Source organism: Pararge aegeria, chromosome 8 (assembly GCF_905163445.1).
Source record: "Pararge aegeria chromosome 8, ilParAegt1.1, whole genome shotgun sequence".
In the NCBI taxonomy this organism is placed as follows: Eukaryota; Metazoa; Arthropoda; class Insecta; order Lepidoptera; family Nymphalidae; genus Pararge; species Pararge aegeria.
Window position 1 is genome coordinate 7013983 of NC_053187.1, and position 222992 is coordinate 7236974.

General features: G+C 35.5%; 12 protein-coding genes and 2 pseudogenes across 12 annotated transcripts; 9 read left to right on the forward strand and 5 right to left on the reverse strand.

The window, feature by feature from the left end:
- Window positions 1–527: 527 nt before the first annotated feature.
- On the reverse strand, window positions 528–2121 carry LOC120625983. Its single transcript, XM_039893264.1, has 4 exons — window positions 2110–2121; window positions 1462–2028; window positions 1132–1298; window positions 528–597 (listed from the first exon to the last, which is right to left on the reverse strand). Exons 1-4 carry the CDS (start codon window positions 2119–2121, stop codon window positions 528–530), a joined length of 816 nt encoding a protein of 271 aa, XP_039749198.1.
- A 7071-nt stretch (window positions 2122–9192) lies between these two features.
- Window positions 9193–22854, forward strand: LOC120625984 (histidine-rich glycoprotein-like). The gene is made up of 7 exons (XM_039893266.1): window positions 9193–9204; window positions 10765–10926; window positions 12418–12581; window positions 15071–15104; window positions 19588–19743; window positions 20935–21101; window positions 22794–22854. The coding sequence occupies exons 1-7, from the start codon at window positions 9193–9195 to the stop codon at window positions 22852–22854; spliced, it is 756 nt and encodes a 251-aa protein (XP_039749200.1).
- Window positions 22855–27070: 4216 nt separating this feature from the next.
- LOC120625985 lies at window positions 27071–96806 on the forward strand. Its single transcript, XM_039893267.1, has 29 exons — window positions 27071–27154; window positions 27912–28078; window positions 28998–29034; window positions 39378–39547; window positions 41169–41274; window positions 43706–43813; window positions 45169–45360; window positions 45869–46035; window positions 47635–47671; window positions 50375–50905; window positions 50989–51225; window positions 60396–60744; window positions 60880–60950; window positions 61036–61258; window positions 65624–65689; window positions 65891–66021; window positions 66106–66325; window positions 70275–70549; window positions 70654–70869; window positions 74288–74331; window positions 74416–74554; window positions 74636–74868; window positions 81607–81745; window positions 81828–82028; window positions 85310–85314; window positions 90926–90981; window positions 91066–91199; window positions 91283–91531; window positions 96396–96806. The coding sequence occupies exons 1-29, from the start codon at window positions 27071–27073 to the stop codon at window positions 96804–96806; spliced, it is 4998 nt and encodes a 1665-aa protein (XP_039749201.1).
- LOC120625572 (cuticle protein 7-like) lies at window positions 32145–33580 on the reverse strand. The gene is made up of 4 exons (XM_039892627.1): window positions 33532–33580; window positions 32871–33017; window positions 32446–32612; window positions 32145–32205 (listed from the first exon to the last, which is right to left on the reverse strand). Exons 1-4 carry the CDS (start codon window positions 33541–33543, stop codon window positions 32145–32147), a joined length of 387 nt encoding a protein of 128 aa, XP_039748561.1. The 5' UTR covers window positions 33544–33580.
- LOC120625571 (cuticle protein 7-like) lies at window positions 38266–39696 on the reverse strand. Its single transcript, XM_039892626.1, has 4 exons — window positions 39647–39696; window positions 39408–39554; window positions 38809–38975; window positions 38266–38326 (listed from the first exon to the last, which is right to left on the reverse strand). The coding sequence occupies exons 1-4, from the start codon at window positions 39656–39658 to the stop codon at window positions 38266–38268; spliced, it is 387 nt and encodes a 128-aa protein (XP_039748560.1). The 5' UTR covers window positions 39659–39696.
- Window positions 96807–100890: 4084 nt separating the features above from the next.
- Window positions 100891–123742, reverse strand: LOC120625563 (annotated as a pseudogene).
- LOC120625565 lies at window positions 108977–110177 on the forward strand. Its single transcript, XM_039892619.1, has 3 exons — window positions 108977–109360; window positions 109608–109726; window positions 109864–110177. The coding sequence occupies exons 1-3, from the start codon at window positions 109286–109288 to the stop codon at window positions 110144–110146; spliced, it is 477 nt and encodes a 158-aa protein (XP_039748553.1). The 5' UTR covers window positions 108977–109285; the 3' UTR covers window positions 110147–110177.
- LOC120625560 lies at window positions 110466–163600 on the forward strand. Its single transcript, XM_039892615.1, has 12 exons — window positions 110466–110618; window positions 112129–112356; window positions 112856–113032; window positions 118047–118412; window positions 127554–127742; window positions 128182–128381; window positions 141291–141489; window positions 142824–142990; window positions 144585–144597; window positions 159703–159978; window positions 161601–161767; window positions 163438–163600. Exons 1-12 carry the CDS (start codon window positions 110607–110609, stop codon window positions 163598–163600), a joined length of 2157 nt encoding a protein of 718 aa, XP_039748549.1. The 5' UTR covers window positions 110466–110606.
- Window positions 163601–172708: 9108 nt separating this feature from the next.
- On the forward strand, window positions 172709–176765 carry LOC120625570 (cuticle protein 19-like). The gene is made up of 4 exons (XM_039892625.1): window positions 172709–172754; window positions 173466–173627; window positions 176134–176300; window positions 176620–176765. The coding sequence occupies exons 1-4, from the start codon at window positions 172743–172745 to the stop codon at window positions 176672–176674; spliced, it is 396 nt and encodes a 131-aa protein (XP_039748559.1). The 5' UTR covers window positions 172709–172742; the 3' UTR covers window positions 176675–176765.
- Window positions 176766–181227: 4462 nt separating this feature from the next.
- Window positions 181228–210586, forward strand: LOC120625986 (annotated as a pseudogene).
- Window positions 187189–189135, forward strand: LOC120625568 (cuticle protein 7-like). Its single transcript, XM_039892623.1, has 4 exons — window positions 187189–187200; window positions 187535–187720; window positions 187826–187992; window positions 189066–189135. The coding sequence occupies exons 1-4, from the start codon at window positions 187189–187191 to the stop codon at window positions 189133–189135; spliced, it is 435 nt and encodes a 144-aa protein (XP_039748557.1).
- On the forward strand, window positions 192926–195196 carry LOC120625566 (cuticle protein 8-like). Its single transcript, XM_039892620.1, has 4 exons — window positions 192926–192983; window positions 193576–193800; window positions 194708–194874; window positions 195127–195196. Exons 1-4 carry the CDS (start codon window positions 192972–192974, stop codon window positions 195194–195196), a joined length of 474 nt encoding a protein of 157 aa, XP_039748554.1. The 5' UTR covers window positions 192926–192971.
- Window positions 197038–199331, reverse strand: LOC120625567 (cuticle protein 7-like). Its single transcript, XM_039892622.1, has 4 exons — window positions 199320–199331; window positions 198365–198568; window positions 197627–197793; window positions 197038–197112 (listed from the first exon to the last, which is right to left on the reverse strand). Exons 1-4 carry the CDS (start codon window positions 199329–199331, stop codon window positions 197046–197048), a joined length of 450 nt encoding a protein of 149 aa, XP_039748556.1. The 3' UTR covers window positions 197038–197045.
- Window positions 210587–215363: 4777 nt separating the features above from the next.
- On the forward strand, window positions 215364–217891 carry LOC120625987 (glycine-rich cell wall structural protein-like). Its single transcript, XM_039893268.1, has 4 exons — window positions 215364–215375; window positions 215448–216203; window positions 216412–216578; window positions 217825–217891. The coding sequence occupies exons 1-4, from the start codon at window positions 215364–215366 to the stop codon at window positions 217889–217891; spliced, it is 1002 nt and encodes a 333-aa protein (XP_039749202.1).
- Window positions 217892–222992: the final 5101 nt, after the last annotated feature.

Here is a 222992-nt window from a genome sequence, read left to right on the forward strand (position 1 = left end):
TCGATACTATAAAAAAGTTGCACTACAAAACCCAAGCATGGAATTTGTTATTGTCTCAGAGAGAACGTTAAGTCATAAACACGTACAATGAACTTTTAACAATAATCGCTGACATTGGAGCAAAGTGAAGTGTATCTATTCTATTTGAAAAAGTCCAGTAGAACACAAATAGGTGGAAGATGATAAATATCAATTCGTGAATGCCGTTAATAGAAGGCCACATTTCGTTCCTAAAAAATTAAGTTAAGCTAACTAAGCTACTTAATAACATAAATCTTTTGACCGATACAAATCTTGAATGCGAAGTAAAGGATCGTGCCATTATACGTTTTTTTTTTAACATATTGCCTTTGTATCAAAAAGTACAGATTGTATTTTAAGGCACGTTAAATAAAAGAAAGAAGAAAATTTAAATGAGCAAAGTTAGTATTTATTTACACATATAGTAACAAACAACAATTAGGGCAACAATAATAATAATTTAAACGCAGTCAGTCTTAATTAATAACAGGTTAAACATGACAAAATTATTTTTCATGGTGGCTTTCGATGTGTACGTGTTGGCCAGGTGCTGAATGCTTGACGATGGCATTGAATCTGAAATTGAAAATCAGGTCATTAAACAATTAAGACTTCTGAATTTAATGCTATACCAACTAAGAATTAAATATTTTTTTAAATAAATTAAGCTTGAATACTATGCTAGTGAACTTCTAAACGCAAAAATAATTAGTTCGACTCTACTAAATATAGATGTATAGATGATGTATATATTGAATTCATCTGCGTATCACTGTCGAGTATACAGGATGAGGATGATGATGAATAAATAATATACAGAAATACTTATAAAATACATATTAACACCCAGACACTGAAAAACATTCCTGTTCATCACACAAGCATTTTCCAGTTGTAGGAATCGAACCCACGGCCTTTGACTCAGGAAGCAGGGTCGCTGCGCCAATCGGCCGTAATTTTTTTAGGTTATGTTGTGTGATTACGTAAACAATACATAATTATGCGTATTTTTTCGAATTTGGTTAAAAATTATAGTAAACAAAGACAATTTAACCCATAATAGGTATGTTAAAGTTATTATTACATGCGACCTGAATTTTATTCAATTACCCATGGTGTTTATCAGCAACGTATTCCACAGTTCTCACGGAGCCATCTGCCTCGTGGAGTGAGTACACTCCTTTCACATTGTCTCCATCACGAATCTCATGCTGGTACTTATTGTCTCCGGTGTGAGGGTCCTCCACTTTATATTCATATTGGTACTTAGGGTACGCCTGAAACAATATTCATTTCATAACACTTTTTACATATAACAAGAATATTTCACTATTTCCTCATTTAAATGGATGAACGGCGATGCGAATACATTACTAGAAAGTTATAGTAAAGTTACGGACATCCGTCTATAAATTAGCGATTTGAATGAGAATAACATACGTAATAGTCGACAGGCTCATCGTGAGAATGGGAATAACTTTCATGGTGAACTGGTGGTTGGTGTTCAGATTCCTGATACTGGTAGCGTTGAGCAGGAACTCGGACGTACTGAGCTTCATCTTGTGATGGAATCCGGACTGAAGGAACTTCGTGAGATACTTCAGGATAACGCAGAGTTTGCATATTGTTATTAGTAGTTTGTTGATGCTGTGGACGTTGGAACCTTATATGATACTCCTGGTTCGGATAATACTGCTTATGAGCTATAGGCTGCTCATTATAATCTCCTTGAGCTTCTTGCGACTGCGATTCTTCGTGAACTAATGGGAAATGTTGAATGCTTTGTGTTGATATCGCTGGATCATGATGCGCAGACAAAGGCACAGATGCTACTTGTTCTGGTGATTGCTCCTCATGTATAGGGGCAGGTTCTGGATTACGATGGTTATAGGCACTTTGTACACTTGGATGTTTGTATTCCTTGGTTTGTTCACGATGCAAAGGTCTATATTTATAAACGTATTCCTGACCGAAGCAGGTCGTCACTGCGACGACAAGAATAACAATCTGAAAAAATGAGTAAAACTTAGATTAGATAAAGATCATTTGGAATATCAGAACTGTTAAACTGTTTATATTTAATCTCACTTTAGCTAGCATGTTGCTCTTTCCTCTGAGACTTCCGCAGTGAAACTGATGACTTAGCATTGGTATACCCTTAATATATACCGGAGACGTTACGAGAAAGAATTGAATCAATCTGCTACCGCTTGGGGCGTCAAATTTGTAACCCAGCGCACGCGCAGTTTGTCTGACGTAATTTACGTAACCAATGTGAAGGTTGTCAGTCTACTTCAGATCAAAGAACTGAAAATTTACGACTTTATGATGCTTCGTTCACGGTATTGTTTTACAATTATAACTTTCCGTTTAATCGTTGGAATAATTAAATCTTTATCGGTTTAAGTAATTCCGGATCGTATAAACTTTTTCGTTTGATTTCATATCCTAATTCAATATACTCATATGAATTTTATTAAACATTTTTTAACATCTATTTCCTATATCCGGTTGACGGATTACAACTTACAAGTGTTTGCAGGATGTGCAATATCAAAACACCTTACAAAAGGTAAACTTTATATATATGAGACTAGCTATTGCCCGCAACTTCGTCGTCGTTTGATTTTGTTTTTGATGTGGCATTAGATTTAAAAATTTAAAGTATTCAGTATCGCTAAGCCTTAAATAAAGGGTTTGCTGCTGTCCGCTGAGGAGTTCTGTCCTCTATATCCAAACACAGTTTGGGCAAAATTAAACACATAACCTCTATAGTACAAAAATAATTATTAAATCGGTTATAATTTGTCGGAGTTATGGTGTAAAACCGTCAAACACTTTCATCCCCTCTCCCAAAGGAACCGAGCTTAATTTCGGAATGAAAAGTATCCTATATTACTTCTAACACTTCCAAGAATAAGTCTACAAAGTTTCATGAGGATCGGTTTATTAGTTTTTGCGTGAAAGCGTAACAAACAAACTTACATTGACATTTATAATATTAGTAGGATAGGATAGGATGGGTAAATTATATTAAGATACCTTTTTCTTACTAATGAAAATGAAATAACAATTTTGTTTTCAAGTAAATAATTACAGCACGAGAACTTCCGGGTTAAATTGTCATTTCATTTTGTCATAGTTTAACTGCGTTAAAATTGGCAGATCAACTAAAAATATTGACTTATAATCTACTAAGTGCCCAGATGACCTGAGAACATGGGCTGAAAGAAGAACCGGCTAATTTAAATCCTCGTAGTTAAAAATTCAGTGTTGTTGAAAAAATTGTGCGTGGGTGTAAGTAAGTGCAATACATTTTTGTTTCTTTGAATAAAAAAAATCATTAACTTTGAGTTTATGCGTTAAGTTTGAGTCTTAACTGTGTACCAAATGTATTTTGTGATCGCAATGTTACTAAGGTATTTTATTCATACCAGTACTGTCAATATATTATAAATATTTTTTAGCTTTAAGGCCCCGCAATGTTGTCTTATCCTGCAAAAAGAAAACGATCTTGGAATCTGATCGCAGTGCAGCCTACCTAGCGAATGTACGAAAACTCAATGCCTAATTCTTTTCGGTCCAACACGGGAGCCAAACCTAGGACCTCGTGATGCTAACCACAAGAACTATTGATGCTAGAACAAAGGCATAAATTCGCCTGTGTGTTATAAATGACTAAGCCAACTGCAAAATGATCGGAAATCTGTAATTTGTCTAAAGATTATTGCAATGACATTAACTCCAACAGATACCATGTACTGGCAGATCGGAATACAAATGACTAAGGCTACATAAATATAATGGCGAATAGGCAGTAGCGTCTTCTGTGCTACTACGAACATCTGCTGCTATCACCAACACGCTTGCACAGAGTGTTGATTATGGGCAGTCCTTCCCGTTGCGAGAAATGAATGAAACTCCAACTAATGATCTGAAACTAAGAGAGAATAAGGAACTAAGAGAGACTGCAGATAAAACTCTTACATTAAATTCACTTCTTGTTAAATACATTAATGTTTGCGCAATGAAGTAAAGAAATACGATACAGCACCCTCTCTGAGATTTCTAAAACTCCTTCTACATTTAAATTCAATAGTACATATTAGTATTCAGATTTAACGCAGATGTTCTTTTGTTGCATCTAATCTTTGTTTTAGAAAGGACTCGCTAAGCGTTTTTAAATAAGCGGTACATGTATGTACATTGAGTATTAGGTAAGTCTACCATTATCTAAACCCGCGATTCTGATCTTTCCCAGCTGATTGAGAAATCATTAAATTTCTATGGGAAAATATTTCCGTAATTATTCATCTTATCAGTTTAAACATATACCTATATACGTTTATCAAAACAAAATAAATAATTTCTGGCAACTAGACAATTCTCCTAATTTTATCCTAGTTTGCAATTTAGATATTGCAATAGTGCGTCATTGGTTTGGACACCTTAGAAAAAAGGCGTAGGAGGTTCTGTCTTTTCTATACTTGTTGCTCTTTAACAATAAAGTTGACAATCCAGATCTACTTCGCAAATGCTCGTTAGTGGTGCGAGTGCCTGGTCAAACAGTACGAACTTGCAGGGAAAGAATACGATTTTTTTCACTCGTTTTTGTACTCAACATTACATACGCACAATGCTCAAAATTTTCCAACATTTTGCGCGCTCTCGTTGCTCAATAATCTGATTGCCCAACACTAACAAATAAACATGTCATAACTAATATATAAAGCTGAGTTTGTTTGTTGGTTTACCTAAACGCGATAATCTCAGAAACTACTGGTCGGATATGAAAAATTATTTCTGTGTTAGATAGCCCATTTGTCGAGAAAGACTATAGCATCACGCTTAGATCAATAGGAGCATAGCATAATAATTGACTTAGTAGACGTTTTGGCTAGCTATAAGTATAATGAGGAAATAAACAAATAAATCAGTTAGAAAATAAATTAACAAATTTGATTGTGTTTAAATATAATTAAATTACTTAAAAAAATATTATAATTTATGAGAACTGCAATGCCATACTTAAGAACACTGAGTTTATATTACAAGTCGAAAGCGACCTCCAAGTGAATCATGACTGCGTTTTTTTTCTCAAATATGTAATAATAAGCCCTGAACTATATTTTTTATTTTAAAATGAATCTTTATCAAATACTAGGTTATTAGCTTTTCTAGATACTATTTATTGTCAGCTCCTAATAATTACCTTATTATAAATCAAGTACAACGTGGCCTTCGGCATATTGGTAAAAAAATATGTACCGATAGTAATATCTACCGTTATAAATGAATTATTTATTTAATTAATTAACAGTTCACATTCTGATTTATATTATTTTCATTTTATACTTAAGGCTATAAATCGCTAAGTGGATCTTATTGTTAAAATATTCTAATACCGATCTCAAGAGTCAATGGTTCGGTTCTTGGGCCGAGACAATTGCTAGTACTGTTTTTCTATTAAAAACCGGGATTAATTAATGAATAAATCCCAACCTTCTATGAGAAAAAAGGTGCAGGCATTATTTTTCTTATAAGGTCTTTATTGGAACATTAACGCTTTAGTTTCAGAATCCAAGTCGACCAGCAATTATCTTTTTTTTTCACTATATGTTAGCCTTTGACTCAATCTGGTATGTCTATGATGGTAACTTCATGCAGTTTAATATGGTTTCTAGCTAAGCTATTAGGGGTAGGCCAGTTTTATTAAACCCATATACTTAATCGGTTTTTACGCAACATAGTACTGGAATACTGAATAGCTGTATATAAACCGATAAAGACGTGCACCTAGCACGTCTTTATCGGTAGGGCAGTAACTAGCCACGGCAGAAGCCTTCAACCAGACCAGATCAGAGAGAATTCAGAAATTATAAATTTCCACAGTGCCGGGAATCGAACCCGGGAACTCCAATTAAAACCACAGGGCGCATCGCTGCGCAAGGGAGGTTCTCTAATCGCTTTAAACGCCAACCGCGAGACAAGGAGCGTAGATGACAACTGTATTCTGATCTGACAAATACAAGTAGCCACTATGAAAAACGATATATCAACATAAATATTATATATAATTAAGAGCTAATAAATAGCTAAGCAATTTTATATCTACAGAACGGAAACATAATAAACCTAATTGTTTAAATGCACGTAACACGTTTGTCTAAGCATTTAGAAATCGCTCATAATATAGACCGTTCGGTAGGCTAAACACCAATAGAATGTATATTACTCATACTTTTAAAAATGCTTTTAATATGAAGTAGGTTTATTTGAAATTGGGTGCTGTGAATTAATCGATCAATTTGTCGCTTGATTTGTTGTAGTTATAAGCAATGGATTACTTAGTAATAAAATAATGCTTCGGAGATCGTACCCAGGAACAGTTCGATATTTTTCCCTCTTCATGCCGCTAAGCGATTAAGCGTTCCGGTACGACATTGCGTAAAAGCCGATTAAGAGGATGGGTTTAATATATACCTGCCACACTCCCTTACAAGTTAGCCCACAAACATCTTAGACTGCATCACGACTTACCACCAGGCGAGTTTGCTATCAAGGACTAACTTGCATGCAATAAAAAATGAAGAACAATATTTCGGAGAGCGGGTGGCAGCATGATCTGTGCTACTATTACCATCATTACCATTACCAATCCGTCTTCCCAAAACCTGTTGGAAGAGGCCTTTAGTCCATCAGTGGACTATTATAGTGGACTGTTGAAGAATACACCGGAGCACTATAGAAGGTTCATACGCACACACATGCATTGAAGTTAATACGCCTGCACTGCGGAGGCGTAAAGGTTATGTCAGACAGTGTTCCTATGCGCCGCCTGACGGCCGAACCACGGGAGAGCTTTCGAAAACATTCGCTATTTTAAGATCTTTAAAAAGGCGATAGCCTAGTGGCTAAAACTTCAGCCTCGATCCTCTAACTTGTCAGAGTTATACGCGTTTTTAATTTTAATATCACTTTAACCGTCAAGAAAAACATCGTGGGGAAACCCGTGTTGTCAAAGGCTAGTAATGATTACGGCCTAAAACTACTCATTCTGAAAAGATACCCATACCCAATTGTAAGCTTGTAATAGATTGATAGTAATGATAAAGGAAAACTGTGGTCGGCATGAATCTAATGAACTCAGATAGAACTATCTGAGTTCGTTAGATTGAAGTTGCCTTCAGTTGCAAGAATCTCTGCTACGCGTAAAACTGTTAATTCTTTTTTTAATCAGTAAACCAAAGCTCCTGCATACTTAAACTTACAACTTTCCTGGGTTACCGTTGAAGCAAGTGATATTTTAATAATTAAAACGCACATAACTTAGAAAAGTTAGAAGTGCGTGCTGGAATTCGAACTCGGCTCCCCGAAAGTGACGCCGAAGTCCTAATCACTGGGCTATCATCGCACACACTCTAAAACCAAAAAAAGTTGCCTCTGAAGAAGTGTTCTACCACTATACCATATTTAGGTAATAGAAAGATATAGTAAAGTGATCTATCTTTATTTTTAACAACTTTCAATGAACGAACGATTGATTGAAAGTTGTTAAAAATCGACTCGTTTATGTGCCCGTATGATTAATATTAAATCTCGAACACTACGTATTATATCAATTTACCTTATTGTTCAAGATTAACGATTACGGAATAAGCGGATGTAGCTATTATAATTATTATTATGTTTATATTTATATTTATTTAACATAATCATTTTCTGAATTAGAAATGTAAATTTTTAAATTCAAAGTTGGGAGTGCCCCTTTATTTAGATATACTTTATAAGAGTACCAAATAGGTTCCTAAATAATTCATTCATAAATCAAATTCAGTCCTAGTTTAGTTATTACATTTTGGCGGAACTAAATTTATCGTCGTATGAGGTGGTGAGCAGATGGTATGGATTAACGGCAATAGGCAAATCCAAATTTGACGGCCAGTTGCCGCAGTCACTGGTAATGCGATTCAAACTCGCGACCCGAACGTTGCGTTTAGCTTTAAAAAAAAAACTATAGGTACTAGTAAGAGGCATTTATTTTTCTTGTAATGTATTATACACACACTATCAACAAGTTATGTTTGTCATTTATCCAGATTACTCAAAAACTGGAAGAATAAAAACGAATGAAATATAACATAAATAAAAAAAATTGTGCTCTTTCTTCATCACACCTCATTCTTATTTATTTTGTCTACCTTTGTTAACTTATGAAGCGTTCATACATATATGTTTACATAATTGTAAGGGGATAGTGATAACTTCGTACGCCAACTTAAACCTAAAGCTACGAGGGTTCCACCCAAGCTTTTTTATCGTTCAAGTAATCCTTAACATTATAATAGGATTTTTCTGTAAGCTTACGTTTTAATTAAACTTTGAAAAAGTAGTTTTAATTCTAGTTAATGATTCTCTACTTACTATTACTATTATTATTAAACTCTTTATTTGTATACCACACAGAAACATAAAGAAAGAAGTAGAAAACAAAAGGTGGCCTTATCGCTTAATAGCGATCTTTGCCAGGCAACCTTTGAATTAGGAAAAAAAGAAGAGGAGAATAGACTGCCGGTGGTACAAATTTTAAAATACATACATGCAAATAACTAAATACTAATACGTAAACTAGTGTGCACAAATAGATCAAAAGGTCATAATAAAATTTATTAATAAATATAAAATAAACTAATATATATACTATCAGGCTGTTTGGTCCTTCAAATATTACTATACCTAACAAAAAATCCCTTGACAACACTCTGAAATGGTGTGTATGGCACGTGAAATTTGGAAAAGATTGGAAGTCATTATCACGCAGAAATTCATCGCAATATCGTTACACAATTGTAAATATTTAAACACACTCCCTACGCAAGAACTTGCATGATTAAAATTAAAATTATTAATCAGCTATCTATCGGTATCACAATACAATGAATGTGGCTGACATTTAAGCTTACGTTTTTTTTTGCGAATCAATTGTGAGCGCAGTATAGTAGTCGATAAATAATTCTAACAACTAAGTACTTAATGTTAGAGTGAAATCAATATTACCTTGGTAAGTTACCCTTGTTATCGATATAAAAGACGAGATTTTTATCTGGAAGATATCAGTTCACATCTGAATTTAGCATCCATAGTATCCTAAACAAAGTTAACCAAATCAAAATGTACTCCAAGGTATATATTTAAAATATTTTGAAAAAAAAGAAACTATTTATTTGTAATAAGTGAAGTGTGTCGGAATATTATTAGTTCTTTCGATAGTTAAAAGTGCCTTTTCATGGATTTTTCTTTCATATAATTTTAATTCTGTTAATTCCTTTAAAAATGCAATAATTAGACATACATTATTTCTTTAGCATTTTTGTTCAAGAAGTTAGCATATTGTCCATCATTTAATGAGATGTTATTATTAATAAGACACAATTTTAAATAAAACGGACAGTCTAAAAATAAAGGTGACTGAAGTTATGGCCATAAATAACTATCAAACAGTGAAATAGTATCGAGGCAATTAAATTAAGAAAACTTTACATTCACATACATATTCTGAATAAGAAACGTAACTTCCTTAAAGTAGAGGTTCTTTAATCTCACTTTTAGAATACCTTTGAAATAAAAGGTTTTAAAAGTGTCGAAATCTCTTTTTTTCATTCTTCTGCATAGAAGCCCGTTGCCGCAAATTTGCCTGGTAGTATATAGGCAATCTAAGATTGTAGTAACCTTATATATACGTACTCGTATATAACGTAAGCAATGTTGCATTTTTTGAAGGCTTAGAAGTCTCTTATATGACACAGGAAAGGCATTATTCGGCGGTAGTAGCAGAGTTTTTTTGTGATAGAACTCGTCTAAGGATGCTTATATCTTATATCTCCATGCTTATATCTGTTTCCAAGCAGCATAGCTGTGTTCCAGTCTGAAGGAAGTGATTGCCGGTGTAGTTACAGGCACATAAGGTTTATGAGGCTAAACACCTACACCATAGGTCGATGAATACATGGCCGCACTGTTGGACGTATTCATTGCATGATTTGCGATGTTTTTCTCGGTTATCGACTTACACTTTTTCGTATATTATAAGTATTTCGGTTATTCATAAAAATATTCAAGAGTCATCTTAATACCCATTACACAAGCTACGCTTTCTTTGGGACTAGTTAGCGATGTGTGTATTGTCATAGTATATTATTTAGTAGAGTTTACTTAAGTGGTCCACTTACTTGGTATGTCAATCCCTATCCCTACTAATATTCTAAATGTCAATGTAAGTTTGTTTGTTACGTTTTCACGCAAAAACTACCTAACTGATCTTCATGAAACTTTGTACACATATTTTTGGAACTGTTAGAAGTAATATGGGATACTTTTTATCCCGACATTAAGCTCGGTTCCTTTGGAAGAGGGGATGAAAGTAATTGTCGATTTTACACCATAACTCCGACAAATTATAACCGATTTAAATAATTATTTTTGTACTATAGAGGTTGTAATATGTGTTTAATTTTGCCCAAACTTTCTGTAGATCTGATGAATGTGGTGTAAGATAGAGGACAGAACTCCTCAGCGGACAGCAGCAAACCCCTCATTTAAGGCTTAGCGATACTGAATACTCTAATTATTTTTAGAACTACAACTAAATTGAATGCCGCATCAAAAAACAAAATCAAACGCAGACGAAGTCGCGGGCAACAGCTAGTTATTACGAAAAAAATGGTTATCAGAGCATGTTAGTAGCGAAACAATTTGTTCTTTCAGGTATTGTGTTTTGCTGCCCTTATTGCCGTGGTTGTTGCGCATGGCCACGCGCCTGCTTACTCCTCTCAGCACATCACCAAACATGATGGAGAGCCTGAGGTGGTAAAGGTCGGACACGACGGCCATGTTGTTGACTATCATGTAAGTATCATGCAAATGTGTGTGTCATTAATCATCAAGAGCCTGTAACGGACCACAGCTGGACTATAGGTCTCTTCCGTCCATAGGGGTTGCATAGGGGTTTGCCACCAATCGTCACCAGTGAGGCGATTGGTCAGGCGGGTTGGTGATCGCAGTACATAGAAGTGGTAGTACAGAGAACTCTGCCTGTTCTCCATTTTATTTTATTAGTGTATATTATTATTTTGACGGCCGATCGGCGCAGTTTGCAGCGACCCTGCTTTCTGAGTCCAAGGCCGTGGGTTCGATTCCTACTACTGAAAAATGTTTGTGTGATGAGCATGAATGTTTTTCAGTGTCTGGGTGTTTATATTTATATTTTAAGTATTTATGTATATTATTCATCAAAATATTCATCAGTCATCTTTGTACCCATAACACAAGCTACGCTTACTTTGGGGCTAGATGGCGATGTGTGTACGTTCATAGTATATTTATATATATACAAGATGTGATAATAAAAGCGGTGATAGCGCATTGGGTAGGAGCTCGACTTCACTTTCGGGGGGCCGAGTTCGAATCCCAGCACGCACCTCTAACTTTTATAATTTATGTGCGTTTCAAATATCACTTGCTGCAACGGTGAATGAAAACACCACGAAGAACCCTGCATGCCTGAGAGTCCTACATAATGTTCTCATAGGTGTGTGGTGTCCACCATTCCGCACTTGGCCAGCGTGGTGGACTACAGCCTTAACCCCTTCTCATTGAGGGACCCCGTGTTCTGTAATGGGCCGGTAATGTGTTGGTGACGTGATGATGATGATGATAGGTAGTGTTCAGAAATTCGGCTTCGTTTTTGCAGGGACCGATTTTAATCCCCGGCAAGCACTTCTAAGTACTTCCCTTTCTTTGACCTGCATGCCTAAGAGTTCCCCATATTATTCTCCAAGGCCACCACTAGGTACTTTATAACGATTATAATATGCTAGCTGTCTGTTGAACGAGATTTCGTCGTTTTCTCCTGTCTATTAATATTAATGCGGGAACAGTTTTAATTGTCGATAAAAAAGGAAAATAATAGAGATGGAATATCTGCGATTAGTTACTTATATCAGGCTGAATTGTTACGTACAGAAAGTAGTATTGTTTATTTATTAGTTTCCAAGCTTCATTATTAATTCACCCGAGATTACAAATATCGATTTAAAGAAAATGTCGACTATCTCAGAAAACTGACCAGCAGAAAGGTTTCTTGTATGCGGTGTGGAATGATCAATGACATTTTGTGACGGTATCTGACAACTCTTTCGATATTTCTGCTTTAATAACTTTTTACTTTTATTTCTAACTTCGTCGAACTGAATGGCATTTGGAAACTCTTACAATTTACAATTCTTACTGTTACAAAAAGTCATTTTTTACTGTTTGTAGTGAACCTACCACCTCTCTTTGTCGCAGTATGCACGGTTAGTTCACATATCATATTTGTTTAATCAATATTATTTACAGACTCATCCTAAGTACGAGTTTGAGTACAAAGTAGAAGACCACCACACTGGTGACATCAAGTCCGAACACCAAAGCCGTGATGGTGATATTGTCAAGGGCCACTACAGCCTTCATCAACCTGACGGCTCCGAAAGGAATGTGCATTACGAGGCTGACAAAACTGGGTAAAGATAATCAATAACCTGCTCTTAATTGATATCCTAAGGACGCGTAGAAATAGTTTTTGCTTCGGCCTAACTGAGCCGATTTTAATGCAAGTTACGCATAACGCAAGTATCAGCTCAAAGCTGCAAATTTTCAGTGCGGCTAGCTTAGGCGGCAGACAAAATTTGTATTCCCCATTTATATCGATCACGGGATAAAATTTACTGATCCACCTGCTAAAGCACGGCGTCGTGGCAAAGGAGACTTTTACTGCCGTGTGCCTCTCCTCGAAGAGACGATAAAACTGTGAGAGAAGGTAAACATTTCTTCCCTTCCCTTAGGATAAAAATCCACCTGCCAAAGCACGGCGTCAGGGTATTGGAGACTTTTACTACCGTCCTAGTAGGCCCCCTACTAGGAGAAAGGATAAAACTGTAGGGGAAGGTAAACATTTCTTCCTTTCCCCTGGGAGAATATGTCTCTATGTGTCTGGGATTTTCAAGTGTGCTGGTCTCTAGAGAGCGCAAGGCAATATTGTTTTCTTCATTGGTATTTAATTGTTAATTTTATCTACTTTTGTCTGATCAATAATTTGTAACTACAAAACTGTGAGTCGGACAACAGAGGAATAACAGGGGTAAATTATCAGTGAAGGCTACCTTCATTTTTTTTGTATGCTTACTGTTATAATATATCTCCTTGCATCTCTGTTTGCGGAAAACTCGCGTCTGGATGCTGGAAGTACCCCCCCACCGCGCCTTCTACCGTGCGACTCAGTCATGTCTGAGATCCATATACACCAGCACGAGGTCTTAAAAGCACTTCGCAACCTTGACGTGAGTAAAGCCAGTGGCCCAGATGGTATATCTGCAGTTGTCCTGCGGAACTGTGCTCCTGAGTTGTCTCCTGTGCTGACACGCTTGTTTCGACTCTCTCTAAATTCTGCTCAAGTCCCAAAATCTTGGAAGATTGCGAATGTGCAGCCAGTACCCAAGAAAGGTAGTCGTGCGGACCCGGCCAATTACAGACCTATTGCCATCACGTCCATACTCTGTAAAACTATGGAACGTGTACTCAATAACAAGCTCCTCTCATACCTAGAAGGAAACGATCTTATATCAGACCGACAGTATGGTTTCCGTAAGAACCGGTCTACTGGTGATCTTCTAGTGTATGCCACTCATACATGGGGCGAAGCCATTGAGAAACACGGTGAGGCACTTGCTGTCTCTCTGGATATCTCCAAGGCTTTTGATCGGGTCTGGCACGGCGGCCTTCTCAGTAAGCTTTCTGCTTACGGAATACCTGCTGGCCTTTGCAGCTGGATATCTGATTTTTTGAGGGAACGGTCTTTTCGAGTGGTTGTCGATGGCCACTCTTCTAACCTCATGGCTGTCAATGCCGGTGTTCCTCAGGGATCTGTCCTCTCCGCTACTCTCTTTCTGCTACACATCAACGATCTTTTGAATCCCAATCTTTTTGGGTACGCTGATGACAGCACCGTTACGGAGAGGTACTTGTCCAGCCCTAGGGCCAGTGCTAATGATATCCTTGAGCATAGAGAGTCCTTGGTGGAGCGTATTAACTTGACTCTAAAAGAGGTGTCTGATTGGGGTGACGCCAATTTGGTTAAGTTCAATGCTGCCAAGACGCAGTCGTGTTTATTTTCCGCAAAAAAGAGCCCTTTCACCTTGGCTCCCACTTTCCGGGGTGTATCCGTACCAATTAGCGACCATATTGAGCTCTTGGGTGTCAACATCTCATCCAATCTCAATTTTGGCAAATGCATCGAGTCCAAAGCCAAAGTGGCAGCTAAAAAATTTGGTATCCTCAATAAGGTTAGGCGGTACTTCACGCCAGGTCAACGCCTCGCACTGTACCAGGCTCAAGTGCGAACCTGCATGGAGTACTGTAGTCACCTGTGGGGTGGCTCTGCCAAGTACCAACTTGAAGCTTTGGATTCGGTGGATCGTCGCGCCAGGAGAATTATAGGCGACAATTCGTTAACGCAGGCGAAACTACATAGTCTCCAGCACCGACGCAATGTTGCCTGTTTATCGGTTTTTTACCGGATATACTTCGGTGAGTGTGCTCAGGAACTTCACAATCTTGTTCCCCCTTCCCCGTTTTACCACAGAACAGCGAGACACCGAGAGCGGTGGCATCCTTATGTGGTTGATATCCCATCAACACGCACGAAACGTTTTTTATCCACGTTTCTGATACGTGCCGCTAAGATGTGGAACGCCCTCCCGGTAACTGTGTTTCCTGCCACGTATAATTTAGGTACCTTCAAGGCTAGAGTGAATAGGCTTTTTCTAGGCAAGCGTGCTCCAACCTAGACCTCATCATTGCTTTCTAACGGGCATGATTGTCGTCAAACGCTGGCCTATCGTTAATAAAAAAAATAAAAATAAAAAAATAAAAATTGGTGGGATTTCCATCAGTTTATACTTGTTTGTGATATAAGTTGCATGGTTTTTAACAATTTTACTTTCTTTTGTTTTAGTTTCCACGCTGACGTGAAATTCAACACGCATCACGTAATTCCCGAACATCATGATTAGACTAAATTATTAGTTTCTCTAATGTATAAAGGTATATGGAAACCGAATCTTTTAAAGCATGTTAGATGTAGTATTTATATTATGTAGTTTTATACGTTTTCTATGAATAAAACATCTTGATACACATATTTTCTTGTTTTTATTTTTTAGAAAAATATAATTTGGTGCATATATTAACACTAACTAAACGAACAAAACCTAAGAATTTACATTCCAGCCAAGCAGAGATCTTTGCGTGACATCAATTGGTGTTAAGGAGCCCAAATCCTATGTCCTATTGACCTAATCTCTCGCTGAAAAGAGGCCCGTGGTAAATATTGCTATCATCATATAAACCGATAGACGTCCGCTGCTGGACATAGGTCTTTTGTAGGGAGTTCCAATTCCACGGTTCTGACCCGCTTGGATCCAGTGGCTTCCTGCGACGCGCTTAATGTCTGTCCACCTCGTTGGGGGTCGACCAACGCTGCGCTTACCAGTTCGGGGCTGCCATTCCAGCACCTTGGAATTGCTATCAAATGTTAGTTAATTTGACCTCAAAGGTAAAAAACTGTTCACAAATCCTTACACGGGTTGGAACAATATACTTTAACCAGCAAGTAATGTATAGCTTACCTACGTAAAATGAAGCAATATTTTTGAAAACATTAGTTCAATAATTAGTAGTACTAGTAGATACCCAGAGCACATTGGAGACGTAAAGCTGATTAAATGAATTTGATTTTAGAAAAGTTGCAGTATTTACCTGTTGTTAACTGTAGTTACCTGTTGTGGGGATGAAATTCCTTTTGTGAAATGTCACAAAAGGAATTTTACCCCCAAATTTTAGCTACTAGAATTAATGGTACACTTTTCAGGCTACGATTCGATAAAAATTTTGAAATAAAATATATGGGATAAAAGTCGTTTGAGAAGTATTTAATTTTTTATAGGTTTCATTTTATTTATTCTATATCATAAAATTTCTTATTTTTATTGCTTTGTGCATGATTATAGAAATAAAATTCAAATGTTATGCCTTCTTGAGACAAGCATAGGAACTGAACAAGGAAACATTCACGATGTTCAGGAATTGTACGTTGCTAAAGTTCCGCTAGGTATATGAAACGCGCATGCGCATGTTTCTGCATCAGAATAGCTGAGGTGTCACATGCTATGTAAAATTTTCTTTAATATTGCATAATAAGCTGATAAGTGTGAAGGGTACTGCGATGTGACGATTTCAGTTAGTTTAATTAGTCAATGTTATTATTATCTCGCTCAATTAAGTCGACTTTTATTTATTTTTCTACTCTAAGTCGTATTTATCGTATGTTGAAGTATGTATTAGTATATTTAATTTTTATATTAATCAATAGTATTGTTGTATTTGTATAGTCTGGTTTATATATTAGTATGTAGTTATTCGTATCTATGTTTAAAACAGTGTTCCACGGACTCATGAATGATTTCCCCTATTCACACTACTTGTGTTTATTTTTCTTATAATGCTTAAAAACGTGACAATGATCTTTATATCTAGAAATAGAATAAAACAGTATCGATTAAATGGCAAATTATTCGTAAAAAGTGGTCCAACCTGACGTAAAAGAACATAATAACGGTATAACGGCATCAAAGAAATAAACTAGGTTGACTGCAACGCAACTTAGTAGCCGACAGCGGTCAATGTCACGGTCATGCGCCTGTCTTTGCTGCACGCTTCTGTTACTAGAACGAGTTCTCCTTTAGTCACTTTTGCTAATAGAATACTAAAGTCCCACAACTGGACATAGACCTCCTATCTAATTAGAGATAGGGTTTTAGAACACATATCCATCACGTTGCTCCAATGTTGATTTACGGGCTTTAACGATTTTGATCGATCGAGTCCCAAACCTTTATCGAACTCCGGACCCAGTAGTTGAACATGCTAACTAACAAGACTATATAGATAGGAATTCAAAATTTCAAAATTCAAAATTCATTTATTTCAAGTTGGCCTGATATAAGCATTTTTGAAACGTCAAGTCTGTCTGTTAGTAGTGACTCTACCACCGGATCGGAAGGCAGATTCGACCGAGAAGAAGACGGCAATAAACTCAGCAGTTGCTCTTTTCCAACATCAATAATTTACATTTTACATTTTAACATTCATTCATTTTAATTTTTTGGCAATATTTGATAAACTTAAATAAACTTTCTCTAATCCATAGTAGTTCCTATTCTAAATACGCCAGTGCATCTGTACTTGCCGCATCCTGTATATGGATGAACATAAGAATTTCTTCAATTCCATCCATTTCTGTGTGCTTTTCCAGAATAAAAAGAAATATACCAGAGAAGCACACAGATTATACCTGGAGGAATGGAATATTTAGGTCACTTTATACGAAATCTGAAATATACACTACTTGAAATGATAAAATCCAAGTGATAGAATTCTTACAAGGTGTCATAGAACGTAAAATATACAAGGTCGCTTGGAAATTGAGTAGCCTTTTCTAAGTGACCTTATATATTTTCTCGTTGAAATACCGACAAACAGGCATTACTGTGACTATGTTCCTAATTTTGGATTATTCGTCCGATACAACATTACAACAATAAATAATTGACCGAGGCAAAACTCGTAGTACGAGACGAAGTCTTGAGATAAAATTATTTATTTGTAAAAAATAATGTTAATTTTTGGTGTAACTACAAGGCGCCATCATATTCTACCGTTTCCAGTGTCAAACTATTTACAATTAAAAATATAATATTTCAAGTAAGCCTAGCTGTTTGTATTGACTCTACAATCGGTTCAAAAGGCAGATTCTAGTGAGAAGAGCTGGCAAGAAACTCAACAGATCGCTCTTTTTCAACATCATTTTACAATTATAACAATCTTTATAATTTTTTTTATCTTGTGAGATATGAGGCGACGTGGCATACTTTAAGCAACCTTGTCATTAAGAAATTCGTCCACCACTTAGTAACCAAGATTTATATGTGCTTTAATGGATTGTTAAAACTGCGGTAAAGGTAGATCTACCTCTACGTTATCTTGAACTAAAACATATAGCAACAGCATATAGTAGTTTCAACATCAACATAAACATAGTATGTAATCTATCATCTGTCAGCATAGATTAGCTCATTTGACAATATAATTTAAACCAATTAACTATTAACTAGATATAGTGAATAACAATTGAAACTAATTTAATACACAATTGCACGCCTCATAAGCGACGCGTTGAGGTTGTGCTCTACTCTCGACATTTCAAAAAAAGCAGTTTTCTCGAAACTGAAATTGATTTTTTGTTATTTATATTGCACTTACAGGTTAATTTGAATACACTAATATCAAGTCAAATAATTTGTCAGGCACATAAAATACATTTCAATAACAATTTTTTTGTTTAACATAGTAAATAATAACATTAAACATAATCTTTTCTGGACGTCCGTGTATGGACGGGTGTATGTGGCATCAAAATTGGTCGAAAAAATGATCGTATCGGAATAATTTTTTTTTAATTATCTAAAGTAACACACGACATATTTTCTTAGTTAATATGAGCGTTCAATTCACTGTCGTTAAATTTCCATGTAATTATTCTAGCTAATATTAATTGTAACTTTCAATGTGAAATCATTATGAAATTCCCGTGTCTTGTTTACAAAAAATGAATTAAATAATATGAAAAAAAAAATTTGTAATGAGCATTGAAAGTTTCAGTTAAAAAAATTTCAATTTTATTGTGAAAAAAATGAGATTATGAGGCGTGCACTTTTGGATTTTCCAAATTTATTTATTATTTTGGTCCACCACTACAAATCTTCTTCTTCAGCCTATTTAGGGCACGGGCCCCTTTTGACGCAACAGGCTGCTCCAGTGTTAGTTGATGAGCTTTAACGATTATTAATATAAATCAAAACCTGGACCAAACGATCTTCACCCTAACCATGCAGCGGACGGAGGACCACGAGGTCTGTAGTTGAACATGCTAACCAAAGAAGTTATTTTCATGGGCATTCATTTTAATTTTTGGCCATTCATATTTGAGAAACTGTAATACCTACTATTGTATACGCTCACGTCAGTTTTATTAGGAAACTATTGCAAACCTTATGCCGGTTAATATAAATTTTTAAAAGGTATTGCGTGAAGTGAAATTTTTATATCGTTACTCTGACTATTAAAAGATATAAAAGACATGAATTTGGTAAGCATTTATCATTCCAGTTCTAATATTAGAAGTTAAAGGGAGTGTTCAAGAAAATATAAAGAAAAGATGTCTTTCAAGGTATTTTGTGTGGAAAAATTTAAAATCGCAAAACATTTTTTTTATCAAAAGTACAATGTATTTTTAGAAATTAAGCCTTATGTAAAAGTTTTGTCTGACTTCATGATGTTAATTGTCTCTGGTTAGAATTATGTGTGATGTTTTGATTAGAAAACCATAAACCCAAAGAATATAAAATTTTACAGGTTCTGTGCTTCGTCTTCGTTACTTTGGTGTCCTTCGCTGAATATGGACATGGACATGGGCACGCGTATTCGTCTCAACACATTTCCCGACATGACGGACATCCTGAAATTGTGCACCTCCATGGACATCATGGGCATAATCACATCGATTACCATGTATGTTAAAAAAAACTGCACATTTTTATCTTTTACGTGCTTTGCTTTTAGAATATCTATTCCTTAGTTAAAATTTCCCACTTTATATTTAACGGTCACGGTAAGTTGCAATATCTTGGTTTTTCCATTACTAGTTATCCTAATATTGAAATTGATTAGTCTAAAATGGTATTGAGCTAATCTGTTAAGGGTATGATAGTTATATTAAACACGTACCTTTACGCGACATCATCGTACCGGAGCCCTGCATCGCATAGCAGCTTGTCGGTCGCATGGCAGACGACTGGGGAAAATTACAAAAAAAAATTAAATTGCCGCAGACAGAGATTTAACCCAGGGCCTCCCACTTATACCCATCAACCCAAGCACAGTCATCCAGCGCTCACAACTGCGTTAGAGAGGTTGACAAAATTACTTATTAAACCTACCCTGCAAGCCATAGGTCTTTTTTAAAGATTTCCTTTGAAATCATTTATCAACCTAGTCGCGGGTATGTCAACGTTTTTAATTCTGGTCCAGGGCTTTCGTTCCAAAACCTGGGATACCCCAACCTCAATTTGCCTTCTCGAATCCTCGCCCCCAGCTCATTGCAACTCTTCTTTGTTAATTAACAGAACTCTTGTTATTCCATGGATCTCCTTATTATTTTTTTTCGTACCCGTATCCCACCTTATGTTCAGTCATGTCTTTTGAGATATGTTTCCAAATTTTTTTAAGAACCTTACGATCAAACCTCTTGAACGTCTCCGTAGTCTCCACGTTGTAAGCGTGTTATTCATTGCGGTCATCAGTAGAATAGTACCATCTCATTATCATTATAATGTCATATCATGACTACTACTACTACTACTACTACTACTAGCAAAAACAGTTAGTTATAATAGTGAAATCTGTATTGGATAGCCGGCTATAATTTGCGGAAATCCATGATATATTATGAAAATTAAGCTTCATTTGCTATAGTCCGCGAAAAGCAGGAGAATCTGTATGGTGTAATTTATAATTTCTTCAATCCTTATACTCCACACCAAACAGAATTTCGGCAATGTACCCTCTACGCACGCTTTGCTCTGATGAATAAAACTCAGGAGATGACAAATTCAACATCTCCTCCGAGATTATATTGGTGCAAGTAATTAATCTAACAGGCATATGGTTTCCTTAATACATAACTATTTTTTCTGTTAACAGACTCATCCCAAATATACATTTGAGTACAAAGTACACGACGACCACACCGGTGACATCAAGTCGCAGCACGAGACACGTGATGGTGACAATGTTAAGGGATACTACTCGTTGCACCAGCCCGATGGCTCCGTAAGATCCGTGCACTACCATGGCGACCATCATACAGGGTGAGGCATATTGGAAATCTTTGAATCCTAACAGCTGAAACACTATTTGTATTCCATATGTATGTATAAGTTATCACTATAATCTCAGCTGGTTGTAAGTTAGGTGAGCTTACCTATTAGAAGTACAGCAGTTAACTTTAACCCTTTTCACTGATCGGATTCGGAACGCTAAATTGCTTGGCAGCCCGTCTTTGTTAGTACGTTAGTAACAAGTCACGGATAAAGCCTCCGTCAAGACCAAACCAGGGATAATTCTGAAATTATTCCCAAATTACCCGTGGTGGCACTACAACTGCAGTCGTAGTTTAGACAACCGCGATACTCCCAATATTAAGGCATAATTTTAAAAGTTTAAGGAAATTGAGTAATATTTTGAATTGTTCAGTTCTTTATTGCCAGCCGACTGGTGCAGTGGGCAGCGACCCTGCTTTCTGAGTCCAAGGCCGTGGGTTCGAATCCCACAAATGTTTGTTTGATGAACATGAATGTTCTTCAATGTCTGGTTGTTTATCTGTATATTATAAGAATTTATGTATATTATTCATAAAACTATTCATTACATATCTTAGAACCCGTAACACAACGCTAAACTTACTTTTTACAAAATATCCCCATTTTTTTAAATCACTGTCACTGTACAGCTCTTTAACGCCACTATGCAAAAATTTATCTCAATCTGTCACTCTGTTATATCTAGGAAACTGGATATATAAAATAAGGGAAACTTGTAAACAAACATTCGCATTTATAATATTAAATAAGTATAATTTACTTTACCTATATTTTATATTTCCTGCCATCACAGTTCACTAAATCTACAACAAATAGAAAGTTTAAAATAGACTATTAAATCCTAAACTAATATTTCAACAGTTTTAATACATAAATTCATTATAATCCTCGTATTAAAGGTAATTAATATTGAGGGCTACCTACCCAATACGTCTGTTGAATCACTGAGTTTAGGACGTCCCTCAAACGTCCAGCACAAAAACACGATTAACTAATCTTTTTTAGTCTAGTTCTTTATACTTATTATAGACAATTACCGCAAATTAGACTTGCGTGATTGGTTCTTGTATTTAAATATATCCGGTATCACTCATATTATACGCAATCAAGCTAATTATTGGGTCATCAAGACTTAAGTTTCATTTTTGCATCTTATAACTAGACTAGCGATTTCCCGCGACTCTCGATAAGAAATATTTTCGTAACTTTCATATCCGTTACCTGAAATGGCCGGTTGACACGGTGCGCGCTAGTAGTACTGTCTCAGCGGGACTGGAACCGTTGCGGCGATCTATTTAGAAAAGTCCATATGGTACATATACTTTGGACCTATAAACTTTGAGGTGGGGATAAGTCCATGCGTTGCGGCGCTCTCAAAGGTAGTCAGAGGTAGTCAGAGGTAGTCAGAGGTTCTGTAGAAGTAGCGTTTTGTGACAGAGCTTGTACGAGGAAATACTACCACTATTCTTGTTTCAGCCGCCAAGCTTTGTAGAACGTATTACGCGCATGCCTTGCGATTTATGCCGTTTACCTATGCCATCAAATGAAAAAAGGTGACGCCGTGTGAACTTGTTGGTGCTGTAGCAACGTTGCAGTGTATTAGCAACGTCAATTCGTGGGCCACCCATCAAGGTTGCTTCGATAAAAATATAGTATACTTAAGTGATACATTTGTTTCAGATTCCACGCTGATGTGAAATACGATACGCATCATATCATCCCTAAGAAGCACTATTACTAACTAAGATAAATAAGTTCTACGTTTATTTGTTCTTTAGTTAGTTAGATTGTTCCTTAATAAGTCCATACAATTTAATAATAAGCTGTTGATGTGTCTTTATTAAATGGTTGTTCTTAAATTTTTTTTTTTTTTTTTGATTATTTATTTTCCACCTACCTTTATCGTATTTTATTAAAAGGCAAAAAAAGATTGCAAAATATATTTTAACGATTTTGGCATTTCTTATTTCAAATATTTAATGTAAATACTTATAACTAAACAAATTTTCAATGACATACAGTATGATACGAGTAAATAGTGTGACTAGACACTTACATATATATACAAACAAGTCATGGGTGTTTGGCTGTTAAAAGAACTATATACTTTTTCGAAAAAGGAGGTTCTGAATATTCCGTATGTTTTTTTTGTGTATTTGTTAAGCGTTTACTCTACCAATTATACACAGATCTTGATAATTCTTTTTATTTTATATGTAATATCTCAGATGTGGTTAATTTGGTAGAGATCTATTTGAAGGATCTAGGAAAAAAAGGAAACTCTTCAAATATTATGGGGCACCGATAAGAGTATTTTTTAATGTAAATTGAAAATTTTCTTTCGAAAAGTACCATTTATTTAAGGTCATTAACAACCTTTAAAGGTCTGGGCTTTGATAATAGTTATTCGATTAAGTACAGTACCTTACTAGTGAAGCTTTAAATTTAATAAATCAGTATACGTAGAGCGGTTTTAGTTCGAAAAGACCTGCACTGCAATCACCAACACGCATGCCAAGCGATGTGATTATTGCCATATCCACAGACATCAAACCAGAGTTTCCTAGGAATTCTTCGAAAATGATGAAAAGTATTGCAAAAATTTGTAAGAACTACCTTTTTTATAAAATTAAAAATTCTTTATGCCTGACTGTCCTTTTTTTATCAATGAATGAAAGTTTTATTTCGGTGGCATCAAAATTTTAAACACAGAAACTCATAAGTTTATTAAGATTCATTTTCAGTATATTATATATAGCATGAACAATATCAAAAAGTGCAATATACTACAGTTAAAATTTTAAAGAAACATAATAATAAGAAAACTCCCCGAAATGAAATGAAAAACAGCTTTGTTGAAGTACGAAAATAACTTATATATTTTGGCCTATGTACGTTATTATCGTAATTTATACAAAAGAATACACGGTTTGAATTAGTATCACTCCTGATTCTCATCTCATCTCTTTTTACATATTTAAAGCCGATATTTTTCAACACTACCGTAAATTGTTTAATATTTCGTTCAATTTTGTTCTCTACTTGTTAAAATTTTACGACACACGCTTTTTTTTGCATATTAGTATGAAATTGACCGAATCAAAATAACTAACGTTAAAAAAACCAGTAAATTACTTTTTTAATGATTTTGTTATTCCGGTTGAATCCCATTTACTGTTAAACATTGTTTACTTTTTGAAACGTAATATGATTAATAAACGCTACCATTTTCTAGTAGTGTCTCGTTTATGTTCACAAAAAGCATTACAAAATACAATAATTATGCAACTATTGTATAATACAATAAAAACCACCACTTTGTATAGTCTAGAGTAGAAGAGTGCCTCATTTCTGGAAAAATGTGAGGGTGTACTTGTAAATCTGAATGATGGACGGTGATAGCCCAGTGGGTGGGACTTTGGCTTCACTTGCAGGGGGCCTTGGGATTTCAGGGAGTTTGAACCCCAGCACGCACCTATAATTATTCTAAGTGATGTGCGTTTTAAGAAATTAAAATATCGCTTGCTTCGAAAGTGAAGGAAAACAACCTGCATGCGTGAGAATAAGGTTTTAATCCCTTTAACTCCTTCTTAATCTTTGTTTTAGGAGACCTGTGCCTGGCAGGGAACTAGTAATGATTTCATACGATGATGATGATGATAAATGATGGAAGATACCAAAATCTCAAATTTGGCTAGTTAGTAGTAATTTTATAATTAAATGCCTATATGCGTTTAAAATATATAATTTATCCATAACATAAGCTGAAGGTTTTTTTTAATTAAAACATTAAGGTTTAGAGAAAAATTTATTCAGACAAGTAGTCTTATTTTTTAAGCACACTTGAAAATACTAATTTTTTTATATTGACTCTACCACCATATTCCAGCAGGCCGCAGGTCGCAGTTAAAAGAAGATATTGACAACCTTGATTAGAATACACTATTAGAATGAAGTACTTATACACTTAATAAGGAGTAAAATATTACACATACTGGAAATTAAAAAAACACTTTTTTCTTTATTTTTTTTAAATGTTGTGCACACATTTCAAGGTCACATTAAAGGCACCGATAATAAATAGTTAAGTAAGTTCAATTTTTTTTTCGGTTTAGGTATCAATCGGTTTTTCTGTTAGTTATCTTTTTTTTGTTAGTTATTTATGAATTTCGACCAACTTGCGATTCCAGAATCTTTTGTATTTAAATTTTTTATAAATGCAAAAAAATCTGTAATGGTCGTTGCCCGTGACTTGATCTGCATAGGATTTCTGTTTTGTTACAAAAAACCATGCCCATTCGCTCACTTGAAAGTAACTTATACTAACTTCGGGATTTCAAACTTGCCTGGAAAACTATCGTCACGTTGTTGCCACTCTGCGTGAAAGAAGGACAAGCGATGTAACAATACAAAAAAAACGCACTTTGGCATTTCTAAAATTACATGGAATAGATATTCTAGAAACAACAACAAGTTCAAAATTAAAATCAATTTAAAAACTTAATTTACAGGTAATCTCGAAGATAGATACCTTATTTCTGATCTGTAGTAGGAGGCGTAGTTAAACGGACTAAGTTACTAGTGCATAAAATTAAACCCGGTAATACTTCATTACATATTATTGTTACCAACACCTAAAAGAATTTGTTTACAAAATTCTTAGAAGAAATTTCATAACATTCAATTATAACCAAGATCAGATAATAATATTACTATAGCTCATTAAAAAGATATTGCTTTTCGTGGATAGTTAAACGTTTTTTAATATAATTTTTTTGCGAAACTATTGAAAAATTTTGCACACATACAGCTTGGTTAATAACTGTAACTAGCAATTAGATTGAGTGAAATCAATAGAACCTCGGTTAATTTACCCTTGTGGCCAATATAAAAGACGCAAGTTTTTGTTCACACATATCAGTTGACTTCTTGACTCAGCAACAAGAACAATACATACCAGACCAAAAATGTTCGCCAAGGTATCATAACTTTCCTTTTATTATTGTAATAAAAAATAATTAGTTTTTTAATATAGCAAATTAAGTTATTTGTTTCGTTCGAAATGTATTCGCTCAGCAAACTACCGAATAGTTTGATGATTGAGTGTTTGCAATTCATCACGCGATCTTCTTTAAAGGATGTGTTGTTTGGAATCATACAGGATGCAGTACAGAACATTGAAGATATGGATTGCTCAAAAGAGTGCTAGAGTCCCGCTAGATGAAGAAACCCTATAATAAACTTATCATGGAAGCGAATTATCTTATCCAACGACCAGATATTTTGAAAGAGCAAGGACAGAAAAATGTAAAAATAGAAAATAGTGTGTGATTCAATTACAAATAGATTGCATATTATTCGATAGCTCTGCTTCATCTCATTTGGTTTCGATCACGTAGGGATACTACGAGAATAATTCTGTCCATCGCTTGCTGAGTGACTCTGACTTTAAGACGGCACAGAAACCGCACCGTCACCGCATCAGTGCCACTTGATTTTCAATCAAGAAAATCAAGTTTATGCTACTACTACTAACTACTAACTTGTTTTTCTAGCAATCAAGATCACATGGTATTTCATGATAAAAATATTGAATCTAACCGAGAAGAAGAAGTAATTGCTTGTATACCATGTGTAGAAAAATGGAAAATCAACGAAATACGTAGAATAGTGAATTTAATTTTTTTCATTTCATGGAAATTCCATACACCAAATGAAGAATGAACTGTACGAAAATAGAAACAAATATGGTACGGTAGCAGCGCGGCGGCGGTTTTTCAGCGGCTTGAAAACGTTGCTTACATACAGCCTAAAGGCAAGATGGCGACGTTAAGACGCAGCGACAGCGTTGTCGCCCTGAGCCCTAACTCTTTTTTATATTACGTAACAGTCAATTTTATTGATTCAGGTACTGTGCTTCGCCACCCTCATCGCTCTAGCGGTTGCCCAATACGGGAATGACCACGGGCACAAAGCGGCGTACTCTTCGCAGCACATCTCTCGCCACGACGGACATCCGGAGGTCGTGCATGTCCATGGGGGTCATGAACATGGCCACGGGCATGAACATGTCGACTACTACGTAAGTGATATTGTCTTTATAATCCGAGGCTATCATCAATAGCCCATAAAACCACGCGTTCTCTGTTATATTTCCTGAGTCGCCTCGTACGACACCAGCTGTGGAAGCGATGTTCTTGAAAAATGTATTCTGATCTGTCGTGACCACACGGCACCGATTTAAGGTTAATATACAAACACTTCTAGTCGAAAGACTAAGTTTTGGGTTTTACACACAGTAACATATGGCAACGAAATTTTCGTATATAGAGATAACAAAAGTTGTCGGCTTAAACGTTTTCCTATAAATAATAAAAATTCCGCTAAACATATGTGTGTATATTTGTTTGTATACACGTATAAAGTTTCTCGTATAATTTATTTCCGAACTACATTACGCGTAATAATACTAAGACTAAACGTTATTTACCTAACACATAGAACTGGCATAAATGCAATTTTATAAATTATATATTACCATTTTTTTAAACCAGCAATTTATCTATGTATTAGGAATATATAATTATTATTAATACAATACGTGGTCTAGGGAGCTTATTTTCTGTGCCCCTAGTGTTACTTATTAACTTTAGACTTTGGTCACTAAAATTTTGATAGTCAAAATAAAATAACAGCAACAACCAACCTGGATGTGTCGTTAGATTACATGAAACCTTACACTCCGGCTATTATTATGCAAATAATGCATTTAACTTTTCCTTAATTTATTTTCACTAGGCACACCCTAAGTACGAATTTGAATACAAAGTGGAGGATCACCATACTGGTGACATCAAGTCTCAGCATGAGACCCGCGATGGTGACGTCGTTAAAGGATATTACGCCCTACACCAGCCTGATGGCTCTGAAAGATCCGTACATTATCACGGCGATCACCATACTGGGTAAGACAATATTATATTATATGTTTTCTAAAAAGCATGTTTGAATTATACTGTGCATAATTATCTTCATCTCAACCAAAGAACGTCTACTCCTGAACATCTAGGTCTTTTATAGGTATTATGTCATTTGTTAAGCTTGTGTAAATCCATCAAAGCCGTCAATGTTCATCGGTCCACCAAGTTATTTGCTTTGCGAATTGCCACTTAAGGTTTGCAACTAGCTGGACTGTGTTACTCCGTTTCTTCTATAAATTTTTAAGTCTCAGATCTTTACTCCACACGTTGAGTGACAGCGGAGAGATATCTCCACTGCTCTATCTAGCTATCCTCTGAGCTTTTTATGAGTGCTATGGGGTGTTAAATATACTGACAAATAGAAGACTGAAAATTACATAACAATTCCGTATTATAGATTTGGCAATTAAAACCATATTCATGGAAATTCTACTGAATCAGGGTAAAGGTTATTGATATGAGAATTGAATTGTTGGTATTTCTCAGTCGATTGCCTGCATACAACTAAGGTTTAAAGCGAACACTTAAACAAATTTCCACAATTACATTGTTCGTCAAAACGATTCATAAATTTAAATTTTGTGTTTGTATCCTCTTTCCTCGATGTGACAGTCATCATCATAAATATAGTTTCAAATTATATTAGGAGCAATTAGAGACGACTAGTCTAAGAATGATGATGACTAGTATAGGGTTAATGTATCGTTGATAGGCGTGCCATTAATTGTGTTTTACATTGTTGTCAAAATTATGGCACTGACTTTGAAAACTAGCTACTCGTCTACAATAGCGTGTCTATGAAAGTAACAAAAGACGAATATTTTTTGGTTGGAATAGATAACACAATCGTAGACTCGAGCTGGTTCTAGACCATTTATTATAATAATGTTTTTCTTTGTTTCAGTTTCCACGCTGACGTGAAAATCGGCACCCATCATCTCGTCCCCAAACACCATCATTAAATCTACTACGTATACTAGGATATAAAAGCGATCTGTGATGTTAAAGCTGATTTGTTACCGTTATCTTGTGTCATATAATTATTATGTATGGTGAACTTCCGTTGTTTCTTCGTTCCTTTTCATTTTATTTTTTTAATTGTACTGTTTCTGAATGATTTTACGACTTTTTCGAAATAATTTGCAAATAAACATGTTTTACTTGATAAAAGTAATTTAATTCACTATATACTCCCACACATACTCCTACTATGGCGTGCAGATTTTATGGAGAATCGCAACAAAACGCATGGTCTCCGTAATATTTTTCTCCGAAATCTTGTGCATGTTTTTACAATCATCGTAATGTGTAACTACTCCAATATTTGTAAAAAATATACAAACCAAACAACATTTTACTTTGGCGTAAATGTTTAAATAATTATTATATTAAAATTTGTTTTTTTGCTTTACAAGCGTTAATCGTCAACTGTCACATTTTTATTAAAGATCGGCGGTTGGCTAGCGACGCTGTGTGGTCGTAAAACCCAGCTCCAATTTTTAAATTCAGCTGTTTACTGAATAGTTTATTTTTGATTACGAACGACTTATATTTAGGGTCGCAGCAGGGTGCAGAATGAAAAGATTTTATGCCTAATATAGTTTTATTAGCCTAGGAGTAACATTATTAATTATTATAAAATTATTAATATTTTATAATTATTATAAACTTATTAACTATGCTCGGGCGATTTGTGGATGCCTAGCCTAGTTCTTACAATTCATTCTCATACGAAGCGTGGTAAAAAGGGTATCGCATGTCGATTCAAAGCTAGCTCTTGGAATTCTCTGCGCCGAGGTAACTTGAAAATGATGCGATACGGCCGCTTCTTGGTTAGCAGGCATACTATGGCTATCCCGTGGGTATGCCTACATAACAATCGCTATATTGATTATGACATATTTATTTCCTCTAATAAGCCATCCATGCAATCATATTTTTTGTACAAAAATAGTTCAGATGTTCACGTCACTCTTAAAGTTGTTTGACGTTTCAAAATAACTTCAGATCGGTGTTTAATATATGAACAATAAAAGATAAAACCAGCGTTCTAGTTATTAATTACTTATGAGGTACAAGTTCCATGGTATATTTCATATTACTCACAAGGATATCGATTTAGACTATATCATATGCGTTATAGTTATTATTGTTAAATTATTTAAAGGTGCTACACCTGTCGCATTAGACAACCTTACCCCGTGATAACAGATGTAAGACTTGGAGAAAATAAATAAATAAATATTTGTTCCAGTTAAAGTATTTGAAGCTTGTTGTTTTCTTGTGTTCGATCATACTGACTATAATATCTTAACATTATTTATCTTTACCATTAAAATAAATGGGTAACGAGACTTGTGAAAATGGCTCAATTTAGTGATTAATTCAATCACGTGAAAAACGTCACAAATAAAATGAATCGTTACAGTAGACCTTTTTCATTTTTTAGATTGTCTAATATTATTCTTTATTTAAATACTTATTGACTACAAATATAAACTAAACTAATCACTTTAGAATTCGTGGAACGGTACCAAGAAATGTAGCTGCACTTTCCTACAACTAACAAATAAAAAACTATGCATATAAGTTTTATGAATAATGTTATTTTTAGCGAACCGACAAAGAAATGCCGCTAAGCGATTTAGCGTTCCAGTACGATATTCCGTAGAAACTAATTAGGAGTATGGGTTTAATATAACTGCCATACTCCCTAACAGGTTAGCCCTTAGCCCTGCATCATCATTGATCATCAAGTGAAATTGCTGTCAAGGGCTAACTAAAAAAAAAGAATTTTTGACTGAGTGTGAGTGCAACGAAAGTTTAAAATTTTGCACTAAATTTCAGTGATTCTCTCGAGTTTTTGTAGTTTAAGTTTTATTTGTATTTAGGATTTATATAACGTGTAAATGAAAACCGAAATAATACTTCACTTGCTTTAGAGGTACGCTAATAGTTTTTGAGTAAACCACTGCCACAGTTTTTACTGAAAGAAATAGAATAAAGCCTTAACATCACATGCAATGGAAAAGAAGCCCGCAACAAACTTAGCCGGGTGTTTTTTTTTCACACTATACAACGTGTAACCGAATTACGAAATACTGTTGAAGGGTGCAAAAGCATATTTAATTTTAATTAATAAAGTGACTCCTGTCACTTTGTTAGCTACGCGTCTGTCACTATGCGCGTGTCGGTCTTTTAACTTCAATAAGATACTTACTAAACAATTAGAATGTTTTGAATTAGTTTTTTTTTTTTTTAAATAAATATGCTTCTTTTGATTTCATGTTTTTAGGATACTTCATAAAGAATCATCCATTCTTTATGAAATATCCTTTTGCACCCTTCAACAGTATTTCGTAATTCGGTTACGCGTTGTATAGTGTGAAATAAAAACACCCGGCTAAGTTTGTTGCAGGCTTCTTCTTCGACCAGGACGCGTTCCCTCGTACGAGAACCCTCGTAGCGTCGTTTTAAGTTTACGAATATGGTTATCGCCATCACCCCACTTCCGTGTTCTCGTTTCTCATTTAATGTCCGCATCGACGGTGCCATCTATGGGCCGGGCCTACTTGAATAAAGATATTTTTGACTTTGACTTTAATACAATACTAAATTTCACCAATTTTTTCAACTTGGTATAGATATTATGGCCATCTTTATCTATTTTATGAATAGTTTCATATTAATGTAGGTAGGTATATACACATTTTGCAAAAAAATACACATAAATTTTTATAGAGTTATTTATTTATTAATATTTTATAACATTATCTTTAGTTTAATATTTGCAAGCACGCAACGGAGTAGTTTTTGCATATCGTAACTTTAATTGACTTACCGCCACTGGTTTACAGTCACAAATTCTATTCTACAGATTTTTATTTTACAAACGGTACCAAAAGCTGCTGGAGTCTAGCAAGCCGGAGAATTGTGAATAAAACTATGCGGATGAGTTCCAGCGTTAAGTATACGCGAAAACGAATCTACGATTGCGAGCGTACTGATCTCATACTAAGAGTTAATAGGTTTAAGGCAACAGTTTTTATCATTAATAATGATGGTGATGAGGAACGATGTGGTGGGTGTCATATTTCACATCAGCGTGGAATCTGGAAAATAAAAGCTTTTTTTATTTTGACACAAATAGTATGAATAACTAATATTTTTACGCTAACTCTCGGTAGGCTAGAGTTAACCTTGATTGCAGGACCATATAAAACACAACGGAGCACCCCTCTCCCTTTACTTCGTTTAGGCAAGGTGCTTCTACAAAATGGTAGAAATACAAGCCATTAGAGTTTAGAATAATGACTCGTATTAGTTTAGATTGAGTATTCTAAAGTCCTTACCCAGTGTGATGGTCGCCGTGGTAGTGGACAGTCCTCTCGGAGCCGTCGGGCTGGTGCAGCGAGTAGACGCCCTTCACAACGTCGCCGTCGCGTGATTCATGCTGCGACTTCATATCGCCAGTGTGGTGATCCTCAACTTTGTAGTCGAATGTATAGTGAGGGTGGGTCTGCGGAAAAACAATAATAAGCTTCTTTCTCTCACATCATCTCATCTTCTTGCTACATTCGAACAGAAGTATATTTCAAATCATCGCAATCTTTAAAATAATGTAAAGTTTATTTCAACATAATGTTGTAAAAGTAATAAAAAAACGAAGTGTATAAGTTCTTATCCGTTAAATGCTCTACTTAGCGGATTAATTTTTGATATTACATAGACAATATTGTTTTGGTGTACATTATGATACGTTGTAATTTGAACTTACGTGGTAGTCGACATGGTGGCCGTGGCCGTGAACAGTTTCCGGGTGACCATCGTGTTTGGAGAAATGAGCGGAGGAGTATGCTACCCCATATCCACTGGCATTGTCGAATTGTGCTATAAAAGCGACAATGACAGCCACGAATAGAATCTGTGAATAAAAAAAAAAATGTTACTGCCGAAAAAACTTTGCGTTCCATCTTGTGAAATTGTTATTTTCTTCCAATTCGAAATAAATTAAAAATTAAATGGCTAAGCGTTCACGATTTATTCTTATTAGATCGATATCTTATAAATTTGGTTTGAACCTGCGACTTTCTGGCAATCGCGGCCTGAGCGTTTTAACCACTAAGCTGCGGCTACCTACCTACTTACATTGCAGTTTCGATCTACTTTTAAACGTAGATAGAAATATAAGCGCTTTTAAAAAAAAAAAAAAAATTACTGGTATTTTCCTTGCTACAACAAGGCTTGCTAAGTATATGATCTATACATAGTAATTTTCTATATTTTACTTGACACTAACTTAAAAATGCTGTACAAAATATATGTCTTGTTTTTTAGTTGGATAACAAAGTCGGTTCTTTTTGGTCAAAAAAGTTTATATGAAAAAATTATCCATTATAAGTTTTAATAAGCCTCCTACAATTAAAGCAACATTTTACCTCAGTATACATGGTTTTGTTGTTGATGTTTTGCGTTGTACTAGTTGAACTGCTCCTAGTTTTTACCAAACTGATAGTTATTTGACAAAATGTACGACTTTTATATGAAAAAAAGTAATTATTTTAATATCGATTTCATACCAAATTATTTGTAACAGTTAAGAATTTTAATACCGTTTACACAATAGTGTGTTTAGTACAGTAACCGCGTCTAACGATTTAATGGCTGCTACATGTCAAACTATGTACTTTTTGAACTGATTGCACATTGCGAGGCGGGTCGTAAGAAAATTCGCTCTCGGATCTTTAGCTCAATCCGCCATGTGCTGCTCTGCTCGACTGTAAAGTGCTATGTGCCTACTAACTCCCAACTAATAGGTGCTATTAAACAAATAGAGTGAAGGAAAGAATCGTGAGCAAACCTTCATGCCTCAGAGTTCTCCATACTGTTCTCAACGGCGTGTGAAGTCCACCAATCTGGACTGGACCAGCATGTTGGACTACGGCCTAAACCCTTCTCATCTTAAGAGGAGGCCCGTACCCTGTAGTGGGTTCATGTGATGAGGTATTATTAATACTGTGCTAATATTATTATTGAGTAAGACTAGATCCCATTATCAACATCATGTCTCCTTCACCGCATCACTCAGTACATCATAGCATCAGCTTTATCTCCCTACTCCAGGCATTCCTATCTCCGTTAAACGGCATAGTGGATTCACTATGTATCAGTCCTTCCTCTTAGTACAGGAAGAAGCCTTTATGGTACTAATTAATATCTCTTATTGAAATAATGGTATTTGAGAGCCCCAACACACGCTGCGCAACAGTGGACTCCTACCCGAGCTCCAGTGGCGTGCATAGAGGGTATGCACAGGGTATGCAGATAATGTAAAATGAAGAAAATCACCAGTACGAGTTATAAATACTCAAGGGTAGACTTTTTATACCTCTTACAATGCCTATCCTTAAGTTTTTTACAACTCGTATTTGAGATTTTGCTTCATTTTATATCATCTGCATACCCTGTGCATACCCTCTATTCAAGCCACTGCCGAGCACGGTTTAAAAACAAGTCAATTATGAGTCCCCCCCCCCCCCCCTCCCCCCTTGTATTAGGTACTATGTATTAATTTGTAAGAAAAATGCAGAGCAATATTTAGCAGCACATGGTCACTAGTGAACCTTATAGCAGTGCGTTCCACGTTTTGCGTCCCTAAAAGCACGAGTCCGTGAGATTACCTACAACTGCGCATGGACACTTTGCTAGAGTGTACCTCTAGCGTTGCGATCCGTGTATTTATGTGCATCCGTGCATTCTGCATTTGGGTATCTGCACGTCAGACGTCCAGGCAGGGCGAGGCTCACCGCGTGGACTAGTATGCCACAGGCCTAAAACCCAGCCTTACATAAAACAACAGATTAGAATTATATGATGTTGACCACTTTATAGAATCATATAAGGTTTACCACGTTAAAGCATCATATCAGGTTTACCACGTTATTGCATCACGTCATAGCATCACAGTGTGATGCAGTACTCTATCTTAACAATTATTTTAAATAACACTCCGTTCACAACACTATGTAAGGAGAAAAATGATTTATGCTTAAATCGTAATTTCCATATTCAACTTCTTTAAAAGTTCAAATTATCTTATTATTAATAATTTACAATTACTTTCATTTCTATATTATGTTCTATATAACCCCCATGCGCCATCTTATTTAAAGAAGCGTTTTTCCTTTTTTGGCTCTAATATTGAACAGCAAAATCTAAGATCGTGTTCTGACAATCGATTACATATCCCAGCGAGTCACACACGATACTATAGTAATTCATTTACCTGAAGTCCGTCAAATTGTGGAATAGCCTTCCCTCTGAAATTCGCAATTTCAAATCCCTACCCATCTTCAAAAGCAGATTGTTTAAGTATTACCTAGCAGATTGTGTTTATGAGTAGGTAGTATTAGTACAAAAGATTGTATTACTATGAGGTACATACATTTGTGTATTGTATGTATATTGTATGTATTGTATATATATGTTTATGTTATTATATATTTATTTTAATTATTCGTATAAGTGTATGTTATATAGTATTTAGTATATAATATATATTTTTAATTTTTTTTTCTCTTGCCTGTGTATGTTTCATTGTTTGCACTGTCCCTCTTGTTTTCTATTATTACTTTCACCAAGGGTTGTCTGTAAGAGATTGCTTTTGCAATAAGGCCGCCTTTGCACACAACTTTATTTAACTTTTTATATTATTATTTTTTTTTTTTTTTTTTAATTTTACTTTTTTTTTTGTTTTCTTGTGTGTTTCTTGCATTGTTTCTAAGTTTGTGCAATAAAGTATTCTAAATAAATAAATAAAAATTATCAGTCGTACGTATTTTATCTCTCAAACGCTTGCTTCCACAATGCCTTTACACATCATCTGCACTACATTTCATATGGACACAATACTAGCACTTCGGCTTCGGTGATAAAAATGATAATGATTGATAAAGTGTTTCGCCAAAGAAGTATAACTTCAAACGCGGTTACATGAGAACACACACGTTTTTTTTTTTATAATTTGACAATCAAAACACGGGTAACATGGTTACGATGGTAATACCTATCAAGATATTAATCCTTATCCTAATAAATAGTTTTATAAATATTAAGTTTGAAGATGAGAAGAAGAAGAATTTGCAGGTATATAAACTGCAAATTCCTTTTTAAATTTTTCAAATTGAACCTATCGCTTAGAAGGTGCGCCTGTCATAGAAATGCAAAAAGCAAGACAAATGCCGCGTGATACCCGGCTGCGAATAATATAGTTTAACTTAAAACTGGACCTGGTAGTTGGACCAATTAGTTTCTAGGTTTTTTTTAAGATATTAAAACCTGTAATAACCGATTTGGTGCAGACGAAGTTGCGCGGGTCAGCTAGTAACAGCAGTTTACATTACAGCTAAACATTAGTTAATAAGACTAAAAAGCTAAAAGTGACATAAAAGAATATATGTTTATTTAAAATATTCCAAAGGAACAATCACATAACCTCATTCTTGCTCCGTATAACCACATTGCCGCAAAATTCCGTAAGAATATCCTTTTGGAATAAGTGTATTCTGGTACGAGTAATCCCAACAAAAATATTAACGTGAAAATGAGAGCCAAGTTCAATATGAAGAATATTGTTGGTTTAATTAGTAAAGAATTGATATCTAAATGGGCGTCAAGTCCTGTATATAATCCTGAAATTTATTTATAAGAACATCTTATATATAGATTCAAAACATTTTGTTTCTTCTGACACCACAATGTTTGCTATTTAAAAACCATCATCATCATTATAACAACCCATTACCGGCCCACTACAGGGCACGGGTCTCCTCCCGCAATGAGAAGGGGTTAAGTCCATCACGCTGGCCCAGGCCTGGATTGGTGGATTCCACACATTTTTGAGCACATTATTGATCTTTTCCTTCACCGTTGAAGCAAATGATATTGCTTAAAGCGCACATAACTTGGAGCGCACATAATTAAAAAAGCGGAGCGGTAATAACACAACACTGGAATATTACCGCTCCGCTTTTTTAAAAAGTTAGTAACCTAGAATAAATTGAAGCTTTATATTTGACTGCTAGTTTTCACATACAAGTTATTTTATTTCATTGTCGAGATGTCTCTTAAAAAGTTCAAAGTTTGTATTAAACGTAAGCTTATAGAAAAGTCCTATTATAGTATAAAGGACAACGTAAACGATAAAAAAGCTTGGGTGTAAATTATTGCTCTAACCAGGTTGCTCTTCTAATAATTTAAAATGACATTGTGAGATGGTGATAACAAAAAAAAAAAACACCCGGCTAAGTTTGTTGTGGGCTTCTTCTTAGACCAGGACGCGTTTGGAACCCTCGTAGCTTTAGTTTTAAGTTTACGAATGTGGTTATCGCCATCATCTCACTACCGTGTGGTTCTTATGTACGCATCAAAAGTGCCACCTGTGGGCCTACTTGAATAAAGATATTTTTGACTTTGACTTTGACTTTGACATTTATCATGTCTATGTTAAACTTTACTATAACCATCGTATATTTAGAGCTCTTTCGAGAACTCGGATCAGGCTTCTGTCTTTATAAATGCCGTCAGTGTTACAGAGAAACCAATAAGTAAAGTATATTTTCCTTAGCTAGGTGAAAAAAAGTAGCTTGTTTTTCAAGTTAAAACGCGTAAATGCGCACGCAACGCTTAAAGGATTTTTCAGACCTGTAAGACGCCTTCTTCTAACAATGAACTTTTTAAAAATGAATATATACACCAAAATCATTGTATAGGTTAATTGGAACAGGTGGTTTAGTATCCACATTTATGAAAACGTCGTTCATTAGGATGGTTGATGTGACCTACTCGTAATGACGTTGGCTTAGCAACTTAGATTGGAAAGGTAGCTGGATAAATGCTAGTCATTCATCCAGTTAACTTTAAACTAAGTTGTGTGATAAATGCTAGTTATGAATCCAGTTACCTTTAAACTTTAATCTCAATTTCATTTAGAGGGCCTTATATCCCGCCCGCCCTACAGTGCATAAATAGTGATATTTTTATTGGTGAGGTGTATAAGATTTTTATAGTGGTTTTCTTCTTAATGCAAAGAAAAATTATATTAAACAGTAGCCATTTATTTATGAAAGTATTTATTTACATTAATTGACAGTTAGACTTCAGCGTTCTTCAAATTAATAATGATGGTGATGAGGAACGATGTGGTGGGTGTCATATTTCACGTCCGCGTGGAATCTGGAAAAAATAAGAACATTAAATTAATTTTGTTCAGGATAGGATCTGCTCAAGAATCCCTCCTACTTTAATAGCATTACTATGACACAGCATTGATCTCCAGAAAAACGTCATTAGCTCATTAGGGCATCTTTCTCTTGGTAACATGGCGCAAAATCTACATCTCCCCAGCAACTCTTCCAGGAATAGTTGAGTATATAAATTTATATTCTTTCTATCTGGCTGTGCAACCACGCCAGAAGGCTGGACGAATCTGGATGAAATTTAGAACAGATATAGATTATACTCTGGACTATGCTAATATTCTTCCGGAAAAATGTAAGTTTCCCGTGCGATATATTTGGTTTAATTTTCCACTCAGCATTTTGTTTGCATACCCGTAGTTCAGTGGTCAGAGAATAATATATACAGTATACAGTATACAAGTCAACTTACAATCCTAAATTAATATGTTAAGGTGAGGATTCTGAACGTGTCCTTACCCAGTGTGATGGTCGCCGTGGTAGTGGACAGTCCTCTCGGAGCCGTCGGGCTGGTGCAGCGAGTAGACGCCCTTCACAACGTCGCCGTCGCGTGATTCATGCTGTGACTTCATATCGCCAGTGTGGTGATCCTCTACTTTGTAGTCGAATGTATAGTGAGGGTGAGTCTGGAAACAGGTAATATGTAAAAACTTAATAACCTATCGTACGGTCAGAGCGGAAATGCAGCCAATATTCTTTCTTGGCAGTGGTACCATGCCACGAAGGAGTTATTTTTACAGTTATTAATTTAGTTATAAGTTTTACTGCAACATTATGAATACAAAAAAGTTAATTGTTTTTCAACAAATAAGTATAGATTGTACTTTTAACTAAGATGTTTGAGCATCTACAACTATTAAGGGCAGTTCGAAAAGAAGTTATGAAACAATCTAGGGCACTTTCCTATTATTATTTTTATGAGAAACTTAGAGGTTCGATTATATTAATTCTCCAATCCACTTTAACGGTTTTATCATAAAATCGTTTTATGAAAACGAGTATGAAAACTGAAGAAATAATAATTATAGATTGTACGGTTAAATGGGCTTCCAACTTACGTGGTAGTCAACATGGTGGCCGTGGCCGTGTACAGTTTCCGGGTGACCATCGTGTTTGGAGAAATGAGCGGAAGAGTATGCTACCCCATAGCTACTGGCATTTTCGAATTGCGCTATAAAAGCGGCAATGACAGCCATGAGTAAAACCTGCGAACGACAAAGAATAATGATCGGAAACCGAGTACCAAGTCTATTTAAAATTAAATTAATTGATCAAAAAAACTTTTAAAAGTTTTTACCTCAGAGTACATGTTTAGTTTTTGATTTTGTTGATACTACTAGTTGGACTGTTTATAGTTGTCAGTAGACTGATACCTGTATGACAAAGTTCGCGAGTTTTATATCACAAATGGAAATCGTTATAATACCGATTTCACATCAAATTATTAGAAACAGTTACAATTTTTAAAACAGTTTACACAATAATAATTGTTGAGCACTTCAACCGCGTCTAACAATTTAATGACTATGACATGTAAAGCCATATATTACACGTAAAGTTAAACATAGTTTATTGCCGTTTCGTTATTTGATGGTAACAATAATGTTAATAATAATTTTGATTGAAATTCGATACGGTACCGATAATAATTTTAGAATATCGAAGAAATATAATTTTGTAAACAAATAAAATTGGATAAAAATAAATTTAATCTAAAAAAATATTTTACTTTTAAATTTGTTGCAAAAAGACACAAGATAAAAGGTATGTTTTTTTTGTATTCTCTGTTCTTACTTTAATCTGTGTATCTGTAAGTATTATAGATCAATTTTATGTTGGAAAATTAAGTTTTTAACTCAGATTTAGTTTACCTTAGTCATTCTTCTTAGTTTTTTATTTAATGTAGTGCACTTTTCTAAACAAAAGCCTTGTCCTTTTCTGAACAAAAACCTACTCCTAAAGGTATAAAGTCTAATAAGTTAAATATTTCTTTATTCAAATAGGCACATAGATGAGTTCATTACACACAATATGTGTATAAAAAAACATATCTTCAAAAATTATCCATTTGTATGCAGTCTGTATTTACTTATTACCTATGTTCTCTCAACCTATGTACTTTTGTTACTTATTTTATTCTAAATCGCCAACTTTATCTTAACACAGTTTGCCACAAGTTAAAATCAGGTGACTCCTGTCACGTCATTAGGTACGCGTCGCATAGCGTAGGCACTATGCGCGTGTCGGTCTTTTATATAAATATATATGTTTTTTTCGATATAATAATTTTAAGAGAAATTCCTACTGAAATATGCATCCTTCAATATTATTATTTCGCAATTCTGTCACACGTTATATAGATTAGTACGCTATACAACGTGTATAGCTAGAGTGCAGTGTTAGCTTAATGAAGTTGTATTTAATGAGGTTGATTACTTAAGGGCCAGAGGAATAACTAGTAAAGTATAAAAAAAAATTAAATTTTCTTATTAATTTATTACAACGAACATTTAACAGTTTAATATTAAGGAGTCATGATAACGATATTGTACAACGATAGGTATGTAAGTTTAATGATGATAGGCGGGGGCAGCATGGTGGGCAGGACCTTCACGATGTACAACAGCGTTAAATCTGAAAAAAAATAAAAAAAATTAATGTAATGATCTTGAATCTGCTCTACATAATAGTCGACTTAGTGCTGGGATTAATAGATTTATTTTATATAATACCTATAGGTAGTATAAGTCAAACTGTGTTTCATAAAAAAAAAACATTTTGAAAGGGCAATATAATGTCTTACCCGCTGTGCGCATCAGCGGTGTATTCCACACGGCGGACGGTACCGTCGGGTTCGTGCAGGCTGTAGAATCCGGTTACATGGTCTCCCTCACGTGCCTCGTGCTGGGACTTGATGTCACCAGTGTGCGAGTCTTGCACGCTGTAGTCGAATGCGTAGTGGGCCGGCGCCTAAAAGCAACAAAAATACAATAAAAATGGTATTAACCCATTAATTTCTTTCAGATTCATAATAAGCCGTAGATCAGGAAAGAATGAATGCGACTTCTGTCAAATATATTCCTCATTCAAGCATTCTCAGGACTGTAAAAAAGCCCTCTTAAATAAAAGTTACGAACCTAAATTAGAATCTAGAATATCAGAATTTAAAAAAAGTTTTGTGTGGAGATCTCAATTAAAGTCAACTAGTTGAACTTAAGAAGTACATTATGCTATATCAAAAGCTATTACATTAAATTATACCTATCAAAAGTCGAAACAACTGATTACATAAGCATAATATAATATAGTCATGATGTTTGGGGTGTAGCTTACATATGAATTAAGAACTAATTTAATGACAATAATGCTTCACTAATATAATTGAATTAACTCACATAATAGTCTTGTGGCGCATGCGCAGAGTAGTGTGTAGGTTGATGGGTGAGAATCTGCGCGGGCGCATGGCTCTGGTGCTGTACTATGCTCTGTGAAGAGACCGCTTGGCCATGACCGTGACCGCCATAGCCATTCAGTTGTGCTGATGCAACGGCGATGAAAGCCGCAATAGCAATAACCTTTAAAATTAATACAAGTTTTATGTAAAATAAACAATATAAGACTTGGATAATAAATTATGTTTCATTTGAACCTGTTAACAATCCTTGAAATCCTGAAAAAATCCTTTATACTAATAAAGGATTACGTAAACGTTAAAATAGCTTGTGTCGATAAATTCAATAAAAAAATCTCTTAACAACACACTAAATAAATTTTCACAAATCATAAAATTATAAAGGGGGCGGCCTTATCCCTGATAGTAATTTCTTTCAGGCTACCAACGTTGCATAGGTGATAATTACTACAATGTGACAATTATAAAGAATAGCTAAGGCTAAGTCTGTCGTTGGCCTTTTTTTTAGCCGAGTATAGCCAACATCGCGAAACACAAGCAATATATGTCTAAAATTTTCTTATCTATGAGATAGGACGAGAAAATGGGTAATTTTTTCTACGAGTTCTGACTTTCATAAAACTTTACCGTCTGGTATCGAAATCATGGATCTTTTAACTAAAAAAGCAGATAAACAAATACTAACGAAGACAAGGGTAAACTAATTAGTAACTTAATTTGTATCAATAATTTCAAATTTATAATACCTTGAAGTACATTTTAATTAATTCGCAGTTGTTTACACTTTGACTTATAATTTGTAATTGATAATAACTTACTTATGGTTCTGTCTTTTATACCGCTATCTATATGCATATGATTATCTCGGTTCAATTTGAAAGGATATCGCAACAGATTAAAACAACAGGTTATTTAACTGATCATTGATCAATATCGAGATCAAAATTAAGTAAGAAATGAGTTCGTAAACAAACGTTTCACACTTAGTTATGTGAGTATCATACCTTACTTCTAATAGAACAAGTAGTTAACTAGTAGTTTGATTATTTAAAATCGAAGACGTGACTACATTAGATTTTTAATTTATTAATAGTAGTTTGTCACGGTTATGTAAGCCAATCTATACTTTATCATCATCGTCATTCAACCCATTAGCGATCAAGTAAGGGCACGGATCTCCTCCCACAATAAGAAGGGGTTAGGGCCATAGTCCACCACACTGGCCCAGTTCGAGTTGGTGCACTTCACACACCTTTGCGAACATTATGTGGAACTCTCAGCCGTACAGGTTTCCTCACGATGATTTCCTTACCGGTGAAGCAATAAATGTCTTAATTACTTAAAACGCACATAACTTAGAAAAATAAGGATAGGATTCGAACTCGGCGCCCCGAAAGTGAAGTCGAGCGCAACAGCTAGTACGATATAACAATACTCAAATTGATGGATACGGGTCTGCATGTTACAAGACGTGTTCCTTGCATGCCCTATGAAGCATTGCTCTGTTTATAGGCGACGGTTTTAAACATACCATCAGGTGGGCCGTGTGCTTTGTCAGTCAATTATTTCTATAAAAAAAAAAAACTTATAGTCGAGTTACAATAGCAGCTTTTATGTTCGTGTATTTGTCTTCGGTAAAAACAGAAGGTGGATATTTTCGTATCGTGCTTTAATTCCTATTCAAATAAATACGTAGTTATGTATGAACTGATTGTGATGATACTTGTTAGGTACATATATTTGTTACTTTTATCCACAGGAATCGAAACTTCATCATCATCAGCCTATCTCAGTCCACTGCTGGACTAAGGCCTTTTCATTTGCACGCCATCTCGGTCTATTGCTGGTTAGCTGCATCCAGTTTTTCCCTACTGCCTTTACGGTATAGTACGAATGTTATACGTAGCCAGGTATATCGTTTTATGACAGCTATTCCTACTCCAGGGATTCTTAGCACCCTTTGCTCTGCTGGTTGTCCGACTGCTGTCGTGGCCGTGCCTGGCAGAGCTGCTGGAGACTAAGGGCCATATCTGTGAATCGTGCTGCATGAAGGTAATTGGCTATAAAACACCACGCTTCCCGAGGTTGGCGAGTCTACTCTTTTAGAGGTTAGTCTTAGCTTGTAGCTACAATTCTGGTGAACCAGATTAGATTATTAGCCACCGCCTTGGTACGGTGAGGTCACTCCTTTAACACCACCCAGGGGACACATGTAGAGTACTGAAAGGTAACTTCTACGAACGCGAGTGACAAGACCCCCCATCGAATCGACACTCGCGGGTGCAACCGCGGACCGCAACTAGTAACTCTGTAATTTCGTATTATATTGTAAACGATATTAATACAAACAATTTGCGTCATGACCTTAGCTTCAGCGTTAGGTGATTGCTCAAAAATATTGCGTATTTTGTAAACTTTCATAGCAATAACGGTAAAATCGGTAAGACACCAATTATTGATTTCCATATATAAATCGCGATTTTTTGACAATATGTATCAGTTTCTAAACACTCTCGGAAACAATAATACATACCCATATACTTCTTACCAAGATGTACGCTAAGGTATGTAAATCAATCATTACTTGTTATTTTTAAAACTTTTATTTTTAAATCTTAACGTCGATTTTTATTTATTAACTTATGGCAAAATATTGTTCGCAACTTGGACCTAGTGATAAACTTTTAAGTTAATTAAATAGATATTTTATACATGTATTTATTTCGCTAATAACTCAACGAAAACTCGACATGAGTCCATCCATGCCTAATATCTCTACTTTATTAAAAACCGCCATTAAAGAAAAAGAGTAAGTGATAGGTGATGATGATTAACAATTATAATTATAGCTCTTATAATTTTTAATCTCAAGCACAAATAGGCGGGACAAGTTTTTCAAAGGACCGAGGTTCCAAGGTGCTAGATAGGTGAGAGATATCGGAAAGATATATTGTGGTAGTAGACACGTAGGTACACCTTGGTGGGTCGTTATCAAACGAATCGCTAGGGCCTCTGGAAACAAGACACTATTGGTCAAGCAGCAAACATTATGAGCGAATAAAAAAAAAAATACATACTCCTAATTCAGTCATTATTGCATGCAGTGCATTGTGTCCAAAAACAGCGAAAACGCGCTGCGCAAGTCTTACTTCACATCCGCGGAATGCTAGCTCAAAAACTTTTTTTCATTTTATGGTAAACCTTTAAAACAATCACAATAAAAGTAAAGGTAACATAATAACTGTCGACTGCTAAATGGTATAATGGCTAACCACTGTTTGAAACACTACTAAAGTGGAGTAGTATTTTATCCTTCAATATAAGTCGTGTACACGGTTTCTGTGTGCTCTTATTTCTGTCAAACAAAATAAAGTGGTAGATACGATGATGAAGAATAAACGAAAATATATAATCCCAATAAAGCCATCATGTCTAAATTTTATCCACAGATATTATGTTTTGCTGCCTGCATTACCGCCGCAGTAGCACAATTCGGATATGAGCATGGGCACGGCTTAGCGTTCTCCTCCAATCACATCTCCAAGCACGACGGTCATCCGGAAATTGTCCACGGGCACGGTCACCATATTGACTATCATGTAAGTTTTAATTTTTTTCTAATAGTCACTCAGTCTCAATTGATGATGATAAATTTTGAATTTGAATTTGACAGCCAATTGACCAATGGGAGTGACCCTGCTTTCTGAGTCTAAGGCTGTGGGTTCAATTCCCACAACTGGAAAAGGTTTGTGTGATGAACACAAATATTTTTCAGTGACGCGGTGTTTATCTGTTATATTATTTACAAATATTCATCAGGTCCCGGGTTCAGCAAAATTTTTTTTTAATTTTCTCTGGTCTGGTCTAGTGGGAGGCTATGGCCGTGGCTAGTTACCACCCTGCCGACAAAGACGTGCCGCTAAGCGTATTACGCGCGCGTAGAAACCGACTAAGTGTATGGGTTTAATATAACTGACAAACTCCTAACAGATTGGCCCTTTACCATTTTAGACTGCATCACTTACCACCAGGTAAGATTGCAGTCAAGGGTTAACTTGTAGAAGAATTAAAAAAAAAGTAAGTTTTTAAATTTTGATTGTTTTTTAGACGCACCCTCATTACACTTTTGAGTACAAAGTGGAGGATCATCACACTGGTGATATGAAGTCCCAGCATGAGACGCGTGATGGCGACGTTGTAAAGGGCGTGTACTCGCTGCACCAACCAGATGGCTCCGAAAGATCCGTGCATTACCACGGCGATCACCACACTGGGTAAGAACATTCCAAATATTATAAATGAGAAAGTGTGTTGGTATCTCGTTCATTCACTCAGCATCCTTACACTCACTCCTTCAATAGCATAGGAGCCACGTAATATTACGTGTCGGGTATATGCTACTTTTTATCCCGAAATAATGCACTGGCCTTATGGCATAGATCTAAATAATAATAATAATCCATTTATAAAAAATAATATTAAATCAAAATAATTATAAATTGTAGTAGTTACAAAAATATCTACGTTAGTATGTTATTTGACATATCTTCAATTTACAGTGCACTGAGATAGCAACGTAAATTAATGTGTCGATACTTCAGTAATAACTCTTGAAGCTAAAGTAGCTGAACGGGGTTTTTAATGAAATTTAGTAATAATTTCATGGCATAATTCGTCGTAGAATAGATACTCTTTTATACCGTTAGAGTTGGTTAGTAATTTTATGAACTAACTTTCATAATAACAAGGATAAAACTTCGGTATTCTGAGGATAAAACATACGCGAGAGCAAACACCTGCGCGAACTTTAAAATATATGCAGTCTTTATACAATGGTACCAATTGAGTCGTCGTCCATTGTCACCACTGAACTTAACTGGACTTAAGAGAGCTATCCTTTTTCACGGATAATTTTTTCAATAGGGCAGCATGACTTTTACACTGACAATTAAGTTTAGTTTTGGTTTAGTTTCATGTTATACAAACAAAAAAGTGCACTGTTATCATCTTATAAAGTATGTATCTTTGCTTATAATGAAGCTGAAGAGTTTATTGGATTTTTTTAACAATTTAAACTCAGGAATTACATGTCAGATTTGAAAGATCGTTTTCGCCTCACATTGTCAAAATGTTTTGTAAAGTATTTAAAAGCAACATATTAAATAAGAGTATTTAACTAAATACTTGTGCCGTGTGGTGACGGTAGATAAGAAAACAGCTATCGCCACCCCTCCTCTTCCCGCAGGTGTCGTACGAGGCGACTAAGTTAATATAACTCGAGAAAAATCCTATTATAATATTAAGGATTACTTAAACTATAAAAAAGCTTGGGTGTGAATTGCTCTAGCTTCGTAGCTAAATATAAATTTACTGTGAGATGGCGATAACAAAATAATAATTTTACCCGGCTAAGTTTGTTGTGGGCTCTTCTTAGACCAAGGCGCGTTTGGAACCCTCCTAGCTTTAGGTTTCAGTTGGCGAACGAAGTTATCACCATCCCCTTACAATTACATAGGCCTACATGAATAAAGAAGTTTTGAATTTAGAATTCAACGGAGAACGGGCACGGCGTCCTCTGTGGTATGACTACCATCTACGTCTGCTACGACTACGTGGTGGTCATGAGCTAACCCTCCCTTTGGGAGAGGCCTTAAGTCCTGCAGTAGACAGTTATGGGGATGATAACTTAACTTAATATCACGCTAAGCGAGCGCAGACTCGACGTGGCTTGCAACAAGGACCTATATTGTGTAGAAAGGTAAAGTAAGAAAGATATCAAGGAAAAAAATAGTCAGAAGTTGTGGGCCAATCTTAATGTAAGTACATTACATTGGTACGGATATTTTCCATTTATACATTACATTTATTTTCAGATTCCATGCCGATGTAAAATACGCAACACACCATATTGTTCCTGAGAAGCATTATTAATTGTTTAGCTCTAAATGTAATGTTTAAATTAAATTAATAAAAACGTAATCTAATAAAGTAAATAATACCATAAGTTTTATTATTACAATAATAACGCCGTCATATAAACGTTGAAAGAAAAATCTAATAATAGAGTTAGCATAATAAAAACCGGCAAATACAAGTCAAACACCAAACTTTTGGCCCCGTTAGTTCTTTGGGACCCTAAAAGTACTTGCATTTATAAGTGCATTACAGTAAGTTTTACGTAAAAAGAGTCTTGCAGGAAGACATTTTTTTTTATCTGCATGTACCTCAAAAATCGGTACAGATTTACAAAAATAGCATACTATGCAGAGTCGGCTTGACTTGTTTTCGATTTAATTCAAACACCCGTAAACGCACTACCCACTGCGTTTACAAGCATATCCTTTTTCACACAACCTACTCAACCATTCATTTTCGCTATAGTAATTTAAATAAAAAACAATTCAAAACAATTTTGTAACGGTTTTACCAAATTTTTTTTTTCGTCTTTATATTTAGTGTTTAAAAATATGCGGATTCATGTTACCTAAATTAATTAATTGAAATCAGTAGTTTATTTAATCACCAATGATTTAAGACATGCCATGCTCTTTTCTCTGACCACATTATGTAGATACTATAAAGAGTCAGGAAATATACGCATTAGGAAAGTGTTCCATATTAAGTTAGCTAACATGAATAATGAATATGATGCCAGAAGATTTAAATTGCGACCTACTTAGGCTTTGTAACTCCGATAAATTCCCAGACCCTTTATTAATTTATGTTAAACACATTTACCGCTATGGACGGAAGTTGGGAAAGTAAAATTTGACACTACACCACAAGGTTAACTGGTTTACTTAATAAAACTTATACGATGCAAAAAATGTAGCGACTATCATGTGAAGTGTGAAGGAATGCTAAAATATCAATAAACTAAGCAACAACAATTGTCAACCACCCTGGCGCAACGGTGAGCGCTGTGAATTTAAGTAGGAGGTACCGGGTTCGATTACCGGCAGGGGCAATTTGGAAATTTATAATTTCTGAATTTTGTCTGGTCTGGTCTGGTAGGAGGCTTTGGCCGTGGCTAGTTAAAACCCCGCCGACAAAGATGTGCCACTAAGCAATTTAGTGTTCCAGTGCGATGTTGAAACTGATTAGGGGTATGACTACCACACTTCCTAATCGGTTAGCCCGATACCATCTTAGACTGCATCTCAGCAGGTGAGATTGCAGTCAAGGGCAAATTTGTAGCGGAATAAAAAAAGTTTGCCGTGTGATGACGGCAGACCAGAATACATCTGTTATCACCGTACATCTTTCACCGTACACCGAACTTCAGGGAATATAACGAACAGGCTGCAGCGTCCTCTGGTCTCCTCCAGTGATTATGGGTAGACCCTCCTGTTAGAGAAGCCATTAGTCAAATTAAGCATAAAACACTAAACAGAAATCCTCACTAGTTTTTGGTTATTTCTGACTATTTTAAGGTGCCATATTAGGACTGACAAAATAAAAACATATCTGGGAAGTTATATATAATATGAATTTCCTTCCAAAGACGATAAATATACTGAAAACACTCAAGTTTACTTCAGTGTTACAATAGCAATAACACCGGTCGAAGTAATACTACTGACTAAAAATATTGTTGCTTGACATTTGACGTTTGGAAGTTATAAAAACTTAAGTTAGCAGCGAAGTCTACGCCTCGACGGTTTAGTCTTCAACACGTCGTTTCCTCTGTGTGAAAAATCCTGCTCGTGCGAGCCGTGCTGGTGGACGAAAAAAGTTTGGAGCAGCTTGAGGGTTCTCTTGAACCTCTCTTTTCTATGAGAGATATTGCTAGTCTGATAATAATTACAACTTACCCTCCCATATTTTGTGTTCCTTTTATCATGATAGCTTTTTTAAAAGCTTTTTACTGCAATTCATTTATTTTCAGGTGCAAGTGAAAAATTTACATTTTCGTAACTATTATTAAGACCATATAAGTTACTTGAATAAAAGACATCATCGCTATATAGCGACAAAGCCTCTAAATCTCAACTATCTTAAAGCGCTTTTATATGTATTTATAAATTCTTAATTTGGTAACCCATCTACACTATTATGTAACAGTATAATTAACATACAGATTATTATTTAGTATATGTATTAGCATTTTTCTCTGTGGTGTACAATAAGTGTATTCATTCCTTCAATATATTTCGACTTCTTAATATTAAAGATAAGGTTTTATTTCACGTTACAAGAGCGCCAAGTGGCTGACACCGGTAGTTTTACATAAAACATATTTCAAAACTGTGATAACTTGTATAGGCCTATATGAAGTTGCTAGGGAAATAATTTGCTAATTTGCAAGTTGAGCTTTTGACCTTGCTCAATAAAAGTACATACATACTATAAAAGCGGCTCTTTGCAAGTATTTTGCATCAGTCGAACGACCACTTTCCCAATATGTACTCGAAAGTAAGTGAGCTTACTTTAATTATATTCATATTCATTTTAAGCTGTCTCATATTATCACATACTAGATTTCTAATCGCTAAGGAGATATTGGTTAAGCGAACTTGTTACAAATTGAGCTATGGAAATTTACGAACTATATTTTCATTGGTATTCAAGTAAAATGTTACAAATTTTGCAGTGTGTTTAATTTACTTGCAGATCATCGCTTTAAGCGCTGTATTGGCGGTCTCATCCGCTGGATTAGTGCCAGCAGCGCACTACTCATCAGCCGCTGCTGTATCTTCCCAAAGCATCGTGCGTCACGACCAGGGCCATGGCATTGCTGCTGCACCCATCGCATACAACGCGGCTCCCTTAGCTTACTCCGCTCCCGTCGCCTACACCTCCCCAGCCCGCATCTCCGGTCACGGTGCTGTTTCCTCTCAAAACATCGTTCGTCACGACCAAGGACATAGGGCTATTGCCGTAGCCACCCCTGTCTCATACGCCGCCGCTCCTGTGGCTTACGCCGCACCTCGTTACTCCGGCCACGGTGCCGTCTCATCCCAAAACATTGTGCGTCACAACCAAGGCTACGGCTCTATCGGTGTCGCTGCTGCCCCTCTCGCATACGCTGCACCAGCGCGCGTTGCTATCTCCCACTCTGCTCCTCTTATCCACGCTGCTCCCATTGTACACGCCGCTCCCGCCCACGGTATCATCGCCGCTCACCAGCCAGAACCCTATGACGTAAGATTTCTTTATTAATTATTAAATAAGTGAGTTAATGAGGTTAATGCTAAGATAATAATTTGGTCAAATTTTGCTAACAGGCACACCCCAGCTACGACTTCTCCTACTCCGTAGCTGACGGTCACACCGGCGACAACAAGTCCCAGCACGAGAGCCGCGACGGTGACGTCGTACATGGCGAGTACTCCCTGGTCGAGGCCGACGGTTCAGTACGCAGAGTCGAGTACTCCGCCGACGCACACAGCGGATTCAACGCCGTGGTCCACCGCTCTGCACCTTCAGTTCACGCTGCACCTGTAGCGCATGCGCCAGCACATGCCCTCTCTCATTATTGAAAAGATGCCAAATATAATTTAAAGTTACCTGTGTATAGCAATGTAAATATTTAATACAAAAAATATAACACAATTCGTTATAAGTATTTCTTTTCTTTAACATAGATTTGTGTTTCCATTTCATTTATTGTTCTGTCTTAAAGCCAAAGTTGTAGAAAAATGCTTACTATAATTTTGTTTAGTTGTTGCATCAACCAGACGAAAATTGAGCCTAAACCCCACTGTATTTAATCTCCCGCAAAATTTAAGCCCAAGAGTTAAGGGCCAAATTTGATAATGAACGCAAAGTTTGGTGATGACTACGAGAATTATACTGGTGTTAGTGTAAAGTATCTAAATCAATGCAATCGATTAATTTTTTTTATTCTATTGTAGTAAAATAAACTAAGTAGGTATATATTGTATCCAGTTGATAATAACAACATAAAACTAGTTTAAAATAATATTTTTAGCAGGTTTGATGTAACGATGAGTTATGAGTTGAACGTTAGTGTCATTTAAAAACGTTAATAGGTTAACTTTTGGCTGGGTTATTTTGATGTGTTCGTTACTGTCAATACAAACATTTTAATCTTACCAGGGCCATTACTACGGCTAAACTCATCTTATTGTGGAAGGAGACCAGTGCCCCGTAGTGGTAATGGGTTTGTTTTGATACCAAAAACATCTTTATCCCGAAAAAAGGGAAATTTTTTGTCGATTTTACTTCAAATAACATTTTTCTAATTAGTAAAAGTGTACCATCATTTTCGTCATCATCACCATCATGATCATCACCTCAACCGATTGTTGTTTACTGCTAGACATAGGTGTTATGTAGAGGGTTCCAAAATCCACGGTCCTGGACCGGTCCTTTCCAGCGGCTCCCCGCGACTCGTTTGATATTTCCTGTCCGCAAAACTGACGGTGCGAGAGTACCTCCACTGCAATCATTAAACCACACGACACGTGGTAATTTTTTTTTTTTTTTTATATATATATTAATAGCGGGCAAACGAGCAAGTGGGTTACCTGATGATAAGTGATCACCGCCGCTCAGAAAGATCTGCAGCACCAGAGTAGCCACCGACGCGTTGCCGGCTTTTAAGGAATTTGTTTATCCGCCCCTTGAATAACCCTAGATTGTATTTTTGAGGAAACACATCAGATGGGAGATTGTTCCATAATTTGCAAGAACGCGGTAGAAATGATCTGGTATTTCGTTCTTTTATTTATTAATGGCATAACTTTGTAGATGATAAGCTAATTAACACAAAGCCCCTACCCAGCGGCCCAGCTATTCTTGGCTCTGACAGCGATGTCAGAAACAGCGGGGTTGGGTGTGTCAAGAATCTTCGGAAGAGATTCCGCTGCCAAACACGATGCAGGTCTCCGAAACTTAATACGTACGTCCATGTGGCAAAGATGTGGGATTCACCCTTTTAAAAATGTAGTACATATCTTGGTTTACCTTCCGCACACAAGTCAACTAAGAGTACAAATTAGACTTTTAACGATTATAATCTACTAGCTGTTGCCCGCGACTTCGTCTGCGTTTGATTTGGTTTTTAAAGTATTCAGTATCGCTAAGCTTTAAATGAGTATAGTAGTATATATATATAACATGTGACTGCCAATTAATTATAGACAAATAATTTGAAATAAAATAAAATTGCGACTATAATTAAAGATCTAAGCTATCCTATCTCTTAAGTTGGACCAGACTGCTCACGGTGTACCAATTTAATTTTAAATCGGTTAAGTAGTTTAGGAGTCCATCGCGGACAAACATCGTGACAGGAGATTTATATATATTAAGATATTTTGTTGTAATTGATAGAAGCTGGAACCGAATACTCCTGCAAAACACCATTGTTAGTCACCAATACATTTCAGTCTTCAGTCTTCAGTCAATGTTGGTTACCCAGCACAATTGACTATTTTGTGTTGCTGCTCTTAGGCTTCACATTACAAGATTGTTAGCAGTCATAATATGTGATGTGAATGAAAAGTATAAAAGATGAGCTGAAACCCTTATAGGTCCTCGGGACGGTAATTTGCGATTGAGATTTATGATTGCGAAAGTATGCTGTCCATTTGTTAGTTATGTATATAATATATAAAAAGACCTTTACCGACCATGATAAAATTTTGCACAAAGATTGCTTGCATCCTGGAGGTGGACTCGGATACTTTGTATCCCTGTAAAGAACAGGGATTCCGGTTCCTCTTATATATTTGAACGGTTCCTTTATAGGGCTTCGCAACAAAACGGATCTAATTAAATAAAACAAACGCGGACGAAGTCGCAACAGAAAATTCTTACTACGTTACTAGGCTGCCTACAGCTTCTTCCACGATTATTTTTTTAAATCAAGCAGGAATCGTTGCCATTCCTGGGGTTAAAGTATCTTAGGACTGTTTCAAGAATGAAAACCCCTATTATTTAACTTAAATTAGCTACAAAACTGTGCGTAGGTAAAAAAGGCTCACCCACAAGTACGTTACCAGGATAATAATTATCCGTTGTCTTTGTCCAGACTGCAAGCTATATTAATTAGGAGATTCCTAATTTTTTATTATTTATATGTTTGGCCAATTTTCGTTTATAATATAGTTAATAAGATAATTGTTATTGTTGTAGCTATGGATTTTTATCTGAAGTAAACGTTAGTATTATTATTATTTGGAAGTGTTTGTATTTCTCAGCTCTTGGCTGGTTTTAACTGCATTTACGGGCCTTAACCAAGTAAATGCAGCGTGTGGTGTGTTTTTATATTGTATTTTTATGTTAAACCTATGCTTTCGTCAACCTGCAAAAACTTTCTTACTATTCTACATGTATTTAAAATGGCAGCTTTTTGCAAACCGATGTAGAGAGATTCTTCCAGACCTAATATTTTTAAGCTGTGTAGAAGGTTATTGGGAGTAACCCCTGTAGTAGAGATAACGATAGGTACCACATACAGTTTGGCTTGTTTCCAGATTCTCGTAATTTCTTCTTTAAGTTCAGTGTATTTGCAAATTTTTTCACTTACTGTTTTCTGTATATTATGGGTATTAGGAACTGCAATATCTATGAGGTAAGTGGTTTTTCTTAATTTATCCTGTAGAATTATATCTGGTCTATTATAGTGTATGGTCTTATCTGTAAGAATAGCGCGGTCATAATAAAGTTTGTATGTGGTATTTTCTAGTATCGTTTGAGGGGTATATTTATATTATTATTATTATTATTATTTGGAAGTGTTTGTATTTCTCAGCTCTTGGCTGGTTTTAACTGCATTTACGGGCCTTAACCAAGTAAATGCAGTGGTGTGTTTTTATGTTAAACCAATGCTTTCGTCAACCTGCAAAAACTTTCTTACTATTCTACACGTATTTAAAATGGCAGCTTTTTGCAAACCGATGTAGAGAGATTCTTCCAGACCTATTATTTTTAAGCTATGTAGAAGACTATTGGGAATAACCCCTGTAGTAGAGATAACAATAGGTACCACATACACTTTGGCTTGTTTCCAGATTCTCGTAATTTCTTCTTTAAGTTCAGTGTATTTGCAAATTTTTTCACTTACTGTTTTCTGTATATTATGGGTATTAGGAACTGCAATATCTATGAGGTAAGTGGTTATTCTTAATTTATCCTGTAGAATTATATCTGGTCTATTATAGTGTATGGTCTTATCTGTAAGAATAGCGCGATCATAATAAATTTTGTATGTTTGAGGGGTATATTTATAGTAAGGTGTGTTAGTGTTTTGTGTAAGCATGTGCTTGAATGCCAGTTTTTGATGAATGATGTTGGCGACTTGGTTATGTCTGTGAGTGTAGTCGGTCTGAGTGAGTGTTGTGCATGCTCCTGTAATGTGTTGAATGGTTTCTGATTGAATGTGGCATCTTCGGCATTTATCGCTTGTAATGGTAGAGTCCTTGATGGTATATTTCCTGTAGTTTTTGGTATTGATGATTTGATCTTGTATGGCTATAATGAATCCTTCGGTTTCTGGAAACAGGTTTCCTATTTTTAACCACTTATTTGAGGCTACTGTGTTTATATGGGGTTGCTCTAAGTCATGGCGATGCCTTCCATGAACAACTTTCTTTTTCCAGTTTTCTAGTTTTTGTTTTTGCGGGTCAGTGATACTTGTGTTCTGGGTATCTATTTTTTCGTTTAAGTTTAGCGGTGTGTAATTGAGATCCATTATAGTAATAGCTTTATGTATGTCACTAGTGAGAGATTTTGAATGAAAGAATGTTCTTAGTCTAGATATTTGTTTCTGCCAAAGGTGATAAATGTCAATGAGGCCTCTCCCTCCATTCTGCCTTTTGATCGTGAGTCTTTCAACTGCCGATTTAGGATGATGGTTGTTGTGTTTTGTTAGTGTAGTGCGTGTAATCCTTTCTATTTGTTCGATGTCTGTTTTAGACCATTTGATTACTCCGAATGAGTAAGTAAGAATTGGTATGGCAAATGTATTAAGTGCTTTTATCAGATGCTTACCTGATAGTTGTGTTTTACAAATAGCGTTTATTCTCCTTCGATATTCTGTATTAAGTGTTTGCTTGACTGCTGTATAGTCGATTCCTTTCAGTTGCTTGTAACCTAAATATTTATATAAATCTGTTGTTTCCATAGAGGAAATTGTATCATTTTCGTTAATTATATAATCACCGGATTTTATTTTACCTTTTATAATATGTACTGCCTTACACTTATCTATTCCAAATTGCATATTTATATCCTGACTAAATTCTGTAGTTATATTTATTAGGTTTTTCATTTCGTTTTCGGATTTTGCATATAATTTGATGTCATCCATGTATATAAGATGTGAAATAATGGTTTCCTTGGAGTTGTGTTTAAAGCTATATCCAGCCCGGCACTTATGCAGCAGGTCTGACAAGGGATTTAGAGCAAGACAAAACCACAAGGGGCTCAGTGAGTCACCCTGGTAGATACCCTTCCTAATATATATTTGTCGAGATACAAGTGTATTGAGGCGGTTACTTAGCTGTAATGTAGTTTTCCAATGTGACATGATACTACGCAAAAAAATGATTATTTTTGGATTAACTTTATAAATTTCTAAAACTTTTATTAACCAAGAATGTGGGATACTATCGAATGCTATTTGGTAATCTATATAGGTACAATGAAGGTTTCTATTTTTTGCTGTTGCATGTTTATGAATAGTTGAATCTATAACTAACTGTTCCTTACATCCCATGTGGCCTCTCCTACATCCTTTCTGTTCTTCTGCTATTATATTGTGGCGTTTGACGTGCAAGTTGATTTTAGTTGTGATTGCTGATGTTAAAATTTTGTAAATAGTGGGTAGGCATGTAATTGGTCTGTATTGGGAAGGTTGTGTTGTGTACTTTGTTTTAGGTAGCATGTATGTTATTCCTGTTGCAATAAATTCAGGTATATTTTGACGTCCTAATACAATATCAGTAAAAACTTTTGCTATAATTTTGTGTAGTGAGGTTAACTTTTTGTACCAAAAATTGTGTATTTTATCTATTCCAGGTGATTTCCAATTGTGTAATCTAGCTGTAATAATTGTGATATCAGATTCCGTAAACTCCTTAAACTCCATTTCATCTATTCCTCTCCATTTAAAATCTTCTTCTGTTATCCAAGCTGCTTCATTGTTATGTTCCACTTGTTGTTCCCATATGCCAGACCAAAAATTTTCTAAATGTTCTATAGTAGGTGTTTCAATTTTTTCATCTGATATTCTGTCGGTGTGTGGTTTATTTAGGTTCCTATAAAACATTTTTTCATTTGTAGCAAATATGGCGTTATCTTTTTTGCGTTGTTGGGCTTTTTTGTATCTTCTGAGCCTATGAACCTTGAGGGCAAGTTTTTGTTTGAATGTATCTAAGAATTCTTCAGGTTTTGTATTACTATTTTCGTGTCTTGTGTGAATAAAATTGCTTTTAAAAATCGCTTCAACTCTTTTAACTACTTTGTTTGATCTGTTATTGTTAATGTATTGTGTAAGTCTACCGCAGTCTGCTCTTAATTTTTCAATGTCTTTTTCTAATCTTTGTTGCCATGGTGGTTTATTATTGTGTCTTGATCTAGAATTTTCAGTGTATTCTGTGATTTTAAAATTGAGCTCTTCAGATATGACTAACGCTGTGCAGTATATAACGGTGTGTATATCTATTAATTGTGTATCGATGGACATAAACTGGTAAAGTATACTTTCGTTGAAGATATTTACTAATCGAAAAAGGTTAGGACTGTGTTTCAGCTTAGGGAGTTTTGGCCTAGCTGCTGGATCCATCCCAGAATATTGTGTGATCGCTGTTTTGAATTTGTTAAGTATTTCTTGTACATATTTTTCTGAAATCGTATTCCTATCTGTGTTATCTAAGTGCTCAACGTCATTTTCTATCGTCAAGAATATAGTTTCAGTTTGTGTAGCTGTGTGTGATGTTTGTGAGTATGGTTGCAGTTGATTGTATGTTTGCTGTTGTGTATTAGGTTGTAAGGGTTGTATTTGTTGAATATTCTGGGATCTGGTTTGTGTTAGTGCAGCAGTGTTAGTGTCTGTATTACTTTTCGATTCTTCTTCTAGTTGTCTACGTATCTCTATCTTAAGTTGGTCTATTATGTCTTGAGGTAGGAGTTTATTTCTTACTATGGCTCTTCTTTGATCTGAAATTCTTTGTTCGGAAACGATAATCGATGGGTATTGTTCTTTAAAGAGTTCATGTAAACGTTGTCTGTAGGTGGTCAAATCTGTTTCTAATTTCGTTATATATAGGTAGTTTCGCATGATGAATATGTTTACTTCTCTGCTCCATTTCATGCGAACTCTTGCTTTCCCAGCCTTGGTGGACGCGGGTAAGAAGGTACTTGCCTCCCGCGCAACATTCAAGGTCTGTATGGATGGATTTGCATTTAAAATAGCTATAGGAGGGGACGATGGTAGTGATGGTGACGATGTGCGTGAAGATGGTGTGTATGATATAGTGCTTGGGCTGTATGGTTCTATAGGGGTGCTTGTCCTGTCTGTCAGTCTGTCATCATCGTCAATGACTTCGGCTGTAGTATTTTTGTCGGTAGGAGCCCGCCTGTTCAGCTCCTCACCGCTGACGGTTCGCATGCTGAGACACCCAGCGTCAGCCCCAGGTGCGCCCCGGCGATTGCCCCCGGGTAGCGGTCCAATACGTTTTCTTTTTGATCGCGTCTCCATGTTAAATGGGTTTCCAGAGCCACGTTAGCCACGCCAGTAATTACTCATCGTGTGTCCGCCCCCCACGAGATTAGATGGTCAATCAGGACGTGTGGTTGTTTAGGGGGCTTATTATTATTATTATTATTATTATTATTATTATTATTATTATTATTATATATACATGTGCCACACTTTTATCAAGATCAGATAAAAAGTTGCCAGCAAAAAAAACATACAAACTTCCGTTAGGAGGATTAATTCAAGCAGATTATGCAGTTTCAAAAAGTACTAATAGAAAAACCTTGAAATTAAAAAGTTTTGGGTTAGGTAACAAAACAGTTGTATCAATAATAAATTACATAATTGAAGGACACATAAATTGTCATTCTAATGCTACTAATGTAATAAACATAAAGCTTTCAATCAGAGCTACGGCCATAGCTCAACGAGTCGCGAAGCTGAAGTGGATGAAGGTTGGGGTCCCAAGGTGCTGGAATGGTAACCGGAAACCCAGCGTTAGTAGACACCCGACAAGGTGGACGGCTGACATCAGGGAGTGATCGTAGGGAGTCGCTAGACTCAACCGGCATAAGACCGTGGTGTTTGGAACCCCCAAAAGCAAAAGGCTTATGTCCATTGTGGACGTCAATCGGTGGATATGATATAATGAAAACTTTCAAACTCAGGGGTAGATTTGCATAAAAAATATTCGTCATTAAAATTTTAACTACATATCGAGCTCTCAAACATTAAGTCATTATGTTAAACAGTCAGATAGGCGAAATAAAACTGCGGTATTTATATCAAAACTTCCCAAGATTACAATGTTTTTAACATAATACATAACTTAATATAATGTAAGACTATTAATATTTATCAGTATTCCTAGATAATTGGTATATTATGAATCAGAAAGTATGTCGGTGCGGATCTTGTCCTAATTTTGCTTGAAATAGGTTGGCTACAGGCGGACTTAACACAATAAATACCTTAGAGGGGTCTAAGAATATATACTACATTACACAGCTTTTTTTTCTTTAATTTATACCAATTTTTATGCCTTGGGTACAATTCTCTTGGGTTCAATCTTATCTACCATATCTTCCTGCTATCTTGTCGTCTATATAGCAATAGTATCTAGCAAGCAGTAGTTAATCATACGACTGGATATAAATCGTTAGTAATCATTATATTTACTTATATAAAAATAAGGGTGTGCGTGTAACTTTTACGCGCGATTGAAGTAAAACTTTTATTGTTATTTATTGATGAAACAGTAAAATGTTCATGGGACTCAATTACATAATAAATAAACAAGTATATTTAGAGATTTTCAAAAAACTTTACAATTAAAAATATTTGTTTTAAAACTGTTGAATTTTTTTTACTTTGCTATTCACAATTGATCCGTTTGAAAATATTGGAAATAAATAATCCTAATTCTGTATGATATTTGCCACTAGCTGGCGTATAAGTCAAGAAGCGTAAGCGTTACTTCCGTCAGAAAAAAAACTGAGCTACTCCCTAGTCGCGCCTAAAAAGTTTTACTTCAACAATTTGTACTATATGAGTAACTGAGATAAGATGGCAAACCAAAAATTTGTGAAAATACAACCACTGTACAATTTTATAATACACGCCAGTAAAGCCGCAGGCAGAGCTTGACTTGAATAATGAAATACCTTACAAATTATGAAAACTCGTAAGGGTTATTTGAACTTGTTAAAGAAAGCAAACAATTCGCTGCTTGAGCTTTCGACCTTGCACATTTAAAGTGACATACTATAAAAGCAGCTCATTGTAAGTTTTAGGCATCAGTCGAACAACTACTTTCCCAATATGTACTCAAAAGTAAGTGGAATTACTGCACTAATATTCACATTCATTACTTTAATAATTAATGTGAACCGTCACATAATATACATTTCTTATTGAAATTTATAACTTATAGTTTTATTTGAAGGTATCGTAGAAATTAAGCTAAAATGGTTGTTTTACTTGCAGATCATCGCTTTAAGCGCTGTATTGGCGGTCACATCCGCTGGACTAGTGCCAGCAGTGCACTATTCATCAGCCGCTGCTGTTTCTTCTCAAAGCATCGTGCGTCACGACCAGAGCCATGGCATTGCTGCAGCACCCATCGCATACAACGCGGCTCCCTTGGCTTATTCCGCACCCGTTGCCTACGCCTCCCCAGCCCGCATCTCCGGTCACGCTGCTGTTTCTTCTCAAAACATCGTTCGTCACGACCAAGGACATAGGGCTATTGCCGTAGCCACTCCTGTCTCATACGCCGCCGCACCTGTGGCGTACGCAGCACCTCGTTACTCCGGCTACGGTGCCGTCTCATCCCAAAACATTGTGCGTCACAACCAAGGCTACGGCTCTATCGGTGTCGCTGCTGCCCCTCTCGCATACGCTGCACCAGCGCGCGCTGCTATCTCCCACTCTGCTCCTCTTATCCACGCTGCTCCCATCGTACACGCCGCTCCCGCCCACGGTATCATCGCCGCTCACCAGCCAGAACCCTATGACGTAAGATTTCTTTATTGATTGTTAAATAAGTGAGTTAATGAGGTTAGTGCTAAGATAATAATTTTTGGTCAACTTTGGTTAACAGGCACACCCCAGCTACGACTTCTCCTACTCCGTAGCTGACGGTCACACCGGCGACAACAAGTCCCAGCACGAGAGCCGCGACGGTGACGTCGTACATGGCGAGTACTCCCTGGTCGAGGCCGACGGTTCAGTACGCAGAGTCGAGTACTCCGCCGACGCTCACAGCGGCTTCAACGCCGTGGTCCACCGCTCAGCACCTTCGGTTCACGCTGCACCTGTTGCGCATGCGCCAGCACATGGTCTCTCACATTACTGAAAAGATACCAAATATAAATCAAAGCTACCTATGCATAGAAATGTAAATATTTAATTAAAATATACCACAATTCGTATAAAGAAATTTCTTTTCCTTTATTTCAAAGAGGCGTCGTACAGGAATGCCTTATCGTTTTTCTCAGGTTTAACTGCACGACCACCTACATTATCCCCTCGAGTGCATGTACTAAATATCAACCAACCATAGATTTCCAAAATAACAAAAAAATATAAATATTAAATGTTGTTACTCGAATGTTACAACAACATTTCAGCACATTATTCTCGTTGGGTTTGCGTTGGATTCAATAAAATGGACCTACGTTTTATAATCAAAACAAAAATAGGGCAACTATTGGTTATTTTCTGCATGACATAAAAAAGTAAATATTAAAACTATCTTTATTAAAACATGCAATTTCTGATATGAACATATATATGTAAGGATGTTCAGTGTCTGTTTATGCATGCATTATTTTACAGCATATTTTACAAGAAATATAACATTAAATTAAGTATCGCAAATGGCTTGAAAATAATCGAGAAAAGTGAGGCCTAGTACCGTACCGAAAAGCATTCAATCTTGCTGGGTAAACAGTATTCACCCAACTTGGTAAACAATGCATCGTTGAGTTTTTGAAGATCACTAGCAACTTATACACATATGCTGTTAAACTATCTTCTTTAACTTGGGCACTTCAAACTAAGGCAGCCCAAAAAGCAGCCGAGATAGCTGGATTGGTAGTGGCAGGGTATCCGGTCATGTGCGTGATGGACCCGTCTTGTATGGCCGCATATGTATTCCGTATCGTGTTCTGAAGTTAAACCCCACTTTGCAAGAGTTGATAAGCCAGCTGAGGTTGTGTCTCGCAGCTTGTTTCACCTTGACGCTGATGTTCGGGTTCGGGCTGATTGTCAGGCTGAGTGTAGGACACTTCTCCTGGAACGCAACCTGGGTTGAGCCGGCTTATAGGTTTGTATGTGTCCAAGTTTAAAATGGCGATAAGCCTCAAGTGAGCTATTTCCTAAGTGTTATTATTGGAAATAGAGAATAGAAGTTATATTCTCTATCTCCTATAATATTCATATGATCTTCTTAAAATGTATGTACTAAAAAACTGATAATACAACATTTAAATGAAAAATCTTTTGTGTTACGATCTCTTGGAACATTTTTGTGAATTTTAAAGAAATTTGCATACCGAAGGAAATCCATCGTTAGATAAAATGTAAATGTTAACACAGAGTAGCGACTGGATATTGCATTTAAATTCAATTTTTATAAAGTGCTATTTAAGCGATTTTAAAGCTTATTTGAGCAAATTTTCATTTGAACTGCCGGTTTCCGCATATTAATGTCTAATTTACAAAATAATCCTAAATTGCAAATACTAATCCGAATAAGTATTATAAAAAACTAGCAATGACAGCAGCTCCGCTCGTTCTAAACACATTTATTTTAATTCTTCTTCTCCATTTATAATATAATAGTTATGTACGTACTAGGTAAAGTAGGTTTAAATAATTATTAATTTGCTGTTTCATAGATTTCTCTTTCAGACTGAAAACCTTTCGACTGCAAAAATTATAAGGAATTAATTTATTACCACATTTATATTTGTTAGAACGTTAAAAATAAAAAATCAAACTGTTTGAGCAACAAAAGCTTCTCATTAAAATGGCTGGCACTTTTTGAATTAGTCAAAATTTTCTTTTAGACTGCCAGTGAGGTATTTAAGTGTTTCTTAATTTAAATAAAGGGTAGAGTTGTTATTTCAGTTTAAGTTTTTATTTATCATTACATCAATCCATTACCAGCCCACTAAACAGCACGGATCTCCTCTCACAACCAGAAGGGGTTAAGGCCGTAGTCCACCACGCTGGCCCAGTGCGGATTGGCGGACTCCACACACCTTTGTGAACATACCGTTGAAGCAAGTGATATTTTAATTTCTTAAAACACACATAACTTAAAAAAGTTAGAGGTCTTGCTTGGATTCGAACTGAGTCCCCCAAAAGTGAAGTCGAGCTCCTACCCCATGCACTGAAGTTTTTAACTATATTATCGCTTAAAAACTAGCACCACCCTGTATAGCTTTTACTGTAACTCAACTTTCCTACGTACATTTTGAATGCAAAATAAATTTTTCTTTCATAATATTAATAAGTTTTCGAAACGATAAGTATCTTGTAATGATATCTTAGAACTAATGCCCGTTTTCACTAACGACGAACAAGGCAATGCCTAAAAAAGTAGCCTTATCTAAGGAGATTCCTAGGCGTACATCAACATTTCAGTAATAGTTACCACCTAAGAGTTGGTAAAACGTTTTTCCAACAGTCATCACCTATCATTAAGCATTCGATTTAGGCGATGCCTAGGTTTAGTGAAAGCCGGAATAACTTCATATAAAATTGTATCGGTCTCGGTAAATTTGTTCTTGTATAGCAGAGATGTAATAACATAATTTTTTTTTTACATTTTTTAGATCCTTTTAGAACCTTGAGTATTTTTTTTGGTAAACATATTGCATGCAAACGAGCAAGCGGCTCACCTGATATAAAGTGATCACCGCCGACAACCTCACATCAACGTCACCATCAAAACCGCTAACGGGTTACCCGCTTTTAAGACATTTGTTAATCAACCCCTGGGTGTACCGTGTATTATCCATATTGAAATTTATGGGACACAAAACAGATGAAAGTCGGTTTACCAATTTGCATGTACGTAGAAAAAATATCTGGTACTAGCTTTTGCCTGCGGCTTCGCTCGCGTTAAGTTCAATTTTTGATTGGATTAATTTTAACTACAAACGGGCAGACAGGCATGCAGGTATGCTGGTAGACAGGTGGGTGGATAGGCGGGTAGGCAGGCGGGTAGACAGGCAGGCAGGCAGGCGGCCAGGTTAGTGAAAGAGTCCCGTTTTATCCCTTGGGTACGGAATCTTAAAAATTACCAGTCGGTGTCAGTTTTAACTTCTACAATTTTCATCAAAACATTTTACAAGTTCAATCAATCTTGGCTAAATCGTAGTCGCCTTATTGGACATAAATTAGTTCCGGACTCCTGGATTGATAGATCAGTCAGTCAGTCACCTTCGCCTATATAGAAATACTAAGTGTAATTGACATTGCTTGAAAAATGATTTCATAAATCAGGAACTTTTAAATAAATTTTCATCCCCTATTTAATGTCCTTGGGATGGATTTTTTAAACACTTATTTCTTTATTTTTATCGAAACCTAAAATCAAAGTTTCATGGATTTAACATGAAAAATAAATTGATAAAAGAAGGATGTCATATAAAGTTTCATCCCCCTTTTACCATTTTAGGGTTAGAATTTTCAGAAATCTTTTCTTAGCGGATGCCTACATTGTAATGACTCTGTGTGCAAAACTTCAGCCCGACCCGTCAAGTGGTTAGAGCTGTGCGTTGATTGATCAGTAAGTCAGTAAGTCAGTTAGTCACCTTTGCCTTTTATATATATAGAAGATAACAGACAGTCGAGGAATACCAGCCATCCACCTGGATTTCATCCCTCACAAATTTCATCCCTACCGTTAAGGAATACCTAGTAAATAATTGTTAAAACAACAATTATTAATTGTAAACTCAAGATCTCCCGAGGATGCTCCGGTGTCGGTGTCAAATTACACCATACAGATACTCCAGCTTTTTGCGGAGTATGACAAATTTTGCTCAATTTTCACACTAAATTTTGGAATTCCGCAAAGTGACGCCTACTCTAACTAATACTTTCATCACTTTTTTAAACTTGGTTTTTTAATAGATATACATAATGTAGAGTAAAAATTTTTTTTTTATTACTGTTACATTTTAAAATTCACGAAAGTTGAAGTCCCTCATATAGATTTGCATAAATCATGAAATACTTTACAGTTATTAATAATTGCAGGGGCTTATTTGAACTTGTTAAGGAAAGCAAATATTTTGCTTGTTGAGCTTTTGACCTTGCACATTTAAAGACACCGAGTATAAAAGCGGCTCATTGTAAGTTTTAGGCATCAGTCGAACAACTACTTTCCCAATATGTACTCAAAAGTAAGCGAACTTACGCAATAATATTCATATTAATTTATCAAAGCCAGCACATAATTTAAACACATATATTTGTTGAGGAAATTTAGAAGTTAAACTTTTAATTTGAATATTTTGAAAAATTGTTGTTTTATTTGCAGATAATCACTTTGAGCGCTGTATTAGCGGTCGCATCCGCTGGAATAGTGCCAGCAGCGCACTACTCATCAGCCGCTGCTGTATCTTCCCAAAGCATCGTGCGTCACGACCAGGGCCATGGCATTGCTGCAACACCCATCGCATACAACGCGGCTCCCTTAGCTTACTCCGCTCCCGTTGCCTATGCCTCTCCTGCCCGCATCTCCGGTCACGCTGCTGTTTCTTCCCAAAACATCGTTCGTCACGACCAAGGACATAGGGCTATTGCCGTTTCTGCCCCTATCTCATACGCCGCCGCCCCTGTGGCCTACGCCGCACCTCGTTACTCCGGCCACGGTGCCGTCTCATCCCAAAACATTGTGCGTCACAACCAAGGCTACGGTTCTATCGGCGTTGCTGCTGTACCTCTCGCATACGCTGCACCTCGCGTTGCCATCTCCCACTCTGCTCCTCTAATCCACGCTGCTCCCATCGTACACGCCGCTCCCGCCCACGGCATCATCGCCGCTCACCAGCCAGAACCCTATGACGTAAGATAACTTTATGAATTATTTAAAAAAAAGCGAGTTGCACAGGTTGGCTAAGATATTAATTTAGACAAATTTTGTTTACAGGCTCACCCCAGCTACGACTTCTCCTACTCCGTAGCTGACGGTCACACCGGCGACAACAAGTCCCAGCACGAGAGCCGCGACGGTGATGTCGTACATGGTGAATACTCTCTAGTCGAGGCTGACGGTTCCGTACGCAGGGTCGAGTACTCCGCCGATGCACACAGCGGCTTCAACGCCGTGGTCCACCGCACCGCTCCCACCGTCCACGCTGCACCAGCACATGGCCTCTCACATTATTGAAAAGATACCAAATATAAATTATAGCTACCTGTTCATAGAAATGTAAATATTTAATTAAATATAACACAATTCGTAAATATAGGTATTTTATTTCTTAAGAATCTCTTTTATCCCAGTCAAAGTCAGAAGAATGTTTTGACTGCTTGCTATAAGCATAGTATATTTGAAAAACAAATGAACTGGACCTCCAATTAATAAGTGTCAAGTACCGGGTGTGTTATGACTGTCATCCAGTAATGAGCACTATCATTACTGGATGAGTCATAACACACCCAGTGACAGTCTTCGTGCAGCAGTACTTGCCTACCATAGCCGATTGACAAGCGGTGTCTTAACTATCATAAGTGGATGTACTACACGAAATAATATAAACAAAGCCAAGAATCAATTTTGTGATAAACCGTTGATCTAAACACACGTAACATAACATTATGTGGCAAACGAAGCTTCCAATTTATTAATCATCATCATCGGCCTATTTTCTCTGCTGGACTAAGGCCTCTTCAATTGCACGCCATCTTGGTCTATTGTTGGTGAGCTGCATCCAGTTCTTCCCTGCAGCCTTTACGATATCAACTTTCCATCGAGCTGGTGGTCGGCCGATTCTTATGTGATCAATTCATTAATCTAAAAATATAACGGATTTTCTTATTCAATTCAAATCCTCGGTCAAGGTTCAACGCTGAAGAGAAAAATTAAATCATAGATTATAAAAGATGCAAATTTTACAAAAAAAAATAAGAAAAGGATTTGAACACTGGTAATTTTTAGAGCATACAAAGACAATACAATCAAAGCGAACAGTCATTATCTTAAAAAGCTATTCTTACCATTGTCAGGGTTAGATAATATCTAGACGTGAAAGCAGAGGCGTGCATAGAGAGTATGCACAGGATATGCAGATGTTATAATCTCCAGTACGAGTTATCAAAAAAAGTTAAGTAAAGGTATTGTAAGAGTTATAGAAAGCCTACCCTCAATTATTTATAACTCGTACTGGAGGTTTTCTCCATTTTATGTCATCTGCATACCATGTGCATACCCTCAATGCACACTACTGCGTCGAAGCCCTCCATTTTATATAACTTTAATGGAATTGAAATACGTTCCAAATCTATAATAATAGTTTAAAGAGAAGTTTTATTTTAAAGCAGATTTCTTTAAGAAAATGTAAGTAATATACCCAAGGTAAATTTCAGTAGTAGTCCTATTCCCGAGACAAAAATGATCCTATCACGGATGCAAGCTAGTTCTATGCACAATTTAACTAAGATTGGATCACCTGTTCAGGATTTAAATTTATTTTACAGGATGGACGGAATTGGATTACGCCTATGCACAAAGTTTTCACGTGGCCAATATAACATTAAGTCACGACCTTTAGTAAAAGCGGGTGAAACCGTGGGAAACAACTAGTCAACTTTAAATACGAAATCTTGGTTGAACTTATAACATTATTAGGGAAGAAAGGGCAAAACTGCATGCAAATAGTTAACAACGATTAAACCGCAACTTTCAAAGGAGCCTATTTATAAAGAGAGGCGATGACCCTGTGTCATTTGTACAACTTAAAGAGAGACATACTTTTATTGAAAAAATACAAATATTTATCCAAATTTTCGGCTGTTCCTTTGAGTTTTTATAATTTTCATTTATTGTAAAACAAAACAAAGAAATGCAAATCGGATCAGCCACTTTAGAGTTTTAGCGAGACATACATTCATTTTTATACATGTAATAAAGATAAAAAAAGATATACAAAGAAGATAGATATAAAATATATAAATAATTAAAATAAGATATATATATCTTATTTTATTTATCTCTTTTAATATTTTATTATATTAGTTATTAGTAGTATGTACTTTAGTGTGTAAATTGATGTATTGTTTATTGCAATTGCGATTTCCCGTCTCTCATGTATTATTTTTAAGTCAATTTGTGACAATTACAATGGCTGTACGTCGCGTCCACTTTCAATTGACTGCAATTTTCATTCAATTTTGGCCTTCCTCAAACATCAACCTATGAGGAAAGCTGAAATTGTTTTGATTTGTTTGCTTTAAAAAGACTTAAAATTATATATTTTCCAAAATTGGTAATTTTATACAATTCCATTTCAACAATGACCCTTTTATAACAAATATGTAGTCAGATTAAGATTAAATATTGTACTAATTACATTTCTCGGCCTCTTCTTAGCAGTTATAGTGACAAAAATCAAAGAGATCAAATATATACAGCAATTTATGGTATTAATATGAATTTAGAACCATATTTTAGTCATCAAACATCATCAGTTAATAATTGCAGATTATTTGTAAAGCACCGTTCAATAACTGAAACTGTCACAACGACATTTGGGCCGTCATATGTAATAAACGATACCTAATAGTATATTTTGCAACAAGTGTGATAAGTTGTCGATTGCCCACGAGAGCGAAGTTGAGTTCCCTCGAGTGAGCAATCGACAACATCGCACGGGTTGCAGATACTATTTTTTATTACAAATGCGGAGATATATGTGGGCAAAAAATCCCAAGTCCTAACAAACGGATGAAAAGTTTAAAAAAAAAGAAACAAATATACTTCAAACAATAAATACAAATTAATTAATATTAATTAACAAAATATAATAAATTTATTTGGAACAATCAATGCGTAGAATTAAACAGCTCAATATTTATTAATTATTTTTACTTTCACAACAATTTGAAAATGTCAAATAGTATCTGCAACCCGTGCGATGTTGTCAACGTCATTTTGCGTGCGACAATTATAGTTTGCGTGTGCTAAGTATAATTTGCGTGCGCCAAGTAAACTTGTCGCACTCAAATAACAGTTTAATTTACGAAAAAACTCACGCCTCATTTTAAAATGGGCAAACAGCTCTTTTTCAACTGCAGCAGCGTGTACTAAGATACTACTTATCCCGCATGAGTAATAAAAAGGATTTAAAAACATATTTTGTTGAACTTATTACTTTCTATTCTAAGTACATACAATTACAATACCTACCATTCTTATAAATGCGTTTACAATTATATTATACAAATTACGGGGGTAATGTCGCGGGCATACATTATTTATACTTGAATAAAATACTTTAATATTAAATAGTAAAATAAAAATAGTATTACTAACTGTTGCACGTGTTTTACGTCCGCGTTTTTTTTTTAAATCCCGTTTATAAAATTCGTTTGTTTTCCTGTGGATAATAAGAAGCCTCTGCTTCTCTCCGTCCTTTCAACGAACTATATGCAAAACATCAAGTCGATTGTTTGCTTAGTTAGGGCGTTAAGTAAGGATAAACGAACACACAAACACACTTTCGTATTTATGATTAAGACCTGTAGAGGTTATTTGAACTTGATAAAAAGGCAACAACTTGCTGGTTGAGCTTTTGACCTTGCTCTGATAAAATCACATACTATATAAGCGGCTCATTGCAAATTTTAGGCATCAGTCGAACGGCTACTTTCTCAATATGTACTCAAAAGTAAGTGTATTTACTGCTTTATTTTTTATCATTTAAGCCGCCTGAGTAACTTTTCAGAACTCTTATGAGAAACTTGAACAAAACTTATTGCTGATTGAGTTTTGGAAGTTAACAGCATCACAGTTATCGGCATCTTTCATTGGTGCTAAGATATTTTACAAATTGTTTTATTTACAGATTATTGCTTTGAGCGCTGTATTGGCGGTTACATCCGCTGGACTTCTGCCGGCAGCGCACTACTCATCAGCCGCTGCTGTATCTTCCCAAAGCATCGTGCGTCACGACCAGGGCCATGGCATTGCTGCAGCACCCATCGCATACAACGCGGCTCCCTTAGCTTACTCCGCACCCGTCGCCTACGCCTCCCCTGCCCGAATCTCCGGTCACGCTGCTGTTTCCTCTCAAAACATCGTTCGTCACGACCAAGGACATAGGGCTATTGCCGTAGCCACCCCTGTCTCATACGCCGCCGCTCCTGTGGCCTACGCCGCATCTAGTTACTCCGGCCACGGTGCCGTCTCATCCCAAAACATTGTGCGTCACAACCAAGGCTACGGCTCTATCGGCGTCGCTGCTGCCCCTCTCGCATATGCTGCACCGCGCGTTGCTATATCCCACTCTGCCCCTCTTATCCACGCTGCTCCCATCGTACACGCCGCTCCCGCTCACGGTATCATCTCCGCCCACCAGCCAGAACCCTTTAACGTAAGAATACATTTTTATACCTACAGAAAAATACAATAAACACTAACAAATTGTTCTATTGTTGTATGATATATGTTCTAATTTATTATTTTTTTTATTTACAGACTCACCCCAGCTACGACTTCTCTTACTCCGTAGCTGACGGTCACACCGGTGACAACAAGTCCCAGCACGAGAGCCGCGACGGTGACGTCGTACATGGCGAGTACTCTCTGGTCGAGGCCGACGGTTCCGTACGCAGAGTCGAGTACTCCGCTGACGCACACAGCGGCTTCAACGCCGTGGTCCACCGCTCCGCACCCTCAGTTCACGCTGCACCTGTAGCGCATGCTCCAGCTCATGTTCTTTCACATTATTAAAACGATGCCAAATATTAATTAAAATAACCTGTGCATAGAAATGTAAATATTTAATAAAAATAATACACAATTTGTTAATAAGTATTTATCAATTTTAACAAAGATCTAGTATTCCCCATTTGTTTTCTATTTATTCTAAACGAAAAGTATGAAAAGTTATTTCGATTGCTTTATGCTTAGGTACATGCTACAGGTTGATTGAAATATAGTTTATCTGCCAGCACGGCTAGCGTTTGATATGATCATTTATATTTTTTACTATTGTTGTTACTTAATTAGGCTTACTTTCAAACAACGATAACTATAATAAAAGTGTTACTGGACGATTCCTGTATATCAAATCTTATTTCAAAATTTAATAGCTTTATTAACGATATAGCCACCAAAACAGATTTTCATATGAGAAAAGATACTTTGTATCCCAGAAAAACGTACACGGGTACCTCTTCCGCATAACTAATATGTCTGCATAGAATAAACATATATTGTTTGCATCTCGGAGATAAATATTGCATAATTTAAAATTAACAAAGAAATCCAACAGCAGCAGTTAATACCTTTTTTTTTCTACAAGAAAAGCACTTTGCTATGATAATATGTTACTATAATTACTAACTGACAAACGATGGATTGGCATTCATTATTTACATAATTTTAACGAACTCTTGTTATATTAATAAAGTTTTTACCGTACTCTCATCGGTACGGACTAGCTATAATATTAAATTCAAAGTGGTCTCATTATTGTTTTCATCTGCTACGATATAAATTGCTTGATATTTTCTCATTTAGTTATTACAACTATATTATGCGGCAGAAGGAGATACGCACAACCCTTGACGAAATTCAAGCAATGCTTGCGTTTCTAATTTTAATAATAATGCAGTCGCATAAACGACTGCATTATTATGTATCTATGAAATTTTTAATCGAAGGCCATATCCAGCATAGGACTTCTATTTATACTTGCGTTTACTTTGCTTTAAAATTGCACGACAATAACAAATCTTCAAATATTTGAATCCGCTTTTTTTTCATCACATACTTGAGACCCCCATCAGAACCGGTTTTATATACTGGCATATTATATAGAAACGGATACAGGTCACCAGGAATATACACACAGTTTCCCTGACCAACTTTAGCCACGGTGGTAAATCTATCCAAAGATAGCGAGATTATATACGCAGAAGTTATTATTGTGCACAAGTGTGTGCGCAAACACGTGGATGCTCTGCATTCCCTCACTCTCATAGTTCGATGAGACGTCTGCTTTGAAGCGACTGGGAGGAGGTCAGGCGAAGTACCGACAGCTTAACAGCTTTCCGAGGCTCGGGCTGAATGCCACCAATTACCAACTTCGGGCCGGTACTAAGAACTTCTTGATAGCAAAACCCAATCCTATTCATTTGCCCAGGATTGAACCCAAGACCTCGTAATCTGCAATCAAACATGCTAACCAAAAGATTAACGAGGCCACCCTGAATAACACAAAAAATGTTTTTTATTTTTTTATTAATTGAACCCTCTTTTTTATCGCAGTGGATAGATAGGGAGATGTTATTATAACATTAAAGGTAGACTACACACTTGTACAGGAAACCCTTTTTTATAAACGATATAGGCAAATTTAGTGTGACATATGTAACAAATGTATTCGTATTTAGATTCTTTTTACCTAATAACTATAAGAAACTCTGTCCCGACTGACTAAAAGACAACCTGCAGCCCAAATAGCAAAACGTAGAAATTGGAAACTATGACAGAATAGTTAGGCTATTATTTACTACTAGGCTGTTTTTCATCCAATCGCAACGAGGGTTGAAATAAGTAAGGCAGTTTGTATGAACATAGTATTATGTAAGTTTTCAAGTTGTATCCAGGAAACTTGGTGTTTGGTTTTTGCTTAAAAGATTCCTTTAACTTGAAAGATAACAGACAGAACAGATCCATACAGGTGAAAAAGGAGGTTTAAATTTTGTATTCACATTTTCAAGTTATACCAATAAATAGGTAGTTATATTATAACGTAGGCCTCCGCTAAAACAATGATCATTGCCATCATTCTTTTTTTTTAGAAATTCACATAAAAACGCCGAGCTGAGATTAGTATTAGCCAATTTAATATATTTCTGTATTTTATTTAATGTGACCGTTTAAGGAGGACAAAATTGGGGATAAAAGTTTCTGGTGATTTTTTTGTCTGCAAACCTACATTTTCAATAATAGGTTCCTGTTAAAGCGATGTTCGCAGGTATTTACGAACGGATGGCATACGAATCTATCTCTAAGGAGGTGGGGGTTGAATAGTTGAATAAAAGTTCTACGTTTTTGAAATTGGCACGAAAATTGTCAACAAGTTTAATAATTTTAAACAAAAACAATAAAACTGGATTCTAATTCTGCTCGATTTTTATGGGAATGCATTTTTATGTGTTTTGACGGCCGAGTGGCGCAGTGGGCAGCGACCCTGCTTTCTGAGTCCAAGGTCGTGGGTTCGATTCCCACAACTGGAAAATGTTTGTGTGATGAACATGAATGTTTTTCAGTGTCTGGGTGTTTATCTGCATATTAGTATTTATGTGTATTATATTCATAACATATATATATGATATAAATATTCATCAGATATCTCAGTACCCATATCACAAGCTACGCTTAATTTAGGGCCAGATGACGATGTGTGTATTGTCGTAGTATATATATTTATTTTATTTATTTATGTATTCTGTATCTATGACATTATTAATTGAAGCGCATATAGGGTATGGGTTTAATATACCTTCTATACCCTTAACTTATCTTAGACTGCATCATCTCTTACCACCAGGTTAGATTGCAGTCAAGAGCTAACTTGTAAGAGAATAAAAAAAACACAAAAGACCGCGCAATGTTGAACTTCCTTTTAAGTATTTACCTATGTCGAAGCTCTTTAAAATGCGATATAAAAGTAAGTAGGTACTCAATTATAGTTTATTTAATATACCAAAGGTTAAAATGTGAAAGAAAGTAATAATACATTGAATATTGAAGTTGACCTTGCCTTAAAACACTTACTATAAAAGCGGCTCCTTGTACGGATTATGTATCAGTCGGACAACAACTTTGTCAACATGTTCTCCAAAGTAAGTCAGGTTTAAAACTCTTTGGAAGGACTCGTTAAGCAATTATTGATTAATGACCTCAAAAGATTTAAATTACAAATAAATCTAGTGTTAAATAAAAATGTGCTGTTTATTTTCAGATCCTTACTTTGAGCGCCATTCTGGCTGTATCAGCTGCTGGACTTTTGCCCACAGCACACTACTCATCAGCCGCCGCTGTATCCTCCCAAAGCATTGTGCGTCATGACCAACCCCACGGTATTGCTGCCGCTCAGGTCGCCTATGCTGCTCCAGTAGCCTACTCTGCCCCCATTTCTTACGCCGCACCTCGTTACTCCAGCCACGGTGCCGTCTCATCCCAAAACATTGTGCGTCACAACCAAGGCTATGGCTCCATTGGCGTCGCCGCTGCCCCTCTCGCATACGCTGCACCAGCACGTGTTGCTATCTCCCACTCTGCTCCTCTTATCCACGCTGCTCCCATCGTACACGCCGCTCCCGCTCACGGTATCATCGCCGCTCACCAGCCAGAACCCTATGACGTAAGATTTCTTTATTGATTATTAAATGTGAGTTAATGAGGTTAGTGCTAAGATAATAATTTGGTCAAATTTTGCTAACAGGCACACCCCAGCTACGACTTCTCCTACTCCGTAGCTGACGGTCACACCGGCGACAACAAGTCCCAGCACGAGAGCCGCGACGGTGACGTCGTACATGGCGAGTACTCCCTGGTGGAGGCCGACGGTTCCGTACGCAGAGTAGAGTACTCCGCCGACGCACACAGCGGCTTCAACGCCGTGGTCCACCGCTCCGCACCCTCAGTTCACGCCGCCCCAGCACCCGTGATTGCTCATGCTCCAGCGCATATTGTAGCCCATCATTGAAACAAAATATAATTACTTCACCCATCTACTTCTAATGATATGTAAATAACTATTTATACACAATAAAAAAAAACAAATCACTCTATCTTTTCATTGGCCTGATACATTCCTAAACATTATATAAACTGTATATAATGTAATAACATATTACATTATATATGTAATATGTTATACTGTGTATATGTAATACTGTAAAATATTTCTTTTGTTCGTCGATCTAGTGTAATCAGGAAATGAATTTCAGGACGTTTAATTTGAAATGTTTGCAGGCAAAAGTTTGTCTTTTTGATTCGACATAAGATTTAATGATTGCCATCTCAAGCCATCTTTGAAAAAAAGGTAAGCGAGACACGGACGCGATACGGACAGCGGCTATAAGCTGACCTTTTTTATTCTTGATAAACGTAAGTTGATGACTATCATGCCTAACGGAAAGCTGTGATTAAGCCTAGATTGAGGCATACCTTCTTATGAAATGTCTTTTCACCTTGAAGGCACTAAAGTTTGAGGCAGAAAACAAAGATGTTGTATGAGCATTCCACACTTTACCCGTGTTTTGATTGACAAATTATAACAAAAAGCGGTTATTGTGCCTCAACAGTCAGACATTTAGCCTCCCGGACATGTCCATCGTTCCATACATACATATATCCATCTATCCATACCTCCATACTCATACTTTCGCATTTATAATATAAGTAAGATGGTACGCATGCATTCGATCGTTGTCCCATATGCCTTACGACTCGCTGTTATCTGTGAAGATTTATGTCCTTTATCTCCGACAATTTTTATCAAATCTTCATTAAAATTACACAACACATGCTTGATAGTATACACTTTCAAATAAAAAAGAATTATCAAAATCAATTCAAATTTAACGGAGGTATCAAGTAAAATTGAGCTAATACAAAACATATTTGAAGCCTGGGAGGAGTCACGTGATGCACTTGGTGTGTTCTGTGACTTATCTAAGGCGTTTGATTGTGTTCAACACGAAACGTTAGTTAGGAAACTACACCACTATGGAATTCAGGGTGTAGCTCTAGACTTAATGAGTAACTATCTACGCGATAGAATTCAGAAAGTCGACGTGAATGGAAAACGGTCTAATGGATCAGTTATGAAAATAGGTGTCCCACAGGGGTCTATATTAGGACCATTTCTGTTCCTTATTTACATTAATGACCTTCCTTACCTTGCCAAGGATAAACAAGGGATAGTTCTGTTTGCCGATGATACATCACTGACTTTTAAAATAAATCGACGTGAACTAGCTTTTGACGACGTAAACAACTCTCTCGCTAAAGTGGTACAGTGGTTTGAAGCTAATAATTTGGTTCTTAACGGAAAAAAAACCAAGTGTATAAAATTCACTTTACCTAATGTTAAACACGTGAAAACCACTGTACTACTTAATAATGAGGAACTGAAACTGGAGGATACGACAGTTTTTCTAGGAATAACGTTAGATTCTAAACTTCAATGGGGCCCTCATGTAAATAATTTATCGAACAGGCTTAGTTCTGCTGCCTATGCGGTAAAGAAGTTACGCCATATGACCGACGTAGAAACTGCTAGACTGGTATATTTTAGTTACTTTCACAGCATTATGTCATATGGAATTTTACTTTGGGGTAATGCTGCTGATATTAGCACTATTTTCGTGCTGCAGAAGAGGGCTGTTCGTTCTATCTACAAAATGGGTCCGAGAGAGTCATTGAGAGATAAATTTAAAGATTTTAAAATAATGATTTTAAAATAAATGAATGAAAGTGTATAGTCAGTACATATTTGAAAATTTAATGTACGTCCATAAAAACATTTCTAAATTTAAGAAAAAATATGACTGCAATAATTTAAACATTAGAAGTAAGAATAAACTTACAGTGCAATATACTAGGTTACATAAAATTCATAATTCGTTTAAAGGAAATTGCATACAATTCTACAATAAACTACCAATTGACATCTTGGAGATGTCTCTTAAAAAGTTCAAAGTTTGTATTAAACGTAAGCTTATAGAAAAGTCCTATTATAGTATAAAGGACTACGTAAACGATAAAAAAGCTTGGGTGTAAATTATTGCTCTAACCAGGTTGCTCTTCTAATAATTTAAAATGACATTGTGAGATGGCGATAACAAAAAAAAAAAAAAACACCCGGCTAAGTTTGTTGTGGGCTTCTTCTTAGACCGGGACGCGTTTGGAACCCTCGTAGCTTTAGTTTTAAGTTTACGAATGTGGTTATCGCCATCATCTCACTACCGTGTAATTCTTATGTACGCATCAAAAGTGCCACCTGTGGGCCTACTTGAATAAAGATATTTTTGACTTTGACTTTGACTTTGAATTGATAAATAATTTCATCATATTTCCCGGGAGAAGCTTATTGTTTATCGAAATAAAAAGTAGCTTATATGTTGACCCTGAATATCGGCTACCACTATACCAAATTTTATTTAAATCCGTTCTGTAGATTTCACGTGATGCCCGGACAGACAGACAGACAGACAGACAAAAATTAAATAAAAATCTGTTTTGGACTCAGTATCGATTATAAAGCGGTCAAAATTTTCAAAATATATCTATTATATGTACAGAAATCTTCCAGTTACAGTTTTATTATAAGCATAGATAAATTGTTTCGATGATCCGATTTCGATCCGGTATTTAACCGAATTTCGGACTATTTAACTGAACAGAGTTGCCTAGGGATAATAAAAATGCGTGTTGAATTATTTTCAACGAGTACCTATCGGATGTATAAGTCTATAATTTTGCTGATGCAGCCTTAGGCCCACCTACCTGTTGAGAATTTGTGATGTTCCTCTTTCTTGTTATGGTCCATTACGACCACCTCATCGTTAAATTTAATTTTAAAAAAAATGCAATAAATAAAACTGCCGTTTGTTCATAGTATTCAGATCTGAGAAAATGACAACTAGAAAATTATATTAATTTCAATAATTTTTACATTTAAAAAAGAAAATCGAACTCAAGCCACAATAAAAAAATTATTATATGTGATTCAAATGCAGTATCTATTGTTAGCGTTGTTATAACATTATTTACGTTTATGATATAATTTAAATATATAAAAATATATTAGTGAAGATCATTATATGGAGGATGTAAAAAACCTATTTAAATAAGATTTACATTATAATTTAGACGATAAATATTGATTATTGAAACAGTTACAACAATAATTAAATAATTGATATTAGTATCCGTATGTTTCTTTCCTCTTTGGTCTATAAGCCGAGAAAAAAAAAACAATGAAAAGAAGAAATAGATGGCGCCAATTATGGATTCAGGCGCGAACGCTCAACGTACTTGGAATGGATATAATTTTAGAAGTATTAAGTTCTAAGCTAAGAGTTATAGTTAAAATAATATTGTATAACAACGAATAAGGAAATAAAAGTGGAAATATTAAGAAAGTTATTTTGAACTATCATTCATTAACCAACACTATTGTGGTAATAAAAAGTTGGTTCAAGCGTTTCCAATTTGGATTGTAACATAAAGAGGGGATGCTATCTACTTAAAAAAATAAAGCGCTAGCTTAAAAATAAGCTAATTCGACATATCACATAGGTACAACACAGCTGATAAAATGGATATTCCCCGTGTTTAAAAATCTAGATATTTACACAAATTATCTCATTATGGTGTCAAAAATCCGGCATAACCTAACCATACAAAAGACAAGATATCGGGGTGGTAAAAGTGCTATTGAAGAGGTATTTCCCTAACTATTCTTTACTACTTGGTTGAAGTATTAATCTAATTTCTGCTGGCAATAGCTGAATATTGCTCCTCAAGAAATGTACTTATGCTTTAATACTGGGACCTGCGGTCAGAGTTATGAAATTTTTATTTTTTATTTTTATTTTATTCATTTATTTGTAATCAACAGCGTTGCATACAATATAATTTTACATTTAGACTTAATGCTAAAATAAGGCCAAATAGGATTACAATCCTTAGCTTGACAATTTACTTAAATGCTATACTTAAACTACTAATTACAACAGGTTTGGAAATTTGAAGAAACTAAACAATTTAAACAAGCTTTACAATTTAACAAGATATTAATAATACAAAAGAGTAGTAAGATAATTACAAAAGTGTGTGTGTGTGTGTTTGTAGTGTGTGTGTGTGTGTGTGTGTGTGAGTGTGTGTATGTATGTGTGTGTGTGTGTGTGTGTGTGTGCGTGTGTGTGCGCGTGTGTGTGAGAGAGAGTATGCATTGATAATATGTATTTATGTACTATTATAGATATTAATATAAATATTATAACTTACACGTTATTAAGTTTCCGATGTAGGCTAGATATTTCTGTTTTTAATTGTATTTTGGATAAGTGAAAAAGATCGATATCTGAGTAAGTTTTATTATAGGTACGTGCCAGGCGTAAAAGCACGGAATTTCGAGCGTAGATTGTATTTGATTTTGGTACACGTAATAGCTGCGGTTTTCGAGGCCTAAAGGAGGAAGCATTGAGTGAAAATGCAGACAGCAGTCTAGGACAGTCAATTCGTCCAGTCAAAATAGCTTGTAGCAGTAGCATGTCACTTTGGTTTCTTCTTAGTTCCAGGGAGTCAATTTTGTAATGAGTACAGGCTTCTTTGTAACTGTTAAATTTTTTGAATTCTTTGAAGGCCAGGTACTTAAGAAATTGTTTTTGTATTGATTCAAGCCTATGAGTATGTATAATATAATAGGGTGACCAAATGTTGCATGCATATTCGAGAATACTACGAACATACGCAAAATACAAGGAAATAGGTTTGGGTCACACAGTTCTAACGCTAATTCATACATCATATTATCTATAATAATAATATAAACCTGCAGAGTTTTTGTTTGTTTGATTACTTGAACGCGATGATCTCAGTAACCGATTAGTTCGAAATTTAAAAAAATCTTCCATTAATCGTGGTAGGCTATAGGCTTTATATCATTACGCTAAGACCAATAGGAGCATAGTACCAATGAAGAATGTTTCAAAATCGGGGGTTTTGGCCGTTTTAGAGCTACCGCTGCGTGCTCTGCATAGACGGTTAAAGTTTGTGCAAACAGTGACAAAGTTGTTTCCATTAAAAGTTCCAAAAAAAGGCTGCGACAACATAGGTCTATATTTTAAGGTTGACTCAAACGCGGACAAAGTTACGAGGGAGCGCTAGTATTATATATAAGGCCACACATAACCCGCAACCAAGCTCAGCTGTGATAAAAAACAATCAAGTTTTCAATAGTTTCGGTCGCTGGTATTTTCTGCGTGAGTTTGACTTGAGGAAAGGCCAAGGAAACCAAGTCTTTGAATTTTTGGCCAAATAATACACAAGCGGTGTCTTGTTACCCTATCAGCGTACAGTCTGTTAATTATCCCATAAAAACTTTTATAAGTTATTCTACACAAAATACCCCACCCGAGCAAACGCATCGCATCTCTCGCCCACATTCTTACTTCGTTTTTAGCTTCGCTCTTCTAATTAGGGTCATTGAACTTTATTAATAGCAGAAATCTGCTAATAGCATTGGCGATGAATCTTTATCATTAGAACAGACGGTAAGCATTTTTTAGATCCTCAACTAGATGATCCATTATATGCTTTTTGTGACGTTGACACAACCGGGAATGTCATTTGTGCATCAAAAATTTTATTTGAAAGTATGCAAAACAGCTTCATAGAACACCTTCGTAGGTCTATGTTTTACGAATGCAAACTTATAAAATCATCTTTAAAATAAACAATGTTAAAATAAAGTGGGTAGGACCTGTTAAAGACGGTAGGACTATATTATACGTAGTACTATTTGGCTCGGGAGGACGGCGGAGAACAACCGCATTCCTTCAACCCCAAAAATGCTGCCCTCGCTTTTGTTTTATCCAATGACGCGACGCATAGTTTTTCACACAAGATGAGCTGCCAAAGAGGCCAGCATCACTCATCGCACACGAAACGCGATGTTGCTAACAGTACATCCAAATAGAAAAAGCAAAAGATCTACTTTTAATTACAAATTTTTTTTATTAAAAAAAAAAGACAAAAATGTGTAAACTTCGAGCACAAGATCGATTTAAAATAAAGGATTGCGAAGGAAAGTAAAATTGACCTTGCTAATTAATAAAATCACCCGAGCAGGTGCTATAAAAACGGCTCGTTGTATAAATTTTGCATCAGTCGAGCAACTGCTTTTACAATATGTTCTGCAAAGTAAGCACTTTTTGTCCTTACATGCGTTAGTAAAAATGAAGTCAATAATGTAACTGAGCGGGAATTTATACTGCGAATATATACTATACAGTATACATGCTTAAATGTAACCGAGTGGGAATTTATATTATACATGCTTAATAATTGTGGTTATTATTTGCAGATTGTAACACTCAGCGCTGTGTTGGCGGTGGCATCCGCTGGCCTTCTGCCAGTAGCTAACTACGCCCCTGCCGCTACCCTGGCCTACTCTTCACCAATTTCCTACGCCGCTCCTGCCGGCATCTCCGGTCACGGTGCTGTTTCTTCACAAAACATTGTACGTCACGACGAAGGACACAGGGCTATTGCCGTAGCCGCCCCTGTCTCATACGCCGCAGCTCCTGTAGCCTACGCCGCACCTCGTTACTCCGGCCACGGTGCCGTTTCATCCCAAAACATTGTACGTCACAACCAAGGCTACGGTTCCATTGGCATCGCTGCTGCCCCTCTGGCATACGCTGCACCAGCGCGTGTTGCTATCTCCCACTCTGCCCCTCTTATCCACGCTGCTCCCATCGTCCACGCCGCTCCCGCCCACGGTCTCATCGCCGCTCACCAGCCAGAACCCTATGACGTAAGATTTTATAAATTGATTTTTTTAAATGAATTGGTTGGTTTAGTGATAAGATAATTATTTGAATAAACTTTGGTTACAGGCTCACCCCAGCTACGACTTCTCCTACTCCGTAGCTGACGGTCACACCGGCGACAACAAGTCGCAGCACGAGAGCCGCGACGGAGACGTCGTACATGGCGAGTACTCCCTGGTTGAAGCCGACGGTTCCGTTCGCAGAGTCGAGTACTCCGCCGACGCACACAGCGGCTTCAACGCAGTGGTCCACCGCTCCGCACCCTCAGTTCACGCCGCCCCAACACCCGTGATTGCTCATGCTCCAGCGCATATTGTAGCTCATCATTAAAGCGTTAAGTTTTAGGTATACCCATCTGTTTTCATAGGCTTATAAATAACTATTTATGAATATTGAAAAATAAAAACATAAAATAATATTTTTCTCTTACTTTTTATTTAAGCCTTATGTATTCCTGATAGATAAGACAGACCACTCATGAATCGGTTTTACATTTTTGTCAATTGATATGTGATTATAGTTAGCATTTCATTTCAACTCTCTTTATCAAGACTAGTTCCTAAGCCTAAGTTATCGGCACACGGACTCTGATTTCTACAGAGATCTTAAACAGTGTTTTTTCATTTGATAATAATAATTAACTATATTGTCGATCGATCAGTGCGCCGTGCAATAATTGTTGACATTACTATTCCACATGATATAATCTGGTGAAACCTGAAAAGGAAAAAGTATCTAAATACTTGGACCTTGCTCACGAGATTACCGCCATGTGGAATGTTGAGTCGACCGTTGTTGTTCCGATCGTCGTTTCAGTCAATGGTCTTCTCGCGAAAAGCTTCGACCAACATCTTAAGAAGCTTTCGCTTGGTTGTTGGATCAAGGGTCGGATACACAAGGCAGTAGTCCTTTAAACGGCACGTATTGTGAGGAGGTTCCTCACTCTGGAGCCCTGACCACCGGTTGCTTGGGCATTCAAAAGCCCCGAAAGCAGAGGGTGGAAGTTTTTTTTACAAATTTTTAATAGTGTTTTTTAATTTATTTTTAAGCATGGTTAATAATTAAAAAAAAAAGAAGAAAAATAATAAATGATAGAACAATTAACTATATTTAATTATTTAATATAGTTAACTAGGTAAAAAAAAAATCTAGAAATATTGTATTTCAGTATTGAACCGGGTTATATTTTATGAATGGTGTACTAAACTTAAATTATTTTGAAAATTGCATAAAGTTACTTTAGATCGGATAGAGAGTCTGTCGACGAAAAACATTGCGTATGAATAAATATTGTATCATTATCATCATAAATTGCTTAAAACGCACATAACTTGGAAAGAGAGAGGTGCGTACTATTCAAACACTCCACTTCCGAATGAACCTGAAGCTTAAGTCCTATCCACTATCAATCACCGCTAAATATTGTATCTATAGCCACACTATATTTATTCCCATAAAACTCAGAACTTGGCTACACTATAAATGAAACTTATTGCACAGTATTTCCAATCTTCATCTATAACAGTCCATTTCTGGACTAAAGACCTTTTGCAATGGGAGGGTTAGTCCATAATCACCATGCTGGTCAGATAGTTTGACGATCACAGTAGATTGTAGTAGTAGCACAGAGGATGTTGCTGTCCTTTCGCCTTTATATTCCTTTAGTCGCATCGAACGACACTCGCGGGAAGAGGAGGGGTGGTGACAACTGTATTCTGATCTGCAGTAACCACACGGCAGTTTTTCAATATTACTAACTTATATTTACTCCAAGTTGCCTACGGTCCAAGGCTGTTTCAAAGTCACTGAAAGGTTCTCCCAATAGTTCTTGCTCTCCTTCAACGTCTTCTCCGATGTTGACCTCCAACGTTCAACTGCCGACCGCCTACTCTTTCTGGGACTTGAGACAGTTGCAACAACGCTTACAAGCCAGGGCAGTACAGTATTTTGTACTCTGCTGTAGAATTATTAGGCATTCTAATTGCGGCCCTCTTACCTACAGCCTTCTGAACTCCGGGCTAGTTCTGACAATTTATATCTATATATGTATATACATCATATAGATCTTTTGTTTTTTTTATTATAAACTCTTGCTCTAAAGAGTTTGATTCAATTAACGAGGTCTTTAGGCATGGTATACATTTAGCTAATATGGCTCGTGAGTAAATTGACCTTTCATCGTTGAGATAGTCATCAAGACAAGTTCAAAGATCTCTGTACTTTATTTTGTTATTTTAATTTATTTTGTGTGTTTTTAGTGCCCAAATCCAATTTAATCGCCTAATTTATATAATAAATAGTAGTATATATTAATAGTTTAAGTGTTAAAAGTGCGTAAGAAAAGTTTTCGTCGATGTAAACAAAGTGACAGTTAGGTTAGTAAAACTTGAATTTTAAACTTCTGTTTTGGTGTTTTTAAAGAGTGCTAGTAGCTGTTTTGGCTTTGAAACAACTATTTAGCGCATAAAAAACACATACGTGTATATGCAATTGCCCGTTATCCAAGTGTAACGCTGCAATTGTTATAACAATACACTGCAATACCGAAACCTACCTGTCATTTCGCATTCTTTGGGTGATTACTCCTTGTTTCATTAATTAATTAATTACAAAATGATGACCCGCAGAGCCTTAGCGCGCCAGGAGCAATCCAAATTACAATTGGCCCTGAAAGAATTAAAGGCAAGCAAGGAGCTATGCACCCAATTGAATAATGAAAGAGACGAAAACGAAAAGGAATTATTAGAAGTCCTTGGGAATAATAATAGACTAAAATTAGAACTATCGGATTTGCACATAAAGTATGTAGACATTGTAGAAGAGCGGGATAGACTTCAGTTATTAGTAAATAGGTTTGATGAGTGCCGTGCTGAGTATGAGGAGGCTCTGAGCCAGATTACTACCCTGCAGCGGGAGCTAAGTGATGCCCACCACCAGATCACCGAACTGGAAGATGCAGCCCATAACACAACAGCAATACACACTCAAAGCCTTTATGAAGAATTAGTTGATAGGGCCCCGCAGTTGGTTACTGCTGCTGCTGACATGTCTACTGCTAATACCAACTTCTCTAATTTATTGAAAGTCAAATCAGATACAGTAGTCAATCCCTGCAGCAGTAGGAAACTAAAAAAGTATATCAAAGTTAACCGATATATTAAAAAAACACAGAAACTGTTAAAAGTACATAAAAATTCTGTTAAATCTCTGAAACCAAAGAAAGAACGTTTAGAATTATTGAATGAAATTAAAATGTATAGTTCACAGTTAGAAAGTAATAGATTAAGTTATGAATCTGACACACAAATCCTAGAAGCACAAATAGCCAGATTACAGACTTCTTTACGTACACTGGCAGTAAAGTTTGATATGTATCAAAGGCAAATGATATCTGAGTACACACAGACTTCAGATGAATGGCATAAGACAGAACAACCCAGTGGTAAATTAACTTCACTATCTACCCATAGTTTTGATAGTATAGGCAGTCATCCCCAGTTTGTGTCATCAGTGTCATCACCCTCTAATGTGAGAAAGGTGTGTGTCAGGTTAAGTAACTCAAAATCACAAAACATAAATATTAATAATAATTCCTTTATTGAAGCAAATGCTCATAGTAGCAGTTCAATAAAAACAATTATGTACAGCGATGAAATTGGATGTAACATGGGCTTATATCTTAACTCTCAGTTGAATGGACACACAGTTTTGAACTACTGTTTACCCAACTCAAATTTAAAAGCTATTGTAGCTGCAATTTGTAGAAATAGGAATATGTTTGACTGTAAAACTAATTTAATTATCATAATGGGAAATAGAGGGAATGTTAACAAACCTGAGCTGATTAAACTTATTGATTCTTTAAATACATTAAATGTAAATAGTATTGTATTATACACATTTCCTTATTTTCATAACTTGCCACACCAAGAAAATACTATTAGGTATAATTTAAATATGACTTTGTACAATTTATGTACATATAATAAGAAATTTCATGTTATAGACTTTAGCAAATGTGCTAATCCTACTTATAATTTGTACCGAGATAGATATTACCTATCACACTATTTTAAACAACAGATAGCTGTTTCGCTATCGTATTTTTTTACCATAACAGCCAAGAACTTGGCTAAACCAGCTGCTTTTATTGAGCAGTGTAATAGTTTTGACATGAAAACCTTGGAAATTATTCCAAGTCATTTTAGTTTAAACTAGTGAGACAACAGAGGCTTTCTCTTGCTTAGAAAAGCAGACAACTGAGTCTCCCTCAGGCATATATGAAAAAAATTATAGTAAGGGGTTGCACAATGTACTATTAAACCAAAAATCTAATTCTAATTATATCAACTTGGTTCACCAAAATATTCAATGTATTAGAGGAAAAGACTTAGAGATTGAATTATTTTTAAATGATTTTAACATTAGCATTTTATGTATAACTGAGCACTGGTTGAAAACCCATGAATATTTGTTTAATTTTGGTAACCACCAGGTTGGTAGTTCGTTCACCAGGGTTACAGCGATTCATGGAGGCTCTTTAATTTTATTAAATAAAAATTTAAAATTTAAAAACAGAAACGATATTGTTAGCCTTTCTGTTGAACGGACAATAGAGCTAGCCTCGGTTGAACTAGAGCAATTTATAATTGTTACTGTTTATAGGCCACCCTTGTCAAACTTTGAACTTTTTGAAAAGGTAATGGATGAAGTGTTATTTAAAATATCAAAGTGTAATAAAAAGTTAATAATATGCGGAGATTTTAATGTAAACATTTTAGAAAATAACTCTTTAAGTATCAAGTTATTGAATTTATTTAAAACTTACAATCTATCAAATATGTTCATGGAGCCCACAAGAATAACTGCTACTAGCGCCACCTGTTTGGATAACATCTTTACAAATATAATTCCTATAAGCAAAAATATTATTAGTAAATTAGACTCTGATCATTGTGGTCAAATTATTCAATTTGAAAATGTGAAGAAAAATGTTTCTAAACGTAAAATAACATTTGTTCCTGTAACATCCAACCGCATAGAGAAAATGAGATATAGCCTAGTAAATGACCTCCCATTCCTACCCTCAGGGGCGACTCCAAATGCAATGTACAGCTCCTTTTTCAATACCTTTAATAGACTATTTCATTCTATATTTACTAGTAAGTCGGTTGTGATTACTGACACATTAAATTTTAGTGAGTGGGCGACAGTTGAACTTCATAAAAATAGGCAAAAGCTGTACGAATTGTATGCTGAACGTCAATTTAACACTGGTGATAAGTTTGGGGATTATGTTAAATTGTTTTCCAAGAATTTTAAACGCGCTTGCCACTTAGAAAAGACGCGATACATCAAAAATAAAATTAAAAATAGCAGCAATGCAATCAAAACTACTTGGAACATAATTAATGAGGAGACGGGAAGAGTAACACCACGAAATATTAACTTTAAACTTAATGTAGATAATAAAGCCTTAACAACAGATTTCGAGGTGGCTACTGCTTTTGAAACCTTCTTTACCAACATTCCCGTCTCCACAACAGAATCATTAAACTCTTCACCAGATATGGCTCTCTCTCTATTAAAGGAAAATGTGCCTGAGTGTAACCATTCTTTTAAATTCACGCATGTTAGTGGCTCTGACGTTATTAAAGCCTTTAAATTATTAATTAATAAAAAAACAAATGATCTGTGGGGCATTTCCGTAAACGTTGTCAAATCATTAATTGATATTGTTGCACCCGATTTAGCCTTAATATTTAATAATTGTATAGATTGTGGTGTGTTTCCTGACTTAATGAAACTTAGTAAAATAGTTCCATTGTTTAAATCGGGTAGTACTTCTGACCCCACTAACTTTAGACCAGTATCCGTACTACCCACTTTCAGTAAAATCTTTGAAAAACTCATTTTAAATCAATTACTTTACCATTTTCATAAGTATAATTTACTTCATATTAAGCAATTTGGTTTCACACGGGGTCGCTCAACAATCGACGCAGGTGTTGAGCTAATACAAAACATATTTGAAGCCTGGGAGGAGTCACGTGATGCACTTGGTGTGTTCTGTGACTTATCTAAGGCGTTTGATTGTGTTCAACACGAAACGTTAGTTAGGAAACTACACCACTATGGAATTCAGGGTGTAGCTCTAGACTTAATGAGTAACTATCTACGCGATAGAATTCAGAAAGTCGACGTGAATGGAAAACGGTCTAATGGATCAGTTATGAAAATAGGTGTCCCACAGGGGTCTATATTAGGACCATTTCTGTTCCTTATTTACATTAATGACCTTCCTTACCTTGCCAAGGATAAACACGGGGTAGTTCTGTTTGCCGATGATACATCACTGACTTTTAAAATAAATCGACGTGAACTAGCTTTTGACGACGTAAACAACTCTCTCGCTAAAGTGGTACAGTGGTTTGAAGCTAATAATTTGGTTCTTAACGGAAAAAAAACCAAGTGTATAAAATTCACTTTACCTAATGTTAAACACGTGAAAACCACTGTACTACTTAATAATGAGGAACTGAAACTGGAGGATACGACAGTTTTTCTAGGAATAACGTTAGATTCTAAACTTCAATGGGGCCCTCATGTAAATAATTTATCGAACAGGCTTAGTTCTGCTGCCTATGCGGTAAAGAAGATACGCCATATGACCGACGTAGAAACTGCTAGACTGGTATATTTTAGTTACTTTCACAGCATTATGTCATATGGAATTTTACTTTGGGGTAATGCTGCTGATATTAGCACTATTTTCGTGCTGCAGAAGAGGGCTGTTCGTTCTATCTACAAAATGGGTCCGAGAGAGTCATTGAGAGATAAATTTAAAGATTTTAAAATAATGACAGTGTATAGTCAGTACATATTTGAAAATTTAATGTACGTCCATAAAAACATTTCTAAATTTAAGAAAAAATGTGACTGCAATAATTTAAACATTAGAAGTAAGAATAAACTTACAGTGCAGTATACTAGGTTACATAAAATTCATAATTCGTTTAAAGGAAATTGCATACAATTCTACAATAAACTACCAATTGACATCTTGGAGATGTCTCTTAAAAAGTTCAAAGTTTGTATTAAACGTAAGCTTATAGAAAAGTCCTATTATAGTATAAAGGACTACGTAAACGATAAAAAAGCTTGGGTGTAAATTATTGCTCTAACCAGGTTGCTCTTCTAATAATTTAAAATGACATTGTGAGATGGCGATAACAAAAAAAAATAAAAACACCCGGCTAAGTTTGTTGTGGGCTTCTTCTTAGACCGGGACGCGTTTGGAACCCTCGTAGCTTTAGTTTTAAGTTTACGAATGTGGTTATCGCCATCATCTCACTACCGTGTAATTTTTATGTACGCATCAAAAGTGCCACCTGTGGGCCTACTTGAATAAAGATATTTTTGACTTTGACTTTGACTTTGACAATTTTTTATTTTATATTATTAAACCCTATTTCAGAGCTTGTGCAAAGTTTAAGAAAAATTTTGGGTGGCATGTTTTTTCGTATCGTTTGCATAGGTATTTTGCGCAGTTTTTGCTTCATTCTCATCCAAAAATTACTTACTAACGCAGAAAAATGTACGGTTCGTATATAATAGTCCTAAAGTGTCATTGTACTCTTGCTCATTCGAAATTGAACGGATTTTCATGAAATTTGGTACTTAGGTACGTACGTATTTTTTATCTTGGAATAATACAAAGGATATTTTTGTCTCAAGAAACCCACCCACCAATACTATAAAAGTGGCTTTGTTGGTTTTTCTTTCTTCATTTGTATTTCAAATTCGGGTAGTCAACTGTCATTTTCTAAAAGTTGTTTGCCCAATCATTCTATAATTTATTATACTTTTCTGGATGAAAAATAGCCTTCATGAAAAAGTTATTTTTTTAAGCACCCTTGAAACCAACAAATATGAAACTAAATCATGGTGATCTTTTAAGTCGTTAAGAAGTCCATCACAAGCAAACAATCTAACATTCGCATTTATAATATTAATTAGGATAACATTCATAGGATACAGTAAAAGCGAAAAGTACACACTATTGTTATTCGTTACGTTTGGAATAACAAACGAGCGTAAAGTCATGTATGTAGAGCGATTCGTCCAGAAACGCCCCTAAGTTAAGATTAAAATAATTTCGATTAAACTGTTTCAGCTAAGTAAAATTATTAATTTGCAACAAAATATTGCTGTACAGTACTGTTTACTGTACAGTGTTTTTTATCGCGACTAGTAGAAAATTAATCCATCGAATTAATGGGAGTTGCCGGACAAATGGCAGTTTTTCAATAGCTATATAATTTATATTTATGGGATTACATTGATTGTAAATCCTTGTGATTATTATTTTCATTAATTATGAGCTGTCAAACTTGACGTTTTAAAAGTGCTTATTTTAGCCTACTGAAATAAATGAATTTTGGATTTGAAAACATATTTATGGGAAAACAAATGGTCGGCTATAGTATTTTCCTTGCAGTTCCATCCAATTCCAATTTTTAGCGTTTAAACTAGAATTCAACGAATATTTCAAGACTAAAGCAGTTAAATTAGTCCAGCCGTTCTCGAGTTTAAGTGAGACTAACGAAAAGCAAATAATTTATATACTTAGATTAATATAAAAAAAGATTACAAAAATGTCTCAAAATAAAATGTCTTTTTGAAAAATGGAAGGTGGAACCAGATTTCAAATATAGATATAAGATTGCGAAGTAAATTAAATCATTGGGATTTTGACCTTGGAATGTATAATAATCAACTGGGTAGGTAGTATAAAAGGGGCTTGTTGCACAAATAATATATCAGTCGAACAACTACTTTTACAACATGTTTTGCAAAGTGAGTCAAGATTAAACATTTTTTTTTTTGAAGTCAGAGAGAGATACTAATACTAACGTTCATTAAAAGTTGAATTAAAATTCATTTGAAAATATTATGATTTTTATTAGAGTGGTGCTTATATTACAGATTCTTGCACTCAGCGCTGTGTTGGCGGTAGCATCTGCTGGGCTTTTGCCAGTAGCCAACTACGCCCCTGCCGCTACCCTGGCCTACTCTTCACCAATTTCCTACTCCTCTCCTGCCCACACTGGTCACGGTGCTGTTTCTTCACAAAATATTGTACGTCACGATGAAGGACACAGAGCTATTGCCGTAGCCGCACCTGTCTCATACGCCGCCGCTCCTGTGGCCTACGCCGCACCTCGTTACTCCGGCCACGGTGCCGTCTCATCCCAAAACATTGTGCGTCACAACCAAGGCTACGGCTCTATCGGCATCGCTTCTGCCCCTCTCGCATACGCTGCACCAGCACGTGTTGCCATTTCCCACTCTGCTCCTCTTATCCACGCTGCTCCCATCGTACACGCCGCTCCCGCCCACGGTATCATCGCCGCTCACCAGCCAGAACCCTATGACGTAAGATTTTTCTATTAGTTGTTGAAAAATAAGTCAGTTTGTGAAGTTAAAGCTGGGATATTAATTTGAAATTTTATTTACAGGCTCACCCCAGCTACGACTTCTCCTACTCCGTAGCTGACGGTCACACCGGCGACAACAAGTCCCAGCACGAGAGCCGCGACGGTGACGTCGTACATGGCGAGTACTCTCTGGTCGAGGCCGACGGTTCCGTACGCAGAGTCGAGTACTCCGCCGACGCACACAGCGGCTTCAACGCCGTAGTCCACCGCTCCGCACCCTCAGTTCACGCCGCACCTGCACCCGTAATTGCTCACGCTCCAGCGCATATTGTAGCTCACCATTAAAATTAACCAACACTGATTACTCTATTTGGGTCTTAATGATTTTTGATCAATGAGACGGTCCTCTTTAAGTAGTTAAATTAATTTATATTAAAAAAATATATCTAAATCTATTCCGCCTTATTATTCTTCTTATCTATACTAATACTATATAGAAAAGTTTTTTTTGGTTGTCGGTTAGTTTGTTTGTATGTACCCAATAGGTCCCGAACCGATATAAGTACAGAACCGATTTCAATCATTTCTTAGACAAAAGAAAGCTAAACTATTACGAAACAAAATTGGCCCAAAAATTAAGAAAATTGCAATATTGTCCACTACAGTGCACGGGTCTCCTTCTACAATGAGAAAGGGTTAAGGCCGTAGTCCATCACGCTGGCCCAGTGCGGATTGGTGGCCTCCACATACCTTTCTTGAGAGCATTATGTAAAACTCTCAGGCATACAGGTTTCTTCACGATGTTTTCCTTCCCTTGAAACGCACATAACTAGAAATTTAGTTGAAAAATCTAAAAGTGCACACCTTATAATCTCATTCATTACAATAAAATTGAGATCATTTGTAAATAATAATTAAACAACATCTAATTATACCGTGAAAAGAAACAGGCTTCTATTCCTCAAAATACTGAAGGCTATAAAAAAAACCAACTCGATAAGTGAAGTATTTCACTCGTTATCGAACAACCACAACGCTTCGCTTATGAGGCGTACAAAAGTTTCAGATGCGTGCTAGGATTCGAACTCGTAAGTAACCGTTGTCGTAACCCCCCGAAAGTGAAGTCGAGCTCCTACCCACTGCGCTATCACCGCTCCCATAATGTAACCTAAAGTAGCATAATTGGGCCTGCTTGGCGTGCGCTGAAAAAACTATTCATGATACATCATAATTACGAGTATGTATAACATGATTAAAGTAACTATCATAGTTAGGACGCAATTAGTATCGCAGTGTTGATTCTTATTCAAATAAATAGTTTTATCCTCCAAGGTAGCAAAATGCTTTTCAATTCATCACAATCAGAAATTCATTGTAAAAGTTATCGCGAGTTTAAAAAAGTGAAGAACTACACCTAAACAAAAATATTTTTAAAGAAACACTAAATTAAAGTTATCTTTAAAAAACAGACCCGATTATTTTTACCAGCATAAACTACTTATAATATGTTTTGAAAACAAAATAAATAAATAAATATAAATAAATATACTACGACAATACACACATCGCCACCTAGCCCCAAAGTAAGCGTAGCTTGTGTAATGGGTACTAAGATGACTGATGAATATTTTTATGAATTATATATACATAAATATTTAGAAAATACATATAAACACCCAGACACTGAAAAACACTTAATGCTCATCACACAAACATTTTCCAGTTGTGGGAACCGAACCCACGGCCTTGGACGCAGAAAGCAGGGTCGCTGCCCACTGCGCCAGTCGGTCGTCTACGTAAAATAATACGCGGACGAAGTCGCGAGGAAACGTCTAGTAATATATAAACTCTGACTCATCTTATAAAAACAAAGGTTTTTTTTAACGTACCGAACATTTATTATTTCTGGATACATTATATTGAATAAGTGTAATAAACATAGAAGACTTGACTGCATGATATTACAGAGCCCTTAGAAAATAAATACATTTAGCTAGCCGTGCAAGCTTTTTTAAATAACGTACAAATTTAAACTTAATTGATATTTTTAGGAATAGGATTCATAATTATAATATTATAAAATTAATAATAAAAAAATAATAAAAGATGCATAAGCGACATTAGAAACCATTCAACAGATGTTTACTTCTGTAAGTAAACATCTGTTTAATGGATATGGTAGATATAACTTTACTATCCCTATCCCTACTAATGTTATAAATGTGAATGTAAGTTTATTTGTTACGCTTTTACGCAAAAACTACTGAACCGATCATCACGAAACTTTGTACACATATTCCTGAAGGTATTAGAAGTAATGTAGGATATAATTTTTATGCCAAAATTAAGCTCAGTTCTTTTGGGAGCGGGGACGAAAGTGATTGACGATTTTACACCATAACGCCGTCAAATGATTACCGATTTAAATAATTACTTTTGTACTTTAGAGGTTATAATATCTGTTTAATTTTGCCCAAATTTCGTGTAGATCTGATGAATGTGATTAGAGATAGAGGACAGAACTCCTCAGCGAACGGCAGCAAACCCGTCATTGAAGGCTTAGCTATCCTAAATACATAAAGTGCTGCCACATTTATGAGGCCCTCAGTGCTAGGACTAATTTAAAGTTGTCATAAATGTTCTTCGTTAACTTTAGCATATGAATCAACTAATAATGCGATTTCGATACTTCCTTTAACGATCACTATTCTTTGTAAGTGATAGGAGGAGCTGAGACTGATTAGACAGTTCTTTTTAGATATTGTTTATTATGTGAATAAAAAAATAACTTTTTAAAAACTACACTAGTTTTTTGTTATAAGAATACCGAATTTTAATTTTTTTCAGAACTACAACAAAATTTAATGCCACATCAAAAAACAAAAACGAACGCAGACGAAGTCACGGGCAACAGCTAGTTATTTATATATTTAATATGAATATTACAACAAAGTCGCCTTCTTAAAGTCGGAAAACTTGAATGTGATCATTCATCACTTATTAAATAAGATTTTACAAGCCACGTGCTGTGAAGGCCGAATTACAGTCTACCACGTGCGAAATAGCCCACGTGTTACATTATACATGCATCTTTAAAGCCACACAGTACTAAATTAGTGGTGGATAGAATTAGGCGTTACTTTTCTTCGTACAGACTACAGATTTTCCTGCTTTACGCGGAGTATAGCAAATTTAATTCCATTCTTAACCATTTATCGTCCAGTTGGACTCCACTTAAACTTTATTAGAATCTGATTAAATACATTTTATATATTAAATACCTACTCTGCAGACAAACATGCTATAAAGGATGAGGTTTATCTACTTAACATTGTTTAAATAATAAACTTCGGAACAATAATCTTTATTGTAAGGATTAATATTTTAAGCCTAAATATATAAAAAGTAGTTGTTTTTTTATTAGACACAGATTCCACGTACCTACTGCATTGAAATCCACTAAAGCTCAGTATTTTTGTACATCATATTGGCAACGGCCAAGAGTTCAAACAACTTTCTTATTATTTATTGACTTTTATTTTCCTTATTAGTTTTACACTTCTATTTTAATTTATCACTCGACACTAATTTAACACAAGTTGCCACTTCGTTGAACGTTCGCGTTCGAATGCCCAAATTTTCGTAGAATGGCCCCCGAGGCGCCATCTTTGTCCCCTCCTAAATTGTTGTTGATCACGTGATATTTAGCAAAAATGCGCGAACCGGAAACGAACTCGCAATCCATGTTAAATCTTATACAATTTACTTAATATTAATATAATTATTCATTTAGTCTATTTTAAATAATTGTTGAATAAACAAATATTACAAATCTACCCTTAACAGTATTTATAATAATAACATTCATAATTAACATCCGGAAATAACAATTCTCTAGTTATACTAGGATCTTGATTATGTTATTTTATACATTTAAACATTTACAGTAGAAGTTTACAGTAAATAATCTTTAATTAATAAATAACCCTAACAATCATGGTATATCTGTATGACTGGCCATTTAGACAACGCACACGGAAAAAACATATCGCAAACGTTTTTTTTTTTGATTGGCATTTCAGGCTGAAATTTTATTATTACTGAAATAAAATATAGCTTTCTAATGGTAAAAAAGTTATAAAAATTAATTCAACGCTTTAAAAGTATTTCGATATTAAATAAAAAACAAACATATAAACAAATCTTTTCTCGTTAGAATATACACAAATAAAAGTATACATTTATTATTCAGAAAAAAACGATTTGACTTCAGAGTAAATTCGAAGACAGCCAGATATTGTAGTGCGAAAGATCTCGGATTCAATTCTCGGTTCGAGCTTATAACCTACTAACTGTTAACCGCGTTCTACGTCCGCGTTTTTTACGCATCAAATAACTCAATATGAATGAAAATATTTGATATGAAAATGAAATTGATTGGTCACTTTTATATTGATAATATAGTGAGGAAGTAAAGTTTTAGTCTTAATTTGGTCTCATCTAGTCCAATAGGAGCGTTCCACTACTTGTGGGAACTAGTATTAGTTTCGGGGATTGAACCACCCCACTGAGACAGATTAGAAGAGATGTTCAATAGACTGCTTTATCCAGATTTCTGAATAAGATCAAATGAGTCTGAACATAAATCCGACAAAAAAATGCTCTTGATAGCTCTTATTCGTGTCGCTATGCCATAATAGTTTTCTGTAAAGTTTGAATGTTGTTATTTCATTATATTAAAACCAGTTCACAAAATATAAAGTGACTTATTGACCGCAAGTACAATTCAAAATGCGAGAGAAAGTAGGTTTTATTGAGATACTACCAAAATCTAGATATACTTACTGACCTTGTTGACCTTATCACACCACTTACTTAACTATATAAGCTGCTTTTGTTTTAAGCAGAACATCAGTTGTACAGTCAACACAGAACAACATGTTTGCTAAGGTAAGTAACAAAATACTTAAATTATAATAATAATATTTATATAAAAAAAAATACTATAGTTAAACCATTGCCATAACATTACCTTTTTTAATAACACTAGTTGTATAACTAAACGAAAACTTGTTTATTTCAGACTTTGATTTTGACCGCCGTAGTGGCTGTTGCCTCCGCAGGCCTCATAGCCCAACCTCACTACTCATCAGCTGCTGCGGTTTCTTCTCAAAACATCGTACGTCACGACCAGCCCCAAGCAGTCCCAGTCGCCTACCGTGCTGCCCCTGTCGCATACCAATCTTCCCCAGTTGCCTACCGTGCTGCCCCAGTCGCCTACGCAGCTCCCGCTCACTACGCCGCTCCCGTAGCGCACTACGCTGCTCCCAGAATTGTGGCTACACAGCAAGAGGAATATGCTCACCCACAGTACGACTTCTCCTACTCCGTAGCTGACGGTCACACCGGTGACAACAAGTCCCAACATGAAAGCCGCGACGGTGACGTCGTACATGGCGAGTACTCTCTTGTCGAAGCCGACGGTTCCGTGCGCAGAGTGCAGTACACAGCTGATGAACACAATGGTTTCAACGCGGTGGTCAGCAACTCTGCTCCCAACGCGCACGCCGCTCCTGCCCCCACTCATGTCCTTGCCCACCATTAATCTATTTGACAGTCACTAATGTTAATATTTATTTGTGTGAAATCCTGTTTGTTGATTGTTGTAAGTGCTTAAGTTATTTAAAACTGATTTAAATACAGCAAAAGTCTTTTAAATTATTGTTTTACTAAGATTTGTATACCTTAAAAATATCCTGCTAAATATAACCGTACTGATATTCCAATGCCGAATACCTACTTATTTAAAAAATGAAAATTACTACCATTTGATGCATTTATTTTAAGTTTGATTCCAACAATCTACAAACAATTGCATCAGTTAAATGAGTACAAAGTCTCACCGTCAGTTCTTTTAAAATAAGGTTTACACATTAATGGCTAAGCGGTGATAGTCTAGTGGGTAAGGCATCGGCTTTCCCTTCGGGATGACCGAGTTCGATCCCCGGCACGCAACTCTAACTTGTAACTTTTCGGAGTTACGAGTTTGTGCGTTTTTAACTTAAGCAATTAAATATTACTTGCTTTAACGATGACGGAAAACATCGTGAGGAAACCTGCATGCCTGAAAGTTCTCCGTAACGTTCTCAGGGGCATGTGAAGTCTATTACACCACACTGTGCCAGCTTGGGTGACTATGGCCTAAACCGTTCTGACTCTGAGAGGAGATCCGTGCTCTGTAGTTCTGTAGTGGGCCGGTAAAGGGTTGTTAATAATGATGATGATAAATAAGCTTTCCTAATTAGCAGAAGAATTAGCAGAAGTATACTAACGTGCCAATAATACAAAGACATATAATTTTTCATTGAAAAAAATATTTAAGCCATTGAAATTGTATTCATATCTATACTTAGATCTAAGTGTATCAACTTTTAATACCGACATAAAACGATTAGTTAGGTAATATATTCGACTTAATATCATAACCAGTTTGTTGCCGTCGCTCTGATTTTAAGTGACACAAAACAAAGCATTATTAATTGACACCTGTTTTTTTGCATGTGGGCATAATATCTTAGCTCTGGCTCTTAACGCAATAATTACTGGACCAGTTTAAATTAGAAAGAATAAAGGTTTGCGAAATAAATTTAGTATCAGCTGCTAAACTAAAGCAACCTTCAAGAAGTTATAGCTTTTATCGACCTCACTGACGGTGAGGTGAACGCTGTGGTGAGGGGTAAATTTTATCTGGTTCAGTTTGGTAGAAGCCTTCCGTCTTGGCTAGTTACCACCCTACCTACAAGGACGTGTAGCCAAGCCAAGGTTTGATGCCGCGTGGAAAACGAGCAAAGGTATGGGGTTTAATATAACTGCCATACTTCTAACAGGTTATGCTGCGAGCATCTTTGACTGCATCATTACGTACCACCAAGTGAGATTGCAGTCTGGAACAAACTTGAACCGGGATACAAAGGCTTCTAATAAAATATATTTCTTTTACAAAGAAGGAAGGAAGGAACTTTGAAGGTTGCATTATTTCTAATTTGATTATTGCGTTAATAGCCAGCGCTAAGATATTATATCCACATGCGAAGAACAGGTGTCAATTAATAATACGTTTTTAGATGACTACCACACGTAACTTATTAAAACCTTTTTGAATAGTAGTCAAACATTTTTTTTTTAACTTCATTATCCACTTACCAACTTTATATCGGCTTCGCACGCTCGGGTTGCCTTTAATAGATCACTTAGTGATAAGGCCAACTTTGTACTCTACCACTTAGTATTATAATACGAGGTTTTCTTTGTGTTTGTTGAATTATTATTTTTTTGAGGTGAGTTTGTGAAAACTATATTCTGATCTATTGTCACCACACAGCAAATCAGAAAACATATTGTAGATACTATATATTTTGATATTGTCTTATGAGTATGATATAGTACTACAGCATAGAGTTTTTATTTAGTTTATTTAATGGAATCATGACTAAATAGCAGTATAACTTTGAAAATGGAATTCCTTACCAAAGAGGATATATTTGAGATCAAAGTGTACATTACGACAAAACACCGATTTTATATGTAACGACCACATAATTAAGAACAAACAGAATCCTCATTATTGTATGTAGTGCATTGTGTCCAAAAACGCCCACGTCTCACTTTACACCCGCTCGGAATATTGTTAGCTCACAAACTTTTTCTAATTTTCCCATTTTATGGTAAACGTTTAGAACACTACATGTGAAGTCATTACTTTCAACAGTTAATTAGTATGAAGTGAGTAACCGTTTGTTCGAGAAACAACTCTAAAGTGGAGTGGTTTTTGATGCTTCAATATTAGTCGTGTACAAGTTTTCTAGTATGTTCTCAATTCTGTGGTAAGGACATATATTTATATGATCTTTAAATACTTGGCAAAAAAATATAACACATGTTCAACGGAAAGGTCGCAAAAGGTCTTGATACCAATTTTTAAGCAATGAGTAACTTTTAACTAACCTCCAAAAATGGCGAAGGTTTTCAACTTTTTTTTAATGTTAAACTCCGTTACGATAATATCATATAACATCAATGTTAATACTGATTTCTCCGCCATTCCTCATTATTATGCGTTTTATTTTTTGAGTTCAGTATTTATGCACTCGAATTAGTTCTAGCATTTTAAAGGAACCGTCAACATCATCATCACCTCAACCAATTGACGTCCACTGCTGGACATAGGTCTTTTGTAGGGAGTTTCACAATACACGGTCCTGGGCCGCTTGCCTCCAGCGGCTCTCAGCGACTCGCCTGATGTCATCTGTCCACCTCGTTGGGGGCAGACTTACGCTGCGTTTACCGGTGCGGGGTCACCATTCCAGCACCTTAAGACCCCACAGTCCATCGGCTCTCTAAGCTATGTGCCCCGCCATTGCCACTTCAGCTTCGCGACTCGCTGATCTATGTCGGTAACTCTATTTCTTCTACGGATCTCCTCATTTCTGATTTGATCACGTAGAGATACTCCTAACATAGCTCCCTCCATCGCCTGCTGAAAGGAACGTTATGTAAATATTTTATCACTTTCATAAAGCATATTACTTAAGTAATGGGCACTTCGTACATAAATCAGTGCTCCTGTAAGAAGTATAAGACTTTTTTTTCTCATTTGACTAATTTTCAATCTACCTTGATTTAAAAACCTGTACCAGCTGTTGTTTGTTTAACTGGATGGATGCAAAAGATTAGTTGAATGCTTTGGCTAATAACACAAAACCATGTGCCACGTTATAAATATGAGCCGAAGCGAAACGTGCCAAGAAGATCCGAACATTTCCGAAGATCTGTTTATAAGAATTGAAGAAATTATAAATAACACAGCTTCTCCTGCCTTTCGCGGAGTATAGCAAATTAAGCTTAATTTTCATAATATATCACGGAATTCAGCAAAGTAACGCCTGCTTCTGTCAAATATATAAGCCACTTAGTTTTTCAGGCAAACTCTCATTCTCCAGAAAGTGCACAGATACATTTGGTGACAAATGCATTGCCATTTATTTATTATACAAAGTGCAGCATCAAAAACATTAATCATAATTGAGTGAGACGAAATATAAATAAAAAAACCAGCCAAGTGCGAGTCAATGAGTGCGAGGTTTTGCACATCTTTAAAAACGGCAAAAAAATATGTCTGGATGGGAGCCTGCCTTAAAAATTCGTTTTATTTTCATTTGTTTTTAAAGTGTATTATATATAAGTAAATATGCGGTTAGTATTTCTTGAAATACGCTTGCGTAACTGTTATCAATATCGAGCCAAAAACTCACGTCTCTTGTATGAGAGCTCCCTTAAATTTTTATTTTATTCTATTATGGCGGTTACAGAAATATAGCATCTGTATAAATTTTATCTATCTAACTATCACGGTACACGAGATGAAGCCTGGTGACAGACGCACATACAGAAAGACAGCAGACACGTACTTTACGACTTTTATTATATAGCCTGAGGAACTTTGTGCGAAAAGCCCACTACACAATAATTATTGAAGTTGAAAAAAAAAATAGTCAATAATAAAAGAAAGAAAGTTTTGTATTATGTTGCTGTAATTTACTTTTAAATCATCTTAATCAACTATTGAAAATTTCATGCAAAGAAATTTTTGCAAAAATAAATAGGAACTTATAGGTAGGTCATTGGTACATTTAGTAGTGCGCGAGGACTTGTGCGGGGGCGGTTGCGGCGTGCGCGTTGGGAGCAGAGTTGCTGACCACCGCGTTGAAACCGTTGTGTGCGTCGGAAGTGTACTGCACTCTGCGTACGGAACCGTCGGCTTCGACAAGAGAGTACTCTCCATGTACGACGTCACCGTCGCGGCTCTCGTGTTGGGACTTGTTGTCGCCGGTGTGACCGTCAGCTACGGAGTAGGAGAAGTCGTATTTAGGGTGGGCGTATTCCTCTTGTTGGGTAGCAACAAGTCTGGGTGCGGCGTAGTGTGCTACGGGAGCGGCGTAGTGAGCGGGAGCTGCGTAAGCGACCGGGGCAGCACGGTAGGCAACTGGGGCAGCACGGTAGGCAACTGGGGCAGCTTGGTACGCGACTGGTGCAGATTGGTATGCGACCGGGGCAGCGTGGTAAGCGACTGGAGCAGCGGCCACGATGCCATGGGGCTGGTCATGGCGCACAATGCTCTGTGAGGAGACTGCAGCAGCAGATGAGTAGTGAGGCTGGGCAATGATACCTGCCGCAGCTACCGACAACACCGCGGTCAAAATCAAAGTCTGAAACCAAAAAGTTTAAAATTAGCAACACTTCAATGACTTTAATGTTCACAAATGGCAGTGATATTAGTATGTGAGTAATTCACAAATCAACCTATTATAACAATTATATTATTGTTGATACTTACTTTAGCGAACATGTTGCTATTGTATGTTATGCACAAGTGATACATTTAAATTCGCAAAAGAGCTTTATATAGCGAATCATATTCTTACTAGTGCAAGGTTAACAAGGTATAAGTTGTTGTATTAGCCACATGTAAAAATTAGATTTGCTAACTTTCTATTCAATTTTGCAAGGTGTTTAGACAAGATTGCCAGAGTGGGCCTTTTTGCTTTTCCTGGTTCATCTATTACTTATTTTTGCTAAAAACCAAAGCTGTCCCTCAGGTTTGAAAAATGTTTTCAATTTTCCATTTTCAAGTTCGCATAGCATTTTATTGCGAATGGATTTAACTCTTTATTAAGTTTTTTTTTAGTCAGCCTCTAGTTCGAAGATATGATTAGCCCCCATCAGATTAAAGGAAAACTTAATATAGGCTATTAAAATTCATCACGAGCATAATACATGGGTTGTATGGAAATATCTTTTTACATGATCTTGTATTTTTCAATAATAAAGGATCATTGAGAATTAAAGTCTTATTATAAAGACATCTAAGTTTACAGCCTTTTTATAACTTATTTAACATTTAGATACTACATAACTGAACAATCAAGACAGATTTCTAAATTATATGGTGATTGAAACCCTCCGTCCTTAAATTGGTTTAAAGCTATGCCTGTAACCCTGTACGGACCCATTGGTGCGAACCTGTGAAGTGACAGTGGAGACACGTGAGGCGTTCAAAAACTATTTTACAGTGTCGTTTGATGTGTCCGAAATAAGCCGTTAGTGCAAAGCAAGTAGGTTATCTACGTATGCGGGCGGTCTATAGAGCAACGATCTGTACCGTTATGTGCCTTCTTGATATCCCCTGGTGCGCTTACCTTCCTCGTTTCTAAAACGCATCATAAATATCTGGAATGCCCATAAAAAAAAATATGGCAAATTCAATCCACCTCAGACTACATTATCACTCACCATCAGGTGTAATTGCATTGCCTAGCGCGAGTTTATATGGTGATACGGTACGTGTGAAAAAATTGCCCTTAAACCAGTCTTAAAGGAAGTAACGAAAGAATGTTAATTATTATACGTTGCATAAAATAATTAAAGGCGAATTATATCCCAGTTTTAAGGTCACGGATATCGGCCGAGTTAGCCGGTTCGAGGCTCATTGCATAATTTTAATATATTCACAATGATAGCAGATATTATGTTTATCAAGTTATAACATTATGCGAATCCTTATCGAAGTGCAGTCACTTCGTTAACTGCAACTTTTTGCACGCAGGACTTCGGTTTTCTTACTTATTTCAAAATCCCCTATAATGTTATCGTTTTTTGCAAGTATTTTTTTTTGCGGACTAACTTAATCGATATTCATCGACTCAAAATAAACAAATAAATAATCATTTAATTCGGACGTAAGAATTAGTGTAAGTTACAATTTTTCCTTAGTGCTGCGTTAGTACTGTTGGTAAAATGTACATTTGCAATCCTATAGTTAAAAAATAATGAAACAAAATCATGACTTCTTATTCTACCTATGGAATCCTGGAGCCAACACTACCCAATGCATAAAAACTGGTTACGTGCCTCCTTACTAGCAAGCCTGTTACAAAATTTGACATAAACATTAAATAAGATGAAAATGATTGCGAATGAATTTTTAGTAGGTTTTTCTTTAATCTTTTTAAGAAAAGAAATAGACAACGTTATTAGGGATAGGACAAGGTGATTAGGGAAAAGCAAAAAGACCTATCTATATAGGCTAACTAATTTTACTAAACACTTTGCAAAATTGAATAGAAAGTTCGCATAGCCTTTATAATTTACTTGTCACTGCGGCTAATATAACGTACCACTTATACCTTGTCGACCTTGCCAAAGTCAGAATAAGATTCGCTATATAAAGCTCTTTTGAAAAATTAAACGTATCACTTGTACATTGCATACAATAGCAACATGTTCGCTAAAGTAAGTATCAACAACAATATAATTGTTAAATAGATTGATTTGTGAATGACTCATATAATTATTTCACTGTCATTTGTGATCATTAAAATCATTGAAGTGTTGTTAATTATAACCTTTTTTGTTTCAGACTTTGATTTTGACCGCCGTGTTGTCGGTAGCTGCGGCAGGCATCATTGCCCAGCCTCACTACTCATCTGCTGCTGCAGTCTCCTCACAGAGCATTGTGCGCCATGACCAGCCCCATGGCATCGTGGCCGCTGCTCCAGTCGCTTATCATGCTGCCCCAGTCGCATACCAGGCTGCACCAGTCGCGTACCAAGCTGCCCCAGTTGCCTACCGTTCTGCCCCAGTCGCTTACGCAGCTCCCGCTCACTACGCCGCTCCCGTAGCGCACTACGCCGCACCCAGACTTGTTGCCACCCAACAGGAGGAATACGCCCACCCTAAATACGACTTCTCCTACTCGGTAGCTGACGGTCACACCGGCGACAACAAGTCCCAACACGAGAGCCGCGACGGTGACGTCGTACATGGCGAGTACTCTCTTGTCGAAGCCGACGGTTCCGTACGCAGAGTGCAGTACACTTCCGACGCACACAACGGTTTCAACGCGGTGGTCAGCAACTCTGCTCCCAACGCGCACGCCGCAACCGCCCCCGCACAAGTCCTCGCTCACTACTAAATGTATCAATGACCATCGATAAGGCTCTATTTATTTTTGTACAAGTTTCGTATGTTGAAATTGTAAATAGTTAATTAAGATGATTTAAGATTTAATAATAGCAACGTAAACAAAATATTCTTTCTTTTATTATCCACTTGTCTTTACCTCACTAGATAAATTGGTGTTTGCTATACTATAAGAGAGAACTGAATCAAATAAAGAATATCATACAAGGGTTATAGCCTATTTTGTAGAGTGCTGAAATTATGCCACTAAAAAAATACTATACTATTTGTGTTTATTATTTTCAATAGTCCTTGAAGCGACAAATATACAAACCTATGATATTAAGTACAGATAGTATTTCAACATATATGTTCTTGCTCTTGAAGCTTTATTGACTTCTATTTAAAACCTTTAATCACGTAAACATTGCCAATCGCAAATGCCTGTCCCGAAAACCTACTAAGATTTTGCCTTATTTAAAATACTTTAAAAAATGACTGTATTATTAATGTGTGGCTTAACAGCAGCACTGCACAAAAGTCGATAGCACTGGGTAAGCAACGTTAACCCAAGTCGGTAAATGGATTGATGCCCGTCTTTGAAATTTCAAAAAATAATTTGGTATCCATCAGTCTCAGCTCCTTACTAACTAAGAATAATGATCGCTAAATGAATAATAGAAAAAGCTTTCTTAGTTGATTTGTAGGTTAAAGGTTAACCAAGAAAAGTTATAACACTTTTTATTTAGTCCTAGCACTAAAGTCCTCATAAAATTTACATAATTACCACATAATTAATGCAGAGGTAGGGAAGGTGAACTGGAGCGAGCGTCTCGGTGACAGGAGTGTGGCAGATGCCGTAGATGAATTCTATTCAATAGTTAATATAACAATTGATAAGTTTATACCGTCCAAGCTTGTCATTAATAATACGAGATATCCAAGTTGGTACTCTCGTCCATTAGTTAAACTTTTGAATAAAAAATTGAAAATACATAAGAAATGGAAAATTTATTGCAGGCAATCTGATTACATATTGTTTTCTCATCTACGGCTTGAATTCAAAATCTTGGAAGCTTCATGTTATAGTTCGTTTATTCAGCGTACAGAAGGTAATATTTCTTTAAACTCAAAATGCTTTTGGTCATTCTTACAGTCAAAATATCACGTTAATAGAATACCTGATAGTGTATATCTAGATAATGAAAATGCATATGATGGGCAACGAATAGCGGATCTTTTCAATAAATTTTTTGAATCGGTCTTCGAAAACCATTCGAATGCTATTTCGAACATCAACATTTTTAACTCTTCACAAGCACTTATTGGAAACGTAAACATAAATACTGAAATAGTTGAAAAGTACTTATCAGGTCTTGATTCGACTAAAGGCAGTGGCCCTGATGGTCTTCATCCCTTATTCCTTAAAAAATGTAGCAAACAATTGTCTAAGCCCATAACACTTTTGTTCCAGAGATCTCTGAATTCAGGAGTTCCAAACACTTGGAAACGTTCTATCGTTGTTCCTATCCATAAAAATGGAGATAAACACAACATACGTAATTATCGCGGTATATCCAAATTATCAGTCATTCCTAAACTCTTCGAAAAGATTATATATGACACGTTATTCCCAGCAGTTCGACCATTATTGACGCCCTTTCAACATGGGTTTATAAATAAACGCTCTACGGAAACCAATCTATGCCAACTTCTTGATGTCACTTTAGAGGCAATGGACAATGGTTTCCAGGTTGATGCCGTGTACACCGATTACTCGAAGGCTTTTGATAAAATATCCCACGATATCTTAATTAGGAAGCTAGAGGCAATCGGTATACATGGTGACCTCCTGAGATGGCTCACATCATATCTCCGTGAACGTACTCAAGCAGTTGCTGTCAAGGGATATACTGCTACTTTTTTACCAATTGCATCTGGAGTACCTCAGGGTTCTCACCTCGGGCCTTTACTTTTTAACATTTTTATCAACGATGTTGTAAATTGTATCAAAAAGTCGAACTTACTTTTATATGCTGACGACACAAAAATCTTTAATATAATTAAAACAGAAAAAGACTGTCAAGATTTGCAGAATGACTTAGACCATGTCAGTCAATACTGTATAAAAAACGGTTTAACTTTGAATGTTGATAAATGTTGTTTCATTACCTTTACGAGGAAAAAGAAAATTATACCTTACAGTTATAATTTACTCGGTACAAAATTACGTAGAGTAGATGAGGTAAGAGACCTGGGAGTCCAGTTGGATAGTCGATTATCGTTTGAACCTCATCTGAATATTATTCGTAATAAAGCTTATAGAATGCTTGGTTTTGTTTTGCGTCAGACCATTGATTTTAAGAACCCAAATACACTCATTTTACTTTTCAACTCACTCGTAAGATCCCACCTACAACATGCTTCCATTGCTTGGAATCCGCATTACGCCATTCACGTGGATATGATAGAGAGCATTCAGCGTAAATTTTTTAAGTGTGTTAGTAAAAGATTTAATTTCTTTGACCCTACAAAATTAAACTCTTTACAACTTAGAAGAGAACACAAAGATCAGATTTTTTTGTACAAAATAATAAACGGCCTAATCGATTGCCAATATCTGACAAATAAAATAAAATTTTGTGTTCCCAAATCCGACAAACGTACTAATCGTAAAATGAATACGTACCTTCTCCCACGTGCTAACACCAATTATAGCCGGAACAGATTTATTTTAAGAACATGTGATATTTACAATAATAAGTATCAACATATAGACCAATTTTATTATAAGTATGGAAAGTTTGTATCTGCTATCAAAAAATGCACTTGAATGTGTGTTTTTTCTTAGATTAACTTTTTGTAAATGAGCAATCATTTTTGCGTTATTAACTTATTGTAACTAGTATTACTTAGTATAAGTTACTTATATATAATTAAACCAAACTCCCGTATCATTATGATAATTTTAATTAATAGTGGAAACTTTATTGGCTTGTGTAAGATCTATAATTAAGTTTATCCATTGTAAAAATTTATTTATAGCTGTTTGTTTTCCAAATAAAAAAAAAAAAAAAAAAAAAAGTGGTAACAGTTTATGTATTCAGTATGGTTAAAGATTAACAGAGGGGTTTGCTGCTGTCCTATGAGGAGATCTTTCGTCTATCGCCAATTATATTGATCAGATCTACAAAAAAATTTGGCAAAACTTAACTGATACGTATTTACTATCCAGTACACAAAGAATTGTAAAATCGTCAAAAACTTTCTTCCTCTGTCCCAAACGAACTAAACTGAATTTCGGGAAAAAAGTATCCTATAGGTAGGACACCTTGTAGTATTACCTCAACTCGTGTGAAGTTCCATTTGAATTCATTGAGTAGCTACAGACAGCGAGACAGACACGAACGAAAAAAATACAGTTTTGGGTTCAGTATCGGTTACAGAATTTCCTTAATTTTTCTTCTTTGTTCTATTCTATCTTAAATAATATATAATAATATATAAATTAATATAAATATCAACCGTTTCACTCACATATATTATTGATTTCAGTTCCTTAAACGTTCTGTTTCTAATGTTTTATATGACTTAGTATACAATTTTAATTTAGGTTTTACAATTACTTTTCATTTATCAAGAAGGTCCATAATAGTCTTTCAGATTACAGTTAAAAGTTTTTAGGACTGATTTCAGCGTTCGCTTTGAACATACAGTTTAATGAAAGCTCATTTAACATTAAAGTTCTTAAACTGCATTTCTGAACCCAGTTTACCGAGTAAACTGAATTGGCCTTGACTGGTCGCGTTAAGATTCAATAGTGAATTTAAACCTTATCAATTTGACCCTAAGAGTACGCAATTTTTTTCTATTATCAAAGTTATTTTAAATGCTTACCATTTATATAATATTGCTAAAAACATACGTGCATTTCTTACCTCAGAAAGAGCATTATGTCATCTATAGTATAGACGGCTGGCGCAATTAAATAGTTCTTTAACAAACAATACACTGAATGTTTTAATAAATAACTGATTCATTACTCATTCATTACGGGGAAATGAAAATATGTGTCAACATCAACGCATTCAGTGTTCAAAGGTACGTAGGAATATACATTATATATGTAACGGTGTCTTGAAAATAAAGGTGAAAGGTTCATTATGAACTATTGTACATTATAAAAGGATAATTTGGTACTCTAAATGTCAAATAAAAAGTACTTATTTATAATAATTACTTAGTGCCCGATAAGATCTGCCTACCAATCTTTGCCAAGATGTTTTTAAATGTAAGTGTTCATACTTAAAACTCTAATCTCTGTAGAATTAAGAAGATAAATACTATGCCTTTATTTTTAAGTAGCTTTTATTTAGCTTCACGTCCTTTAAATTTTTTGGGTTTTCCAAACGTAGGTACAATAAAGTACTTAAGAAAATTATGTCTTTAAGAAATATTCGGAACTGTCGTTTATAGGATTTTATTTAAGTCCTATAAACCAAGACAGTAATTAATGAAGACAATAATTAAATGTGACAGCCTTTAATGATGGTACCGGAAGATGTTAGCAGGATTTTTTTTTATAGTTAAGGTAGACTCTGGGATAATACTCTTTATTAGAATTTCTTGCTTTTAACAGAGGTTTTCAATAATACAAAAATTTCTTTACAGATTGTAATAAGAACATCAATATTCGTCTTTTATTTGGGAGAAACCACAAAATCAGCGGTATCATCTAAGAATGTTGTTAATTTTTTTTATGATTACAGTACTGTCGATTTTGAAAACCATTTAAATGTTTATCGAAATATAAAATAACATCTATCACGTCCAAAACGTCATGCAAATTTACAATACGCTCCGTTGTTATTGAATCCAATAGATGAAGACAACATTAGCAAATTTGACACAAAAACTAAAACACCAGAGATCGAAGATCTACCTGAATCTGAAGTCACTACAAGCAAATATAACATAGAACCATTATTCTATGAACAATATAAAGTCGAAAGTAATAAAATCGAACCGGCAACATCTTTACAGCACTTTGGTGGTCATAATATTAAAATGGTGTATAATAGTGAACTAAGACCTGAGACAGAAAATAGTTATGGCTATGCAGATAGGAACGCACATATTAACGTAAGAGTTATGCATAATTCCTAGAATTTAAAGAAAGAAACTGCATTTGTTGTAAACCCTTTTCAAAAATATTTAAGAACTACAACATAACATTTTATATTGTAAGGTCTTAAAGACTATTAACTGCGTGAGCACTTTTCCGCTACAATGAAAAATAGTTTTAAAAAATCACGTCATATGCAATTTTTTTGTTAAAGGTAAGTTTCATTCAATTTAGGTAAGTTTAAAGGTAAGTTTTTTATTGCAGATTAGAAGTAACATTTTTCAGTGCTCTAACAACATAATATCTAAACAACGCCAAATAATGACGCCTATTCCAAGGAATCTTCCAAATACAGACGTTTACTTTACCCAGAATCCAGTCAAGTAAGTTTTGTACAGTTTCCATTTAAAATCAACTTTACTATAATTGTTGTGCAGGCGTTTTTAAAATTCTTATGAATTCAACCTAAATTTGCATTGTTATTTCAGACATTGAATAAATGTTACTATGGTTATTTCAGACATATTATGCAAGGACTGCAAGCATTGGAAAGTACTAAAATAGAACCCGTCTTGAATCCATATTATGTTAAAATTCCAAGAGTACATCTGAACAATGCGCATAGTCGTCAAATTGCTCATGGCCAGAAAAAGGCGCTAGAAAATGGAAACTTGAAACGTATCCATTTAAATAAACATAAGCATAAATTTGTGCCTGATATTGATGTTCTTTTATATCAAAAGAGTTTCTTGTTTCCAGATAAATCGTTCATAACCAATCGTTCAAAGCCCACAACTCTGTAATTTGCTTATTTTAAGAAATGCTTTAGCTTGTTTTCGTTTGTTTCCGTAAAATATTTAGAGAGTCGTACGTCTCTTTCTTATTAAAAAAAAAATTAATAAGAAGTCTAAAAGTTAACTATATGTTTATTGTTTAGTTTAAAACTTGTGTAAAAATCTTCGTATCACATAAACATATAAATTTACAAGGTTGGTACCTACTATAGGTTAGAATTTTAAAGATACCTACTTGAAAAGGCTTTGTCTGCATAACTTATGAGCATAATTATTCATAATTTATTATTATGCAACAGTAACATGGTGAACGTGAAATAGATTTGTCAAAATTGACCCGGGGCGAGGACGCTTACTGTTCAAGTAACTCTAACGTCTAAGCCGATGACGCTGATAAAGTTGCTATAAAACCGGAGGGCAATCACAAAGAAATCATTCACTGCCTCAACCCGACAGAACCATCAAGAACATGTTGTCAAAAGTAAGTTGTCCATTAGACCACTAAATGAAAAGAAACATTAGCGAAATTTTATTCAATAAATGTTATAATCGTAATTCATGTTATAAAGATAACTGTTTTGTTTAGTTGTAGTCCTTACATTGTTTAAACTCGCGATAACTTCTACATTATTCAAATAATTAAAAATTTTCAGAATTTAAAAAAAAAATTGCTGCTTTATGAATATACCCTTGATGTTAAAACGATTTATTTAAATAAATATTAATTTTGTGATACTAATGTAACCGAATTCAGTTTCATCCGGCAATCTTCTAAAATTTTAGTGCACAAATATTGTGATTTAACTATGATAGATAGAATTACATTTCCTCGTGAACTTTTTGAAGTGTTTAACTTCGAAAAGTTCTTTTGGCGCATTAGGGAAAAATGATGAGAGTAAATTTTTACGATACGCGCGCACACCGTCACGAAAAACCGACACCCTGAAGTTAGCTATAGTCAACATTTTTGTTTTTCAAAAAAGTTTTGACACGGTGCCTACACTTGTCAATTGTCAAAGTCATTTCAAATTGTCAAAGCGGGCTCATTCGAAAATCTCAAATTTAAATGTGATTTAAACTTGGTTGTACGATAATGAGATAACTAGATAATGCGGAATAATAAAACTTTCGATGTATTAAACACTAAATCTATTGTTAGTGTGGTTTTTTCAACAAACGTTAGAATAAGGGGAAAGATAAAATTTTATCATGTTACTCCAAAGAAGAATAACTTTTAACGCGTGTACATAAGTACACACTCGTTTTTTTTTTGTAGGTTATGAGAACTCTAACTATGTAGATATAGTAGATAATTTTTATATATTATGAATAGTTTTCTCGCCCAGTGTATTATTTTATGGGCAAAATTTTGCTACTTTGGGTTACATTATTGCAATTTTCATATGGATCTCCAATGTTTTTGAAAATAAATTATAGCCTTTGTTACTTCGTGATAGCTTAGCTTTCTTAAAGTAAAAATATAGTTATAATTGGACCAGCACTTTTGGAGCCTTTTGGGTACAAACAAATACAAAAATGTTTGCTCTTTATAATATTAGTATTGATAAGCAATATTATTATAATTATATCGCAGCTCGGTGCCAGTTAACTCTGTCATATGTCGTATATCTTGAGCTCGTTGTAGATAAATTTAACGTATCTGGTTGGTACATAATGGTGCAGATTCTTTTGTACATAAATCTCTGAGCTATACTAAATTATGAAATCTAAAGGAAGAGTTTTCCTTTCCACAATTTATTTCCTGGACTATTTTTAGACATGTCAATTTAGTTTTTTTTTTAGTTTAGAGCTTTATTCACTAAACAATTGACACCAGCCTCTATCTTATTATTACCATAATCTTTTATACAAGTTTATGCTTTTATGGACGCATTGTGATTATGAATTTAAAAGTGATGTTATATTTAGTATAAGTTGATCGTTGGGTTAAACACGACGAGCTGACGATCCTTAAACAAGAGTATTTTTAGTTGGTAACCCTCTGCGCTGTCCTTGCGGTATCTTCCGCGGGACTCCTGCCAGCAGCCGTGCACTATTCTTCGGCATCGGCGGTCTCGTCACAGAACATTGTACGTCACGACCAACCTCAAGCTGTTGCCAAGTACGCCGTTGCCGCCCCGGTTGCATACCACTCTGCTCCTGCTCCTATCGCCTACCACGCTCCCATCGCTAAAGTTCTTGCGCAACCAGAAGAAATTGTAAGCAAATTATTAATCTCTAACTCATTTAAAATTTTAATCTATAATTATAACAAATAATGTCTAACTACAGGTTATACGCTTTTTCTGTCATAAGAAAGAGTGCACTGCTAAATCAATTATAGTTGGCAGGTTTTTAATGAATACTATAAAGTATTATGATGTAATAGTACAGTGGGCGATTTCGATCCAAGGCACTCACCTCTAACTTTTTGAAGTTATTTCCGTTTTAAGAAAATTAACAGTACGAAAAAATCGTGGGATGCAATTTGCATGCATGAGTTTTATCCATAATGTTCTCAACGACCTGTGAAGTCTACCAATCTGCGCTGGTCAGAGTGGTCGACTGCCGCCTAAACTTTTTTATGCTGGAATGAGACCATGTCAGTGTAGGACCAAAAATTGCTTCTTAGACACTGAAATTACGACCTGTAAAACTTTGTTGAACGAGACAGTTTTTTATACTCTTTATTATATGTATCTACTTATCTATCCTCAGGCCTACCCCAAATACGAGTTCAACTATTCAGTAGCCGACGGGCACACGGGTGACAACAAGCAGCAGCAGGAGTCTCGCGACGGCGACGTAGTGAAGGGCTCTTACTCCTTCCTCGAGGCCGACGGCTCCGTGCGCAGCGTGCACTACTCCGCCGACGACCACAGCGGCTTCAACGCCGTGGTGCACAACAGCGCGCCCACCGCCGCGCCCGCCTACGTCAAGGCCGCACCCCTCCTCGTCAAGGCGCCCGTGTACGCCTCGGCCCCAGCCTACTACCACTAGTGTTATTTTAATCCGTACCAAATGACTGTCAACTATTTATTATAGCAATATAGAAATGAAATTCAATTACATCTATGTTTTTACACCTTATTATTGACATGTTGCTCCTATTTCATGGGCATATCTGCTTACGGTCAATCAGCGATTTTGATTTCTTTTTTATTATTTCATTGCAAGTTAGCCCTTGGCTGCAAACTTACTTGCTGGTAAGTGATGATGCAGTCTAATATGGTAATGGGCTAACCTATTAGGGGTACGGCCGTTATATCAAACCCATACCCCTAAACGGTTACTACGCGACATCATACCGAAACGCTCAATTTCAAAGCTCAACGGCTAGTGTAGTGTCGATTATTGCAGTGAAACAAAGGTAGTGTTTATGCTAAGTTATAAGTTTACGTGAACAATGTGAACGTAAATCATAGTTAGAGAATGAGTTAAGTCATTATACTATTATATCTTAGTGGTAACTATTTATAAATAGAAGTATAAGTCAATGAAATAGGCTGTAAAATGTAATGTAATCAAGTTATTCGTAAATGATTGTAATAGGCAATAAAGCATCTCACCATGATGCTTTATGGTAGAGAAAAAAAACCTTTTTCGGTAGGGTGGTAATAAGCCATGGCAAAAGTCTCCCACCAGACCAGACCAGACCAGAGCAAATTCAGAAATAATAAATTCCCAAATTTCCCACTTAAATCCACAGCGTTTACTGATGCGCCTGGGAGGCCGTCAAATTTGGTAAAATTTCTTCAGAAATAAAGTTATCTAGGTGTACAACAGTTAACTTACAAAGGTTGCCAACTTGTGTTGCTGAAGCAAGCACTCAGATACAGGAATAGCAACCTTGCTAGGGAGCTGGGTCCGAAGTTAGTTGCAGATGACCTGGTGACAATACAATGTAGGCGAAAGAACTAAATGACTGTCAACTATATATATATATGTATATTATAAGTATTTATTTATACAATTCGTGGAAATATTCGCCAGGCATCTTAGTACCCATAACACAAGCTACGCTTGCTTTGGGGCTGGATGGCGGTGTGTGTATTATCGTAGTATATTTATTTATATATTTATAATTGTTTATTATGGCAATACTGTAATGAAATTCAGCAATAAACAGCTGATTTGTTTTCAATTGATTCTGTTAAGAATTACATATATCTAAAGTTACTAAAAAATTACAGATAATGCAAAAAAGGTATTTTTTACAACACTCAATTTGTGAATATAATTAATCACTAAGTAATGCTTATATAAGATATATAGCGGAGATTTATCACAGAGGTTAAGGGAGTTATATGCCCGTATACATCGTAAATACAATCATTCAGGGCACTTTCGGAGAAATTCCTCTTCACATTTCATACCTATTCAACTTCACATCAACATTGCCAACAAACACATTGGCAACATCAATGTTGTTTTTATTTCAGTTTACATTTTAATGTAATAATTAAAGATAGTCCTTTTTCAGTTATTTAATAGTGTAGTGTAGTTACAAGTGTAAAACTCCTAAATTAATTATAAAATATATAAATAAAAATACTAAATTGAGAATTAAAATAATAAATGCAACATTTTATTTTTATTTTGTTTAAGATGCCTACATTTAAAAGTTAGATAGGTACAGCCCAAACTGCAAAAGCAACCCTTACTCTATGTCTTAAAAAAATATATTCGTGTAAAGTAAAAATTAATAAATCCCCTACAAAACCCTTACTTCAACCAAATAAGTAGGTGCTTATTTCTGTTATCGAAATCTATACTCATGAAAGGAAAAAAATGGTATCTGCCCATGGGGCAATTCAAACATTACTTGAGGTTTGATCTTGCTAAAAAATACATCGCTTGACCTTCCAAGCTGAGCTTAAAACAAAAGGTCAATATGCGAATTCATTGTAATTGCAGATCAATAATTTAATATTTAAAAGGTTAAAACGTTAACAATTACTACCTGCAAAAGAACAAAACATATTTTGCATTATAATAATGATAACCTATCGCGAAATAACGCCTTGTTGACTTGTTGATCTGACCCAAGTAAGTATTCGGGAGAAAAATGTTCGAGAAATGCACACTTCGGTATCGGACGAGTGAAGAATAATAATATAGTCTCTTAACTCTTTGCTCTAGTGGTCAGCACTTAAGATTAGGGACCACAATTTCCTGGGTTTGATTCTCGATACCAGCTCTGAGTAGAGACATTAATTATTTACGTAATCCATCCCCTCGAACAGCATGGCATTAGGCATGACTATTATTTCTAATAAATTTTGATAACTAGCTTACACCCACGTTCTTACGCGTTAATTACGGATTTTCCGTTTGTTTTCCTGAAATAAGGATCAGCCAATGTTACTCTCCGTCCTTTCTACTAACCCTAAGTCAAAAATCAAGTAAATTGGTTTCTTAGTTAGGGCGTAAAGTAAGGACAAACAAAAAACAAAAAAACACACTTTCACATTTATAAGCGTATAGCTTTGAAAACTAGTCCGCATAATAGCAGCGAGGAGGGTCATAGCTCTACATTCTCGAGAAATGAGGCCCGTCATGCATTTTTTTCGCATTTTTTTTAGAGGAGATCGCTATTTACCGATAATGTGCTAGCCATGAGATGTTCGCGTTGCGCAAATTATCACGCGGCGCGACAGGCGATGCGGTTAAAACAAATGAATGGAAATACATACAACAAGCATGCCAAGGGTAGCAGTGACCGGTGGTGTACCTACCCAAATTGCGTATCATCGCGAATAAGCGAAAATTATTTAATCAAAAGTTCCGGCGACGCAATTGTCCCGTGGCCATACGCGTCAGACTCTCAAACTACCTTTGTACAGCTTTATTGTTTTCGCCTTTTTCGTGATTTTTCTCAGTAGTGAATGCATGAATTTTATTGTATAACGTCCCGGCCATGGACTCATCTTACTGGGAAGAAGCTAGTGGCTATAACATATGCAAGGATTTCCTATTATTATTTATATCTATTACGCAAGCGACGAGTAGCGTCGCGATGGGGTTTGGACGCTGCTACAGAAATCGCGTATGATCGTATGATTAAATCAATATCTATTGACATCGCGTAAAAATTCGCGCGAAGCAATAGGTTTCCTGGCCAGCACGTATATTTATTTATTCATTCATCCGTTCGGTATAGATACAGCTAACACCCTGAATTACCACATTTTAAACCGAAAAATGTAAAAGTATCGGTAGGTCTAACGTAGGTCTAACAGCTGTATCATTTATATTATAATTTTCAAATATTTAATTTACCTTTAGATTCAACTCTGAAGTCAACGGAATCGCAGGCAGAAACTAGTAAAATATAAGTTGTGATCAATACAACATCATTGATCTCATTTGATATTAATTGGTCACAAGGTAAAATACATTTAATGGTGTAACTGATCTATTGCATCATTTCAACTAATTCACTTTTACATGTAACATTAAGGTGACCTCCGCGGATTATATACAGAAAAAAGATTTTATTTTTTTCGATTAATTACACTTGAATTTTTGAGCCCTTGCAACTGGTGAACACGTGCTGCACATCCATTTTGCGTGCGTTTTTCTTAAAAGCCAATGTGCGGTCAGACTAAGAAGAAAATGTGCGTGAAAATTTCAAGTCCCCCTTAAGTAAGCATATTTGCTTGATGAAATTTTGTGTTTGATAAAATCAGTTCAAAAAGTAACAACCAAAGTCAAGCCAGCTTTAAAAAGCAATAAACAATACTAAAACCTATTATATATTGAATAGGTTCTTAATCTACATTAGAAATTTACAAAGGACTCGATTATGAAGTCTGTTTTAAATTTTTTGGTGCTTAGTACCACTAACTCTTAATGTTTTACTTGAACGCAATGATCTCAGAAACTGTTCCGATTTGAAAAATTCTTTCAGTGTTGGATAGCTCATTTATTGATCAAGGCTAAAGACTATATATACTCACGCTAAGGCCCATAGGAGCATTGCACGAATGAAAAATGTTTCAAAATCGGGGTTTGTTTCCTTTTGAGAGCTTCTGCTGCGTACGCTGCATAAACGGTTAATGTTTCTATAAAATCGTGTATGACAAAGTGGTTCCCCTTTCAAAGTTCTAAAAAAATCCGCATCAGCATATGTCTATCTTTTAAGATTCACTTATACGCGAAGTCGCGAGACCCCACGAGTTTATTATTAATTAAATCAAAAAAGTTCCAATGAAATGTCAAATTTTAAAAAACTATGTAATTAAAAGCTATCTATGATATTTTTAAGTGGATCGGACGCCCACAATGGTAAAAATGGTTTATGTTGCAATAACCTTAAGTCTAATAGGTACAGTGAATGGATTGATATATGCGTACTTTTATGACCCGGAGCAAGGTTAAACTTTAAGCCCGTTTGACAACCTCCACCACTTGTCATCTGTAGTAATCTAATTCGGGTTCGTGAGTATAAAACCCGCACTACCAACTCCCTAACATCAGTCACATCTTGTATCCAAAATAGGATTCATCAACATGTTCACCCAAGTAAGTTACCGATATGAAAAAGTTTACTACATGAAATAAAAGCAATTATAAAAGTAAAGATAAATAACTGTTTCATTGATGTAGTATTTAGTACTCGTGTGGTTAATTACGGATCATGCAGTTCGTTCGATTCACAAGTCGGGGTGAAAATTCAAAAGTAGATGTATAGTTTTCTATCAAGAACTTCTCAGTACCAACCTGTACTTCGCCTTAGAAATTGGCGACGACCAACCTGCTTCGGAGAGCTTAAATATATAATAATTAAATTTAAGTCAGCCAACATGCAGTGACGTGGCATGTTAATAAGCTGCGGATAATTAGGTAAATAAATAAGAGTAACAATAAGAAAAACTCTCTAATGTAACTCTACTATTTTTTCCAGATCGTAACTCTGTGCGCTGTAGTGGCTGTGTCCTCAGCAGGACTCCTGCCCGCAGCCGTACATTACTCCCCCGCATCTGCTGTCTCCTCTCAAAGCATTGTACGCCATGCTCAACCAGCCTTGGCTACTAAGATCCTGGCCGCTCCAGTAGCATCATACAGCGCACCCTTGGCTTACCACGCGCCAGCTCAGTACTCATCTGCCGGTGCTGTTTCCTCTCAAAACATTGTACGCCACGATGAATCTGCAAGGATCTTAGCCACTGCTCCTAAATTGGCCGTCGCTGCTCCTTTGTCATACGCTGCCCCCGCTCATTTGTCTTACGCCGCCCCTGCCCCATTGGCGTACCATGCCGCTCCTGCCCGTATCGCCTACTCTGCTGCACCAGCCCAACTCGCATACCACGCCGCTCCAGTTACCAAAGTTCTCGCTCAACATGAAGAAATTGTAAGTATATAAAAAAAATATTTACAGTTAGACTTTACTTTGAGTACTCGACAATAAGGATCCAAAGCAATATAGTTGCCATGGGCATGACTATTCTAGGTTCATTATTGGGTTTTACAACAGTTACGTCAAATACGTTTCAATAATGCCTACTTTACAGGCAATTTAGCACCGTCAAGTTTATCTACTTTTCAAAGTCAAAGTCAAATATTTCTTTATTCAAATAGGCACTTTTGATGCGTACATTACATGTAAAATATGACAAAGTGAGTTGATGGTGATAACTAAATTTGTCAACTTAACTAAACTACTAAAGCTAGGAGGGTTACAAAGGCGCCCTGGTCTAAGAAAAAGCCCACAACAAACTTAGCTTTTTGTTATCACTATTTCACATTGTCATTTAAAACTATTTATGAAGCAACCTGATTAGAGCAATATTTAACACTCAAGCATTTATCATTGACTCATTCCTTAATACTATACTCAATAAGACTTTTCTATAAGCTTGAGTTTAATACAAACTTTGAACTTTTTAAAAGACATCTCCAAGATATCAACTGGTAGATTATTGTAAAATTGTATACAATTAATACTTATTTTATGTAGTCATGTTAAAATTATTGCAATCACATTTTCTCTTAAAATTAAGTATATTTTTAGTTTAGAATCAGATTGTACTGAAAACTGGAAAATCCTAATAGAATTACTATCGACTAAAAATCAGATCTCATTGTGCGAACCCATCAATACAATTTCTATCGCTGTTCTGTCTCGTGTTCAATTACTTTCAAAACTGTCATGAAAAGAAGGTTCCTATCAAAATAAACCTACAAGAAAGTTCAGTTAAGTAAAGTAGTTATTCGATATAACTTTTATTTTACTACTTGAGTATTTGATAATCTTAGCCCTTGACTGCAATCACACGTGGTGATAAATGAGTATGCAGTTAAAGGGGTTACCTGTTAGAGAAGTGAAAGTTATCGCTTGGTAGCGCTTCTTTATCGCTAGCTAACCACGGCTGAAGTTCCTACCGGACAAAATGTCATTATTTTGAGTTCTAGCAATTGTATTATACTTGTGATCTTGTTATTAAGAGACTCATCAGTTGTTTTGTTTTATCTCTGCAGGCCTACCCCAAATACGAGTACTCCTACTCAGTTGCTGACGGTCACACCGGCGACAACAAGCAACAGCAAGAGATCCGCGACGGTGACGTCGTGAAGGGCTCATACTCCCTGCACGAGGCTGACGGCTCCATCAGGACCGTTGAGTACACCGCTGATGACCACAACGGTTTCAACGCTGTCGTGCACAACACTGCCCCATCTGCCCCCGCTATCATCAAATCCGCACCCGTGCTCCTCAAGTCAGCGTATGCCGCCCCCGCTCAAGCGTACTACCACTAAGCGATTTATTCACCCCCGACTTACGGAATGATTGTTGACTGTTTATTTATTTAAAATATACCAATAAGTGTAATGAACTTTTGTCTTTTACTTACAATGAACTTACCTAAAACCAGTATTACCGGTAGGTATGTAGTAGGTACTCTAAATTTAGATTTACTAACGATATTAAATATTAATGTTTGCCGTCATAGTATGCATAACCAATTTATTATAACTTTTAAAGATAGCTGTGCACATAAATAATTAAGAACATAAGCAGGTTTGGTGACGTTGTAGATCTATTTACACAAACCAATAAGGCCGCCTTTTGTTTTCTACTACAGTCTTTGTGTTTCTATTCTTCCCTTGTTTTCCTAACTTTATAGTTGTGTCTTAATAGAGAATTAAAAAAAAAATAGCAAAAATATAAAAATAATTACTGATATTGCTATATTTGTATTGTATCGTCACGTGTTAAAAATATTCACCAATAAATAATTAAATTTTTGATTTTATTAATATTATAAACGTTAATTGAATGTAAAATACGTTAAATGTCGTGGCATAACGTATGTTTTCTTCATTTTACAGGGTTTCCATAGATTATAGGTGGTAATATGGTCATATTATAAAGCATTCACGGAGTAGGTAAATATCCATATATCATGGGCGTCACTTATCTATAATAGTAGAATTTATCCAGTATTATTGATATTAAAATAGCATAATATATACATAAATTTGTAAACATTACTTCCGATTAACCAATATGGCGTAACTCGGAGCAATCGTTATAGATTAATGTTCCTTTTGACCTGTTGAACAGACGTCTACGCCCAAGAATTAATATTAAAGTAAAACAGCTTTGACTGACAGCCAAGCAAATTTGATTCCTATCTCTTATTAGATTTCGCTATGTCTGCAGCGTACGAACTTCATGATAAAGGTCAAATAGTGCCGTAGCATCGTGCACAGTATAATAAAAACTACTACCTACTACATGTTGTTATAGATTTCATCTTATCGATACATACATCAGATATGACTAATACCCGTTTTCACTTAACCTAGGGAACGCCTAAATAGGTTGCCTAATAATTTAGGTGATGCCGAAAGAAACGAAACGTTTCACCAACTCTTAGGTGATGGCTAACGAGGTTCGGCGACAGGTTAAGCCACCGATTCGGCGGTGCGTTATGTTAATGGAACAAAATATAAATTCGATATTTAAAAAATCTGCATACTTTATGCTCGGACGCTCGGATACAGTTCACGGTATGACGAGGCGCCTGATTTTTTGTTTACATATAGGGCAAGGAGTTTCTGTACGCAAATTTTTGATTAACTTTTTAATAGTCCAAAAAGCTTTTAGTAATCTTGTGCACACAGAGAATTCTACGACAGGTGCTAAAACGAAAATAAAAATGCCTCTTCAACGTCAAAACAAAGACAAACGTCAGAGTTAAACACAAAATTTGGCAATTTGTGGCCAGTATTCATAGACGACATAAGCTAGTAGTAGAGCTTTTTGTTACAGTGTTCGTCACAAAAAGCCCTACTGAGTCCGCCGCAAAGCAGCATTGCTGCAATGCTGTGTTCCGGTTTGAGGGGCGTGGGTACCCGTGTATTACAGGCATATCAACACATACGCCTCAGGGTGATGGCCATAACGGCAAGTTGCACAACGAGTTCCTTGTATATATGCCCTGCGAAGTTTTGCTCTATTTATAGGCAATGGTTTAACCATCAGTTAGGCTATCTGCTTGTTCAGACAATTATTACTATTAAAAACATAAACTGTGATTGATTTATTTACCTGAAGCAGTGGTGAGTTGAGCAGTGACATTATGTCTCATCTCTGAATATGTCTAAGTCTTATTAGTCTCCAATCTGTTTTTTTCCGCAGTGAAAACTTACTGTTAGGTGTGCGCTTTACTTAATTTACAGGCACTATTTTTTCGGATGTAAAGATTCCACGGTCTCTTGAGTCAACCAGCCGGCGCCGTAAGAATGCTTTGATATAATTTCTTTACCTAGTCGGAAGTCTATCATCGCCGCGTAATCTTCGTAGAGCCGCCAGTTCAACTGAAAACAACTTTGGACACGAATCCATACACCTTCCGAGCTAACCATATTCACCCGACTTAAGAAAAGGTTCTCAATGTTTTTTTTTGACTGTATGTTTTTATTTTGTATATTTATTGCTGGGAGAACTCCTCAACCATTAACACCCCGGCCCCGGGAAAAGCAATATCTTGTAAAGCGTTATGAGCAGACGACATTCGGCATAACTTAGATAATTGCAAAAGAACCGACTTAAAATTAAGAAATAAATATTTGCTATAACATTTTTAAGTCGGTTTCAAGTATAATGTAGAATATTACTAGGTACTTTTGTTTTTAGGTACTATAAAAAAAGGAAACCTTATACAAAGTACGTGTGTGACTTTACTAAGTGCAGACGTACTTTGTATAAGGTTTCCTTTTTTTATAGTACCTAGCTAAGTTAAATGTTAAATTACTATTTAACATTTACAAGTTAAATGTTAAATTACTATTTAACATTTACTTGGCACCGATATTTACTCGTAAATGTAGTTTTTTTCACAAGGTCGGTTCTTTTTTGTTAAAAAAAATTGGTTAGTTACTGTGATACCTGTAGGTCTCTTCATTCAAGTATTTGTCAGATCAATCAAGATCGTTTATTGGCAATTAAATGGGAGGAACTCGTTAATATTAAGGTGTAAAAACCAAGTTGTAATTGAATTTCATTTCTATATTGCTATAATAAATAGTTGACAGTCATTTGGTACGGATTAACATAACACTAGTGGTAGTAGGCTGGGGCCGCGGCGTACACGGGCGCCTTGACGAGGAGGGGTGCGGCCTTGACGTACGCGGGCGCGGCGGTGGGCGCGCTGTTGTGCACCACGGCGTTGAAGCCGCTGTGGTCGTCGGCGGAGTAGTGCACGCTGCGCACGGAGCCGTCGGCCTCGAGGAAGGAGTAAGAGCCCTTCACCACGTCGCCGTCGCGAGATTCCTGCTGCTGCTTGTTGTCACCCGTGTGCCCGTCGGCTACTGAGTAATTGAACTCGTATTTGGGGTAGGCCTGTATAAATTCAATAAAAACGTTAATTTTTTTCTTACCGGCCTATTATTTAACATCATGTGGACACGAGCCTTCTCTTTCATAAAAGAGATAACTAAATCTACGTTGCTATCATGTAGGAAGACGCCCTACTACTATTATTTGAAATTCTTTGAAATTTTATTTGTTTAAATCCCAATTTTTATATAAAATAGAGGTATATTTAGTATTTTTATTTATCCTACAAAAATACTAGTACAAATATGCCACCTGTTTGAAGAAATAGTGCTTTAAAAAATTACTTTTTAGCACTTCGTATTAGGACTGCACCTTAAGAAATACAAGCAAATGATAGTTTATACAACCGAGACAAACGGCGTAACTTACTTGAGGGTGGACAGTACACATTCTCTAATTCAAGGCTGGGACTGTACATTACATTTGCTGGCCCAACCCGGGAATCGGATTACGTGATCCGTGAGAGAAAATTAGATTGTCCATTCCCGTAAAACTAATAAGTTTTTAGGATTACTTACGATCTCCTCTGGTTGAGCGATCACTTTAGCAATGGGGGCGTGGTACGCGATGGTAGCAGGAGCGGCGTGGTAGGCGACGGGGGTTAGGACCTTAGTGGCAAGAGCGTGGGGTTGATCGTGACGCACGATGTTCTGTGACGAGACAGCGGCTGCGGGGGAGTAGTGAACAGCCGCTGGCAGAAGTCCAGCTGAGGCTACGGCCGCAACAGCGCAAAGTGTTATTACCTAAAAATACATATTTTTCATTATCATCAAAAGCTTTTTAAAATCCACTGCTGCACGGCTATCATGGGCAGGAGACAATTATCTCCCCGGGGAACGAATGAAAATGTATCTTCTCCCACAGCTTTATCAACACTCAGAGCACTGGCGCACAAGTGGAAATAGTATCCAAATATGTGTGTTAATAAACGGGAGTAAACTTCTCCTATTCTATGTTCCCGTGATTTTGCAGGGATGGGACGTTAATTATATCCCTTGTCAGGGGATATAATCAGGGGATATAATTTTTAAAACCGCCACAAGCAGATGGGTCAGTTATCGCAGTAGATGGTAGTAGTAGAAAGAGAGCGTTATTGAGCGTTCTCCATTGTATTCCCTTTGTCCCGCCTTTTACGGTACCCGCGAGCGAAGGAGGGGTGGTTATTTTTGTATTATATCTGCCGTCTTATACATAATTCTAGCGGATGACAGAGATTTAGTCTGCGCAGTAATTCTGACATCCCGTAGATTTTAAAAATGTTCCCCTATACCCGTCCCCAGAAAGCAACATACAGCCAAAGAACAAATATAAGACAAAACAGCCAGCCTTTCATACAAACTTTCTTACCCTTTTTGAACCCATATCTCATATAATAAAAAAAAACAATTCTAAGGATCTTTAATCTTTACGGATCTTTTACCTAAAGAATATTTCCTTGAAATTTAAATTTTTACGTTTAACCGTTTGTCTGTTCGTTTTTCAGTCCGTTGGGCTGTAGGTTGTCTGTCAGTCAGTCAGGAGAAAACCTATTTTGATTTGTATAACTTATATGCTAAAGTCAGTGGCGTGCATAGAGGGTATACACAGGGTATGCAGATGATACATAATAAAGAAAATCTCCAGTACGAGTTATAAAAAACAGAAGGATGGGCATTGTAAGAGTTTTAAAAACACCCTTAAGTTTTTATAACTCGTACTGGACATTTTCTTCATTTCATATTATCTGCATACCCTGTGCATACCTTCTATGCACGCCATTGGCTAAAGTGTAGTAATAAGCGGGGTTGTTGACTTTTTTTATCTATGCTGGGCTTAACCACACACCGATGTTGATGCTATATTCAAATGTTTTTTTTAAACTATCCCTAGAACTACGCGATACTACTACGGTAAATAAGTGAGGTTTTAACTGAACTGTTACATTAATACAAACAGTTGCTTAAACACATTTTTTACACAAAAAGCACACACTGATTTGTCAAACCCAAAACGAACTCAAAAATATAGAACCCCTTAGAATTTGATACGAGTTTTTATTTAAAAATTTAAATTTCCGCACACTTTGATCATATAAATTAAAAACTTCAAGCATTCTGAAATCAAGCTACAATACAATATAATATTAAAAATATTATTCTTATATTAATTTCAACTCACTTTAGCGAACATGATTGATTCTAAAACAATAGATGTTTGATAAAATCACGCTATGGTATTTAGTTTATATACTTAGTAGTAGATTCGGTTTATCGCAAAGTGGTGGGGGTACTTGATATGCAAGCTTTAATTATGACCCTGTCTCGGGTCAATGCAATCTAAGACAACCCATTCTCTAATGAAGAATTTCAAATATGTTGTTTCTTTAAAATATGCTGTAGAATCCGCTATATGCTACTTTAATACAGCCTCGGTGGTCTTTTGGTTGGTATATTCAACAACGGTTCATCAGGGCCCGGGTTCGAATTACGAGTAAACACAAAAAAATATTTGTATATTGTTGGGTTTTACAACATATGAGGTGTAGCTTACATTCTGCAGGACATGGGATAATTTTTATCCTGGAATAAAATTAAAACAGCTTTTGTTACCAAAGCACGGTCTCGCAACTGAACCGATCGATAATTACTATACGAGTTGCGTGCATCACGGATAGGTCATCCTCTTTATTCTACAACTAATAAATAGATATATACTACGAAAATACACACATCGCCATCTAGCCCTTAAGTAAGCGAAGCTTGTGATATGGGTACTGGGATAACTGATGAATAATATTATTTATAATATACATTAATACGTATAATATACAAATAAACACCCACACACTGAAAAACATTCATGTTCATCACACAAACATTTTTCTGTTGTGGGAATCGAACCCTCAGCCTTGACTCAGAAAACAGGGTCGCTGCCCACTGCGCCAATCGGCCGTCAAAATTTATTAAATATAAATAATAATAACCTAATGATGATGACCTCGTAGATACTGATGATGCAGTTAGCTATATTATTAATAAGATTTTTAGTTAGCGGTATGGCAGTTATATTAAACCCCTCATCCGTTACGTCTCATCCGTTTCTACGCGGCATCGTAACGGATCGCTAAGTTACTTGGCAGCGCGTGTTTGTCGCTAAAGTTTAAATTTGCGGAATAACATTAATAGTTACTACTATATATGATACACTCTAAAAAAAGAAAGCCAACTAAGAGAGATTTTCTCTTAGTTGACGTTATATAAATTATAACAATTATGATAATAAACATAACAACAAAAGCTGATTAGTTATAGCAGCAAGTTCATTATAGATTGAGCTAACAATGTAGGTATGTTCATTGATTCTAACAAATAAATACGTTGTTTCTATTATTATTTACTTCTTTGTATGATTAGATCATTTTTAATTATTTAGCTTAAACAAGTACGTAAATTGAATCAGTTAAGAATATGCCTTAGTCAAGTAACAATAATAGGAGCAATACAGTTGCCCAGTCCATTGAATTATGATAAACAATCATTATCATCTTATTTGATGTATCTATGTTCTTGTTAGGCTCGTATGGAATCAAGATGCTTGATCACAACAATCACTATCTTGTTAGGAATAACCAATTTTTTTTAGAGTGTAGTAACTAACCACGGACAACTGTACAATAACTATTATTAATTTGTAATACGCCTACTGAAAATTGCCTAAACATATTTCGAGAGAATGGATCAATCATTGAACTTGCTCCGACTAAGGTCGCGTAGCAAGTTTGACAGCTTCCACTACTAATCTCATAACCATATACGAGTATAAAAACTCTCGATCTAGGCCACATACTCACCATTCATACCTCCAGCTTTTTGAGACGAACAAACATGTTCTCCAAAGTGAGTTCTCATATATGTTTTTTTTTTTTAATAATCATTTTTGTCTTCACGCATCAGACAAAAAGTTGTTTATAAATAGCTATTGCCCGCGTCGTTCGTCCTGGTATATTAGGGCTTTTTATAAATACTGTGGAAAACTCTTTCTTTTTCCGGAATAAAAACAATCCATCGTATCAACTCTGTTTTAAAAATAAAGTGGATTAGTTGCTTAGTTAGGTTACTAAGAAAAAATAAACAAAGAAACATTCGCATTTATAATATTAGCTAGGTTTCTATGCAAACTTAAATTTTGGTTTATTTTTAATGGCATTATTGGCGTAATTTTGATTGATATTTCTTAACAAAACGTCCAGTTAGTTCTTCCTCAGTTAAAGTCCATTGAAAGGATATTATTAACATAAATAATATCCTTCCAATAATCATTACAAGCGTTGGTATCGATGGCCAGGAGGATAGTTTATTTATATTTATCATAGATTGACAAAGAATTCCGATGATTAGATATAAACTTAAAACCACCAAACTATTTTCTGTATTTTTTTTCTTCGTGTGCCTCGAAAGTATATTCATTCATTCAAACTTATAAATGTATGAATAAATAAGGTTCAATTATACTTTTATTTTATAGCTCGTCACCCTTTTCGCTGCTGTGGCGGTGGCTTCAGCTGGACTTGTGCCAGCTGCAGTACACTATTCCCCCGCCTCTGCGGTCTCTTCCCAGAGCATCGTTCGTCACGACCAACCCCAAGGCATCGCCACTAAATTAATCGCTCCCGTCACTAAGTTGGCCGTTGCTGCCCCCATCGCTTATCACGCTGCTCCAGCTCCTATCGCATACCATGCTCCTATTGCTAAAGTGATTGCTCAGCCAGAAGAGATCGTAAGTATTAAAACCATTGTTTCCATTCCTACGAATATCCATATTCTGCCTAATGATAAGAATTGACTGACTTTGACTTTACATTGAATTTAATTAACACTCCGAAGTCATACATTAATAACTATAAAATAACTATATGGAAATCCGCATCCTCGCTGTTATCAATTGAATAGCAATAGTTTACTCAAAGGTTTCCAGTCAGGATTATACTTTGAGTAATTTAAGAATTTATAAAACGATTTCATATTATTTTGATATTTTTGACTTGGGATCAATGGGAGCTTTTCAGAGCTTTCACTGTCCATTATAAAAGATATCACGAGATCCTGGTAAAAAAACCTTGAGCAATTCGATGTAGCTTTACTTTTAAGTGTGCCAATAAGGATACAGAAAATGACCCCCTAATAATATCTAAACATTTTACCTTGTGTCTTCACAGGCCTACCCCAAATACGAGTTCAACTACTCAGTAGCCGACGGGCACACGGGTGACAACAAGCAGCAGCAGGAATCGCGGGACGGCGACGTGGTAAAGGGCTCCTACTCCTTCCTCGAGGCCGACGGCTCCGTGCGCAGCGTGCACTACTCCGCCGACGACCACAGCGGCTTCAACGCCGTTGTGCACAACAGCGCGCCCACCGCCGCGCCCGCCTACGTCAAGGCCGCACCCCTCCTCGTCAAGGCGCCCGTGTACGCCTCGGCCCCAGCCTACTACCACTAAACGAAATCCTCATCTCATGCATACCAAATAAATTTTGACTATTTATTTATTATAATTATTACACGAATAAGTTTACAAGTTGTGATTTTTCTAACGCCAATTGACTCCTAACCTAACCTAACCTACCAGCTATAAACTCTTTGCGTAGATAATATTATTCCTACCATAAACTATACATTAAAGTGTTATATGGCTCAGACAGACGAAATGAATATTGCTCGAATGAAAACCATGCAGTGGTCCACATTTTCTATATAATTAATACGTCCTGGAGACAGTAATAGGAACCATTTAATCCCTGAGAAGCATCCAAGGACCCGTTTCCGCGGTATATATAAATTAACTTTCTCCTAGTTAGTAAAATCACGTTGGCTTTCAGGGCATGTAGAAATCATCCTATAATAGCCTGGTCATAACGTGAAACAGCGAACGAAAAATTTCGCTTCGAAAACAAGAACACCGTTATCTGGCTAGAACCACTTTGAATCTTTAGTTAATTCTTTCAACCAAAACAGCTGCTTGGGAGGCGCTAGCTAAAAGTAGTTAACGCTCTTTAGAAATGGAAGAATATAAAAGCGGAGACATTTGTACAATCTAAACTTCAGTACATCTGTTTGATTTTGTCTGTTGTAGAACCCCAACGTCTACTACTAATACGACAACTCTAATTTACATTCGAAACTGCATAAGCTGCGAAAATCTCATTTCTGACACGAACACATACTTGCGTTCTTTCATAGACAGTCTACATTACAAGTCATATTGATCAAGAATACTTATAATTTTGTATTTGAAAGTATGCTGGTAAAGAAAGTATATTTCAAGAAGCCGTCAACAATGGATTCACCGCACCTATTGAATTAAAAAGATATGTAATGATAACGCTCGGGACAAGCGTTCACTCTCTTTTGAACTATTTTATTTTATTGGTAGGTATATCTTTTACTCATAAGATTGAAAACTACATTAGAACAATCTTGAAGAAGTTAGTGGTTTATTGGCAAATAAATATCTATTTTACAAAACTAACCACACAATACACGAAAAAGTGAATAAAAATGGCATAATTCTAAAGTAGCATTGAAGTGAATTTTGTTTCATAGTTTTATTCAAAACTGCCTTATTGGTGTAGCATGTACAACTCCATATCAGCCCGGAAAGTTAGCGCGGTCTACTTCCATGCCTCGCAAAGCACTTATGATATCAATCTTAAAAGTCCAAAAACCATTTAAGCAGCGAGGTGGGCCTATGCTCTAAAATCCTCTCTTCTATAACGGAGGGATATCATAGGAAACTGAAGAACTTCTTATACCCATGTATATTATGTAGATTTATTATGTAGATTAAAATAATATAGAATTGGCGAACAACTTAAACCTTAATGAAAGTAAATCATAAAACTGCAAATTAAGTTAACTTATCGTCAAAATCTTTCTAGCCTAAATAAATAAACCTCAATAGGTAAGTCCTAAACAATCCTATGATCGTGATTGTAAGATTAATTCGAATAATATTCATTTTGTTGCTAGCATAGCATAGATGCGACCAAATTATTTACATTGACTTTGTAATTAACTAGCAGAGGCCCGCAACCTTCGCAATTTCGGACTTACCGTGAGATAAATAAGTGTCTTTTAGAACTGCTAAATCCCAAACTGCTAATCCCAGTTAGGCAATGCAATCCAATTATCTTTGCCTAACTGTAACGGGTTATATCGCGCACGCCAAGATAGCTCTCAGATGACAATTTTTTTCTGATTTACTTGAAACTTTTTGTTGTCTAGCTGATTTCCAACATAGATTTACGAGTTATAGTCTAGGTATGTATTGTTTTAATGTGCAAGCTATATTACTGCACAGTTTTATTAATTCATGCTGTAATTTTTGTGTGAAAGAGTTACATCCATACATTCAGATCTTCATAGATCCTCACAAGTGTTGACGTTTAGAACTTATTAGATAAGATATTATACTCACAAATTAATTAGCCCAAAGCTAGAAGCCAAAGTAGTAAGCTCAGACTTTACAAAAGATACGATTGCACAATTCCAAAACCCAAACCCTAGCGATTAAGACAAAGTCTATAATTTTAAATATCCTGTCATACGAGACGTGTGTATGTAATGACAACAAAACTTAGACAAATATTTTATTACTACAATAACTTAAATTTAGAAAGCATTGATTTTATCAGGAGAATCGGATCCACATTATTCTTACACAATAACCGAATTGATGAAGCCAAGTTGATAAACTTTTGGCGAATTTATATAATAGAAATTAGAAAAGTATAAAACGGTAAAATTTGATTCGATAAATCAACAGTTCGCCGGTATATCCCGATAGCGACGGTTCCTCCTAAATAATCAAAAATGTTCTCAAAGGTATAATTTGTTTTTCTTTCGAGTCATGTTAAATACAAAATTATTCAACTCTTAATATATTTGAATACACAGAACTGGCCAAATTATAAAGCTAATGATCCAGAGTTTCAGTAACTTTTTTATAAGAGATTTCTTTATTCCAGATGTTCACTCTCATTTGCCTCGTTAGCTTCTCCTCCGCTGTTCTGATTGATACAAGTGAAGGACTTAAAGAAGAGTCCTATAGTTCCGATAGCGCCAATGGCTGGCAGACGGTAAAATTGTACCCTTCTAAGCCGCTTTTCAAATACGACACATACGTAAGTGAAAATTCTAAGTAATCTATTAACTGTATAAATGTGAAACTTTAAAACTAATTGAATTTTTTTTTTTATTTGTATGTAAATTAAGTTATGAACAACCACTGCACTGATCTTGATAAAATTTTGCCCATTCATAGCTTGGCTATGCCATATCCTGGAGATAGTCATAAGTTTCCTTTGTCATGGAAAAGCACACGGCAAATTTCGGAAGTTAAAAAATAGACACGGAAATAGGATTTTTATATTTTTTTTTTCCGGGAAAACAAATGGTTCCCGTTAAGTTTCAAAATTTAGAAAATTTTAGTCGCACTATTTCATAATTGTCTTTTACGTTCTTCGTGTATTTATTTATATATTGTGATTATTCCATAATCTTTTATTTATTCGTTAATATTTTACAGGCTTATCCAAAATATGAGTTTGAATATGCAGTATCGGATAAGAAAACTGGTGATCACAAGCAGCATCATGAGACGAGGGATGGACATAGAGTCCGTGGAGCGTATAGTCTCGTGGAACCTGATGGTTCTTTAAGAAAAGTGGAATATGACGCAGATGACCACAACGGGTATGGTTTTGTTTTATAAATATACATTTGTATTTATTCACCAGTATTGCGAGTGTTTGGAAGGAATATTTAAGGAATCAGGGTATCCCGACGTCCCTCGTTATCTTTCAGCATTAATAATAACATTCATCAACATCATCAGCTATAAGAAAGAGAGATTTAGTGGGTTGGCTTAGCAAGCTGCTTCAAAGCTGGTTGGCTGTCTCGATTTCCAACACCGTATAAAATTCGTGCTAATTTTTACGCTATCATAATTAATATTATTCATTATTATGTTAATATTGATTTATGAATTAAAACTTTATTTTATAAATTTTTTTTCAGTTTTAATGCCGTGGTTAGCAAGAGTGTTCATAAACACGGGGATCACGCTTTCTCTATTTTTGGTCACACGAGACATTTCTTACCCATCGGAAGTGGCATTAAGATCAACCAGTTTTTCCCAAGCAAAAACTATCACTATCAAGAATTTAAATCTAACAATGCCAATATTGAAAATAAACCTGTTAATGAACAGCAAGCGGAAGTTACGGAAGATGAACATAATGTACAAAGCGACACTATAGAAACAGGTGACAAATTAGTAGCGGATGTTGAACAAAATGCGGAGGCTGCTGAAGTACCTGTTGCAAGAGAAGAGTCCGTAGAAGAACCAGTTAAAATACTTCAAGCATCTGTACCTGATGTGATTAAGGACGATAACATTAATAAAGATGCAGAACACATTAACCAAATGCCTGTAGTGGAAAAAAGTGTCGCTCACCCAAGCAAACCAATTGATAGCGAAAAAGTACACTACCACCAGAACACAGAAGGCCACCATGACCACGCGGACTCTGAAGTGGCATCGTCATATTACCACTCAAAAATCTATTATGTAGGTTTTTAATTAATGATATTTCATGTAAATTAATTTTCACGTGTCATATTTAAAGCATTCTCAAAATATATTTATGAATTTAAAAGTTAATGTGTAGGTAAAATTGTTATTGTTGAAAACAAAATTTGTTACATAAAATAAAATAAATTTAACTTATATTTTTTATAAATTGACTAACATGTTTACTAATTTCCTAACTTCTTCCTTTTTTATCCAGTGGAAACAATTAAAATTGAAAAAAATATATATTATTTAGGAATATCCAAGGCAACAACATTACAGAAACAATTAAAAAAATAAAAAAGAATCCTGAACTAAACATAAATTACGCAAACTGTTAACGCCTTATGAAGTATCACACTAATCTGCTATTACAAATTGCAACTCCGCAACAAAATTACAGTAAACTTTAACACAGGCGTCATGACAAGTAAACTAGAAGTAACTTAGAAAATCAAGAATCGAACTAAATTATAATTTAGTACATAAATATTTATTAGGTCAATTTAGTATTAAAATAGTGCTATTATTTCTAAGGGATCCTTTTGTGGAGAATAAAGTTGGTACTTATTTTAAATAGGTTTCTTTTTATTTAGATTAGAGATCTCTTTACAACAGAATCGGTAACATTGTATGATTGTTTTTGTTATTTTTATTTAAAATTAATGTAATAAGTTTTAATTGTGGATGTTAATTTCTCTAATAGTTAGAATTTTCAGACACACCATTATATCGTTATTAGGTTTCGTAGCAAAATGGTATTCCTGCTTCTTTTACTTTACCGTGAAGAAATAAACATAAAAATATTTCTTTATATCGCAAATGTGGTTAGCCTAGTGTGTCTAAGACTCGCGGTACGAAGATTCCGTACCTTGCAAGAAAATGTATTGTATTGTAGTTGGTTTGGCTAGTTTAAAGCCTCCAAAATACCGAAATGAAAACACGATGTTGGGGATTATTACTGATTTCTAAAATACTTTGCTAGCTAAAGAATGGTTTGAGTCTGTGTGTTTCTTTAATATTTATATAATCGAAAATACTCTATCCATGTTTTATATTTTGCGCTTTGTAAACTTCGGAGAATGAGTATTTCTTATTTAATTATTCATAATAAGTATTAAGTAATGTTTACCTAATAAAAAATATATATTTAAATAAATCTAGGTGCAGTTTTTTTTATGATGAAAGATGACAACTTGCGAATAAGTTGAACAAGCATTAGTTATTAAATTAGTTCAAATTTCAAGTCAAGTCAATAGGATAAGTAATTACTGACATGTTTGTTTTTACCATTTTTATAAAAGTAGTTTCATGCTGACATAGATAAAAATAAATCCCAATGATACAGTACTCATGGTCTCATAATTATTGCGTTTTACGCGCCTATTAATATTTAGGCATTAAAATAAAACGGTCAAGAGTGTAACTTAATAAACTATTATTAAATCAGTCGAGGAAAAAAATATTGCAGATATGATTGACAGCTATGTAATCTAATGCGCGGAATTAATATCCACAGTAAAAAATTAAATTTTTGTAAAATTAAATTTTTGACTCATTCTCAGACTGCATATATTGATATAGATCTGCTATGCAATTTCAATAAGTGGTTGGAATACCCTTTGCTCTGGAGATTTTGCATTTCACAGATTACTTAATTCGGGTCTTAGAAAAGTTTGACACTACGTCCTATACAATTTTAAACTTGATTATTCATTTTCGACTATCTCCACGGTGCAGTGGTGAGTGTTGCGGACCCAGGTTCAATTCCCAGCAATGCGATTTTGGAATTAATTGCTTCGGATTTTTCTCTTGTCTGATCTGGTGGGATGCTTTTGTGGCTAGTTATCGTATCGACAAAGACGATTGGGTAACTAGCCGTGATTAAACGTTCCGTTACGATGTCGCGTAGGGACCGATTAGGGGTATGAGTTTTATAAAACTGCCATACTCCCTAACAGGTTAGCCTGCTACCATAATCAATATTTCTTATATAGTAATATATGTGTAACTTCCGTGTATGTAGGTATGTTGATTATAACCTATGTATAGTCTCAATATTAATGTTATATTTAGGGTGTACATTACAGTGTATGTAAATTTATGTAAGTTTATTGTATGTTTAAAAATTAATACTGTAAATATCTGTAATAAAAATCTCTGTAATGTAAAAAGATTACAGAGATTTTGTGTCCGCTAAGTCGAAATGATTGATCACTCGTAAAATAGTATTCCTGAAGTAGTCTATTTTTTTGCGACAGCTCTTCCGGTGAAGTACTACTGCCGTGCCGTCAAAAAGCAATGTTTTCTTTCACCATATCAACCAGTAAACTGCTAAACCTGAAATAGAAGTGGACCTGTTTTGGCAGAGCTCTTCCGGGGTTTTCCACCGCCATGCCTATTTCTTCCGTCCAGCATCATTGCTATGTTCCAATTTGAAGGGCGTTGTTATGTGGTACGTCTAAGGTTGAAAGACACACGGTGGCTCTTTTTTTGAACGTGTTTCGTGCATGCCCTTCGGAGTTTTGCTCTGATTATAATTGATAGTTTTCCACTTACCATCAGGTAAGCCAGTCTGCTTAGTCCGTCAATTCTTTAAAAAAAATGCTGTTTCGAAAAAAATAATGCACATATTGGTATTTAAACTCGAACTATCTGATTTATTTAAGGAAACACTATATATGATTAAAATTAAGAGGAAAATATTAGGGATTCTACTATTTATTATACAAAAGTACTTTCTCCTTGGATAATGCATGAAGAGCCATATTTTTTTTTTGTGAAAGAAATGCCTAGAGTACATACGCAAACTTTTTTTGAATACCTAAATAATTTAGATAATCAAATATGTCACTTTTTTCAAAAGACAATGACATATCTCAAAGATGTATATGAAAAAAAATAACAAGAAAGAAAGAATAACCGAGACGCAATCTTTCTTAAAATTTTGATGCTTATAATTGAATCGACTTAGTTTTGAATGAAAAATACTATTGGTATATATATTATTGGTAAAATCGGTCCCTATAGCACTCTACGGGGCAAGACGGGCTCACCGCGACGGCAATAGCTTTTTAAAATACCTATTTATCAAATTTGTCGCTATACCATCTTCATAATAATGATTATAATCTAACGATTACGTATGAGAGACAGTTAAATAAAGAGTAACTACACTTTTCTATAAAAGTCGACAACCAACTTAAAACTCCACAGAAGTACGAAATTGTTATCATACAAGATCGTTAACGGATATAATAGAAAATATTAAGTTGTTGTCCATTGTCGATGCCAGCCTATACAATAAAATCGTTCATCGAAAAATGTTTATCCGAACATGAATCTTTAACTACGTAACCGATACTCGTTAGTTGTGAATTAGATAAATTTTTATTTGTTTTTTCATGGATGACAACTTTACGATATCACATCTTATTGAACTGTGATCGCTCGAGAGGAGGTATTTTATGCTCTTTTCAAACTTAACTAACTCGTTTTTCTTGGTTTCCATACCAAAACATTAAAAGCGACCCGGTGCATGTTGTCTTTCTGTCACAACCTTGTATTAATGATATCGACTTGGGAATCCTTGTTTAATTCGATTGCAAATAAAAAAAATCATAAGTTGGTCTATATTTTAGGAAAAGGCCATAGTTGCTGGTGTATAACCATCATCATTAAAATCGTTTTTATTTTATAATAATCCACTCCCCACCTACCAAAAAAAATGTTGATAAGAGTTTGTGTGTGCATTGAAGGAAAATTAAAACCATATACTTTATTCAAGAAATACCTTTCTTGTTAACAGCATTGACCAAATACTATAAATGCTCTTAGCGATAAAAATAACAGATGCACGTTTGGAGATATTTTACTATCACATGTCAGTGATCTCAAATTGCAAAACAATAGGCAAGACCTAAGATATTCTTACCAAAATCCAGACTCTTAATGAGTCTATCTAGGTCGAGCCCAGGCTTCTAAGCCAATACCAATACTAATAATAGTAATAATAATACCTACTAGGGAAACAGACATAAGAATAGATATATCCAAGAACTTGCAACGCTCTATACATTTTAGACCGTCTCCTAAGTTTTTGTAATTACTTATCACTTGAGATCGTAAACCATTACAGCACGGTTAAATAATAAATTTGCCACAGCTGCTATTTCACTTTTAATATTGCATCGGGATTGATTTACGTAAGGGTAGCATTCTTGACTCTTGAATATATAATTTAGACCGATGACATAACTATTTAGGCTATTGTATCTACTCAGGTAATCTGTAGATAGCTAACATTACTTAATCCATGCACACGGGCTGTCTAGACGGTTCCAAGTTAGTTTTACCGCAGTATATACAAAAGTGGTGTAACAGGATTCTTACTGCCACGTTAATCTAATGGTTACCATGACTACAAATCAATGTCCTGAGTTCAATCGAAAAAAGTAGCTTAGGTTTGATTTGTCTGGGAACAAATTCTAATTAACAGTCTAGAGTTCTGATTGTAACATTGTTTTAACCTTGTGACTGAGAGAGCACTTAAAACCGTCAGTCTTGGTTACAGGACCTAGCGATTACGATGTTCCGGGTTCGATTTCCGAGTTGGGCCAATAATTGTGGAGTTATTGTGTTTTTCTTTAAAGTAGTTCCCAATGCCAGTCCTAATTAATTCCTTTCCTAAGTAATTCCTTTTTTTATGTATATAGACGAGCGCTTAACTGCAATCACACCTGATTGTAAGTGATGATGCAGTCTAAAGTGGAGCAAGCTTGCCTAGAAGATGCTTATTCACTCTTGATTTTAAGATAATCATATTGGAGCACAAAAGATCCTAGAGGGTCGAAGTGCATCCGCTGAAGCGGGCCTCATTACAAGGTACTCATATTGTAGGTACTGGGGAAAATGGAAGGGCATTCCAGATCCTTGCGTTGCGAACAGAAACGAAGATGCAAAGCGCTTCGTACGCGTCCAAGGTATATAAACCACGTAGGGATCTTCATCTTTACAGTGCCTCGCGGTCCGATGGTGAAAAGATTTATTTCAAGTAGGCCTGATATAAGCACATTTAAAACGACAGGTCTGTCTGTTGTATTTTGTAGTGACTCTACGTGGCCCATAGATTACGTTAAGCCTGTGTTAATATTAAATAGCAACATGCTCTGGAGCAGCTTAGAGGTAAAACTCGAAAACACACTATGATCTACTATGACAGAGAGAGATAGGCTATCTTAATATATTTGATATGTATCCTCGGTTAAGTTGCGTTACTAAATCATAATGCTCATCATTCTAATTTGTTATTCCTTGCGGATTCCAGCATGTACGGGTTTAACTTAATGCAATGAATAACAAAAAGGACTGAATGGAACAAATGAAATCAAAGTAAATGGTATAATGATATACATAACTATGCTTTTTAAGAGTTATTTTATTTTAGTAGCAGGGGATCTGAATAAAAATTAAATAAATTATTGTGTTGTTATTTATTAATTATTGCACATAAGAAAAAAAAATTATTAATATTAATTATGTGAAAGTTTTCTTCGACAATTTTTTTGTTTACTGTTCAATCTTTGTTAAAGTTAGATAAAAACGAGAAATAACGTAAGAAAAGAAAAAAAATATATATTAAAAAGTGGAAATTAAGGAAAGCAGATTATAATTTAATATTACATTAAAATTTACGTCTCGTTGGTTAAAATAATTAATTAAATATTATTAAATTTTATACTTTTTCCTCATTTCTATGCATTTAGTTTAATCTCCATCGTATTATGTTTAGGTACCTACGTAGACAGATTCATCTTGTTAGCTTGAGATTTCTTAACACGATTGTTGCCAAAATCGTGTGTATCTAAAACATTTTAATTGCTAATTCTTAATTAGGCGACCATGGAGTTTGGAAACACGAAATACCTTACGAGCATTCATGTACATTTTGTGTGTTTTATATTTATGTGTTTATATAGTAACAATTTTTGAACCTACTATGGAAGAACAAAGCATGAATGAATGAATATACTTTTATTGCACAACACAAAAAGTACATAGCACAAAACAACGTATACAATTTGGCGGCCTTATCGCTACAAAGCGATTTCGCCCAGGCAAAGATAATAAATAGTTACAGAAAAAAGATAGGTGGTGCATATACCCATAAAATACATATTTCATTACTTAAATATAAACATATAATATATAAAAACAATATTTGTAACTTAAAACAAATAAATAAATAAGTAACTACAATTATATATGTTTATAATGTATAAAAATAATATAATAGTTTAAATATGAAAAAAAAAATATAAAATAAATAATTATCCTCAAATAAAAATAACATAAAATGAATATAAGAGAAGAAGGGAGCAGTGAACTATCCCGGGTTATCAGTTGATTGATACATAAAGTGATCTTTCACAAGTTGTTTATGTTGTCGTGAAGTGACAGCAAACGGTTATAATTCAGCTACATCACCTCTCTTCTTCGTGCGGATGTGGAGCGAGGCAACTAAAGGAATATAATGGAAAACGGGCAACAGAGTACTCTGAGCTTCTCCTATCATCTTGGAGATGTCTCTTAAAAAGTTCAAAGTTTGTATTAAACGTAAGCTTATAGAAAAGTCCTATTTTAGTATACAGGACTACGTTATCGATAATAAAGCTTGGGTGTAAATTATTGCTCTAAACAGGTTGCTCTTCTAATTATTTCAAATGACATTGTGAGATGGTGATCACAAAAAAAACACCCGGCTAAGTTTGTTGTGGGCTTCTTCTTAGACCAGGACGCGTTTGGAACCCTCGTAGCTTTAGTTTTAAGTTTACGAATGTGGTTATCGCCATCATCTCACTACCGTGTAATTCTTATGTACGCATCAAAAGCGCCACCTATGGGCCTACTTGAATAAAGATATTTTTGACTTTGACTTTGACTTTGACATCTACTCGTACTGCAAGTACCAACCCGTCTGCCCAGCGTGGTGTGATTATGTCCGAAAATACCCGTTGGAAGAGGCTTATAGTGCAGCAGTGGAGTTTAAAGGTTTTTGATCAGTCATATCGATTGGTTTCTCAGTCTTTAATATAATAATATGCTAGTACAAATTAATTTTAATTATATTTTGTAAAAATAGTATGTGCCAATTAAAGTGCAATATTTTGATTCTATATCGATGATAGAGCATTGGGGAACTCGGATTCACTTTCGGGGGGCCGAGTTCGAATCCTAGCACGCACCTCTTACTTTTTATAAGTTACAAGTGGATCTCAGCGCCATCTGTCGGGCTAATTTGTGAATCTAAACCATCCAGGGTGCCACCCAAACGTATAAAAAATTCATTTAAATCGGTCCAGCCGTTTAAGAGGACTTCAGTGAAATACACACGCACACAAGAAATATATAAAGATGTGCGTTTTAAGTAATTAAAATATCACTTGCTTCAACGGTGAAAGAAAACATCGTGAAGAAGCCTGTATGCCTGAGAGTTCTCCTTAATGTTCTCAACAGGGTTTGGACTCCACCAATATGCACTAGGCCATCGTGGTGGACTACAGCCTTAACCCCATCTCACTGTGGGAGGAGAAAGGTTGATGTGATTATTTTGCTTCTGCATATTATATTAATTAATTAAAAGAAAACTTATTTGTTCTGACTGCAATATTAATAAATGAGTATAATTGGATCGTGACCAAATGACGAAAAAACAATAAACGCATCGAACGCAATTACATAACGTTAAAAAAAATCTTAAGTGTAAGAATTCACGGATTAACTAAAAATTGTAACAATAACATTAGCCTCTCACTTAATTTTTTCTACACATTATATCCATATCAGGTGTCGTAACCTGATAAAGTGAGATTGGCAATGCAGCAATTACAGCTATCCGATCGGATATCGTCAGGAGTAGCCCCTCCACTGATCTGCTTGGTTATGTTTTGTTATTATATATAAAGACTTCGCTAACTAACTAGCATCAGTCGACAAGCTTAGTCAAACCAAAGCAAAATGTTTTCCAAAGTAAGCATATCTTGGATTTAACACAATAATTATATTTACGTAACTGGAACAGTTTTAGCTAAACGTAAACGAGGACGCAATGGTGTCGTTAAGCTTTCATGGCTTAGACAGCTTTGAGTCTACAATTTACAAAGTTTCATAGTTCCTGATTGTGTCAAGATTATTAATAGAGTGCTATTGTAGAGAATAATTATTTTACTGTACATTCTTCCCCATCGTTGGCATTGCAACATCAATTATAAATTATAACACTCTCCGTTGAGAATTGTTTACTAAAGGTAAACGATCTTGACTAACATGTCTAAAAAATAACATTAAAATAAGTAATTTTTTATTGAACTTTATGTTATATTTTGTTTGTGTTTCATATGAATGATTTTAATGGATATATTTTATTAAAAAGACATGCAAAAATTCTTTACATTTTGTAAATTATCTAAAACCCCAAAGAAAAGGAGCTAAACATTGTTAATTTTTTACTATGAAATTGCATATACTCGTAGTTTTGATAAAGATATACTTCTTTTACAATGACTGACACACAAATTAATTCTAAAATGGGTTAGATTGATTTCAATGCATAACCTATTTTAAACCAATTGTGTTCTTTTTTAGATCGTTGTGCTATGTGCTATGGCGGCAGCATGCAGTGCGGGTTACCTGCACCATGCCCCGGCTGTATCCCACAACATCGTCCATCATGATGTACCAGCCCACTACTCCGTTCAGTCTGCCCAATCATACCAGGCCGCACCAGCAATCCACTCCGCTCCCGTATCCCACGGTGCTCCAATTGTCCATGCTGCCCCTGTGGTTCACTCCGCACCCATTTCACATGGTTCCGGTTACGAGGGAGATCATTATGTTGGAGAATTCGTAAGTGTTGACTTCAATCTATTAGTTGGAATGAGTCTGGTTTCTAATTCTCTATGCCATTGTACTCTTAGCTAGGACATCATGAATAGGCTATAACAGTACTCTGCTGAACTCAAGACTCTCCCAATGGGTGGGTTTTCACCACGCTGGGAAGACGGGTTAGTCATCGCACTAGACGGTACTAGCGCATAGGACGCTACTGCCCATCATAGTAAGGTGATAGTACGGGCGGTTAGTCATCTCGCACCAAACACTCGTTTCGGCACAAACTTAATTTTACGTAATCAATTCGGATAACTATTCATTCAAGGACTAACAATACAAAAACAGGTTTTATAATGATTAGGACTGATAATTGTTAACCGTTAAGTGCCATACCTAGTCTAAATTTTTGGGGAGAACCGTTTATATTATCCTATAGTTTCTCTTGATCCGTGATAAATGTAGACCTTGTATGTGACTCGGAATTCCACACTGAGACCAATTTAATAAAGTCGCATCCACCTTTTTATTGAAAAATAATAATAAAGTTACTTTATATAATAAAAATTTCATTAACATCTCCAACAAAATTTCTATTATCTAAATTCTCATTGAAAAATAAATTTAGGTACTTGGGTCATTAAAATGGAACTTTATGGTATTTATTGCGCGAGACTCGGCAATCTAAAATCAAAATGAACGATGAATTATTCAAACAATAATTTAATCATCCTAACGTCGTGATAAGTCGGAACAATACAACTTTGAAATGCTTAATGACTACAGCATGGAAATTAATTACATTCTAAGCCGAAACCAATTGCCTGCTATTTCATTCTAGATTCCATTATACGTTTCTTAATTTTAGACCACCTATAAGAGCGATATCGTGAGATAATATTATGGTTAAATTATAATGGTATTAAAGTAATAGTTTTAATTATATAAGCGATCAGAGTTTTACTGTGAAATTGTTCTTTACTACTATAACTACATGCCTAGTACCATAAAACTAGTTTTCCTGGCTAATCTAGGTGTTTTTTATTTCTTATAGAATAGTGTTCATTAGATGCCATTAAAATCAGACCAATTTGTTGTATTAATTACATACCATGTTTTAAGTTGTATTCTTTATTTTTTGTATGCGATGAAGTGTTGTGTCTATCTATTATCTATCTAATAATTATGAGACAGAGATGTACAATAAAATTTGCAAGAGTTTTATTTAAAATCGACTTACAGTACACGTTATATTTTCAAGTTCGACTAAATTCAGTCAAACAAATTTTTGTACCGGAATGTTAATGCACGCATGGCTTTAATATATTGAATCATTTCAGGCTCACCCTAAGTACGGCTACTCATACTCAGTAGAGGACCCGCACACTGGCGACCACAAGTCCCAGCACGAAACCCGCGATGGTGACGTAGTCAAGGGTGAATACTCCCTGTTGCAACCCGATGGCTCTTTCCGCAAAGTCACATATACTGCTGACCATCATAACGGGTAAGAAAAGAAAACTTTAACCTAAATTAAAGATCCAATATGATATTTATCATAATCAAATTAAAGTTCTCTGAATTTTTATCGCATTGAAGCGTACAAAGGTTATAGGAATAAATGTATCCCTGAAGTATATGTACGTATTGAAAAAGCATACAAGACCTTAAATAAAATCGTAATGATACGATGACTCAATTTCTTAACTCGTATGAAACTTAAAAAGAATATTATAACAAATAGATCGGTTCATATGGTATGTGTGATGAACAAACTGTCTGATGAATTTTGTAATGATGTTTGTAAATAAGGTTAAAAACAGATATATCTAGGTATAATGAGTAATAAAAAATTACACGTAACTGAGTAACAAAATATTTAGGTACCCATAAAATAAATATAGAAATAAAATTTATGATTACAGCAGCGATGAAATAATAAATTATTATATAACAGAAGATAGAATACCCAATAAAACATAATAATGGTAGAAGTTATTCGTATTTACTTAATTTTGTTACTCTAATTACAGAATTTATAAGAAAAATGGAGAAAAAAATTACACAATTTTTATTACATTTTACGTAAACGCTATTAAACAGTTGGCTCACTCGTTCTAATTTACAAAAAGTTTATAACGAGAAGCAATAAGAGTAACCCTGAGATTATAAAGAATCTTATAATTATGTATGTGGTAAAACATTTCGTACAACGTAAGTCAGGTAGGCCTATTATTAGACTGAGAATAAAATTCCGTAATCATATGTTAATGATATTATATTTCAAAAAAAGCCATTCTAAGTTCAAACCAAAATAGTTTTGGTTTTCTAGTGAGTTTGATTAACCAAAATACTTATTTTTCTTTGAACTCGTTTTTTGATTTGAGTTTGTGTTCCCAGCATGCTCTGCAGTGCGCTTTATCATTGATTTTAGTTTAAAAATGTCAACGCCATCAGAGAACTAAAAACACTTATGTGAATATAAGAAATTAGACAGGATTCAGAATCCCTTTAAATGTCTGAGCAAGAAACCTTGTTGTCAAAACAACAAAAGGTTGTATTTCATTCCCAGAACCCGTTATTTATTCGCCAATTTGGAAAATCCTTTTTTATTCAAAAGTTTAAACTTGTTAAATTCCATAGGAATTTAATTGCACTAGTAAACCGTAGTAGTTTCAAGTAGTAGTAGTATGTTATTTTATAGAAAAATAGGTTGCATTAGTTACTACAATTAAGTCAGTATTTTGGTTTTCAAAATTTATACAATCTTCAATGTATCTTTATAAAAAAAATGGATATAAACAAACGAATTACTAGAAACTCATTAACTTACTTGTCTTAGGACAGTACAGAAAACTTGCGTACGGCTGAGTATATGCTAATTTTACCTTCGGTATCATGTTATACTTTTATAAAAACACATTTAATACATCGACGTTGACGACGTACAGTCATTATAGATAGACATACTTGACGTTTCAAAGGTGCTTATATATAAGGCCTACTTGAAATAAATTAATTTGGATTTTTTTTAAATATGGAATAAGTGATGTAAGTCTGTAAATCTAAGTTGCATTTCACAAAGTTTATTTTCTCAACAGATTTAATGCAGTGGTCCACAACACACCGCCCGTCATCCATCATCATTAGAAACCTGTCAACCCAACTGTGATATTAGCGTAGGTAGTTTAGTTAGTCTTCCAATACATTGTACCTTCGATCTACGGCTCTTGTATCTATTGCTTTATTGTTATTAAATGTACATATTGTATTTCGTTATTTCATTAATAAAAAAGTCAAATAAATTACAACTTTTTTTCTTTTACACAAACTTCGTTTGAACCATAATTACGTTTTCTGAGAAATTTACTATACGCATATACTAATAAGCATTTAAGCTATTAAACAAATTGACATGAAGATGGCTTTCTAGTTGTATAAAAAGTCTGGTTTTTTTTTCAAACAAGTTTTCACACTCTTTTTATTGGGTAGGTTTGCATTTAAATAAGTTATAATAGCCAAATACCAACTGCCCATATCCTAATACAAGATGAAAAACTTCTTCAGATTTAGGTATGTTATGTAGGTATTTCCAATCGGCTTCGAACCCGTTCGCGCATCCTAAAAGAAATTTTCACCTAACTCCATTCATTTACGTACAGAAATCGTAAAAAATACCACCACTTCATTTGCTTAAGGGAAAAATTGCCAAGATAAATTACTATAATTTAATAACATCATCTAGTATTACGTATATACACTGTCTCAGGTGAAATACATATAGCTAGAAGTATATATACTCGTAGCTATAAAGCTAATTTAAACCGTTTATTTTTAATTTTTTAAGTTTCTAACATAACTGGCACTATACCGGAACGGTAAATCGCTCAGAGGCACATCGCTGCTGGTAGGTAAAGCAAAACAACAATGCATCCAGCCAGTTTTTCGAAATTCTCAGCTAGTATTCTATTATATTCTCTGATATCTCCAATGATAAACCATTTTTTATCGTCTACAAGCGTTAAAGTACCATTTAATGTGTTAAAATCTAGATTGTAATCTACCGCCTTTTACTTTTAAAGAGAGCTTGTAAAAGATTACTATTACGATGAACGTATTTCCATTTTACATTGAAATTTTAGGATTGTATTATACCTGAGCTCTGTAGACGCGAATGTGTAAATTTAACACAGTCTAAGTAAATTACTGGCGAGATTCACAAACTCATACATGAGCTACGAAGCCCGTGGGCCTATATTTGAATGCGAAGGAAACCTTTAGGTACAGCGTATTAATTAAAGTAGAAAGAAATTATCAAAATTAAGCTTAATTTGCTATACTCCGCGAAAAGCAGGAGAATCTGTGTGGTGTAATTTATAATTTCTTCAATCCTTATACCCCAAACCAAACAGATCTTCGGCAATATACCCTCTACGCACGTTTCGCTCCGAAACCGGAGCATCATCAGGAGATGTTGACTTTACAATGAATAATTGTTAAGAATTATTCATTCACTTATTATAAATTACACCACACAGATTCTCCTGCTTTTCGCGGAGTATAGCAAATTAAGCTTAATTTTGATAATATATCATGGATTTCCGCAAAGTAACGCCTGCTTCTATCCAATAGTAGAAAGAAATATAACTTCAAATATACTTATTCGAATACAACGTAGTAAACTTGTGTAGATTGGTTGGGGCTGAATCTCGAATGGACAAAAAATCCCGGTAATAATGACAGTATTCGCATATCCTCAATAGCGTTGACCATGTTTGGGGTATATTGACGAATTAAAGTATTGGTAAAAATATCATCAACAGGCAGCTAAGATAAGAAAAATTGTATAGTGAATGGTCTGTACACACTACAAACTGCAATGAAATGACATTTCACCAATTATAGTTAATGTGCTAGTACCGTCTTATCTGTAAACATCACAATAAGAGGTACCTACGCTGATAACATATTAAATCAACGTAAGTGAGCTATCCTTGCTCGAGTCAAGCTTGAAATTCGCCTTGTCAAAGCGCCGCCGCACTCATATGTCGACTTACTTGTTAAGAACTTTTAGTAATAAATGAAGTTAGTCCTAGAAAACAATTTTTTCAGCCTTGTGCAAAAAAAGATATCTGCGGTGCAATTGCAATTGTGGTTGCAATTGCCAATAAACTCGATGTTTTTGTGCAGCCATTTTCAAGTTTGAAATTAGGACACACGTGAAAAAAAAATTCAGCCTTGCCCGAAAAACAGGAACTTGCGGTCGAATTATATTTACCGATCGAAATCGAGTTTTTTCTGTAGTAATTTTCAAGTTTGAAATGAGGTCACAAAATATTAAAAGATTTTTCAGCCTTAAACCAAAAGAAAAAATGATATTAAAAAAGCTTTAGATAATCACCTTGTAAGTATTCTTGCATCTTGATCAAGGTACACTTTTCTACAATGCATAATTAATGCCGATACATTACTCAAAATCGTTACGAAATGCCGATAACTTGTCAAGGGAATTTTTTACGACATTCGAAAATACAAAAGAAAATAGAAATTAATAAACTTATCTATTGGTTCACGAAACTTTTCGGTATCCAATCGATGGTATCCAGACATTAAAATGCTTACTGCAACATCGTCTTCGGATTCCGACTTCTGAATTTGGTAAAGAGACAGGTTACGAATAGTAAAAACTAATGATATCAAAAGTTTTATATATGTAGAGATGTAGCTGTATTACATCTTCAAGGACAATGTTTATAGATATTCCTGCAAAATGGAACCCGTAAGTAATCTCAGGACTTAAGCTAGTTACAGTATAACTGAAGAAGAAGATCCAAATTTCAGTCAAATTGATCAGTGTGGCGTGAAGAAGTAACAAACATTCATTCATCCAAAATATCACATTTACAATGTTAGCAAGATAATGCGCGCGAACCACATAATGCTGATAGAGACCAAAATTCAAGCCACTCACATTCCATATTCATTCATTCCACTGTTTTCCATTCGCTTATATCCAATCTATTTTAACCACGAGTTTAAGTTACTGACATGAATGTGTATCGTGTCTTTCTAAATAGGTATATTATTATTCAGTATTTACATAATATGACAGCATGCCTTTTTATGCCTTTTATGGGTACAATACTTTTACCACTCCGTTGTTGCGACTTCTTATAATAAGATAAAGATCAGTTAGTTTTTAAACTTATATGAAATTTTATTTAATTTTTTATTGAGTTAAAAGAAAAAGTAATTTTAGCTACTCGAAAGTTTAATACCTTCTTATGTTAAAATCCCATTCGCGAGATATATATTATGTTATGTAAGAAACGTGCCGTTTTACGTATATTTTTAAATCACCACAACTCACAGCCTAACAATAACCCCACGATAGGCACAGGCCTTCTCTCTCACGGGGATTTAGACCCACCACGTTAAAATAATGCGGGTTGATGGTCTTTAAAAATTATAAAATGTTTATTACATTTCAGTGGCCTATATAGTATATCCTGTAAAAACGCAATTGATTTTAGAACCCAATAACTTTAAGGTTTTAGCCCGCCCCGGGAATCGAACTCAGCCAGAACTTTTACGTCATGATGACTCGAAAAACCAACCAAATTAACCAACTATTGTCTACTTTTACATATTATAGATGTTATATATTTATATATAATGTATATTTTATATTTATATATTACGTATATTTATTTAAATTATCTATGTATTTGTATACAATAACCATTTTTGGTATTAATGTATATATTAAAATTTCTTGGCACTATCCCGTTCTCTTGCTGTACGTCCTTTCTACAAAGGTTCCCTGTAAGAGATTGCTTATAGCAATAAGGCCACCATCGCATGTCTACATTGTTTACTGTGTACTCTTTAATGTTTCTTTTCCTGTGTGTTAACGTGCAATAAAGTGTTTCTTCTTCTTCTCAACCGCGGCTAATAAAGTAAGGTGAGGTTATTATATTAGTGAATTCAAAGCAATTATTTTGCTTATTATTTTAGATGCGTAAGGCCTCAGACTGTCGGATGGGCTAAAATACAGACAAGTGTTATTTTTTACTATAGGCTAATAATTGGCTGCAACCACACTTGATAGTAAGAAACGAGTGACCAAGAGGAAATAGTGGAACAGTCGTAGCTTCAGCTTTAAGTTTACTAATTTAGTTATTGCCATCTCTACTCACTACTATGTGCATATTTTGGATGTAATGAACGCATCAAAAGAGCCATCTTTGTGGCTTTTTAAGTTAATAAATACTAAGGAATAAATCTTTTGCCTGGTGGGAGGCTTTTACCGTGGCTTGTTGGAAACAAGACGACAAAGACGTGCCGCTAAGCGATTTAGTCTTCCGGTGCCATGTCTCTTAGAAACCAATTAGGGTTATGACTACCACACTCCATAACAGGTTAGCAAGCTACCATCTTAGACCGCATCATCACTTACCACCAGGTGAGATTGCAGCTAAGGGGTAACTTGTGGTGGAATAAAAAAAAAATTACGGACTTTGACTAAGTGATGATGTGGCCTAAGGCGGCTAGCAGTTGGCTATGCCCTCTTTATTTGAAGATACACTTCTAATATATATATCACGGAACGGACACGGATCCTAGATCTTTTAGGTACGTATTAGAAGTAAAGAGACAAAATGCTTCTTTGGTATGTATCTATAATACAGAGTTCGGATCCTTACGATGCCTTTCAGTAATTCGCCCAAATTAACTGCAAGACCTCGCTAATAATTTTAACATTTTGTAATCCTATATCTGTTATAATAACCTTAAAATGTATACATAATTGCCCACTAGTGGCTACATAATATCGTATTACATTTGCTTATAGGCCATAAGGTTCCTTATATGGAGATGAAGGCTTGAAGCCCATCTGCCTTTTTGATTAACTGTTCAAAAAAAAGAAACCAGTTCTGACTTAAGTTGTCCTTAAACTATACGGCAGTTTATCGTTTCTGAGAAAGTCATTCTTTTTCTTTTCGTTTGTGTGATTAAAATAAAGTACATCGCGAAATATTTATTGCAGGAAAATTGTGGTAACTAATCGTTTACGTAATAAAAATTAAACTCTATTATTATGGTTGATTCAATTTGACCATAATAAATAAAACCTACACTTACTTGTAAGTTGGTAAATTACGCAAATATCCCGACTTCCATTACAAATAGTATGTTTTAAAAAGATGCACTATATATATTTTAGATTATTAAGAACATTATCCTCCCTGGCGCATCGGTGAGCGCTGTGTGTTTAACTGGGGGTCGCGGGTTCGATGCCGGCAGGGGCAATTTGGGATTTTATTATTTATGAATTTCTGGGAGGCTTCGGCCATGGCTACCATCCTACCGACAATGACGTGCTAAGCGATTTATTAGCCCGCTACCATCTTGGACTTCATCATCACGTACAAGAAATCATTACTACTCTCGTCGTCCTTAACATATTAATATCACAGTGCAGGGCACAGGGATCCCTTCTCATAATAGAAAATCTCCCCAAGCGTCTTCAAAGGTTTGGCGAGTTTGGACGTTAAATATAACGTGTTACGTACTTTCAACGTAACCACGCAGAGTGATCAAAGTTTTATTTTAAAACTACTCAATGGAATGTAGAATGGAAAGTTTCAACATAAATTAAGCTGGCTTTAAACTATTTTTTAGTTAGAAGATAATAAACGGGAGATTTCCGACGCACGGGGTCACATAAAACCAATTCTCTTAACTCCAGGGTCTCCTGAGAAGATCTTGAATATCATCCCGATTTAGGAATAGAATCTGGGTCTCCGAAGTCAAAATTTCAGCTCAAAAATACTATACCGACCTTATTTAAGCCTTTTCATTATTATATGTTATTGTGTTCCTATTTAACTACGTTACAACTACGTATTTATCAAGATATGCTAATAAGTAGTTTAAGTTTTCTTTGTTTTTAGTATTTGCTTATTTATCGCATTAGTTAATAAATTAAGTATAGTAAATAAATAAATACGAGAATAAAGAAGCGATCTGATTTTACTGAATCAGTACAGCAGTAGGCTCATATTCTAATAAATTATTCAAAGTAGAGCTTTGCAGTGAAAGCAATTGCGTTATCGGACCACAGGACAACCTGCAATGAAACTCCGTTACATATTTAATACTTCGAGATGTAGCAATTGGTTTACTTTGAACGTACTGTGACTTACCTACTTCATTCCAACCACAAGTATTACTAACACGACAAATAAAGCCAGTCTTATAACCAATAGAGTAGAGATCCATTATTAATAAACTATTTGAACTTGATTGCTCTTTATGATTTAGATAAAAAAAGGTGTTTTAACATTTTTTTTTTTATTTTTTATTTATATTATTTACTAGCTGTGCGCTACGGTTTCACCCTTGTAAACTACGGGATGCAACATTGTCGACAACCTTCCTCAATTAATCAGCTACTTAATGCAAAGATTGTTCAATCATAATAGTAGTTCTTAATATGCAAACATAGAATAGAATAAAGAATAGAATAGAATAATAATAATAATAATAATATCTTTATTTTATCAAAATAAACGTATACATTTCTTGAGTGTGAAGCCCTGTCTCCTGCGGTAGTTAAAACTGTGTTACAGGAGACAGTGTCTTCCCTATATCTATGGTCTTATTAACAAACGTTTGACAATTTACAGGGAAAATTATATAAAGGAAAGAAAAGAAATAAATAAATAAAAAAAAATAAAAATAAAAGAGAATTATGTAAATTTTTGAGGCGGGTGCTTAGGTAGGTACATTTGATTTGTTTGTGGGTGTGCGCGTGTTTGTATGCGTGTGTGTGAGCATAAAATAGAATAGAATTTTATTTTACAATACGCTTTATAGTAGTAGTAGATAGTGTTGGGTAAGCAACGTTAAACCATTGAATTAACAAAAAACAAGAATCCTCATTCAGCTATTATTGTATGCAGTGCATTGTGTCCCAAAACAGTGAGAACTCCCCGCGCACGTTTCACTTTACACCCGCGGAATGTTGCTAGCTCACAAACTTTTTCCCATTTTCACATTTTATGGTGACCGCTTAGAACATGAGAGGTAAAATAATTACTGTCATCTGCTAATTTGTATCATCACTAACCGTTTGTTCGAGAAACCATTCTAAAGTGGAGTGGTTTTTGTTGCTTCAATATTGGTCGTGTACACGGTTTCTGTATGTTCTTAATTCTGTGCGCTGAACAAAGTCAATCACAGCTTTTATCACTAAAATGAATGGTAATCGTTACAGGAAATAGTAGATATCGCATCGTTACTTGACTCGTTTGCAGAAGGTTAAAAGAGAAAATTTCTTTATTTTAATTTAGTCCTAGAAGTAAATAGTATAATAGAATACTTGGAACTCTCTACAACAGACCTTATGTCCAGCAGTGGTTATATAAAAAAGATGACGATGAAGCCTTAATTGAGGAATTTGCTGCTGCGACCTGAGGAGTTTTTATTGTGTAGCCCTGATCATATTCATCAGTTATACACAATATTTAACTAAAACTGAACTAATTATCCAGTGCAAAAATAACTATCAAAATCGGTGAGCATACGACGAAAATACAAAGAATAAGTACATGTAAAGGGAATTTATTAAAATTTTGGAATGATATAAAAAATATTTGATATATGTTTAATTTTATGCAACTAACTAATTGCAAAAAAATGTTAATAGAAAAAATGTACGGAGTCACGTTGCATAGGTAGCGTTTAGTATGCTTTATTATTACATATTAGTCACTCAAAATCTTCAGAATGATAAAAAGTAAAAACTATATTTATCTCAATATCAAACTCACATTCAGAAACACCTTACAGGCTTTATATCAAATAATCATTTAATTCAAGAATATGTGTGAACATCAATATAATATAATTTAAAAAGGAGTCGAACCTTTTTTAAGTTCGTTAAAATATGCGTACTAAGCAGCTATCACACTCGCAATAATAATAATCATGAGCCGAAAGAGTTTTAAACTTTTTTAAAAACGGACATGACTCACTGATTTGCGTTTTAATTACCGTGCATTAATATCTCACCGCCGTCCTTGAAAAGAATCTAGGGCGTGAAACACTTTTTACGAAAGCCTCCAAAAATCAGTGCAAATATGTAACCGGTTGAATTTTTACGTTTAATTACTTTATTTCCACAAATAAATTCATCTTAAAATTAAGTATTACGTACTTCGTATATGAAACTCATTACCGCATAGGATACACTACACTACACCCGCTACTAATAAGATGTGTTAACTAAAAAATTATAGCGAATTGTCTGTGTTCGTTCTCATAGTTTATAATAGTAATAAACAAGACAACCTTCCTGGCGCAGCGGCAAGCGCTGCAGATTTAAGCTGAAAGCTCTCGGTTCGATCCCCGGCAGGGACAATTTAAAAAATTAAAAATAAAAAAAAAACATGTTTTAAAGTGAACGTGCTAGATCCATTGTTTATTAAAGAAAACACAACGAAGATCCGGACACAAAATGGAGAAAACCTAAGAAAAGAATTCAAGCTGAGCGAAAACAAGTAACACCGAGGGTGGATGATGTGACGACAACTGAAGATATACTGCGTAGAATACCGGATAACATACCTTATGACTAAAATTAATTCCTGAGAAGTGGTATAAAGTCGCGGGCAACCGCTATCTCATAAAAAGGCAGCCTTATATGTTGTTATATAATACTTCTCGATATTTAAATACAAGCTCGAGACATCTGGCGACGGATGTTAAAAGGTTATTTTGGGTTGAATGAATCAAAGTCACAGTAACATCCAATTATATCAGTTCGGTCTCTTTGTAAATCCATCGAGAATTTCGTCCCAACCGCATGATATACAATATGAGATAAAAATCGGCGTAAAAAATAAACGGTGTCGAAGGTTTCATGAAATTGGCCGGTTTGCCAATATCATGTTTAACCGATGACCTTCGTGAAAAGGCATCGACATGTTAAAGGCGTGCTCAGGTTATCAGAGTTGTGTACTATTGAAATTGAGATAAATATAGTTACTTTTAGTTCATCTTCTTCAGGTCAATAACGCCCACTGCTACTCTGTTGGAGAGGGATTAGAGACTTTGACTCGTTACTCTGCTAGACTGTGGAATGGGTCAAATACCTTTAACATTTACTATCAGAAGCTATTGATAATAGTGCCGTGTGCTGACGGCAGATCAGAATATAGTTGTAACCACCCCTCCTCTTCCTACATGTATTCCGAAGCGAATAACGGAATATAACGTTAAAAGTATAACAAAGTCCTCTAGGCAACTCCAACTATCTTGTGCAATCACCAACCTGTGTGCCTAGCTGGGTGATTCTGGGTAAATTGTTCCATGGGGAGAAGCCTTTAGTTTCACAGTGGGCCATTACAGACTATTGGTGATGATTGATAGACATCGAAACAGAAAGATTAACGATCTAACCGAGGCACAGGGGTGGACCAAGGTGGCGGAGCTGTTACTGAAAAAATCTTAACAGAAATACACAATACCTAAGCATTTTTGGCCTTACCCGGGATTCGAAACAGGCCATCGTAACCAACGAAGCAGCTCGTAGTTATTGCAAGATATAGAACGCACTCATTTAGAAATTCCAAATATTCTTTAAATTTTTTAAGGTCCCGCTTCTCCGAGCCTCTATACAATACCATGTAAAGTATATATATTATTATGGTCTAAAAAGCAGAAAAGAAAATCAAAATTTGTGGCGCTCAAAGAAGCCTATGGAGTTCGTAAATGTATCGTAAGTAAACTTAAGCATTCGCTTCGAGAACCTAGTTTTCAAATTCTATCTACATTATTAGTGACGCTTGACACTTCTCTTAGGGACAACATTTCAATATGGACTGCCCTCTGTGACTTAAACTTCGCAACTCGTTGAGATATCCCGGTTACTTAGCTCTTCTACTGAACTCTCATTTTCTTCGGGATTTCAGTTCATCGCTCGTTGAGTAATAGAGGCCCATATTTAAGGTGAGTATTTACAGGTTGAAATAAGAGTTAGTCCGCATATGCGGACTACATTGAATATACACTACATTTTACTAACCCTATATTTTACCCGAGAAAATGAAAGTACATTTTCTGTGCTCATTTACCGTGGAAAACTATTTTCCCGCAATTTAGTTTTAGGCATAGACTAAGTTACGCCTAAAACTAAATTGCAGGAAAAATTGGGCCTTAGTCTGCGCAAGCTCTAAACGGCAACGCGGTGGCAGGGAAGTATGCAGTGCGGTCATTATTGCACCGATGGGCAATGCGATGTCGGGCCGCCCGGTGAATCACACCAAGCATAAAAACCTATAAAAATAGCTGTTTAATTTTTAAAATTGAGTATTAAGTTCACATTAATTGTAACAGTTTTTTAATTATTAATTCACCAAATTGTACCGCTTACCTTATCACTCTGTTGTATTTGCATTTCATAAAAAAAATCTCTGTTGACATTTATTCAAAAAATCTCACGGGCAATCTCATCCAAAAGCAAGCTACAGGCGAAGAATAATTATAAGTCAAAATAACAAATATAACATGGATATAACTTGTGAAAGGAAAAACTGTTCTCCTATTATCTGTACTTCTTTGAGTTGGAATTTATAACACTTTCTTCTCCATTATTACTCAAAAGCCAAAATATATATTTTTTAATTCTTATAGACTCTACTCTATAAACTTCAAACCACCGCTGCATTAACAGACACGGATAACATGCTGAGCAAAGAACCTTTCAAAGTCAGTCATAATCAAATATTTCCTTATTCAAATAGGCACATAAAAGGCACTTTTGATGCGTTCTTTATATAATAACTTGCATTCGTACACTTAAAACTAAAGCAACGAGGGTTCCAAACGCGCCCTGGGCTAAGAAGAAGCCCACAACAAACTTAGCCTGATGATCTTTTTGTTATTCCCATCTCATATTGTAATTTTGGAATCAAGTCGTTTTTCTTTTATTGTACTTCTAGCGTACCCAGCCCGCTACGCGGGGCTAGATTTTGCTTTAATTTATTTAAACAATAAACTTACATCATTAAATTTTTAATGTAAGTCTCATAATATATTAAATCACTTATTTCTCTCCGTATTCATTCTCTTCTAGTCTCTTCTCGAGCGGGTGAAGATCATTATCTACACCCATGTACACTCAACAATAGAATATCGTCATAGTAAATAAAAGCTGTATTTGACAGTTTGACAGTTCAAAAATAGGAGTGGATCTTCACCAAACTTTACAGGATTACTCGCCAGGTAAATCCGGAGATTCCCTGAAAGTTTCATTGAAATCGGTCGAGCCGTTTCGAAGCCTATACGGAACATACCCACACACTTTCTCTTTTATATATATAGATAGATAAATGAGCATTTGTTTGCAATTGTAAGTGGTAAGTGGCTTGGCTGATGGTAAGTGACGATGCAGTCTATGATGGTAGCGTCAGCGGGCTAACCCGTAAGCGGTATGGGAGTTACATTAAGCCCATACTTATGCGGTTCCTACACACAACTTAATCGTACCGGAACGCTAAAATGCTACGCGGCACGTCGTTGCAGGCAAGGTGGTGACTAGTCACGAACCTCTCAACAGAAAATTAAATATTATAATACAATGTAAATGACAGCATGTCCATCTAAAATTGAGAATAAGACTTTTAAAAGTTGTACTTCTTTTGGCGTCATGGAGAAAAGTGAGTGAGTGAATTTTTACAATGCGCGCGCACACCGACACTTGAATTTTACATCGTAAAGTTAGTTCTAGGTGGCATGAAGGCTATGTTCAAGTTGTATATTCTAGTATTTTTATATTTAGAACACGTATTTCGTAACAGTACAAACAGTGTGAATAAATAAATATTATTACGTTGATAAAACCTTATTTATTTAAATAATATATTTTTGATTCATTTTAATATTTATCGTTAATCACTACTGCATTTTAGTTTTTTTTTTTCGCGTTTAACGCGTGTACATAAGTACCCACACTCTTTTTTAAATGTGTGGCGAAAGTCCATCTCGCTAATTAAAATACTAATTAAAAATATTTGCCTTTTTTTTTCTATAATAAATACGCTAAAAACATTTTACTACGCTCAATATATCTACAGCCTTACGATTGCGCAATGGTTTACTAGAGCACACTGCAAACCCACAACGCTACTTTCTTACCGGAGCGTACTTCGGACGCGTTCACACCGGCAACCGGACCAATTAATAACACAGTGTTACAATATGAATTATTTCTCCTTTAATATTATAAATACATCCTATTATAATGTTACGCAAATGCGGCAAAAAGACGTTATACAATAAATACTGAATTTATATATCACTTATATCTTGTTCGAGATCTTTACTGCTTGAGAGGAAAGTATAGGCGCGATTTTCCATACAAATGTATGCCCCGGTTTTCTATCTGAATAGCGCCTGTAATTTTTCGTGAAATAAAGTTCAGTCTAGGCTTCATGTCATTATACTTTTTTTTCTTCAAAAGCTAAATACTTTATATAATCTTAACCTCCAAAATGACCAGTAAAACACCTTTTTTATCGCCATGTTTAAAGGATTCAAAGAGAAAAATTTAAAAAAAAACATGAAAGGAAGAGAGCGAAACCTAGCTAGACTAGTCTTTCTTAAAATTTTCATGCCAAAAATAATTAAATCGGCTCAGTTCTGGATGAAAAAACATCATAATACGAAACGATGTGTTTTGAATTTTTGTTTGTAGAATCGGTGTGAGCTACATCTGTTCCAATCCTAGGTTTAAGCTTTCCATCTTTATCATCTACGAAAGGGAAAGAGAGTTCTGGCCAGTGCCTAGTAAACCATTTATCAGCATTAAGATGTACTAAGCGATCCTAACCTAATCCTAATATATTGCAGATATATACAGCGACTTAAATAGACCCTTAACTTAGAGTAACTTTTGTACAACTTTTATTATCATTTTTAGCTCTCGTCTATTTCATCATCATATTTATCTACTCATTACCGTCTCACTACCGAGCTCGGGTCGCCTCTCAGCACGGCAACGGTTTAGGCGGTAGTTACGCTGACCAACTGTGGATTGGTAAACTTCGCACGCATTTTGTGCAAGTTATGGAGAGGTTCGGGCATGCAGGTTTCCTCAAGATTTTTTCTTTCACCTTTAAGACCGGACCAAGTAGATGGCCTATTGATGGTTAGTGGAAAACCGTCGGCTATAAACAGAGCAACACTTCACAGGGCATGCAAGTAACACGTCCTGCAACATGCCGCCCTGTGTCCCTCAATTTGAGTCGTAGGTAACCCTTCAGACCGGAACACAGCATGTCAGCAATGCTGCTTGGCGGTAAGAAATAAGCATGGCGACAAAAAGGTATACTGCTACTTAAAACGAGTTATATTGAAGGAGTGCCAGAGTTTGAACTTGGTACCCCTGAAAAGGAAGCTGAAGCCCTAACCACTAAGCTATCACCGCTTCGCATTTAATATGTAATTTAGAAAAGCCACATGAATAACTTAATTTTTTTAGAAGTTCTAGAATTCTAACAGACGCGCACGGTCTGACGGGTACATGATATGAAAATTCAACCAACTTGGAGAAAACTAAAAGGAAGCATCTCATTAGACATGGAAGTTTATGTTAGCAATATGATGATGCAGTAAATTAACTTAAACCTTATAAACTCCTACCTAATCACGGTAGGTTAATGTGTAATGCAATAATTATAGGTGTTTTGCCGACCCAGGTGCAGTGTTGAGCATTGTGGTCTTAGAAATGCGAGGTCTTGGATTCAATTCCCGGAACAGGCAATGTAAAAATAATCCTTTTGGACGGCCGTGGGTTCGATTCCCACAGCTGGAAAATGTTTGTGTGATGAGCATGAATGTTTTTCAGTGTTGTTTATATATATTATTCATAAAAATATTCATCAGTCATCTCGGGTACTAATATCACAAATATAACACAAGCTACGCTTACTTTAGGGCCAGATGGCGATGTGTGCGTTGTCGTAGTATATGAATTATATGAATCATGTATTTTCTCTTGCCTGGACTGATGACAGGCATCGGTTTCGGCTAGTGGGCACCCTGCCAATAAAGATTTAGCGTTTTGATACGATAACTCCTTGAAATCGATCACGTGGAGGCCGTGATCGATTTCAACGAGTTATATTTATATTTATTTTAAGTAGTTGAAGGTGAAGTTGAGTTGAGACGATGGTTATGTCGGACTCCTTCAGACTAAAACCTCAACTCTTCGGCAAATGGCTGGCCCACGGGAGTGTTCGCACACATTTGCGATCTAGCCAGGTAACAGAAAAACCATTTCCTATATTAACAATATATGGGTCCACCCGAGAATCAAACCTAGAATGCCGTGATCCGTAGTCAAACATTATAACCACGAATGGGATACATTCGTGGTTATAATGTTCGACTTTCTCATCAAAACTATCGAAAACACGTTCTTCTTTCCATATGGTAAAACTAACTGTATGTTAATTAATGTACACGATTAAAGAATAGTAGAGTATTGTGAATACAATTATGTAAAGGTTCGCGCATCTTATGCTACTAGGTCAAGTTAAGCTTTAAGAAAACTAATTAATAACTCATTAAATCAGGAAAGCTCTCGCAAAGGGTTTATTGTGACCTTGAAGTTGAGATCTGTCAGTGTAGTGACGTAACGTAAATGCAGTGTGTGGTGTTGAATGTTGGGCCGGTTTCGAATCGGGTGACATGGTCAGCCCAGTATAAAAAGTACCAGCCGACCTACAACCTTATCATACAAGTCCAGTCAATCAATACAGCATCACCATGTACTTCAAAGTAAGATTGGGTTGTTTAATTCAGATTTAAAAAATATTTTTTTTATAATCATGTAATAAATTAAAAAATCTGAATAAATATTATGAAATTGTTGCCATTGATTACATACGTGTTCTCTTTGGGTTTTTTTCAAGTCTTTTCTCGGGATAAATTCCTATGACCATCTTTGCTTGGAGCTTCTGTTAAAACTTCCTGATCGGTTTAACTTTGCCGCCGTGCATAAATAAGATGGTTTTCTTTGAGGATATAAGCTATATTTCTTGTCATATTTCGTCAAGATTTTGTACATATTGTCTCTGAATTCCGTTGATTCAGAGACAATACGTCCAATGTGCATTTATCGACAGTATTTTTTTTGTTATATTTCAGATCGCCTTACTCAGCCTCTTAGCGGTAGCCTGCAATGCGGGTTTGATTGAAGAGGGACATGGCCATGCCGTCTCATCTCAAAGCATTGTTAGACACGACCAACCCACCCACGGAGCGACACACTATGCCCCACTTGTTGCCCACGCTGCTCCCGTTTTGACCCACTCTGCCCCAATCGTACAACACGCTGCTCCCCTGATCCACTCCGCACCCCTCGTCCAACACGTAGCCCACGCTCCAATTGCTCTGGCCCGCGCTGAACAAATTGAAGAACACGTGAGTATCATTTGAGAAATTCAAAATAAATTATTCCAACGTAACGTGACATAAATCCGCATCTTTCGTACAAGTACGTACGCGAACGCTCTTACAAATGCTATTTGAAATTTATATCGTAATATATTAATTATACCTTTTTCATTACACCTAAAAGAATTCGTATACAGATGAACATTAAAATGCAGACTTTTTGAAGATTAATGAATATAGGTCGCATACAAATTGCAGTGTTTAACTAACACGTATAACAACTTTCTTGTCCAATCGGGAAGTCCCTTCATTTATTACTATTCTATTTGATAACGTTTGTCCATAAATTTAAACTACTATTAACATTAAAGTAGGGCACTAAATATCCGGAATGCGGTTAAATAACATTTCTTATTGCAGATCGTAGCTAAAATAGATAATTATTTATTTTATATTTTTTACTACACGAAAATTGGTTTAAAAATAAATCTTAAGATTAACATAAAATAAAGAGTTTTTTTTCTGCTTAATTTTGCGAACAATAAAAGTGAAAGGTTTACTAAAGTGATATGATTAAAATAAGCTCAGTCAAATACAGCTCAATTAAATGTTTGTTGAGAAATATTCACGTCGTTAAAAGACTATAGGATGTTTTGTAACTATGGAATCGACAATCTATCATTTTAGATAATTGGCATTAACGTCTGCTAGCTCAATGTATATCATAATTCATAAGAATCGAACATTTTATTATCTGGGTTAGGGTTTACACTTGGTCGTCTTCATAGGAAAGACAATTTGCTATTTTCCTAATATCCATAAGGAAAAATTGAGCCATCTCACATAATAATCGAAATCAGTTACCATAGCCCCAAGGCTTTGTGGTTAAGCTAAGCAAATTTTATCTTTCACGTATGGAAGTGGATATTACATGAGTATTTCAGTGGGCTTTTAACTTGTCCGATTATAATGCTGATGAGTAGTTTATGAAGATATAAAGGCATTAAAACGTAATTATCTATCACTTTAATCACACCCTTTTTACCTAAACATTTTATAAATAAATCCATTCAACCGTATAAAATAATTTACTAAGAAAACTATGTAAGAAACAACTCTTGCGACTTGCGTGACTGTTTCAAATCTGATAAAAATAGCTTAGACATTATTTAACACAATATAAAGGGATACTAGAGAATTTAACTGGTAATTTAACTTGAGAGACTAAAAGCCGATAATCTTTTTTGTGCATTGCATTGCACAGATTAGATTCTTGATTTAAATTATTAAAACTTATATCGTGTTTTAAACTCAACGAGCTCAGGCTTACTTAAACAATACCTATTGAGGAAACTATCTTTTTGTTCTTACTTCTACTGGCATGTTTGACTATGGATCACGAATTCCTTGGCTCAATATCTGCGTTGAGCTAAAAATTGTAACGTTTTGGGTTTTTCTGTAAAGAAATTCTCGGAGCACTTTCTAGCACTGTGCTAGTAAATTGGCGTTAACAACCAACGTGTGTGGGTAAGAATATTAAAAAGGATGATGAGCCGATGATGATGACAAAAAACTAGTACAACCACCAAATTATTTGTAATCACTATCACAGATTTGTAGTGAAGATATCAACTAATTGTATTTTTTAGGCCCCAGCTCACTACGAGTTCTCCTACTCAGTTGAAGACCCCCATACCGGCGATCACAAGTCCCAGCACGAGAGCCGCGAAGGAGATGTCGTCAAGGGCGAATACTCTCTGGTTCAGCCTGATGGTGCCGTGAGAACCGTCGAATACACCGCTGACGCGCACAATGGGTAAAAAAAACTCTACATAACTAAATACACTCATACTCTACATAAATCGTTTTAGCCATATATTTGAAAAAAGTAGCTGGGGGTGTTGCAAGTAGCTTTTCATAACATAACTTTATTCGCAGTGTGATTTTTAAGGCCTTTTCCAAATTAAAATCAATAATACATTTTTCCCCAAGTAAAGTTTATAGTTTTTTTCATAAAACTTACGATCATTGGAACATGGTATCTACTACTAATATATAGATACTTGTAATAAGAAGTTTTTGTATACTAGCCGGTTCTTGCGTTTTTCGTCAACATTTATTAGGTTGTTTTAGAAACATTTCTTTTCCTGCTATAAAAGGAGCTTCTGTTACTCTCTGTCATTTCAACTAACTCAATGCCAAAAATCATGTTGATTGGTTGCTTAGTTAGGGTGTGAAGGAAGGACAAGCCAACAAACAAATACACTTTCGCATTTATAATATAAGTAAGGATTCTTTGCATTTCAAGCCTGATAAATACCGACCAAAATAAATTATGTTTATACATTTAAGTATCTTTTTGAAAGTATTAAAAGGTAATTATAAACTTACGATTTACCCTATACCCATCGTGCAATTTTTTGAGACAAAATATAGTTCATGTCGCTAGGCATATCTCTATATGTGTCCATAAAGCTCAAACTCACTTATGGATTCATAATTTTAGTACGCATTTTGAAACAAGGTAAGTAAGTTATTTTTGAACAATAAAATTAATGCATAAGATATAGTTTCCAAATTAGTGCTTAAAATCTCATCAATGTATGCAGTTAACTGTAACTGGTGTAATACCAAGCAGCGAAACTTGTTCTACATCGAAAACAGTAATGTACTCATGTGGTCTTGATTTGGAGCATGAATGCGTTCCATTATCACATGTCTGAACTTGCCGAGAGTGCGTAACATTGCGTAAGAGCACTCATGTGCGCTGTAGCCTTAGTACCAGTTTGCTCGATCGCAATCAAGGAGTCGTATTCGCATATCAAATTCTGTATCGTCAAAGTAAAATTGACCTGATGTGACTCGTGTTAGAGTCGCAAATCCTGTACTTCCGATATTTGTTTTAAACGTTCTGCCAAAATCCCGAGCTTAACAATTGTAGGCAATTTAGGACTTTAAAGTATACAAATAAGATTCATTTTACTCCGCTGTTCAAGTTTTATCATACTCGAAAACGACACCTCGATTGCTAGCGATCAAGAATTGTACTAAGGTAGTAAATAACACTTAAGCTAGCGAGACTAACAACTAAGCTCGTAGGACGACTTGATTTATCTTTGAATAAGAAAATGCAGTTTTGGTCAATAAATTCGATAAAATCATTGCAGGGATATACCTACAACTAATATAATTTTGCAAGCCACCTATCTCTACGAGGAAAAAAATAGGCATTAAGAAATAAAAATACAAATCGCAACTTTAAAGCTACGTGTACAGTTCGATGGATTGCTTCCTTAAATTATATAAAAGCCCTTTTGAATAATAAATCAAAAATCAAAAATCGAACAAGCTTGCATAATACACAAGCCTGCAGAATGCACAATAATCTTTATTTTCAATATTATGGCATAGTAGAATAAAACCAATCAAAAAATCTTAATCCAAAACTTTTGCAATAGTCCAAATTTTTTTATTTTTTTGTTACAGATTCAACGCCGTCGTACACAACTCTGCCCCATCAGCCCACGCTGCCCCAGCCCCCGCGGTACACGCCGCCCCTGTCGTCCACGCAGCTCCACTGGTACACGCTGCTCCCCTGGTACACTCAGCTCCAGTTATCCACGCAACCCCATATCTGACCCACCATTAAGTCAAAATAATTATGTTACTTGGTAAACTGTAATTTCCTATTAGAAATATATCGTTATTATTTATATTGAATGATTATTTTCATTTATAGCTTATCATTTTATTTATCCTGCATATGTGTGATGTTAGTTTTATTCAACCGAACACTGTAGTAAACCTTGAATCAAACCAACTATAGAAATCTAAAAGGATGTTATTCTTTGGGAGCGTTTGATAAAATATGAAAGTTTGATAAGTTTTATCAAATATCATTGCACTTATTTGAACACAACCTTGTGGGCTTCAGGACCTAATAGAAGCACCTGCCTAGAGAATTTTTTAAACATTATACATAGTTTTATTTTCATCAAATTTACTTTTAAGTCATATTAAGATGTTACAGATAAAAAAAATTACTTACGACACCACCACGGTCCGGTTGGTAGGTAATGTTATCAAACAACTGCTTAAAATAACTTACGTTTTCTTGAACTCTTATTATCTCCCTTGGTAGAAGCGAACAGTAAATAATAAACTAGATTTTATTATGCTTATACATATGTATTGATTGAAAAAAGTGTCATGCTTTTCGTAAATCATTGTTACACTTTAATAACCGAATACATTATACAACCTTATATGTTTGGAACGAATCACTTCGGGCTTTATTGATCTAGTATTGAAACAAACTTTATGTGATGCAACATTTCGTTCGTTACAATAAGATACCTAGATCAAAAGATAAACACATAGGATATTACAAAAGCACATGTTTCCATTATCGAAAACCATACCTAAATCTAGCGTGTTTCAACACAAAGATTCCCTATTGTTTTAGACTTGTATCTAACATAGCTTGCGTAACCTTACGGCAACACAAAAACGCTATTAAGACATAGACTACAGTTCTTAAGACTACAACAAATTGTTCCTAAATTCGTGTTAGAATTTTGATGCCTTATAAAAAATACAATCTAACAGAGTTACGAAGAGACTGAATTCCAATAACGGTCTAGTTTGAGTTGGACACCGCCTAGAAAGGGGTTCCGTGCTGCATTTTTTATATCCAAAATTTAGGACCGGCCTTCTTCCTCTAATGGTGTACGACTAATGGGCCTGGGTTAAATCCTAAGTCCGGAACAAAGTTGTGATAGTTTCTCTCCAGCAATTCCTATGAAAGCACGCTAAGAGCCAGTCCCGGTTTATATCAATAACAAGTGATAATAATAATGACCCACCACGATTGGGTTACCTTGGCTCTAATTTTATGAATGAAGGGACTATTGACCAGCAGTGGGGAAAGGTGCGGATAACAGGCAGTACCGATGTTATACTGGTCTTTAATTATTTTTTATACGCATTTATATTACAGCAAGATAGATTATTACGTAAAATTTAATATTACAATATTACACGAAAAACGGGAAAGTCCGTGGAGCAGTAAAGTATCCTTCAATTGTTTAATTTATTAATGCGATTTTTCAGATGCAGGTTTCCAATCCTTGCATTTCGTGTCCTGCGATTTTTTCTCGGTGCTGTTTATGATGCCTCCTGAGACGTTAGGCCCCAAGCAATTGAAAGACACGTGCGTGATTCTTTACGCGTTTCCCCTAAAATTTGGGGGAACCCTAAAATTTGAGCTGATATAAATATAGGTTTATGAGAACTCCAGTGGGTCGGGTGTTTTATGAAGTAGATATTAAAATCGACTTTAAACTTTTACATACAGTCACGCGATCAGCGATGGCGGTTTGGATACTTTTTGGATTACTACAATAGGTAATTTAAATAGTACAAAATGTTATTTTTTGGCCAAATTATAAAAACAGCAAGGTTTGTCTGTCCGTGTACTGTCATCTAAAGATCTTCTTAAGGGATTTTTATTTGGTTCAAATAACGAAGTAGCCTGATTCAATATTCCTATACAAGTTTAAAGGGTATATCAAGCGGCTTTGTTAAGCCTACAGCCCTAACTGCCCAACTCCCGTTTTTTTGGTAGGCTGATAACTAACCACGACCGAAGCTGACCAAAACCGCAAGAAAACAACAGCACCAGACAAATTGATTGCAATACCTGCGCCATTTACTCAGATAACCTTCTCTGTGCGTACAGATTCAGTCAGCACGCAAACCGGCGAAAACTGGCAAAACCGTTAAATTAATTAGAAAAAGCTGGTATTAGTAGATTCCAGTCAAAGTACTAAAGAAACGGTCCAAGTTATTTTGATAGTGATATAATGTTGCTCAAACTCTCAATAGGGCATAACTTCAAATTGGGCAGAAAAACTATTAGATTGACAATCCGACAAAGACTTGCCGCTAAGCTATTTAGCATTCCGTAAAGATGTCACATAAAAACCGATTAGAGGTTTGCGTTTAATATAACTGCCATACCCCCTTGCAGGTTACCGTTACAATCTAAGACTGCATTATCTTCATCTTACCACCAGGTGGGATTACACTCAAGGGAAGACTTTAGTGGAATAAAAAGAAAAGTTTTAGAGTACAATTTTAACTAGCTATTCAGAAACCGTTTTTATACCGATGATACCCCACTAATGATACCACAAAGTTATCCTTTCACTTTAAACGGTTAAAATTCCTAATTATAATAGCATTTGTTTTAACAATTAATATAGCACATATCCAAACTTTAATTGTAGCTGGAATTACCTTAGCGTCCAATGGTCATTGTATATGCGGATTCCTCACGTCAGGCATTTACACGTAATAATGTTATTATTCGATGTGAACATATCTACGTAAAAAAAAAAAGTCCAAACTATCTCGATTTATGAAATATACTCGGTTTAAAAAACTGACTAGAAATAAGGTTGGATTTTTAAGAATTCGTCCAGGATGAGTAATAAAGAGGAGTTCTATTTTCGCCTTCTAATTACTTTATATATTTCACTTGAATTAATTAAAATTTCAATTGAAGTAGGTTATAATAATCAGACAGAAATTTTTTTTTTAGGATTTACCATAACTCTATCGGGATAGCGATACGTTTTACAGACAAGCATAGGTAAATAAATATTTTACTGTAAATAAATTTCATCTAACTAGTGCTGTGTAGTGCAAAAAATACTAATATTAATTATAAAATACGAATATGAGTTTGTTTGTTTTTTTACGCTTTCACCTACCACTTAACTACCACGCCTTAATTAACTACACAACCGATAATGATGAAATTTGGCTTACTCGTTGTCGGGGGCACAGAAATGCATCATCCAGAACAAAGTACCTACTATTCACATGGAATGGAAAATTCAAATTGAAAATTCATTTATTTCAAGTAGGCCTAGATTATAAGCACTTTTAACAACAGCAAGTCAGTCTGTTTGTAGTGACTCTACCACCGGTTTAGAAGGCAGATTCTACTGGGAAGAGACGGCAAGAATCTCAGCAGATGGCTCTTTTTCAATCATTTTACAGTTTAACCATCTTTAGACTTTTTTTATCTTGTGACAGATAACAATGTAAAGTAACTAAAATAGAAAGACCTGAATTGATTGACAATAATTAATAAATATGTTAGTCACAATATCTATGCTGAACAAAATTGAAATCTGTGGTTTCTTTGTAATACCACAGATTTCAACTACTACCATCGTGGTTTATTAGAAATATTCTAATAAAAATATTTTTTATGTTCATCATCGTCATCATCACTTCAACCGAGAAGTCCACTGCTGGACATAGGTCTTTTGTAGAGAGTTCCAAAAATCCACGGTCCTTGGCCGCTTTTTTCCAGCGGCTCCCTGCGACTCGTTTGATGTCGTCTGTCTACCTCGTTGGGGGCCGACCAACACTGCGTTTTCCTGTGCTGGGTCGCCATTCCAGCACTTTGGAACCCTAACGTCCATCGATTCTCCGTGCTACGTTTAATACATATAATCATTGGTTTATGGTTTTAACCACCAAGATGGTCAACAACTATTTGGTCAGCAACTTGAGTTAATAAAAAAAATAATGAGTGTTTTTGTGACTACGAAGAGCTTGTTTACAAGATTAGAATTTAAAGCTGAGGTATGGAAATATGTTGCAAACACTCATATTTTCGAACTCGAGGCAAGGTTTAATACAATTTTCCTCGCCGTTAATCAAGGTCGTCACACCATCATTATATTGTCTTTTAGGTTATCACGTCGCTCTAACATCAACGCTCTAATTCTCCGCATCTTGTGTGTAATTCACATAAAACAATTTTCAGAGATAATGTTTATACAGGCTTTTTGGTCTGGTTAATATGGTAAAGACTTATAAATGTCGCTCTGCTAAATTAAAACGATTCAACTTATACCTCGTGATTCTCAGCAAAAATCAAACTTGGATGATTCTGAAGCAAATAAATATACTCATCAGGTATTTTGTAGCGAACTTCTTATTCCATGATCTGGTGTCCCCGAGACTTGATAGCTTGTAAGCTAGCCACCCATAGTCCCCTCTAGTGGGGACCTAAATTTATTTTCTGCGAGTCTGAAAACTTTGAGAGATTAGGGCGGAGAAAGATTCCAACAGGCTATTTATTTCACAGATGGCGCTATAGGGGCCTATGTAATTCAAAGACTACTGCTGGACAGTAAAAAAGAAACAACCAGAAGCTAGAAAATCCTAAATCGGATGTTCTAGTTATGATTTATCTTTAGTTGGTCCTTATATTTTGAAATATTGGAATTACATCAGTAAGTAGCTACATTACTATTCCCGACTCATCATCACATCAACCGATAGACGTCCACTGCTGGACATAGGTCTTTTGTAGGGAGTTCCAAGTTCCACGATTCTGAGCCGCTTGGATCCAACGGTTACCTGCGACGCGCTTAATGTCGTCTGTCCACCTCGTTGGGGGTCGACCAACGCTGCGCTTACCAGTACGGGGCTGCCATTCCAGCACCTTGGGACCCCAACGTCCATCCTTTCTCCGAACTATGTGCCCGGCCCATTGCCACTTAAGCTTCGCGACTCGTTGAGCTATGTCGGTAACTTTGGTTCTTCTACGAATCTCCACATTTCTGATTCGATCGCGTAGAGATACTCCGAGCATAGCTCTCTCCATCGCCCGCTGAGTGACTCTAAGCCTTCTTATGAGGCCCATAGTTAACGACCCATGTTTCAGAGCCATAGGTCATCACTGGCAACACGCACTGTTCGAAGACTTTCGCGACTAGAAGGTTATTTTTACTTGCCTATTTTTAATAACAGTCTCACAATAATTAAATAATATACCTAAGTGTAGTACGCGTGGCATCATGACACAGTTCAAATTTTTTTGCCCAGTCAATCAGAGTATACCTGTCTCCATCGCCAGCTGAGTGACTCTGAGCCTGTGAAACATTTATTTAACCAGTGAATAGTATGAACATAGATCAGGTTATTTATCGGTTATAAATAAGAATGAATTATGATGATTTCAAATATTAATATATTGTTATTTTTTTATTCCATTACAAATTATCAAAATTAAGCTTAATTTGCTATACTCCGCGAAAATAGCAAATTAAGCTTAATTTTGATAATATATCATGGATTTCCGCAAAGTAACGCCTGCTTCTATCCAACATCCATTACAAATTACTAACCCTTGATTGCAATTTTATCAGGTGGTATGGATATGGTATAATGCAGAAAAAGATGTACGTAAGCCATGCCAGCTAATCTGTTAGGGCTTAGTCATTTATACCTATAGCCCTAATTAGTTTACGCAGCATCACACCGCAAAGCTTAGCTGCACTTTTCTGGTAAGGTGATAACTAGCCAAGGCGGCACCTCCAACTAGACTAGAACAGATAAAATTCAGAAATTCATAAATTCTGGGTGGTGAACTCGAACCTCCCACTAATAAGACTTCAGTGCGGCGCTCATCTTTGTGCCAAAGCGGTTGATGTCTTATCTATGGCTAATGATTATCTTCAAATCGTTGAAGTAGTGCTAAGAATGCTATCAGAAATCAGTATCCATCTATAATATAAGATAATAGGATCACCAACTAAACCGACCACAGAAACGAATAAACTACTCTAGATGATATCAAATGTCGCTGTCGCCATTTCAAGAAACGAAACACACTGCGGATTTAAATTTCACGGCTGGCCTTAGACAGAATTTCTTAATTACTTTTCATGATTGGGTTTCAAAGCAACACGTATCACTGAACACATGCAATAGTGTCCTTATTCATTTCACTAACTGACTGATTGAATATCGGATTTCCTATTTCCAGATTCGTAAAACATCACGAACTGTTATGACGACACAATATCAAATTATGTGGTGCTTATGAAATTGTAACCAGCTTTTACAATTTCATAAGCTCTTTATGAAATTTGCCATACATGTAACCTGCATCCTGGAAAGATGTAATCCGCATCTTGGCTAATCTTGGTTAAATTTTACACAAAAATACATCTTAGAAACACCCATAGGATACGTTACCTTGGGGTATTTTTAAATACCCAAAATAAAATCGGACGAAGTCGTGGGCATGTATTATTTTATTTTTAACGATTGGAAATCATGATAAATTGTTCTCACTTTACCTTTTCAACTATTTATTTTATTTTACTGAGATAACTTGCATGCTAGATATAATATATGAGTCTTACGGGACCACATCCCGCAATGTGCGTTTTTACGTAAGTATATGTTTTGCCTGATATATTTGGACAGCAGGATACTGATCAATAAAGCTTAGTCGGATATTTTATTTGAGTTTTATATGTTTTTGTGGTGGTTAATCATTTATTTCACCAACGTTACCTGCAGAATAAATGAAGTGCATTCATGAGGCCTTCTTCAATGCTCTATGCTGATTGGTATATTTAATTATGGGGTACATCCTCATCATTGTCATCATCATCAGCCAATTTGTGTCCATTGCAGTACATAGGCCTCCGTCAAGCAGCGCCAACTTTCTCTATTTTCGGCTTTCCTCATCCCGACGATGCCTGCCACTTTTCTGCCACTTTTCTGGAGGTCTGCGCTCCATCTAAGTAAAGGCGCCCGACCCTCCATTTGCCGACACGCGGTCTCCACTCTAGGACTTTTCGACCTATGGGATACAGCTAGTTTATAAACATAATGAGTTGTAAAAAATATCCCCATTCATGATCATTACCAACGGGCACGGGTCTCCTCCCACAATGAGAAGGGGTTAAGGCTGTAATCCACCACGCTGACCCAGTGCTGTTTGGTAGGAAAAATATCCCCATTAATCAGAGATTATTATTTATCAAAGCATGTACAGTGAATAAAACATATTTGACCCTAAGTGAAAACAGTCGTAAAACGTGCTTGAGATAAGTAGTGATGAGCATATTTAATGTTCTTTATAAGGCAATGGACAGATATAAAGATGCAATAAAGATATGAATCGGAAACATGTTCTACCTCATTTCCTCTTTAAAGCTCTGACATAGTAAATACTTAATTTAAAAATCCCAAAGTAATCTCTCATACAACAATAGTTGGATATAAATATTGATTTAGACCAAAGGAAACAGCATAATATTCACGAGGACAAAAAGTTATCTTTAAAAATTATATATCTTCCAGGTATCTCGCTTTCAAGGAAGAATTCAACTTAAAAACCGCAATAGATATTGAGCCATTACTGCTGAGCTCATACACAAAAACATTAAAAAAACCGAAAATTTAAAAAATAGAATTTGTTATTTTCGGTTACGCTAAAACTTATATTATAACTACGAACCACTAACGATTTTAATCTATGATAAATAAAATAATTTCTTTAATTTAATAGTCGTACACTTAAAATAAATAAATAATTTCATCGTTATCACTCTTAGCTTCTTAATGCCACTGTTGGAAACAGGCCTCCTCATTCATAGGTAATAAAAAATTGGAAAAAACTTAGGATATCAAAACATGCCACTTAACCGACGAAGCAGTCAGAAAAATTATTTTATCGAAGATATAGCAGATTATGAACACCGTTTTTTTTCTAATAACAAACGAAAAGCATCTGTTTCATCATCATCATTATATGATTATGATGAAACAGCCATCAGCCTCATTACCAGCCCACTACACGGTCTCCTTCCACAATGGTTAGGCCGTAGACCACCATGCTGGCCCACTGTGGATTGGTGGACTAGCTTATGGTCATCTACGTTTTTTTTTAATTTACTTTTTACTTGAGTATTATCTTATTATTTTGATACAATTAGTTAGAGCTTATTACAGGAATAAGGGAATACGATATGAACAATTTAAATTCTCGAAATCTCTTTATTTCTGATTTGATCACGTAGAGACAGATACTCCTAACATAGCTCTTTCCATCCTTAGTCAACATCCTTAGTCTTTTAGTATTCTAGTTCCGAAATTGCTACTAAGTTTCTCTCTCAAAGAAAAGAGACATTACTGGTTAGTCCCACCAGGCTGTACCAATGTACAACGGTATAATATGAAGATACTACAGAAAGTGTAGAAATAACAATATTTAAACACCGGGTATTTAGAAATGGGAATTTCTTGACCAATTCACCGTACTTCTTAACCATAGTCCAACGTGCAAACCCGTAGACTTACTAAGCACTTCTCCTACCTATTCTTAATTTTTTTTTAAATTTTATTCCAAAGTAGTCCTGAGCTTATTAGAAAAGGTTTTAGAATATAGGCCTACGCGGCTCCAGTACTTGCTGGTGGGCTTTAACGATTAAGTTCATAAATAAGTGATATAAAACGCGACCGACGGCTTAACGTGCTCTCCAAGGGACGATAGTTAATCCCAGAAAACCCCAATATCTAAAAAGAATCGGCCTGACCCGGGATTCGAACCCAGGACCATGTTATCCGAGGTTATACATGCTGACCACTAGACCAACGATGTAGCTACATATAATATGTAGTAGACATATTGTGTCGCACATTCTAAAACGATCTTCATTAGCGAGATTACCCTATTTCTCTATCACCAATTGTTTCAAGACACACATGATTTATTCACCTTGAACTGCGTGAAGTGCTACATAATTTTACGTAATTGCTATATTATTATCAAACTACCGTTTCTTGCGTAGACGCCGCGTACGACTTTGCATCTCGCTGGTTAAACTAATATAAAAGTCGGTGGTTCCAGCAGTTTGTATCAGTTGTGTGTGGTCGGTGAAACGAAGTAAACCTTACACAAAGCAATGATTGCTAAAGTAAGTTTCTGTGATTCTATCCCGTTGCGGAGTATAGTGAAAGGATCAGACGCGAAGCGTTATTTAATACGATAGATTCCTTGTGCTCGGTCGAATTTGTCGGCAGTTTTAACTGACGCTGCGTTTAAAATATCCCAGATTTTATATTCCACTATTTTCTATCAAAATGTGGCTATTTAAGACATCTTGTGTTAACTGCAAATTATAATTATGGTAGGAAAATCCATTACTGTCATCCTTTTATCAAGATAAATTAAACTAGCTTTATTTTTTTTAGACCCTCGCGAATCCATTTTTTTTAAAGTATCGTTGACAACAATCTCAAATAATTCTATTAAAATAAAAATATTATAATTATTATTATCATTTCTAAAAAAATAAAAACTTTTGAAAAAATGGTATGGTCAACAGCACAAAGCTAGGCCAAATATAGTTTATTCGAGTTTCTAGTAGGTCTAGCATCAAATAAATATACTTTTCATAAACCTAACCCCTAAATAAATTTATTAGTCAAAAAAATTTTCTAAAATATTTATTTTATAATAAAAAGGAAAATAATTGGCAATAGGAAGAGTCTATCAACCCTGCTTTACAATGAGTTGGAGAGCTAAGACATGTTAAGACCATAAAATTATTACCTATGAACATTTTATACGTGCCTATTTAAATGCAGAAAATCTTATTTAACTGTTCTTTTTCTTTGTTATCCAGGCTGCAGTAGTCCTGTCCCTGGTGGCGCTGGCAACCGCCGGTGTGGTGCAGTTATCGCACGGATACGGTGGTGGAGAAGCTTACGGCCACGAAGCAGTAGCGTACGCTCCGGTAGCCCAGCTTGCCCACTACGAGGCGCAGGACGAACACGTCGACTATCACGTAAGTTATTACTACACGTAATCACACTCAATCATGATCACCAATCGTCATCATCATAAATCACTATCATACCCTCTATGTAGTATGCAGATAATATAAAATGAAGAAATCTCTAGCTCGTACTGGAGATTTTCTTCATTTTATATCATCTGTATACCCTGTGCATACTTTCTATGCACGCCACTGGTCACAGGTCTCCATCATGAGATAATGGGTTATAAAGTTTCCATAAACCACGCAGTTTTACCTAACGATTATTATCAGATCTCCGGGTGTCACACAGTAAGAATAATGACCAATTTTAAACCTCCGGAATCCACCATACTGTCATCACGTGGCAGCAACATCGAAAACTTCTGAGACCATAAAGAAGACCGGAGATTTTTGACACCGTTTTTAATAAGTTAAATGGAAAACTGTGTCAAACACGCACACCATTAGGTTTCTAATATGCAAAATTTACGGATTTAAAACAGATTTGAGTAATACCTTGATATTCTCTTTTTAATCTAAGAGTATGTTGCTTTAGTAACCTAAAGATACACACTAACTGCTAATAAAACAAGAGCAACGATTTCTCTTTATTTAATTCCCCAAGAAAAAAGGATACATTTGTAACAAATGCAAGTGGACCGTTAACGAAAAGAGATTACCATCTTTGTACGTATTATAAAGCCCGACAAAACAATTTTCATTAAACGTGAAAACAGAAATTGCATACATAATTTGTAGAGAGTAGAGTTTAATTTATGCCAAAACGTAACCGCTTTTGCAATACTCGCGCATATTAAAATTTCCTTGCAATTAAAATCGCTATGCGTAAACAAATATTTGCTTATAATAGTGCACCAGTTCGATCCCATAGGCGATGCTGTAACACAATTGTATCGTACTAATTGATAGCTTGCATAATGTTCAAGTGTTGCCTTTACCGATTGTTTCCGGGATACGGTATCTGTGAAACAATCCAGCTTTACTGTTATTACATCATGACAGTTCACACTAAATAGGTCCTAACTATAAATACGAACTATCAGCACCAGTAACGTAATCACGCGAACGGCTCCTCTGAATTACAGTAATTAGAAGCGTTCGTGTTTAGTTTTTTTAAGTAATAAAATGTAACGGAACGAAGCTAGTTTTTCGGCACTGAATTAAATATGCGAATATGATTTCATTAGTGGTTTATGATTAGCTACGTGAATACTGTAATAGGCAACTAATAATAATGAAACATTATACATAGGGACCAAAATCTAATAGCACATTGTACCTCCAAATACTTGCAGCGATTGCGCAGTCTGTTATCTTTTCGAACGAACTCTTTATCGTAAACTTGCTTTTTAATCCAATACACATGACTGCTTTCATGTAGCACATTAATTGAACACGCTTTTCCGTTCACTTACACTTTAATCGACGGTTAAATTGAGATTTATCTGTTGTAATAAAAATGTTGAGTGTGAATACGATTCTAGTGAGTCGATAAGAAACGCAGTTGCTGAACAATCAAAGTTGATCACTTTCGATAATCAACTATAGCACTTACTTAAAAAGCCTTTCCAATTGTGTCTTAGTAGGTCATAGCTGGTAGGTAATCTCGATCTGATTTGGTCGGATACTTGTTAACATTGTCATAGTCATAGCGAGTGTAATACGCTATAATCTGGTTGCATAACAGCATCCCGTCGTGACTGAAGGGCCGATAAGAGCTCGTTTCCCAGGATATTGTGAAATGGCGGCAACGGTTAGAGGACATAATGACTGTCATGATGCATTCGCGAAATAGTCTGTTTGCATAAACCAACGCGTGCTCTCACGCTCGACTTAATAGCAGATGTGGATTGTTACAGCCGACCCAAATTCAATTGCGTAAATCGTACCTACTGCTGTTAATAGAAATATTTTGATTGCCATTAAGATTACGAAGTGTAAATTAGCCTCGTCTGATTCATCACAATGTAAACTAGAATTAAGGTGTTTTGTTAGAGGTACTTGATCAAATCTTTAAATGCATACAATTATATTTAATTCCATGAACTTTATACTATTTTTAAACGTAAAAAAGCGGCTTTAATTGTACAATCTTATATCACGATAAAAAATATGTCTCTATAATCGCTAAAAGATTTTTTTGAATCTGGCAAACTTAATAAACTCTTCAATTCTTCTTTCTTTACTATTTCATTTAAAAGGCTCTTAACAAAAACCTCCACTCATATATAAAAGAAAATCATTGTGAAAATGTATTTCTTTATAGATCTTTAATAAATAATGAATAATTGATGGAAGGGTCGGTTATTACTTTTTATTGTTTACCAACTTATTATTATTTTCCATCAGTGTAAACCAAGAATATTTTAAGAAAATAACACCTTAGCACATTTATTTAGTAACATAGATTATAAAATTAACATGAAAATGGACAGGACATGCACTAGGACAACTTACCTCAAAAGAGATTTCTTCCAGAAGTATATTATCTAATTAAAAAATTACTTTACAGGCTCATCCCAAATATGACTACTCTTACTCCGTCTCTGACCCTCACACCGGTGACCACAAAGAGCAGCACGAAGCCCGCGACGGTGACGTAGTCAAGGGTGAATACTCCCTCCTCCAACCTGACGGTTCCTTCCGCAAAGTCACCTACACCGCTGATGACCACAATGGGTAATTATGAATATCTTTGAATAACGATGTGAAGTATTTTGACCGAAGATGTATTAACTTAATGACATTAGCTTAAATATTCCAATTACAAAAATATGAGGGTGATCCTCATCCATTGAAAATAGCATTATGTTTTGTATGGAAGGCGTGCTGCCAAGTGATTTTATTTTCCGGCACAACGCCTCCTAGAATTTGGAGTACGTGCTCAGAGAAGTGCTATACCCTTTTCACTACTAACTCTCATTTATTAATTATGATAACAATAAAATGATGACTTTTAAACCAATAAGTAAGTAATAATGGTTTCCTTGTTTTGCAGTTTCAACGCGGTCGTCCACAACACAGCCCCCGTGCACCCTGAATTCCACCACTAATCTTTATCGGCCCATGGCCACTCTCATGTGATATTACTGTACCTTTATACTATAGATAGTCTTTAGTCGACAACGAACTATTAATGTAAGACTGCGGCGAAAATAAACTTTTCGAAAACCTAATTTTAATCTTTTTTTTTGAGATACTTAAATGTCAACCAACATTTTAGTTACTGTAGTACACCTACAATATAATTGCACAGTTTATAATCATCATTCATAATATTGACCCAATACTGGATAGAGGCATGTCTCATTAACAGAGAGGGATCTAGAGTGTAGAAACGCCATGCTTCTATCATGTGGATTAGCGAGATTAGTTAAGAAACTCCAACTCTGTTATTATAATGCTTTGATGGTAATAGGCTATTACCAGCACTGTAAACGTGTTCTCCAAAACATAGAGGAGAGGTAAAAACCTACTCTCCATCGTTGAAAACCTAACTACCCTATTTGCTGACTCTATTCAACTTTGTGCAACTATTGGCCGGTATTCATTGTCACTTTTAATATTTTTTGTCTATATTATTTGGATTAACTTAGTCAATGTTATATTCAGTCAAATTCTCTTATTGTATAGTGATGACAAAAATTAGTCCATAGCTCAACCATATATATTATATGTACATTATACATACAAGTCTACAATTCCGAATACAGAGCTTTAGACTGTTTTCACCTTGCTTATGTTAGTTCTCAAGCCCGCCTGTTGTGAAACGCTGCTGAGGTCGTCGAGCATTGTAATAAGGTCTCACAGAGGTCTGTAAATTATGGTTGATTTCAAAATCTAACAATTCATCACGCATGCGCATACCGCGCTGTTATAGACAATGAACAATGTGCATTTTTTTAATACCTCCTTAGTTGTAGCGCAATGAAAAATGGAGGAAAAACAATATCAAATTCGTTTAGTGACATGAAAGAATTTAAAGGAATAGGCAAACTTTCAGAAACTGCGAAATATTTAAAATAATATTATAAAGACAAAACATAAGTCTTAAAAAGAAAAAAGTTGATATTTAAAAACGAGTAACAAGTAACAGATATAAATTGACGATATATGAGAAAATTACAGAAAACTGTGGACTGAGTATCTGCTTTTTACAACATGATACCGTAGGAAATTTATGATTTACCATTGCATAAGTGTCAACAATATTTTAAATTGCATACATCTACCTGAAATGCATTATTTTGAATTTAAATTATACATAAATTAAATTTATTTCAATATTTTGAATTCACCAACAAGAATAATAAAATAAATCTGAGGCTTAAGATATAAGTGTAAGTATAAAAATATTATAATCCATTGAATGTTCGGGAAGCTTAATCGCTACTACATAATAAATCTGGCTCACGATGCAACACCCAGCTGTGCACAGTATGAAATAATAAATGAATTGATAAAAACTGTAATTTCGCTGTCAAATTTTAATAATAAACGGTGCATCGCATATCAACGCTCGACCCTACTTCATTTGTCAATTCACGCCCTTTTCACTAACTACTTTTGAAAATAAATTTTCGTACAGATCTCCAGTTATTGCACAGTATTGTGTGCTTTATATAAAAGCAATCAATAAATGAATTGCATAGAATTAATATTATCCTTGTGGAAGGAGACCCGTGCCCTTTATTAGGCCGGTAACTAATCGATATTATGATGATGATGATGAATTAATTTTTAGTTAAATTGTATTCACTTCTCTTAAGTTTGATGACCACCGCAGAGTATGTAAGTCCCGGGTTTGATCATCGGGGGAGGGGGCCAATTTGTTTGATACCTACCTACCGACAAAACATGCGGCCGTGCGGATTTAACTTTTCGGTACGATGCTGCGTAGAAACTGATTAGGAGTTTGGGTTTAATATACCTGGCATACTCCTAACAGGATAGCTCGCTATCATCTATATCATCACTTATCATCAGATTAGATTGCATTCAAGCAACTTTTACAAATAAATTTTACCGACAACCTTCGAAAATAATGGAAACGAAACAATGGCATTTCAACATAGCCTTATTAGAAATTGTACTATTAACTTATCAGAAATATACTGCCGAAGAACGAGCACACAATATTAATTCTCTCACGTAGTCTCCAAAATAGTAAAAGACGACCATTTCAACAGAGTAGTTTAAAAATTAATTATTACATTTGTATGAAAACATCATGTTTAGTCCTAATCCTGACATCCATAACATTCATACTAGATATAGCTTTAGCTTTGAGACTTTTTGACGACTGACACCTCAAAGAGTCGTAAAACTAAAGCTATACAAGAGTTTAAACAATTCTTAATAACTATACAAGTCGACGCTAAACAATGATGCCACTATATCACGAAAAGAAAATGAAAAAAAAAATTAAGAGGGAAACTATATACAAAATTACAAATAAGGAAAGACAGCAATCTAATTATATATTAATTATATTAAAAAGAAAGAAAAAACAACTAAACAAATAAAATCTGACTAGCCAAATATTTTTAGTAGCTTATTTTTGAAGTTGGGCAGTTTGACTTTAAATGTATCGATTGAATTATACTTTACTACGGTGAAGGATAATTCAATCGATACATTTATAATTAATATATGTATGAACTGCTTAATCTAGAGATCAAAGAGTGGCGACCAAGATAAGTTTTACAAAATCGGTGAGTGAAAAGTGAAACAGAGAACCGCGGTGTTCGGATGGGAATTCTAAAAGAGACTTGGCCCAACAACTCTGAGTTATTCAATATACCGTTTACAAGCTTGTGCAAAAAGGCCATGTCATGAATTTTATGTCTATCTGAGACTGAGTTTAATTTAAATGTTATGAGTCGAATGCTATAGGGAGGGTAGTCTTATACTATTACACATTGTCATTTTTATTTTTATAAGCATACTATAAGTTGTATGCAATATTTCAAAAGCTCATCAGATAATAACTAAAGGCAACAAAGAAGTCGGACTCTTCTTTCTCCTAGATTTCGTTTAGGACTGCACATCCAGCAGTTAAATTATTTATTTATTAATCGAAGTACATACTACCTATCCGAAAAGATGAAAAAATTCACACGTATTGGTTAACCAGTTGGGTTAAAATTTGTCAACCAATTAAAGTTGATCAACCTCGAAGTACAGTGAGAATCGTGGGTGCCTGTTTTGTACCAAATACAGTCACGTAACGACCAAGGCTGTTAAGGTAGGGGTAGTTAGGTATTTTATTTTACTGGTATTTCTAAAACCCACTTTGATGAACTTAGAAACAGTACTATTATTTTTCTTCAATAATTTTATAGCAAATCGGCTGTAGGTTTTTATTGTTATTATATTTTTACTATAACATGAACTGAGGTAGTAATTTATATAACAATAATATTCTTTATTGTGCATAAAGAAACAAGTACACTTATAATGGTATACAAAAAGACACATTAGTTATCAGTTAAATAATCTAAGCAATTGTTACAACAATCTATAGTTAGATCAAATTTTATCGATATAAGTAGGTGAAAATTTCTGCCCCTATACTAGGATTTAACCTGTATTATATCATACGTTTTGTAGTAATTAATATGTGATCTAAATGGGCAGTCTCCGGAACTGTTAAATGCAAGTATTCTATCCTGGAGAAGTATCGAGCTCAGAAGTTTGAAGATATACTATTAGTTTCTATGGAGTCAGTCATTATGTTTTGCGTCGAAATATAAAATTGCTATTACTTTTTTTAAACCTAAATTATATAAGTTCTTAAAACTCAAGCTATCAATAGTATGTAAATTGACCTTTTGTTTTACTTTAAAATTAAATGGGATAAAATGATTCGGTCCTTTTAATATGTATCTTATTTACTTAAACCTAGTAAAAACACTACTTAGGTATTGATATTCTGATATGTTAGATTAAGTTATATCCTAATTGTAACCTGTTCTAATAAATCACTATAAGTGTTTAACTTATTTTGAATCTGAGTCAATAGAGTGAGTGGGTAGACTGGAATCCAAAATTTACCTAGATTTTAATCCCGACCCTTTTTAAACAATATTAAATCCTAAATTAAAGTGATAGAATAGATTTAGTTAAATTTTATTACAAAATTAGATGTTGGGTCGAGGTTCCATATTATTACGGGCCTTTCACTAGGACACTCATAGGCATTGTACTTAATTCAATACAGACAAGTTACGCCTGCTCTTTTTGCTGCGATATTCTAGTTGATGATATTCTAGTTCTGATATGCTGACAAGTTATTTGGTGCTCAGGGGTTCATACCCTCAGTACCCTAAGCAATACCTCTAATCAGTTTTTTAACAGGCTATTCCGCTACCATCCGCACCATTTACTGACGGGCCGATGGTCGTAGAAGTCCTAAAGTTCTGAAATGCCGAACCCATACCCGTAAATGATGCGTAGGTCGGCCCCCAAAGAGGTTGACAGACGACATCAAGCTAGTCGCTGGGAGCCACTGGACCGTGGATTGTGGAACTCTCTACCAAAGGTTTATGTCCAGCAGTGGACGTGAACCGGTCTATTTGATGATGATGATAATTATGAAGGACTAATGAGGATCGGGATTGAGGTGAGATTCCAATCGAGTAGTAGAATACAATATTGTTGTTATACTCGTACTGATTCAGTAAAAAAAATATATCTGCCTATTAACAAAAAGTCAAAATGTCTCCGGAACAGTTTCCACTTTGATTTAGGTCAAGAAGTTCTAGAAGATTCTTTCTGTTTTAAATTTAGGAGGAAGTAATTTTTTGCATAATTTTATCATACGTTAGTAGGTTTGCCACTGCCTACCTATTATGTTTGATGCTTAGATTTATTTTAATTCAGTCGAAAACTCCTCCGTATATGTACTGATCATAAAAGGATTGAATACCTACATTTTCCTTTTGCTCTAAAATTTGCTATTGGTTTTTTTCGTAATTGCAAAATGGTAGAAATATGTAAAAGCGAATGGTAACTTGGACCTATTTGAAGTTCATGACTTACCAACTTCGTGCAAAGGTGGTTCTATCTGGGTTTGTGTTTTAAGTAAACTGTTGAACTGGTCTTGATATCTGACATTTACGATTATTCTTTATACTGTGATCAACAGGCTTTACAGATCGAAGGGTATTACTTTTAACCCTTACAAAATTTATTACTTTATCGGAAAAATAACACACGAATAAAATCGTTTATTTCTAAAACAATTAACGGGATAAAAATACAATTAATAACGGTATTTCAAGAATATACAAAAATATAGCACCCTGGAATTGCATAAGTGATGAACTAGCCGAGGCTAGAAACAAAACTAATTTTCACGCTATATTATTACTTGCTTTTGTACATATCGTGTTCGGAATACCGGATAGGAAAAATAACTGGTGTCAAATCTACATTAACATAATATTAATTGTTCACCGCTATTCAATTATTCAGCGACATTGATGGTTTGTTTCGGTGTTGCCGAATAGCATATTTTAGGACAAACAAAACATCACTTATAAGACGAGTTAGCATCTGAAAAATGTCAGTTGTCTTCAGTCAATCTACAAGAAATATGACACACACAGTAAGTGTTTTTCCTAAGTAAAACATTACAATCAGATCCGTTTTAAAATAACCGTTTTGTTTTAGAATCTTTTGTTGGTGCTTGTTGTGACCATCAGCTTATTGGAAAGTATAGCTGGTGCCTCCTTCTCAAATGTGGTAGTGCAGAGAGACGGTATCGTTCCCCTGGGATATATTAATTATGATCCAATCTCCTTTGGAAACTCTCAAGCAGCCCAACTATCTATGGCACCTTTGGATTCTGTTGTACAAGTACCTTCAGTGTCAGCAATTGTATCTCCTTGTTTGGCGCCTTGCATCATTCCTAAACCAGCTAGCCAAGGACTGGCACCAATATCAACAACTTCAAATGCTAAAATTATTACCTACCAGCCTGCAGTCCCAAATGTGCCAGTTGTGACTACTAACCAAGAGGTAAGTTTTTCAACAATATTGTACATAATTATAGAAAGAAGAGTCAGCAATTATAAATAAGTATACTTTTATATATATTACAGTTGTATTCATGATAATACAGTTCGCAAATCTGTAACCTATTAACGTCCCACTGCTGGGTGCAGGCCATCTCTCTCATAGAAGATCCACGATCTCATAAACTGAAATGACGTGATCCTTAAACTCATCATCATATCAACCGATGGACGTCAAGTGAATTCAAAAAAAGTACTTTAGAAGTTTATCGGGACCCTTATCTATGTGTCTCATGCATTCCACTGCCACTTTGGTTCCAGAATTAGTTGAGACATATCCTTAATATGTTCTTCTACGGATCTCCACATTTCTTATTTGAACACGAAGAAATCTTTAAACTAATTCATTTATAAAATATCATGTAGTTACTGGTGTACAAAAATTAAAAAAAAACAATTTGTATTAATTTTAGGCTGCAAGAGGTTACCAATACGCTTATGCTGTTTACGATGACCAAACTGGAGACAAAAAATCTCAAAGCGAACAAAGTGATGGGTCAGTAGTTAAAGGACAATATTCGTTCATCCAACCGGATGGCTTACGTCGTGAAGTTGATTACACCGCGGATGACTTGAAAGGGTATCACGATATCAGGCCTATCATACATAATTATTAAGATTCCCTAAAACAAATAATTTAGTTATATATATATATATATATATATATATTATATATATCTTAATTACTTTAAATTTTAACGAAATTCATATATATAAAGATTTTTAATTGAACCAACATTTCTTTTTTACCATTTAATAGAAGAAAAAGGTTATTAAGTCAACGTATTACTGAACTAATGTTATTTCATATCCTGGTTCAAATTACACTAATTTCATTTTTTTTTGTGAAATATGAAATGTTTCTTTAAATGTCGGTTGCGCATCTTTTGCGCATAGGGTGGAACTAGCCAACGCAACTACGGCTAAAGCATCCTATCATACTACATCAGATAAACTTTTTTGCTTTTTTTATACCATCAACTGAAACTCTCAACGGTGATCACACCGTGTGTGATTGTATTTACCTATACAGCGTAAGATGGAGCATTTTAAATTTTAATTACAATAATAAAATAAAAGTGTTGCGGAAAAGCGAAACAGCTAATTACAGATTAATTTATGACCCTAATCTACATTACTTTTATTCCTAACACTTTATATTTTTTTACAGATTCAATGCAGTAGTAAGAAATATATCACCTGAACAGGCAATATCGAAAGAAAATGAACTAGAAGTGGTGAAACCAAAACCGGCACCATGTCCAGAACCTGTAAACGCACAACTAACTCAAAACCGTGAGCAAAGCTTGGAAGGAGTAACTTCTGAAGTTGATAATCTTGAAGAACAAACAAGAGAACCAAAAAGTAAACCAAAGAGTGTTCAAGAGAGTGTTGAAAATAGCGTAGAAAGGAGTGAAGGAAAGGTTAACACACCCGAAGGAAAAGCCGAAAAAAAGAAACCTCGTGAAGAAGAACCACGTCAGAATTCAGAACCTATCGATAACAGTCCTGTCTTATTGGACAACGTCGTTTCTTACTACGATATCATAAAGTGTCTTCAAACTAAGCTCATAAATGCAAACAGCGCTGTTTCTCCTTTAACTTATATATTAATTCCCTCTTTACAAGGACCGTGTTAGGTTTTTGAATAAAGAAGATCAATCATTGCTGTATTACTGGAAACTTAACCTTTCAAGTGATTTATCAATGAAACCGTAAAAACGAGAACACAATTAAAATCAAAATGTAATTGTACCACGATACCGATCTATGAATTAATATTATACCTACTCGCATATAGAGCATAATACGACTATTGTTGTACTAAGATTATGTTCATAAGATTTCATACCTAATTTTTGGTATCAATAAAAATATAATATAATTTATGATTTCTACGTTTTATTTTCTACAATTAAATGTAACGTGCAGAATGACACGTCTACACTTTTTTAACATGTTCGGGTATTAAAGCCTGCTGCTAACATGCCGAAACGCGGAAAAAACTCAGATGCCAGTTTCTCAAGATATTCTTTATAAAAATACATTCTCAAAATTGTAACTCACTTTGGTGATACCAGCGTGATTAAAGTAATATAAACTCATTACTTTAACTTGTTAAAGATGAACCTTTTTATCCGCATTGCGCCACCAGTTAGGTTAAGTTATCCGTATATAAGCGGAAGCTATAGAAATGGAATAATTCCTATAATACATTTATCATCATCATTACCAATCTAATATGTAACGACTTACTATAGAACAAGGGTCTCCTCTCAAAATGACAAGCGTATATTATAGGCCGTATCACCTTCACTGGTAAAGCAATTAATATTACAATTGATTAAATTAAAAACGCACATAACTCTGAAAAGTTAAAGGTCTGTGCCGAGGATTGATTTAGAATTTTTACCAAATGGGTGGTCCATGCTCAAACAAATAGGCTATCACCACTTTTTTGCTGGAACCACTGGGCTATCAATTACATTAGATTTTGTGAATAATTGTTCTGGTGTTATGGTTCTTCAAAACACTTCTGATAATGTTTTACTTCCCAAGTTGATCTAGATTGTAGACTTGTAGCTCAGATATCCCGTCAGATTTTTTTTGGAACGTACAGAAAAAAATAAGACGCAAAACACGGTATTGATTGCCCTGGTATTACAGAATAATATACCACGCGCGCCTACCAAATACGATAAAACACGGGCCTTATTATTTATTTATTTATCATAACTCTGCGCTGTGACAGTTTCACTTTCACATAACGCTTGCGTGTTACAAAACTTAAATTTACATTTATAAAACAAGGTAAATGGAATGCTCTAAAATTACACCATCTACATAATAAATCTCAAGGCGCGAAACATAAACATCGTTGGTACGGATAGAGAGAAAATTCACAAGCGAAACTTTTCGCTGTTTACTGTAATAATTAGTTTTTTTTTTTGCACTACAAAGAAAACCTTCGAAATTCTTGACTCAACTATTTTAACGGTTTCCTAGGCCTGTGTTTCAAAAGTGATTTTCAGTTTAATATGCCTGTTTTAACCTTCCAATAACAGGTAACTTTACTAGAAGTACCTAAACATTGTTACAATTTTAAAAGAAAACAAGTCAGTTATTTTTTCTTATTTTTTATTCCATTACATGTTTACCCTCGACTGCAATCTTACCTGGTGGTAAGGGATGATACGGTCAAAGTTGGGAGCTGGTTTACCTGTTAGGGAGATGGGAGATATATTAAACCTGTACCCCCAATCGGTTCCGGCATCGAACGGCATGTGTGGCATCGTACCGGAAACCAGACCAGAAAAAAAACAACATAATTACTCCCCCTTATAAGAGAAAAGCGCTCACCACTGCGCCAAGGGGGTTATAAAATACACCACATAAAACATTTAATGCCTAGCACCAAAATAGGAATGTAAAAAGTACGAGTATTTGTCATTGTTAAGTCTGACATGTACCCACTTAACTTATTGTTAGAATGGCAAATATTTTCACGAATGTTCCGGTATAAAATATAAATTACCTCGTTTCGTGAAAAAATAACTTGCAAGAATTCTATATTCTATAGCAGAAATTACTAACAAGTTTAATATGATCTCACCAACAATCAACTTTTTTGCTGCAGGTTTTTCAATTAAATGTGAAACACATAACAAAAACGTCTAGCCAACTATCCCCCTTCAATCATTAGATTCTTAATTATGAAACAAAAGCTACTATTAATATGACAAGTTAAGGTACATAACATAAAGAGCGATGTCGAAACAGATGTAGTTGGAATGTGATGTTGAAATAATACGTACACTTATATTTCCTCGTGAACTGACTCGTAACTAAACTCATATTTTGGTTTGGTTATGTGTCTTTTAATTAAAATAATTAAACGTATCTTTCTTTTCTTTGTCTTGTAAATCAGCCGGTATTAATTCTTATTTCAATCCGATAGTAATCCGACTTAAATAGTCATAATTTTATCATCTTACCTCTCTATCTTAACTACCCATTATAAGCACGGGTTTCCTAGGTTTAGGTTGTGGCCACCACGCTGGCCCAGTGAGGGTTTTTGGGTTGTTAGGTCTTTGAGAACATTATGGAGAACTCTCGGGAATCCACGTTTCTCACAATGTTTTCCTTTATCGCTTTTATTTCAACTAACGCGCAATTTAAGCTTACATCGGCTCTAGGTGCATAGTATACTTTAAAGAATATAACTACGAAGAAATTCGTTTAATTTAATAGGGAGAAACAAAAAAATTACCAGCACTAAATCCTTTTGTCTGTAAAAGCAATAAAATCGCAGTTAAAATGATTAATCATTTTTTATTAGTGTCAGTTGACCTTGGCAAAGCTTAGAGTCAAGGCTGGCGCATTTCTCCTCCCCACCTCTGACGCCATACACGGCAGCGTTCTATAAAACCATTCTAGCTGGCCGTTTGACATCAATAATTACTCAAATATTCAACTAAACATACAAAATGTTCAGCAAAGTGAGTAACCAGCTAGCCATTTGAATTTATTATTCTTGCCAGTTAAAATTTAGTATACCATAGTTTGAAGGATAAAATATTCCCATAGTATAAAATGCGATGGACGTGAGGGTTCCAAAGTACTGGAGTGAAAACCCTTCACTGGTGGAAAGCATCAGGCAGACTAGTCGCAAGGAAACTAGCGGCACAAGACCATGGCGAGCTCTAATCCCTAAAAAATACCTTTATCCACCAGTGGACATCCATAGATTAACATGATGATAATGAAAGCAACCAGAAGGAAGCTCACTTGAAGTCACTTTGGCTAATACAAATTAATATATTTTTATTCTAGATCTTAGCTTTCGGCGCTTTTCTCGCGGCGGCCAACGCTGGTCTGTTACACGGACTTGGCCATGCCGTTTCCTCCCAAAGCATCATCCGGCACGATGAAGGCCACTACGCCTCTCCCGTTGGTCATGCTGCTCCAGCACTAGCTTACGCTGGCCCAGCTGGTCACTATGGTGGTCATCATGAATATGTACGTTAACCTTTTTATTAACCTATGTATTTCTTAATTATTTTTAATCCTATAGATATTTTGATGATTGTTTTAATGCTTACCTATTCCATATGTGATTACCAGGCACACCCTAAATACGACTTCGCGTACTCTGTGGCTGACCCCCACACTGGCGACCACAAGTCGCAGCATGAGAGCCGCGACGGAGATGCCGTTCATGGGTACTACTCTCTGCTGCAACCTGACGGCTCTGTCCGCAAGGTCGAATACACTGCTGATGACCACAGCGGGTAAAAAACCATACATCTTTATTGATATTAAAAATTGTGGGACCATGTAAATAGATGTCCGACAACACTTCGCAAGCCCTGCAAGGAACAAGTTTTATAAAGTGACGCCCTGTGTCCATCAACCTGAGACATAGGTGTTAAGGCTCATGTGCCTGTCATACCACAGGTATCAAAGGTCTCAAGACTGAAACTCAGCAATGCTGCTCGGTAACAAAAATAAACATAGCGTACTTCCCCATACGAGATGTGTCACAAGAAGCTCTACTTCTACTAAGTACCTACTACACTGAAAAAATATACTAAAGTTTTTGAGTTTGGTGTCCCAAAATAATTCTCTCTTACAAAACAATAACTTCATCTCTCTTTTTTTTTTGTCTTATTTATTTAAAGGGGTTTTTGTCACAACGTGACCATGTCACCCCTATGGAAGCTAAACTTAACAAAAAAACTATTACTAGTTTTCTCTCCGCTTTAACGCTAATAGAACAACTTAAAAAACCAATAACTTATCTCTATCTGTTCGGTAACATTATTTAACCTGTATTTTGTATGACTGCAGTTTCTTTATAACTCTTGACATCAATTTCGATATGCAGCGAAATTAATATCACCAATCATGCTATTTAAAACTACATGATCATAACCACTTCCACATCTGATTTCAAGATCATTTTTGTACGCATAGCAACTAAGTAAGGAGTTGAAATGAGTCTATTAGTTAAAGTTTTCAACGCCTTCGGTTACCACGTGTGTAGATACTTATATTTTGCAGCATAGTTTATGTATACGGTCATCCAAAAAAAAAAAATTAGAATATTTGGGTCATGTGATGCGGAACACCAAAAAGTATGAACTTCTTCAGCTTATCGTACAAGTAAAAGTGGCAGGCAGAAGACGGCCTGGCCGAAGAAGAATACCATGGCTCAAAAACCTACGACAATGGTTTGGAAAGATCACCAAATCATTATTTAGAGCAGCGGTGTACAAGGTAGAGATAGCCCTAATGATTGCCAACCTTTGTAATGAGACGGCACCCTAAGAAGAAGAATAAAAATGATAATTTTTTTTTTCAGTTTCAACGCTGTCGTGCACAACTCCGCCCCATTTGTGCATCCGGCACCTGCCCCAGCCTACCATCATTAGGAATGCTCAGTATTAGTAGAAATAAAAATAGTCGATGTACCTTAAAGATAAATTTTTGTAATCTCGTTTATAAATTTATAGTTTCATAAATGTGAATGTTTTACGGATGAGCGTATGTAAATAAAGTGTGGATGACTTAAAAAACAGAATAATGTTTTTTTCTTATTTTCGCTCAATGCCTACTATTAAGTTCCCGAACTCTATAATATGAAAGTGATGCACTTTATAAATTAAAGGCAGATCAAAGTAGAAGCCTCGGATAGCAAATTTCGAACATAGATTTTTATTATGTGCTTCTAAGGTATTCACAGGATATTTAGCGTTTTTAACCAGGCTAAGGATTTCATGCCTCTATTACTTTAGAAGTAACTAATAAGTTAACTACATTTAGTGGCCTTGTCAGTCAAAACTTAAATATATTTATCTGCTGCCTTCGCCGAATTAGTTACAAATTATAGAAAACAAAAATAGAACATGATTCATTACGTACATAAAATTACGAATTTTATAATTTACTTATTGTGTCTATACAGATAACGTAGTGCCTAGACAAATATCTTGCGTTACACTAGATATGTGAAATTAATGTCTTCTGTTTCAAAAATACAAAGTACCTACTGCAATAAACGTGCAACATGAATCTGAAGTGCACTTGTACAAAATATATGTAATAAGCTAAGCTAATAAAAATTTTATAGTGGCTAAGTTATTACGCTATATTTTTTTATTTTGCCAACCAGAAGTGACAACATACTCCTACAAGTTCTTATGTTGCAACCTTTTAATGTGCAAAGAAATGTTATATGAGCGATGTAGTAATGATCTAAATCTTAACTAATATATATATATATATATATATATATACTAGCTGTTGCCCGCGACTTCGTCTGCGTTTGATTTTGTTTTTTGATTTCAGTATCGCTAAGCCTTAAATGAGGGGTTTGCTGCTGTCCGCTGAGGAGTTCGGTCCTCTATCTCCAACCACATTCATCAGATCTACACAAAGTTTTGGCGAAATTAAATACATATTATAACCTCTATAGTACAAAAATAATTATTTAAATCGGTTATAATTGGTCGGAGTTATGGTGTAAAATCGTAAAACACTTTCATCCCCTCTCCCAAAGGAACCGAGTATAATATCTGGATAAAAAGTATCCTATATTACTTCTAACACCTCCAAAAATATGTGTTCAAAGTTTCATGAGGATCGATTTAGTAGTTTTTGCGTGAAAGCGTAACAAACAAATTTCCATTGACATCAATAATATTAGTAGGGATATATTTTTAATTTGCCGTCTCATTGGTTGGACTAGCTTCTACGACGGACGATAAGGTATTGGTTTTGATTCCCGGACTAGTATTGGATAGAAGCAGACGCTACTTTGCGGAAATCCATGATATATTATGGAAATTAAGCTTAATTTGCTATAGTTCGCGAATCGCAGGAGAATCTATATGGTGTTATTTATAATTTCTTCAATCCTTATACTCCACAACAAACAGATCTTCCGCAATGCCCTCTACGCACTATTCGCTCCGAAACCGGAGCATCCTAAGTAGATGTTGACTTTACAATGAATAATTGTTAAGACTTAACAATTATTCATTGTAAGGTGTGGAGTATAAGGATTGAAGAAATTATAAATAACACCATACAGATTCTCCTTCGTTTCGCTTACTATAGCAAATTAAGCTTAATTTTCATATTATTCCCGGATCAGGCCGAAAATTGTTAGGAATTTATCAGGCAGGAAATTTCCTGTTTCGAAATAGGCTTAGGCTACGTGCGTTGCGGAGCACGATAAGCAGTCGGTCCCGGTTATAATTAAAGAACCAAATTGTTTAGAGCCTGCCTAGAAGTGAAATCCAGCTAATCTACAAAACTGCCTTTTAGCTGGTCCATACAATAAAGGTACTTTTTTATTGCACTATCAATCACCTGGTGATAAAAAATGATGCCGTATAAGATGGCCAATCGGATAGGGGTATGGTATTTATATCCTCTAATTTTTTTCGACATCGACAGGGAGCTAGGGTCTAAGTATCTGTAGCCGAAGCCTCCCACCAAACCAGACCAAAGAAAACTTTGAAATTACAAATTCCCAAATTGCCTTCGTTGAACCCCGTACTTTCCACTTACAAACCTCTAAGGTTCACAATCAAACGTTAACAATTGTAACATCCGTATTATTGCATTTAGGTTAAAGTAATCATCCTGTCCCCATTAACTAAGTATAATAATAAACTATCTAAACTATTTTTTCCTTACTCTATTAATATATGACATATAATGTAAACAATATTTTCATTACTTTCAGTGTAAAGTATATTTTTATAAATGGTATAGAAAAATTATCGAAAACAAATCCAAAGTAAAGGAGGTTTTCTTTATGAATATATGATTTTATTATTTTTTTATATTTTTATAACAAATTTAACACTAAAAAGTAATGGAAATATTGTTTATATAATAAGACAAGTACGAAACAATAAATAGGGTACATATACGTCTAGTGCCTATTTATTCATCTTATAAAAATATACTGAAAATCTATTTTAAAAGATGCTTATATGTAAATATATATTTATACTAGCTGTTGCCCGCGACTTCGTCTGCGTTTGATTTTGTTTTCCTGTATCGCTAAGCTTAAATGAGTATAGTTGTATATATAAATATTTATATATATATATATATAACATGTGACTGTCAATTAATTATAGACAAATAATTTGCAATAAAATAAAATTGTGACTTTACTTAAAGATCTAAGCTATCCTATCTCTTAAGTTGGACCAGACTGCTCACGGTGTGCCAATTTAATTTAAAATCGGTTCAGTAGTTTAGGAGTCCATCGCGGACAAACATCGTGACAGGAGATTTATATATATTAAGATGACACTACAATTATTGTGAATATTGTGAAATACAACTATAATGACTGCGTTACTCTTTGCAAATGCAGTTCAATATTCAAAATAAAGAAATCTAGTCAAGTGTGTTTCCTAGCACGAATATAGGGTCCCGTAGTTCTTATAGTAAAACGAAACCGTGGACTTAATAAATATATTGAGTTTAATAAAAACCAGCAATTACATTTTTAATTAATTATGTTAAGCGATTATACATTGTGATTGTGTTCATAATTATAATTTTTAGTGATTCCATCTTTTCGATTTTTCAACTACAGTAGTGTAATCGTTCACACGGGACCATTAATCTCACATAAAACTTATGTGCTGATTTGTTTATCAAGTGTTATAGTTGTTTTTAAAAATATATAATTATAAAAACCAGAAACGTAGTATTTTATACCTTTTAGTAACGCTCACTTTCAAAAATGGAAAGCACAGGAACAGACGAAGCAGAAAACATCTCACTTTCATGTTTGCGTACATCAAAGATTTTCTTTATTTAATGTTTCCACGCCCAGGTGAGAAGTTATTATTAAAATTACAGCTGTAATAGTTTCCTAATAAAGTAAATGATAGACAGACAGACGTAAACTAATAGTTTTTTATTATACATCGGAACCCTAAATATAACAATTACGCATTTTATATAATACGACCTAACGCCTTGGCTACTTTTTACGCGTCGTCGCGTGCTACACCAAACGTGCGCATAACGCTGAAGTTATGTACCATGACATAAATTGATCTTGATATCACACTGACGGTCTTGAAGTGACCTCAGCTATTGTCATTATTGCCGCTAGCCCTCCATGGTCCATTGCTACTAAACTTATTTTTGTTCAATGATTCATGATATAAAAGTGATGTTCAGCATCAATTCTTATTAATCAGCGGCGAAACGTGTATTAAACAACACTAAAATGTTCAGCAAAGTGAGTGTGACTAAAGAGTTTCATGTGTAATAAGATATGTCGTTAACTTAATCGTGTGAAAATCATGTGAAGTGACCGCAAGTAATTTAAAACCGTAGCCAGCTTACCGCTTAGTGTTATTTTGTTGACGTACGGTTTGATCTCGTCTTATCATGTATCGAGATCAGTACAGTTTACACACAGTTAAAAATTTATAGCGATAAATAACTGTAGCTATTTCCCTGGTTTACTCTGTTAAAATTAAAATGTTTTGCATTTACAATTTCGCTTATAAGAATTATTTTTGTTTTTTTATAAATTTACCGCAGGTTTTTAAGTCCGCTCTGTATATCTTTATATGGTGTCCATGGGCTTTGGCATACATTTTTCATTGACAATTATAAAAACAAATTACTAGTGATTCATCGCAATCTAAGGCTTCGCGCTGTCGTTCAAAAAACTCTAGCCATCGACTTATGTACAGCTATTACTGAAATAGTAATTGTATGAGAGTTTCCCGTACATGTTGTCGTTTTAGAAAGAATGAAATATTTTTTTTATCTGCTTCTGCCCTTTAGGCTTAAATTATTAAGCCTAATTATTTTATTTCCAGATCGTTGTATTTGGAGCTCTATTCACGGCAGCCAAAGCTGTCTACTACCCAGCTCCTGCAGTATCCTCACAAGCAATACTTCGCCATGACGAAGGTCTAGCGCTAGGACACATCGCTGCCCCGGCACACTATGCCGTGCCGTTAGTACACGCTGCCCCTCTCGCACATTATGCTGCCCCAGTATACTCTGGTTATGATGTTCACGGTGACGGACATGATGAATACGTAAGTAATCTTCAACCCTAACTAAATTGATTTCAAAATTATAGGTAAATTAATTGATAATATACCTACATAAGCATTTTTATGACGGCCGATTGGCGCAGTTTGCAGCGACCCTGCTTTCTGAGTCCAAGGCCGTGGGTTCGATTCCCACAACTGGAAAATGTTTGTGTGATGAGCATGAATGTTTTTTAGTGGCTGGGTGTTTATATGTATATTCTAAGTATTTATGTATATTATTCATAAAATATTCATCAGTCATCTTAGTACACATAACACAAGCTACACTTACTTTGGGGCTACATGGCGATGTGTGCTTTGTCGTAATATATTTAATATAATATATTTAATTAAATTTTTGAAAAGTTTAAATGCTTGTTGTGACTCTACCGTCCGTTGAAATGGTCGATTTTACGGAGAAGAAGCCGGCAAGAAAACCAGCAATCCCAACATAAAAAATACTAGTTAGCAATCATTGTCCTGTTTTGTTTGATTAAAAAAGCAGATCTGAATGCTTTCAAGCAATCTACAGACTTAACTCCCCAGGTTTTTTTTTTAATTTCGATCACAAGTAAATTCATATTTCAATTTAGGCATAAGCATAAGCTGGACATTTATGTGAATAGGATTAAGGACAACCTAAAAATCATATTTTATGCTAAGAAATATTTAATTAAATATCAGCCTTTGTCTTCGGATGCACTCTTTTTTGAGTGCATTCAATTCAACCTACAACAATATCAGATCCACCTTAATAATTAGAAGACTTGTTAATACTATGTTTAATCTGTTAAGCTTTTGAACTCCGCGGTTCGATTCGATCTACATGAAGTCTACAAATAATCATATACATAGTATATACTGTACTGTAAAGTGTTAACATACATCTTCAATCTTTATTCTTACACAGGCGTATCCCAAATACGACTTCGCGTACTCAGTGGACGACCCCCACACCGGGGATCACAAGGCTCAGCACGAAAGCCGTGATGGTGACACAGTGCATGGATTCTACTCGTTACTGCAACCCGACGGTTCCGTCAGAAAAGTCGAATATACTGCTGATGATCATAGCGGGTATAACATTATACATCTTTTACAAAGTCTCCTATATGACATTGACCATTTTAGTGTGGTTATTTAATTAATTCCTCTATTTCATTTAAGGAATTCGGATTCTAGACCCTTATTATTATCGAAATTATACAACGATTCCGTCTCTATTTTTGGCTTCCGTGTATAAATAGTTCATGCAACATTGCTGTAAGCCCACTAATCTGCAGGTTAAATTTGGAACTGATTTGATTTTTTTTTTAATTTATATTACAGATTCAACGCAGTGGTTCATAATTCCGCACCCTCCATCCACCCGCAACCGCTCTACGATGCACACTACTAAATTTAGAAATATAATATTTAAATCTACCATTTCTATAAATAATATATTTATTCACCGAATAATTTGTTTAATTTTATCATCAACAATATATTATGTAAAAATAAGGAGTGTTAGAATAATTAAGAAGGGAAGATATTGAATTATAGGATCATTAAATAAAACCTATTGTTATGATAGATCAAAACATTCCGGACAAATTTGATCTATATTTATATTTCGAATGTGAACCATTTGAATAAATAAATAAAAATATACTACGACAATACACACATCGCCATGAAGTCCCAAAGTAAGTGTAGCTTATGTTGTGGGTACTAAGATGACTGATAAAATCACCCAGACACTGAAACACATTCATGTTCATTTGACACAAACATTTGAAGTATAAAAAAGATCAAATTTGTGATCCTTTCTACAACATTTTACCGAGTTTTGGCACCATTATTACCTCAAAACTAGAAACTTAACTTTGATATATTTTGCTAGCTCTTGAAACACAGACTTCACAACTCATATAATCTAGAAAGAAGAAATATTTTCTTCAAAAAATATCGAAATAACAAAATAAGTTAATATTTTTTTCAGGATTTTTAATCACGACTGATCGAACACAGATTTGAGAATTATAATTTTATAATCATTATCATGCTGGCAGTTCATTCATTTTCGATTATGTATCAGACAGAAATGGAGACCAACGCTTTTTATTTTCTTACAAAAATTATAAATATGCACAAAAACAATATAAAAACTAAATTAGACGGCCTCACTGCTAAAAATATAAAGATATTTTTTGTAACCTTGAATGAAAATTTAACAATAAATTCGGATGCTGCACACCAACGGAAATAAAGTACAGTACAAAAAGTAAATAAAAAGCTATACCTAGTAAAAAACTTCGGATATAAAAATTGTGAAACTGAGCAAATTTAAACCTTAAACCGGCTAGGTGCGTTGGACTGGCACACGAAGGATTCCGTACTATATAAGGATCTATATATACACTAGCTGTTGCCCGCGACTTCGTCTGCGTTTGATTTTGTTGTTAGTTGTAGATCTAAAATAGTATCGCTAAGCCTTAAATAAGGGGTTTGCTGCTGTCCGCTGAGGAGTTTTGTCCTTTATCTCCAACTATAGTTTGGGCAAAATTAAACACATATTATAACCTAGTACAAAAATTATTATCTAAATCGGTTATAATTTGTCCGAGTTATGGTGTAAAATTGTCAAACACTCATACCATCTCCCAAAGGAACCGAGCTTAATGTCGGGATAAAAAGTATCCTATATTACTTCTAACACTTCCAAGAATATGTGTACAAAGTTTCATGAGGATCGGTTAAGCAGTTTTTGCGTGAAAGCGTAACAAACAAACTTACATTGACATTTATAATATTAGTAGGGATAGGTATAGAGATGTAAAGATCGAGCAAAAACCTCATTTTTGGTATGTAGTAGTAGAGATTTTTGTTACAGAGCACGTCCGTAAAGTTCTACCACCATGCTTGTTTCTGCTGTCAAGCAGCATTACAGTGTTCCGGTCTGAACTATATCATTGCCGACGTATTCACTTAACACCTACGCCTCAGATTGATGGGCAAAGGGCGGACTTCTAATTAGGACTTCTTGTAGACCCTGCGATGTTTTACTGTTTGTAGACGTACACCAAGATCGAAACCCCATTGGACTCTATATTTTCATTGTTGGTATGTGAAGGTTTTGTATATTTCTTTATCTCTGATGATATTAAACGTGATGTTAGATATCAATAAAATAATATATTGGTATATGAAAAACGTTTAATAAATTAAAAAATAGGTTCCATTAATAATACTAGTTTGGTTTGCGCTTAGTAGTGAGAGTAATAGCCCTGGGGGTGAACCGAGGGAGCGGAGTTGTGTACGACGGCGTTGAATCTGAAAAAACAAAACATGGGATTTAAGCAGGCGTTACTTTTTGGAAGTCGATGATACACAATGAATATTAGATAACAATTGACAGATTAGAAAATCAATTTTTAGTAGGAAGTTCCGTAACGCGGTTTGCGGTAGGAATAAACTGGTAGAAATCGTCACGTAAGACCTGCACCTCTGAAAGCACGCTGACTTGTCCCTACCAATAAATCAAAAGCATGGGATCATGAATATGAAAGTTTACCCCGTTTCATATTACACATATTATTCAGATATTATTGCCAATGTACGCGAGTTCTCTGAGAGTTGATACAGCTGTGGGAAAAGATAAGTTTTTATCATTTTTCCGGGGATATAATTGTCTCCTGCCCATACTAGCCGTGCTGCTGGGTGAGGTTTGCCGTATCTCGGTTATATTCACCAACAACCTACTTCACAAGAGCGTTGGTAGATTGTCACACATAAAGAGATTGAGGGTGTTAATGAAATGGTATTCAGAAAATAAACAATAGCTTACCCGTTGTGGTCATCGGCGGTGTATTCGACCTTGCGGACGGAGCCGTCAGGTTGCACTAGTGAGTAGTATCCGTGCACGGCGTCTCCATCGCGGCTCTCATGCTGGGACTTGTGGTCGCCGGTGTGGGGGTCGGCCACGGAGTACGCGAAGTCGTATCTGGGGTGGGCCTGAAAACATTCAATTAGTCATGATCAAATTATGCTGAATAGAAAAAAACATACAAAAATATATAAGGCAATCGGAAAAAGTTGTGCATTCCTATAGCTATGATTTAAGGAACTTGCATAGAACTTGGCACCCATTCAAATGTCAACTATTTTAATATAAGTAATTCCTTAAGTTTATTCGGAGCCACGATGATGTTTGGCTCCGTTTTGACGCTGATCTGGCGACTAAATCATTTTTTTTAAATCAAAATTGTCATTAATTCAAGGAATAATCTAAGATTAATACTTATATATAAATTTACTCGTATTATAAATGCGAAAGTGTGTTACTAATGTTGTTAAACAAACTATTAAAGAGTTTGTTCGTTTGTTTGTGCTTCTCTTATGCCCTAACTAAGCTACCAATCGTATCGTTAAGCTTCCAAACGAACTTGATTTTTGGCATACAATTAGTATAAAGTAACATACGCCTTATTTATCCCAGGAAAATATACGGTTCCCACGGGATTTATAAAAACCGTAATAGCCGCGGGGCACAGCTAGTAAAACTTATTGAAAATTAAAAGCTTACATATTCGTCATGGCCAGCATAGCTCGCAGCAGGAGCGTAGTATGCAGGAGCGTATGCAATTGGTGCAGCGTGAGCCAAAGGTGCGGCATAGCCCAAAGAAGCGCCAATGTGACCCTCGTCATGACGCACGATGCTCTGAGAAGACACAGCGTGTCCGAGCAGACCAGCGTTGGCCGCAGCCACCATTGCTCCGAAAGCTAAAATCTAGTAATAAGACAAAATACATTAAAGCTATTGGTTTTCTTTAATAAATTCCAAGCATGAATTTATGACAATTCATACACAGTATAAAACAATAGTATAAAACAAAGTCGCTTTCCGCGTTTAGGTCTCACCATCGTTTATATAATATTTTCACATATAGTTTACATATATAAAACAGCTTAACAAATTTTTGTAAGTGGAAAAAAAACCACATTTATCAGCAAATTTAAAAGGCAGTAACTCCACTATTTTATAGGGAGTCCTTAGTTAAACATATTTTTTTCCTAGCAGTTCTAAATATAAAATTTACTTTATCATTAAGAAATAACTTATGTACTTTTTAAACAGAATCAATTTTTTGCTTAAGAAAAGGCGTTTTCTGACCATCCACACTAACAACAATAGAGAAACGTTTGACACTTGAGACAATAGAACAATATCAACACTATTTAATATCAACACAACTTTTTGTTTAAAAGTTGAATGAATAGTGCGAGTACATTTATTACATTTTGGTTCACTAACTACACCGTAACCCTGACTTCAATAGCACAAATTGGTTGTAAAATTGCTACCCATATCATAAACTTGACCTTGACATAGACTGTATATTTTTCGAGCATGTAATTGGATAGCCTAAGTGTTTATTTTTACAAATGTTTAATCAAACAGAACGGCTTCTTTGGATACTTTTTCTGAAACATTTATTATCTTATATTGCTAATTCTATGCTTATTAATATTCCACTCACTCTGGCGAACATTGTTGTTTATTGCAGTGTTGGTCAGTGATTGATGTCGATAGCCTGGTACCCGTGGTTTTTATATCATATAACACTCAATATAAATAAGTGGGGCGTTAAACAAGACAACTCGTAGGTCAGTGCTTAGAATATTTGTTAAATATTTGAATTTGCGAGCGAAAAAATATATGTTCTACACTAACAAGTGAATGCCAGCGGAGAAATTTAGAAATTTTCCCGCGGTGCCTTTGCTCATCTCCAGAAGCCAAGCTACAGGCCAAAATAAAAACACTCTTATCTTGAAATGAAGGACTTTCGTATAAATTTCCTACTTCACCTGTCTGTTTGAGGATAGTATTTTCTATGGGTTTTAAAGAGCTGACATACTCCTTACAGGATAACCCTCAAGCCATCTGAGACAGTATTCTCACAAACCAGATATGATTGCAGTGAGAGGCGACGCTGTTAAATAAATAAATAAACAGATATTTCTTATTTTTGAATCAAATGAGCACCAGTACAGTGGTTTTCAGTCATTCAGGACATTTTTTTTTTAAATACAGAAGAAATAATTTAATGAACGAAATAATCACAAGAACCGTTGGTGTGTTCAGTGTTGTTCGGAGTTTTCATAGTTTGTACACTTTCATTCCGGTGAAGTAAAAAAAAACGGGTGTCATAGAAGCACAAGTCCTCGAGCCCTTTAAATGATAGTAAGTGTTGATACATTTGCATGTGGCACTTACTACCGATCATACATATGTTCTGGAAGGATAATTTAAGAGAAAAATGTACCGTTTTACTCTTCTATTTCTACGAGAGTTTAAGTAGTACTGCTTATTTCTGCCTCCAAGAAACATTGCTGTGTTCCGACCTTAAAGGCGTTGTTATTTCGTCAGTTATAAGTCTTGAGAAAAAACCTTGAGTCCCCTTTTTCTTCGGAAAACCCTTGTCTGAGTCTGCATACACAACAGACACAACAACAACACACTGCAGAAGGTGAATTGCATGGATCCGTTCAACTGATACAAGGTAGGGATAGGCACGGACCCTAAATCCGCATCGTCGAAAATTTGATTATCTCATTACGATAGTCATATTAAATCAAAGACGTTCGTAAATCAAATAAATTACATATTATGTAATATTCTAATATAACATAATATATAACTACGAGTATGCAACACAAAATTCCGACCGACTAGATAATTAATAAATATTACCGGAGAAAATAAGATATAGGGAAGTTTACGTGTTTTCAACGCTCCATTTGATAAGAAATAAGAATCGAGCTGAACTATTTACCATTCATTAGATTGCCGTATATAATATAAAATATTACCAATCTGTAATATTTATAATTATTGCACAAAGAACTTTGATCATACGCACTGTGATTGTCTGTTTCGCAAGTGATCCCGCAACATGTGTTGATGTTGATGGATTTTCAACGGCCTACATTGTGGGGTCTAGGGTTCTACTCCAGATAGTATTCAATTTCTTAATTTTTTTAATCTAGCCTAATTGAAGCCTTCGGATGCAGCTAATGGTAACAAGGCTGCAAAGAAAAGCGTTAGTAATTTAGTGTTTAACTGTGATGCCGAATGGAAATCAAGGGCTAAGCACGTCCATCTTAGATTAGCTAGGTAGTACAGAAGCTCTAACTTGTTATCAGAGAACCACAGCTATTTTTGCCCTCGCCCATTACATTTATGAAATAATAATCCTCATCGACAAATTACCAGCTCACTACAAAGCCCCGTGCTCTTCTCTAAGAATCAGCAGGGTGTAGGCCATGGTCCACCCCGCTGGCCAAGTGCGGATTGGTAGACTTAAGCACAGACGCCCTTGTGAACTCTCAGGCATGTCGGTTTCCTCACCATTAAAGCGAGTGATATTTAATTGTGTAATTAAAAACGCACATCACTCCGACAAAGGAGCCGAAGTTTTACCCACTGCGCTACCATCGCTTAATTCATGAAATAGATTGATATAATTATTTCAATTATATATCTTAGATAGAGAGAGATAGATACGCCGTAATGTGTAATTACTGTTAGGAAATTATTTTAACGCGACCTTTGTTGTTATTGTTTTTTTTTACGAGGTGTGCATGAACTAATGTCACCCCACTTGTTCTTATTATAACAAAACGGACTATATAAACTCACGGTCAGAAACCACCGATATCAATCGTTGAATTGAATTGACCAAACATGTTCAGCAAAGTAAGTGCAGCATGAATAAAATTTAATATCTTAGAAATCGATTGCGCAAAATAAACTAGAGTAATCTTTTAAAATATGTGAAGCTGTTCTACTTAATCGTTTCATTGTCTTTTTGGAACTTTCTGTATTGTTTCAAAAAAGGATATCGCCCACATAAATTTCTTGAACCCTCATTAAAATATGTTCGCAATTGAATTGCACAAATTTACACGCTTTAATATTTTATTATGACTAGCTGCTAACCACTTTATATATTTTTTTTTTAAACGCGTGAACCACGTTGGTTTCTAGGTCTTTTGTTCAACCCCAGGTTTCCAATAATATTTGTACCAATTTTCGTCAACATTAGTTTCAATATTTTAAATTATTTAAACCGATCGAAAAAAGGTTACCGAATTTTTTTCCGAGACAAGGCGTATCTTATTCCGGAGGAACCAGCTAGTACTCAAATTTCTGCACCGTGCATGGGTAACATATAAACAACAATCTTTAGCATTAATATTATGGTATGAAGTTGGTCTTAAATCAAAATATAGCTATGAACCTTTTATTGAGTATTTAGCTGTTGTATGTAACACAACGATACGGGCTGTGTTTGATTTTCTCTTTTTTTTTTATCCCGCGGAAATCAGTGCACTTCGTTGTATTTCTGTTCAGCGGTTAAGGTGCTTATTAAGGTTAACATATGTAACAAACCAACAAACAGACACTTTATAATATTACCAATAAAACTTACAAATGTATCTTTCTTATAAGGTGTTTTTAAGATATGGTGAACTTTTCCAGATCATTGCCTTCGGAGCTCTTCTGGCGGCGGCCAACGCTGGCCTGTACGGTCATGCAGTTTCATCGCAAAGCATCGTTCGTCATGATGCCGGCCACTACGCTGCCCCGTTGGCTTACGCTGCACCCTTGGCCTATGCTGCGCCCTTAGCTTATGCTCCTGCAGCGTACAACGGCAATTACGCTGGTCACAATGAATACGTGAGTTGCCTGACCTGATCAAATAAATATTATCTTTATTTATTTAAAGTATTGGGTACTATGTGTTGTTTCGGATGGACAGAAGCTGATACCCACCTTGAGGGTTATAATAGCATCACTCAGGTAAATTTCAATGGCGCCTCCTCTATGGCTCGGAGTTCGACTACTTAGGATGACGTTTGGACGATTTTGGGATTGTTAGAACTTAACCGTTAAGGGCTAACCGTCCTGTGACCGTAAAAAGTAGATATGAGTCTGACGGGAATAGTATTTAAATTGGGAGTATAAGAGGAATCCTAGCGCCACTATAACTATAACCACTAGCGGGTTGGGAGTAGTGAAGTATATTTGAGTACAATAATTAACTACCTTATTCTTAACCTATTGACATTTTATGTGTCAGTATTCAGGTTTCATTATTTTGAAAATTAATCTTAGTTTGCTATACTCCGCGAGAAGCAGGTGAATCCGTAAGGTGTAATTTATAATCTTTTCAGTCTTTGAATAATTGTTAAGTCATTTGTAAGTCAACATGTCCAGAGGATACAACATGATGGTATCGGAGAATAGCAAATTAAGCTTAATTTTCATAATATATCATGGAGTTACGCAAAATAACTCCTGCTTGTATCCAATATTCAGGCTTCACATAAAAGGTTGAGAGAGCCGTCGAGAGATTCTGGAAATAAAAGAGCAAGCAACGTAGTAGAGTTACAATGTATTCCAGGCCCACCCCAGATACGACTTCGCGTACTCAGTAGCCGACCCCCACACCGGTGACCACAAGTCCCAGCACGAGAGCCGCGATGGAGACGCTGTCCATGGTTACTACGCGTTGGTGCAACCTGACGGTTCCGTACGTAAGGTCGAATACACCGCCGATGACCACAACGGGTAAGCTACAGACATCTGCTATAATTCAATATACAAAAGATAAATTTACTATTGTTAAAAGAGCTAAGTACATAATTTACAAAATCCATAACTTTTGTATTCGTCTGTATATCTGCAGCGACCCTGCTTTCTGAGTCCAAGGTCGTGGGTTCGATGGAAACACAACTGGAAAATGTTTGTTTGATGAACATGAATGTTTTTCAGTATCTGTATATTATAAGTATTAATGTGTATTATATTCGTAAAATAATATTCATCAGCTATCTTAGTACCCATAACACAAGCTACCCTTACTTTGAGGCTACATGGCGATGTGTATGTCGTTATATATTTATTTATTTATTTTCCTCCGATACTGGCCTATCATAATTAGATGTTGACTTTACAACGCACATTTAAACAAAAGTCAATTAAAATATTTTAAAATAATATAGATTCTTGTTAAAAGGAGTGTCAGAAAGGAGTCGAAAGAATTTGCATATCTATCCTACTAACATTATCAGTCAAGAGATCCTATAACTATCCTATAACTAATGTTTTTCTTTTCAGTTTCAACGCGGTGGTACACAACTCTGCACCCTCCGTTCATCCCCAGCCGGCATACAGCCACTATTAATAAGTCCTTGTTAATATTTAAATATTCTTGTAAATATATAACTTATTAAACTTTCTCATGTCAAAATTATTGTCTTTTATTCGTATAAAAACCACTCACTCACTCAGTCAGTTGGTCTGTAAACTGTTTTTTTACCGTATAATGGTAAGACTGCAAAACCTACGGATATTTTTGAAAAGTTTCAACTAAGTTAGAGGTATATTATATTTTATCAGATATAAAGTATCATATTTCGCGATATATAAGCCTTAGTCTCGCTGGAAATAAGTATAATACGACGTACGTATTTGGCCAGTCACAGATAGGTAATCCAATAAATCCATCATTTCATATAGGCAACCAAACGTCATAAATTGCCAAATCTACACAAAATTGACAGATTTTAGTACAGTTCAGTGTTTATTAATAAACTAACTGTTGGCCGCGTTGTTCGTCCGCGTTTATTTCAGTTTTTTACAAATCCCGTGGGAACCCTATGTTTTCCTGGGATACAAAGTAGCCTATGTTACTCTCCGTCCTTTCAACTAAGTCTATGCAAAAAATCAAGTCGATTAGTGTTCAGTTAGGGCGTAAAGTAAGGACAACTAAAATGTTACGCCTTTACACCGACTCTACTCAAATTATATCATTGAAAAGTAAGCTTTATTTCAAACATAAAGTGTTTTTAAAGTGTGGCATGTGGCCAACGCTTATCCAACCCATTTACTCAACATCATCATCATCATTTACATCGAGCCCTCCTGGTACAGGTATATTATATGCTTAAAAGGAGATCTCAGCGTAATTAAGCTAAGATAAGATTGTAATTGTGAATGGAAAACAATAATTATTTTCATACATTTTTTTTCAACAGTGTAAATTATTAAAGGAAAACAAAAATCATTATTCAAAGTTTAATAAAAATCTTTAAAATTAAGTTTAGTAAAAATCACTCCTCCGCTTGCGGCGCTTTTGAAACATCTGATGGTCCTAAACAGCTGAGGGGGGCCTAAAAAAAAGGACGGTCAGGGCTCCAGACTGAGGAACCTCCTCAAAATACGTGCTGTTTCAAGAATTACTGCCTTCTGTATACGACCCTTGATCCAACAACCAAGCGAAAGCTTCTTAAGATATTGGTCGAAGCTTTTCGCGAGAAGACCATTATGGACTGAAACAACTATCGGAACAATATTGGATAGAACAACTGACTGTTGACTTTACAATGAATAATTCTGGCTTAAAATTGTAAAGTCAACATCTCCTGAGGATGCTCCGGTTTCGGAGTGAAATGTGCGTAGATGGATGGACAATGGACCCATTGCCGAAGATCTGTTTGGTGTGGAGTACAAGGATTGAAGTAATTGTAAATTACACCACACAGATTCTACTGCTTTTCACGGAGTATAGCAAATTAAGCATAATTTTCATAATATATCGGAACAATGACTGTTGACTCAAATTTATTATTATTATTTACAACCCACTACCGGTCCACAGGACACGGATTTCCTTTCAGAATGAAAAGGAGAAGGGTTCAAGTCGGAGATTCCCTGAAAGTTTCATTGAAATCGGTCCAGCCGTTTCAGAGCCTATACGTAACATACCCACACACTTTCTCTTTTATATATATAGATTATTATAAAGAGGAATGATTTTGTTGTATGTTTGATTGTTTGTAGCGAATACGCTCCGAAAGTGCTGGACCAATTGCAAGAAAGAAGTGTAAGATCCTTAAGAAAATTGCAATGATGTAAACAAAAGTAGCAAAACTACACTCACAATTACTACAGGGCAAGAGTCTTCTCCTACAATGAGAAGTAGGTTTTTTTTACTTCACTGCCAAGTTATAATAATAAGCCCTGCTGCAATCTCACCTGGTGGTAAGTGACGATTCAGTATAAGTTGGCAGCAGGTTAACATTACGCGGTATCTAAAGTAGATCTTTAACCGCTAAATTTGTACGTCGGTAACTAACCACATCCAGACCAGAGAAAATTCATAAATTATATATTTTCCGTTGCCCCTGACGGGGATTGAACTCGGGACCTCTCATTTATAAAACAACACAGCAGTTACCACTGCGCCATGGAAGTGGACATAAATAGGCCTAGGCATAATAGGTATAACCCTTAGTTTTTTCATGTACTTTTGACTACGGATGTTGCGATATCTTGTTAAATATATCTACTTTATTTGTTTAATAGCTCCTTAGTTATGTTTTAATTAAGAATTTCTACATTGCATTCTTGGTTGGCCAACTAAGCCTCTATGACAGATGAAATCACAAATGAAGGGCGTTTCCGCAACATAGTCTACGTATCATTTAATAATTACAAACTGCGCCAACTCGTTAAAATGCCTACTGATACAGATAACTATTATCATTGTCTTAAGTTTTAAGAAAAAGTATAGAAAATAATAATAATAATAATAATAATAATAACTTATTGGATCAAAAATGTTACACAGAATATCAATACAACAGTAGAAAGAAAAAGAAATAAAACACAAAAAGTAAAACAGTTTCACAAAAATTGCTACACATATTTGTAAAGCTGAATGCATATTATATTGATAATTGCCTCTGATTAAAATCCAACATGAACTCAACTAACGTTTAACAGCTAAACGGTTATTTCTAAAATTAACAAGGTACTGAATATAAAATGTTGGTAACATGCCCTCTAGTGAAACCTCATATTTAGAATCAAATTGTGTCGATCGAATCAAATCGAATCTGTTGTTTTATTGCGACTCAAACTAGACACTTATCTGTACAAATATTATGTAAAATAAATAATTCCTCTAACTCTACGATCGCTTTATTGAAAAAAACAAACATAAATTATTAGCACACACTTACCCACAAGAAAATAATAGCCGTGGGATAAATAGCTAACAAGCTATAGTCGAGTGAGATAAAGTCCAGTGTAAGATATAAAATTCAGATAGATAAAAAACCTTTGTCTATTTTATAGATTGTACTCTGGGGCAACAAACCCGGCCCTTTTATTCTTCCGTGGGGACTTGTGGCCAACGCGTAGACGCTGCGTTAGGCAATTACACTATGGGATAAATGCAACAAGCAGATGTTAGAATATCAATTAAACTAGCATTGTAATTTCTACTTGTTTGTTATTTCTTTTAATTTAATCTTATTTTTGAACGAGACGCTCGGTTTTCATTCTCCAATTGGATAACGCGGGTAGACGCATAACGGCGGGAACCAATCAAATTAATTGAATCCTACCTGGACGGCTGTGAGTTTTGGCGGGATGAGATGAGTTTTTTCTTCTTGGTGGGTTGGATCGTTATCTGAAGGGTCAGGGAGTGAAATGCGATGTTGCAAACAATAAGTTCATATTTTCTATTTTATAAAGTAAATTAATAAAGTGATATTTGTATAGTATGTTTATTTGCATCTTTCTGTGACCTCATCGCTATCCTACTACAGTTCCAATACAGATCATTTCCCTTAATGAACGATAGTCCCCAGATGGAACGTATACACTGCTCAACACTGGGTTCAGGAATGAATGGATACTGATATTTTTTATTTCGGTTATTTGGTTGGAAGGGCTGGTTTATGGTTTATGTATAAGATGGCAAACGCCGGCCATAACTTCAAACTTCAAATTAAACTTTCATATCATAAAAATATGAATACTGACTGAAAGTATTATCTTTTTTCTACTCCCTATACATAGGCGTATTACAATCCAATCTGATTTTGGTTTAAGTCGATTATAAACGTTGGGCGTTAGTGGCAATGTTAGTTTATAGAAGGCTCTTGTGTATTTTAATATTTTCAAAACGGATCCCTTGTTCACAAGGGGGTGTGGTTATTTTCACAATTTTCCTTTCCAAAGGGTTCTGTCGTTCCGTAGTTTTCTCATTTCGTTTAGAACCGAGCTTATAATAAGATTTTTCTGAACACCAACAAGAGCTATCGCGGGATATTTTCTTAACCTCACGGGATAACATAAAATCTACGACTATTCTATTATAACATTTTATTAGATATTGTTATAAAATAGATTGTTACTATAAAAGTAATAGCTATTGGGTAATAACTATAACGTGGCCTCTGTCTTTATAGCCAAATTTGCAAAGCACGCATACTGCAATGTCACCCCACTTGTTTTAAGTTGACAAAAACGTTGTATATAAAGGCACGGTCAGCACCTGTTGATATCAATCATAAACAGATATTGATATTGAAATATCGAACAAAGAATCAACAAAATGTTTACCAAAGTAAGTTCTATAATCTAACAATTGTTTTTATGTTGGATTTTCTAGGTTTTCATCGTACAATATTATCTGTTATGCCGCTATTTTGTAGCTAGAGTTGCATTTTCCTCTTTCCATGTGAACTTTTCTTGAAGTTTTCCATGTGAACAGTGAAATTTGAAATACAAAATGTCAAAGAGGAATTAAATTCTGGTATTTCATAAATGCATTACTTAGAACTTTTGTCTCTATTTCTCTTTTTCTTTTTTAAAACGCTATAATTTTAAGAATAAAAGTTTTGAGGAAAAGAAAAATTAAATTATGAAATTTAAAATACGGGAAAACTAAAAGTGCCCATTTCTTTAGGATTTATTGAAGATTTGACAGGATACAGACACAGAGCTTTTTGTTGAGCCAGTAAATTTGACCCGACTATTATTATAAATCAGTAAGTGTGTCGGTTTGTCCTATTTTCAAGAAACTTTCGCATTTATATTATGTTTAGGGATGTAGTTATACAGTACACGCAAAGTTCGCCGACAAATGTTTATGATATTGTTTTTTTTCAGGTTATTGCTTTCGGAGCCCTCTTGGCAGCTGCCAACGCTGGTCTGTACGGACATGGCCACGCCGTCTCTTCACAAAGCATTATCCGCCATGATGAAGGTCACGCCGCTCCATTGGCCTACGCTGCCCCCTTAGCGTATGCCGCCCCCTTAGCGTACGATGGTCACTATGACGGTCACGACTCATATGTAAGTTTTTAAGTACTAACCAATTTAAATTTATCATTATCATTGGTCCCACAGCTGAGCATGGACCTCTTCATAGGAGAGAGAGTGTTAGAGTACGGATCAGCCACGTTGCTCCAATGAGAGTTGGCGGGTTTTAACTATTATTATCACACGTTATTTATTTTTTAACGACCTTCCCGGCGGAATTTAAGTAGGAGGTCCTGGGTTTGATTCCTGGCGGGGGCAATTTGGGAATTTATAATTTCTGAATTTCCCTGGTCTGGTCTGGTGGGAGGCTTTGGCCGTGGCTAGTTACCACACTACCGACAATGACGGTGCCGCTAAGCGATTTAGTGTTTCGGTGCGATGTCGCGTAGAAACCGATTAGGGGTATGACTACTATACCCTCTAACAGGTTAGCCCACTACCATCTTAGACTGCATAATAACTTACCACCAGGTAAGATTGCAGTCGAGGGCTAACTTGTAGTCGAATACAAAAAATAAAAATAAAATATAATAAACGGGATAAACATGACGGCGGAAAACGTCAAAACAAAAGTTTATTTTCCTTTACTTCTTAACACTGTTATTGTTATTTATTGTTTTCTCTGTGAATATTTTAACTCTCTAACTATTATGGGCTATGAGATACAACCTGTGGCAGACAAACGGACGGACCGACGGACAACGGAGGTTTAGTGATAGAATCCCATTGGCAGCTTTCGAGTACGAGATCCGAAAAAAATCTTACTTATTCTACATATGATTTAAAGGCTCACCCGAAATACGACTTCGCATACTCCGTGGCCGACCCCCACACCGGCGACCACAAGTCCCAGCATGAGAGCCGCGATGGAGACGCCGTGCATGGATACTACTCACTGGTGCAACCTGATGGCTCCGTACGCAAGGTCGAATACACCGCCGATGACCACAACGGGTAAGAATTTTAATAATCGATTTTAATAATGTAGTTCGAAGTATGATTTGTCGTGTGCTCAGGTTTACCTTACATATATATGATATCCCGTTTACATAACCTATCTATGGCATCCATACTACATCTATAGGATCCTGTTTACACAACCTAGATTTTGTTTCCTATTAGAATCTCCGTGGAATCTGCCTTCACTACAGATTATAGAGTCACTACAAACAGACTAACTTGTCGTTTTAAAACTGCCTATAATAAATTTAGAATTTTCATTTTTGAATTTTGTATAGCTTACCTACGTTGATTATTGGGAGTGCTTTATTTTATTAAAGTTAAACCTTAACTGCAATATCACCTGGTGGTAATTGATAATGCAGTCGAAGATGGTAGCGGGCTAACGTGTTACTGGGGTATCGCAGTTATATAAAACCCATACTTTTCATTGGTTTCTACTCGACATCGAACCTGAATGCTAAATCGCTTAGCGGCACGTCCTTTTCAGTAGGGTAGTAAGCCACGGCCGAAGCCTCCCACCAGAATAAATCCCCCTGATTATAAAAATTGTTAAAATATAAATAAATTGTTAAATGTTATTCTAATTTCAGTTTCAACGCGGTAGTACACAACTCTGCACCTTCGGTCCATCCTCAGCCCGCCTACAACCATTACTAATAATTTAGATACTAATTGAAATTGTGATATCATGTTAAATAGCCTTCTGTAAATATAACTATATAATTAAAACTTCAAAGACTAAAAATAACTTTCTCTGTTTATTCATCATGCCAGAATACCATAGCATAATATTTTTATATTTTCACCAATTTATTTATTTATTTTTAATTCAATTAGTACGGTTAACACCAATTACACTAATTAAATACATAGCAGTAAAACGAGCCACAAAAAAAGAAAATACAAAAATAAAAACAGAAACAAAAACATAATTACAACAATTCAATCAACTTTACAATAGTTTTACCTAATGGTAATTATACCATCTCATCTTCTCAAAATATCAAAAAAATAGTAGCCAAAAACATGGTGCTACTACATTTCTCACTGTACTATAGGCAATGGTTACAAACGGTGTTCCAAGGATCCGCAAATATGTCACAGTGAGGTGACTCCGTCAGCAGTGCGAAAGACTGCGAGGAATGGGAGATCTAACGCGGGACACTGTGCGGCAAGACGGAACGGCGAAACATTTGCGTTGGCGACACAGACGTAATTGACAGTAATTACTAGGAGCACATAAGCCAATATAGGTACTTGTATGCCAAGTGGTGACGGCAGCTCAGATTAGATTATAGTTGTCACCACATCTTCTCTTCCCACGGGTGTCGTATGAGGCGACTAAGGAATATAACAGAGAACGGACAGCAGTGTCCCCTGTGCTACTACTACGATTATTTGCGATCACCAAACCATCTGCCCAGCTTGCAGGTGCAGCAGCCTCTCGCTTGGGCCAAGCCCAAGCGAGAGGCCCTTTTTCCAGCAGTCAATTGATGTCATTAAAGTCATTATGTGATGTTTGTAACTAAATCACGCTAAAACGGCTGAACGGATTTAGATGAAATTTGGTATGCATGTAGACTTTGACATGAGAAAGAACATAAGCTTCCGTTTATTACGATTCCTTAAGCAGTTCCCGAGTAAAAATTAAAAATTGGTATCGAGCTAAGCCGCGGGCAGACCGCTTTGAAATTTGGTATGCATGCCAGACATGTACTTTCTATACCGATCTCTCAAATAGTTACCGTTGTAAGATTAAAAATATTTAACGAGCGAAGCTTTAGACCAAATTCTGATCCACGCAAACGAAGTCGCGGGTAGAAGCTATAAAAGCATTTATTGTTAGTAACAATTATTTTATTAACTATTTTACTAATTAAAATTTGGCCAACATATCGCTACACTTTAAGTTTTTTTTTCATAATTCTCGCTACTGCCCGCATTAAAAATTAGTTATGCGTGGTTATAAAAGTAGCCTGGCCTCTTTTTCAGACTTTAATCTCTATGCCAAATTTCATCCAGATACATTCAGCCGTTCTGGCGTCATTGAGTAGGTAACAAACATCCATGCCTTAACGTACGATTGGCAGCGACCCTGCTTTCTGAGTCCAAGGCCGTGGGTTCGATTGCCTTAACTGGAGAATGTTTGTGTGATGAACATGAATGTTTTTCAGTGTCTGGGTGTTTATATATATATATATAATGTGTATTTATTGTATATAATTCATGAAAATATTCATCAGTCGTCTTATCATAACACAAGCTACGCTTTCTTTGGGGCTAGATGGCGATGAGTGTACTGTTTTAGTATATTTATTTATTATTTATTTATCCCTCTAAACTTTCACATTTATAATATTTGTATAGATTTACGTAAGTGTCATTAAATATGTGATTAGCCTAGCCTAGTGACTTATACCATTAATGGGCACAGGCCTCGTCTCTCAAAGAAGGGAGTAATATTTGGTGCACACCACGCTTCTCCATGAAAAGCGCGTTTGCACAAGTAACGAACACAAGTAACGAACTCCTCCATTCAGATAACAATCATTATACCTATATCAGGGGTAAGTGATAAAGGCCGAGGCTGACTCGACCACTTAACGTGCTCGTCGAAGCAAGGAGGAATGGTAATGGCCTAATCCAAGCGTCCAAAGTCAGCCACTCATCCAATTTCAACTTGCAAATAAGGGAGACCTAACTTGTCACTCCTTATGTTTATGGTTCCTTTAATTAGAAGTGATAATAGTGTAATTAATAATAAAGAATGGCAATAAATATTATGCTTTAATCGGACTCTACATTAACAGCTCAAGTCGTGACAATTTTCACGCAATTTCGTCACGAATAGTTAAAGAATTAGGGCCAAGTGCGTGAAACCTTATGGGCGTATAAATATGCAATTAATTGCCATGGTAATTATTATAATATAAATCCAATTTTATCAGATACTCATATGTAATTGGGAGATACAGGATCATTCTTCATTCAGAACACTGGTGCCTATAAAACAGTGAAACCTATTTAGTATTTAAGGCACCTGCAACCAAATCTTATGTTTCAAGAAGTTTTGTTTATTGATAGATCTTACTTACAATGTTGTTTTTATACTAAATCTAAAACTCTACGTATAAACTATTTTTGGCCTCAATAAAGTTTATTAATAATTATTATTATTCTTAATGTTTAAAATTAAATTAGTATTAAATACAGCGAAAAGAAAAAAAGCTGTCGCTAAGCACGTAAGTTAAGCAGTTCTTTAAATCTGTTTATATATATATATTAATATGTATTATGAATGGAAAAGTGTGTTAGTTAGTTTGTCCTTCCTTCACCTTATAACGAAACAAGCAAACGACTTATTCGAAGCGGGTAACGCCTCGGGGCTAGTTTGTATATAAATATAAATAATATTAAGTAAAGCGATAAATTCAAACTATCTGCAAATTCAAGACATAATTTTATATAATGTTAATAAAAAATATCCGGCGAAGTATTCTTAGGAACTTGCAACAATTTATTTCGAAAGGAACTAAGCAATTGACCAAATTATATTTTTACAATCAAAAAATTGAACAGAATATAAAAAACTACAGACAAGAATGCAGTATGATTTTGATGTGACTTGGCCGTTTCGTACTCCTCATAGTATTGCATTTTATAGCTGATGTAGGTGAATAGCCCAAATGTACTTGACCAACGGATAATTAGCAAAGATTATAATTAACAAGAGTTTATCTCAAAGTTTATGTACCATAACGAAAAAACTGATTAATATCTATGAGATCGCCGTAAATATAAAACAATGCAAGTAAGGTCATTTCAGAAGATCAATTTCTTAACTTATGTACAAAAATCATCCATTTTCAATTTTATGAGTATTAAATGTATAAATTGAATACCACTTTCCTAGCAACAAAAGGTTTTTTTTTTTGGTTAGTGGAAAACCATTGCCAACATGCTGTGTCCAGCAATTTGAGGCATAGGTGTTAAGCCTCATTTTCCTGTAATTACACCGACAACAAGCCCTTCAGAACGGAACACAGCATTGCAACCATGCCGCTTAGCAGCAAAAATAAGCATGACGATAGTACTTCCTCGGACAAGCTCTGTCAAACACACAAGTCTACTTAAAATAGACTTTTTAATAATTACCCTTAAGTTAGTTTCAATTAACGCGTTAATCTCAGAAACAACGCTGGGATTACACCGATCTTGTATTTAATAGGCCAGCCAATTGACGCAGTGGGCAGCGACCCTGCTTTCTGACTCCAAGGCCGTGGGTTCGATTCCCACAACTGGAAAATGTTTGTGTGATGAACATGAATGTTTTTCAGTGTCTGTCTTTGTCTCTGTCTTTTCAATGTTTATATGTATATTATAAGTATTTATGTATATTATTCATAAAATATTCATCAATTATCTTAGTACCCATAACACAAGCTACGCTTACTTTGGGACTAGACGGCGGTGTGTGTATTGTCGTAGTATATTTATTAATTTAATTCATTAAAGGCTACATACGCCCTTAGGTGTATTATATAGATTAGAAACATTAAACACAAACCAAAAGAAGTTAGATGATGAAAAATCATTCCATACTCAATTTACTAAAATTCAATGTTCCTAATAGATAAAAATATAAGTTTGAAATACAATTGCAGCAAAGATATTGTTTTTTGCGAAATCCTTTTATTTCCTACGATCACCTATTTAATTATATTTTTAATGGTTTTCCCGTTTTTTACGTAGTATTCAATAAAGTGTGTAAATGTGTACATACTCAAAGGTAGTCACATGCTTAACAAGTTTCCACTTCCTTCTTCATAATATTCTCAGAACTTCAATTAAAATATAGAAATTCCTAAATAAACGTACGTACAACGCATCACTTGCATCACTCGTACGTACGTTCCATAATAAACGTACACTTAACAAAGAATAATATTTAAGTTCATAGCAATACAAATGAACGATCACATTTTTTTTAATTTCCCCTTTTGTTACATATTTGTAACGTGCCAAGAACAATTGAGTCTAAACACAATTCATTTGACAGGAATGACGTAGGTATTGTTTGTTTAAATGTTCATACATTCTTTGCATGTGTGAACTCTAATAAAAATATGTTCCTCATTCTTGCAAATGATACAAGTCGACAAATAAAATAATTGTTACTCTACGTTAACATGTATTGACCCAGTAATGTGGAGCAGAATCACAGTTCACAGAGAATTATTGTTAGGTAACAATACTTTTTTTCGATGTTTGTAATACGAGAACGGTTAAGACAAAGCGCAGTGACCTTGTGACCGCGTGGATGTACCCATTAAGATGTTTCGGCGCCCCACCTGACCTGCCATGATGATTCTTATAAAACCCACGAATACTTATCAAAGGCATGTCAGTCACAGAGTACTATCCAAATACCAAAATGTTCTCTAAAGTAAGTATCTGTATAATTTTTAATTAATGAATCACTTATATCATCTTATTAAATATGATACTCTTCTTTCAGATTCTTGTTTTAGCTGCAGCTTTAGCAGTAGCTCAAACTGGTAACCTGGGTCACGGATCTCAATACAACGCTTTGAATCAAGGATCACTTTACGGTGCCCCATTAGGCCATGGAGCTGCTTTGGGTGCATCGGCTCACGGTGCCTCTTTAGGGCTGAACGCTGGACTTGCAAGTGCTGACCCATGGGCTTCTCCACTCGGCTACAACGCAGGCCTTGGTGCAGCCGCACCTCTCGCTCATGCTGGTGCCCTCGGCTACGGCGGGCCTCTCGCCCATGGAGGACTTGCATCACCCCTTGGCCACGGCGCTCCTCTAGCTAACGCAGGATTGTCTCATGCACGTGGTCCTCTCGTGCATGCAACATCCACCGCTAACGTACACTCCTTACATTATGCTTCTTCTCCCCTTGGTGGCATTGGAGGGAACGCCGGCCATTACGCAGCTAGACCACTTGCAGGAGGTTACGCTGGCCCTCTTGCAGGAGGCTATGCCAGTCCACTAGCCGGAGGCTACGCTGGTCACCTTGCAGGACACGGCGGCTCACTTATAGGAGGCTATGCTAGCCCACTTGCAGGAGGTTATGCCAGTCCTTTAGCCGGAGGTTATGCCAGTCCACTAGCAGGAGCCTACGCTGGTCCACATGGAGCAGGATATGCCGGTCTGAATGCAGGAGGATATGCTGGTCATGCTGGTGGTTATGCCGGTGGTTATGCCGGTGGTTACGCTGGTCAATACGGTGCTGCTAAAGATTACTATGTAAGTAAAGGTTTAGTGATTCAATAATTATCATCACGCTACAATTAAACGTATGACTTAACTAATATTTACGCCTTTCGCTATTCTAAGCCATCTCAGCTGGGCTTTGTCTGTAAATCATATATAATTCTCATAAAAAGATTTTATTACAAGAAAATTAAATATGGTTTGTCGATGTATAAAATTACATTGTATACTTTTCTTTCAGTCCTACCCCAAGTACAAATACTCTTACTCCGTGGAGGACCCTCACACCGGTGACAACAAGGCACAGCACGAAAGCCGTGATGGGGATGTCGTGAAGGGCGAATACTCCCTGGTGAACCCAGATGGCACTTACAGGAAAGTGTCCTACTCCGCCGACGACCAAAATGGGTAAAACGATTTCAATTTTCCTTTAATCAAGAACAAGTATTTCGTAGAGTAAATTTTTCATTTTCTTTAACACCAAGCCATATGTGATACGTCATAAGCACGTTTTAATCACACCCCCCTAAATCAACATTACCAAAAAGATGAGACTGCCTGAGATAAATCGCTATAACTTTCCCACAATTGCGTAAAAAATGCGTAAAAACTAAAAAACGCACAGTTCAGATGACTCGGAGGTATTTGGAATTGCTTTCTCGGGAAGCTTCTCATATACGTAACAGACGCGTAACATGACGTCGCTTATAAAATCACATGGCAGTAAAACCGGTAAGCTTGCGTTCCGGTATCATATGAATAATGACCTCAATCGACCTCTGTGCTTAACTCAGTGCATATCGGTGAACAGGTATCTGTAGCAAACCAGTTGTAGAACAAGTTTTGATATCTTGATGATTTATTAAATGTAAACAAACAAATCTCAAGTGGAGTCTATTTATAGCGAACACACGAAGGTTTAAAATTTTATCAATGGGTTATTTATAAAGCTTGACGTAATAAATCCAAGCTACAGCCCTGCTATAACTGTTAATCGTTGAACTCTTAACCGCACACTAAATATTTTTTGTGACGTTCATTTTTACTTTTTTTTTAAAGCTTACCAATTACCATCCCGATGGCATGAATTAATCACCTCTGAATAGTAAGTGGTAAGCCCTCATAAAAAAGCGACACTTCGCAGGGCATGCAATGAACATGCCGCCCTGTGTCCGTCTACCCGAGACCTAGGTGTTAGGCCTCATGTGCACCTCAATTACACCGGCAACCAAACCCTTCAGACCGAATCATAGCCTTATAACAATGCTGCTTAGCGGCAGAAATGAGAATGATCGCAGTAGTTCCCCGGATGATCGTTATGCAAAGTACAATTTATACAGCCAAGAGCATGTCAGGTTGTGAAATGGAATCGGAATGGTTAATTATGTTTAAAAGTATTAACGAAATTATAGAATCAAACTGAATTTTCTAAAACCAAACTGAATTATCTAACCAAAGTCAGCGTTTATAAGGTAAACTTAATTTTGAGCAGACAGCTCTAAATATATAGTAATAAGACAAGAAAACCAAATAATGCCAATTTTTTTATTTTTTTTATAACCGTATAAGTTACAAATTTGTTAGATCATCCCACCATACTTGAATTATTTTAATATTAATTTAATTTGTAACTAATCATGTAATTCTTTTTCAGTTTCAACGCGGTTGTACAAAACTCCGGACCAAACCATCACGTCTACTCTGCTCAATACCACCATTAAGCTGACCAAAGAAGTTCGTTCCATTCCTTCGCTGTGATCAAATGATACTCAATTATCTTAATAAATAAGTTTTGAAAATACATTCTATGTTTTTTTTTAATTACATCCCGTTTTATTCAAATTAATGAATTTGTAAACCTAAACATTAAAACAAGAGTTGATGTGTAAACAACAATGAGCTCATAAAAATAAATTGTTTTAGTTGTTTTCGCATTCCCACAGTAATTGTTCTGTAGGTCATTTCGACATATCAATTAGATAGCTGATGATAGCTACCTTCATTTGGGTTTCAATAGACATGTCTTTGAGATTATGTCTGTATAATATGGCTGGCTACCTCTACAACATCAATTGAGAATTCTAATCAACTGTTAATGTACCTTTATATTTATTTATATTTTAAAATAACTGACACTAATCACTAATTGATACCGCTAATAAAAATAATACTAAAAATACAATAATAGGGATGAAAAACGTACAATATAATTATTACTATACTTGAATAAAATTTGGGAATTTAGTTGGTTTATGAGAAATATAATTATACAAAACCAATGTAAGAGATATTATTATAATAGTTTTACAAATAATTTTAAATGCATGACGTGTGTCCAGCAATCCAGTGCTAGGCAATAGAGGAATAGATAGTTTCAACACTCAAGGATGTAGGCTGATTTAATGCGGGTTGGAAGGCTATTATCACATGATCTCACTGGCACTCGGATGAACTAAAAAAAATTCTAACTCCGGGCTTGCGATAAGAGTTTCTGCAAAATAAATCACAAAATTTTGACACAAGACGAGAATACAATCCATAGTACCTCATGGTTCGTAGAAGAACATGCTAATCCACACAAACGAGGCAATTGGGATTAAAACAGAGCAATATGTCTAGTAAAAAACTTGCATAGTACAGCCAAAAGATTACAAGTTACGCCTTGCATGATAGAGCCATAAAAAGTCCAAACTAAAATAATTCAAAATTAAACCAGTTTATTGTCCTCATAAAACAGACAAGTATCTTTATGAATGCAAGGTCGTGTTGTTCAACGCATGTAATAAAGCGTTCGAAAGTTCTTTCTTAATATTAATAACATAACTCGCTACTTAGTGACAGGTCCTGATAACCTTAAATTGTTTGTCTCAAACAATTATATTAAGAAACGTTCAGCCATAAAAAAATTGTATGCAGGTACGCACGCAGTCCAAAACTATTCCACATTACGAAAGTCAATTTAATTGATAATCTTAAACAAGCACTGACGAAAACATTCTAGGCTGCTATTTACATCGGAAACTATGTTGCACATAAACTTGATTCTAGCTCGACTCAACCATGTGGTATTGAAGTAGTTTTGCTTTTAATGCAATGGAATAATTACCATCCTGTCGATAGATATTAAAATATCAGATTACTAATCATAATTTCATATTTTAAACGAGCTATTTTATTAGGCAGCTGATTTAATCAATAATTAGGCTGTACCACTTTTAACAGAGACTTGAAATGTTTTTTTTTCACTAGAAGTAAACCTGCACTCTTACCGGATGGTAAGTGCGAAGCTAAAAAGGTTGCAGGCCGGCCTGTTAGAGGTATGGCATTTGTAACTTATAACACTCATCGGTTTCTACGCAATACTGGAAAGGAAAATCGCTTGGCGGCACGGCATTGCTTCGTCGGTAGTGTGTTAGGAGGCTTCAGCCACGGCCGAAGCAGAGAAAAATTTATTTTCGATCCGGGATCGAATCCCGGACCTCCACACAACCAGGCGTTCACTAGCCGCAACCAGAGAGGTTGCTAAAATGTGCTTTTTACTTTAATATCTTTATTGCCGCTATTACGTAAAATCAATTACTGACAGAAACTACGTCGATCGTCTAGTGGTAAATTTGTTCGCTGCAGATCTCGAGGTACTGGGTATGATTTCCCGGTTCAGGCAAATGAATAGTAAGCTGAAGAAAAAGAAGAAATAATTTATTGTAAACAAAACATAAAATGTAAGCATTCAAAGGCGGCCTTATTGCTGCAGGCAATCTCTTACAGGCAACCTTTGTATGACGAAACCTACGGAAAAGTAAGTGGGGCAGCGCTATAAGCGTACTAATGAAAACATAAACATAGTATTGGGTTTTTCTATCAAAAAAATCTTAGTACCAGCCCAGCGTTTCTGAATTGGTGGTGATAGCACGTTAGTTGTTCAGTTGTCAGTCCTGCGCCTGTTATTTTCCCGTTGTGATCTGCCTTCCAATCGGAGTATGAGAGTGAGGGAATAGAGAGTGCACCAGGTTTTGCGCACACACTTTGGAAAGTCTCTCTGGAGATTGACAACAATAGCCGAAATCGGTCAGGGGAAAGGTAAAACCAAATCAATAACTAAAACATTAAATATTCGAATCAAAAATCCCAATCCCTACTTCCCTATCCCTATCCCTACTTCCCTACTAATATTATAAATGTAAATTTAAGTTTGTTTGTTACGCTTTCACGCAAAAACTACTCAACCGATCCTTATGAAACTTTGTACACATATTCTTGGAAGTGTTAGAAGTACTATAGGGTACTTTTTATTCGACATTAAGCTCGGTTCTTTTGGGAGAGGGGATGAAAGTGTTTGACGACTTTACACCATAACTCAGACAAATTATAACCGATTTAAATAATTATTTTTGAACTATAGAGGTTATAATATGTGTTTAATTTTGCCAAAACTTTGTGCAGATCTAATAAATGTAGTTGGAGATAGAGGACATAACTCCTCAGCGGACAACAGCAAACCCATTTAAGGTTTAGGCGATACTGAATACTTGAATGCCAATTGAATGCCACATCAAAAAACAAAATCAAACGCAGACGAAGTCGCGGGCAACAGCTAGTATAAATATACATAATCTTACACTCGGTGACAAAAAAGCAAGGCGTGAATAAATTAATATCGAGGAATATCTTAAATTTCTCTCCATCTATTTACGCCCATGCTCTATAGATAACCGACCAGTTCTACCGACTTTGTGTCATAATCGTTGTTTCGCTGCCGCATTTCTACCACTGACCCAGTGTAGTGACACTTGACAGGATTAAATGCTGCTGCTATAAGTAAGTGCCACCTTAAAGTGGGTCTTTAACGTTATGTATAACAGAAGGGCCAGTACTAGAGGAATTATAGTGCTTTTCTTAAATATAGTTCAACGGGTACATACCACGATAATATTTTGGATTTGTCGATATTTCGACCCACGGGACGACGGGACTGAGATCCGGACGGGAGTCCCGTCGTGACCACAATGCATGCTGCACTGTGTCGAAATATCGACAAATCCAAAATACTATCGTGGTATGTACCCGTTGAACTATATTTAAGAAATGTTAATTAACCACGAAAATCTTAGTTTAAAATCTTTAATTATAGTGCTGTACAGAATGCTAAAATTCAAGCAGAGGATCTTTTCCAAACCTTTTTCCTAACGACCTCCCTCGCGCAGTGGTGAGTGCAGTGGTCTTAATTGAGAGATCCCGGGTTTGATACCTGGATATTTCTTATTACTGAATATCCATTGGTCTGGTCTAATGAGAGGCTTCGGCCGTTACTTGTTACCATCCTACCGACAAAGACGTGCTGCCAGACTATTTAGCGTTCCGAAAGATGATGTATAAACCATAGGCCTCTATGGGCATGGGTTTAATATGACTATAATACTTCAGGTTTAAGGTACGGTAACAGGTTCACCCGTTACTGCACAATCACTTACCAGGTGAGATTGCAGATAAGGGCTAACTCGTAGTGGAATCCAAGAAAAATTGTAAAACATGGCTGGCACTTTAGTTCTACGCACGTAATTAGGAAGTCAATTCATTTTTCGATTTGTGCCTAAAAATTCAATCATTTCCAGGCTAGAAAAATTAGATTCAAGTCATTATTACGTATACTTAACTCACCACCAAATTACAAATGACGTTTAGGCGCCCTTGATAATAATAAATGCGAATGTCTGACATTGTAGTAGCCCATGGTCAAAGTTAACGGTGATTGACCTCTGAACCAAAGTCTGTAGTTATTCTTTCAACCAATTCTATTCCACATAAATTCTTGTCGGCCAGTTTTTGCGAGGAGTCGTTTACACGAAACATTTACGATGTCATTGGAGCTTCGGAGATAAAAATATATATATATTTTTTTAAGAATAGTTTAGTTTTTCAAGCAATTTCTAGGTAAAAACCCTTTGCATTAAAATACTCATCAGTCCTTAGTCTAAAATGTAATTTTATTAAAGTCTCACGTGCGTGGAACTTTATGAAAAGACGCACTTAAATGATTTCTAATTTTTCGGAACTAAGTTATGTATTGGGTTTACCTTTCTTATCGTAAAATATAATAGCTTGTATGTGCATCCATATCCATATCCACTTTGCGTGGCCAGGTGCAAAAAGCTACTTTCTTTAAGGCATGCCTTGAAAAGAGGTTAAGGTAATGATGTTTATTAATCCAGCCGTAAACCCTAGGCATTGATTTGGCTGCCGTTATAAACTCTAGACACATGCCAACCACAACCTTTTAACATTAAACTCGCTAAATAACTCAGATCCTCTAAACTGAGAGACTCCTTAAAGCGCTAGAAAATAGCCGTATTCACAAGACGAGTGCGTACCTAAAAGACGTTGAAATACAAGATCAGTAAATATGCAAATCATACAAATTCCATGTCTTTTTGAAATAAAAAAAAATATCTGTTTATTACTTATATTTTGATAATTTAGTTACACATACTTCCTGGAACTAAAAACTCAGATAATCATCTCGATAATAATAATCTAGTGAAACAAGTGATATAATCGTGTACGCCCGGTGTAAACTGACTCTATGTTGCAGAAAGGGGTTTACCGCTTCCGTGACGATGAATGATATCGAATCACGTTCACGTCAGGCTTAATGAACTACCGGACCTGAGCGCTGACAGCCTTAACGATCGTTTTTGACAAATTCTCGCGAATAATCACTCGCTATTAAATCAATCAGATCGTGCGCGTTCCAGTCTCAGAGAATAATGTAATTACTTAATAATTCAAATGTCCGCAAATCATGAAACCTTTTAAAGGAAATAG

Bases quoted from the DNA above. Each gene is read 5' to 3' on its own strand.
- LOC120625985 (XM_039893267.1), top strand. From the start codon at position 27,071: ATGACCACGGGCACAAAGCGGCGTACTCTTCGCAGCACATCTCTCGCC. The intron at 41,275-43,705 runs GTGCGAGTCTTG...TTCCTACTCCAG, and splicing joins TGGGACTTGATGTCACCAGT to GGATTCTTAGCACCCTTTGC. The intron at 60,745-60,879 runs CCGGCTACGGTG...CTCCTCTTATCC, and splicing joins GTACGCAGCACCTCGTTACT to ACGCTGCTCCCATCGTACAC.
- LOC120625560 (XM_039892615.1), top strand. The intron at 118,413-127,553 runs ATCGCCTACTCT...GCTGCAGTACAC, and splicing joins ACCATGCCGCTCCTGCCCGT to TATTCCCCCGCCTCTGCGGT. The intron at 161,768-163,437 runs GTAAAAAAAACT...TTTTTGTTACAG, and splicing joins ACCGCTGACGCGCACAATGG to ATTCAACGCCGTCGTACACA.
- LOC120625571 (XM_039892626.1), bottom strand. The intron at 38,976-39,407 runs GTAAGTTGGAAG...ACCTGTTTCCAG, and splicing joins GCCACCATGTTGACTACCAC to ACTCACCCTCACTATACATT. The intron at 38,327-38,808 runs GTAAGGACACGT...TATTTTTTCCAG, and splicing joins CACGGCGACCATCACACTGG to ATTCCACGCGGACGTGAAAT.
- LOC120625566 (XM_039892620.1), top strand. The intron at 193,801-194,707 runs GTAAGTAATCTT...ATTCTTACACAG, and splicing joins GTGACGGACATGATGAATAC to GCGTATCCCAAATACGACTT. The intron at 194,875-195,126 runs GTATAACATTAT...TTTATATTACAG, and splicing joins ACTGCTGATGATCATAGCGG to ATTCAACGCAGTGGTTCATA.
- LOC120625567 (XM_039892622.1), bottom strand. The intron at 197,794-198,364 runs GTAAGCTTTTAA...GAATGTTTTCAG, and splicing joins ATGCTGGCCATGACGAATAT to GCCCACCCCAGATACGACTT. The intron at 197,113-197,626 runs GTAAGCTATTGT...TTGTTTTTTCAG, and splicing joins ACCGCCGATGACCACAACGG to ATTCAACGCCGTCGTACACA.
- LOC120625572 (XM_039892627.1), bottom strand. The intron at 32,613-32,870 runs GTAAGTTCAAAT...GTTTTTCCGCAG, and splicing joins GCCACCATGTCGACTACCAC to ACCCACCCTCACTATACATT. The intron at 32,206-32,445 runs GTAAGGACTTTA...TTTATTTTCCAG, and splicing joins CACGGCGACCATCACACTGG to ATTCCACGCTGATGTGAAAT.
- LOC120625568 (XM_039892623.1), top strand. The intron at 187,721-187,825 runs GTACGTTAACCT...TGTGATTACCAG, and splicing joins ATGGTGGTCATCATGAATAT to GCACACCCTAAATACGACTT. The intron at 187,993-189,065 runs GTAAAAAACCAT...TTTTTTTTTCAG, and splicing joins ACTGCTGATGACCACAGCGG to TTTCAACGCTGTCGTGCACA.
- LOC120625983 (XM_039893264.1), bottom strand. The intron at 1,299-1,461 runs GTATGTTATTCT...ATATTGTTTCAG, and splicing joins ATGAGCCTGTCGACTATTAC to GCGTACCCTAAGTACCAATA. The intron at 598-1,131 runs GTAATTGAATAA...TTTCAATTTCAG, and splicing joins GTTGCTGATAAACACCATGG to ATTCAATGCCATCGTCAAGC.
- LOC120625565 (XM_039892619.1), top strand. From the start codon at position 109,286: ATGGTGTATAATAGTGAACTAAGACCTGAGACAGAAAATAGTTATGGC. The intron at 109,361-109,607 runs GTAAGAGTTATG...TTTTTATTGCAG, and splicing joins ATAGGAACGCACATATTAAC to ATTAGAAGTAACATTTTTCA. The intron at 109,727-109,863 runs GTAAGTTTTGTA...TGGTTATTTCAG, and splicing joins TTTACCCAGAATCCAGTCAA to ACATATTATGCAAGGACTGC.
- LOC120625570 (XM_039892625.1), top strand. The intron at 173,628-176,133 runs GTAAGTTATTAC...ATTACTTTACAG, and splicing joins ACGAACACGTCGACTATCAC to GCTCATCCCAAATATGACTA. The intron at 176,301-176,619 runs GTAATTATGAAT...CTTGTTTTGCAG, and splicing joins ACCGCTGATGACCACAATGG to TTTCAACGCGGTCGTCCACA.
- LOC120625984 (XM_039893266.1), top strand. The intron at 15,105-19,587 runs GTAATTCCCGAA...AAAATTTTACAG, and splicing joins TGAAATTCAACACGCATCAC to GTTCTGTGCTTCGTCTTCGT. The intron at 19,744-20,934 runs GTATGTTAAAAA...TTCTGTTAACAG, and splicing joins ATAATCACATCGATTACCAT to ACTCATCCCAAATATACATT.
- LOC120625987 (XM_039893268.1), top strand. The intron at 216,204-216,411 runs GTAAGTAAAGGT...CTTTTCTTTCAG, and splicing joins GTGCTGCTAAAGATTACTAT to TCCTACCCCAAGTACAAATA. The intron at 216,579-217,824 runs GTAAAACGATTT...ATTCTTTTTCAG, and splicing joins TCCGCCGACGACCAAAATGG to TTTCAACGCGGTTGTACAAA.